At 42.1% G+C, this 274,912-nt stretch overlaps 37 protein-coding genes, 1 long non-coding RNA gene and 1 pseudogene across 91 annotated transcripts in view; 16 read left to right on the top strand and 23 right to left on the bottom strand.

Moving 5' to 3' along the window:
• Positions 1-909: 909 nt before the first annotated feature.
• LOC6499585 (protein bride of sevenless) lies at positions 910-5,765 on the bottom strand. 3 transcript variants are annotated; one of them, XM_001954307.4, is made up of 6 exons: positions 5,574-5,765; positions 4,093-4,244; positions 3,438-3,911; positions 2,915-3,364; positions 1,405-2,858; positions 910-1,343 (listed from the first exon to the last, which is right to left on the bottom strand). In XM_001954307.4, exons 2-6 carry the CDS (start codon positions 4,133-4,135, stop codon positions 1,086-1,088), a joined length of 2,679 nt encoding a protein of 892 aa, XP_001954343.1. In that variant the 5' UTR covers positions 4,136-4,244; positions 5,574-5,765; the 3' UTR covers positions 910-1,085. The 3 variants fall into 3 exon arrangements, with proteins under 3 accessions (XP_001954343.1, XP_032308298.1, XP_044572612.1); XM_032452407.2 differs by having other exon boundaries at positions 5,635-5,739; XM_044716677.1 differs by lacking the exon at positions 5,574-5,765 and adding an exon at positions 5,017-5,033.
• A 348-nt stretch (positions 5,766-6,113) lies between these two features.
• Positions 6,114-8,917, bottom strand: LOC6499584. The gene is made up of 3 exons (XM_001954308.4): positions 7,692-8,917; positions 7,377-7,500; positions 6,114-7,320 (listed from the first exon to the last, which is right to left on the bottom strand). Exons 1-3 carry the CDS (start codon positions 8,670-8,672, stop codon positions 6,512-6,514), a joined length of 1,914 nt encoding a protein of 637 aa, XP_001954344.2. The 5' UTR covers positions 8,673-8,917; the 3' UTR covers positions 6,114-6,511.
• A 3,161-nt stretch (positions 8,918-12,078) lies between these two features.
• Positions 12,079-42,766, top strand: LOC6501004 (cardioacceleratory peptide receptor). The gene is made up of 7 exons (XM_032449541.2): positions 12,079-12,728; positions 24,563-24,979; positions 40,507-40,642; positions 40,712-40,909; positions 41,127-41,387; positions 41,441-41,726; positions 41,795-42,766. The coding sequence occupies exons 2-7, from the start codon at positions 24,596-24,598 to the stop codon at positions 42,027-42,029; spliced, it is 1,500 nt and encodes a 499-aa protein (XP_032305432.1). The 5' UTR covers positions 12,079-12,728; positions 24,563-24,595; the 3' UTR covers positions 42,030-42,766.
• Positions 42,767-43,612: 846 nt separating this feature from the next.
• Positions 43,613-45,330, top strand: LOC6501005. The gene is made up of 2 exons (XM_001954310.4): positions 43,613-44,250; positions 44,388-45,330. The coding sequence occupies exons 1-2, from the start codon at positions 43,656-43,658 to the stop codon at positions 45,044-45,046; spliced, it is 1,254 nt and encodes a 417-aa protein (XP_001954346.2). The 5' UTR covers positions 43,613-43,655; the 3' UTR covers positions 45,047-45,330.
• Positions 45,298-61,200, bottom strand: LOC6499579 (sodium-coupled monocarboxylate transporter 1). 8 transcript variants are annotated; one of them, XM_001954312.4, is made up of 11 exons: positions 61,060-61,200; positions 60,062-60,745; positions 57,965-58,124; positions 49,423-49,488; positions 49,313-49,364; positions 49,191-49,258; positions 48,977-49,131; positions 48,673-48,922; positions 48,227-48,607; positions 47,991-48,160; positions 47,586-47,918 (listed from the first exon to the last, which is right to left on the bottom strand). In XM_001954312.4, exons 2-11 carry the CDS (start codon positions 60,607-60,609, stop codon positions 47,645-47,647), a joined length of 2,124 nt encoding a protein of 707 aa, XP_001954348.3. In that variant the 5' UTR covers positions 60,610-60,745; positions 61,060-61,200; the 3' UTR covers positions 47,586-47,644. The 8 variants fall into 8 exon arrangements, with proteins under 8 accessions (XP_032308864.1, XP_001954348.3, XP_032308781.1 ...); XM_032452890.2 differs by lacking the exons at positions 48,673-48,922; positions 48,977-49,131; positions 49,191-49,258; positions 49,313-49,364; positions 49,423-49,488 and adding exons at positions 50,661-50,910; positions 50,961-51,115; positions 51,186-51,253; positions 51,304-51,355; positions 51,414-51,479; XM_032452937.2 differs by lacking the exons at positions 47,586-47,918; positions 47,991-48,160; positions 48,227-48,607; ... (3 more) ...; positions 49,313-49,364; positions 49,423-49,488 and adding exons at positions 49,626-49,935; positions 50,001-50,170; positions 50,228-50,608; ... (3 more) ...; positions 51,304-51,355; positions 51,414-51,479.
• A 3,322-nt stretch (positions 61,201-64,522) lies between these two features.
• LOC6499578 (lipase 3) lies at positions 64,523-66,136 on the bottom strand. Its single transcript, XM_001954316.3, has 3 exons — positions 65,900-66,136; positions 65,106-65,831; positions 64,523-65,015 (listed from the first exon to the last, which is right to left on the bottom strand). The coding sequence occupies exons 1-3, from the start codon at positions 66,047-66,049 to the stop codon at positions 64,620-64,622; spliced, it is 1,272 nt and encodes a 423-aa protein (XP_001954352.1). The 5' UTR covers positions 66,050-66,136; the 3' UTR covers positions 64,523-64,619.
• Positions 66,137-67,120: 984 nt separating this feature from the next.
• On the bottom strand, positions 67,121-68,894 carry LOC6499577 (lipase 3). Its single transcript, XM_001954317.4, has 3 exons — positions 68,732-68,894; positions 67,884-68,618; positions 67,121-67,818 (listed from the first exon to the last, which is right to left on the bottom strand). Exons 1-3 carry the CDS (start codon positions 68,882-68,884, stop codon positions 67,429-67,431), a joined length of 1,278 nt encoding a protein of 425 aa, XP_001954353.1. The 5' UTR covers positions 68,885-68,894; the 3' UTR covers positions 67,121-67,428.
• Positions 68,895-69,315: 421 nt separating this feature from the next.
• Positions 69,316-71,781, bottom strand: LOC6499576 (laccase-14). The gene is made up of 2 exons (XM_001954318.4): positions 69,728-71,781; positions 69,316-69,664 (listed from the first exon to the last, which is right to left on the bottom strand). Exons 1-2 carry the CDS (start codon positions 71,462-71,464, stop codon positions 69,422-69,424), a joined length of 1,980 nt encoding a protein of 659 aa, XP_001954354.1. The 5' UTR covers positions 71,465-71,781; the 3' UTR covers positions 69,316-69,421.
• A 54-nt stretch (positions 71,782-71,835) lies between these two features.
• LOC6499575 (extracellular superoxide dismutase [Cu-Zn]) lies at positions 71,836-73,092 on the bottom strand. Of its 2 annotated transcripts, none has more exons than XM_001954319.3 (3): positions 72,732-73,092; positions 72,267-72,491; positions 71,836-72,209 (listed from the first exon to the last, which is right to left on the bottom strand). In XM_001954319.3, exons 1-3 carry the CDS (start codon positions 72,990-72,992, stop codon positions 71,892-71,894), a joined length of 804 nt encoding a protein of 267 aa, XP_001954355.1. In that variant the 5' UTR covers positions 72,993-73,092; the 3' UTR covers positions 71,836-71,891. The 2 variants fall into 2 exon arrangements, with proteins under 2 accessions (XP_001954355.1, XP_014766143.1); XM_014910657.2 differs by having other exon boundaries at positions 72,267-72,488; positions 72,732-73,091.
• A 586-nt stretch (positions 73,093-73,678) lies between these two features.
• On the bottom strand, positions 73,679-75,260 carry LOC6499574 (protein FAM98B). Its single transcript, XM_001954320.4, has one exon. It carries the CDS (start codon positions 75,193-75,195, stop codon positions 73,873-73,875), a length of 1,323 nt encoding a protein of 440 aa, XP_001954356.1. The 5' UTR covers positions 75,196-75,260; the 3' UTR covers positions 73,679-73,872.
• Positions 75,261-75,609: 349 nt separating this feature from the next.
• On the bottom strand, positions 75,610-79,623 carry LOC6499573 (SH2B adapter protein 2). Of its 3 annotated transcripts, none has more exons than XM_014910655.3 (4): positions 79,485-79,623; positions 78,343-78,958; positions 76,868-78,190; positions 75,610-76,286 (listed from the first exon to the last, which is right to left on the bottom strand). In XM_014910655.3, exons 2-4 carry the CDS (start codon positions 78,844-78,846, stop codon positions 75,939-75,941), a joined length of 2,175 nt encoding a protein of 724 aa, XP_014766141.1. In that variant the 5' UTR covers positions 78,847-78,958; positions 79,485-79,623; the 3' UTR covers positions 75,610-75,938. The 3 variants fall into 3 exon arrangements, with proteins under 3 accessions (XP_014766141.1, XP_032309440.1, XP_032309441.1); XM_032453549.2 differs by lacking the exon at positions 79,485-79,623 and adding an exon at positions 79,253-79,438; XM_032453550.1 differs by lacking the exon at positions 79,485-79,623 and having other exon boundaries at positions 76,868-78,175.
• A 496-nt stretch (positions 79,624-80,119) lies between these two features.
• On the bottom strand, positions 80,120-85,343 carry LOC6499572 (signal peptide peptidase-like 3). The gene is made up of 8 exons (XM_032454376.2): positions 85,047-85,343; positions 82,822-82,921; positions 82,332-82,740; positions 82,150-82,275; positions 81,906-82,097; positions 81,391-81,844; positions 81,211-81,331; positions 80,120-81,151 (listed from the first exon to the last, which is right to left on the bottom strand). The coding sequence occupies exons 3-8, from the start codon at positions 82,675-82,677 to the stop codon at positions 81,083-81,085; spliced, it is 1,308 nt and encodes a 435-aa protein (XP_032310267.1). The 5' UTR covers positions 82,678-82,740; positions 82,822-82,921; positions 85,047-85,343; the 3' UTR covers positions 80,120-81,082.
• Positions 85,344-85,747: 404 nt separating this feature from the next.
• On the top strand, positions 85,748-92,849 carry LOC6501006 (CD81 antigen). The gene is made up of 5 exons (XM_001954323.4): positions 85,748-86,167; positions 89,340-89,534; positions 89,769-89,948; positions 90,011-90,226; positions 90,684-92,849. The coding sequence occupies exons 1-5, from the start codon at positions 86,102-86,104 to the stop codon at positions 90,831-90,833; spliced, it is 807 nt and encodes a 268-aa protein (XP_001954359.3). The 5' UTR covers positions 85,748-86,101; the 3' UTR covers positions 90,834-92,849.
• Positions 92,850-92,933: 84 nt separating this feature from the next.
• LOC6499571 (RNA-directed DNA polymerase from mobile element jockey) lies at positions 92,934-110,204 on the bottom strand. 12 transcript variants are annotated; one of them, XM_044716737.1, is made up of 7 exons: positions 109,755-109,971; positions 108,985-109,430; positions 98,121-98,586; positions 97,330-97,399; positions 96,978-97,048; positions 96,706-96,900; positions 92,934-95,999 (listed from the first exon to the last, which is right to left on the bottom strand). In XM_044716737.1, the coding sequence occupies exons 3-7, from the start codon at positions 98,274-98,276 to the stop codon at positions 95,871-95,873; spliced, it is 621 nt and encodes a 206-aa protein (XP_044572672.1). In that variant the 5' UTR covers positions 98,277-98,586; positions 108,985-109,430; positions 109,755-109,971; the 3' UTR covers positions 92,934-95,870. The 12 variants fall into 12 exon arrangements, with proteins under 12 accessions (XP_044572672.1, XP_032312128.1, XP_044572669.1 ...); XM_032456237.2 differs by lacking the exon at positions 108,985-109,430 and having other exon boundaries at positions 109,874-109,962; XM_044716734.1 differs by lacking the exons at positions 92,934-95,999; positions 96,706-96,900; positions 96,978-97,048; positions 97,330-97,399; positions 98,121-98,586 and adding an exon at positions 106,126-107,447 and having other exon boundaries at positions 108,985-109,305; positions 109,874-110,204.
• A 2,246-nt stretch (positions 110,205-112,450) lies between these two features.
• Positions 112,451-114,634, bottom strand: LOC6499570 (alpha-taxilin). Its single transcript, XM_001954325.4, has 4 exons — positions 114,452-114,634; positions 113,941-114,341; positions 113,695-113,841; positions 112,451-113,592 (listed from the first exon to the last, which is right to left on the bottom strand). The coding sequence occupies exons 1-4, from the start codon at positions 114,524-114,526 to the stop codon at positions 112,686-112,688; spliced, it is 1,530 nt and encodes a 509-aa protein (XP_001954361.1). The 5' UTR covers positions 114,527-114,634; the 3' UTR covers positions 112,451-112,685.
• A 436-nt stretch (positions 114,635-115,070) lies between these two features.
• Positions 115,071-115,982, top strand: LOC6501007. Its single transcript, XM_001954326.4, has 2 exons — positions 115,071-115,353; positions 115,416-115,982. The coding sequence occupies exons 1-2, from the start codon at positions 115,195-115,197 to the stop codon at positions 115,743-115,745; spliced, it is 489 nt and encodes a 162-aa protein (XP_001954362.1). The 5' UTR covers positions 115,071-115,194; the 3' UTR covers positions 115,746-115,982.
• A 9,156-nt stretch (positions 115,983-125,138) lies between these two features.
• Positions 125,139-126,516, bottom strand: LOC6499569 (lactosylceramide 4-alpha-galactosyltransferase). The gene has a single exon (XM_001954327.4). It carries the CDS (start codon positions 126,458-126,460, stop codon positions 125,243-125,245), a length of 1,218 nt encoding a protein of 405 aa, XP_001954363.2. The 5' UTR covers positions 126,461-126,516; the 3' UTR covers positions 125,139-125,242.
• A 16,277-nt stretch (positions 126,517-142,793) lies between these two features.
• Positions 142,794-143,816, bottom strand: LOC6499567. Its single transcript, XM_001954328.3, has one exon. The coding sequence runs from the start codon at positions 143,688-143,690 to the stop codon at positions 142,869-142,871; it is 822 nt and encodes a 273-aa protein (XP_001954364.1). The 5' UTR covers positions 143,691-143,816; the 3' UTR covers positions 142,794-142,868.
• A 2,114-nt stretch (positions 143,817-145,930) lies between these two features.
• Positions 145,931-147,182, bottom strand: LOC6499566 (calmodulin-related protein 97A). Its single transcript, XM_001954329.4, has one exon. It carries the CDS (start codon positions 146,451-146,453, stop codon positions 146,007-146,009), a length of 447 nt encoding a protein of 148 aa, XP_001954365.1. The 5' UTR covers positions 146,454-147,182; the 3' UTR covers positions 145,931-146,006.
• On the bottom strand, positions 146,632-147,129 carry LOC6499565 (calmodulin). Its single transcript, XM_001954330.4, has one exon. The coding sequence runs from the start codon at positions 147,127-147,129 to the stop codon at positions 146,632-146,634; it is 498 nt and encodes a 165-aa protein (XP_001954366.1).
• A 107-nt stretch (positions 147,183-147,289) lies between the features above and the next one.
• On the bottom strand, positions 147,290-148,184 carry LOC6499564 (calmodulin). 2 transcript variants are annotated; one of them, XM_001954331.4, is made up of 2 exons: positions 147,525-148,184; positions 147,290-147,471 (listed from the first exon to the last, which is right to left on the bottom strand). In XM_001954331.4, exon 1 carries the CDS (start codon positions 148,057-148,059, stop codon positions 147,562-147,564), a length of 498 nt encoding a protein of 165 aa, XP_001954367.1. In that variant the 5' UTR covers positions 148,060-148,184; the 3' UTR covers positions 147,290-147,471; positions 147,525-147,561. The 2 variants fall into 2 exon arrangements, with proteins under 2 accessions (XP_001954367.1, XP_044572699.1); XM_044716764.1 differs by having other exon boundaries at positions 147,299-147,460.
• Positions 148,185-148,220: 36 nt separating this feature from the next.
• LOC6499563 (calmodulin) lies at positions 148,221-149,102 on the bottom strand. Its single transcript, XM_001954332.3, has 2 exons — positions 148,969-149,102; positions 148,221-148,902 (listed from the first exon to the last, which is right to left on the bottom strand). The coding sequence occupies exon 2, from the start codon at positions 148,831-148,833 to the stop codon at positions 148,330-148,332; it is 504 nt and encodes a 167-aa protein (XP_001954368.1). The 5' UTR covers positions 148,834-148,902; positions 148,969-149,102; the 3' UTR covers positions 148,221-148,329.
• A 3,557-nt stretch (positions 149,103-152,659) lies between these two features.
• On the bottom strand, positions 152,660-153,179 carry LOC26514428. The gene is made up of 2 exons (XM_014911801.3): positions 153,085-153,179; positions 152,660-152,929 (listed from the first exon to the last, which is right to left on the bottom strand). The coding sequence occupies exons 1-2, from the start codon at positions 153,152-153,154 to the stop codon at positions 152,679-152,681; spliced, it is 321 nt and encodes a 106-aa protein (XP_014767287.1). The 5' UTR covers positions 153,155-153,179; the 3' UTR covers positions 152,660-152,678.
• Positions 153,180-164,223: 11,044 nt separating this feature from the next.
• Positions 164,224-165,911, top strand: LOC116656554 (annotated as a pseudogene).
• Positions 165,912-169,295: 3,384 nt separating this feature from the next.
• Positions 169,296-170,051, top strand: LOC6502671. The gene is made up of 2 exons (XM_001954333.4): positions 169,296-169,469; positions 169,530-170,051. The coding sequence occupies exons 1-2, from the start codon at positions 169,424-169,426 to the stop codon at positions 169,928-169,930; spliced, it is 447 nt and encodes a 148-aa protein (XP_001954369.1). The 5' UTR covers positions 169,296-169,423; the 3' UTR covers positions 169,931-170,051.
• Positions 170,052-170,364: 313 nt separating this feature from the next.
• Positions 170,365-171,983, top strand: LOC6501008. Its single transcript, XM_001954334.4, has 2 exons — positions 170,365-171,416; positions 171,666-171,983. Exons 1-2 carry the CDS (start codon positions 170,387-170,389, stop codon positions 171,875-171,877), a joined length of 1,242 nt encoding a protein of 413 aa, XP_001954370.1. The 5' UTR covers positions 170,365-170,386; the 3' UTR covers positions 171,878-171,983.
• Positions 171,984-180,778: 8,795 nt separating this feature from the next.
• On the top strand, positions 180,779-181,885 carry LOC6501010 (probable palmitoyltransferase ZDHHC24). The gene has a single exon (XM_001954335.4). The coding sequence runs from the start codon at positions 180,913-180,915 to the stop codon at positions 181,840-181,842; it is 930 nt and encodes a 309-aa protein (XP_001954371.2). The 5' UTR covers positions 180,779-180,912; the 3' UTR covers positions 181,843-181,885.
• A 90-nt stretch (positions 181,886-181,975) lies between these two features.
• On the top strand, positions 181,976-183,036 carry LOC6502672 (probable palmitoyltransferase ZDHHC24). The gene has a single exon (XM_001954336.3). The coding sequence runs from the start codon at positions 182,044-182,046 to the stop codon at positions 182,959-182,961; it is 918 nt and encodes a 305-aa protein (XP_001954372.1). The 5' UTR covers positions 181,976-182,043; the 3' UTR covers positions 182,962-183,036.
• A 68-nt stretch (positions 183,037-183,104) lies between these two features.
• Positions 183,105-184,212, top strand: LOC6501011 (palmitoyltransferase ERF2). Its single transcript, XM_001954337.4, has one exon. It carries the CDS (start codon positions 183,198-183,200, stop codon positions 183,921-183,923), a length of 726 nt encoding a protein of 241 aa, XP_001954373.2. The 5' UTR covers positions 183,105-183,197; the 3' UTR covers positions 183,924-184,212.
• Positions 184,213-197,325: 13,113 nt separating this feature from the next.
• LOC6501012 (low-density lipoprotein receptor-related protein 8) lies at positions 197,326-216,386 on the top strand. Of its 11 annotated transcripts, XM_014911361.3 has the most exons (13): positions 198,388-198,503; positions 199,250-199,746; positions 203,584-203,724; positions 208,437-208,556; positions 208,663-208,779; positions 209,597-209,719; positions 210,514-210,740; positions 211,197-212,609; positions 213,190-213,388; positions 213,520-213,696; positions 215,312-215,445; positions 215,517-215,678; positions 215,734-216,386. In XM_014911361.3, exons 2-13 carry the CDS (start codon positions 199,353-199,355, stop codon positions 215,764-215,766), a joined length of 3,240 nt encoding a protein of 1,079 aa, XP_014766847.1. In that variant the 5' UTR covers positions 198,388-198,503; positions 199,250-199,352; the 3' UTR covers positions 215,767-216,386. The 11 variants fall into 11 exon arrangements, with proteins under 11 accessions (XP_014766851.1, XP_014766850.1, XP_014766847.1 ...); XM_001954338.4 differs by lacking the exon at positions 208,663-208,779; XM_014911360.3 differs by lacking the exon at positions 209,597-209,719 and having other exon boundaries at positions 198,389-198,503.
• A 1,324-nt stretch (positions 216,387-217,710) lies between these two features.
• Positions 217,711-248,557, top strand: LOC6501013 (very low-density lipoprotein receptor). 11 transcript variants are annotated; one of them, XM_001954339.4, is made up of 12 exons: positions 217,711-217,948; positions 218,712-219,282; positions 227,176-227,316; positions 235,364-235,483; positions 235,570-235,683; positions 238,485-238,487; positions 238,591-238,707; positions 239,253-239,479; positions 240,365-241,771; positions 241,857-242,055; positions 242,267-242,371; positions 246,245-246,871. In XM_001954339.4, the coding sequence occupies exons 2-12, from the start codon at positions 218,739-218,741 to the stop codon at positions 246,574-246,576; spliced, it is 3,309 nt and encodes a 1,102-aa protein (XP_001954375.2). In that variant the 5' UTR covers positions 217,711-217,948; positions 218,712-218,738; the 3' UTR covers positions 246,577-246,871. The 11 variants fall into 11 exon arrangements, with proteins under 11 accessions (XP_001954375.2, XP_014766855.1, XP_014766857.1 ...); XM_014911373.3 differs by lacking the exons at positions 238,485-238,487; positions 238,591-238,707 and adding an exon at positions 247,751-248,557 and having other exon boundaries at positions 217,712-217,948; positions 235,570-235,689; positions 246,245-246,513; XM_014911379.3 differs by lacking the exons at positions 238,485-238,487; positions 238,591-238,707 and adding an exon at positions 248,183-248,557 and having other exon boundaries at positions 217,712-217,948; positions 235,570-235,689; positions 246,245-246,513.
• A 5,567-nt stretch (positions 248,558-254,124) lies between these two features.
• LOC116654515 lies at positions 254,125-259,740 on the bottom strand. The gene is made up of 3 exons (XR_004309736.1): positions 259,703-259,740; positions 259,467-259,557; positions 254,125-254,193 (listed from the first exon to the last, which is right to left on the bottom strand). It is a non-coding gene; the product is annotated as an uncharacterized LOC116654515 (long non-coding RNA).
• A 519-nt stretch (positions 259,741-260,259) lies between these two features.
• Positions 260,260-261,921, top strand: LOC6501014 (probable cardiolipin synthase (CMP-forming)). The gene is made up of 5 exons (XM_001954340.4): positions 260,260-260,418; positions 260,556-261,168; positions 261,230-261,445; positions 261,503-261,638; positions 261,699-261,921. Exons 2-5 carry the CDS (start codon positions 260,644-260,646, stop codon positions 261,809-261,811), a joined length of 990 nt encoding a protein of 329 aa, XP_001954376.1. The 5' UTR covers positions 260,260-260,418; positions 260,556-260,643; the 3' UTR covers positions 261,812-261,921.
• A 366-nt stretch (positions 261,922-262,287) lies between these two features.
• Positions 262,288-263,291, top strand: LOC6501015 (60S ribosomal protein L27). Of its 4 annotated transcripts, none has more exons than XM_014911380.3 (2): positions 262,288-262,388; positions 262,771-263,291. In XM_014911380.3, exon 2 carries the CDS (start codon positions 262,795-262,797, stop codon positions 263,200-263,202), a length of 408 nt encoding a protein of 135 aa, XP_014766866.1. In that variant the 5' UTR covers positions 262,288-262,388; positions 262,771-262,794; the 3' UTR covers positions 263,203-263,291. The 4 variants fall into 4 exon arrangements, with proteins under 4 accessions (XP_014766866.1, XP_001954377.1, XP_044572752.1 ...); XM_001954341.4 differs by having other exon boundaries at positions 262,313-262,388; positions 262,774-263,291; XM_044716817.1 differs by having other exon boundaries at positions 262,377-262,693.
• Positions 263,292-263,546: 255 nt separating this feature from the next.
• LOC6499562 (isocitrate dehydrogenase [NAD] subunit gamma, mitochondrial) lies at positions 263,547-266,528 on the bottom strand. Of its 2 annotated transcripts, none has more exons than XM_014910650.3 (6): positions 266,331-266,527; positions 266,154-266,231; positions 265,310-266,089; positions 265,063-265,249; positions 264,926-265,001; positions 263,547-263,838 (listed from the first exon to the last, which is right to left on the bottom strand). In XM_014910650.3, coding segments are annotated over exons 1-6 (1,179 nt in total). In that variant the 5' UTR covers positions 266,388-266,527; the 3' UTR covers positions 263,547-263,837. The 2 variants fall into 2 exon arrangements, with proteins under 2 accessions (XP_014766136.1, XP_044572741.1); XM_044716806.1 differs by lacking the exon at positions 263,547-263,838 and adding an exon at positions 263,957-264,273 and having other exon boundaries at positions 266,331-266,528.
• Positions 266,529-266,721: 193 nt separating this feature from the next.
• LOC6501016 (S-adenosylmethionine mitochondrial carrier protein homolog) lies at positions 266,722-268,238 on the top strand. Its single transcript, XM_001954343.4, has 4 exons — positions 266,722-266,956; positions 267,011-267,277; positions 267,345-267,766; positions 268,000-268,238. Exons 1-4 carry the CDS (start codon positions 266,861-266,863, stop codon positions 268,112-268,114), a joined length of 900 nt encoding a protein of 299 aa, XP_001954379.1. The 5' UTR covers positions 266,722-266,860; the 3' UTR covers positions 268,115-268,238.
• On the bottom strand, positions 267,760-268,801 carry LOC6499561. 5 transcript variants are annotated; one of them, XR_006507588.1, is made up of 4 exons: positions 268,609-268,745; positions 268,343-268,513; positions 267,979-268,189; positions 267,760-267,909 (listed from the first exon to the last, which is right to left on the bottom strand). XR_006507588.1 is itself a non-coding variant. In XM_044716824.1 (3 exons), exons 2-3 carry the CDS (start codon positions 268,502-268,504, stop codon positions 268,085-268,087), a joined length of 267 nt encoding a protein of 88 aa, XP_044572759.1. In that variant the 5' UTR covers positions 268,505-268,513; positions 268,734-268,801; the 3' UTR covers positions 267,760-268,084. The 5 variants fall into 5 exon arrangements, 3 of the variants coding, with proteins under 3 accessions (XP_044572759.1, XP_044572754.1, XP_001954380.1); XR_006507589.1 differs by having other exon boundaries at positions 267,979-268,283; XM_044716824.1 differs by having other exon boundaries at positions 267,760-268,189; positions 268,734-268,801.
• LOC6501017 (zinc finger protein 62) lies at positions 268,720-270,607 on the top strand. 2 transcript variants are annotated; one of them, XM_014911381.3, is made up of 4 exons: positions 268,720-268,842; positions 269,046-269,804; positions 269,874-270,214; positions 270,267-270,607. In XM_014911381.3, the coding sequence occupies exons 2-4, from the start codon at positions 269,175-269,177 to the stop codon at positions 270,394-270,396; spliced, it is 1,101 nt and encodes a 366-aa protein (XP_014766867.1). In that variant the 5' UTR covers positions 268,720-268,842; positions 269,046-269,174; the 3' UTR covers positions 270,397-270,607. The 2 variants fall into 2 exon arrangements, with proteins under 2 accessions (XP_014766867.1, XP_001954381.1); XM_001954345.4 differs by lacking the exon at positions 268,720-268,842 and having other exon boundaries at positions 269,080-270,214.
• A 13-nt stretch (positions 270,608-270,620) lies between these two features.
• Positions 270,621-274,912, bottom strand: part of LOC6499560 (relaxin receptor 2) — an 11,480-nt gene continuing 7,188 nt past the window's right edge. Inside the window, exons 7-9 of the mRNA XM_001954346.3 lie at positions 272,026-272,097; positions 271,515-271,958; positions 270,621-271,452 (exon numbers count right to left, since the gene is read on the bottom strand). Of these exons, the coding sequence (XP_001954382.1) occupies positions 270,642-271,452; positions 271,515-271,958; positions 272,026-272,097 (1,327 nt within the window). The 3' untranslated portion in view covers positions 270,621-270,641. The remainder of the gene's footprint in view (positions 271,453-271,514; positions 271,959-272,025; positions 272,098-274,912) is intronic.

Here is a 274,912-nt window from a genome sequence, read left to right on the forward strand (position 1 = left end):
CAATTAGAGTTATTGTCCGCCAGAGAGAGATGGAACATGAAGCATGGAGCTTTATAAGCTTTTTCATTTAGCAGAGTCACAAACCATAACCAGGGTAAATCATGATTGGGAAATTAAGGACCGTGTCGGTTGGAGACAGCGAAGAACCCATATTATTAGAATTTTAATTAATTAAATGATTAAATCTTAAAAAATAAATGAACTAAGATATCAGGATTAGTTTTCAAAATTTTTATCGATTTATTATTATCTCAAGTTCCAAAGATTTAATGGACAGTTAAGGGGGCAGGATGGTTTGAGACTTCAAACAAATTTTTTTTTCAGAAATTTTTTATATAATAGAACATTATCTTAGGAATATCCTGTGAAAGTTTCATGTCGATCGGACTAAAACTTGCTGAGATACCGATTTTCTAGTTTCTTTCTCTCCATATACTTTCCATTGCTTTTAAAACTTTAGACGCGTTTTTCTCAAAACAACTTTTTCAAGTCGGTGCGTAACGTAACTCAAAAAGTAATGCTCGGATCTAAATAAAATTTTGCACACATCTTTAATACAATAAATACTTGCGGATGAACGAATGCTTTTTTTTTTTTTAATTTTTTTTCACCATTTTTAAGGGCAATAATGGGCGGATTTTTATGTAAAAATGGTTCCTCCGACTTTACAACCGCGCCAAAAATTCAAAATCGCATATTTTTCAAAATGGTTTCGTTCATCCGCACAAGAAACTAATATTTTAAGTAAATCAATTCAATTTTTGTATTTCCGATAACACTGTAAGGCCAGACTTTACGCACAGCAAGAGACCAATTTTTGGAAGCGACTCCGGCCGACTGCCCGTTACGGGATAAATTATAATTATTTCTTAAAAATAAAAATTCCTAGATACTCTCCAAATATAGCCATTAATTGTGTAAAAAACTTGAATTGATATATTTAGTCAGACATAACAAAAAAAAATCGCAAAAAACTGCTATTTTTCAGCCTCTGAAACCATCCTGCCCCCTTAAGAAGTAGAGTTCTTGTTTTCAGATCTTTGACTAGAAGGGCATCAAAAGCCCAGTGGCACTCCCGGGATCGGCTAGAAGCGCGTGATCTTGTTGTTCTCGGGTGAGGGCGGCAGCGAGGAGACCGAAGAGCGGGAAGGACTCTGATGTGGGCGGGGTGGAGGACGTTGTGGGTTTATGTTGACGTTGGCCTGGCGTAAATTGGCGAAGAACTGTTGTCGCCTCGGTCCGCCGCCTCGTAGGGGTAACGTGGGGATCTCGCTGGGTGACTGATGATTCACCTCCTCTTGGGAACAGTGGCGCATGGCGGGGTTCACACACTCGTAGACACTCTGAATCAAAATAGTAAATAATTTTAATATATTTCTGGCCTTAGTAGAAGGATACACGTACCTGTTCCGAGGAATACTGATTGTTTTGGGCAAACGCCAGCGAGGTGAGCGAGGGCAGGGCCTGAGCTATATCCGACCGTTCGATGCCCCTTACGATGAGGAAAGTGCGGGGTATCAGGATACCCACCAGCACAGCCCACCCGGATGCCTGGAGTCCCAGGGGAATCGCGGCGTCTCGCCATTCGTCGCCGAAGAGGGACAACACAATCCAGGCCACCCAGATGACCATGATGAGCACTGCCCCGATAACAATCAGAATGCCTTCGCGGTAGTTGCGCTGTGATCGGTAGATCGAGGGTATCAGGGCGCCGACACAGCAGAGTAGCACAAAGTCGTAGGCCACGAGGCCCCACAGCCACCTGCCGTAGTAGATGTTCTCACAGGAGACCGCCTCCGAGGCCACGTGCATCACGACGAGCAGCTGCACGGACATGCCCACCTGGACAATCACACTGAAGGCGCAAATCACCGCCTGGATGTAGCCATTAACGTGGGACAAGAAGCCTCCTTCGGAGCCGATGGAGGCCAGCATCACGGCACGGCAGAGGAGGAGCGAAAAGACAAAGCAGTAAACCAGGGTCATGATGAACACCCTTACTGCGCAAAGAGTGTTCAAGGTCTGGGCATCCTCGAAAGTCACATGAGAGTTGCGCTGTTCGCCCACATATTCGATAGAAAAGGGGACGAAGGAGCAGAAGACCAGGATCAGCGAGAGCAGCAGCAGGATCGAGGTGGCTGGGTTGCCTTCGAAGACATCGCCCAGGGAGATGCGCACCACTATGAAAACCAGAATGGCCAGCGTGGCTATCAGGCCGAGAATAGCGGCCGTCAGCCCAGTTGCCACCCAGGTGTCCATCTTGATGCGCCAGAACATCACCGACTCGCCGTCAAACAGGAACGGATACCTGCGGTTGTCTCCGGCACTGTACTGGCAGTTGAAGACCTGGCCGAACTTCGTCTTAAGCTCCAGACTGGTACCGTTGTCCCGGTTGTAATGGTAGTAGGTGGTCACGTTCGTCACGAAATTCTGGGAGGCGATCTCGCGCAGCTCAGTTCGCGACTCGCCGGTGATCTTGTCCAGGGTCAGAACCTTCTTCTGGTACATCTGGAAGTTCATAGCGGTGCCCAGTTTTCGCATCGCCAGCAGGGAAAGGATTTCTGGGATCTCGTGCAGCTGCCGGAACTCCGATGTCCGCCAGTCCTCGATGAAGTTGAGGAAGTTGAAACAGCTCTCCAGAACGTACAGCTGTTCATCTCTCTTGCAGTGCTTGGCCAGAGACCCGCGGAGCCAGTTCATCAGGTCGATGATGGATCCGGCAAAGCTCAGCACCCTTGATGGCACTACGCTCTTCCCGATCAGCACCTCGTCCAGGGTGGTCGGTGAGGGGTCCAGTTCCACAGTGGTGCCAAGGTCTATTTCATTCTCCATCAGGATGAAGGCGCGGTTCGGAAGTTCTGAAAAGGTTGGTATAAAAATTATACTTTATAGAGTTGTATAGACATAATATTACCCGCCAGGAACTCATCGTCCGTTCGATCGGTGGGCACTGCGAATATGGTTCCGTTTTCCTTGAAGTGGCTGGCCACTTTGTTGCCAAATAAGATGTACACGTTCTCCTCGCTCTTAAAGTGCATCAGACACATGTGCTCCTGGCGGGCAGCCTCCATGAAGTCATTGTACATCTCCAAAGTTTCGGTGGCAATCTCGACGGAGGCAATTTTCTCGCCCCAGGGCATTTGGTGCAATAGATGGGCCACTTTGGGGAACAGATGAGCTCTGGTGCCTGGTATGGGCCAAATGTTGTACTCGAGGTCCTTGATAACAGACTCCAGCTGTTTGTAGAGGTCGAAGTCCATAAATATACCCATGGCATACGTGGTGCACTGCTGAAGGTACTGAACCTCCTGGAGGAGGATGTTTTCGGCCAGGCTGCTGTTGTCGATATGTATGGCGCGAGTTCCTTAAAAAGGGTGGGAATGATGATAAAATGAATATATATTTACTTTAGAAAGTCCTTTGGCCTTCTTCCTTACCGATTTCAAAGTCTGCCATTATGATGTTGGCCTGATTGACTCGATTGATCACAAATAGGGCCGAAATGGGATCCTTGGTCAGTACACTGAGCATCACATCGCCCTCTATGATCTGAACGAACTTCTCTTGTTTCCGGATCACTGTTCCCTCGTCCGCACTGTTGACGGTCATCTGGAGACCGTTGAGACATACCTCTGGCACAAGGCTAGCGGTGGTACCACTGGCCCCGGTGCTGCTGCTGCCGTCCGTTGTGGAGGAAACCATGGCAGCCAGCAGTCCTTCAGACGCGCTAGAGCTTCCATCTTCGGTGGTGCTGGGGAACGCTGTGGTGGGGGTCCTTGTGGTAATACTGCTGGCCTTGGCCTGTTGGTTTGTGGGTTGTGGTTTGGTGATGCGAAGTGGTAGGGATTTCTTGGTGGGTGAAGTCACCTCCGCTCCATGGCAGGCCAGTGTAAAAATTATGTATAATAAAACTGCAAATGTTTAAATGAAGTCTTTAAAATTGTACGTCATAACTTAATCAGAAAAATCATAATAGCAGTGCCTTCTTAAAAACGTAATTAATAGATATTAGGCATTTAAAAGTGGCTTTCATTGTGCAATTGTCTTTTATTCCATTGAATATCTTGTTGGCTTCGTTTACAAAGTACTTACCCAACTGTAATGGCTTTTTTGGACCACACTGCCACGAACTCATGACCTTTCTTCAGAAGCTTTATGGTTTTTCAATTAAATATTTTTTTATCGTTCTTCAGAGTTTTTTTTTTTTAATATTTAAGGATAATTAGCAGCATTTTATGAGCACTCTGGAAGAGAGAGAATATTGGAATTTAGGAATTGAACGCGACGGTTTCGGCGGCAAGTGCTTGTTGGACAGGGCTTTGAATCGTTATGCGAACTTCTGGACATTTTAATTTTAGCTTTTGCCATTTTTCCTTGCCACTTCAACCATTTGCCATTTGCCGCCTGCGTTGAGAGTGTTGCACTTTAATCGCATTAAAAATTGCCACACTAACACAGTGCCCGGCCAGAGACTTTGGCGTGGCACAGTTTCCTCTTTTGCATTTTCGCCTTGTATTGCCGACTCTTTGTGATTTTCCCTACGACCACTATCAGTGCAAAGTAATGTGGCGGAAAATATTTCTCTTTCTCATATTCTCTCACTCTAGATTCTAGAAGAAAAATCAATAGAATTATTTTCAGGCCACAGTTTTTACAATATTATATGTGTAGTTCCACAGATTCACGCACTCATCGCGGCACTGGGCCCTCTTGCGATCTAGGCTGTAATATGTTAGTTTTGGTTTAAAGCACAGATTCCACAAAAAAATCGCAAAAAAATGTAAAAAACTACAAACTGAATGCTTCAGCAATTTTAGGGTCAATTAAATGTTGTCGTTTTTATATTTGGTCAGTGAGGTAGGCAACTCTCGGCGAACAATCAGTTTGATTTGTAAGCCCGCCTATTAGCGGATGCACCATTGCAGTGCCCCATGTTGCAATTATGTTCTATTGGTTTTTTATTCGGTTTGTTTTATTTCTTTTATTTTCATTTTATTTATATGCTACGGGACCCACCCTCGCAGCTCGAAACAAGGAACACTGATGTGGCAAGGTTTTGCACCTGTTTTGGCTTTTGTTTTGACTAACTTGGCTTAGGCCGGCCACTCGATGGTTGTTATGGTTATTGGCTCAAACTGTCACTCGGCGTTTTACTTGCCCCATCGAGTGTACACTTTCCCATAATTATAAACCAGCCAAATATGTACAGAGGGTAACGCAACGCAACCCCTAAGGGTTCAAATATTGGTCATTCCAATTAGCCGACTCACTAAGAAAAGTTTCGGGTTGCACTTAGGTTAGGGGGTGGCAGGTCTCTAGCTCCTTGAAGAGCTTTCAGGATATGCCAATTGATGGCTTACACAATATGCACTTTGTTTATCACTTGCATTTTCAAAATATTTTCATTTATTTCGAGAGACGCCCAATCTAAGGTCGGGCACTCGGGCCTTGGGCTGTGACATTCGCAGAGCGCACATCCGGGTTTTTGCGTAACACTTTTAATTAATGTCAACAGAGAAAGCAATCAAAATACAAATTGCATTCAGTCACTTTTCACAGTCACAGGCATTTACCCTTCAGCACCCCTGGGAAAATCGACACAAGATAGCTTTTCATCAATATTTAAAACATCACTTTTTGGTAACAAATGGGCTGATATTTTTTTTCACAAATATAGTATTCCGAGGTATAATGCGGCAATATGTTGCCTCCGGGCCACGTTCGCGTCTCAACTGTTTGGCCAAAACGCAGACACGGAAGAATTGACTGAGCCGCGACTGCTGTAAGCCCATAAAAATGCAGCTGCAGGCTGCCCCGGGGTCGGGTTAGTCGGCTGGGCTTGGTGGGGGTGGCTGGGCCTTTGTTTCCACTCGACTCGCTCATAGGCCTCACCTGCCCGGTTTTTGGTGTCAGCTCTGGTGGCTTGCTTTGCAGTCAATATAATATTCAGTTATTAGTGACACCAATGAGCATTACTTAGCTGGGATTGAACTTGTTGGGGGCAAATAGGTCACTTATTATACGATTTTCTTAAATACAAGTCTTAATAATTTCGATTCTTCTGTCTCGATTCTCCGTCTCTAATCTACTTGAATAATTTCAAAAAATTCAAATAATCTTTTCTTGGATTTGCATTCTGCAAAGATCTTACAATTTCAGATTTATTCTCAATTATAACGTGGCGTGTCTTTATGTTTCAAGCTTAGCCTGGTAACGTGAATAGGTGCGGGTATTGGGCGTTACAAAGGTCCTTGCTAATTTTTATACAAACTTGTCCTAGGCCAAAATTAATTATTTTTGGTTTTACAACATCGATTTGATAATTTTGTTCATCGAAACAGATTCAAACAGCAAATTGGGAAAACCAAAACGCAGCTTCTATGTCGTTTCGTTCGAGTCGTTTGATATCGTTTTTGTTACAGTGTCCTGTGTTCGTCGCAAGTTCTTTTGTGTATTTTTGTGTGTCCAAGGATAAAAGCTTCATATCTTAGTTGCTTCAGTTGCGTCTCAGTTATTGGCCATCGCCGGCGCCCTTATTAACAGGTCTCCGGACCGGTTTTGCTGGCGCTCTAGTGGTCACATCCCCAGCTCCGTATTTCATACAGTCGTCCTCATCGCTGCAGGACGATATTTCCGAGGAAAACTGAAACTCATCCATTTCGGTGTAGGTCTCGTCCATGCTGTCCACCGGAGTGTCTAGCTCGGTTTCTTCCGCCTTCTTGTCACCCTGACAGCCGGCGATGTTGCGACCCGTTGTCTTGGCGGAGGTGTCGCCGATGCCAGAATTGGACAATTTCTTGGGAACCATTAAATCGTCTAGGTTCATCGCTTGACCGCTGTGGTCTTTCATCTCCATCTGAGTGCAGAAGCGCTGTATGTGGCCCAGGATTTCGCGCATGCCTTGCTCCGAGGACTTTACGTTCAAGCTCATCTCCGAGGAGGACTTCTGAGCGTCAGCCATGGCAGATGGAGGCGCCATTTCCTGATGTGCCGGATGGGACTTGGCGGTACTGTGGAAGGGTCCCACCTTCAGGGCCTCCATCAAGGCTTTTTTGGTTACCACGTTTGTGGCCGTTTTCGAGTCCCTTTTAATCTTGGTAGACTTTCCCGTCGTATGCTTCGAGACCTGGGAGGTCTTGTAGCCCAGGTTATTGGCCACCGAGGCCGATGCCGCAAGGTTCATCTGCGAAGTGTCCACCATTTCCGGCGTTGGCTTGCCGGTCATCATGTGTTGATGCTGATAGAACATCTTGTCATACTCGGACTTCATGCACAAGTATTTAAAGTGCCTCATGTTCTCCTCCCCGTAATAAATAACCTCTGAAAAAATAAGCTTTATGATTATTTTGAAACTTAAAACAAACTATGAAACCTACTTTCGGTGACCTGTTCTTGCAGTTTGTCCAAGTGGTCATTGGTCTGCTTGAGCTCGCCGGAGAAGCGATCGATCTTGTGGCCCAGATCACGGAAGTTTTTCCCCAAAGTATCCGAGATGGTGTTCTAAGAGATTAATAATAACATATATTTAATACAAATGGTTATAAAAACGAGGAAATCTTTGAGCGGTATCTTTAAGCAAACTAGTACTGGCCTTACTAAACGGCCTCTCAAGAAGAGAAACAGAAAACTATATAGACTTGGGAGGTGATCCTGATCAGAAATAATTTAGATGCAACTGGACCCAAACATACCCCTACAGCCGTTTGAACGGTCTGGCGGATCAGCTCGAAGAACTCCTCTGGATCGTCGTCCTTCTCGTCTTCGTCATCGGCGGTACTCACTTGCACCTTGCTCGTGGGATTCGGCTGCCGCCCACGCGAGTGCTTCCGATGCGAGTTAGGGTGGTGGTGCGTCTGGTGCTGGTGGTGGTGCTGATGGATCTGCTGTGACTGGTGTTGTGCCTGTAACTGCGGCTGATGCTTCATGCTACTGATGTGGGACATCTGCTGCTGGTGGAGCTGGTGCTGGGGCGGATGCGCATGCGAATGCTGCATGATGATGGGTTGCATCTGGTGGACATGAGAGTGCTGGCGACGGGTATTTCCCTGGTTCGAGGCTGGCGCCATCAGTTCTTTGTCCGAGAAGTCCATGTTGTCCTCGAGGCCGAAGGCGGCGCGTTGGGAGACGCCTTTCCCGTGTCCATGCATACGATGGCTATCCTTCGGCTTGGCCAAGCTATAGACACTGTTGTTCACCTTGTTCTCGGGCAGCGAGAAGTGGGGCACCTTCGACATCTGGGAGTGACGGGCACTGGCCTTATTGGCCATGGAGTTGCGCCTAGAGGATATGGCGTTGTAGGGCGACGGCTGGTGGTGGCCGTGTCCGGGCATCATCTGAGATGCCGACGGCTGCGTAATCTGGCTAGTGTTCCTCAGGTTGGCCGCCGTCAGGGGTAGATTCGTGGTGATGTAGTAATCGTTTTCCGTCACGAAACTGCGCTGTGTCCGTGTCTCCATCTGCCGGTTGCTCATCGTTCCACTCACCCCGGCACCGGCACCACCGCCTCCCCCAGCACCGCCCACGCCCGCCGCCGCCCGCTCGGCCCGCAGTGCGGCGGTCTTGGTCATACCTACATGCGACACCACCATCGACTTGGCCGGGTGTATGGAATCCATCTTGGAGCCGTACACCTCCTCGATCCCTTTACGGCGACTGGGACGCACCATTTTCATCAGACTGCCGGCTGATCACGAATTCACGAAGCGATTCTCGGGAGGGAACACTGGACTTTCTTCTCCAGTTCAGCCAGTTTCGATTGCTTCGTGTTCTACCAGTAAACGCAAATTAAAATAAAAGTTTTAACTGTATTTTGAATATTTTTCACTAATATATGTGCTTCGGGTGACTTATCTTAAATGAGTAGAAAGAGTAATAAATGTTGAAAGGTGTTGTGCAAGGCCAACCAGGATTGAATTTTAACTCAGTGTCTACTGTGGTCTGGAAGTAATTTCTATAAGCAATAGCCTGCCTGTATCGGAGTCTATCCGGCTAGGAGCCCGGATAGGAGTCTAGTATCTAATCTTTAAATTCTTGTTTAAATAATCATATACGCCGATAGAAAAATATGTTAAATTATAACATAAAAGGTCTATAATACATCTTATATATATAAACAACAAACAGTCTCTTCTATTTAAATTTAACCAAGATATATTAAAGCCTATTGAACATGCATCCATCAAGTCGAATTTCACACCTCGCAGACCTGCCTTTCATTATAGATGCCGTGCCCTGGGATGGGAAGACTTCCCCGAAAATTTGTTTACCTTTTGCCGCTCAACTAACCGCAAGTGGCAATGACACAGACCAAAGGCCACAGACTGCGGTTCAATGTTTGCCAGCTTTGCCGGAAATATTTGTTTGATTTTATGCCAAATCAAATGCTAATGAGCTGCAGTTGATTGCGGCTGCTACTTTGGCTCTGGCAGCTTTGGGAAGTGCTTCAAAGCACGTCGACACCACTCCCGAAAAATTATTACAAATATTTATCCGATTATTTACCTTTGAACCGTGCCCGGATGAAGGGCGGGGATGTGGGTGTCGAATGTATCCGAGGCGTATGATTCGACACGGACGACCACGCAGGATGAATCCTTAAGTATCCTACTCGCCGGCGCAATGGCTTTAAGGCCTGAAGTCAGGAGGCCACGTCTGGCCTGCTGAAAATAGACCGCTCCGCCTCAGGTTACAGACACTCAAGACATAAAATAGAAATACGGTCTAGAGAAGAGAGGAAAGGGCTTAATAAAGACCCGAATCGGATGGGCCCTTTAAAAATTGGGTCACCCGGAGACAGATCCTTGAAACAGAAAACCCAGGCCATGACTAACTCCTTGCTTCATATCCGAATGTCCGCCCGTCCTCATTATGCAAATTGCGCATACGACGCGTGTGCCGGATGGCTGCGGGCCCCAGCATGAGACATTATCCTATTTCTGCAAGCAGATAATTTTGCTGACAATCTGTTGCATGCGATAAGCCACAAACAAAGTTATTACGAACAAGACGCTATCCGTTTGGATAATTTTTAATTTAATGCCCGCCCCGATAGTTTACTCTAAATGACCTCATTTAAAATGCGTGAGAGCGGTCGAATGTTTTTGCATAGATACAAGCTAGCCATCAATGCCGACGACAGGCAGAGCCGCCTGCAGCCTGCAGTTGACCACCATCCAGGCATGTCCTTGAGCTGCCTTCGAATGGGTTGCCGGCGTATATCCATTATGTGGCAACAGTCGGAGGCCAGGCTTTATTTGTTGAGACTCTATGAAGGGCTGTCGCCAAGCTGAATGGCCCTGACGCTGGATTTGGCATATCCCGATATATGTACATATATCCACACTTGTTCATAATCATCTCTTGCTAGCTGCTCCAATGAGACTCTTGATTTGTGGTTCTTGCCGGCAACCGATCTGTCGAGTGTCGCCTCAGATTAGCTGCAAAATGCGAACTAAATTAGAAGAGATGAGGGGGCCTCCTAAAACGTGAGCCACTCGGAATGAATATTAGTCATTAGCATTAGGCACGACGATAAATTTTGATGTGGTACTACACAAGCACTACACCAGCTTAAGGCCGAAACATTTCCAAGAAATTTATCACCCAAGAAAGTTTAGCCCGCGGCGCAGATAAATCAAATGAGTGGGGACCGCGTGTCATTCGCCAGCAAATTGTTGAGTATTTATAAGCCGCATAAAATCAGAAATGTTTCCGCTGGCATTTGTTTTATTTTAATTGCAGACCCCACCAATTAAAAGCCAACCGAGAATTGCAGTTACACTTTTCAGTCGCATAAATTCTTCAGAGCTGTCATCGGGTCTCTCCAAGACTGCCCACCCAAAATACGTCACTTTCCTCTTTTCTATTCTTAGTTGGAATGAGGAATTTCCTCATTTATGTTAAAGGCAGGAAAGTATTCGTTTGCTTTCATTTAAGGATTTGTGTGTACGTGTAAATAAACGAGTAAATAATTTAAAGCACTTTTATTTTCTTAATTTAAGAGCTGTTTATTGAAGATTATTTATTTTAAAACCAGACAAACATGACGAGAGACATCGCTGGCGAGAATCGGCTTCTACTTTATGACAAAATGTTCACAATAAATAAATGATACAATAAAATAAATAGTCGCCACAGATATCATACAAATAAATTTGCTTATTTATGCGATGCTGCCAGAAGTTTCCAACAAAATTTCTCGATTTTCGACGCGAAATGAGTTTCCGAACTGGCCTTTTCATAAATGCAGCTGCTGTCGCTTTGTTTTGTTCTCTGTTTTATTTTGTTTTAATAAAAATTGCTCGGAAGCGACTTTGATTGTTGATGATTATTTTCGGCATTTTGATGGCTTTTTGTCATGAATTCTGAGCAGGGCATTTATGTATGTTTTTTGTGTCATTTTTTAAACACAAACAAGATCATCAGGGGGGTCTTGCGGGCTTTTTTGTTTTGGCTCACAGTCAGTGCAGAAAACTGAATGAAATGAAAATAAAATTTCCTGGTATTTGGGTCAGAGTCATTTTTTACATCACTTCAGTTGCATCAATTAAAGTCATAAATACATGAGAGACAATTCAAAAAGCAATAAGCTTAAAAGGCACTTAAATCAGCAAATAAACTACAATAAAAAAAAATATATACCATTTTTAAATTAATTTTTAAGAACTAATAAAAATATGTGTGATAAGAAAGCTTCTGGCACAACAATGTTGAGAAACCTTAAGCTTTCGGTTGCCGGCAGCAACATGTTGCTAGCGCTTACTAACAATAATTAATTGGCCCACTCGTTATAAATATTAACTGAACACTTGAGCCACACATCCGCAAGGCTTGGTCAAGTGCAATGGCAACAGCGACTGAACAACAAAACGATACGTAGCATGTTGACAACGTGCAACACCAAAGTGAGGCAAACGAGTCCGGCAACATAAACAAAGAACAGCTGGTCGGGTTGTTTGGGTTGTTCGGTTGTCGGCGAAAGAAGCCGGCTGAGCTTTCTGGAGTGAAATCAGGCTCGTGTCGGCTGCCGTCGTGTCGTCGGTGTTGGCCCACCAGAAGCAGCAACACCAGCAGCAGCAGGCGGTAGCAGCAACACCAGCAACACTAGCAGCAACAGCAGCCCAAACAGGAAAATCCGCACAGAAATTCAGTTCAATGCGAAATTTTGTATGAACCAGACGCGAAATATTTAAACGCTGCGTGGCCCAAAAGAATTTTGTTAGCAAGTGCGTAAATGTTGGCTAAAACCAATGCCCCTCAGCGTTAAGTGCGGGAGTAAGAACTGTGACTGCGAATAGGACAACAACCAATAATAGCATTAAATTAACAAGCCGAGGCGTAAAAAGGTTGCAATCAAATTACGTCAATTCGGGAAAAAAGTGTAATCAATTTGGCGACTCAATTAGACAGCAGACTGCCCGGCCATCGCGTGTGCATCTTCGAGATACTCGCCGGACAAGATACAAGCCTGCAGATCGCGGTTTGCATGACGAGGCGCATCGCAGCCTAACGCCTCGAGTGAAATTTGTTGCACAAATCGGTGTGCAAATCGCAGTTGTCCGGATTGCTGACCAATTGGCAGCAGACTTGTTTAACACATTTTTTAACACCGAACTCAATTTCAATTTGAATTCGAACTGTAATTTCAATTTTCATTCCCATTTCCACTCGAAGTGCACAATATTGAATTGGAATTGCAATTGCAATTCATGTCGCAGCTAGTAGCTTGAGTGAGTATCGCGTTACGGTTGCGCAATTGCTAAGCGCCATGCCTTGGACTCTACTACGTCCATGTGTCTCCCTCTTAGCTTTAAGTATCTATCCAATTTATACATTTGTTCGCATTTAGTTGACAGTGATTAATCTTAACATTTGAATGCGAAATCACGCTGGCCATTGCAAAGGCTTAGCTTGGCAATTCATTTGCTTTTTTTGGATTTCTAAATTGTTCATGTTACACATAAGATTTCGGGCAGTTTAAATGAAAACTAATTGTTAGTAGTTCCAGAAAAAAAGTGTTTAAATATATTTAATTAAAATTCCTCTTGACACTTGTCTGCTGGTAGAGGCTTTAATTATATTCAGAAATGCCAAGGCAACCGTATTAATAAACTCCATTGCTGGAAATATAATTTTAAGCATCATAGGTAACATTACAAAATATGCCATCAGTATTTTGACCCATTTAAATGGCCAACAAAAGTGTGGCAGCTGTACAAATAAATGTTCTCCGAGTTGAAGAAACCACAACCCTACCTCAGACCGATGTGCATGGACAAGCCAGCACAAAGTCCCAATAACTTGACTGGAAATTAAATTTAGTTGGGAATATGTATACGTCTATAGTTGACAATTTGTTTGAAAGTGCCGGTTACAGTGACCAATTCTCGGGGGGAAGACGGGCCAAACCATAGTATCTCTTGACTGGATCCAGAACAGAGAACAGCGGCTTCAATGGTGTTTGCCAATTAATAGAGAAATTGAGGCAAGATAAAGTTGAACAAGTGTACTTCTCCGAGAAGTAAAACTTTAGTTTCGCCAGCCTCATTTGTTGTTCCTGGCGATGGCGGAAGTTGCCAAAATAGCGGGGCACAGCGAGGCGTGCCGAGGCACACAGAATGTCAAGTAAATAGAAAAACTTTTCAACTTTGTCGGGGAGTGAAAAAAAAAAGTGAAAAAGGCAAACTGCGAGCAGATGAATGTCAGAGGAAAGTCAGTTATGAGCAGGTCCACCCACCCACTCGACCCCACTAAGGGACAACTCTATTCCCAGCTCGGAGTCAATCTCCCCACGACCGCAACTCATGTATCTTTGTGCGGGATGTGGGTCAGCAGTGTTGATTGTGATTGATCTGCGTTTAATGCCATTTTGTTGTTAGACGGAAGCGTAAAAATGGTCAGCTCGGAGCGATGATGTGGCACAAATCTCTGCCAGAGGGTCCTCGGGGGCTGGGTTAGCTGCCATCCGATACACTCCCATCTACACATGCTCGACATATTTATGAAGTTGTTGACTGGGCGGCCGTGCCAGCAATCCTGGCTGACATGCAATCCGGCCAACATATGCCGGGGTCTCCTTTCCCCCACTCCCCACATTTTCACGAGCTTATAACTTTGGGGTCTAGCTAATCATGTCCTTGTTATTGGGTCAGAAAAATGCGCATAAATATCACAGGAAGTACAGGGAAACTAGGCTAAGTTTTCATTCTTGACTTGAAATGTAAAGGTCCTTTATATAGAAGTTCACCTCTACCGGCAGCTGGTACAGTTTCAAAGTATCCGACTTGGTAACTTCTCTTGGAAAGCTGATGGGTGAATTGAACTGGAAATCCCTTTCAGCTTCTATAAGATCATATTCACTTACTCCCCAACCCATTTTACGTCAAAAACATCAGGCAAGCCGGGAGTGAGGGCGATCCCAGCTCCCGACAGCCATCCCAGATGTATGCAATGGAAGTGCCAGCCATATCACGTTTGAGTGCTATTTGCCAAGCGCCTCCCCACCATTCCTCGTCCAGAGTTCTTCAAATACTAGAGCATACATATTTGCACAGAGATACGTGCGTGTAAAATTGCAAATCGCATTTGTAGCTTTGGTTTCGAAGGCTCCCGATGCTCAATGCTCGATGCCCGATGATTTCAATTTACAATGGCTGGCACTTTTGATGCATTGATTATGTTATTCCCTCTGTTGTCTATTTGCTTAGCAGCTGCTTATGCCATCTCCCGGTCGTGCGTGGTATCTTTTGAATTTAAGAGAGGTCCTGCACTGAATACCCATACCCATCCCCATACCATCCGTCACGTTCTTATCGAGGGAATACTTCCCTTTATAGAAGTGCATGGCTAATCGCAACTTTACGTGTGTCACGGCCATAAAAGAGGACAAAAACAGAGCCAAAATCCGAAACTCCGCTATTGATTAGGCGACTTCTCGGGGTTACTTTACAGTCTACAAATTTTACATGCCATTGATTCGACAGCTCGGCAGTTGGGATGGGCCCGAGTGGGGCTGGGCCAGCAATAACAGGAAGTTGTCTATTATACGCCCACGACTTTGCCCAAAAAAAGATACAGATTGCAATAAAGATACCCAGACAGACCGTCTTCGGGCTGTCTATCACTCTTCCCTCCTTCCAGAGTTCCCCAATTTCCACAAAGTCTATTTTTTGTATGCTGCACTGGTGCCGGTGCCGGAAATTTCTACCCAAAAGTTTATCATCCTGGGCTGAATGTACCGCTGATTTGTTGCCACTCCAATATGCCTAATTGAATGTTCGACTTGTTTCTTTCCGTTGTTCTCCTCCCGTTGCAAATAAATGTATCTAATTTATTTGTTCAAGTTAAATCGTTTGAGAAATTGGGTCACAATGCTACGGCTCGACATGATAGGCAGCGTGATTTACATTCTTTTAAGGATATCGCACTTTGCAGTAAAAACTCAGGCAATTTTTGTAAAATGTTTCCAGCATGTCCCTGAAAACGGCTAATTGCTTTGCAACAATGGCCAACATTTAAATGCTAATTGCCAGAAAAAAACATGCAACCAATATTAGAAGAGAACTACAGCCTCGTTGTAATCAAATTAAAGTTTAAATATTCAAAAAACAAAATGTAAATTTAATAATGTATACGAGAAATAATTTGCACAATTCACATCCAATTTGTTATTGCTGCCATTATTTGTCAACTTAATGTAGCCGAGGCTCGACTCTAGGGAAATGGCTTCGGCGAGGAGCGAAAAAATCTGATTTATTGTGGCAAGGCCCTCAGCAATAAAAGGCAAAAGACAGGCAAACAAGCAAGCAAATGTCTTAAAAAATAAGGCACAAAAAGTTTCAAAACACACAATGAAGACCGCCGCAAATGTGTGGCTGCTGTGCCAGCTGTCAATGATTTGTTTCAACAATTTCGCCTGCCGAATGTCTCATTAAACGCACATAAATATTGTGATTACCTATAATGTGCTGACTGCCTGCCTGCCACTCTGTCTGTCTGTCTGACTGTCCCTGCCGTCCTCAGCCTATGTGTCTGGCTGTCTGCCGCAGGAACTCTTCTTATTTTTTTGCTGTGCTTGCCACATTTTTAATGATGTGTCGGCCCAGCCCCCACCCCTCGACTGAAAAAAGGCTTTAACATAACAATTTACTTTTAATACGGGCGCTCTCGGCACTCGCGCCGCTTAATTATCGAGCTCACTGGAGGCCAATAATCGTTGCTGACATTTTAACGGCGGATTTCATACGTTTTATTGGCCATGCAGCTATGCATAAATCGCTGCTACTGACATTTCAATAATTTTTAACTGTTATTACTTGGCATTTATAATCTGGGCGTCGTATTAAGCAGAAGTGCGATTCCGAACATGTGCCGACAGGGCGTATGAGTAATATTCATGTTTTCATCCAGCTTAAGAATCATTTCGAGAAAAGGATTAAATCGATACTTTAATTCAATTTTAACAGATTAAATTTTAAGGTTTTACTTGGGCCTACCTTGCGTATACTTAATTTCAAGCCTTTGTTCACACTTGTACAAAATATATGTCCACACGGTAAGACCCTTAACACTAAAACCATAAATTCAATTTGCAATTATAATGGCTATGACCATATATTAGCCAAACAGGCTCTATCCCGCACATTTTCCAGCTTAGTTTCTTTATTTGCCGACCAGAGCCCGAGTCAGCAGAATTTAAGTTTAAATGTCACATAAATCTCACCACCGGCCAGATAGGACATGGTGGAATTTATCTGAGCCCCTTTATCGGTGCCAGCAACTGTCTAATTAGCCGGGCCAACAGCCAGGAGTGGGGTGATGGGCGATAAGGCCAGACCATGTAAACAGGTTGAGTATCTGTTGAGTTCCATCATTCGACATTAAGCAAAAAATAACACCAGCCGGCCATAAAGATGGTTGCTTTCCAAAGTGAGTGTGTCAACACCAAAAGCGACAGTGCAGCCCACGCTTCGTGTCAAATATAATAACCATTAGATAAAACCCGAAAAATATATTACGTGCTAATTTTGGCAAAATTTTCAGTATCAATGGACTACATAACCCAATTAGCAAATGTCATCCATCCACCGGCTAGCATCGGGGAGTCCGACAACGGATATATTTTCTATTTAAAACTTGCCATCAACGCTCTGACACTTGTGTAATTTATAGTGTTATTTATTCAGGAACAAGTCCTTTTGATTCCTGACAGAGTATCTTCCTCGCTCTGACAAAACTAAAATCGAAAGCAAATAAACTTTTATGCAACTTATTCAAATGCAAAAGTTTTCATTGGAAATGGACAGAATTGTGTGGCACGTTGGTGGCGTTTTGAGTGGGACTGCACTCTGGTTTCTTAAAGGATTCTACTTGAATGCATAAGCTACAATCCTGACGCTAATCGATGGAAAAGATTGACACGAAAGTGACTTATGAATAATGAGTGAATGGGGGTGCCTGTTGAAAGGATTTCAGAGTGAGTCGCTGCAAACTCTTGGAACAATACGCATCCAAAGTTGGATACTTGAATATTCCTTTTATTGCATACATTTTTTTTTAAGCTAAACAAAAGTTATTTCCAAGCTGTCCAACTTTGCAGAACTGTCTCCTTCAATCATTTATAGAACAGAAAAATACTTTTATTATTCGCCTATCAGATACAAATCTTTGAATAATCTATGCATCGTATTACGTGACTCATTTTGGCAAAGATTTTTTATTAAAAAGGCAATCGAGTTTTATATTTATAAAGTAAAGTTTCTCTACTCAAAGTACTTAGCATAAGGCACACAAGTGCATAAAAATGTCGCCTGCAAACTTTAAGAAAAGCATTTTCGAGGGTACTTAAGACAAACATTGCAAAAGTCATGCACGTTTGTCGCCCAATTGTATTTACATCTGGTTGATTGTGTGTAAGGACAAAGTGCTGCAATCAGAGGTTAGACACCTGACCTCTTATGCAAAGCTCACAGGTGGGGGCCTAAGAAGAAATGGTACATGAAAGGAGTAAGCAGCATTTCCAGTCATCGTCGCGAACGTGCCAAGCATTAGAAATGCGATTTTCGAGACTAAAAAGTCGTCGCAATTATGCGGCATTCTGGGCCGCAGTTGCTTCTACGGTTCTGTGGCTCCAAGGCACTAAGGCTCAAAGGCTCTTCTAACACCACCAGGTGATGGGTCTAATGAGAGCCAGAATTTCTCTTAGCTGATTGCCGAAAATGGCATTTGCAGCATCTTGACGTGCGGCGATTGTTTTGGCGGTCTGCGGCTAGGTCGGGGGCGGTGCTTATTGATTTTGTTGAGGCAGAAGGGAATCGAGACAAATTATTTTACACCTGAGCGATTTGCGATATGTCTGCGACCTGCCCGCCTCGCCCACCCAGCCTGTGATTGACAGCATTTCCAGAAATCCCCAAAACGAAAAAAAAACAAACACTGAGGGAATTTTTAATTCGCGATTGTAATTCACTTTTAAATTGTGGCTTAAATTCTTGTACTTATTTTAAAGATTTACAAAATAAACAATGGTTTAAAGATAAAACTAAAGCGGGCTGCGTTTTAATAGAAAGAAATGTAATATTTTTAATTCAATTTTGACAACATCCTTCATTGTGGCATGTACAATTTTAAATGTTCTGAAAAAAGTCTAAAATTAAAATCAATTTTAAAGCCACACTTATATTTTACAGTGCAGCTAAAAAAGACGCGACGAGTCTTCAAGTTAGACGCCTTCTGATTTCCAAAATCAGTCGTTCGGTGAAATTAAAATGCCTGTTTTGTCTCGGGCCTCTCGGGGCGCTCCTATAATTACAGGGGCCTGGCCGGTGGCCCACGTGTGGCAGCTGATTGAAATCGGCCGTTGCATGAAGGTGTCAATCTCTTATTCACGGTGCCCCCAAAAAAATGGGAAATTTTAAAAAATGATTCCAGTGAGTCCGACCCGCCTGTTGACTTGTCTGCTTCTGACTATTTGCTCATCTGGCCCCGTGCCCACTTTGACTTCGTTTCGTGAATTTCCAATTTTCTGTCGAACCAGTCAGCTGCGTTGCAAGTTTTATTTACGCTGGAATATAATTGCTTTTCATAGGCGCTCTGCTCTCCTACTTTTCGACACTTCCTGGCCGCAGCACTTGTTACATTATTCAGCTTTTAATTAAATACTCTGGCTTTGGCGCGTGACTTTAATTGTTTGCCCAAGCCCAGTTACAGATACAAGAGCTCATACCAGAGTGACAGATTTTCAGCGGCTGGTTCGTTGACCAGGCCGATGGCGGGTGGGGCCAATGGGGAGAGGGGAATCCCGCTGACAGCTTCAGCAGTATTTTGATTAATTAACGAGCATCGGGCTTTTGGGGCCTCTAGGCATCGGAGGAGCATCAGAGCTGCAGGCCTCGTTCTGCGTACGCACTTTCGCAGAGTCTCTTAGATCCAACCTTAGGTCTTACCTTTTCGAGGAGCTTTTGGCTATTTTTCGATAGACTATCTAAAATTTGTACATATCTACATAAATTTATTAATAGCTAGAGCTTATTAGCATACAAACCTTTTTTTAAAAACTAAGGAGATTCCGATTTAGCGATAAACTATAGAGAACCAACTAAGCACTAACTTAGTCTAATTTTTAAATAAAACTTTTCCCGTGTAACTGACAGTGAAGACTCGTCAGCACCACCGAAGATTCCGAATTCCCTGTGGAGCTGTGGTTGTGGCATTTTCTATTTTCTGCATTTGCGACTAATTAAGTCAAGTTCAAAATTCTACTTAACTAGCAACGCGTGGCAGCCGCAACTGCTGAAACTGTATGGGTGTATGGCGCACTGTGTGCTGCATAATTTATGCGCCCCGCTCACGCTTACGGCTCGCGGCTCATTCTTGATGGCCAAGTGCCAGTGTGTGTCTGACAGATGACGAGAGCAAGGATGAGGCGGCAAGGGCCCATGGCAGTTGGCTTTCATTAGCACTAACTAGGAGCGTAAGAGGCCATCAGCCGATAGCTAACTAAGTGATTTAACTGTGTGAATATTTCAGGACATTGAAGGCTTTGAGGTTAGTCCTTTGTCTCTCATACCAGACAGGAGGAATTCACAGCCCTTTGCTGAAGGAAATGAAAATTTATTATTACTCTCACAATTCATTCGCCCCGTGAAACAATTACCTGCAGTGCATACCTTGAATTCGCATAAATAATAATAATTTCCCAGCGGTCTTCCTTTCGCTTCCATCCATCGCCACCACCACCCTTCTTCGGGCTAATTAACACTCTCCATCCACTTGGCGATTACTTTTCCGCCAGCATCAGCAGGTTTTGGGGGCAGGAGCTGAAGGCGGCATAATTTATTTATAATTGGCTTAATAGACTCAACCATCCCTGTGTTCCGCCCTCGGCATTTATGCCATTCGAATTAATTATTTTGGCCAATTTATGGCACACCTTTTCGTAGTGCCATTCGTAAGCAACAGAAGAAGTGTCTTCTTTGCCAAAGTATCAGTTTTCACGGCCAAACCACTCTTTCTCTCTATTTGCTGCCAAATATCAATCAAACGCCCAAGTGTGTTCACATATTAGGGAAACTTGACAGACAACCAGTCAGACAATCTCGCCTTGGGGTTGAAAGTATTTATAAATTATTGTTCAAACTCATAATAAATGTGTATTGTTTTTGGCTGTTCGGGAGTCTGCTTAAATATAGAAGAACACGGCGAAAGTCCCTGACAAATGGCTCCCACTCGGCGGCTCAGCTGCCCACACAAGGTGTCAAGGCAACGCGTCGTATACGCAATTCGTTTAACTTTTCTTTTGTCTGATTGCTAAGCGAAAAGAAAAATCATGTCTATGGCTTGAGCTTTGGCTTTAGCTTCAGCTTCGGCCTGATCTCTTACCTCTGGAAACCATGTGCCCGTCAAGTTCGACCCACTGTTTCATTCATAATGTCTGCCTGGCCGATAAGAAAGTCTAACTTTAAAACATATCATGGACCACCCGGCCGAAGACTTAATCTCGTGTGGCAAATGTTTTGACGCAATTTCGCCCAGCCCATTTTACATTTACATACATTTGTCTAACTTTTGCCCAAATGGGGCAGGAATATAAGGTTGCAGGGGGCATGCGGCAGCTGACATTCCCTCTCTGCTGTCTGCCGTCTGGCGGCGTCTTTATTGTTTCGCAAACTGTTTTACAGGTGCTACAAATTTGAATATAAATACACAAGCAGCCAGCGAGCACGCTGTGTGCAATAATAAAATGAAATGCCATTCAATGGCGGTGCTACAAAAGGTGAACTATGGCTATTATATAACACAATCCTTGATAAAAATATTCCAAAGGTATATATAGTTATAATTATGTTTCTTATCCTTAAAAAAAAAAACTTAAACATCCGAGTAAAAAAAACTTAGGCCTAGAAACAAATTATTAGGTTTATAAAATTAAATTTTTAGCACAAAATCTTAGAGACTCACCCACTGTTCTTAGCCATTGCCACGTTGAAAAGACGAGTCGGCATTTTTGGCCAATGGGGACCATTCCGAGGGGCCGCAAAAGTTGAATACTCACACACTTGCCCACACTGCCACGCAGACTGCAACTTTTCAATTTGCACGCCTCGTCTATTTACAATTTAAGAAAACAAAACCAAGCCAAACCGAACCGAACTGAAATGAAAATGCTAGGAGCAGGCCTGGGCTGGGAAAGTGGCATGAAAATTCTTCGAGACAACCAAACGAGCCTTGATATCCAGTTTCGGCTACCATTTTGAAATTTGCGTGTGTTTTCTTTTTTGGTTTTTGTTTTCACGGGTCTACTTTCCAACACAACGTGCGACTACGTCTGTCATTTAGATTTAAATTTAGTGGCTACTTAAGGCCCCGGCGTCTTAAGTGGATTTTTAGAGACAGTCTGAATGGTGCGATCCGAAAACGGCTTTCAAATTGTCAATTAGTCTGTGCTGTTGGCACAATCAAAGTACCAAATGTGAAACAAATTCAAACATAATGAAAACGAATCGCCGTGGCATGTTGGCCAGCGAGTGAGTCCCCTTGGCTGCACTGGCTCACAGGCAATTATCCTTTATGCACGTGTCACGCTCCATAAAATTGAAATGAAATACTAAACTTTACTCGTTATGACTCTGATTGCCATGAGAACTGCAAGTGCATGCGAGGAATCGTGCCGCGTGCATTGTCCGAGCCATAAACATAAAGCGGGGAGGTCGCAGGACACGTCAGGACGGGCCATGAACGGGGCCTGGACCGTGTGACCTAATAAAGTTAGTGCCCATTTGCTGTCTTGCGATGCCATATTTTTCACAGTGAAATCAATTTTTCATTTTGAGGCAGCATGACGACGCCATTCTCCCATTCCCATGCCCATGCCCATTCTCGTTCTCTTAGTACACAATATGTGGCACGACAATTGTCACAGAGCACATTAAAAGTGACTCCGGAGCAGATAGCGTAATGGTTTATATAATGCCACGTCCTTCCCAAAAAATACTGAACAACAACATAACATAAATATGCAGCAAGTGGCTCTGGGAGAACAAAAGCCAGATGCATTCGACTTTTATGACTCATACGCCACGTTGCACAAGGATGGCCAAAAAACAAAGTCCTTTGCCAAGTTTGAAGTTGGGATTTTCTGGACAAAGATAACTAAAGAACTTACGAGCCACCATTTTCTAAAAACTCAATTTGCCATAAAGACACAGCTAAGATACAGAGCTTAATAAATTCTTGAATTTAAAAATCCACTTTAGTTATTTGTTATTTTTACATGCAATACTCGGTATCGCAATATCACAATCCTCTTGCGCGCTTCTTTGATTTTGCAATCAAATTCAATAAACTGCCTTTCAGTTACAGCGCCTTTCCACGCCAATGGCAGTATCTTAAGTCAATTCGGATGCCAAAAAAGTGTTGGCTTAAGTGACAGCTTACTCAAAATATGTCAATCAAACTCAGCTTTCGCACTTCGCCTTCCTCTACCTTTCAATCTCAAGGCCAAAACAAATATAATACCAAGAACTCGGATTTGGCATCAGAGCAAGGTGTCCTGCCGACTAGACTCGACTCTCTTTTTTTTAGCTATTTTGCATGCAAATTAAATGCGCATTAACAGTCGCCTGAAACTTTAATGCCGAGAGGAACTTATGCAAAGCACAAATGGGTTGATTTTAAGCTCTCAGCCCATTTGCATATAGGTACTATAGGTATGTAAATATGGTAAATAAGGTCTCCTGATGACCCTCGACAAGTTGTCAAGGCAGCTTTTGTTTGTTTTCTTTTAAGGCAAAGAAAGGACTTTGTTTAAGGTATTTTACTTTAAGTTTCTATTAGCAACTGAAGATATTATTATTTTATATTATGTGTGTGAAACGGTTTCTAAAGCAACTTTCATAGCGTTTAAAAATGCTTTCATTCTTTCATTCTCATAGCATTTAAAAATGCCGACATGTGGCCCTGCGCCTCCTGCTTCTGGATCCTGGATCCATTCCCGCCGAGCCACCCTGGGCGACAAAATTGAATGTGTCAAAAAAGAAAGCGGGCGACCAGACGAGTGCGTGCGTCTGTGTTTTTCATATAAATCATTGGGAAAATAGTGGCGTGCCCGCATTAGTGGGCCAAATACCTGGCAGCGGCGAGCAAAAGTTTTTGGCATTTTAAAGGAGAGTTCACTTGCTCAGTTCGGGCACGTTGTGCGAGGCGCCCCGCAAAGTTGCGGCTAATCAATTTAAAGTTGCAGTCAAAGAGCAACAGACCGGGTCCCGGGCGGGAACACGAACACGAACACGGACAGATGGATGCCAGACAACATAGCCACATATGCATGCATAAATTTTCGAGAGGCCACACCAAAGTTCAGGGGCTCCTTTGTTTGGGGTCTTCAAACGTGACAATGCTACTTGGGGTTTAAATGTCTATTGTTAGCTGCTAATTGCTGCGGGTCCTGTACCGTCCGAAGGGCCCAGGGTCAAGACATGCCCTATGCTTTTGCTTTTCAATTAGTAACACGTTCGTGGCATTACTTGACACGCGTTCGGTGTCATAAATTATTCCAAATCACTGAACAAATAGCTCGGGGGATGGTTTCCGGATGATGTGACAATACCAGTAAAGATAATTGCTATCAGTATTATTTTACATGTGATAACCATTAGTCCGACGGAATCAGGGTCGGCTTCCATTAAGAAACTCGCTTCCAACCCTGATTTACATTCCCCCAAGTCAGCCATGTCACACGCGGCGTATGCGCGATATTAATAACAGGCCGAGAATCCTGCACCTGCTGGCTCTCCAAATTTACACACAAAAGCCATGTTAACTGAAGCAAATATTTTTTACATTTTGCCGGCGAAGTACTTAAAGCATTTATTACGCAGCTTTTCATTTGGGATTTATGTGTTTTTAAGCATTCGCACAGCCCCGGGCTCAGAGGCGATATACGAGTATTTTGGGAGATAAATTTTAAATACACTTTTAATTTTCTTTCATTACAGACTGATTTTTCTTCCATTCGGGACACAATTTAAATACTTATTTTATTTATCTTTTGATATTATCCTTGCAGGCCATGGCAGAGTAAGCCCCATCAGGCGGAGCAATGTTGCACTTAAGGCTATTCGATAGCTCACTTTACTTCACCCTGGCCTCCGGCTCGGAGTCCTCCCTGGCGGCGGGGGCGGGTCGGGCGCTCAATGACAGCCTGGTCGGGGGCGTGGCCACGGCAGCGCCAGTTAATCTGACGTACTTCACACCTGCGATATCACACGTGATGCTGGCGCCAACAGCGGCGGCGGCGGCGGCATCAGCTTCGGCTGCAATAGTCCAGACGACAGCGGCGCCGAGCCACGACTTAGAAGCTGCGGCGGCACAGGCGGAGGTGGATATGAACATGGAGCTGGAAATGGAGGCAAGTGCTGGGGGCAACTCCACAGCGGGCCACCCCGGCGAATTGGACAATTTAAACTCGTTCTACTTTTATGAGGTGAGTGCGAGCAGAAAATGGCGGGAAAACAAACTAAACTAATTTATTTATTCAAATCGGAGACGCAGCTGCTCTATTTGATTTCGAATTTCGATTTAATAATAGAAGTCATATAAGAGAACTATCAGCTTATACTGCATTTCTGTTCTAAAGTTTGAACTTTTAAACTTAGGAAAAAATACAATTTATTTTTAATATTTTTTTAGATAGATTTTTAGATATTCGAAGTTGCCAAAATAAAGCATGGCATTGCAATATAATAGAAGTATTTAGGTAACTTTTTCCTTAGTGTATTTATCTCGAACTTCCACACAGAACTCACTACACCCACGAGATGCAGAAGTATCAGTCCGTGGATCCTTGCCAAAAACAGACAAAGAAAACAAAGGAAACCAAGGAGCAAGGGTCTCAAAGTCACAGCTGCCAGCGCTGGCTTGTTGCTTGATGATACAAATTCCAATTTGTTGCAATTTTCCCTTTTTCGGAAAACTGAAAGAGCGGAAAACTGAGCAGCGGCAAAGAAAAACTTAATTTCAAGCTGGCAAACCAACCAGCAGCGGCTAAAAACAATAAAACGCCAAATGTCATTTGGCATCAAAACCAAAGAAAATTAAGAAAACTCAACAAGATGGGTGAAGTTGTTTGTCTTTCCCTGGTGGAGAGTGGTGGGAAGAAGGTGATTTGCATGCCGAGAAAATCAAGAAACACAGTCCACATCAATGGGGGGCAATCAATCAGAGGCCTCGCCAGATCGTGACAACAACTTCGATTAAACTAAATTTCCGATTCGTTTCGTTGGGAAGCTGCTACATACTGCCATAAAAAGTCCTCCATGTAATGAAATTTCCATACGCCCCATCGTATAAATCACACCATTGTTGGAACGGAAGTAGCCCTCGACCGTCCAATTTCCAGCCAAACACAGCAGCCGTCTAAACCATGTGAGCCAAGTTTAAGCGCGCCAATCACTCAAAGTGCGTGCGTGCGTATGGGGATGCCATAAATTTGGGTTTATTTAAATGAGTCCTTTCCAGGACCACAAAAAAGTGGAGACGCGACGGCATGCTGTGTTGCTGGAGACACGACACCATATGGTGTCCCATACTTGGGATGACAACGAGGAGTTCCAAGGGATTGCCAATAATATAAGATGCTAAAATATATTATTTCTCTGAGAAGTGAAAAATTATAGTTAGAATAGTTCGGTTTGAAAACAGAATTTCTTTTAATTTAGATATTTTTAAACAATGCCATATCCCACAAATAAAGAAGTCTGGCTAAACAAAGTCTTGCTTGTCTTTTGAGATTAAAAAATCTTTAATTTATTCAATCAAAAACTTATTGCAAATCTATTTTTCAGACGGCAGCTCTTTTGTTTAGCGAACTTTGAAAACCGCTCGATTTGTAAGGTTGTTATTATTTTGTACCTCTGTTAACAGGATTCTGACAACTGGCGGCAAATGAAAAATAAATATAAAATGTTTCATGTAGGTCTGATAGACTTCAAAACGAAACTTTATTTAGATAATCTGTGACAGGGAAAATAGAAAGAAAAAAATTGGAAAAGCTGTGGCGTAAAAAGGTCGCCGACCTGACAATATTTTCTCTGATACCGTATGTGTCCCGTGTGGGTGTTGGAGGTAGGATCCCAGGCATAACAGCTAAAAGGGGTCTCACATGATTTGCAATTTAAATGGCTTAGTTGAGGATTTGCCTTGACCAGCGGTCGTCCGTGGCGCAATCGTGATTGCTTTTTCCATGCCCGAAATCCCCTGTTAACACACATCACACTACGCTAAATCATATTTAAGTTAAGCACCAAGTCCCTGCATCCTTGCTGATGTCTCACCTTAAAGTTTAAGGGCCGGACATTAGGCTTCGTGGCAACGGATGCGCCAATTACAAGTGCATTGGGAGCAGGACGAAGCCAAAAGTCCCGACCATGGCCAGCTCTGCATTGCCTTTCAACAGAGAAATGTGGAGGGGATAAAAAAGCATTATAGCCCTTGTATGAAAACGAGCACTTGGCCACAATTTTCCGATGGGAATCACTTTCCATGCTGGCCCGTGGCAGGAATAATCGAGAGTATTGCGCCATTTTATGTCCGTTTATTTGTTTGCTTGTTTGCTAGCCTGAGGAAACCAAAGCACATTATGCAGCCGCACATGCCCTGAGCCATTGTTGGTCCATTGATGGAAATTCAAATGCGCAGGAGGAAAATATTAAAGTTCCCTGCTAGTCCTTGACGTATCCTTCACTGGCTGCGTCTCAGCGTTTTTGCTCCCATAATTACATATGCTCTAATGAGACTGGCCCTCATTTAGCAAACCGCTTGTCACCGTTCCAAGGTCCCGGCTTTCATATTGGCCCTCGAACACTCGCACTTCATCTAATTTTAGCCAGGACCTCATGTGGTGTCCTCTCCCAGTGCATATATTTATGCGACACAGTTTTGATACAACAACGGTGGCCCTGGTGTGCCGGCTAATGTGGCCATCAAAGGCCAAAATTAATTGCTATTTTCTATGGTGCCAAAGCAAATATTTGCAAAAACGAAAAACACAACATTGCCTGTTTGCATGTTGATAAAAGTCAAACAGCTGCCCTTATAATAATAGCGGCTAATTTGCCACTCAAACGGCATAAGGATGAGGCATCAGTGTTGCAATCAAATTGAATTTAATATAGAAAAAAATAGACAAGGACATTAGAACATTAAATGGGCGTACAAAGATTCTTTCAAGGCTTTAAACCACAAATATGATAAAATGTTCAACAGTGCTGGCTTAAGAATCCACTTTCTTAGAATGGGCCTTGAAAAAAAGGCTTGCCTGCAGGATAAATTTGAGTCCTTGCCGCAATTTTCTCGGCTTTTGCAAATATTATTCTCCGAAAGCGCGTCGATTCCAAGAACTCATTAATCTAGCGTAAAATTTTGTCTTAAGCTTATTTGCCAAGGAAAATTAAGCAGCTCAGGCAGCAGAACGGCGAGACTTGACGCATGTAAAATATGGGACACATGTCGCTGTCTGGGCCTGGGACTGATTTTGATTCTGGAGCTGTCTTCGAGTCTGGAAGGTTAAACACTTAGTGGCCACAAAGCGGCATCATTAACCGACGACTGCAGGGGGATCCTTTTCTCTGCACATTTTTTCACAGCTTTTTTAGCAATTTAATTTGCCTTGAGCTAAGTATGGAGTGTCGAGTGCCGAGAGTAGATGTGCTGGGCAGTAGAGAAAATTACAGCACTAAGCAGCTTGGGGAGACAGTCGGGAGGACTGAGCTGAGCTGAGCTGCTTGTTTATTGTACCCGGCTTCGAGTATTTGCCCAACACTCTTGGCAGTAAATAAACATATGTGGGAACTGGCTTCGGAGATGCTGCCTTCGCGACGAAGGCGCTGTAGGAGGTGTAATCACACTTGCCGAGCTTTAACGCAAATTAAAGCATAATTCCAGGCGGCGGACACGCGTGATTGGGCTTAATTACATTTGCTCCATCCGAGCCGGGCCGAGTCGAGTCGAGATGTTGACAAAACGAAATGCCCACAAGGACATCAAGACCATCAAGCGCTTGAGTGGCCAACGAGCTGGCCTCAAATGCGACCATGGGGACGATGTGGCGCACACTTGGATAAAAATGAGTTAACAACATTATTTGCCCATTGGCCAGTGGAATTGTTTGTAGCAATGGAACGGCCAAGACCAGTCCAGGCCATGCCAGGCCAAGGCGGTGCGACAATGCGACAAAGCGACCAACATCAATTTTATTAAGGCAGCAACGTGATAGGATGGCCGCAGGTCCTTGATGACTTCTGCCGTTTTCTATGCGTTCGCCGCATCCTTGGGCCAGGCCCATAAAATACGTTTTGACAAGAGTTTTATCTGGCACGTCGCCTGTTAGTTGGATGTGTCATAGCGATTTATAAGGATTTGTTGCTGCCAGGAATATCCTGTGACAGTTGCAGTGAAAGAAATTATTTCCAATCATTTTCAACATGAGAAATATTGACATTTCTTAGCTCATTATATTGTAAGTTATATTATTTATGAAAAATAAGGTACCTTTTTATGTGTCCTGAAGTTTGAATTCATTAATTTCAGTGTAGCCTTTGTTTGTTTTGGAAAAAAATATGAGAATTGTATTTCATTTCGCATTGAAAGTCAATGCACTTCCGCCACTTTAATCTAACCGTGATGAGGCCGCAGGACAGGTTTCTTGACTTTTCGGCTTGGCTGATTTTTTGGCAGCTCATCAAGCGTTCACCGACACCGACCAGGACACCAAGCCGGAGCAGTAGTTCAATTCCATGTCTCAGGTTCAATGGTCGCGCCAAGAGATGGCGAATCTTTTAATGGCCGTATTTTCCAAAACAGACTGTTCAAATTCCCCAAAGTGTCACTTGACCAACAAAATCAATAAGCGTCTTCTGCCAACTAATTGTTATAATTTGCCTCCTCGGCTCCCAGCCTGTCAGTAAGTCAGCCAGCCAGCCTGTCAATGGCTATAAACGGGCTAAATTTCGAAACTTATGCGAGACGACAACAGCAACAATGGAAGTGTTAATTTCACAAATATTTTCGAGAACCAAACCAGGGGGTGGATGGATGAAGAATTGACTTAATGAGTGCTCGAGTTAATTGTTGGTTTATTTGTCACGCTTGAACTTTGAACTCGGAGCAACAATTAAAAAGGGGACTGGGTGCCCCAAAAAGTTTTCCACCCAACGAGTTGCCGTTTGAAATGGGTATTTGATATTTTTTAGTCAAATATTAAACATGGAATCAATAAATTTCTGGCAAAGTTCGCCTTCATCGCTGTTTGCATCACAAAGGCTCTTCTACATGTGGATATATTACGAGTATATTTTATGGAAGAGGAAAAGCAAAGAGATGGAAATAATAGAAACGCCAAAACTGTTTGCAAAGGCAGCCTTCGGAGGACTGGGTCGCTTTTTATTGCGAAAAGAAATTCTTTATGCATTTCATGAACCATAAAAAGTAAATAAAAATACAAACTTCCTTTTAAAGTCGAGAAAACCTTTTTACTGTCCATCGGCAATCAATCTTCGGAGGGTCCTCGCCCGGGAGAGTTAACCGCTATAAATAACCACAGGACTAAGCACGCCCAAGTCTGGCCAAATCCGTGCCACGCCCCGTTGTGTCTGCACATAATTTGTGAAATAAAATACTCGCCGCTGAGGCGAAAACCCCAAATTGAAACCAAATTAAATTGCAATAAATCAACATGGTGTTAATAGCGTTTCCCCCAAACTGATAACCATTAAGTGGGCGTCGTCAGGGGAGATCGCCGCCCCCGTCCCCGAAATACCAACTGGGAAACGGAAACCCATCCACATGTGTTTTTGTGGTTACCATTGCTATGGTACTCCCACTCGAGACCTCGTGCTGATTCTGTTTCTTTTTAACGTCTAATTGATTTGTTTTCCCACTATGCTAAGGAGGAATTTACGGAGCTTCGTCGGATCCACCCACCCTACGTCCTTGGCTTCAAGCTGCTGTTTGTTTTCCTCAATTTTTGGTAGTCCGCTACACTCAAAGAAAAGTCATTGAGAGTTTCCTCTACATATTGATGCTGATTTCTTAAACATTTTAGCAACTCTACTATATAGTTATTAAATGAAACTATTTTCCTGATATTACAATGAGGAAATTTATCCTTTTTTCTTCACATGTTGCTATTTTTTTGGCAATCAGAGGGCGCAAACAAAGGCCCTGGGCCAATCGTCCATATAGCCAGCTGCTGACAAATGTGTGTTTTATTATTGATATTTTTGTTTAGCCAAGGGGATTGTATTTCCCGAAAACAAAAATGTCGCAAAAATATATGTTTATCTTTATATATATGAGTGTAATAAAAGTGGGGCAGTCACAGGTTGAAAAATCTATGGGATATGCTGGAAAAACACTCGCATTCACGACAGCTGATAAGTGCACATGTATCCTGTGGCACATGCCCCCTCTTCTCAAACGACAATCGTAATCACGGGGCGGAAGTTCTCTTAATGACAACATTTTGTGCAACAATAAGCTGCGACGATAAGGGCCAGAACAATGGAGGCGGGCCAGCTATCCCCCCAGCACACTCAACCCAAATTGTCAGCTGCTAAAACGGAGCTGAGTAAAAAATTTAATTTCATTTTCATAAGCACAAAATGCCACTCACTTCAGCTGACAGCCCGCCCACATGGCACACCGAAAACTGGCATTTATCTCAAAGTGTTAAGGGATAAGGGTGGCGGAGTAGCAGGGGCGGGAGCAGGAGCACCCGCAACTACATTTTCGCATCATTACAATTTGCATGCATAAGCAGCAAGTGCACACAATAAATTTTACATAGCCCGAGTCAATTACAGTTCCACACTGCGTATGAGCAACGCAGAGCGTTGGCCCGCAAAAAAAGCTAAGGAACGTAACCGGAGTACACACGACTGCATTCGGGTGGCTAATAAAATAGCGCAGCGCGAAGTACACTCGCTTTGGGTGGCACTTAAAAAATCGTAAAAAAAAGAAACGGGCGGTTGTGTAAATTATGCAAATCGTAAAAGCGCTGAAATCCGCGCCTAAGGGACCCGATGACCCCCAGGCCAGATAATTGCAGCAGAATGTATGGAGTTTTACGACACTACCCGGAATACTAAGCTGCATGGCGAATGAGGAATGGAGCGGCCGAGAGATGGGGTGGGTGTAAGCAAGAAGAAATCTCCCAAAGTGGAGGACATTCATCTTCAGCTCCTTCTATAGCTGGTTTTGTGCAAGTGCGCGAAATGCGCTTAATGAGAAAATGCAAAGTGCGACAAACCAACAGCGAAATTATGCTCCGTAAATACTTGAGGAGCAGCAGGACCAGAAAAAGTGTCACCAGACGAAGGAAACAGAGTGAGACAGATGGCTGGGAGTCGGGACGGGGTCTGAGTGCCTCAGTGAGCTATTTACATGACTTACTAGGAAGTAGGTCAGCTCCCCGAGTAGCACCAAAGTATGCAATGAATTGTGCGGCGTTTTCAATGAAATGAAGTGAAATGACTCAAGTGAGTGTTTCAGACGGCTCTATTACAAAGTTGTCTTAAAAAAATGTTATTAGAATAATTTGATTTAACTTTTAATTTAATAAAAACAAACAATATTAAAGTATGGTTATTTGTTCTTTGGAGCTATTCTATTGTTTAAATATTATAACAAAATATAATTATTTAAAAGGCAGTATTTTCTTAAAAAAGCTTAAAATATAACCTGGAATTTAAAAATCAACCTTGATTTTTGTGTACATGGATTACTCCGTTTTTGTGTACTTTTTTTGCTAAACAAAACCCAGCGCTCCCCTTGTAAAATCAAGTATCCGTTGAAATTCACTTCAAAAATTCGACGAATTTCTGCAGCTTTTTGTTTAAAATACACACATACTAACATGCAAGCAAACTGAATCGGAAGTGGGCGGGGAATACACGGCAATCAGCACGCAGACTACATACCTAGAACAAAATTTCTTTCACCCGAGAGGTGGGGCAGAGCTAGTACCACATCAAAGTAACGGGTAGTACATGCCAAAAAGCATCAAAGTGGCAAGACTGACGTTTCTGTGAGGGGCGGAGAGGAAGAGGTGCCAATGCCAATGCAGCGGAAGCAGCAACGTCATTTACGCAATTCCCATGAAATTGGCACAAACATCCTCTGCCCCGACCATGTCACTGAAATTTGATTATGTCTGATTCCGAAAAATGCCAGACAACTATAAACTTTTAATATTTCTCACTCGCTCATAAAATAATTCTACTTAAGACACCATTACAATCCCAATAGGTAATGTATTTTTTATTTATTCCTGCTAAATTCCCCAAAGACTTTATATGCAAAGAGAACAAAAACTTTGGTAGTAAAATAAAAAATAATGCAAATCCATTAAGGGCGGAAAATAAAAGAAAAAATAAAGTGCTTTTGGCACTTAAAGTATTTCGGGTGTCAAAAAGGATCCATTGGGAATTTCTTAGAATATTTTTTAAGTTTTATGTCAAAAAGAGTGGGTTTTTACAATATAACTTCTACTTAAAGTTTTTATTTCAAAATACATACTCTCTTGATGCGATAGATTTAAAAATGTACTTTTAGGGCATTTTAAGTTTCCAATAAAGCATATCCCAAATAAACTTGAAAGTAGAACTCCACCGAAGCGTGTAAAAGTCGCGTCCGCCTTTCCGTTTCCGTTTCCGCTTTCTACGTGCGCAATGTCAAATGTGACACCCACAAATACACGGGTTGGAGTGTGTGTGGTGTGGGTGTGTGCATAAATGATTAAGTGCGTGCTTGCATTTGGCTTGCGCATCACGTACAAGCCATGCATTTTTTCCTTTGACACAAAGCACTTTATAATGCCCTCTCGCACCCACACAGTTACGCATTTAATGTTGCATTTGATTCGCATTTCAAATTTTATGGTATTCCACTTATTTCAATCAGAGGTTTGTATTTTAATTATAGATTATGATTCAGTTTCAGTTTTCAAGAGCTCTTCTGCATGAAACTAAATATTGAATGAGATCAAGGGTCGGATTTTAGTTTGATTTTACGAAAGGGTCGATTTTCAATACCAGATACCCCTCGAATCGCTGGCCACCTAATATTTCATTTAATTATAGATAAGTATGTGGATTTGCATATCATTTTGTAGGGTTTCTTCTTTGGAATAAGCTTTCTCTGAATTGCTTTTGAATATTTAATAAATGCGAATTATTACTGCAACTAATTAAAATGGTATACCACTCTGTATTATTCTCTGCCTCATGTAAGCCCTCTTTGTTTATCTTATCCGTCTTAATTGCTTATGTGGTTAAATTACATTTGAGGCCTAAGTGAGAGATGGCTGCACTACAAATTACGCAAATTTTTCAGGCTTACCCAAGCAACACTCTGTGTTCACTTTATCCAGTCTAAAGTTGGCTGCCGAACTTTATATGCCAAAGTCATGCTCCAGCAATCCCTCAACGACAAGAACCGCAGCAATTTGCATAACAGAACATGGCAACACTTTTCATTTACACACAAAATTACTTGACTTGGCACCTTCGGAGCCCTGAGTCCGGAAGGAACCGAGGGAATGAGGTGGCATTCGCCGAGGAATCAAGTCTTACTTACTAAATGGAATCAAAGTCAGCTGCCAAGTGGTGCTCAAGCATATAGAAAAACACGTGAACGGCTGTGCAGGGAAAAGGCGGAAAAATAACAAAAATGGGAAAAAAATCCTTAAACTGTAGAAGCAACACAAAATCAGAAGTAACAACTCTGGCGTCTAGTTTTTAGTCGCTGTAGAGTCGAGACTCCGGAGTCCGGACTACCACTAGACTGCCTGCCAGGCAGGCAGCCAAAGAGACAGCCAGACAGACTTTTAAACTGGTCCAAGAACTGTTCTCCCATGAAGCTGCTGCATTTCCGTGTGTCCTGCCTCCGCTGCCACAGAGCCCTGCCTCAGCTGCCGCATTCCAACCTCCTTTGACAAGTGCCAGTTGTGGAATTTTAAATTAAGAAAAAGTTTATTTTGCTTTCGATAGATTTTGCTGCTCCTGCTGCTGCCCGGAACTTGTCTTTTTCGTTAATCGCTAGGTGTTGCTGTCCTTTGCAAGCTGGACGTTAATTAAATTTGTAGGATCCCAGCGGGTAGGATGGGGCAAGTGGCACTTTCAGCCTCTGCCAGAGTAGGAGTTAAAGTAGATACATCAACAAAACATCCCTGCAGTCTGCTTAGTTCTTAGTCGTTAAAGAAATGTTGATCCAAACTTTAGGCAAGTTGAAAGTTTCCATTTAGTTTGGTATCTTTCGGCACGGAAAGTTAATCTAAACTTGGACAAAAGGCTTCTAATGATGTCTATAGGGATTAGGTAGACGAAACTTTCGACACATACTACTGGAAAAGTTGCAATTATAAAGTAGTTCCTGGCTAAATACATAAGTGTTCATTGAAAGGAAAGCATGGAAAGTAATGAATCGGGTAATGGAATCATAAACTTGGGACTGAATCATCTCTGAACTCCTTAAAAAAGCTTTAAGAGCACCTTGAATTTATTATTGATTGGCTGGACCACCTTTATAAGTTGTCTGCCGGCGAAAATCAAACCGCTTACTTACTGGCTGACTGACAGACGGTGTCTGGTTAAAATCCGACTTCAATTTCGACGCCCCGTTGCCTGTCAACTTATCTGCTGACCACACAAATAAAACGATTTGGCATGGCTACTTAATGCCTTGTCCCTCAGTTCATTTGGCAGACGAAGACAGAGATAGATGGGATCCGATATAGAGACACTGGGGCAGGACGATGGCAGGACATGTGGCTGCCGCTTATGTGTTAATTATCGCCAGCAACCCAATGGGAACCCAACTCAAGCGGTAAATGGCTGGGAAAAATATTCAAATTTATGCCTGACTTGACTTTTGTTGCCTATCACAAATGCCTATGTTGTTTATGCAAATTGCCAGGCAGACATTGCCCCCACCTCCTCACACTCACCACCGCCCACACACATGGAAATTCGGCCGTAACTTCCGTCAACCGCAGCAGATTCTCCACATCCTCTGTTTCGTCCTGGGGGCAGGCTGTAATTTGTTTTGCATAGTTCTAGGCGCGTGCTTATATTTATTGTTTGCCTGTCTGCTTGTTAATAATGTTGGTACAACCTCGCCTTTGTTTTCCCTTTGTCTGGTCAGTCACAATTTGGGAAAATAGCTTCAGAGCAAGAGATATATGATATATAAAAGGGAAACTGTAACTAGACACTTTATTAATTAATTCTATTTTAAAAACACGCATCTAAAAAATTGTGTTTATGCCAAAGGTCCTTCTTTTTTGGCCAACACTGATGCTAAGGTTATCTTATGGCATCAGGCCATTCCGACTCATATTTATGTTTGTTTGGCCCTTTAATTTATTTATACATCAGTCCCATTTGCATTGCGACAACATTCCACTGGGCTATCTGTGAGATTCTTTTATGGCCATCTTTGGGCCAACTAGCTGAATTTATGTTCGACTCATTTGATTAATGTGTTTTGTTGACCCTTGAATTTACGAGTCACTGGCGTAACAATTTGATGTTCGGCTATGGGTTCTTTTCTCTGTTAGACGGGAAATTTATCGAGCCGTTTAGTGGGTCAGTTGTTAGTTGTCAGTGGGGAAGAGGAGATTATTTCAGAGTCACCCTGATAATCTCTCATTATAGTTACCCAAAATGAAGTCATATTTCTAGAAGTCCAGCCTAAAGTTCCGGGACCAGTTAAATAACTATTATGTCAGCCTGTGGCGCTTTATGATGGCTTTCATAACCAACCACAATTATGTTGGCAAATCTTTGGTAATTTTTCATGTTTCCCAGTCCGCACACACACGCACTTAAGTGCCCCAAAATTCCACTCAACAGTTTGTCAACAGCATGTACAAACGCACTGGCACTGCCACTGGCCGTGGTGACGGGCTTTTATTAATTTCAATTTGTGTCAACATCAACGCCAAAAATGCACGGCCGAGAGGGGACGGCTCTGGGTGAAATGATTTAAGCCAGCTGATGACAAAATGTTTGGCCATTAGGCGAATTAAAGCGCAGTCGACCAGGCTTTCAAACAGTGAGAGAAATGACTCTAATTATTTTTCCTTTTTATGAAAACTTCCTAAAGACTCTTACAAAAATACTCTAAACTAAGTTCATAAAAAAAGATAGATGAAAAGTTATGGTCTGATATTTCTAAGCCGTGTTTCCGGTGCACGTTTAACCCAAACTCCTGCCGAGCTGACTTTGGTGGCTTTTGCCAGAGAACAGTTCATAAAACGAGACTGGCCAGCCATTGTTACTGAAATAGCAACACAAACCCACTATAAAAACCATGATTGATGTGCTCGGCTTGACCCAAATGCATGTTTTTATGCCAAAATAATACGCTCTTATCTCCACCGAGCTCAAGTGTCCTTCCCCGAATACTATGTATGCATGAATGTTCGTTGTTGGGTGATGATTATATATCTAAGGATACTTTCCCCACAATATGCTCCTGCGTTGGCACCCGGCTTTCTCAGGGTTCGTTGAACTGGTTTCGAAAGTTTTCTGCTAATGCTTATTATCTGACCATTTGCTAGCTCAGCACGCGGCGTATACGTAATACGTAATATCAAATTTAATTTTACTTTATGCAACTTCTCTGGAGCCAGGGCACTCAAGCACAATGTAATCGCTATTAATGAATGCCCTGAAAAGTGCTAAGGAAACGAAAAGGAAAACAAACAAGCAGCCAAACAGCCAAACAAAACACATTCAACGCAGACTCGCATAAACTCACTTTATACACACAGAACTACACGCACACACACACACCGAAAAACTTAAGCTGGAAATGCCAGCCAACAATGGGGGCCAAGTGGCATGCGGCATGTGGCATGTGCTCCGCGTCCTCGGCTCAGATGCTTTTTAAATATAAGCAGCGAAAATAAAAGTTGATTAAGCTTATGGGCCAAGTTGGATACTTTATCCTAGACTTTCAAGTGTCCTATTGAATTCGAAAATAAAATTATTCATGGGTGTATCACAAAAAATATGAATCACTACACAAAACTTGAATATCTATAGTAATATATCTAATAGAGTATGGTCAAGTCCCTATCCCGAAGAGAAATCTAGTGGGGTCGCAGCTGCCGGGACTGCCGCGGAACTGGGCTACAAGGACTGATTTATAAGCGCAGCTGCCTGTGGCTCTTACAACTGCAACAACTGCCAAGGGCGGGGTGCAATGAAAAGCTCCTCCTTTCTTGCAAAAATGAAATTAATTTCCCATTGCCTTTTGTTTGCGGCCACCCATTTGTCTTTGTTGCTGCATTTTACGATCCGCAGGCAGTGGTTGAAATTTGTCAGCACGGCGATTTAGTGAGCTTAAAGCCACAAGATCCCAAGCCGCACAAAGTGCACTTAAAGTCGCTGGCACAACACAAAAAACGAGTCCTGTGAACGAGAAGGGTGTGGCAAGTGTGGCAAGGGATTCCCTTAACCCTTAACCGGATACGGAAAAAGGACTAGGAAGAGGCAACGATGCGCCGCGCGTGGCACTCAAGTGCCAAGTGGCTGCTATTGTTATGGCTGTCCCACTTAATAATCAGACATAATAGTTTGAGGCTGCAGATAAAGTTTCTCTGGGCCCAGCTGCCGTTGTCGCCGCCGGTACCGCAACAGGTGGCGATGTGGTATTATTGTTGCCTCTGCAAGAATTGCCTTTTAATGAGGATTTACGGTCGCTCTGGCGAAGATTCCCGTCCTCCCAGCCTCCCATTTCTGCCCTTTTGGGGTCTTATCTGTGCGCTTCTTTAAACGCTGGCCTTTGGGCTTATGCGTTCAACTCTTTGGCCCCTAAAATTGAATTTCGCACTTTTAATGTTCTTCCAGCAAAAAAGCAATTTCCTCGAGGTGCAAAGCCAAATTGAAAAAGACATAATGACTTGCCAAAAAAAGGGAAACTCCTACAACCACAAGCACACACGGCAAAACGAAGAAAAAAAATAAAAATAAGAGAAAAAAAAGGCAACCAGAAATGGTCGATCATTAAAAAAGGCTTACAATATGCCATTTATTACATTTTTATAGCGCCCACAGCATGGGACATAATAAAATCCTTACACTGACTAAAAAGTAATCTGAAAAATTTGATTTTTCTGTATTAAAAAGTTATTGCATTTTTTTTTCAGTTGGATAGACAATTATTTCCTAAATAATTTATCATTTTATAGGATATTTAAAGGGAAATATAAATAATGACCTTTATAAATGTTGATTCCTGTAAGCATCTATGAAAAAAATCCTCCAAAAGAAAACACAACTTTTCCCCTCGATAGGCACGAAGTGTAAATCTAAATGTGTTAACGGAAATATTTAGAAAACACTTGCTGAATAAAAAAATCATGATCCTTTTCAAAAATAGGAGCTGAGCCAACATCTAATGGGGGAAAACTTTTGCAAAGCGTGAAAACTTCTGAATGCGTTAACTTGAGTTCAAGCGCGAATCTACTTTCTTAAAAGTCACGCTGGAAAATTGCACTTGAGAGGCCGAACCCCAAACACCTTGCGACACCAAGCCGACAAAGGCTTTAAGGAAACTTGCCAAGTCATTTTCTGCAAGAACAAAAAGAAAGGCCAAATCACAGCTTGGAAAGAGGAAACCGTTCAACTTCACTTGGGTAAATGCAAAAATTCTTGCCCCTAATAAATGACGTGGGGCAACATCAACAGCAGAAACAGCGGCAACAGCAGCGGAGGCGTATTTAATAATAAACGCGACACCGGCGAATAATGAAAAACGGGCCAGACAGGATGTGCCAGGAACGAGTAAAAATAGCCGGGCCTTGGTCGAGGTATGCTCATTTGCTGATTTATGCGCCAATTTGCGCAACATGATGTACCGCCAGACGGAATAGAGGCTCACTGCGCCAAAAAGTCTCCGGAACAGAATATATCTGTCTGGCGATATTTATTTTTGTATATAAGTCGCACTTAGGCCCTCCTCCGGACACCCAAAAAAAATGAGCAAGTGAATGCTGCAAGCATAACCAGGGTATTGGGGCCGCAAAAAGTTGTAGCATAAGCTGGGGCGACTTTAGTCGGTGTAGAGCGCCAAGGACCAAGGACGAAGCCTGTCAAGTTTTTTTTTCGGGGAAAGTTTGCTTTCTGCTCGCCCTTAAGGCGTCGACATCAGCGTTGGCGTCAGACTGCACAGACCCCGAGGCCATAACTCAAACTCACCTTCAATACCCACTCTCGGAACACAGGACATTGTACATATATGAGTTTGCTTCGCGATGCGTTTGAAAATAAATTTAATTTGCTCTAAAAATCATACATCTTTCTGACGGTTGAATATGACAGACAGTAATATTATTTCGAATTCTGATTAAATTTGGCAAAATAGCATTATTTTGTTTTATTTCTAGAAAATACAATGTCATTATTGAATGAAATTAAATATAATTAGGGACTAAAAAAAATAAGTCTACTACCAGACATATTTTTCAGATAATCTGAAATGATTTTATTAATTATAATATTTGGTTTCTAAAAATATCCCCTAAAGAATGTAGACCCGCGAAATGGTCATATTTCAGGCAATAACTAGACCTACGTAGTCCTTCATCCTGACAGCAATTTCCTGCTGGCGCAACGTTTGCTGTCTTCGCCTCCATCACGGCTGCGTCTGTGTGGGCTGCCGTGTTGTCCTAGTCTTGTTAGTACTGAGCTGGAAAGAACAAACTTCCTCTGGCACATCCTGCCATCAGCCACGCCCCTATCTCCCCACGCCCGCTACCGCGCCAGGACTTCATAGCTCTATAATTTTTATGGCTATTTAAAGGGCCATAAACAACATGGCGTGTGAGCGTGTGTGTCAGGGGAGCATTAAATTGAGTTTTATGCGTGATTTCCGTTCTTAACACTTTGTTGACAATGAATTTTATAGACGCTTAATGAAATGTGACAAAACCCTGTTTCCTTCCAGACGGAGCAGTTTGCTGTGCTGTGGATCCTCTTCACCATCATCGTCCTGGGCAATTCGGCGGTCCTGTTCGTGATGTTCATCAACAAGAACCGCAAATCGCGAATGAACTACTTCATCAAGCAGCTGGCTCTGGCAGGTGAGTTGTTTCCTGACTTGTTCAGATTTTCCATTTTCAACCTCTCCGGTTCCCTGCCAATTTTCACAGATCTCTGCGTGGGACTGCTCAACGTGTTGACGGACATAATATGGCGGATTACGATTTCGTGGAGGGCCGGCAACCTGGCCTGCAAGGTCATCCGCTTCTCGCAGGTGTGCGTCACATACTCGTCCACCTACGTGCTGGTGGCCATGAGCATCGACAGATACGATGCAATAACGCACCCCATGAACTTCTCAAAGTCGTGTAAGTCGTCGTCGTGTAAAAACTTTTCTAATTGCAAAATGCTGTTCGCCAAAACCCTGCTGCTCGTTTATTCGGATTACATAAAATTTTTACAAAAACGTGGCACTTAATATTTTACTGCAATTTCGAATTTGTAATAATCATTAACTAAACTTGATTATCAAACTTAATAATGGCCGAATAATGGTTGTTACTATAGATGAAATTTATTTTATAGGGAAGAGAGCTCGTCACCTAGTGGCTGGTGCTTGGATCATCTCCGCAGTCTTCTCCCTTCCAATTCTGGTGCTATACGAGGAGAAGCTCATCCAAGGACATCCACAGTGTTGGATTGAACTAGGTTCGCCCATGGCCTGGCAGGTGTACATGAGTCTGGTTTCGGCCACGTTATTTGCTATTCCAGCGCTGATTATTTCTGCGTGCTATGCGATTATTGTAAAGACGATATGGGCCAAGGGCTCCATATTCGTTCCTACAGGTTAGATAGAAAAAATAATGTTAAAAATATAATCCTATAAAAGTATTTTTCAGAACGAGCTGGTTTTGGAGCTGCTCCTGCCAGAAGAGCAAGCTCGAGAGGAATCATACCACGAGCTAAGGTCAAGACCGTCAAGATGACTCTCACCATAGTCTTTGTATTCATCATCTGCTGGTCGCCATACATCGTCTTTGATCTGCTCCAGGTCTTTGGCCAGATCCCGCACTCGCAGACCAACATCGCCATTGCCACTTTTATCCAGAGCCTGGCTCCATTGAATTCAGCGGCCAATCCTCTCATTTACTGTCTTTTTTCCTCGCAAGTCTTTCGTACTCTAAGGTAAGTAAGCTTTTTAAAAGTTATTATTTATATTTTATTAAAAAAACCGAAATATTATCTTATTGCAGTCGCTTTCCGCCCTTCAAGTGGTTCACCTGTTGCTGCAAGTCGTATCGCAACAACTCGCAGCAGAATCGCTGCCACACCGTGGGTCGGCGGCTCCACAACAGCTGCGACTCCATGCGAACCCTGACCACCTCGCTGACCGTCTCGCGCCGATCAACCAACAAGGCCAATGCCCGGGTCGTCATCTGCGAGAGGCCCAGCAAGGTGGTGACCGTGCCGGCCATGTCGGAGGTATGATAGCTGGCACACACCACCCGCAAGCGTTCAACTTTCGCGGTCCACGGGCCGACGTCCTTCAGCGACGCGGAGTTTCTCTAAATGGGGCCCAGGAAATTCCAGGAATGACTCCAGGAGTGGAGTGGCCAATATGTGAATGCACCAGAGGCTTAGACAATAAGTTCGGTAGTTGTACTAGACATAGGTAAAGCCAAATGTAAGCCGATAGTTCTTAAGTATTCCAGGTCTACGCTACGAATTTCAAATCTATTTATAACTGTTCCTCGTAAGTATTTATTGTCTAGTAGTTGGTATTTATAGAACTTTTTATTAGAGCTAAGAAGTGGAATTTACTAGCCACGGGTTTTGGTTTTTTTATGATTTTTATCTTAAGACTCAATGATTTCTGGGAGACCCCTGGCAGTGTAGGTTTCAGTCGCTTCCCAACTTTGTATTCTATTCATCAGACTGAACTTATTTTCGTGAAACTCGCGCCCAATGACAAGGAACTCAAAAGTCATTGCTTTCCAGTCCTAACTAGCTGATAAGCCCATTCAAATTCCATCTTAGCCATGTACATAGCCACTAATAGTTGTGGCCGATGAACTTGTCCAAGATCCCTAAACCAAAACCTATTGACATAAGTAGACCGTAAGAGTTAAACGAGCATAACGTTTTAGTCAATTTGGTTTAAGCTAATATTTATTTCATCATTATGTGAGTAGAAGCAAGAATAAAGTAAGCGGATTCTCAAGCGTCTCCATTTTCATTTACATTCTTCGCTCCCGGGTCGCGCTTGGCACGCGCTGGAAAATCTTCCTTCCTTTCGCATCAATGAACAACCAGAACAAGGACAGCAAGGACAATGGTTGGGCTAATTTTTGCTCTCACTTTGGTTATAATTGTTGTGATGATGTGGTATGTGTCTGTGGCTCCGGCTGACGTCACTGGTGGCAGAGTCAACATGGCAGATAAATTGAGCGACAAACCCTACGCAGACAGTGAAAACATATTGGTTTCTGTGGGCCCAGTAAACAGCCAACGGGGTATCTCATTTGCTGTCATTGTCTGTAAATGGCAAATTTTCCCAGTAAAGTTCAAGGGATCTGTTTATATTTGCCTTATGGCTGGTTAAGTTCTGTAACTTCTCCCTCGACGTACATATTTACTTCCTGTGCTTCCTGGTCCTTCAGCGTATGGGTAAGCAGCAGCTCCGATTCAGGCAATTGCGAATAAATTTATTGCCCATCCTGGTGGGGACAGGACTGCAGGAATTCTTTTCGCCACAGGACACTTCATTAGGCAAGAAAGGCGGAGGAGTTCCATTAAGCAGCTTACTTCAGGTGGCCACTGTTGAGTGATTTTTGCAATTATGATTTTTCAACTTATTTGCCAACTTTTAATGCAAATCCTATTAGGAAACAGGCAAACAAAAGCTTTTATGAAAATGCTATTATGAAAAGAATAATATTTTTCTTCAGGCAGAAGTTGGAATAACTATTACAAGATTGGACACCCGTTTATATAAATAATTGTTTATTGCATTTTTTTTTCATACTTTAACAGAGAAATGAGTCTACCCCAGAAAAGAAACAAATTTTGTTAGGTTTTAATCGATCTGTAGTTTGAAATTTCGTCAAAAAAGTCATGTTTCCAAATTATTGCTTTACTAAATCAGCCAGACAGTTAGGCTACGATGTTATAAGGAGAAACTACCCCGCCAAGGATAGTTCCCAGCGAATTAGTCGACAACCCGCCCGAGCAGTGAAGTCCGCCGCCGGCAGTGCCCGAAATCACTCCGAAGTCCGGTACGGGTGCGTATCCCGGGATTCCTCCGTAAAACGCACGCGGCGCCAAAGGAAGGTGCCCAAGTGGAGCCCCTCGTCTCCGTGCCCGCTCTCGACGAAGGACTTGTCCTCGCGCACCGTCGGATTCCGACTACCAGCTGTGGTGTGCACTGACGCCAGGGACAAACGCGAGGCCGCCGGCGACGACAGAAACCGAAGTGAAAAGCCAGACATGGGCCCCGAACCCACAAGCGATCTAAATCGCGAGCTGCAGGAGTCCTTCGCCGATTTCTTCAGCATCATCCACGACAATGTCTTGGAGTCAGTTCAGGGGGCGGTGGAGAAAATGGTAACAAAGTGCTTTGCGGACTCCATGGAGAAAATGGAACGCATCTCGAAGGATCTAGACCACCAGGAGACATTGCTGAATAAAATCTATCGCGATGTTACCACCAGTAAGTAGTTCCTAATACTTTTCTGTAAATAATGCGCAAGGTTTTAATAACTAGTAAGTCAAAGATATGAATAATTATTATATTATATGAGTAGAGAATTATTGTTAGAAGGTTAAGATCTCAACTCCATTCCATAGAACTATCAGACCAGTCGGAGACGAACATGAATCAATTCAAGTTCGTCACTCAGATGCTGATTGACAACCAGACGGTGCACTACAGGGCGCTGAACCAGGCAAAGGTGAACAAGCAGCGTCGCAAAGAGCAGAAGTCTGAGGAGAAGGAGCGAAAGAAACTCCATGAGTGGAAGCGGAAGGAGGCACAGATGGAGCGGGAGCGCAGGAAACGCGGCTCCAGCATCGACACATCCAAGCGAACCACTGGCGGGGAGGGAAAGGAGAATGCCCATCGGCAACCCCAACATCAGCTCTGCCAGCAACAAGTACCCGTGACATACATTTGTCAATCCTGCTCGGAGCAGGAGGCGAAGTTGCACAAGCATTCCCGGGCGCCGTCGAGGCAGCGAAGCGCTCCTGTTAGCCTTCGAAGATCCGCGTCACTCAGCATGCCGAATCTGCCGGGTCGCACCACCGTCTCTGGAAAGCTACACACCTTAACCGCCAGGTTCCCCAGAGTATGCATGGGCCGGCAGTTCAGCAGCAGGGTGGTCCAGACTCTCTGCTCGCCGGCCATGACCTATCCGCCTTGCCCTCGCAGTGGATCGACTCCGCGGCGAAGGCTTCTGCCGCGCATAAAGTCCGGAATGGGACTGTCGAGTGACAAGCTGGGAAGATAGTCTTTCGTTTTACATCTCTCACGCCCCTAGTGCAGATGTCTGCCGGGGCTGTCAGTTGCCAAGCATGTCTAGAAACCGGAATCGAAGCTACGTTCAGTCTCATTCATGCTTGTAACTGGGAGCCGCAGCAAGCTACCCCAAAATTGTGATATTTTTAAAAGAGGTTTCCATTTTAAGAGCAAAGAAATCATTTTAATAAATCTAGGAGCATATGGAGGACTTATCCCAGGCATTAATACGAAATAGGTAGCTTGATTTGTTAATAAACGATTTATTTCAAACAATGTTTACAAGTTTATAATCATTTTTTACACATTTTTTACTAACGAAAATACTATTAACAAAGTTCTAATAACAAAGTATATGTTAAACGTTGGATTTGTATTTTTAATAATTGGTCATAATAAAACCTCTTCGACTTAGATAAAAGATTATAGAAGCGATCCAACTTTTAAAATTTTCAATTGTAATATATTGAACTTATTAATATCCAAATATAATTAATAAGAAAAGTAAGTTTTAATTAAAAGGTAATAGGAACAATTTGATATGATATACATATTTTCCGCAAGGATTTGTTCTACCCCTCAATTGAGAACAGTATTTACTCAATATTAAAGGATCAACAATATAAAAGATTAGTGTTTCTTCCAGTCACCTAATCGGAAGTCTCGGGAATTTTCAAAACTTCAGCCGACTTGAGCTCCACAGTTTCGTAATAATTATTCTTCTTACGTAAATAACGTTGAACAAACGGAGCCAGCAAATTCTCATCCACATCCTTGATGTCCTGACGACCAAAAACAAAGGTGGCCAGGTTTGCAAAGACGATTGTTAAAAGGGAACCAAGCAGGGCGTACAATAGGAAGGACATGTGGTACACTGAGGTTCCTTTATGGGGCTCACTGAAAATAGTTTAAAATTTATTTTTGAGTATGATCTCGGTTAAAAAATTATTTTGAGCTTACTATTCGGCTGTGGAGTTCGAATAGCGACTCATGTCAAAGTCGTATTCACAATTCTCAACGGAAACGGGCAGTTTAGTGTGCTGGAAGGTGCCGGTTATGTTTGCAATTTGGGCATTCACCGCAATCCAAGCCATGGTGAAGAAGGATATTACGCTTCCAGTGAATACGCTCTGGAATTATTAAAAAACATTGGGTTGACTGTGGGCTTTGCTTTTGGGCTTTCATTGATTGTTCTTACCTTTTCGCCCACCCATGGCATTAGCATGCCCACCGTAAATATGCCCAACATCGGCCCGTATAAGCTCGACTGGAGGGTGGCCGACAGCTGCAGGACCATGCCCAGTTTCTCAACCACATACACCATGAAAATGGAGCTTACGCCAAAGGTCACTACCACCAGGCGCATGGTGAGAGCCACATGACGCTCCTGCATGCCTTTTCCCATGCGCGGCTTCACAAAGTCCTCCAGGATTACGGCGGCCAAGGAGTTAAGGAGTGTGGATAAAGAGCTCAAGGCGGCACTGAACACGGCCGACACAAAGAGTCCTGGCAGCCCGGGAACAACTCCCAGGACTCGCATCACCAAGAGAGGCACCAATTGATCTCGACGGCCGGCCAGCTACAAAATACATAAATGAAACATGTTAATTTCATAAAAATGGTTTTAATTAAGAAAGAAACTTACTCCTGTGGACATGGGATCGCAATCGAAGTAGGTGGCATAGCAAACCAAGCCCACGTAGACACAGCCTAAGTACAGGAAGGTCAGACCAATGGAGAAGGTGATCAGGGTCTGTTTGATGGACTTCAGGGTGGGCAGAGACATGAATCTTTGGACCGTAGCCTGGTTAATGGAAGTGCTCTGCAGCTTGAAGATTGTTCCCCCAACGAACACCGAAAACACACTTATCCGAACAGTAGGATCCATGGTCAACCTGGGCGATAAAATAAAAGTATAAGGGCATCTGATCTGATTAAAAAAATATGTGTTCAACATACTCGGGGGTATTCAGACGTCCGCCTTCTGAGTTGCGCTGCAAGACAACATCCAGGCCCCCAAGATCCAGGGTTCCTTTAATCATAATGATGACCAGGGATCCGTACATGATGACACTCTGAACCACATCCGTGTAGACCACGCCCTTGAGGCCGCCCACACAGGTGTAGAAGGTGCAGATGATAATCACAATGGGTGTGATGGTATGGATTCCGATACCAGATACCTGGTTGAAAGTTAGAGCCGGAACATAAACGGCAATTGGTAGCCATATGATCTGAAACGATAGAGGATTGGGTATATTAAAAATTCAAATTAAAATTATGATTAACTTACCGCCTTCAAGACGAATAAGCTGGCTCCGAACAAACGCATTCGCCGGCTGAAACGTCTCTCAAAGTACTGAAAGAGTGAGTGTGTATGAGTAAGGATTCGAACAGACTGTAGAAACTTTGATCATAGGACAGACCCGATTGAGAGCTGCTTATGACGATTAGCTAAAACAAAACGTTAAACTTAGGCATTACGTTATGAGATACAGTACAATGATTAATCTAAGAGCAAACTGCAGGTATTCGGATTTCGAAAAAAGGTTATATTTTGAAAACAAAATTAGAAAAACTATGACTAGCCCTAGGCCTTTTCTGGCTGATCCAATTTCAGCTGCGTCACTGACTCGTGAAGGGCCAAGTCTGTTTTCTCCTCACAGGACACAGTCTCGTACTCCCCGTACCAATAGTTATGCAGAATCGGGCTGATGAGCTCCTTGTCCACCACCCGTGGATCCTGACGGCCGAAGTACAAAGTGGCCAGAAGGGAGCCGAGCACGGTGCCCAGGGAACCAATGGCGGTGTACCACAAAAATGAGATCTCATGGATAGCATGGCTGCTGGACTTGGCTGAAGGTCTGTGGGAAAGGAATTGGTAATAGGTTAGAGACTTAGTTCAAGTAGTGTCACCGCCTGGAACAAGTACATACGCCGGGGTGGTGGCATTCCAGTTTGAGGGCAGATCAAAGCTGTAGTCACAATCCTCAACAGAAACGGGTTTCGTTTGGAAAGTCAGGGTGCCGTTGAAAATGGCCATTTGAGCCCGCACCACAATGTAGGCCGTCAAGCTGGCGGCAGTTGATATTCCTGCGAGAAGGCTCTGTAATTATCAGAAGAGATTTCCAGTAAGTACTCATAGTTGTGCTATCCACCCATCGAATCAAACCTCTGTCTTGACAAAAGGTAGCAGCATGCCCACGCTAAAAGCTCCAAGCAACGGCCCGCAAGTTATTCCAGCCACTGTGGTGGAGAGCTGCATCACCAGGCCGAGTCTCTGGACAATCGGGACACTGGCCATCGAGATCAGGCCGAAGACCACCACCACACCCCTCAACACATAGGCGGTTTGGCGTTCTGTCAGGGGTTTCGACCGATAGGGCTCCACAAAGTCCTTGAGAATCACGCCGGACAAGGAGTTGAGGGCCGTAGAGAGTGAACTGAGAGCGGCGCTGAAAACTCCTGCCACGAACAGGCCCACCACGCCAGGAAACCTGCCCACGCTTCGGACCACGTAGAGCGGTATGACTTGATCCTTGGCACGTGCCAACTAAAGGAATTAATGTCGAATAGTTTTACTTTCTTGAAGAATTTGGAAGCCTTATATATACTTACACCTGTTGTAATGGGATCACAATGATAGAACTCGGCAAATGCCAGCATTCCGATATAGCAGCACATCAGCAAGACTATCATAAACCCAGTCAAGGATAATATTAAAGCCTTTTTCACAGCCTTATTATTGGGTAAGGTTAAGTAGCGCTGCACTATCGACTGGTTTATGCCATTGGCTTGAAGTTTGAATAGAGCGCCTCCAACGAATAGTGCAAAAACCCCCATACGGGCAGTTGGATCAAAGGTCATCCTGATAGGAAAGTGTGTGTTGAAAAATAAATAAAGTTTTTAAATGAAAACTTACTCTGGCGCCACCAGACGACCAAACTGCCGATTGCGATCCAGGACAACACCCAAGCCACCCAAATCTATAGTGCCTTGGACGATAACAAATGCCATGGAGCCGATCATCACGAATCCCTGAATCACATCCGTCCAAACAACGCCCTTAATTCCTCCCTGTAGAATTCAAATAATTATAATAAACTGGCATTTAGGATAAACACACAGATACTAACCACACTGGTATAGAGAATGCAAACAAAACTAGTCAGAGGCACAATTGTGGACACACTTATTCCGGAGACTGAAATAATAATTGAATTATAAAGTGATTTCACTACAGGATATTACAAATCACCTTGATTTAGTGTGAGGGCAGGAACATAAATACAAATGGGTTGCCATAAAATCTGGGAAAAAGAACTATTAAATCATTTGACATTATTTTTTATCAAAAGCAGTACTCACATTCATCACCAAAAATAAGCAGGATCCGAAGATGCGAACTCGGCCATCAAATCTCCTTTCAAAGTACTTCGATAAATGAAATAAAACAGAAACAAGAACAGAATTTTTATATGATGTATGCGTATGTACAGGATGCACTTGATAAATGAGACATGCTTTTGGACTGGCACACAAACAATCAAATAAAACAACTGCACGGCACAAAGAGGGTAGTATATTTTATTTACAAAGAATATAGAATCGATATTATAGAGCAATAATTAGGGCATTTTTGCTTCCACTTGGCCTAAAGCCACACATTTTTTCTCATCACTGGATACGCGCTTGTACTCCCCATACCAGTAACTTCGCAGGACAGGGCTTATCAGTTCTCTATCCACCGCTCGTGGATCCTGGCGCCCAAAATACAAGGTAGCTAGTAAGGCTCCGAGTATACTACCCACAGAACCCACTGCCGTGTACCATAGGAATGAGATCTCATGGATTCCATGACTGCCGGACTCGCCTAAAGATCTGTGTTACAAAATTCAGTTAGAGAGTTGATTCACGGTATTCATCTTCTTGGAACAAGTACATACGCCGGGGTGGTCACGTTCCAATTATCCGGCAGATCAAAGCTGTAGTCGCAGTCCTCAACAGAAACGGGTTTTGATGGGAAGGTCAGGGTGCCGTTGTAAATGGCCATTTGGGCCCTTATTACAATGTAGGCTATTAAACAGGATGCACCGGACATGCCAACGAGGAGGCTCTGAAGGTAAAGTATACGCATTAGCCTTATGTTTATGCTCACCACTGAAGGTCAAACCTCAGTCTTAATAAAGGGCATTAGCATGCCCACACTGAAGGCTCCCAGGAGCGGACCGCAAGTTATTCCAGCCACTGTGGTGGAGAGCTGCATCACCAGGCCGAGTCTCTGGACAATCGGAACACTGGCCATCGATATCAGGCCAAACAACACTACCACGCCCCTCAACACGAAGGCCGTTTGCCGTTCCGTGAGAGGCTTCTTCCGATACGGCTCCACAAAGTCTGCCAAAACCACTCCAGATAGGGAATTTATAGCCGTGGAAAGAGAGCTGAGAGCCGCACTAAAAATCCCAGCTACAAATAAGCCAACAAGCCCCGGAAAGTCGCCAACACTCTTTAGCACATAAAGCGGTATGACTTGATCCCTGGCACCTGCCAGCTGAAATAGAACTGTGAGAGACTGTATGAGTTAACACATGGTCTGTACTTACACCTGTTGTAATCGGATCACAATGATAAAACTCAGCAAAGACCAAGAGGCCAATGTAAACACACATCATTATTATGATCACAAAGCCACTTATTCCCAGTATTAGGGCGTGTTTTACGGCCCTGGAGTTCGGGAGGGTAAGGTATCTCTGGACTATGGGTTGGCTTATGCCATCAGCCTGCAGTTTAAACAAAGTGCCTCCAATCAGCACAGCAAGCACTCCCATTCGGGCTCTCGGATCAAAGGCCATTCTGAAAGAAATCATTATTATCTAAAGGTTGTTTGACAATGTCTGACTTACTCTGGGCCAACCAGTCTATCGTATTGTACAGCACGGTCTATCAGAACTCCCAATCCACCCAAGTCCCAAGTGCCTTTAAGAATAACAGTCGCCATAGAGCCGAGCATCACAACGCATTGTATGGCGTCTGTATAGACTACTCCCTTGATTCCGCCCTAATAAAAAGATTACAGAAATAATAAGTTAATATATAATATACAAGATACCCTATAATAATATTCTCACCACACAGGTATAGACAATGCAGATAAAACTTGTCAAGGGAACAATCGTGCTAACACTTATGCCAGAAACTGTTTAAAAAAAGGTTGTTAACTGAAAAATAATGTTTTAATAAAACCACCTTGATTTATAGTCAAAGCTGGAACATAAACGCAAATGGGCTGCCAAAGGACCTAAAAAAATATACAGATGCATAAGATAAACAATAAATAATGACATAGTATTACTCACGTTCATAAGCACAAAGAGACAGGATCCTATAAAACGCACACGTCTGTCGAATCGTCTCTCCAAGTACTTCATATAAAAATATTAAACAGAAGCAAGAAAATATTGGTTAAGAGATTCATGGGTATACGTAGAAAATGAAATGGACGATTGAAGCCTACTTCATGATACTAGCTTAATAGACAAACAAAAGGATTTGACACAACAAAGAATAACACTTTATTGACAGAGTTTAATGATCAGTTTTAGCCTCAGATTTGTGCTTAAAAAGATCCTGCATTTTCACAACGTGGTAGTTTTTCTTGGGCAGAAAACGACGCATGCAGGGCGTGATAAGGGCGGGATCCATTTTGTTAAGGTCCTCCCAACCGAAAAACAAGCTCGCTAATAGCGAGATCACTATGCAAATCACTCCGCCCAGGGCAGTGTACCAAAGAAAAGACAAATGATAGATGTCGCGCTCCGATGGGCTGAGAAATTACATAAGAAAGGAGTTAAATTTGTTAATTGGAGTTTTATTTCTCTTCCCTTACTCCCATACTTACCTGTACCCGTGGATGGTCGCTTGAACTGTGGCATTGTCGAATAAATAATCACAGCCATCGACTGAAACGGGCAGTCTGGGGTGTCGAATATCTCCACTCATTTGAGCCAACTGCGCCTTGGCACAAATCCACGCCAGGACAAGAAACGACGCAAGGCTACCAGTCAACACGCTCTAGAAAAGGGGTCAAATGCCAACTTGTATTGAGAACCTTAAAGCCGTTTTAATATCACCTTTCCCCTGACCCAGGGCAGGCCCACTCCAATAGTGTAGATGCCCAAGAGCGGACCCATCGACACGGCTGCCGTAGAACTGGCCAATGGAATCACGTTTCCCAGCTTCTCCACAACATTCACCATTCCAATGCAAGAGAATCCAAACACAATGACAATTGCTCTCAACAGAAAGGCAGTCTGGCGTTCTGTCAGTGGTTTTCTTAGCAAAGGCTTCACGATGTCCTGCGTAATCACACAGGCCAGGGAATTGAGCCCTGTGGACAAGGAGCTAAGGGCGGCACTGAAAACTCCGGCCACAAAGAGTCCCGGTAAGCCTGGCAAGGATCCCAGGGTTCGCATCATTAACAGTGAGGGCAGTTGATCACTGGCTGTTGCCAACTATAAAGGAATTTCAGTTAGGGGACTCACTAAATAAGTAGACACATTGCCTTTACCAACCTTTGTACTAATTGGATCACAGTCGTGGTAGACGGCGTAGGACACCAGACCCATGTAACTGCAGCAGCTGAGGAGAAACACCAACAGCACCGTGAATACAAACATACATCGTTTGGCATGCTCGTAACTGGGCAGGGAGAGGAAACGCTGAATGGAGACCTGGTTGACATCCGAGGACTGTATCTTATGCAGAGTGCCGCCCACAATCACAGACAACATGGACAGTCGCACCGTGGGATCCCAAGTCCACCTGAGATTGAGCCTTCCATTAAATTTGCAAATTAATCATCGCATCTACTTACGGCGGGGAATTCAGACGACCTCCTTCTGCGTTCCGTTCCAAGACCACATCCAGTCCGCCCACATCGAAGGTACCTTTGATGCAGACCGCCAAAATAGAGCCGAACATCACAAAGCTCTGAGTGACATCTGTCCAGACCACGGCCTTGAGTCCGCCCTGAAATGACAGACTTCCAGTCACCACCCGCTCGACAATTTGCATCAGAATTTAATTAAGGCTCACCACACAGGTGTAGAAGGTGCAGATAGTGCACACAATGGGTGTAATTACGAGGATGCCAGTCCCGGTTACTGAAAATCAAGATGGTATATAGTTCTCCAATGATGATTATGTTACACCAACCCACAACTATTTAGTAATTGTTTATCAAACTCACCTTGGCTAAAGGTTATGGCTGGTACATACAAAACCACAGGTAGCCAGAGTATCTGAGAAGTATGAAGCGTAGGAAACTAATGGATACTCAAAAACATAAGGACAGTCAAGTACTTACAGTGCCCACTATGAAGAGAGCCGAACCCAAATTGCGTATGCCAGCACCATAGCGCAATTGAAAGTACTAAGTATTTAAGAAGATTTTGGTTAGATGGATATGATTTCGTTACCTATTCCTCTACATAAGTGTTTACTTGAGGTTAATTTAGTTTCATGCATAGATAAATGTATGGTACAACAAAATGTGCAACAAATTTAATAGGCATAAAGGTGAATTTTATTAACAAGTGCTTGACACAAAACTATTATCTAGGATTTTTCGTTTGAACTCTTCAGAATGGTCTCATCGAGCTTTACGCTCAAGTAGTTGGACTTCTGGAACCTACGGATACAGGGGGAAATGAGCTCCAAGTCCACGTCCTCGGCCTTGTTACGTCCGAAGAAAAAGCCTGCAATGTGGGCGGCCACCACGCCCACTGTCGCCCCCATCACACTATAGAACATGAAGGAGATGTGGTAGACTTGCTGGACGAAAGTGAGAGATCTGTGGGAAGTGTCCTGTGCGATGAGTGATTTTCACTGAGGGGGTCTCCTGTTAACTTACGCAGGTTCATCGGAAGCAAAGGTGGCGTTAGCAGGGGTCACTAAAGGTCGCTGGAAGTCGTAGTCGCAGCCATCGATGCTCACGGGCTTGCTCTCGAAGTGCATTTCCCCGGAGTTGATGGCCAGTTGGGCAGTGATACATAGCCATCCCATAAAAAAGAACGAAACAACGGATCCGAACAAGGCACTCTTGAAAACAAATAGTTTTGGTTAGTATTTACCCGTTTAAAAATGTAAAAAAAAAAACCGGGAAAAAAAGAGGTTCTTTCTAACATTTGCTTTGGCAAAAAAAAAGTTTGATAATCCTTATTTGATATATACAAAATTTAAGGCTTTCTGGCAAAAGGCATACATAATTAGATGAACTCTCTTTTCCCAGGAAACGGGAGACTAACCCTTGAGTTGATGCTGGGGCACAGCAGACCCATCACAAACAGACCCAACAGAGGACCCTGAACCACCGATCCAATGGTCATGGAAAGCTGCATCACGTGGGAGCCCATTTGCTCCACCACAAAGACCAGAGCCACGCTCATAACTCCAATGCCCACCGTGCAGAGTCGCATGGTAATGGCAATCTGGTGCTCGGAGAGGGGCTTTTTCACCAAAGGCTTTATGTAATCCTCCAGAAATACGGCTGCCAGCGAATTAAGTCCCGTAGAGAGAGAACTGAGGGCCGCACTAAACACGCCGGCCACGAACATGCCCGGGACTCCGGGAAAGTTGCTGAGGGACTGCACCACCAGGAGGGGAACTAATTGATCCTTGGCCACCGCCAACTAAAACGAATGGGTCAGTATGCTGTCCAGCTTCAGAAAATAAAATAGATACCTTAGTGGTCAGAGGATCGCAGTCGTAGTAGGTGGCATAAAGCAAAAGTCCATTATAGATGCAGATCGACATTAAAACCACCAATCCAGAAATAAATATGAAGGATGTGTGGGCCATCTCCTTTAGTCCTGGCAGGGACAGATAGCGCTGGGTTATGATCTGGTTGCACCCCAAATTGTATGAATTGTGGGCCAGATTGCCGACCAACATGGCCAGCATAGACATACGAACTTTGGGATCGAATGTTAACCTGTTTGTAGAATTTTGAATAAAATAAAAAAGGTTGAAGCCCGCGGGGATTAAAACCAACACCTACTCAGGCCACTCGAGGCGTCCGCTATCGAAGTTCCGCTGAATGACAACGCCCAGCCCACCCACGTCGATGGTGCCCTTGATGACAACAAAGAAAATGGCTCCCAACATGACCACAGTTTGGATGACATCTGTCCAGACAACGGCCTTCAAGCCACCAGCAGTGGTGTAGAAAATGCAGACGATGCACACGATTGGCGTGATAATGTGAACATTTATGCCCGTAACTGAAATATGTTCGATATTCAGAATGCAGGATGTTGTTATACCCTTCGTTAATGAACTTATAGTCAAGAACCCATCATGAAACATGCATATAAGTAAAGTATGATTGATGAATTAACTTAAGTGCGATAAGTAAGATTTATAGTAATGAGTGTATTACTATAGCAAGTATTATTTATTAAGAACGCAACTCAAACAAGTTTTAGTTTTTAACTCTTTTCTCATCCAGTTCTACGCTGGAGTATTTCTGTTTCTGGAATCGGCGAACGCACGGCGACAGCAAATCTAAGTCCACTTCGCCGGCTTTGTTTCGGCCAAAGAAAAATCCCGCAATGTAGGCGGCTGCCACGCCCACTGTACCCCCAATGACGGTGTACAGCAGGAAGGATATGTGATAGAGCTGTTCGGCGAAACTGAGGGACCTGTGGGAGTGTGATTGGGAAGATGAAATGAGTTGGGAGGCATTTGCTATGTGGGGTTTTACGTGAAACTTACGCAGGCCCTGCCTCCGGAAGTGTCGCATTTACCAGGGTCACTAGGGGGCGATCGAATTCATAATCACAGCCCTCGGTGCTCACCGGCTTGGTTTCAGGACTAATTTCCCCAGAATTTATGGCCATTTGGGCCGAAAGGGTCAGCCAGCCCATGAAGATGAACGAGAAAATAGATCCTGCAATGGCGCTCTTGAACGAAAAAAAAGGATGTCGGTATAAATTTAGAAGTGATTTCATCAACTAGGGAGTGGGTGTAACTAACTTTTGAATTGATGCTGGGACATAGAAGACCCATAAGGAATATTCCCAGTAGTGGCCCCTGGACCACTGAGCCCATGGTGACGGCCAACTGCATCACATGGGAGCCCATTCGCTCCACAACAAAGACCAGAGCCACGCTCAGAACTCCAATGATGACTGTGCAGAGCCGCATGGTAATGGCGATCTGGTGTTCGGTGAGGGGCTTCTTTGCCAAGGGTCTGATGTAGTCCTCCAGAAATACCGCGGCCAGAGAATTAAGACCCGTCGAGAGCGAACTGAGGGCGGCACTAAACACGCCGGCCACAAACATTCCCGGGACTCCGGGAAAGGAGCTGAGGGACTGCACCACCAGAAGGGGTACCAACTGATCCTTGGCCACCGCCAACTGCAATAATATGTCCGAATCAGTTGCATTTCAATGAATTTTTGATTTATTAGACCAACCTTTGTGGTCAGAGGATCGCAGTCATAGTAGGTGGCGAAAAGCAGAAGCCCATTGTAAATACATAAGGAATACAATAAAATTAGGCCAACAACAAAAATCAAGCAAGTTTGGCCCATTTTTTTGACATTTGGCAAGGACATGAAGCGCTGGGTCATTGACTGATTCAAGCCGAAATTGTAGGCATTGTGTCCCACAGTCCCAACCAACAAGGCCAACATGGAGACCCTCACTTTAGGGTCAAGGGTAAATCTGTTATGAAAATTAAACAAATTTTAGATGAAGCCTTCTGGTTTTTTCATGTGGCACCACCTACTCTGGCCATTCAAGGCGTCCGCTGTCAAGGTTGCGCTGGATAACTACTCCCACCCCACCCACATCGATGGTGCCTTTGATAATGACGAACAAAATGGCTCCCACCATGACCACGGTTTGGATCACATCTGTCCAGACAACGGCCTTCAAACCGCCGGCAGTGGTGTAAAAAATGCAGACGAGGCATACAATCGGGGTAATAATATGAATGTTTATGCCAGTAACTGAAATGTTTCATTATAATTTTAAAAATATTAAGACTATGTTGAATGTAGCTCTGTTTGGGGTTCTTGACATATTATTTGTATACTTAGCTTCGACCTCTCACCTTGATTGAAGGCCAACGCAGGCACATAAATAACGATGGGCAGCCAGATAAGCTATCAAAATATGAAGCATGCAAGTTATTCAGTTTTCTTAGCTCATGACTTCCAGATTAACTTTGATAGGAGTTGTATCTCTTTAAATAGAATTCTACTTACATTTGCGCCGGTGAAGAAGGCGGATCCCAGCAGGCGAACCGATTTGTTGAAGCGCAACTCGAAGTACTGTAAGTATTTTTTGTCCATTGGTTTGTCGGCTCTCGGATAACACAATAAATATTGTCCCCCACAAACACAGACACGTCGGAGTGTGTGTGCAAGTGCGGGACTACGCATACATAATCGAATATTACTCATACGACATGTTGCCTGGACTTATAAACTACGACTATCCGTGTGCCAACAACAATTGGCATTGTTCGAGCTGGCATTGTGTGCCAATACCTCGTGGGTGTCTATGCTCGTACTCACAAGCACAGGCATCCACAATGTTATTCCAATGGCATGCAAATAAACTGGCAGCGAAAAAGACTCGTACTTTCAGTTGATTGCACCCCGGCTTGCCCCCATGTACCCCACACATTTTGCATTCATATTCAGAGGAGTATGAATGCGGGCACTCAAAGCATCAGTGCTTTGTTTGGCCTTTAACTTACTTACACATATTAACATGCCAGCGTTTACAATACAAGAATCCAAAATCGCACACTCAGAAACATTGAATTAATGTGTAACATGCAGTCCAATAAGTAAACACAGAAATCAAGCATCTAGTTGGACAACGTTCTGCTTACCTCATAGGTGGATGTCAGCTGCAGGTTGCAGAAAACGGGCAGGAAGATGTACCACGAAATGGCTCCCGATATGGCCAGGGTCACCAGGATGAAGGCGTACTGGGTGCCGTAGACGTAAATTTCCGTCGAAGTTCCCAGAAGCGAGATACCCGACACGAAGCTGAAAGTTCACACAGGTTAATAGGGCGAAAAAAAATTAGTTCAAGCTAATTACGTCGAGGACCAAAAGTTGGCCGGCTAATTGCCGGCCGATTGATCATGATTTATTTTTGCCTCGGCCAAGTTATTTTCGTCAAGGCCCAAAGATTAATCTGAAGCCAATTTTAATTAAATTAAGTTTGGACTGGGCAAAGTCCCAAGTTTCGGTCAAAGTTTTGTGAAATTTTAAAACAAACTCCTGGCAGAATTTTATTGAATTTAAAAAAGCCTTATTGTGAGCCTTAAATCAATTAGATTATGTGTGCAAAATATGTATATATGGCTTAAATTGAAAGCGAAATGACATTATGCACTGTCGCATTTGTGAGTAAGTCGGTATGGATTTTTCCACCATGCATTTCATAATCTGATTTTAATGATTAATGTCCATAACAATCATCATTTCAAATCTGGCCGGCAAACAAATAAATGAATCGCCACAGACACTGAAAGTTGACGGCCCAGAGAGAAATGCCATTAAAAGTTGATAACAAGCAGCGTTAAAGTATGCAGACATCTACATACACCAACACCACCACGAAAAAGGAGAAGTATTTTTTAAATCTGAAAAAATACAATGGATATTTGAAAGAAAAAATGGTGGCATGTAATTGTAATTCAAAGCACGTTGCCTGAATTTGTTGCAAAAAGCAAACGACAACAAATAGAATGCCATAATAATAAAAGGCTCACGAAACAATTGTCAGCGGGCAAGGCAAATGACCACGGCAGGACTCTAGGATTGCAGGGAACAGGACCTGTCCGCCTGGTCATTAATGCGACGACAACACGCCTAAGACAAAAGACAAAAGGGCCGCACCCTTCGAAAGGTGCTTGACCAAAACGTGTCAAATACAAAGCTCATCTCGCACCGTTTTCAGAAGGACCAAGGTCACTCGAACAGGCCACAGCAACAACAATTCGTGGCTAAACAAAAAGTAATTTGGGCAAATTATTTGAGTTTGCGGCTGGCGTAAGTTTAAATAACTTCAATCTGGCTTAGACACCGAAAGCTGCTAAGTTGTATTTATACGTCGGATATATTTACTTGCAAAGTTCCGCAAGCCATTTCAATATCAGCACAATCAACATCAACCAGCAGCCAGAGGCATGCCCCTTAACCATCCATAATGGGCTTGACCCTGACAATGAATATTATTTACGCAACCTCCATCCTGATGGAGGAAACTTTTAAATAAAATGCTACTCTGTTTGCCCTCGCCAAACAATTGGCCAGACAACGCTGGGCGGGGAAAGATTATTTTTTGCTTAGATTACGTATACGCACGTTTGGCTGAAGGCACAAAATGAAATGAAATGACTGCAAAATTTTGATTGATTCGCCGGAGGAGGAGCTGCCGGAATGGAGAGTGAAGACAAGTTAAGGTCATTACGATAATTTGTGCAAATATTATCTGAATTGAATTGAATGCATTGCATTCGATTTGAGGAGATTATCCCAGCTTAAAGAGAATTGAGCCTTTAATTTCCAAATAGCATGCCTACTACTACTCCGCCTAGGGCTCTGAAATGCCTTCCGGATTGGGTCGAAAGCAATTAAACAGGATACACTTGGGAAAGGATTGCGAAATATTGGTACAAATTATATTTTTTATTAATTTATTTCATAAACCATTCGTCAAAACTCAACTATTTTACTTTTATAAATAAAACTATATATTAAATTGCCTAGAAATATAAAAAAAAACTCTAAAAGTCTTGTGTTTAACGAGACAGTCGTATTTAAACTAATCTGACTCGCATGCCTTATGGCCCCTATAAATTACTTTTCTTAACTCCCCAAATAATAAGGTGAAGTATTTTCTCTCTCTGTACAGACGCCATAAAACACGCAAGGCCAATTTACCATTTGCATATATTGCCGTAGCGGTAACTCACCTGGCCACAAGTGACAGCGCGACCGGAAACACTTTCATTTGGCGTCCGCCCACCAGGTAGTCCAGCGCCTCCGAGCCACGTCGCTCCTCGATGCCCGCCGCTCCAGCCCCATCCTTGCCGGCCAGCTTCTGTTTCTTCTGCTTCTTTTCGATGAATCCGAAATAGACGCCAATAACGGCGCATACCGCCAACATGGCCACAAAGACCAAGTAATCAACAGTGCCGAAATGTTGCAGGGCCTGGCTCAAATCCTTCACACTGATTTTCCCATCCTCATTTCCCCCGGGGGGGCTGAATGATTGGCCGGGAGTGGGCGTGGGTGTAGGAGTGGAGATGGCCCCTGACGAGGACGAGGGCGAGGGCGTGGTCGTGGTAGTTGTAGAGGTGGCAGGGGAGGCGCCAGTTGTTGAGCTTGGAGAGACTGTGCTGCTAATTACGGCCGCTGTCTTCACAATGGCATCAGCCACGATAGTATGAATGTTAAGGGATGACGGGGAGGAGGAAACTTCCCCGGATCCTCCTGCAACCGACTCGACAGTGGTGGACATTATTTCCGGGACCGCAAGTTGCTTTTATGTAGTTTATTTTTATTGACTTCCAGCCGCGTTGAGTCGTCGGTTGCTTTAATGCGTTTAGGTTTGATTACTTTGGCATTAGTTTGGCACAAGCACTCGGCACTGCGAACTGAATTCGAATTTTCATTAGATATTTTTTCTAGTCCTTCCTAATCAAAGGACACTTGCTTAAATAAGGAGAAAGAAAATTTGAACTAAAGGAAGATCCTTTTAAACAAGAAAAAATTGAGGGTTCTTTAAAACTAAAAGGATTAAAAGGACTCTAAATCAAAGAAATAAATATAGATTTGTAAAATACTATAAAAACCACGAATATCTTTAGAGTTTAAAAGTTTCAATTATATTTTCTATAACTTTTTGCCTTCAAAATTATTTAAGCACAACACTTGTTGTTATTTTTTAAACTATTCGTCACACACGCACACTTGATCCTTGAGTTTCGGAATCGGGATAATTCAATTAGAACTGGATGAGAGCTCACACAAGTGGCTGATCCAAATCTCCGCCGGGTACTGAACTCGCTGAACGACTCAAGCTGCGTTAGAGATCTCCGGAGATCTTATCAAGGCGAGAAACATCCGAGCTAGCTGCCCATAATTCACGCAAATCTTGTAATAGTGTGGGCAGAGGCTTTGTGTAAAGCTTTATCACCTAGTTGCCCAGGGGCATGTTGCGTCTAGTCTCGGAATAGATAGATAAGTCCACACCCCCTATACTTTGTCTAGCCTCGGATATTCTCCATTGTAAATTACTTTCTTTGTGCGCGAACCTGGTCTGTCTTAGATTTAATATCTCTGCTATATATAAAAATGCATATCCCTCACGCTTGACTTAGATAGTCATTTGGACTATCTTTACAACTTCAAAAAGGGGTACATTTCCACGATATTACCATAATACGCAAAGGCCTTACGGCTCACTTACCAAATAAAACAGGTGACTACTGGTTATGATTCCAAATTGACTAAACGAGAGGTGGGACACCTCAAAGATGACGTGGTGCCCACGGGGCAAACAAAGTGTCTTGGCTGGAGATTAGACAGTAGCAGCAAATATTTGCCGATTGCCACAGGGGCAAGGGCACGACGTGACGTATGCGTGATGGACTGGGCCTAACCGAAGAAAAATTAAATACAAAAAGGTCCCTCAGTTGATTTCGCAATGGAACGAATCTTTGATATTTGCGGCCCAACAGGATGCAACACAAATCGAATTTCCAAAATGGTCAATAAAGTTAGCTAACCGTCTAAATTCCCAAATTGGCCATGTCCGGCAGACACAGAGGCCGTGAAGATGACTGAAACGAGTCCAAGTTCGACCCATCAGAATGTCAATCTTTTTCGAAAAAAATGCAAACGGAGTAGGAGAGTACCACTCCGGATAAATGCTCTTCTTCTCGTTATTTTCTTGTTTATTGGGTTTAATGGATATTAATAGCCGGACAATGGCAGCCATATCAACTGTGCAATTGTGCACCAATTTGTGCTGGAACTCAACTTAACTTTTACTTCGCTTCAGTGCAACTCAGAAGCAATATGCTGCAGAAGCCAGCTCACCGTCTAATTGATTTTTGACAATCAATTACAGCCAATTCTTAGGACTGGAGCTTCGAACGGTGGAGGTAGATTCGATTATAGGAAACCCACACAATACCCAGCAACGTGACTTTGACTTTGTGTAATCTTTTGCTGAGGTAATCCCTTGTGAGTAAGGACAATCCGAAAATAGTAAGAGAGGAATCAGAGAAGGACTAAAAATCATCAGGTCCAGCATGCGCCTTTAAGATTGGATAGTTTATACTTTAAATCAGTTTTTGTAGTAGTTTATTCTTTTAGGAATTAAGTTAATGACATAACTGAGTTATTTCATCAGATCAATCCAGAAGCCATCACATTCAACAATCTTAAATAGAATTTTCCACTCCAAAAAATGCCTGTTCTAAGAATAGATTTAAATACTCTAATTTCTGTGAATCCACAAATAAACAAATACAAATTACAACATGGGGGAACGGCGTGATAAACTTGTAACTATAATCGTAAAGCAAAAGATAAAATCATAATTACAGAACTTATGTGCGGAATAAATGATCCCAACTAACCCACTGATAGCGCCCAGTAGTAACCGCAATTTAGAAACCGGCAAGTGTAAATATGGCGCTACAAAAAATCCCCTGGCAAATAAACGCCACAAAGTGCTAAAAAAATTTAATTATTTCCATGCGACGAGCGAAATGAAAAACTGGCGAAAATGAAAACCCGAGTTTAGCATATGCAAAATAATGGCCAGAACCGGCAACGACACCAGCTCTTGACCCTTTTGGGTGGGCTTAATTTGTCTGGCCACCGCGGCAGCTGTTTCGGCCTTTTAACTTGGCGCAAATACAACAGCTTAACTTTAAGGGAAGCCACCGCCCCGCTGGCAGCGCTTTTGGCCCTTTTGCGAATCCGCCCCAAATGTTTGTGCAGTTCTAGTGTTTGGGAATTTTCCCATTTCCGGCTGCAACTTCAGTTTGCAGTTGCCTTGACTTTGGCTCCGTTTAGTTTTCTTTTGTGTGTTTTACTTTTTTGTGAACATGTCCACCCAGTAAGCAAATTGCAAGAGGGATATTAAATTAAAATTATTTAATGGGACGTTTTATTTACCTAACACATAGTAAATATAGATTTTAGGGGTTTGGCTTAAAGGCTTAAGCTTTGGTTACTTCTGGGCTTCTACTACTACTTGACTTATCAAGACCTTATCCTAAAGAATAAAGATTCCACATCTTTTGTAAAAATATATCTTTTAAATATATACATCAGTTACCTCAAAGTAAGAGGTATTTTTAGATTTCCCACCATATAGTTGGTTAGTTGTTTTTCGTGTGTTTTGTTTTGTGCACACTTGAGCCAATTTAACGCTTCCGTGTGTTTTTTACTTGCCACGCCTCGTTGACTTTGCCGAGGGAACTTTTTGTGTGTCTACTGGACGGCGCAGGGGAGAACGGGCGAAAGATTTAATTTCCAACTAAAAACAGCAAACACAATCCGTATATTAGTGCTGTGGCTGGCATGTACAGTTCAATTAATCCAGTTAAGTAATCGCTGGCATATTTCTTTAGGCAAAGAACTATTCAGGGCCATTGATTAAACGGCCCACAAATTAAGACCAATTAAATCAAATCCAGATTGTACGGACGGGACGGGATGGGAGTATAATGGCCCAGCCTGTATCATGACCTTGAACTTGGCGGCTTTCATCCATTAGCCAGAAGCGGGACTCCGTTCTAATTCCTTACTCGGCCATTTTTACATATTCACTTGGGGCCATTTACGCCGATCCAGACACATGAACAGAAATCGAGTTGGCCCTTCGGAGAGTTGGTCGGACGCCAAGGGCAATGAAATGGGAATGAAAAGCTTGAATATGCATTATTCTTTCCACTGGCCAGCCATTCACTGGCAATCAGAAGTTGTTCGAGTGGAAAAATTAAATGTATTTCGCTGTCCAAATATGTGGAGAGCGTCGAGCTGCGGTTGCAACTGGAGGACATTGATTGGTCTTAGTCTTGGTCAAGGGAACGTCTGCAAACTTCAAGATCCATAAGCCTTACTAGGAAAAGTGTTCAGGCAAACATCTTATCTTTAAACTTTTTATTAAACATACATAAATTTATCATTTATACATATGTATGTCTGGCGTCAAGCTTTTTCCTGACTGGCTTAATCCATTCAAAACGGCACGGATGCTCCAAGTTTTAAGCCTGTATCTTTGCCAATATTGAACCGATTCTTTAGCGGAATACCTTAAACGATTTGCAGATCGATTCTCTATCAATTTCCGCCAAAACCCAAGAAAAAAATATTATTTAAATTTTTTGTTAAAAAATTTTGTTTTTGTTTGCTCGCATGAAACATTTTTTTGATAAGCTTATCACTGAACTTAAAATAAATCCGATTATAATAGGCATTTATTCTCCTTGAGATTAGGAACGCAATCCATCACATGCCGCCGTTCTTTTGTTCGTACTCTTCCATGATGGCAATCACTGGCTCATTGACGTACTTTCGGACCTCCCGGTTGAGGGCGTAGTCCCCGTGGGTCCACATTTTGTCCAACATGTGGTGCATAAACTTGTTGGGCAGTCGGCTTGCAAATTTTTCAACATCCTCTACGGCAGCCATGGCATCGTTGTCCGAGTACCACATGTGCACCGCTGAGGTAATTAGCTCGACAGGATACTCTGCAGGCTCCTCGGTCCCGTAGATTAGCAGATTCTTTTTAGCTCCGTAGTCGAATCGCCGGAAATATCCGGACTGCTGCTCCTGAAGATAATGAAGCATCTGATCGGTGGAACATCCTGCCGGATGGGTGGCCATTGCATCTGGCATTGCTGTCTGTAATATAACAGATTTTTTGGTTTTAAGATAAATCAGTATTAAAATAAATCAAATTAACTAAATCAATAGCAAATAAATATCTCTCACCATATTAACACGACCTCCTGAATAGAGAGTTTGCATGGCGTTTTCGCAAACCGGGCGCAGCAAAAAATCTGGTTGGCAAATATTGAAAAATAGGGACATGACGAAATCATTATGGGGCAGAAACTCCTGGGTACCAAAGAGGGTGGCATAAATGCCCTGGTGGCCCAAATATGGACCCAAGGCTCGCACTAAAGGATTGGCCATGTTCTTCATTATAGCCACCGGGGCAAACATATGAGCCGTTTTTATTTTTTCGTTGTATTCCGGAAGCGAGGACATTAGGGCAAAGTACACGGTTGTGCCCTGCGAATGGCCTACATAATGAAGGGAGTCCTGATCCTTGCCGTTTTCCGTGCTCAGGGCATAATCAATAATGGCGGTTATATCGTAGACTGCGATCTCATGCCAACTAAATTTCCAGAAATTGGGGTTTTCGGTAGACAGAGTCGTGTGGTTTCTGGAATAGGCGGTGCCTCGAGCGTTGCCCATCCAGACATCATAGCCAGCATCAGCCAGTAAATACGGAAGACTATTATCAGGCCCTTGCAAAATCCAGGCATCAGAACAGCTACCTAGTCCATGTTGAAGGAACGCAATGGGTCGTTTCTGGTTTTGGTTCTGCAATTTATGAGAATATGGGATCCGGAATGCACCCACAACATAGCCGTCCTCGGTAGGAATATAATGATGTTCCGAAGGATATCCATGGGAGGCAATGCGATCAGCCTGTATGTAGAGAAGAAATTCAGTATAAAATTCCACATTTTACCAAACATATTTTCATCAATACCCACCGTTGTCAACTTTCCCTTGAGGCTGACATGAGCCTCTGGATTATCGTACAGCTTGTATAAATCAATAACTCCATCGAGAGCCGCTGAGTGAATTCCTGAAACTGCCAATCCAGCCAGGATAAGAAAGAGACTCACAAACCGATTCTTCATGTTTCGCTGATGGTTCGATTGCTACTGACTGTTGGCAAACACTTGACTCTTAACTTTTGTAGCAGTCCCTTGGAGGCTTCATTTCAAGTAACCTCTACTATCAATGGTTCGATTAAATATATTTAGACATTTTTGATAATGAATAAGGAAACTGTTAATCTAAAAGTAATAAAAATGGGATTAAAAATATTCGCAGTTTATGTATTGGTTTAAACTTTAAAGTTTGGACAAACAAAAATCAGAAGATAAGTTTCAGAGAAATCATGTTCAGATTATAAGCACAATTGTCGTCGATAAAGTGTTTATTTTTTTAATTTACAAAAGCTTAAAAAAAAACTCTTCAAGCCCCAAACAAATTTTAAGTGGCAAAAGATTAATGCTTCGACTTTTTTTGTAAATTTTAATCTGTTAAAACCAAAATCACTGTCAGTCAATAAAAGTGGGCAAGCCCCAATTTGCTTTACGCAAAACACCACCTATTAGAACGTGCCACACATAATTAAAAATTATCGAAAACTAAGCCAACACGTACTTCACTGGGCTTAACTTATCTACTATTGAAAGCACTTAGAACATTTCGATAATCTGAAGAAAGAATGTACCCCCACCGATTGGGAATTTAGTTTTTTAGATTACTAACCCATTAATAGATTTCAAGAGGGTAGCTGTAAAATTTATAAACAATACTCGTATGAGGCGCAAATTGCTTTTTGATTAGGAAAGTCGGCTAAGATCTAATGAATTAAATATGCACACGAGGAAATGGCTGTTTCTAAGTGAAGTGGAATCTAATGGAACTTGTTTAATAATGAAGTATCCCCACTTTTGAATGTCTAAGCTGCATCCGTTAGTGATTAAATATTATCAAGTGTTTGCTTGATTTATAATAATTTTTTAAAAAATTATAGAAAGGTCAAGAAAAGGGGAATATAAATAGAAAGGGAATAAAATGTAAAACTCATCCGGTTCGCATAACTCCATGTTGCTCAGATAGGATTTTGGAAAAGGTTTCATAAAACACATATTCATATTTTACATTTTTGTTTAATACAAAAGGGTACAAATTTAACTTCTGGTTGAATATTATGTCCATATTTTTTATTTTGTTATATAATATAATAACAAGACCTTAAAATTATTTTACTTCTATTAATATATAATGTGGTAATTTTTCCTAAATTGTAGTTCTTTCTTCTTTTAAAATGTTTCCATTGAGCAGGATACTCGTAATTATGAAAAATCACTTTGCCAACACAAATTTTCCTTGTGTCTAAAAGTCTTATGTCGGCCAAGTCTTATGAATGAAATAATACATGGTAGCTTGTTCAAATATAAGTATTAATACTTGTAACTCTCGAACTAGTATTATTTTGATTAGATCACTTAGTTCTTGCCTCGTACTCATTCATGATGGCTATAATCGGTTCGTTTATGTATTTTCGCACTTCCCAATTGTTGGCAAAATCTCCATGATCCCAGAGAGGATCCTCCATGTGATGCATTACTTTATTGGGAAGGGTCGCCGCTACCTGCAGGACATCCTCCACGGCAGACATTTCATCGTTATCCGAGTACCAAAGATGCATTTCAGCGGTAATTTTCTCCGTTGGATAATCAGTGGGTTCTTCTGATCCATAGACAATTAAATTCTTTTTTGCTCCAAAATCAAATTGACGGAAATGAGCTGATTGATGTTCCTGCATATAGTGCAGAACTTGGTCGGTGGAAATTCCAGCGGGCATAACACCAGCTATTACTGAATTAGCGGTCTTTATAGAATTAAAAAATCAAAAATTAGAGAAGCATGACATAGAGAAGAATCTGTTCAACTCACCGAATTGGTTCGACCTTGTTCCACAACTGTTTCCACTTCTTCGTCGTCGCTGCAGAAAATGGACAATACCGGCGATTTCGGGAGACAAACGTTGTAGAAAAATGCCAGAACAAAATCGTTGTGGGGCAAGAATTCTTGGGAGCTAAAGAGCTTCGAGTAAACATTGTTGAAACCGAGAGTAGAAGACAAGGTGTTGACCATAAAGTCCTCCATATTATGCATAAAGGCTACTGGGGCCAGCAGATGAGCTGTCTTGATCTTGGCGTTATATTCTGGCCGCATAGAAAGCAAGACGAACATGACAGTGGTGCCTTGGGAATGGCCCACATAGTGGATCCCTTCCTGGCCCTTTCCGTTCTCGGTGGAGAGCGTGTAGTCAATGGCAGCGGCGATATCGTAGTATCCAATCTCGTGCCAGCTGAACCGCCAAAAGTTCGGGTGCTTCAAAGAGAGGGATGTGTGGTTCTTGGAGTACCTATTTCCGCGGGCATTTCCCAGCCAAACGTCGTAGCCCGCGTCGGAAAGCAGGAAGGGAAGCCCATCATCCGGTCCCAGGCTGGGCCAGACATCGGAGCTGCCAAAGAGTCCATGCTGGAGGAAGGCGATGGGTCGCTTGACATCCTGATTCTGTAGATTGTGCGAATAGGGAATGCGGAAGAGACTGATGATGTAGCCGTCCTCAGTGGTCACATAATGACGTTCTGCTGGATAGCCGTGATCTTCGATAAATTTAATCTGCAAAAAAAGTATTAAAATATTAATTAAGAATTTCTTGTAAAATAAGTCTTTGTGATAATATATAAAAAACTTTTATTAAAAATATTAATATAATAGGTATAAGAACTTACCGTAGTAGGTGCTTTGGCCAGAGCCAAATGAGCTTCGGGATTATTAAATAGCTCATAATAGTCAGGAACATCCGCAGGAATCTGTTCCTTCTCAAGAGGAGCACTCTGCACGATTGCCAAAACAGTGGCAAGGACAATAAGAGCTCGCGACATGTTAAAAGTGAACTACGAAAAAATTGCGGGCATCGGTCTCTTTTAAAGACCAGCGGCAGCTTCGATTAAAGTAGCAATATTGGTAGTCAACCAATCAGCAAAACGACCAACCAATTTAAAGACCATAAACACGGGTATTATGAATATGATAAAGAAATTTCTGTTCCATAAACAGACGGCAAAACTTTTATCACACCATGGCTTAACTATTGTCTATACTTTCTTTTTTTGGGAAACACGTGAATTCAGTAAAATACTAAGGACTTTCCACTTAAATAATTTCTTTAGTTAAATATTCTTCTCAATTAAAATTAAGGGAAATTCCCACGGGCTGTGTATTGAACGTAATAATATTTACGAGCTTTAAATGGTTATAAGTTTGCAGATAGCTTAACGATTAAACTTTAAAAGCACTGAAAACAATTTTGGAATTTTTAAATAAAATATAAATACTTGTTTATTAAGGAATAAAATATTTTTAAATTGGCAACAAAGGCACTTGTTTCATCTTTAAATAATAAATAGATTAAAAAATTTTTAACAACGCACGCGTGCCGGAATGCGTTTCATTTGATGATCTTCGCCAACTTTCAGGACTGCCACCATTCCTTGAACCGAATGCGCTTCAATATGGCAGTGGTATAGCCAAAATCCAGGATTATTAGATACGAAGCGAACGATTATGTAGCCGAGACCCGGAATCTGAACCGTGTCCTTTGCCACCGCGACATAATCATCCTTCAAGCGAGAAAGACGGCCTCTGCGATCGAGTTCCCGGATCTGAAATAATTAAAATATTTAAAACTAAAAAGGAACAGGCTTCTGTTCAAAGATAGTCCTTACATTTCGGACCTCATTGGCATTGGCCAGAACTCCTTGTCCCACCAAACGGATAGTGTAGCCATGAATGTGGAAAGGATGCGTGTTCTCCATTAAATTGGCTACTACCATTTCAATAGGTCTGTATGCTGGAAGGCGGATCACGTGAGTGCACTCACACTGCTCCCGTTCGCAGTTACGTCCCTCGCGAGCCAGGGAGCTTTTGTTGCAAAAATAACCATCGTCCTGGTAGAGATGTCGACCCTGCAGCAGCGATATCCCCGGAGAGTTGTAAGATATGTCATCAATCTGGAAGAGAACTTCACCATTGGGTGCCGTTCGCGATCCAAAGCTAGAGTAGTAGGTTAGGAATTTTGTATAGCGGGACCAGGACACTGGTTGCACGGAACGCAGGGCCACGGTGCCCACGTTGTTGTCCTTGTCCAGGGATTGGCGCAGGGAGGACTTATCTGTTGAATTTGGCGACCGAAAACGGTAGTCGTTGACCCAAACGGAGTCTTCCTCCTCAGAGCGGCTGTTTGGATTCTCCAGGATACTGCCTTGCGGCAGTTCCGTTCGAGCAGATCCCCGATAACTAAGCACTGCTCCTTGGTAGAGATTTCTTTCCTCACACTGCTCATATCCACGAACCCTGATCCAATAATTTTTGGCATACTGATTGGCCTCCAAGATGAAATCAAATCTCTCGGCGGACGTCAGGAAAAAACCATCTGCCAAGACAGGCTCGATGTCATTACCATCGGTGCTGATGATCAAAAGCTTGTGCTGCTCTATGGAGAACTCCACAGGACAGTTGGCAATTCCATTAAGGACTACCCGCATCCTGTAGCGGTAGCCTGGCGTAACTCGAAGCCTTTCGTACCGATGGCGATTGTCATTATCCGGCAGCTGACTAAGATGATTGCGCCCTTTTCCGTTCACCAGGATGTTGCGAACCTCCTGCAGGTTATAGTTATAAAATATATCCTGTATCATCAGAGTGTGTTCCCCTAGATCGTAGTCGTAGAGTTGGGCGTGCACATTCTCCTGCCGAGTTTGCCGGACGATTAGGGCACCAGCCACCCCGAAGCCCCTCTGCCAGCCGACGTGACTGTGATACCAAAGCAAGCCACTGCGATCCACTTGATATTCATACCGCTGGACTTCGCCCGGCTGCAAAGGATACTGCGTGGTATAGGGAGCGCCATCCATTTCGGGAGTACGAATCATGTGGACACCGTGCCAGTGCATGGTGGTGGATTCACCCAGATAGTTCAGTACATCAACCACAACAGTATCATTTTCGCACAATTCGATGGGAGGTCCTGGCACCATTCTGTTCACTGCCATCACCAGACTGGCTACACCATCGCCGAAGATGCAATTTTCGGAGGCGCAAGCCCTTTCGTCCTGCTGACACCTCTGACACTCTGGGCCCAGCCTCTGGTAGTTGTGAACCACTAACTGGTAATAACAGTTCATGGACTGACCCTGCTGGCACACTCTTCTACACGGATGGCGATCAAAGTCCCCAAAGTTGGCCAACTCCATCTGGGTGTAATCGTTTTTTAAATCCAGATCATTGAGAGACGAGGGAGTGTTTTTGTTGGTCTTGTTCCGCGTCCATGGAAACGATGGCCACTCGAATTTGGCCTGCTGGGAGTTTTCGTTAAGGACCTCGGCCTGGAGCTGTGCTACGCCCAACACCAGGAGTAGTATAAGCCGTTGGCAGAGAAAACTTTTACTTTCGCGTTTGAACATGACGAACCGCGACGGTCAACTGGCCAGTTCGGTTGTGGGAAGCCGGCGAAGAAAGTTTTGGCCAGGCAGGCGACCCAGACCTTTGGGCATGCGCCGCACGTATTAGCCATTAAAGCTGAGCTGAATTTGATAGGCTCGAAATTGCTGAATTATTCGGGGAGAGACGGATTGAAGCATGAGATTAGTAAAGTAAGGTGCTACAGTTACATTACTTAATAAAACTTTTTAAAACTCAGAAAAAAGCAAAGTAAAATTACATATTTTTAAATAGTTTCTAAGAAATATATACAAGAAAAGCCTGCTATTTTGGATATTGTGTGTAATGCTGTGACTTTTAGCACCATACCACCTTGATCTTAATACTCTTTAAAAGTTAAAAAGGTATATTTATTTATAGTTTAAAGAGAGTTTATAAAAGTCCACAAAGTTAAGCCTCCGCAGTCGCAGCAGCTGGTGGGGCAGTAGCCATGCCACCTGAACTGGCTGCCGTGCTCATCAGACTAATCACTCCGCAGGCAATCGGGGCACCCAGCGAGTTCTCCTCGTTCTGGTAGGCCAAGGCATTGGGCATGGGCTGTAGGGAGGACGAGAACACCTCCGCATTTAAGGCCGTGTTCAGGTCAATGGCCTTGCTGTGGATCACTATGGATCGGCCGACAATGCCATTGAAGCCGAACAACTGCAAATAAATGCTTTGAAAAACGGCAGAAATGCTTCCATCGTCCTTTGTATCCACATTGCCCAACTGGAAGTTTTAATTCAGTTAATCAAAGGACTCGAAGTTATTAGGAGAACTACTTACAAAATTATTGGGGAATTGTCCTCCCGTGGATTTGCATCCATCGCTTACATCTCCGAAGGTGTGGATGTGCAGGGCATGTTTTCCAGGGGGCAGTCCTGTCACATTAATGGTCACCTTGATGTCCGAACTATAGGGTAGTTGCTGGAACGAGATCATTCCAGATACACCCGCTGCCTCGCCGTCGCCCATTAATTTGGCTCCAGCTTGCCATTGAGGCACTAACTGCTGGGGAAATTGGGAGTTATGAGATTAGTTAGTTCACAATTAAATAATATACTTTAATTAAATGGAAAATATATAAAAAAAACTGTTTGTTGACACTGTAATCTCATTTATTATGAATAATAGTTTAAATTACAATGTAATTCAAAAAGCGAGCAAATTACTTCCACACTCTTTAAAATGATTAAACACTTGTAACTTGTTATTATTAATTATTTATACATAATTTTCTATAAAACTTACATAGGTATATCCCAAATATGCCGGTTGTGGTGGCAAAAGCGGTCCAAGAAGTCCGGCTGCCCCGGGAATCCCCGCAGGACCTCCCAGCGGCACCGTCAACCGTTCGTACCGCTTTACTTTGGTGCCGGAAACCACTTTGATTCCGTCATCCATTCGAGTCATGTTCACCGGACGCAGGCGATCCAATAAATTTTGTGCGCAACCGGGCGCGAAAATACTACCATATCCAATTACCAACACCAGAATTAGTTTAATAATCATTGTAATATAACTCGAAATATAGGTTTGGGCCTGAAATACGGGAGAATTGTCAACCTTTCCGATCTGGGGCTTCGGATGAACTGATCACAGCTCCGAAGTCGACCCATCCATGATGACTTCGACATGGTTTTCATGCTGATTGACCAAGTTAATTGTTGGGATCGGATCGGAATGGATTTGGCCAGTTGTGGTGGCAGTATAGTGGCCATATAGCCGGCTCGGTTGATGACTAGATTGGACGCTAATGGCAATTGAGTGTCGCGTGTATTTGATGCTTGGTTACTTGTCCCAGGGGCGTAGTGTTGCTAGGGGTTGGGGTTTTATTCAATTAGTTGCTCCAACTATGTATTACCAGTCTTGTTCATCCTCTGCAGAACCAAGCCTATGTTCCTAAACATTATTCTTTATATGAATTTTTAAACTATACTCCAACTATATTATTTTCAGCCACCTGCGACACATTGAGACGAAGGTAATTGAATTATACACCTGAGTTGTTCATAAAATAAAACAAACGATTTGCAAAAACTTGATGGTACACATAGATAGTTGTACTGTTTCAGACGAATAAATCGGCACATCTAAATATAAATATAAATCCATCAATTAGACAGAAAATGGGTCGTTGGCATATTGAAAGCGAAAATTTTAACCCCAATTCCAGAAGGCGCAATCGACACGCGAGATTTGCTAGCAAAGCGATGACACAGATAGTTTATTTTTTAAACGGGCAACCATTCGCAATTATAAACGTATTCGTATAATTTGGCAATAAATTAAACTTGGTTATAATCATCAAGTCGGTAATAGTTAATAATAAAAGGATCAGTCGTTTTAGTCGCCCTTTCCATTGGTAACTGGTTAATATCAGGTATCGAGATCATCGATAGCCGCCGCCGCGATGACCGCCGCCTCCTCCACTGCGGCCACCTCCTCCTCCACGACCTCCGCCACCACCTCGTCCTCCGTGTGGATTCCAGCCGGTGCCCTGGACGCGTCCACTGCCGCTAATCCACTGTTGATCTTGATTTCTCTCACGGCTTCGATCGTGATCACGTTGATGTTGAGGTTGTTGGTTAGGTTGCTGCCAATTTCCGCCACCTCCTCCGCCGCCACCGCCACCTCCTCCGCCTCCGCCTCCTCCCCTTCCACCTCCTCCTCGACCTCCACGGAAGTTACCTCCTCCACCACGTCCACCTCCAGGAGGACCGCTGGCTCGCTGCTGTTGCCATGAGGGCATTTCCGGTGGCGGAGGAGCGTGCTCATTAGCACGACCTCCTCGATCTGGTACGCTGCCAATCACATGCTTCTGTATCTTGGAGGCGGTGTTTTTCCGCACATTGGCCGAGCTGGTCTTCTCGATAATGGCCAAATCTGTTCGTGCAGCCAGCAATGCCACCAAATTAGTCTGTTCACCGCCCACTTTGAACTGCTCCAGTTCCCTCAGCTTTCGTTGAAAACGATCCATTATCTCGTTCTCACGCTGGTGCATGGATTCCGACCACTGGAAGCTCTGAACAGTGGCCTCCAGCCGAGTGGTCATCATTTGCCGACGGAGATTGTACTCGGCCTCCAGATCCCTGTGCAGCGACTCCAGCACACGCCACTGGGCATCGTTAAGAGGCTTTTTAAGATTCAGTAGAGGTTCGCTCACCACCTGACGATTAGTTTTCTTCAGGGACTGATCTAAGGTTGGTATTAGCTTCTCGAACAGCAGTTTTGTGTTGATGTTCTTTGGGAGCTCCCCCAGCTGCAGGTCCTTGGCTAATTGCTCGATGGCCTGCTGGGCGTTTGACTCGGTTTTCGAACGCTTGCAAGGCGGTCCTACGGGCTGAGCCTTTAGCACCATCTTGGTGGCCATCAACTCGGAGGTGAGGTACTCAAGCAGCTGCACCAAAGACTCCCGGGTTTGGAATCGCTCCTCGATTGGACCAATAACGAGTTTGCGATACGGGCAGCCCAACTCGGTGAGCAAGAGGGAAAGCTCAAAGGAAAACTCGTCGTGGTCTCCGCTGCCGGAACTGACGCGCTCGTCCGTTTTCCGGAGTACATGAAGCTCCTGAGCCAGCCAGTGGATCACCAACCGCAGCGCCGGACTTTCGATGCCTGCATCGAGTGCCCTGCTCAGGTTCTCCTGCTGCAGGCAAGGACCCTCGTAGGCCAGGGCCTGAAGGGAGTCCACCACGTCCAGTTCAAGCTCCATTCCTTGCTATTTCGGTGCCGGAGTTTTCGTATCAGTGTTGTCAGATGAAAAGTATATTATTTGCACGTTTTTCAGCACGCCTCGGTATTTTAAAGGTTTCCAACACTGTTTTTTTTTTAACAGTTCACAACACCAAAACTAAAAAATACCAAAACTAGCACGATTTCAAATTCAAAGCTGAAACGTTTTCAAATTTTAAAACATCTAACTCAAAATAAACTACTATTCAATAAACTTAAAAGAATTATATTACATTTTTTTTTTATTTTTGCATAACTTCATTTATTGTAGTTACCAATTTTAATATATATTTATTTATACATACACATACATAATTATGCATATATAATTAATATTTATAAGTTTAGTATAGACGTATGTATTTTTTGTTTTGTAAAGCAGGAAGTTTTAGGATTCGCATGAGTCACACCTTTGGTGCCACAAACATCTCAAATTTTTCTTTTACTCTTCTATACATACAACATTGATGTACTTAAAATGAACACACACATTTAGCTATATAATATATACGTAATAATATTCAGTTACTTCATGTCTTCCAAAATAGGTACTTAAATAATTTAGAAACAATTAAGAAAAATGGCAAAGAAAGCAGAAGATAGGACAGACTACGTTCTGTAATGCAAAACACAAATTTTTCCCATCAAGACAATTAAAATGGCACAAAAATAAATTCCGCACGGATGACCACAATCCGCGGATGGGGCTGCTGGCCAGGATTTTTAGGTGAAGCTATACTGGTTGTCGATAGCCCGTCCGGTGCATTCGGCACCCGAGTTGGAGCCCCCTGCTCCGCCGCTGGCGCTGTTGTTGCCACTGTCGCTGGTATGCCGTGATTGTCCTGCCGGATGATGGTGAGCCGCCGCCTGCAGCGAGGCGTTCGAGGCCCGTAGATGCGGCTGATCCAGGAAACTCTGGGCGGCTGGTGGCGATCCATGCACGGTTAGAGATGTGGGATCCAAACGGAAATAGACTTGGTCCGGAAAATATACGTGTGTTGGCTCCTGTGGCAGATCAATTTCATTTGTCTTTAGGCGAACACTTAGATTCATGGTAATCACTTCGTTGCACTGTGGGTTAAGGAACAATAAAGATCTTGGTCATTCAATGGCATTGCTAGGGATATGTGGGGGTGTGTGATGAAACAATTAGCATGCAACAATGAACTCAAGCCTCGAAAAGTTTTAACGAAACACGAAAGCCAACTAAAAACATACTATAAGTACTCTTGATTTAAAGTTTAATACAATTATAAAAAGAATCTAAGCTTGTATTCAAAACTGAGCTCAAAAAAGTAATATATTTTAATAGGATTTAAAATATTTTATATTTAAATTATTGATTTTTTGTTGAAATAAACTGTAGTTTATTTAAAAAATTCCTTTCTTTTTTATTCTTCATCTCTTACCTGCAATTTCTTCTTTCTTTATTAATAAACTTGCATTTAATCTTTAAAAATTTGTAATAAAAACTTTCTATATCTCTGTTCCTGAAATAAATAACCTACAGAAGCTCTAAAAATAGCCTATCTATCTCTTTGTACAAGTATTTTGTTCCATTGCAATGAAATGATAAGAAATCAATAGAAATCAAAGTAAAATAAAAAACCATCACTGACACTGAATTGACTCCAAAATTTTGGCTATCTCACATGTCTCGGAGACGGATGACCACCGCCGGTTGCTCCCGCTCCCGCTCCAGCTCCAGTTCCTCCCGCTGCTGCCGCTCCGTTCATATTTCCATTTCCATTCCCATTGGAGGACAGATCGTTAAGCTGGCCCGAATCGTGGCCAGATCCTCCTGCTGCAGCTGCCGACAGATCGTTGATTCTGCTGTTGTTGAGGACCCAGTCGGTTAGGGTCACATCCGAGGTTCCACCCGATTCCAAAGGTATCGGATTGTGGCGGAAGTGCTCGAGCATCTCCTGGATTGAGGGGAACCAAAGGTGCTGCACCCGGCACTGCCCCTTCTCCGAAATTGTGAGACGCAGGTGCTTGGCTCGCCCCTGAAAGTTGAACGTCAGCACGAACTCCCCGCGGCGCGTTTCGCTCTGTCTGACTAAAAAGTAACCATGTCCGGCGGCTTCTGACTGCAGAACCATTCGGGCCGCTTCCGAGCGAGTGAGTGTTCCGTGGAACCACGGAAAGGAACTCATCTCAGCTGTCAGATCAGCCACATTTATATCCGAATCTTCGCCGAGCTCCACGCCATCGAAATTACTGGAGGCTGACAAACGCTGCTCGCCCCGATGGGGTCTTATGGGTATGTCCGGTGGACCTGAGGGCGGCGTTGTGCCCAATTCGTTGATGGCGTTCAAATCATTTGCGGATGTGGCACCTCCCTGTCCCAAAGCACTGTCTGCGGACAGGGAAGAGGCGAGTCCAGGACCTCCGCCGACTATATTTCCGTTGGAGCCCCCTTGCTGATGGTACTGCGGATTCTGGATACCGCCAATGGGATTGGGGGTTGGGTTAGTGGGCGAAGTTTGCATTGCAGCGGCCATTACTCCATCGGACTCGATGAGGGGCTGTTGAGTGGGCGGCGTTCGCATACAGTAGCGAATGGTGGCCAACCAGCTGCGCATCTCCTCGGCATTTTCCGCCTCAATCACGTATTCCATATTGTTGTCCGCTTTGAGGACGAATGTGTTCAGCCGATCGGGCATCTCCAGGATCGTTGTTTCCCGCGCCTCCGAGATGAGGAAGCAGAAGAGACCACTGCGTGGCTTTGTCGACTTGTTTGGGTAGAACTCCAGCATGTAGCCGCCCACGGCTTTGACCAGAACCAACTTGCACCGCTCCCATTTCTGTGAGCCTGTCGGCTGGTCCAGGCTCTCCGGCGTCAGGTTGTTCACCCAGCCCTCCTTGCGGCACTCGACCGTGATCTTGGCCAGCTTTGTCTTGCTCTGCTTGCTGCTTCCGCTCCCATCCACGTCGTCAGAGTTCTTGTGGAAGAAAGCCTGTAGCACGGAGAACTTTGAAAGTTGAAACAAGTCGGTTAAATATAGCCGAAGTACCCGACTATCCTACTATCAACTACTTTTAGTTAATAAAATATACCAAATTATCTATTAATTGCTACAATTAAAGCAATGTTGAGTTTAAATATAGAGTCTGCTCCACTCACCTTGCCCTTGCGCAGTCCCTTGAAGGAGAGTCGCCTGAGGAGAGATTTGGAAAGCAGCCGGGGCACCTCATGCTCCTCGTCAAATTCCACCGATCCCCTACCCGACTTTAGGGTGCTCCGCCTATTGAAGAACTCGGTGTCGTAGTGGGCTGAAAAAGATTCCACAAATTTCTGGGCGAAGCTGCGATGCTGAATGTTGCGCGCCTCCTCCGGCGGCAGATTCCCGTTTATGTAGGTGATGCAGGCCTTGGCGAAGTCGGTGGCAGCCACTTTGGCATGCCGTTCGCAGAATTCTTCCCAACTGGTTCCCCCGTACGCGTAAGAGGACACTCCCATGGCGTTTCCAGTTCCGATAGGTGCGGGTATAAGGTCACTGCCACCGGCAACCGCCGCCGCTGCCGCCGCCGAGGTGCCCAAGTTGTTGTGGCTGCTGGCAGAGGTCGGTCCAATGTATCCGCCCGCGCTAAAGGCGCTCGAGTTGGCCCCAGTGCTGTTGCCACCCATCTGGCCGAGCGCTTGCCGCTGATGCTGCTGCTCCTGCTCCTGCCCCTGTCGCTGGCGGTTGCGGTTCAGTTTGCCGCAAAAGTTACCCAGCTGGAGTCCTTTTCTGAAGACACTGCAGATATAGATTTTTGGTTTAAATTTCAAGAGTAGGCTTGAGGGAAGTGAGACTCCTTCAATGTGCCGCCGTAGTGTTGTTGCGTAATGTGGACCTGGGCAAGCCTCTGGTTGGGATTGAAGGCTTGTATGATGTGAGGTGGCTTATGTTCGAATTTATGAAAGGGATGCATCATTATAGAACTAAATATATTATTGTGGGTGCTAAATATGTACACCATGTGAAGTCCCTATATAGAGACTGCCATCAGACCATGTAGAAGGACGCCCAAATAGCAAATTAATTATGTACCTTTTTTGTACATAGAAATATCGCATAAATATACTATATGGAGAACAGAATTTTTTAAATCGAAACTGATGCGCCCCCCCTAAGGGGCTGGAAAAAGATAAAGATGCGATGCCACTCTCACACACATACGCCCACTATTGCACACAGGAATTTCCACGCCTACGACCCGCGACTCGAGTGGGTAATGGCCAAAAGCAGCCTTGGGAGGACGCCTCCCACACAAGCACCGTACCTAGATGTCTAATATTCACAATATTTTCGGCCGGTTTGTTTATGCAACGGTTTGTTTTTTTGTTTTATGCAAAATAACGCATTTACGCAGCACTTGTAGAGGTGGAGATATATCGATAACCAGGGCCACATCGATGCATCGATATTTTTCATTTATTTCAACTCATCACTGGAATGGCTCTTTTGCTCTCAAGAGAGAATTTCCCTCAACCGCTCGTCTGCTCTTCTAATCGGAACGAAAGAAACGAACCGGGTAATACAGTGGGGGAAATATTTTTAATTTAAAATTATTTTTAGCGCCAAACTGAGTTTGAATCTAATTTAAATTTTAAATCAAATATTCAATTCCAATACCATCAGTACAAATAAAAATATAACCTTTCTTTTTGGTATTTTTCTCATTTAAGGATTTTTAAATTAAATTTTAAACACTTAAAGTTTTTTATAAAAAAAATAATGCTTCAGGATCCAACAAAGACTATCTATGTATGTATCGGCTAAATATAAGAAACATTTATATTTTTCAACAAAATATACTGATAAAATATACTTACAAAATATACCCTTAACTAAATAGTAGAACCCGTCATATCCTTTCGTATATCATCAGACTTATTTAAATAAATTAAATTCCGGTTTATCGTTTAAATCTCACATTTTTATTGTTTCTATACGTTACGAAATTGCATTTACTTAGAACTAATATGTAACTGTCGTTTCCATATGCATACAGTAATTAATAATTATTATTTTGTAAACGTAAAAAATGTAAATTCTTGAAACATAATTCTTGTGAAACAGACGCCGTGCAACGTTTGCTTTGTTATTGAACTGTATTTTTACTTGCTTATTTATTGTTTGCAACGAACACATGCATTTGGCAAAAACATCATTTCGATATTATGAAGGTGAATGGGACGAAGGACGAAAGGGATGTAGGACGGAGATGGGCGTGGGCGTGATTCGGAAACGAGAACTAACGAATAAATGTGAAGGCGAGCTTACTAACTATTATTTGTTGCATGGTGGTTCGTTATCAATATGCATACGTATATGTTTAATATTACGCATAAAGAAACTTAAGTATTTACAGAACATACTGCCCGGAACAGATTTGAAACGGATGTGGATGCAGATGCGGATGCTGTCGAAATTCGAATCTCAAAATGTCTGTAGTCTTTTGCTATCGATTGCTGATACAATAGTAATACGAATGCATTAATCTCTATGAATTGTAACTAATATTTCGATTGATCTCTATCCTAGCCGCTAAGTAATCGCATGATTGGAGTGGACTTTAAAGCCAATTTGAATGAACTCTCGGATGTGGTATATGCATATATAAAACGTTCTGCTTACACTAGAAACTATAATTACTCGGTTGTGGTTTTATTTCACTATGAAAACGAGGATCACCTAACTTAAAACGAAACTTAGTTAAGTTGAGTTTAAAAATACATTCACACTCAATGTGTTAAGAGACAAACGTTTCTTTAGATCTTTATAGAATAATTGTTTGTGTGGTGTGTGTTTTTTTGTTGAAAAATAAACCTTTTCCATATTTTGTTTGTTTTTCATTTGCTTTGAGAAAGAGCACACTCAGACTTCCAGTTGTTTTGATGGTTGTTGCGCGATGAACGGCTCGCTCCACATTCGACGCAGGTCGCCCTGCAATAAAATCATCATTATTATTCATTATTCAAATTGAGAACGAGCTCTAATACCACCTTTAGATAGGCCATTAGTAAGAGCGGCAATAACGTGAAGGGCACCAAGTACAAAAGTGCAGGCTGAGCCGCCTTGAACACCTCAGAGCTCACCGTAGCCGTCAGCAGACCCAAAAAGTAACTAAAAAAATATGATTTCATGAAAAATTACGATAACAAAATCATAGATTTAAGACCTACCCCAATAAGGAACAATGAAAATAAGTTAGCCGCGAGCCAACGCCACGGGGCGGTGAAAGCGTGGGATCCGAGGTGACGCCTTGCGACTTCTTGTAGGCATCGTAGCGCAGGACGAAGCACAGCAGCAGGCCGGGCATCACCACATCGCCGAGGCCCAGCATCGAAAAGTGGCCCGAGTTGTGAATACTGGGGAACACCAGTTTCCCTGGCAAGTTCAGTTTAGGCGTGTCCCGCACGATTCCTCCCAGATTAAACTTTCGCGCTACGATGCCGACGGGATTCTCGGCGGGTCGCGTGGCCACCTTGACCATTACGTTCGTGCTGAAGATGTACGAGGAGAGGAAAACCCAAAAGACGTCGTAGATGAGCAGGCCGGTCAACAGCAGCGTGGACACCTTTAAGCTTGGCAGGCGAACGAAGGCGATGAAAGCCACACAAAGGCCCATACCCATTGCTGAATAAGAAATTATTGCTATTAAATTACAAAAAATATAATATTTCAAGTATAAACTCACCGTCCATTAGCAGCCAGTGCCCGGTAAGCACCCAGATGCACACAATCGACACCGAGAGCGTAAAGCTAAAAAGTTCCGCTGCCGTGAAGCGCCCGCATATGCCAAAAGAGAAGCGCTTCCCGTCCGTACACGGCCGGATGATGTACTGGCACATGGGCAGCAGCAGGAAGGCCAATGCCACAGTGGCAATAACTGTGAAGGACATACTTTAGAACAAGACACTTTGTAAGGACCTTCCACTTACTGGCTGTACACACGGCGAAGAGCAGCTGCATCGAGTCGAAGAAGAAAAACATGATAAGCAGTGATATGGATGCTCCCAGTGGCAAGCAAAGGGCGTGCATCGTGTCCAGAGTGGCAAACTTATCAGCTGCGAACAAAATACATTATTAGTTAGTATTTCTAATGTTTAAGGGCGGCAGTTACTTGGCTCCTTCTCCACCTGCTCGCCGGTCAGGAGATTGGTCGTCGACTCATTCCGCTTCTTCTGCTCCCGCTCGCGAGCCTCCTGCTCTATGTTCAGGCTGCGGAAGCTGCCGTAAACAATCAGCAGCATCGATATTAGGCAGGTGGAGACGCGCGACGAGTCCATCACACTCGATACTGTCCAGTGGAGTTCGCGGTACTCTCCACCGCCTGCGCCGCCGCCACCGGCTGCTGCTGCTGCTGCTGCCGCCGCCGCCGCTGCTGCCGCTGCACCCCCACCAAGGTTGCCGGCCACTACCGTTTGCGCTCCCAAACCGCCGCTGCCGCCGGCGCCGCCGTGCGACATGCTCCGTCCGGGTTCTCCGGTTGCGGTTTCCTGGCAGTTGCCTTCTGCTTTTCCTCTTTAATACTGGAAGAAAATGTAATCATTATTATTTTAAATAAGTTAAAGTTGTAAATATAAAATGGTATAGTATTTCTGCTGGTGTACCTGGATAAGTTGGGCGATGGATGCGTTGCGATAAGGTCTCCGCTTATCTGTCGAGTTGCGCCGGGCTTATCGCGTTTTTATGATGGTGCGCCGCTTCAATCTAAACACGAATGGAAAGTGAAATTTGTTTTGGTTTATTGATTTAGTGATAAATGCCGTGTTTATTGACCCTATCAGTGGTCTACCCCCCCGCTAATATTCACATTTTTTTGTAAACATTCCGTGTTTGCCTTCAAAAAGTTCTTTGGACAGCTGCGATTTGAAGAACACACTATCAGGTTGGTTTTCCCAGCTAGTATAGAGTTTGGGGGACCTTTGGGGTCAACTTTCATGCGTCAGCCAAGATAAAATAATATAGAATAAGTTTCGGTTCCAGGGAGACCACAAATGTTTAAAAATAAATGGTTTATTTATGTGTACAGTTTCGGATTCAGATTCAGATTCAGAAGAATGATGGAAATGCATTCGGGCATGCATTGGATATCATGTAAACAAACAAAGATATATAGTGTTTTAAGTTTAAACCATTGTTTATATAGAGGGGTTGTTAAATAGAAATTTGGAAATACTATAAATGCCACATACAGCAATTTAATATTCACGAAGAAGGCCACAAAAAGTAGGAAATAAAAGAAAATAAATTATAAAAGCGTTACCCAGTTTCTATGAAGTCTGGGCCATTGTTATCGCCATCCATTCTGTTGTAAGTTCACACATCTGGCCAAGGCACACACACACACACTACTCGCTACACTACACCACCCACCCACCCACTGACATGCCCCCTCGCAGGGTTGTTGCACTTGCATGTTAAGGCGCTGTTAGTTTAGTTAGGCGCTCTGTTAAGCCGCTAATGATAATAGAGACAGTTGCCAACTTCCCTGGTGGCTCGGTGGCTTGTTGGCAGCTAGTGGATGTTGCCAGGTGCCGTTGCTTGCACCAATTTATGCTGCCTGTTGGCCAATGCTGCAATGCATAAGCTGCATTCGTACTTAGCACGCATTTGTAATTGTGTATGGAATGCAAATGATTCAAAATTGTCAACAGCAGAGGTTGAGGTTTTAGGATCGGAAACAGAATAAATAATCAAATTTTGCGGCAGGTGTAGGGTGGACAATAGTAAGAATATTTATTAAATAGTATTTACAAAAGATATTATTTTTTATTTAAAATAGTCTTATTGCTTCAACCCCATCTGTATCCGCCTCTCGTTCTGCCATTGTGTTGGTATTTGTCCCCCTTTTTATTTCCATCTCTCACTCTGGATGCAACAATTTAGGTTCCCACACACCGCAGCTGGCAGACGATGGGGGCCGCCACTTGAATTGTTAACGAGCACTAATTAGAATTACATTTTAGGGTGTAGAGAGGGTGGAGAGATGCACTATTAACTGTTATTTTTTGGAGACTTCATAGTCTATGCCGGTTACCGAACAACCAAACTATCCAAACTATCCACTGTTAGCCCCACTCATTCAGAAAATGCCATGCCGCTCATGTCACAACTCCAACACACATACGCCGACACTTTCTAATTTAAAACGCCCGAAGAAGTGGGGAGGGGGAACTGAAAATAAAAGAAGTACCAGCCGAGCAATTGGCTTCGCTGTAACTGCCCACAACGAATGTGAAAGTGAAATTTGCCAAGATACCAGGGGGAGTTGCACAAAGAGGGAGGGATACAGGAAAAAAAATCCATCAAATACTAAACATACCACGGATTAAAAGATATCAGATAAAGTATATGTAGCTAACTTTTTACTCCAAAAGTATTTAATGATTTATTGATTTAAATATAAATTGGCTACATATATTTCTCCAGGTGTACTGCACGCGGAAAGAGCTCCTGAACAAGTGCGTAAGCTGGGACGAAAAGTATCTTATTATGCAAAAAGGGGGGGCGGTGGGACAGCCACTGGCTTGCAGCGGCTGAGATATGTTCATTTGGAAACGGCCTGGCCTGCGCTTTAAGGTTTTTTTTTCCGTTTTCATTCGTGTTTGGTTACACTCCACTTCATTCCATAACATTAACAGCAACAACAAAGTCAACTCCAACTTCGCTCCACTGCGTAACAAAATTACAAGACACTCACATACACTACACTCTTGCTAGCGGGTAGTTGGGGCAAGACTGGGGAACAAGACTTGTCTTTAATTACGCCAAAAGAAAAAAAAAACCATATATTGCACTCTATACTCCAAAGTCGGGGAAACCTTTCGCTTACTTTGCCTTCACATTTACATTCGCATTTGGCTGTGTATTTGTTTTGTTTTTCCTTTGCACCGATTTTCTTTTTCGCGAGAAAAGGGTCTTGTCACCCTGCTACATATTTTCCGCTTTTCAGCTATGAGCCATCTTAATGCACTTTGCCACTCGATTCTCGTTGCCGTGAGCTAACGTTAGACAGCCATTTTAAACGTATTTCTAATAGTTTAATGTTTTCCACAGTGCCTCAGTGTTGGTGTTTTTCAGTTTCAGGGAGCCCCCAAGCACTTTGTCGATTTTGGTATTTTTTCTCTTGGAGGGGACAGTCCCACTAAACTATCGCATTATCAGGTCTCTTTAAACTGGAAGCCATGTTATCGATATACAATTTAAGAAATTATACCCGGTTCGTACATTTGAGTGGAAAAGCGGGTAAATAATAGCTTTAGATATTTATTCCCATATATTCTAAAGTTTGAGTCGGGACTACATTTTTATATTCAAATTAATTTTATATTTCAAACTGAAAATATTAAAAAAAAATAAATGCGAAGTATTTAGAACCTTTATAGTAGTAAGGACGTGACAGTAACTTCTTGACAATGTTTTTCATATTCTTCAAAAATCATTGATGTTTCATCATGGATTGTCCAAAAATCGATTCCGCTGAATTTTTGAATTTAGGGGGATTTTTTAGTGGGTTTTTCAGGCTATCCGATAGATTCTAGGGTTACTAATCGGCATCTGGCAACACTGAAAGTCGACTCGAACGGACGCTTGCTGCGGCTCGATGTACAAATAAAATTTTAAATAATTTGCAACGGTTGCAGCGGAAAATTGCGCCAACTGTGGGCTTAAATAAAAGTTTTTAAAAAATAAATAAATAGATATTTGCCAAAGGTCTTTGAACTGGCCGAAAAGTGAAAAACGGAAATCGCCTTGCAGGTTGCAGTTAAATACGATTTTGCTGCAACCAACCGAGTGGCTGCAAGAAGCATCTAAAAAAGTGGTGACAAAACCAGTTAAATCCAACCCACTTTCGGCGAGAAAATTAGTTAAAGAACTGAATCCGCAATGGGTCTCAACGGGTGCTGTTCGTGCGTCAAATATCTTATGGTCCTTATAAACATTTTGTTCTGGGTATGTAAGCGACATCAAAAATCCCAGATTCTTTTCTCCCATCACAACAACAACTGGAACAGGGACCTAAATCTGTATGTGTGTGTGTTGGTGTGTGTGTGGGTGTGTTGCGTGGTAGTTTGTGTGTGTTGTGTATTCCCGACGCCCCTTTGCTAGGTGGGCGGAAGATAGAAGGAGGGGCAGGGCAGCGCGCGCACGCTCTTTTGGAGACTGCTCCTTTGGAGCCCTCCTCTCTTAGGCTCTCTTCCTCGTAGGTGGACAAAAAAAAATAAATCTTTTTACTGATAAGATTGAAAATTATAGACTTTATAATGAATTTATAAGTTAGTTACAATTTTAATTTAATTTAATAAATAAATTGTTTTAAAAAAAAAAGTGATTACTAATTGATTACTTGTAATGTATTATTAGACCACTACTGTCACTACTCCACCCACTAACAATGGAATTCTTCTAAGAAGGGAGTCTCTTCTGCACCCACCCCCCCAAACCAGACATCTAAACAGTGTTTTCTTTTTTCTCTTTTTTCCATTTCTGTTTAGTTTGTTTTGTGCTTCTGCCTTTTCCTTCTTTTTTTTTATTTGTTTGTTTTATAACACATACGTTCGCAGAAAAGGACATAACTTTGGCGATCGCCCTTTCCGCCCTCGGGAGAACTCTCAGAAAAAAAAAATAATTTTTGTTGATTTTTTTAAACTTTTATCATTCTTGTGGGCTGCCTCGCTGAAATACATTCTTTTTCTTCATCGGGAATGTTTATGTTCTCTTTCGAAGCTTGCCTCTTATCTGTAGGGCCTGCAGTATGGGCTTTCGAAATCATTTTCCTTTTCGTTTGGGCATCAATTTATAATGCTGCGCTTATGCTGGTTGTTTTCATTTTTTTCCCTCTGGCCGATTGTGGGTGCCTTTTCGATTTTCGTCTATAGTATTTATTAGTCAAAAGCTATTTTCGAATACGGGCGCAAAACAACAAAAACACATGCGGCCGTCTCAAGATGTCTTAGTTTTAGTCGTTATTTTGTGCACAGTGGTGGTGGTGGGTTTAAAAATTTAGAAAGCAATCTAAATGGAAATGATTTGAACTATTTTTAAAACGATGATGGAGTGAAAAGTACGTCAAACACATTTATTTTTAAAGAACTGAACAACCAACAAGTGTGCACCACTGTGGGCATTGTTTAAAATTCATTTGGATTTCCCTCCACCCTCTGGACACTGTGCATCGGTTTCCAAACATTTCCATTTTCATCGTCGCTGTGGGGCATCGTGATCAAACGCCACGATCTCTGAGGACGCTGAGATGCCGACGATGCCATGATCCCAGAGAGCCGAGCCGGTGGTGCGGTTACCGGGACGGTACGGGAGGCCGATGCTGTCGCTTTCGTCATTGAAGTTGTCAGTGGCGAAAAAAAGCCATCCGTTGGCCGAATCACAATGACCCGTCCACCCACAAAAATGTTTAAAAAAAAAATGATATATTTTCAACAAAACTTTGATAGATTTATTATTATTTTTTAAATCATTTTTGTAATTTTTTTTATTACCAAATTTAAACTATTTTTAAACATGCAATTTACAAGACTCGCTGGTCTATTTTCTCCTCAATTATTCATATTCCATCTCTGATATAATTTGTGTCGTGCGACTGCAGTTCTCAATCGATGCGGTTAATTGTGGCCCCAAACAGTCCCAACCAACCCAGCGACTGGAAGTGTATACCATACATTGTATGTATTCTCACACCCGAAGTTCTCATCGTGATTTCAACTGGGTCTTGTGTCGGCACTCGAAAGTGGGTCAACGAAGGACCTGCACATTTATTAGCCCCTTCGGCAGGCTTTTTGTTATTTTTTTTTTCGTCACGGACACGCGACATAGTAAAAATGTTGCGAAGAAAAAAGGCGAGGATTCCATTTGTAAAAGAAAAAAAATATTGATACTAAATTGGGCTCACAAAGGCTATTTAAAATTTAGAAAATAAAGTCTGGGCAGTTGTTTTTTAACTAAATACTTTTTGGAAACTGTTTTTTTAATTATGCTTATCTTATTGAATATTTTGTAAGGTTTACTAGCACTGTTACTCCACAAACTACCCTCGTGTGGTGCAACATTGTATGATATTATGTTTCCATGAACGGAGGCACACACATGAACCATTGGGACACAAACGAGTACTTTGAGTGGCACACTTTTTCACTTGCTCTGCTCGGACCAATTTTTACAATTAAATATGCAATATTGTTTTTAAGAAAGAGTCTCTATTCATCTTTGTTCGTTAACAATTAAACAAATATATATATTTCTTATAGTTCTTAAAGGGTTACTGGCAAGGCCTACTGCGTAATCTTATCTAGAAGCTGCGATGCTCCAGATTTCAATCAGAAAAACTTTAGAGAATCTTTGGACAAACAAGTACATTTGTTGTTTATTAAAAAGAATATTTCTGTTTCGTAAGAGCCCTTTGGGTTGCTAAATAATTCTCAAGTGGCTACTTCCCATAGAGTACACACGCTGATCTCTTGCTTAATTTTCATCCCAAGCCCATTTTCTCTGGGATGAATAATTCGCTGAATAATTAATGGATATAAACACATTCTGCATTCTATTATAAGTCATTAGCTGTTAGATTTAGATTTTCTCAATCAGTGCATGAATAAGAGCTTGAAAAAAAATCCATTTTTAAGGTTTCATTTTATGTGATTCAGTGTGTAATACTCATTTTTGTTCCTTTTTATAATTTTATTTAAGAAACAACGATTAAAAGTGATTATAAAATGCTGATAAGCTCGGACCAATGACTTATTTCTATAAATAAATCAAATAATCACATCTCTCAATATAAAACAATACAAAATTATGAAATATATATATATTTTTTAAATTATTTCCATTCTAAACTTGAAATTGGCTAAATTATGACCACAAAAGCCCAATTTTTATAATTTAATTAAAACAAACTAATAGAACTCGGCACTTTCAACGCAGCTGACATCATAAGTTACGCAGCAGGGGACCGAATGGGAGGGGGGTTGGGGTGGCAAGGGCGTGGCGAGACTCCCACTTTAATTGCCGCCCCACCAGATGGCGTCACTGACGCGTGCCTCCAGATTTATGAGTGCACTATTTCCCTAAAATCTATACAAATTTTACAATAATATTTTTCTATTTACAGATCATTGGACTGACTTTTGTCATATCCGCCGTGTGGATGCTAACAGATCCCACATTTGTCCTGTCCATGACCCAATCCTACCAGCACTACCAGATAGCGCTCTACGTCCTGCTGGGCATCGGAATTCTGATCACTCTGGGCGCGTTCTTCGGCTGCTGGGGCGTTTGCCGAGAGTCGCAATGTTTTCTCGTTTCGGTAAGTACGAATTGGAGTAAAAAAGTTAATTATATGCGAATTCCAATTAAAACGAATGCAGTTGTGTGGCCCACACTACTCCATTCATGTAATTGGCTTTGGTAGTCGGCCCACATGGCAGTGCCAAGTCTGGGAATTTGCGGATGTATCATTTTCGGATCTCCGAGAGTTTATTTACTCAACGCCTACACACTACTCTTCTCTGGCACTCATAAATTGTAAATTTTCTTGCAGTTCTTCTGTGTCATACTGGTTGTTATGGTGGCGCAGATTGCGGCCGGGGCCTGGGCCTTCCACAATCAAGACAAACTGGACGACATCATTCGGGCGGCTGTCAAATCAACAGTTCAGCATGAATACGGACAGTCCACCATGAGTTCACAGACCGTGACCTTCGATGCGTTGCAAAAGAATGTAAGTATTTTGAGATATAATCAAAAAAACATTAAATTAATGACAATCCCTTTCTCGTTTAGCTAAAATGCTGTGGCGCTGATGGTCCTGGAGACTGGGCCACAAGTCGCTTCAATAATGTGGACAGGACGAATATTGTCGAAATCGCGGTGTCGTCCATGAATGTCTTCTACAATATTCCCGAGTCGTGTTGCAAAGAAAATCTAAAGGACAACGAGTGCGAAATGTCACGTCGCCTCAAGTTCGGGGGACCCTTGAACCAAGCCATTTATCAAACGGTAATTAAGGGGAAATGTTCAACTAGAAACTCTTCAAAATAAGAATGTATCCTCTATTCAAATGTTATGGCTTTCCATTTTTAGAATCCCCCATTAGCTTTCCGTTCTCTCCCCTTTCGAATTACTGAATAACCAAAAACCCATTAAAAGCCAATTGGCAGAGGTGGGTCCGACCCATAAGTTCTTGGATGAGCGATCATTATCGCTCTTTTCTGGTCATAAAAGTTAATAATCCTTTATATTGTTTTCGGGGTGTCTCTGGTCGGCCAATTCTCGTCTGCCGACGATGAAACGCTGAGACGATGAAAAAAGAGTTTTGATTAATATTGATATTCATGTCGCATATCAGTTTTCGATCTGTTTGTGAGACGGCGCCCATGGAATGCGTGTCGCAAGCCAATTGAAAGAAATTTGAAGTGCCTACTGTGAGTAATGTGAGTAACCGTCTATGTTGCAGGGCTGTGTGGACAAAATGATTGAATGCGTTACTGAGAACTGGATACCCATTTTCGCCGTCACCGTCTCCGTCATATTTTTGGAGCTGCTGTCCCTCACCTTCGCCCTGAGCCTGTGCTGTGCCGTGAGGAACAAACACTACAAGGCCTGAGAATTACAGAACTCCCATAGGGAAATCACAGACGATGAGAAGTACTAACAAACCAAAACAAAGCGAGTGCATAGCGAGGGCTACTACTGAAGCTGAGCAATAAAGGAAACGCATTTACAGTGTAGCAGTGGAAGGAAAGGCTTGCGGGATAGATTCCGAGGCCCCTCGTCAATACTTTAGCAACACAACCGACAACAACCGAAACACACAATTTTGTAGTACTTTTAACAATATGAGGAAGTTGAGCAATTGTATTTGAGATACGAAGCGTTTTGGAATTTGTGCAAATTTTTTAAAAACAAACAGCAGGAGGTCAGAGTTCGTATATTCACGAAATCATCTTTATTCGAGAAGAACAACAAGAATAACATGGAAACACTTTTCTAAACAAAACTATTTCTACAAAAAAAAAAGAACCCAAACAGTAAACTCCGTATATGTATGAACAACTTAAGCAGCTCCATAATACTTAGCCTAGCGAAAACGTTTCGAATTCATAGACATACTATATATAAAATATATAGAGAAAAGCATAAGCACAAAAGAATAATGTTAATTGCCAAAAAAGAAAAGGAAATGGAAGAAATGTAAACAAAACGAAAACTCAATCAAATTTCGTTCCAGATTAGATTTGCCTGTAAGACTCTTCATTATACCATACATATATTAAGTTTTTGTGGCCATTTCTATGCTAACACAATGCCAAATGAAATATGAGTACATCCGCATATGCGTACGTATGTGACACAAAACAGCATTCCACGAGAATGAAAATGATTGACAAATTTTTGTTCTGGAAAAAAACGCATTGCCATCCAAAGACCCAGCCCAAAATATTTTTCAAATCATTTTGTTACCTTTGTGTAAAATGTTGTGCTAAAACCGAAAACAAATTAATTCGTAGAGCTTCTCGAAATTGAATGCCAAATATTTTATATCTAACAAAATTTTAAATTATTTCATCATAACTTATTTAATTGAGCATAAGCAGACATGAGCTAGAACAAAATTTAATTAACACTTAAGTGAATGTTGAATAATCTGTTAGTAGAAGATTGATTTGTCCTAAGCTGACGTTTGGCCAATTTTAGAAAAGAAAAAGTATTTTCAAGTCGAAAGTGTTTGTTTAATGTTTTCCAAAGCCTACAAACTCGAAACTCGATTAATTCGAATACAAGTTACTTAGGCATATGGTGTAGAAGTGCAAGAGTTTGTACGAAGAATCAATGTGAAATGCACAAAATGTTGAACGGAAAGTACACACATATGTAACAAAAAATCTCTATATTTACATTGTATTTTTACCATACACCTTAATATAATGATAATATATATTTTTTGTAACATTTTCATTTACCTGTTGTTATATGTGAATTTTGTTGTTGATTAAGCGTATCCTGAACGTCACCGTGTACCCCTTCACAATGTTTAAGTAAATTAAATCTACAAAAACCAATCCAAGGTCAAAATTATAATAAATTTACAAACAAAACAAAAATATAAACTAAATATATATATTAACTTTAAATGTACACATTAAAGAAAATTATTTATTTTAAAATTGTTTTAGTATATAGTTAAGAGAACAATTTCTTGGAGTTAATCAAATAAACAGAATAATGATTTAGATTAAGAGATCAATCACTTACAATGCAGTTCACCATCATATAAAATATTTATAAAATAAAGTCTTCACATTTAAATGGAATAAATTTAGAAAACAATTCAAAGCATAACGCGTCATCAAACATTTGAAATCAAAAAAGTACGTATGTATCCTTAAAAAAATGTTAAGCATGAAAACCATAAATACAATCAACTCATGATGTCCATTATTTCTGAAAACTAAATAGTTTAAAAAATTTAAGCAATGAAACAACGCTCAAGATTTGTACGAAAACCAGAGAACACTAAACAGAGGCACAGATTAAACCATGATGTTTGTGAAAACAAATTTAGAGAACAAAAGCATACAAAACTGATATTTCAAAATAAATAATCGTACTTTAAAACAAATTGACTTAGTTTATACTTTTGGGTTGAAGTAGGTAAGTTAATGGAAACAGCCACCCAACCAATAAAAACACTTTTAAAATTTACATAATTAAATAGTTATTTTTATTAAAATTTTTAACCTTTACCCACTTTGTCATTGGCAAGGCTTGCATTTGTTGTTTTCAATCTTCAATATTATTTTATTAAGTGGCATAAGAAGTTTTTTTTATTTCTTATTCGTTACTATTGTTTGTCATACTAGATATGGAACTAAAAATTAGTGGAGTGGTTAAGAACTTAGGTTGTGACATTCATAAGACCCTCTAAAACTAACACTTAGTATTCGGTTGTTAGTCCACATTATTTAACAGAATATTTATTTTCTCTTAAGTTTGAATTCCTTCAGTTTTCCTTTCTAAAGGAACAACAAACATTAATGATTTTAAGATATAACTATGCTGGAATAATGAACAGTAGATGGTAAAACGTATCAAGAGGACTTTTAGACAATTAAATTATTATAATTTATACATATGCTTATGGGTTTGTCGTATAGTATGATAGTTATATTACTGGAATGAGATTGACTATCATGCACTTATGTATAATCGATCCAAATCACTAACCACGTTTCCTCTTGTTAATTTTGTTTTTTTTTTCAATATTCATAGGGATAAAATAAGGTAGGTATATTAATTTAGAAAGTAAAACTCTAGAAGGTTCAATGATAGCGTTGAATTCAATTTCTTTGATTTTTCTTAAAAATTACTTAGCTTGAAAAATTATTATCGTAATTTACATTTGCTATAGGTACGTTTTGATTCAATTTAGATTAAACTAAATTTGATGTTAGGGCAATGCTAAAAATAATTTTCTACACGATAGTTACACACATAGTGAAGTCTGGCATGGATTTCTGATTCCATTCCATTAGGCTATGCACATTTAAAATTGGAAATAGCATAGCATCTTCGTTCGACAGCAAATAGCAGCTAAAACCGATTTATTACGTTATTTTCCAATTAGTTTGGGCTAATAAACGACTTAGGTTTTAAAAGGGATTTAACTTTAGGTTTAAGCGTTTCGATTTCATAATTTATTATTTTGACTAGTTAGACATTTAGCATCCTCGATTGGGATGATAAGTAAACATCAATTAGTTTCCCATTCATATTTTTTGGACAGTGTACGTTTGTATTGCATAGATCGTTCCTTAAGATATAGAAATTGTGGGTGGTTTATCAAGTAGGTCGCATAGATACTTTTAAACGCAAGTTATTTTAAACACCTTTCAACTAACGTTTAGATTTGTGGTAATGATTGCATATGAAATGGCTTTGCCGGTTGATGGGAGTACTTCTGACGGATAATTACACATTACATCTGTGAACATTTATGGAAGAAGATCTATGGTATTCTGTAGGCCTATTGGAAACTCTTAGAAGTGTAGTAGAATATTTAATTAGTATATATTTATTATTTAACCCTGCTGAAGCTCAGATCCATCTTAAGTAAATTAAGATCAAATCTATGTTAAACATCTAAAGTTAATAATAGTTCTCTGACACGCTTTCAAATCCAACATTCAAATATTTCGCTCCTAATAAACGATTAGAGCTCAAGAATCCACCTTAAGTGTTAGGCTATTTTGTTTTCCCCAATTCAATAATATAAAAAGGAGTTATTCTCTGACCTCTCTCTGTTTCATTTCCTTCCGTCTTTTTAAGGCTTCTGCATGAGTTTGTACAGAATTATAATATGATTCGTAATTAAAGCAATAATGGAAGAACGATGGGTAAAACTTAAAAAGGAAATAGGAAATATCGAACCACATTGATTGTCCTGTCTTGTCCGTGCACAGTTAAGCATTCAATGTTTGTGAAAGGACGCTCTCGAAGGATGCAGTTTCTTAATTTGTTCAACAATATTTGTCCAGCTTCCTGTGCAGAAAACCTTGATTTCATTATTGGGGCGATGTTTCTTGTCATCATTGGTAAATACAATGCGTTGTGACGCATGTAATTGAATGCAATCGAAGAGTCGTGCAGTTTATATTAAAAAATCAACACGACCTTGTATAAATATTAAATAAAACGTAATTGTCATGTGCTATTTTTATATATCGGTGGTTGGTTGGGCACAAAAAACCCAGGCATATATTATTAATGCGTGTTTACGGAATTTATTTTTCCATTTTAAACCAATGTTGCACCTGGCAGATGTGGCGAAAATTGCAAATTCAATTAGTTGATGGGAGAAAGCGAGCTGTGCAAGTCAAAAATAATTATAAACAGAATTCCCCCCAAGCTTTAATTTAATTTTCATGTGCCGCAGTTAATGTTTTAATTGACAGCGACGCAAAGGGTTGGCAACTTTGAAAATTTTCACGATAAAAACGAAAAAAAAAAATCAATTCATAACATCCTTGTTGGTATTCTATCGTTGCTAGTTAAGTGTAAATATTATAGTATAATGTTGTTTATATTTATAGTAAAGTAAATCGTGTTGAGAGCTCGATATCTCTTGTTGTCGGTATACCAATTCCTTTCCTGAATCAAACATTCGGTTTGGTGGTTTAGTTTAGTTTTGTTCTTTAAGTGAAGTTCGTTTGCATTGTTCATTGTTTATATGTCATACATATACTTACATACAGACATATATATCGTAAATACATAAAAGACCAATTCGCTTTTCACGGCAGGAATAAATTCATATGCTCAAAAAATTACATATTCTTCATAATCGGATCAATCTTAGTCGATCTCATCGTTAGTTATATAATAACACACTCATAAAGTTTAAAGTTTGGTTTTTAAATGTTCATCCTAAGCTAATGTTAATTACTAATACGATTCACTTCCATTTTTGCAATCAATTTCACTGGTGTTATGTATTTGTTATGAATTTTTTCCACTTTTCTCATTTTTTTTTTTTGTAAATTTTTCAAATTTTATGGTTGTTTTTCAACGCTTATTTCATTTAGAGATCTATAAGCGATATTATAGTCCTGGAACTGCGTAGCTCTGGCTCATTCTCTTGTCATCAGAGGTCATTGTCGAACATTTGCAACGAGCGCGTTACTAAATCGTCCTTCAGACAGGCCTCCAAAAATTCCTCTATCGTTATAATCCCGTCCTGATTCAAGTCCAACTTGCGAAAGACACGATCCACCTAATAAAAAATATATATTTTTATAATCTATTTAATCTATTAAAATTAATTTATTTAAATCTATTTAAATTAAAATATTCTTAAGTCAAATGATGGCATAAAATCCTTCTGCAATCTCTTATCTGGATTTCAGATACTTTCCGTTGGTATTTTTCATTATTATCAAAGGGGGAAACGTAAAGCCCTCATTATTAAGTAAAATATCCGCTGCTGCTTCCGCACATGAAAGCTTCCGTTTCCCCCTCTCAAGCTTGCCTGATGTTTCCAATGCATTTTCGATTTCCATTCAACGAATATGGAACACCCACTCCCACCGCTCATGTTCTCTCTGTGTTCGCAATTATAATTACTCATACGCACTGTGCGCCGGCTAACGTCAGCGGATGTTGCGCGATATTTCAAGAGCGGCTTTTGAATACAAAATGAAGCATACAACTCGGCGCCATGGGATAGCGGACAGATAGAGATTTTAGTAACAAAGCCTAGGACAGGTGACATGTCTAGATACGAGTAAATAGAGTCTTGGCATTTGTCGATAAAGTTTGGATAAAGTTTTTGCATAATTTAGAATGTTTTGGAACATGTTTTGGAATGTCAGAGATTTAGTTGCGTCAGGTACAGCCTTTGTTGTGGAATTGAATAAGTTTAGTTCCACAAGAGTCTGTTGCATAATTATTTTTCACAAAAATAAGTTTTTCTTACTCACCTGATCTCTCGCCTTGCGATCGTCCTCAGGCTGGTGCGGTCTCCTTCCCATAAGCTCGTGTATGGCCAATATAATTTCGCTCAACTCTCCGCGACTGATCCGACCGTCGCCGTTCAGGTCGTATAACTTGAAGGTCCAACGCAGGCGCTCGTAGACGGAGCCGCGCAGCAATGTCGATAAGGTGACCAGTAAATCCTAATAATCATTAAAATTTATAAATAGGCATGGCCGGAGAAGATTGCGTAAACGCTATTATAATGAGAAATAATTACCCGAAAACTAATGGCGCCATTGCAATTAACATCGAACGCTTTGAACACATAATGAGCGTATAAACTGGAATCTATATAAATAGAATAAGCAAAGGAGAGGGGCACAATTAAGGGCGTGTGAGAGTAATTTTTTTTGTCGTCTTCCGTTTTCTGGTTATTTGAGTATTTTGGCATTTTGGGGGCGCAGCTGCTGCAAGGACGAAATTTTCGCTTAAATGGCGCTTTATGACGCGCAACTATAAAAAGGAAAAGCATAAGACCTCAGCGACAGCATTGAATTGCGGCAAGCACTCCCGCATCCGACCTCTGAAAAGGGACATTTATATTCAAGCACACATATACAAATACTTACTGCCATGCGGAAAGAATTTGGCGTAAATATCCTTAAAACAATCCTCGTGCACCACGCCCTCGGGGCATTCCTGCAAATAAAGAAATCGCCATGGCAGTGTTTGCTCGGTTAATAAAGAAAAAGGCAAATATAATGAGTTAGGATTTAAAAGGAGCAAGAAATCTGGCACAAAATATAAATGGTTTTGATTGCCATGGTGTTATAACAAAGCTTGAAAAGAAAAGTAGCTTTAATATACCGATGAACTGGTTTAAGGGTGGACATAGAAAGTGGGAAAAAAATAAAACTAAGAATAGGGCAAACTATCAATGTCCTGCCAAACTATCAATAGGACAAACTCTAAGTGATCCGAAACTCTCCCTGGCGGAAACTATTCATTTGCTTGACCCCGAGCTCATCTCTTGTTGACCCACATATTGAAACTTTTTTTTTGTTGAGTTAGCAAGTTTTCCGCACTTACATCAAAAGTGCTTGGACACACATATTCGCTTACAAAGACCGAATTCATTTGCAATGAAATTCAAAACGCGTGTGCATTAAAGTGACAGCCATTTATGACAGGCTCTCTCTCACATCCGGGGCAGTATTCTTTGGATAATAAAGTTGCCAGTTTGGTGTATAATAAAAACTGCACATATAATACTGTTTACTTTAACTGTAATAAATTTCACAAGATTTTAGTTATTATGCGGGATAAAATATGAGGAAAATAATGTAAATTTAGGATGTTTTAACGTTATGGGGGCTTCTGTATAAAGAAATCTTAGAAGAGCATGAGAGTTAACACTTACAGTTTTGAATCCTCTGTACATGACCCGAATCTCCTGTTTTGTGAACTTCGTCTGGCGGCAGAGATCCTCTAGGGCAACGGGAATGGGCTTAGGCACGCGTGTGTGTTCCAACTCATAGACCACCTCCTCGATGGGACTCTCCGGTGGTGAGGCCATGGTTGCTCCTTAATTACTGTTGACTTGGTTTCGTATTCAATTAATTGCCGTGTTGATTATGATTTGCAGCCTAATATCAATTTGCATTTAAGTTGTTCGGTTTTAGAGGCAAGAGAACGAACTCATTATGCTCAAATTCGCTATAAGTATTCAATTTCTTTGTCCTTTTTTTATGGGTTCGCCTCCTTTTCAGCGGCCTCTGCTTTTAATCCCTTTCAGTATATCCTTTTTATTTTTTTGGTGGTTTCTGGTTTCTTTTCTACGGTTTCCCGTACGCCATTTCACTAAGTCGCTAATGAGGCAACCATTTCTATAACGAAATAGAAAGCACAAGTGAGAAGGTTGTTGGGGCAAATATTACACAGCTAAAAAAAAGAAAAGTTCTTCGTGAAAGTCCTTGAATTAAATACTAATATAAATTTTGCCAGTGAACTTAAATCAAAGTCCTGTGCCGGGACAAGGACACTTTCGGCTGCCGGAAGTGAAACTCGTAACCGCAGCTATGTACCTTTTGCGCACACATTTATATTTACTTTTTATGTAAGCACATCGAGTATACGCCCTGTTGACTGCCTCAGGCTCGGGCCCGTCCCAGGAGCAGCCAGCCAGGCAACATGCAAATGCAGATTATTATTGCGTACCGTAAATCAAAGGCGAATCGAGTTATGCGCGGTCTTTGGTGTACTTGCAGCACCTTCGTTGCACTTGCCGCTGGCAAAAAGGAAATGCGAGGGTGGGGCTACAGATGGGGCTTGGTGGGGGAAAGGTAGTGGAAAGGTTCTTTGCCAGAAGAAATTAATTAGTAAACAATTATTATTGCAATGTAAATTTATAACATTGTATAAAAAGAATTTTATGAAATATTGATTTATTTGATATCTATATTCTACACTCCATAAGTCACAATACCCATGGTCGACAATCATTGCTCATTCATCATAATAAACTAAATCCATAAATTCTATTCTCCTAAATCCACAAATTCAATTTCCTTGGCAATGATTCGCCTGCACCAGCTCAAATCAAATCTTTGCAGATTCCTCCTCGTTTTTTATCCTGACAAATTTCAACAGCACTTCAATATTTATCAGCGAAAAGTCAAAAAGTGTGTTCTGCTACTATTTCCACTCTATTTCCATTCCGTGCTTTCGTTTTATTTTCACCCGCACAGCCACACCGACCAGAGCTGGAGGATATATGTAGGTGGAGGTACTTCCATTTCCGACGTCACGGTTATTTTTCAGTTGGAATTGATTAAGCAGGAGATAGACCGAAATGGGGTCACTTCGAAACGGAAATAGCTTTGACAGTCCAAATCCGAAAAAAATGTATTTGGCCAGCTCTGCACTTATCTTCCGCTCACTGGCTCTGTTTAAGCTACTGGATTTCTTACATCTTACACTTTTCAGTAACTATTTTAAAAGCCCTACAATGCAATGCAATAACGTATAAGTATCATTATAAGCAATAAATATTAATACAAATACCCTCAGCTCTCATAAATGTCCCACGAACAATGCTAAAGTGTAATCTATAACTTAAAAGCCACAAAGTCCTGAAAATGTGCTGGGTGAGCTCTTTAAACCACAAGAAACTGTTAAATGCTGGCTGCCATTAGCATAAACAGCATTAAAAGCGGAGAGAGCCATAAAACCGAATACAATGTCATACTTAGCTGCTCGAGCTGCAGCCAACTAATTTCATGACTCTATTTTGCACAAATCAGTGTGGCACAGACTGTGGGGAAAATGGAAAATGGAAAAAGGCGAAAATGGGAGGCTGTCCGGGGCAGGGAAATGCTTGCAACTGCTTGCAGTTTACAACGTTTGGGAGACCATGTTGGTGTTACGCCTTTGGCATGGTCAGGATCTGCGTTTTTACATAGAGAAAAAATGGAATTGGATTTAATCCTTTAATCTTTTTATTCTTTGAAGAGAAGGCTTATCCTTTTTATTTAAATAATTTGAATTCTTTGCTATAACTTGTTTGAATTGAAATTGGTTCCTTAACTATATTCTTTGTTTTGTGTGTAGCTAGAGTACTTGGTTGGGCACTCTCATCCCACACACACCACGCATTTCACTTTCAAATGCATTTTTGGCGAGGCCTCTGTTCGGGGGCGTGCATGTGTGCATGTAAAATGTTTGTCAAATATCACGTATACGACATGTGCTTCCGGCGGGTAGCGCACGAACACCCACGAATAGCCGTCCAACCGACCGAGTCGACGCAAACCCATTCACTGCCAGGGCAGCAAAGCTAATTAAATGTTAAACCAGGTCAGTGTGTAAACATTGTAAGGCAAAAATCCTTATTAGCCGATTCCCAATTGCGAGGCACTCGACACTTGACTCTGGCAAAATATTTCCATACATCCGCAGACACAGAAATGCACTTAAGCCGATGAGCCAGGGGCCAAGGGGAAGGCTTAGATTGGATATGCAAATTTTCTGGCAAGGCAATGCCAAGAACTGTATGTTTATTCATTTGTCTAATTGTGTTGTTCTTGTTGCTGTCGCTTTCTGGCTGATGAGGGTGGGGCGATTGGGGTTTTGTGGGTCCTGGTCTGGGTGGTGGGCCTGGTGTGCCAGCATGCCAGGACTTAAACTTATAAATGGTAACGACAACAGCAGCAGGAGCAGCGGCAAGGACAAGGCTTGGCCAGGCCCGGCTTGCATGCAGTCATGCAATGCTACTCGACTGGCAAAAAAGCTAAAACTAAAACTAAACAAGAACGAACGCCAGGCTTCCTCCTTCACACTCTCCGCTCACTGCTAACAGAAATTGTCAACAGTGGTTGGCTTATACCCGTACATTCATAATAATATTTGACGTTGTTGGTAAGACAAGAAGCTCCTCGAGGGCTAATGTCTATATAAATTGCAATTATAAATGGGCTGAGGGATTTTTGATGGATCGAATAAGAATGTGCAAATAGGATACTCGAGATTAGAGTCTAAATAAAGTACTTTCAGTTGATTGTCTACCTTGGCCCGAACTAGCTCTGACGCCACACTGTGCTAGTCTCATTGTCATATTCTGCTGTTTTCATGCCACTTTCATGGACGGCGGAGACAGACTGGCACACTGAAAGGAGTGCCATGCTCGAAAGGCAACGAAACGAAACGAAACCGATTGGCTATATCTAAATAGTGACTACCGACCTGATCTAACACGCAACCGCAAAAACCACAGTCCTACTTCAATTTTGAGAGCATTATTAAATTGCGGATATAGCCATGGCACATCTATATATTGTAGTACCTTTGCATAGTACCAGATAGGTGTGTGTATGTGGATCATTTTGGGCCAACAATTGAATTTTTTTGCCTAAGCTTTTGTTGGCACTCGCCCACGAGGGCGAGGTCGTGGGCAAATCTCGTTGCGCCTACCAAAGACAATAAATCAACGCCAATTATATACTTTTTTTGGGGACTTTTTTGCGGTTCTCCAAACCAGATATCGCCTCGGCCAAGGCAAGCGATGACGACACATAAAGTACGGTTTTCAACACTTTTCAATCCGCCTTTCGGCCAGGCCTAAATCCAATCTGGCCATAGATGGCAGGTGGGGTTATGTGGGTGGAAATGGGAAAATAATGAACAGACAGAGCTGGCAGGACTTAAGCCCACAAATCCCTCGAGAAATACATGCGGATATCCAAATCCATACGGAAACGGAAGTGCATTCGCATTAGGCTGCCATTCTATCTCGACTTTCCAGTGATTAGCTTTGTTATAAGTTGCAATTTGATGTTGACACAGGTCTTCTGGGAGTCAGAGATAATTGCTTACCAAACGTTCGATAAATGTTCATTTATTAATAATAATTTCAGTGCGATGCGATGAAATGCAACTGTGTCGGAGTTTAGACGAGGGGCTTAATGGTTTCATTAAGTGATTATTAATATATGCTCATAGTTTCTGATTTCAATTTACAAATATTGTGTTAAAAGCAAAGGTGCTAGTTTGGAAGATAATTGTCTTTGAAACCACAACCACTCAAACTCATCTTATCCTTAAGGATCTGACAGCATGACGCATAATTAAAGTTGGTAATTTTGCCAAAAGAGTTTCTGGCAATTGCCAAGAGATGCAAGATATGAGCTAAAGTTGGCTCTTAGCCAACATAAATACAAATAGCCTATCACAGAGTTATGGGAATAGTCAAAGGAAGTGATTATGTGATATAAATACTCAATAAAGTAAAGTAAGTAGTCTCAGTTGATGCGAAATTCAGCGGTGCATAATATTTGCTTCAAGTCTGTCATTTGGCTTTCACTTTGAGCCCGAGGAGGAGCTTGGGGAAATCAGGCTAAAAGTGCTGATGAACATTCCCCGTTTGCAGTTAGTTTTCGGTTATGAATGGCAAAATGTGCATTAATTTAAGATGGTGTTTTCCAGCTCGCAGCCAGCCTTCACATGCCCCCAGATAAGCCGGGATCCAGGCAGGGCATGCCACCTGTCACCAGTAACAAACAACTCCCCAGAGCCACACGGAGCCGTGTGTAGCATGTGGCTTTGGTCCTCGGCTTGCAATAATTTTTTAGTAAAACATCGGAGGGAAAAGCAATTTTGGCGAATCATTTCGGATATCTTGAGCCAACAAAGGAACCCACCAAGCCCCGGGCTATTATTAGTCGCTGTTGATGCTCTAATCGCGTTTCCGGCACGCGACACGTAATTGCCGGCACCTGGATATCTCTAGTGGGTAGTTTAGAACTTTTAACAAAATGGGCTCGGAATGGAAATGTGTCATATGAGATTTATAAAAGATATCCATTTTATTTTACAATTTTCTGACATTGCAAGTTGGTAGTTTTCCTTTTTAAAGTTGTCACACTTATTTATTTTATTTAAAAAGGACTCTTTCGGGCAGGGTTACAATGCACAAGTGGGAAAACTGCAATTCGAGTGGCCTCATCCAAAATGAAGTACCAATCATGGATGAGCAATTCCTGCCCTTGATAAGCTTAACTCTGGGATGTATGGATTTCAAGTGGGCGGTCCACTCAGAGGCAGTCAAGCATTATATGGCAATCAGCTCGATAAACACATGTGTGGATTTCAAAGGACGAAAGAAATTGTGATTGCGGAAGCCCGTTACTGCCAATCACTGGCGCAATCACAGTTTCTGCAAACTGGAATTCATTAATTTGGCAATAGTTAGGACTCACTAAAATTGCAATCTACGCTTAGTTATGGCCTCAAGAAAATTTAGGGACTTCGTTGTATGCAAAAGCCAAGGGAACAATGAAAAAGTTTGCACTGCACTTCCGGGCCAGGGGAAAAGTTTTAGTAACTCCCTCGTCCAGAAAATGCAGTTATTTTTGGCAATGGCCGACAAGAAACTGACTTCATTGTTGGCCGGGCCAACAAAAAGCGTTACAAGGAAACTGCCAAAATAGTTCCAACTACTCCAAATGGGTGTGGGGGTCTTAGGCGATTGGGTGTAGATGGAATTAGTGGGAGCTGTTGGGGAAACTTTCTGGGGTGTGCCGGGGGTGTAGTTCAAATTTCACATTCAACTGTACAACAAATTCTCGACAATAAAACGCCATTGAAGCTCGTCCTACTGGCTCCGACTTCGAACCACAGAGAAAAATATACACGAATATATTTCTATATATGTACTTAAGCCCATGAAAATATACACCCACCCACTGGTCTTGATGGGCCCGGAACTTCCGGTTGGGCGATATGCGCCAACTTTCAGACAATCATTCTGGCAGTGCCCTTTCTTGGCCAAAAGGCAAAAGCTTAGCGAATTTTCGGCCAGAGCTATAAATATGCGGAGATATGTGAGCTACCATTGGGTGCGTGGGTGTATGGGCCACAAGACTTGACTGGACAACAATTTTTTGGTTGAATTGATTTAATTTATGAGCTGACTTAATTTATTTCCGCCAAGAAAAACTATGTTACATGAATGCCACAATCAGACAAGTTTAATTGGCTTATAGGATAGCCAAGAGTTTTTATTCAAATTATTTATTTGATAAATAATTTATTTGAACTCTCCATTGTATATTTTCTTTTTGAATCTCGAAAACCAATTACATGAGTTGGTATTTGTTTTCTCAACTTAATTCTTCTCGTTGGAAAATCAACTACAAAACTAACTTTTTGTTATTGCTTGGCTTACTTTTATGTTCACAATGAATATCAACATCTACAAGAACAATAAACAGACCAAATAATACAAAATTTACCAAAAAGGAAAAACAAAAGGCAACAAAAACATAAAACAACCAACGAAATGGCAATAAAAAGAAACATTCAACTCTCGCAACTCATACAACTTGTCAGAGTGCGGGAAAAGGGCGAAATTGGACAGAAAAAATTTCGAAAAAGTATGCAATATTTTTTGTGTGGAATCGCCTCCTGCTGTTGGTCCTTCAACTTTTGGTGGCTCGTTGCTGACTTGGCAGGCCCGACACAGTAATTAATGCTTGTAAATGCTCTGTGCGGGTGGGTGAGCACACAGTATATGTGACTGTGTTACCAAAATTTCAGATACTTCGGGAAGAGTATTCTCATTTCGGTGCCGGCTTTGGGACGTTAGAAATTTACAGAAATTTCTTCAATTAGAAATGTAAATAGGACTAGATTTTAGTTTACATTTCTGTTTAAAATATTTATTGTATAAATTAAACTTGTATTCTATTCAGAGTAATTACAAATTTTTATTTTAAGCCAAAAAATGGTTTATTAAAATGAAGTCATTAAGGAAACCATTCTGCTGATATTTCCAGGTTTCTATAAATACAAAAATTTTTATCTTCTTTACGAAAATAATTTATAGGGCTAAAAATGTATTTAAAGGGTATCCACAGTTTTTAGTACTCTGTTATATTTTCTTTTCATTTCAGAGCTTGGACTTGGCTTGTTAATTGCATGTTGCCAACATATGTTTGCTTGTAGCTGTGGATTTTTCCCCAGCCCTCAAGTGAGGCAATTAAAAAATGTTGCTAAATCCTTGGTAGCAAAGACATTTAACTTTTTTGGAAATTGTAGGTACCTTTCCGCTTTTCCTTTTATTCTTCGTTTCTGCTATGTAACACATGGCGTATGCGTGTTATTTCTGCAGGCGCCAAGTTTCGGACAAACTTTGTTCTTATCAGCTGGCGATAAAAACATAAAGAAAAAATCTCACCATAATATATGTGCTTGGGATGGATGGGAATGTGCAAGTTTTATAGACACATCTGGCGGTTGGCTATATAAATTTCAAGTTTGTTGTTGCTCCAAAGTTAAACGTTTATTTTTCCCTATTTGTTGCATATGTATACGTATTTTTTATACACATGCACACGCTTTATGGCTTTAACCATGGGGGCCGGAATAGCTGTTTTTCCCCCATGATAACTTGACCATTAATGGTCGCCAAATGCCGGCAAATTGATGTTCATGCTGGGAGAGCTTTAACTGGCATCCGAAAGGAATTTTAGCACATAGATTTTACAATTTATACAAAAAACCCTAAAAAAGCTTTAAGTTTGTTTAAGTATCTGAAAAATTAACAAGTGCCGACCCACACAGCCTTAATTATTCATCAAAAGTCCAGGCGTTAGGTTGATAGTCACGCCCTATTCCCTTGTCCACTATCCAGGATAATAGCATTCGATTGGGCCTGTAATTACCTGTGTCGTGTGATAGCCCACTCAGCTAACACCTTAAGTGATTAGGCACTTTATAACCGAAAACCGTTGAATCATTTTGCACCTCACAGCTGCGGTTGGCATTTCGTATTAGTTCGCGTGTCGTGTCCCGAACTTTGTGGCTGGGTTCAGGTCCTTATGACCAAGTCTAGAGTGCTCTGACCTAACCCCAAAGACGTGGCTGATTGATTTTACTTTTATATATGTAGAAATTTTATTCACATGATTAGCGCACTGCTACCCAAATGGCAGCTTAATCTAATCGTCTTATCAAAATTAATAACAAAACTATGTCTAAGCGGTGCTTAGGGCAAGATATGATTACAGGAAAGAAATAAAATGTGTTTGGTGAAAATTTTAAGTCAAGATCCGGTCTGGTAGGTCTTGAGGGTGAAATCTTTTTAATCTTCTCCTGACTCTTGTTCGTGGATCAGCATTGTTAATAGCTGCGGTGCCAAGTCTATTGGCAAGGCTGTTGGGGTGATCATTCAATCGTTGCATATATTTTTGAGAAAGCTTTTGCAGCTTGTCACCGATTTTGGGCACGTTGAGATCGCGTTCAATGTCTCTTGTTCGGATGAACCACGGAGCTCCAGAGATCCTTCTAAGGGTTTTTGCTTGTAAAACCCGGATTTTATTTAGATGGGTTTTGGCAGCGATACCGTAAACCTGTAGCCCGTAGAAAAGGCTTGGCGCTAAAATAGATTTGTAAATTTGAACCTTGCATCCTAGCGTAAGCTTATTGCGTGGAGCAAGTAACCAGGCCATCCGAGCAACTTTGTTTTTAAAAGAATTTTGAACACATGTTATATGTCTGCCAAAAGTAAGTTTTTTATCCAGGGTGACACCAAGGTATTTATATGCAGGGAAAGCTCTTATTGGACTTCCATTAAGATTGACTCCAGGGCAGGTACTTCTTCGATTAGTAAATGTAACATTAGCACATTTGTCCGCATTTATTCGGATGTTCCAGTTCATAGCCCATTGGTGAAACGCATCTAGATATTCTTGCAAAGCAAAAGTAGCCGCCAAGATACTGGTACTTTTAGTTAGGACAGCAGTGTCATCAGCATATGTCGCAATTAAAACATCATTTTCGTTCACTTCCGTAATTGGAGTTTGGGTAGGCATATCCGAAGTATAAATGGAGTATAAAGTAGGGCCAAGGACGCTACCTTGGGGAACTCCAGCAGAAATCGGTTTAATGGACGACATATATCCATCTACAGATACATGGAAAGTTCGATCTTCCAGAAAGCTTTTTACAAGCTGGAACATTTGCGGTGTAAATATACTTTTAGCTTTATACAGAAGCCCAGGGTGCCACACTCTGTCAAAAGCCTGTTGAATATCCAGAAAGGCAGCAACTGCATACTCCTTCCTCTCTAATGCTTCTAAGCCAAAGTTGACAACTCTGTGTAGTTGCTCAGGAGTTCCGTGCTGAAGGCGAAAGCCGAACTGGAAATCCGGAATCACACTGGTGACGTTCGTGGCTGATTGATGAAATGGAACTAAAACAATTATTTGTCTTTTATGGTAAACAGCGTAAATTTCCGATACTCAGGTGTACTCTGACCTTATCTGTCCCAGCTTACAATCTAAATTCTGACCACCTTGACTTTTTATAGTCACTCTGCTCAGATGTTATTTATAAATTTTCTATTTGCAGTTTCGCGTTGCATACATCTAGGCGTCGGCACTAGCTCTCGGCCGCCCACTTACAGAACAACAGCAGCCACTTTCGTATAGGCTCTTGGGATGTTTGTGTGGGTCCGTGTGAGTGACTGAAACTAGAGCGCACCTTGATGCTATTTTTAAACGCCACACAAAACGGCACAAACAACAATTGTCGCTTAGTGGCGCGTTAAGTGTTTTCCATCCAGCATCACCCTCGAATCCCACCGCCCATTTCGTCCCCTCTATCAGTCAAGTTCATTTCATTGTTGCCGCTGGTGGAAGTGCAGGTGCAGCTCTTGTTAGCTGGAAGCACTCAAAATAGTTGGCAAAATAGCGTCAAGCATTATATAAATAGATAGAGAGCTCAGTTTAACTGAAATCCTTGCACGAACATTTAAAATTTCTAACTGATATAACGTAAAGCGACGCCAATAAATGTCGAATAAGCAAAACAAATATAAAAGCATAAGTTGACTGTATAATCGGCTTGTGCATCTAAATGAAATTGGCATTTGGTTTATAGTTTATGGTTGAAATGCACGAAATCCGGTTACAACCTATCAGTTGTTGCGCCCAACTATTGTTTGTTTTTTCTGAAATGTCGGGGAATGCTTGTCGAGGATCAAATCGCTCGGAAAATTATAGTTTCAACAGCACGATAATTCCATTACCAAAAGGAATAGGAAGAACTACGATTTTGTTTGAAAAACTAACATCTAAAGTTGTTAAAAGAACTACCATAGACACACACAGAATGTCCTTGGCTGTATTTTAAGATAATCATTATCCTTCGATTCTCATAAGAAACTACTAGTTTACTAAGACTCTTCTTTAATAAACACACCATAAATCCCCAAAATTTAATAGCTTTTCGCATAAAAAACATACAACCAAGGTGTTGGCAGCTATTTTCAAATTCATAGTGAGCATTTGCGATTTGGCGCGTGTTCCTGGGTGTGTGTGTGTGTTAACGTCTATTTGGTATGGTAGTGTGTGAGGCTTTGGCGCCTAGTCAAATAAATCGCATGCGATTAAAATTTTATACAAATAGCTGCTGAAGCGTGCGTTTTGCTTTGTTGTGTTCCATTCGGTTTGCTCGCCCATACTTTTCACCTTTCTTTCTTTCTAGACTCGAGCTTTGTTGCTGCCTTTTTATGGGGCATGGCGTCAGTTAAATGAGTTGTTGTTTATAGTTCTCAAAAGCATGAGTGTGTGTGTGTGTGTGTGACAGTGTGTGCTGGTATTGGTGTGTAGGTGAATGCGAAAAATTTGCATTTGTAGCGTTACGCTTTTGTTTACTTTGTAGGTTAGTTTGTTTGCCCATTCGTGTATATTGTATGTATTGCTCCACACTGGCATGCCTATATTTACCTTCGATGCCTTTTGACGGTGACGAAAGCGGCGCTGTCGAGTGGAGGGCCAAGAGAAGGCTGGGGAAGAGATGGCCAAGACGAAGGGAAAGGATGGCTGGCTGGCTGACTGACTGGCTGGGTGGGTGGTATTAACCTCAAAGCATTCCAGCAAACAGCTCCTTGAAGCACTTGACTTGTGTTACTTTTCGTGTATAGTTTGCTCTCCGCCAACGGATATAAAGGATATTTTTCTCGGCCTTGCGTGTCTCGTTTTAATTTGTTAATGACTTTGGCTTATTAATTTATTTGCATACTCCCTCGGTGCTTACATTTTTGCTACCTGGCTAAATTCCTTCGTTAATTTCACGTTAAAATACCGATTGTTCTTGCTGTTGCCGTAGTTGTTTTTGTTTTTTTTTTTTTTCTTAGCTGTTACTGTTGGGATAAAGAAAAATACCAAGCAGCCTGCACAACTCAAGCAGCAGCAAAAAAGGAAAAAGAAGAAAAACTGTATCTTTTAGATCCGGGCATATCCTTTATCTCGGACACAGCGACAGCGCTGCTGCAGAGCCGTTGACTGAGGCAGCACCGACAGCAGCAGCTGTAGCCGTAGCTGGAAAATTTCCCACAACTTGTTCCTTGGGGTTTTCCTTTCGAAAAATATATACCTTTTGCCGCTCGATCATTTCTCTATGGCTATTTATTTATTTATTTTTTTTATTGTAAGCTAATTTTTCTTTTAAAAAATACTCTCAAAAAATCAACAGCAGCAGCAGCAACAATCGTTACCATTAATTCTAGAGATTCGGTATCAGCAGAAACCGCGCAGCGTTTTCCCCATTTCCCTTTCCCATTTTCCGTTTACCGTTAAGGTTCATACACACCCGCACACACACACAAACACACACCTTCAGTTCGCACAATTTGGCCAGAAACCGTTCGACGCGCGCACGCGAGTGTCCTATACACAACTGATTACAGGACTGCGAAAATGGAAAATATTCGCCAGCAGCGGGGCTTCGGTTTGATTCGCTTTCGCCTCGCTTTCCCTTCGCTTCGGGTTCCTCCGGTACCTTCGGTAGCTCCGTCGGTAAATGTCCTGCCAGCCAGGCTTCTGTTACCGAAATTTGACTAAGCACAGCTTTGTCGCAGGCTCCGCTGCCTCGCTGTCATGGTGCCGCTTTCTCTCACGCAACGCAGTACATCCGGAGAGAACACAAGCCGGAGACGGCGAACCGGAGCCATTCCGCCGGAGAGAAATGGTATACTAGAGAGCTAGGACAGCAGCTGGAGCTGGAGCTGCAAGTGGGTGCGAACTCACATGGGTGCGGGTGGGATATATCATGGGTCCTCAGTGGAATGTCAATGTAGTTGGTGAGGTTACAGTGGAATTAGCTAGATCTGAATGAAGAGAGAATAACAAGACAACTTTGCGTATGAGTGATATGTGTAAGTCATGAAGATCATAATTTTATAAATGAAAATAATGGTTTAATGTTGTGATATAAACTATTAATGAAATGTATATTTTTTTTTTTTAACAAAAAAAGTCTTAAATGTTAAAAAAAAATAGTAGAATAGGTCTAATATAAGATTTATATTATTTTTATTAAGATGTCGGTTCACAGGTCGTATAATTAATATTTTAAAGAATAGTGGAAAATAAGGTTGCCTTAATACGTAAATTAATAGAAAAAAAAATTGAAATATTGCAATTATTATTTTTAGTCCCTCCCACTGTCCTTGCTACTGTCATATCCTTCATTCATCTTGCTCAACCCGCACAATTGGCTGCCAAAAATATTGCCACACTTCGCACTCTCCCATCGTCGGCTTCTTCGGTCTCTTAACACTTAGCAGTCAAGCAGTCTGGCAGCCTTTACATATTGTGGCCCCAAATGGGGTCTGCTGTTACGTTGCTGTTATCCAGCAGACTCGAGACTCTAGAGGTCCTGAAAAAGGACACTAACGAGTTTTGGGATGAATACGATGCCCACCCACAAGGTCTTCCTCCTTGCCAAAAAGTCACGCCTCTGCCTCGCATATGTTCGTGTGGTTGGACACTTGCTCTGTTTTCCACCAGCGAACGGACACCGAAGGTTTTCCGCCCAAATGACAAGTGGTTAGTGTTTTGCATATGAGGATTGCGATTGCACTGAAAAAAATACACCGCCCTAGCTTTAAGATTCTATTTTAAAACCCAAATGAATGGGGAGGGGCTTTGATTTTAAATGCAAAATAATATTCTACAAAATTTTAGGTCCGATATCTTCACTTTATTCAAACAACAATACACCCAACTTCCTTCAGTGTGATATTTAGACTCTTGCTTTTTCATTTTCCTTTTTTCAAGTCCCAAACAGGCAACTTAAGGAGGGGTGCTGCGGGAAGTGTTAGAAGCACTTGGCCCACGCTTGCGCGGCTTTCAAATTTAGCGTATTAACTCATTAAATGTTCAAAAGCTCATTGCCTGCGAAATGTGCACACATTTTGTGAGACTGCGATTGTGTGTGGTATGAGTGGCACAGCTCTGGTGTGTGAGGGTGTGAAATATGCATATGTGTCGCCTGCTGGCCTTGTTGTTGCCTTCCTGTTCCGGGCACTTGGTGGCTGTGGCGAGAATTTTTAATACCGCCTAATGGGCAATCAGCAAGGATTGTACGGAGCCAGCGAACTCCTAATTAAATTTTGTAACCCCTATGTTTTTAATTAAATAAAAATATTATCATGGAGCTAGCTTTTTAAATTTTTTCTTAGGATCATTATATATGTTTTTATAAAGTGGGGTAACATTAAGTTTGGACCTTGAATAGCTGCCCTCTGTCGCATTCATTATATCCTTTTCCTCATCTCCCGTCCTTTATGAAATTTAAATTAATTTCTGTAATTATTTTAGTGGCTTAAACGGCTTTATTTCAACACCCCCCTACCACTTTCACTCCTACACTCGCCACTTGACCAGTATCAACAGGGGGTGTTACGCATACGCCACGTTGCATGCGTCTTGAATATTTTATAGTGGAAATCTGGGGCCCCGGCAAAAATGACAGCTGCGTGTTAAAAATAATTAAGGCGCAATTATAATGACCCTGGCCACGAACCGCTGGCATTCGCTGCTCACCCACAGCCCACAGCGCACAACCCAACACCCACCACTCACTACTGCAATGTGTTGCATGCAACGCCAGACACTTTGGCGGCGCTAACAATGACGAAAGCCATTCATGGCCATCGAGCTTGTGCGATATCTTGTGGGAAGTGCACACAAAATGTCGGTCACTTTTGAAATTGTTTTTGTAAGTTTACATACTTTTAAATTTTTAAATTTTTTCTAGGCCGGAACAATATTGAATATTTATACATACGACGTATAAAGGATACCCATTAACAAGGATAATCAGGCTAAAACTATTTAGATTTATCCTTCTCTTTGGTTGTCTCGATATTGACGAGTCCATTAATAAATTTAGGCAAGACTTTTAAACTAATTTTTCATTTGTTTGCAAGAAACACGTTTTAATTTGTTGTATAGTAGGACACGACCTCAAATAAATACATTATACAAAATACAATAAATAACTAGTACAAAATCGTTTCATGATTATAATTGATGATAAATTTCAGTTGAGACAATAATGACACAAAATGCGTTCAAGGGAAGGCAAAACTCTTCCGTCCATTCTTTGTGAACTCGAGTATTTGTAGTTAAACGACAAGGGTTTACTCAGCATTGGCGTCGATAAGGGCAGGCACTTCGGAGACGTCAAAGGGAGGCGTTAAGGAGTCTTCGCTTGAAATGGCCTCAGATTCTGGCACGGTTTGAACAGTTTGCTCCTGGGTCTCCTTTACATTGCTGGCATCGCCAGCTGCCTGCAGCTCCAATGTAGGTTGATCCTGGATACTGCTGAGCTGCTCTTCTGAAGTGGATGATACGGCAGCGGCGGCCGCTGCAGCTGCTGCCTTCGCCTTCGACTTCTTTTCCTTCTTGCGATTATTCTTCTTGGCGTTGTTCGCCTGTCGCTGTTCTTCAGCCGCCTTATTCTTCTCCTCAAGAGCTGTTTTGGATTCGGTGGCCGTGAGCAGTTTCATTTGGTTTTGGAGGTTCGCCAATGTCTGTTTTAGCTCTGCACAGTTGCGGGACATCATCTCCATTTTGACATTTTCCTGAGTTGGCTTATCATTTACGGGCTCGGGCTCCGGCGGCAACTGTGGCAGCGCCGGAATTTCAATGTTATTGTCCCTCAAGCTCTTGTGCAACGTTGTCCTTTCTTGCTGCAAAGCTCTGAGTAATTTTTGCAGCTGCTGAATTTGCTTTTGAAGTCGATCCGAATGCTGGGAAGAGAGCTGCTTTTCGGTGGCAAGATCAATCACCATAGCGTTGGCCTTTTCGTACTTCTGCCGCCAGGCCAGAGCCTCCTTTTCTATCTTTTTCGTGTGCTTCGACATTTTTTCCAACTCAACTTTGTAGCTTCCAAACACTTCGTTTGACTTTTGCAGAGACTGCTGGAAGTCATCATACTTGGCCGTGTAGATATTGAGCTGTTCCTTTAATTGATTCTCCCTTTCGGTTAGATCCTTGATGGCTCGTTGCGCCTGCAACAGCTTTTCCAGTCCGATTTGGTTCTCTCTGGAAAGGGGGATAGATAAGTTAACGCATAATTTTGGGCGAATGTCCATTCTAAAAAGGCTTTAGAGTAGACATTTACCCACCAGAAGCTGTGCTACCAACTTGGAGAGTATTTCCTTTTCCATGGCAGCCTCCACCTGGACTTTGTTGAGCTTGGCCTGGTGCAGCTGGGCCTCTAGCTGCACCTGCTCGTTCAGCTTTTCCAGATGCTGCTCCCTGGTCTGGTACTGCTCCGCCAATAGTTTTAACCTAAAACAGAGGCCAGATGGTTAACGAAAAGCATGCGCTGGTGCGTGTGTGCAGTGTCTATATTTAGACATTTCGGTGGGGCAACTTGCGCCCGCTTACTTTTTGGTCATTTCGATGTTGTAATCGCGCAACTTGATGTTTTCCTCGTTGTTCTTCGCGAGGGACTTCTGTACTTCGTTCAGTGATGACTGGAAATTGGTTTGGCTCTCCTTTCGGCGCTCCTCCTCAACCTTAATCTGAAGCATACTTTCGTTTTTCACAGACTTTATTATCCGCTGTTGCTCGCGGCACACCTCCTGCAGCTTATCGCGCATGAGAACACTCCTATTAAGATCACGCTGCACTTGCTCCTTTTCCCGTTGCTGGGACTCCATGTGGCGCTGGAGGATCCGCAACTCGCCGGTTAGCCGGCTCACATTTTTCTCGCTATCCACGTGCCGTTGTAGCAATAGCTTGACCTTATCCTCGGGAGTGGTGCACTCCTCGAGTGATTTTAACACCTAGGGTGCGGAAAAACGTGGAATTAGTCGCTTTATTTATAACCGTTTCCATTGCAACGGGTGCCGGGTGCGGTCAATGCCGATTTAAGGATTCTTGAAATAAAACACACCAACTCCTCGAGTTTCTGTTCCTTTTGCTTCTCCTCGCGTGCCGCCTTTGCCTTCGCCTTGCCTAGCTTCTCCATTTCGCTGAAAGTAGGTGCTATATTTAACTTGTATTCTTTCGAATTTTGACTATATTTGTTGTGTAGGTAGTAGGGTTGTCAAAAAATTCAAAAACCGTCGACTGGTGGATGTTGCCAGATGGTTTGTTTTTCGTAAAATACCGCAGTATAAGACTTTTCGCAGAACTGTTAGAAATAATAGCGCTTTATTCAAAAAAGTTCAAAAAACAAAGACTACGTTTTTAAGTTAAAATGAGACGCAACTGATTGAAAAAAGGGGATTAAAAATTTGTTTTTACTTTATATATCAATAAATTATTTTTAATTCTGACTTATACACATTGCCTCTGCAGGCAAAACAGGTGTCATAAAATAAACACTTCACATGCCTTTTTTATTTTTTTTATTTTTAATAAAATAAATTTTTAAATTTAGGCAAAAACATTAATTCTAGACAAATTTTAACAAAATAAATACTGTTTTCAAAAATTCACTAGTGCTAACAGTACAGTGTTGAGTAACATTAAGAATACACCACATGCAGCCGTGTAAATAACAGACTGTAGTTCCCAAGGTTGCCAATATGAGCGTTCTATCGCTTTACAGTTATTCGCGCCATTGCATTTATTCGCACGTCTATTTTAATATTTCTTATTGAATAATTTCATTACTACTTTTTTATTTCAAATATGTCTGTGCTGGAAGACGAATACATCGACTATCTGAACGAGAGGGGAATTCTGCCCAGGCTACTGGATATTTTGAAGCAACTAGTGAATATTGAGCCTCCGCCAGCGGACCCCCTGATGTACATTATGCATGTTCTGGGATGCCCCCTGATTCCCCAGGTAGGATTAGATTACAATAAGAAGGAAAATCATATATGTTGACTAATAATACACCATGGCAGGCACAAATGAAAGCGTTGGAAAGGAAGGTTTCACGCGCTCATGACGAATTGCGGTATTTGAGGCGTCTGCTAATCGACTTGGATGGAATCGATCATCTTTACGACTCCGAAAGCGACCTGGAGGAATATGTCGGCGATGTGCAAAACACCGGCGGCTCGCAAAGTTCTTTGTCCTTTGAATCTAGACCACCACACACCCCAATTAATCAGGCACCGTATATGGTAGAGGCTTCAGTGGTTATGGCCCCCCTTTCCAACGCCAAGGAGTCTTCGCAGGGATCCTCTTCGGGATCATTTAAGGATCACCCTATGCGCCATACGCGCAATTAATATATATATGCATCTTATATACATACATGCAATGCTGGTCGCTTTTATGTACTGCGTACATATTTTATTCTCAACTGCATGCAAGTAGTTTTTCTTCAATTTTGTTAACCAACGCATCTTGAGATCATCATTATATCAACTTATACTATTTTTCTAAAAAAAACGCTGGGACGATTTCTTTTACATATAGATGTATAATTTTTGGGGCTAAATAGCAAATAAATTTGTTAAAAACAATGATTTTGTAGAGCAGACTATTTCAATTAAATAACATTTTTAACATATTCAATTTCAATTCCAATTCAAAAATACTTATATCGCAAAGCCCCAACATAAAAAAATATCAGAACACTTATAAATAGGTTTTATGAAATGATAAAATGCAAAATAACTGAACTATGTAGATGATAAAACTTTATAAAAATATAAAATGTTGCATTTCATACTGCTCTTATTAATTTTATTTCAAACTATCCCGAGTATCCTTTCTGGCGCTTACCTGAAACATAAGCTCAGCGTTTTCGTTGTGTTTTCCCAGCTCTCGGCTCCATTTCTGGTTGATTGGCATTAGACTCATTGCAACCTGTGGGAAATCAATAACTAATATATGGCGTCTATGTTTGCTGGCAATATCTTGGGCCGAACAAGCCAACAAATCAATTAACTATAACAAGCTGGACGTGTAGTTTCATTTTGACTGCGAACCGGGAAATTTCATTTGCCTTCAGAGCTGAAACTATTGCTCCCGATGTGACGGGCGGGGATGCGTGATACAGGACTCGGGTGAGTGCAATTGCGGGTCAGGGACTAAGCTAATTCATCATTATTGAGCTGTGGATAAGCTGCAGCTAATTAAGACTTGCCCTGCAAAATGCATTGAATTAATTTTGCGTTTGACAGTCAAGCTGCAGGGGTTTTAAAAGCAAATTAAAATGCGGAATTACTCGAACAGAATTAGTAATTCTAGCAGAAATTTGTTCAAAATTATAATTGGGTGTCTCGATAAGTTGAAAAAAATTACTATAATTTATTTAAATCTAATTATATGATTTATAAATTCAGTGCATCAAAGTTAAAATTTGTTTTATAAAAATGTCCCATATGCATGTGCATATATTATTTATTTTTATTTGCGTTAAAATTTTTACTTAGCAGCCAGAGTCCTGGAAAAGTTGCCAACCGTATGATTTACGCCATATATTTGTCACAGTGCGATAAATCCATCTAATCCCCCGGCAGGACCAACGACATCTGCATGTCCGGCTTGACAAATAAACTGCAGCAGAGCTTACATAAATATTTCTCCGAAAAAAGAAAACATATTTTGCCACATAAAATAAACATGTAGCATGGGGCAAAGGGCGGAAAAAGGGCGTGGCCCGGCAGCAGCTGCTTTTAATTGCTTTTTCTGGTTTTTCAAACAGTTTGGCAACTTTTTAGTTGACACTGAATAATCGCTGCGGAAATTGTCGCTTAACGGCAAATTGTGGTAACAGCGGAGTGGAATCAACTTGATAATTGATTGGAGCTCTTTAAAGTTGTTTGGTTTTCGAGTGTCCTTTTTTTTACAGTCTGACCGCTGCCGCAGGCTATTCGTTTTGTATCCTGCTTAATCGGTGCACGCGTCCCGACTGCAAAGAGGCCAACGCTCACGACCTGGCGAGAAGTTTCGCTTTTTTTGTGGCCAGCCAGGCCTATTTGGCCAAATCTGCTTTGCATGTCAGTGGCATGTCCGAAATGTTGAACTTTTGATCGCCAAACTGTAAACCTTGTCTTTAAAAAGCCAAACTAAAAGTGCTTTGGGCAATTAAAATATAAAAATACTTAATATTATAAATATTAAATACTTAATATAAAAATGAAATAATTTAAACTTTTATCCACTACATAATTATAAGTGTTCCATATTTATTTTAATGCAATATTGCTTAAATAATTCAACCGCTTCAGCCATCACTACGTATGTAAGTATATTCCCAGAATACCAGTATTAATATTTATTAATACTTCTCCGACATTTCAGTTGGGAGTGCCATTAATACCAGTATTAATATTTATTAATACTTCTCCGACATTTCAGTTGGGAGTGCAGTTGCAAGCCGATTGAATCGACTTTTGGAAGCTAAAGGACCAGCCCTTCAACCCTCCCCCTTGTTCAACGAGAGTGCAGCCAAAAATGAATGGAATCCCATAGTCGGAAATGGTTTTCCAGGGGCCTGGAGCGCAGAAAGAATGGCAAGGAGCAGCAGTGTGCCGCTTCAATTTCATGTCGAGTAAATTTTAATTTACTGCTCTTTTGTGACCGCATGCGAGCCAACAAAACTTTGGGCGCTCTCTCCTTTTTTTTAGATCCTTTTTTACTGGCATGTTTGTTTGGCTTGTTGGTCAAATGATACATATATCCGGCGCTGGGCGCTTCATTCGGCCCGAGGGCGAGTGTGGAATTTTTAAAGCCACCGAACCGCCGAGCTGCCATTAGTTTTAATGACCGCAAAGGAAACACCAAAAAATAAAACACCCAACCGACGAAAGGCAAATGCTTAAAAAACAAAGCCGAGAACACCGAATACCAAGTGCCGGGAGCGAAATAAAAATTCTGCCATTGCTGGCAGGCTAATTGAAGTCTGTCTGAGTGGGGGCGTGGCAAATCTCGAAACTATGCTTCATTAGCCGAGCTGCAAACTCTATTTGCCTAATGGGGCGAAAGCCACGCAAAAAAGCGAGCACAAAACGTGCTAGGCTTAAAGAATAAAGTTAAAACATATACAAATTTCGACTGCAATTGAAAATTCTAAACACAACAATTAAAAAGCAATTAACTATGCAAATTTTCTCGCTGTTAATGAGCCGGAAAGTGGGCGTGGCCAGCCTCTAAATATATTTCTTTAGCATCCGTTTTGGGGAGTTATCCTTCTGGCATCTGACCCAAATACATCAATGTCTGGAAAATATTTTGGGCCAACTGCTACGGCAAGCACACCCACACGCTCGAAAACATTTTATCATTTGTTGTCATTTTTCATGCCACGAATGGGCGAGTGGCAAAAAAAGGGTTAAATAATTTTTATGTGTCAACAAGAATAATTTCTGTCACTAACATGACTACGAGGGGTGAGTTGACTCGAATTCCAAGACTGAGTTGAGGAAAAACTGAAAGTCTGCATGTTAATAATGGAAACGAACGAGGAAGGACGAAACAAACTGGGACAAAAGTTTGTCACGTCGTTTCCTTATGGCAGTGGAAACAAAAACCGCTGCAAACACTCCAACGAACAGCTTGGAAATTAATACGCATTTCCAGCTTTGAGAGGTGCAAAGTAGCCAACCACATCTACTCCTTTCTACGTGCTCCTACTTACACGACTTTATGAAATGTTTGTTTGCCATCAAGTCAGCAAGGAAATAGTGACAAAAAGTCACCAGGATTATCATTATGTCCAAATTTATGTAAAAAACCAGAAAGGACAACTAACTTTGGGCCGAGCAGATACCCAAAGTCCCCTAATACCAGTTTATATACCTTTGGAGTTGTACTATTGGAAGCTCGCATAATAAGATATATTATATTTTGCAAAAATAAGGTATGTTTATTATAACGATGGAAATTTTTAATGTAACAATAACTTCTTATAAAAATAAATTTGAAAAAAGTCCCAAGCTTCTATGCCTTAGGGTCGTTCCATGGGGGATCCCCCAGAAAATTTAACAACAAATCGAAAAAATATTTTGTTCTGAGATTTTGATGCAGAATGGTGGAGAACCGATCTACAAATCGATTAAGGTATTCCTCTCAAGAATCGGATAGAAATTGGCCAAGATATAGCCATCGCGGGGGGCTATATTGCCCTCCCATGCACTTTTTAGCATTTCTGAAGGGTATCCCCCAGAAAATTTAACAATAAATCGAAAAAAATATTTCGTTTTGAGATTTTGATGCAGAATGGTGGAGAATCGATCTACAAATCGATTAAGGTATTCCGCTCAAGAATCGGATAGAAATTGGCCAAGATATAGCCATGGCGGGGGGCTATATTGCCCTCCCATGCACTTTTTAGCATTTCTGAAGGGTATCCCCCAGAAAATTTAACAATAAATCGAAAAAAATATTTCGTTTTGAGATTTTGATGCAGAATGGTGGAGAATCGATCTACAAATCGATTAAGGTATTCCGCTCAAGAATCGGATAGAAATTGGCCAAGATATAGCCATCGCGGGGGGCTATATTGCCCTCCCATGCACTTTTTAGCATTTCTGAAGGGTATCTCCCAGAAAATTTAACAACAAATCGAAAAAATATTTTGTTCTGAGATTTTGATGCAGAATGGTGGAGAATCGATCTACAAATCGATTAAGGTATTCCGCTCAAGAATCGGATAGAAATTGGCCAAGATATAGCCATCGCGGGGGGCTATATTGCCCTCCCATGCACTTTTTAGCATTTCTGAAGGGTATCCCCCAGAAAATTTAACAATAAATCGAAAAAATATTTCGTTTTGAGATTTTGATGCAGAATGGTGGAGAATCGATCTACAAATCGATAAAGGTATTCCGCTCAAGAATCGGATAGAAATTGGCCAAGATATAGCCATCGCGGGGGGCTATATTGCCCTCCCATGCACTTTTTAGCATTTCTGAAGGGTATCCCCCAGAAAATTTAACAAAAAATCGAAAAAATATTTCGTTTTGAGATTTTGATGCAGAATGGTGGAGAATCGATCTACAAATCGATGAAGGTATTCCGCTCAAGAATCGGATAGAAATTGGCCAAGATATAGCCATCGCGGGGGGCTATATTGCCCTCCCATGCACTTTTTAGCATTTCTGAAGGGTATCCCCCAGAAAATTTAACAAAAAATCGAAAAAATATTTCGTTTTGAGATTTTGATGCAGAATGGTGGAGAATCGATCTACAAATCGATGAAGGTATTCCGCTCAAGAATCGGATAGAAATTGGCCAAGATATAGCCATCGCGGGGGGCTATATTGCCCTCCCATGCACTTTTTAGCATTTCTGAAGGGTACCCCCAGAAAATTTGACAAAAAATCGAAAAAAAATATCTCGTTCTGAGTTTTTGATGCTATATTGCCCATGAGTTATGCCTTCTGGTAATGCATTTTTGGCTTTGTAGCGCTTCAGATCACTGATAGAGTTTAGCTCTTTTCTTGCGGGCCCCTTCAGTCAAATGTTAAGTTTAGCAAATATATAAGCAAATTTGCCTTTCAAAGTCGAAAGTCTTTCAAAGTAAAACAATGGAAGCGGAAAAATAAGATGGAAAAAGCTAAAAATAAAGAAAACGAAGCAAATATGCTTTGAGCTATAAAATTACAGTGAATGGGCGCTTGCACCGCTTATCAAAGCATTTTTCCTGGCGAGCATGCCAATGTCAGAACAAAACTACTTAGCGATGACCTTCACAGATGCTCCTTGGCGCCATAGGAGACCCCCCCACGCCATTAAGCTCGTTTTCAGGCCAACCTTCTGGCAGGTTACCCTGGCAACAGCTTGCCATGGTCCTGGGCCATTATTAATACCAATTAAATGAGCTTAAGGCTGCTTTGTGTGCCCAATCATTGAATGCTTATTACGCATACGCCGCGTGGGTCACAGAACGAAAAATTTAAGAAAACTGAAGATCGATAAAATCCATTTACAATTAAAAGGACAATAGGAGAAAAATACAAATTTATGATTAAATAATAATAAGTTCTATTATTAATGTTGATAATTTTATAATTGAAATATTAATTTATTTATATATAATATTATTTATATAGAATTTCCAGTGCAATAATCTCCGGAAATTTATTGCGTTACCGTGACAAAGGAAAAACTTTTTAATTGAAAAAAGTGAGTGGAAAAATTGGAAACTAGATAAGCCAGCGGCGGGCCGCGATGCCTTCTCTAATTATTCGGCATGACGCTTCATTAGAAAACCACGAAGAGAACGCCAACAAGAACAAGAACGCGAAATGCCTTCTTATTTCCACTTGTCCCAGCCGAAGCAGCCGCCTGATGAATGACTTAATCACCCAGAAAAGCGCCACACAAATCAACGGGCCCAACAGGGTCCCCGCTGTTGTCACAGAACTTTCCCGGGGCCAAAAACTCCGCTTTTGCTCAAAATTAATGGAGCAAATCAAACGAGCAAAAAGCAGACACCAGACCGCAATGTCCAGTTCTCTTTGAGCTGGGGTCGGAGTCAGAGAGTATAGTCCTGGCTGTAATAATGACAAGATTTGTGTGGGCCGCATACAAAATTAGCGGAAAGTCGCCGCCACCGCATAGTAGCGTTTCAAAAATTTAAGTTGCAGGGCCGGAGCTCATTTATTTTACTCTGGACGAACATTCATGGCCCATTTGTATACTGGGTACTTTTTGAGAACAAGGGTATATTGTAAAAGTGAGAATGATGAATCCAAGCCAATACAATATTTGTATATATTTTCACACTTATATTAAAGCACCAATTACAAAATATATATAACTCTATAGCTCTAAAAATCTATGCATTTCCCAAACAGAAACTAAGACCACAAAAGTAGTTAATGATTTCTGTTTGATTTTATTATTTTCATAAAAATTGAATTTTTTAACTTTTTTAATTAGTTTGTTGTAAAATATCTCTTAATTTTTTTAAAGGGTGTTAAAAGCTTTCAAATGCCTTGAAATTAATCTCTAGTTAAAAATAAAAATTAGACTAAATTGAAAAAATATGAACTTCCTGTGCAGCCAAAAACAAACAAACTACGCAGCTAAAGCATCAAGATTTTTGTGGCAAGCTCGTGCCGCATTTTAAATTTATAGCTTCCGTTTGGTGCAGCGGGAGGTGGCTTTAATTAAGTTACAGCAAACTTAAGGCCCACCCACTCCCGACCGACCCGGAACCCGGGGGTTCATCTGCAGGCGCAGACAATGCACATGGAAAATTCGTTGAATTGGCATAAAATGTAATAATAATTTCGCAGCATCTTTGGGGGAATGGGTGGGGGGCGAGTGAGATCGGGTCAGAAGTTGTCTGTGTAAAGGAAACAGCTGTTTCCGCCAACAAGACCGGATGGGGTTGGGAGGGCTATGGGTTGGGGGATATCCTCAGAGGGGACTATGGTGGCAGCAAAGGCTTTGTGGCAGCATTGCGCGAGGCATTTGCCACAATTTGGTATTCATTTGAATTTTCAGCTGGCTCTGTTGTTCGGTCGGTTCGCCGGTTGCTTGCCACTGCCGCCATCGCTCGACCATAAAATGCAGGAGATTATGAAAAGTGCGCTTTTGGCCACTTCCTTGTGCAGCCACAAAAATATTTGGCTTTATATTTTCCGCTTTCCGTTGCCGCCGTTTGCCGGCGCGCCATTTTCTTCTGTTGTTGCGAGTGTGTGTGTGTTTGGGGCCACTGCAACAATAATAATCATAATGCAAGAACGTGCTGCATTCCGGGCACTCATTCGTAAAATTTCAATGTGCCATAGCATTCATTTCGGCGGGCAATCATTTCTGAAATTTAATCAAGTAGCTTTGTTTCATTTAAATTTTAGATTCTGGTGTTTTTGTTCAGCGTAGGTGTGCATTCAGCGCGCAATGGAAAATGAAATGGAAAACAATTTGAAAGGTAAATGCGGTTTTGAAGTGAAAATATTTTGTGACTTCATTTTCGTGTTAACCTAATAGTTGTATTATTTTGCAGAATATTTCTTTATTGAAAAGCCACCCATTTAAGCTTTGACTTGGTTAGCTCACAACTAAAATTTCAAATTCTTCCATTTAATATTAAAGATGTGGTTGAGTTTTTTGAAACAACTTGTTGCATTTTATATCCAAGGTATTTACAATTTCTATGGCACACTGTCTTGCCTGTAATCCTCTTTCCGGGTATTTTGCTTTCTATCATCCTTTTCAACCGAGTCCTGCTTACAGGCTGTGGAATTGTGGCCGAGAGAGACTCGGTCTTATCTTCCATACTATTACCAGTGCTTAGATAAAGCCAAAGGATTTCAGCTTTGAGAGCTTTTCTCAGACATTTATACTTCGGTCTCTGCCAAGTGAGCCCAGTGTGAGTCAAAACGGTTTCAGTTATTTTTAATATTTATTTATGAGATATTCCTAGGATGGAGTACAATATTAAAACAAGTATTGAAACTACAAGAATAGTTTCCAGCTTAGAAAGGCCTTACTGGAAGCTCCATGAACTCCGTTTGGTTATGACCTTGGAAGGGATTCAAGTCACGCGGCAGACTTTCTGTATCCGAAAATTACTTATCTCCCGATGGGAATTCCCAAAGTCTAACGAGCGTGACAAATGCAAATGGAAGTTGCGACTCCGAATTTCATCTGACCCAATGGACATGACATAGCAAAAAGTCAAATAGAAAGGCTAAAGGGAGGGAATCTAATCAAGTGTTTTGATTGGATTAGTGTTTGTTATGAATGTTGGGGAAAACATTAGATTTTATTTGACTATCGGTTTCATCGAGTGTAACTATAATCTCATTTATATATTCATTCTTTAATAAGACTGAAAATCATTCAACCTAGCAATATTCAACCTTAAAGTTAAGCTGCTTCCTTATCCAATTTTTCTATGAAATATTTCCAATTTTCCAAATGCCACTTTTTTTTGGGTGGGGTCTGGCTTACGTGCAGCCCCTAAGGCCCACTGCAGTTGCAAATGCTTGAAATTACATTTTTCGCATTAATAAAAATGGAATAAAAATAAAAACTCAGCTCCTGCCACTGTTGCCACGGCAGTCGCTGTGACTCCTGTGCCCGAAATATGCAAATGCGCCGCGTGCAGTACAGCAGATAAAACTGAGCAGGAGACACATGTGTGTGCTTTGGTTCCTTTCAGTTTTTCAGCTTTTTTTCCCCCCCATTTCTGGGTGAAGTTTTGCTGGGTGCCACATAATATGCAGCAGCTGTTGCAGCCAGTGCCAAAAGTCACAATAAATTCAAGCATTAGTTCTACCGACTCGGGCCGTAGATCAAGAGTTGGCTGAAGGCACGGTCATTGGACGTCTGCGGCCTTTTAAGTGTTTAGAGGAAAAATATAAATATCTAGCCAACAACTTCCAAAATAGCGTTTTGCATAAACAAATCCCAGCCATGGCTTATACTTAATGATGGCAAAATATTTATACAAAACTTGAAAGCGCCGCGAGATATTTTATAAAATTTTAATAATGCCCGGGCAGCCAAATTGCTTTTGGCTATTTACTTTGGCTTTATTTGGCAAGAATTAATTAGTTCTTTATGGCGCTGTGACAACAAAGAAAGGAGGATGAATTGGCAGAGCTATGGGAATATATTATGAATATTTTATCAGAAAATAAGTTCCTTCCATCATGAATCAGAAATATGATTGTCTTTTAAGTTTTAAGCTGATTAGTATTAGAAAAATACGGTTTTTGCTTTGAAGTTAAGGACTTTTAAAATTTTATTAAAGGCAACTAAGAAGTCTTGGTTAATTTAGCATTAATTAATAGTAGCTTACACATAGATCTGGGTTTTAGAAAAAGTCCCCCGCAGCTGCAAAGGCCCTGGGACAGTTCGTTCTGGCATATTTGGTATACGCTGTGATCTCACGAGCCCTTAACCTTTGGAATTTCGAGAATTTGTTCCACACATGAATCACATAGGAGTTAGACGTGGCTTTCAGAGTTTTATTCAGAGAACTGCTCCTGAAAAAGTCCATCCATTGTCTCCAGGGAATGGCATAGAAAGCCTTTGCATCGAAAACCGTCAATCCTTTGCAGTGACTGGGTTTGTCGATCATCGCTTGGATGCGGGTGGTGTTGCAGGTTTTTTTGGCCACTCGGGTTATTACAGCTGGTCCAATGCTACCCCAGTTGTTGGCATTAAAGTTGGCCTGAAGGTCCTGCAGGCACAAAGCGGCTATCTGATGTCCCTCGCCAGTGCTGGACATTTTCATGACACCACACGCCAAGGACTTGCTTGTCTCAGCTCCTGTGAAGTTCGGTGGCATTTTCTCCAGGCTTCGCAGTACCACCACATCGAGGTCCAGATATATTCCGCCATACTTGTACAGGGTCAGGTACCGCAGCAGATCGGAGGCGTGGGGAAATATGTACTTCGATTTGTAGATCTTGCCGAGCTTAATCCACTTCTCGATGGGAGTACCGGCCGCGTAGCGCAACAGATTTAGGCGCCTCAAGCGAATGTTCTTGTAGAAATTGAGGCTTCTGATCCAGGGATTTCCACTGTACATCCGGTGCGTGGCGCCGGCGAAGAGCACAAACACAGTGAGGCCTGGATTGTGGAGAGCGGCCGACTCAATGGCACATGCCTCTCGCGCCGTCAACTTAATGAGTTGCAGTGTCTCCTCTTTCTGGACACCCGTGGTTTGCAGGAAAAATATATTCTTTCCATGTTTGGGCTGATTCTTTGCCTTCAAGATATCGAGCAGGGAGAGATAGGATTTACCAGATTCGTTCTTGGAGTTCAGTTTATCAAAGGTCACCCTTGGCTGTTTCTTGAGAACAGGTTGCTTCAGCTTCCGGGTTTTTCCCTGGACAGTGGTTTTCTTTCGCTTTGGATGTGGCTTGGATGTTCTTTTTATGGCATTTTTCAAGTCAGCGTGCTTTCTGTGAGCCGCGCCAGACATTTTGTAGACAAGACTGCGACTTATCATCCAGTTGAAGGTCATGATAACTCCAAAAACGAGGAGCAGAGAACTTCCAATGGCTAATACTCGTGGCACTTTCATCACGGGCCGGGTCGACTGCTTTTCCGACACGTAACAGTAGACATTTGAGTCTAATTTGTTTCACTTATGGAATTAAATTGTTTTTCATCGGTAATTTAAAATTCTTTCCATTTCGAGGAATATAATAAATTGTTAATTTCTTATTACTTTTGCTTGAGCTTTAATTCCTTTCTCAAACTAACTATAAAAGAAAAAAGCGCAGTCATATATGTGTTTTTTACAATTTATTTAAATTATGATTTTTACTTAATACAAGTACTTTATTAATAAAGAGAATCTTTTTATAATTCAATTATTTACAGGCATTAATTTATTTATGGTCTATTTAAAAGTAAGCGTCCCTTTGACTAATAAAACTGATCTTGTGATTAGAAATACTTAAGGCCATCAAGTATAAAAGGGGCCATTTGAGATTGATCTTCCACAACGTCTTCGACCAGCAAACATGAAGTACTTATCAGCCTTCGTTACCCTGCTCCTGGCTTTGGCCGTTGCCAATGGACAAAACGAAAATACTAACACTAACAAAATCTCTGTTGGAAAGCCAGCGGAGGCTCCTGCCCCCTCAAAGTAAACTTTTTTAAATAACTTTGAAACAATCCAATGATTGAATGAAATAAAACTTGTATAAAAACAACAAATATATTTTCTGTTATTGGTTATGTGTAGTTTTTAATATAAACAAGAAAAAATATAAAATTCTAAGTAATTCTTTCATAGATGCAGGATATAGGACACTATCTATCCCAAAAAGAAACTAAAAAGATTCATTCAAAGGGACACATTTCAGAGTATAATTCGGTCTAGAAATCTCAGTTCATGCAAGTTAGTCAGTGCCAATATCTCAAGTTTCAAATAAATTTCTCAGCAAACTGAATTTCTTTGTCGAACTCGCTTAACAAAGCAAAATTGTCTTTTTATTCAAAACAATCGTTTAGTAGAGAGCTCAAATATATTAAGTGATCTTAAACGGTGCAATATTTACTTTAGAAGGAAGGAGGAATATTTAAGAGTGAAAACCTCACCTGCACCCGAAACCGTAGAGAAATTTTTCAATTTAAATATTTCATAGTTTGGAAAAGACATCAGAAACATTTTGAAAGAATCTCAGTATTCTAAGCCAACATTTTCAAAACATTAAATGAAAAATTTCAGATATATGTATGTACTTCATGGTTATTATGCAATCTTTCATTTGTTAGTTTTCAGTAATGTTTCATACATTTTTCATACATTTTGGGAACTTATAAACTAAAAACAAACAAAAAATATATATGTTTATTATATGTATGTAATATGTAACTGTGACATTTTAACGATAACCTTTAACGTTTTAAATGGTCTTATTTAATCATATACCGGAATAAATTTGGCGTGTCAATTATATTTCATATTTATATAACTTATTTATGTAACACTAAACTTATATATGGAGAAATCCTTCGTTTCGCTTTCAAACTCCATCTAGACTCTCAGACATGAAGTTCTGCCTAGGCCTTTTCTCCGTACTGGTAGCTCTGGCTATGACAAATGCCCAAGACGGCGGTGGCGGTAGAGGTAGTTCAAATTCAAATACCAACGATATTAATATTGCTGGTTAGGCATGATCCAATTTTGTAGAAATGTTTCCGTTAATTGTTCGGCCAATACAATAAAGGAATAATTACGAAAAAGAAATTGATTGTATATTTTATTTTTCTCTGTGCTGGTAGCTCTAGCAAAGGCAAAGGAAATGGCAAATGCAAAGTATAAACCAAGTGGATATAAAACTGGAATTAGAAATCTGAATCTCAACAACCTTACAGTTCATGTTTAGGAATGATCCATGTTTGTATTAATGTTTCCGTTAAGGAGATGATACAATAAAGGGCCAGTTTTGAAAATAAATTGATAGTATATTTTATTTTCGGGCAAGGATTTTAATTTTTATTTAAATTATAAAATATAGGAATATAGGTATAAAAATGGAAAAATATTAAAATTATTGCTAGTTGTGCTTCAAGGACTTTCAGATCAAAATCAGTTACTTTCATCGATGAATAACTTCTAAATAATATAAAATTTAATTTTTAAAATTTCTATTCTGCTGGGGAAATTATGAATATTCAGAATGTAGAACCCGAAAATTTCTCAGAAAATAAAAAAACTTTCAGCACTAAATAAAACAGATAATAAAAATTTATTAGTATATTTTATTATTTTAAATAATTTTGGGGTGTATTGAGAATACGAGACTCTATACATGCCTTTATATAACCATTGTTATAACGCATTTAAGGGGGACAAAATTAATTTGGCGTAACCTTAGCAAAAATTAGCTAAAATGGGCAGTGCTATTTCGAGTCCTTCTAGTATTCGTAGTTAAGCTGCTAAAGATGGGCTTGCGAAACTTATTTAAAGTGGTCTTGCTTAGTGCTATTATTGCTGCTTCTTTAGGTAATATATTTTATATTCGAGTGCAATTATAGGAAACTTTATTTTGAAATAGGCGAGACGGCAAACCGTTATTTGACCGGTGTCGAAGTGGACATCCACAACTATTTCCTTTGCATTAAACAGAAAGAAAGTCAGACACCTGAAGGACCCCTCCTGAGTCATCCGCCATCATGCGACCCCTTTCTGGATAGGCTAGCTTATTCCTGGAGCCAGAAACGACAGGGTCGTCCAAGTAAAACAAAGATTAATTAAGAACTAATTTTTGATATTAATTGTGTGAATTAATAAAGTAAAAATAGTAATATAGATGAATTCATTATTTTTTTTTGAGTAACTCAAGAACATGTGTGGCCATCTTAGGTGAATGGAAAAAATGCAATTATTAAAGTGTCAAAGAGTGCTTTCGGGGTTTTGTACCCAAGAGTAAAAAAGATTTTCTCCCTGTGGATAAAAGGAATATGTAACAAAAGTCTACTTCCTTTGTTTAGTTTAACATTTGTAAGTTATTGTATAGTAATATTTGTTAAGTTATAGTTAGTAATATTTTTGATTTTGGTTCAGCTGGAGCTCTGAAGCAAATTAAAAGGAAAAGTACTTCAATTGCCTAGTGGAATTCGAAAATAGGTTGCCCTCATTGAATCGTTTGCAAGAATGGGAAATATTTCCTGAGAAACAATCATTAAAAAGCCTAAAATCCGATTGGTCCAGCCAAGTAGCAACAATCTGATCTTTGTACATGAAAGATAAATAAATAAATTAGCCAAGTTCGAAAGGAAGTGCTTGTTCAAAGGGTTGTTACTCACAAAGTTCACGAGTAATGCAAAGTAAATCATAAAATCTTTTGGTTTCTCCATTAAAATCTGGACCTTTTGTACATTTCATATTTTATGGTGTTACCTCCTTTTTATGCAGGAGCGGAGACTTGTCCACATATAAGAGTATCTGGCTTTTTCTGTTTTCAGCAAAGTTTTTATTGTTGTTTCAAGTGGCATTGTTGTTCCAGTGGCTGCCATAGATAAGTACGTGCTAAGAAACATATAGCAAACTATACAGACATATCTATACATTATATACCCGTGCGGGGAGCGATAGAGATTCATGGGGAACGAGGCACTCGGCTGAGAGCATCCAGACAATGGCTGGCGCCCACGTCCCCATGGACACATTCTAATAAAAAGCAGGGGAATGGATTTTCTGTGCTGCCGTTTTTAACATTGTTTCCACAGTTTCTTTGCCTTCCTGTCATACTTCGTTATAGTTGGAAAAGGAGATTTCGTTGAAGGTCATTGTTTGGCCAAAAATTCACTGATAATAAAGATATCCGAAGCTCAGAAACTGAATTTCCTATTTATTACCGTGGTGATGTCAAAATAATTATTGTAGTTTGTATTGACTAAAGTCGGGCTGCTATTATTTTCTTTTATTTATATATTATTGTATTATCCAGAAAACAGATATTGAATATTTATCTTCCATCTCCTCATATGTATTCTGCTCATCACTATCTATTTTCAGGATTCCCTGCAAATCCTTTGCCTGCTACTCTGCTCCTCTTGAGTTCTTAGGCTTTTTGTTACTTGGGAAACATTTGAGTTATAAATGCCGCACTACTTGAATGAATCTCTTGGGCGTAATAGTTTTCAAATGGCTCTCCGCATGTGTCTGCCTCCAGAATCCAGGATCCAGTGTATTCTCCTCCTTTTCCTAGCCAATCTGCCCTTCTGCCTGTGATTCTGTTTCTGTCTTTGTTGCAAAAGTATCGCTCACAAGTGGCCTGCTTCAAGGAAAGCCAGAAAAAACGCTTGCCAATGCAAAAATGAGAGGATGTCGGTTGGATGTCCTACAAATTTTCCGTTTCATACCATTGAGAGGCCTTGTCCCTAAGAGGACCATAAATAATTAAACATGTTACTTATTTCGGATTTAATGCTAAAGCAAATGGCGATTCCTGATTTCCTTAAAAAAAAGGTTATGGTTCACTTAAAGGATACGTGGCGTATGCGTAATTTTTTAGAAGAGTGTTTTTGGTGAACCGTGTCGTAATGTATTTTTTTTAAAACCCATTTTAAAGGTACTTTTAGTGTGAGATAATATTGGTTTTTTATTACCTTAGCTGACAAATTACTTTAATCAACCGATTCTTATTGCTTGGATTAGTTTAATCGCATTCCAATCAATCAAATTGGCAACGCAATTGATTTTATCTTGGCATTTATCGCAATGATTGGAGCGTCACGGCCTTGAGCCAGGCAAATAAATCAATTTTTCTCATTTCCGGTCAATTAGTAGCGCCCTCCCTGGAACAACAAACTCCTCAATCTAATCGGTTTCCCAAGGGTCGAGGAGTTGAAGCTTATTGGAGGAAGTCAAACAAACAAACGGGGAGTCCGCGAAATGTTTACATTGCGTTAATTTTTTTTTTAACTTTAAGTGCATATTTTACTTTCCCGGTAACTTTCTTCGGAAAGGTAATATTTTATCCATATTAGGACTTTAATAATCCTGGCCCTATGGCTCGTATTAAATGCTAATTCTTGGGCGGCCCAGATGGAGCAGGACTCTCAAGCTTCCAAGCTGAAGCTCCCGCTCCTTTTTTTTTTGATGGAGCGGGCTACATGACATTTACAAGTTATTATTATGCAAAGGACACGCTACGGATGTTGGGGAGTCCTTTGGCGTGCTCTCTCTTACCCGCATACCACTCGCCTCCTAGTTTCGTTCTCATATGTTGCAAAATCTGCTGTGGCGTTGGAAAATTTGCATTTATTCATGGCATAAATAAAGCATCCGCACCACGGAGAGTGCCCAAAAAATGGATATATTTAATCTGGTCGCCCCGCCGTAAATGGGAGAGTCCTGTGTCGAAGGGCTGAGTAGAATCATGACAGCGTTTCGTGTTGATGTCGATGCGTTTTATTTATAATTTATTTCCTGGAAAGTGCACCGCACACCGAGCGGCTTAGAGGGGGGCATGGTGCAGCAAGCAGGTATCAGTATCAGGTGCTGGCAGGTGCAGCCACAAAAGTGACGTAGATTTCATTTGTCCAGCACTCTACCATGTATTAATTGCATGATTATAAAATCTGGTTTTGGTTTTGAAATTCGCGGTTTGTCTCCGCCTGTGATTTTCTGGTTCATTTCGACAGTTGGTCGCAGAAGTGGAAACTGGCTGTAAAAACAAAATTACTAAAATTTTGTAATTTAAAATTGCTGAGATGCAAGTTGGTTTAATAATAAACGGCTGAATTAGGTTTATAAGTATCATAAAGTATTTAGAAAATTTTAATTGCCCAGAATGATCTATATGTCACCCAAAATTCAATTTTCTGCAACATTGTTTATCGCTGTGCTTTAATAATTTATTCCATGTTGTGGCTCCTGTTTGGTTTGCAATCCATGGTGTCACTTAATGGAAACCTTCATTACTGGTTGGCCAAATCATGACCAAGACAACAGGATCAAATGGAATATTTTATTTGCCCGCAAACCCCAAAATACATAGGGCAGCTGCTTTGCCGACAAAGCTGCAACCCCAAAAAGCCCGAGCATAATAATCTCATAATGCGGAATTAGAGGAGCGTAAAATTAGCACCAAAACCGGAACATGTGTGGGTGTGGGTGGGATGGTATGGGGTGTGGTTGTGCATGCACAACAAAGTACACAGCCCACAAACAAGCACACAGCGAGGGAAAAAAGTTAAGACCAAACCAACACAATATATAACAAATCAAAATACTGTAAAATTCCCCTCCGGTGGCAGAAATATGCATGTGAATCAAATGGATGGCGCCAGATGGTTGAAACGTAGTCGTCGTACCTGGTGCGCAGGAAAAACTCATTTTGTTTTTCGCCGAGTATTTGCACTTTGCCATTTTCCCATTGTCATTAATTTTTTCCGTCGTTTCCCAGAAATATTTGAGCTCCTTTCCTCCCACTCACTTTACCCTTTAACCTTTTGTTCAGCGGCCTCCTCCAATCCCGTATTTGCTTCTTTCGAATCGTTTATTTCCGAGGAGAACCTCCTTTCGAATCGCCAGCGATTCCTTTTTCATTAGCACTTTAATATTTAATGACTTCTGTTTATCGCACATAATTGAATTCTCCTGCGGTGGCTTGGATTCTTTCCCTTTAGCCAGCCTTTATTATTCGCCTTTGGCTTATTGCTCATTATATTATTATCTTTTGTTTGTAATATCCGCAATATTGTTTAAGCCCTGGCATTTTTATGTGGCTTCATTATTTGGTTTTTATTCTTATAAATAATGCAAAGGGAAAACTCTCCGCCACGTTATTTCCTTTTTCGCCTGTCTGCTCTTTGTTTCTTCGGCATTATTCACAATCAGAATTCAGACACACATGGCCGGGCATGATTTTCTTTATAGGTCCTCCATTTCCCCGACTATTCCCCGGTTGATTTCCGAGGCCCGGCCGTGCTTACATTCTTGAGTACAAGTTACACCCTTGCGTCTTTTTCAGTTTCCTCCTGGGCGAAGGATCGGACGGCGAGAAAATTTAATTAATGTATTTTCTTCGTGTTTTCGCATATTCATGCCTCAAAAATTGGCTGCATGTGTGGCACGTTTTGCTCATTAGCCATTTAGGTGGTATAAATATGCATTAAACCATCTCGGGGAATCCCTCCTATCCGCGCTGCCCGCCGAGATGTTAGTTACAATTTATGGCCAGGACATGAAATGGACAAAAGGAGAGCCCAATTCATACCAGGACCATCGTGCAAACGGACGGAACATTCAAGTGCAAGGCAAACTGAAGGACCCCAAGGGGGCCAAGGACAGTTGCCTTTTGTCCTAATGAAAAGACAACAAAATGCTAAGGACAAACGCTGAGGAGGCTGGGGAAAAGCTTGAAGGCGTCCTTCTGCCAATTTAAAGCTTGGCCCAAAAGCTTCGCCCGTCCGCAATTGTCGGAATATATATTTGACAGCCTCATAATTGCCCTTAAACATGGGCTCATTCCTGGAAAAAAAAATTGCAAATTTAACCTGCATAAATTATATGGAAAAACCGGTTGTATCAGAACGGGGAAAAAAATCATCCACAGTTATTTATTATGCGGTGACCTAAAAGAAAACGCAAAAAGTAAGGGAAGAGTTTTGTTGAAAGCTGAAAACAGAAAAACAGGGCCCGAACCAGAACCAGGAAAAAGGTATACGCCGCCGCCCTTAGCCATAATTCAAATTTGTATATAAATTTTATATTTTTTTTCTAGAACCGAGAGAAAGCCACAAAATGGCCAGCGACATGCCGCCCCAGTTAACTTTCCCTTCAAACATCATTTGTCAAGGCAAACACACACTCAAACATACATACATATATAGCCGGGAAAAATGGCCCAAAGGCAAATACCATACAGTTATACCTAGCAGAGCAAAAGCGAATTTTCACGGCTCTTTAAGCGGTGGCTGGTGCACAAAAATTCAATACAAAAGTACAGACGTGTGCATTGCTTATTAGATGAACCAGGCAACCCTGGCAATCCATCAGACGGGCAACAACTCTGAAACATGCCTGACGTTGATTGCCATCCCCCCATCAGCCCCAACCCCATCAACCCTCCGGATAAGTAAAGATCGTACCAGAGCAATCTAATCCGGTGCCGAGCAAATTGTCCAATGCTTTTTGTGTTGTCTTGTGGTTGACAGGCGGGCGAGCATTTTGACAGGTTCCAACAACCATCATCCAACAAAAAATTGGGCGGGGGTGGTTTAAGTGGGGCAGGGTGGGACAGGGCGAGTGTTGCGGTTTGTTGCAAATTTTGAATGCGGATTGGGTTGCCAGGTAACAGAATTCCAAATCTGCTGCTTTTTTCCTTTCGGCCACCAATTAAATTTCTCTAGTTCAGTTGCCTAGTTGCAATATCATAATATCCAAAAACAAATTTTAAACATTTTTTTTTCACCTGATTCGAGCTTTTTTTTTTGTATTTTACCTAATCAAATGCAATACCTGGAAGCTGTGAGTTGGTTTTTCGTTTTTACTGAGCTCCATAAAATGCACACGTGTTGGGAGGAAAAGTTTCCCTTGGCACTCCCACAACTTGGGACAACTGACATGTTTGGCATTCATTTTCCGGTGAACTCATTTCAGGCTTTAAGGAAAAATGATAATATTTCGCTTATCCCGGGCAGATCTTGGAGCAGCAATTAACTAAAAGCAAGAAAATTTCGACATTTTCGTATTTCTTGAGATTTTTCATGTAAATGATTAAAACATATTTGCCAGCTGACAGCTCAATTTATGACCTTTGCTCAGAGTCATTTTCCATAAGGTTGACCTCTCTCCGTGCCATTTCAGCAGCTCTTAATTTGACCCTGGGGCGGATGTCGGCCGGGAGTTGCGAGATGGTGGCCGGTGGCTGGTGGCTGGTGGCATTCGGGCGCCATAAATAAGCCCCAGACCCATGCAATTATGCGTTTGGGCTGTCTTTGCAGGACCCTGCTCGTTGGTGTGAAAATTGCATATTGGCATAAATTAATCAGCAGCGACAACGGCAGTAAGTGCAAGTGCAAGTGCGATTGCGAGGCCATCATCTGGCCATGATTGTACCAAGTGTCCAATTGGCCAACTGTCGTCGCCGTCCAATCGGCCAGCCGTCTGACGGCCAGAATGCCTGCAGGCTGCACTGAAATTAATTTATGTACGTATATATGTATGTGGCAAGTGTAGATAAGAAATTCACAGAAACCGAGGTTGATTGCCGACAGATTGAGTTGTGTTTGATTTGAATCTATCAATGAATTAATCACGCCCACAGCTTCGGCTTTGGCACATGCCCGTTGAACAAACTGAATATTTGATTGAAACATTTCAGTTTGGCCATGATTGTGTGGGAGATTGAAGAAGGCTGTCATTGTGAAATTTGCGTAATTGTGTAATTCTGATATTGACAATTAATAATGTTTTTCGCTTAAATAAAATGTCTCATTGCGTTTAGTCTTGTGGAATTCCCTTGGGGAATGTTTTGATCCTTGAGCGGAATACCTTAATCGATTTGTAAACCGATTTCCCATCAAAACCTTCATCAAAACCCCTATACAAAAATATTTTTGTTTTTTTGTCCATTTTTCTAAGGAGAGCTCCTTCAAAATTTAGGAATGTATGGGGAGGCGTTCTATAGCCCACAGCCTAATGTCTATATTTTTGCTAATTTTCACCCGATCCTTGAGCAGATTACCTTTAAAGATTTGTAGATATATATCATATATATCTAATTTTTATATCGAACCATCTTTTAAAATTTGGATTGTTTATTTAAAGAGCCGAACTATGTCTATAGATTAACTATCTATAAATTTTCTCCTAACCTTAGTTTCTTTTAATAATATAAGAAGGAATTTTTTCATATTTTCAACTATATTTCAGGAGATGCCGCACAGCAGAGATTACCTTCAAAAACGGCAATTAGGAAACTGTCATTTTTAAACTTCAATTACCCGACCGATGACAGTAAGACTCCGGCAACGAGTTCCTCGATTTGTGGTTGTTGTGCTCAGCTTAATTGATTCGCTTTAAAGCTGTTTGGAAAAAACCAGTAGGAGTAGGCAAAAGCAAAACTTTGCCCAGCTGGCTAAAAAGAAAGGAAAACTGCAGACAATTAAGCCAGGGTCTCTACAAGGGGAAGACGCTAGTCAGGAGAGGGTTCTCCGAAAGGGAAAAGGGGAATCGAAAACTGCAGCAATTACTTACTAGAAATCTGTTGGCGCTACTGGGTGAGTGAGTCTCGAGTCTCAGGACTCGATCCTTGTGGCTGCGGCGTGAAAGTGAAACACTCTGCCAAGGACTTTGCCATTGTTGCGGTTTGGCTGCTGTTTCTGCTGCTGATGCTGCTGTTGTTTTGAAAAAAGATTCTGCAATCTTCGGTTCCCAGTGCCCCTCAAAGGCCTCCTCTACCAGAACTGTGTCAAGCATTTGCCTTCGTTTTGATTTGCGTTTTTAATGTGGTGTTCTCTTTGTTCGGCGATATGCAAATTGGGCGAGGCTCTTCCGCAGCATCCGGTCGTTGTGGTCCGTAATATGTGCCCGAATGAGATTTATAATTATGCAACAATGCCGATAAAAGTGGCCAGCACTTGAACTCTCTTCGCTGACATTCCCCGCCCCAAAACCCAATTCGAAATGCACATCGAATTAACAATTTTAAACGAAGAGCGGAAATTGCATTGGTTAAGTTCGAGTACACACCATAAAATCATACCCATTCAGCAGATAGGGTGAAAAAATGCAAAAATCACTTTAAAATGTGTGAGAATTTAATTGCAATTGCAACCCGAAAGGGATAACCACAAATAAAAGCTCAGAACGGTCAATTTTTTGTGTGGTAACAACAGAAAAAAAGGAAAAAGCACAATGCCTGGGAAAATGCATATCTACGAGTTGAATTGCATTTGATTGCTGTTATATTGATGATATTTGCTTCGCGAGAGTGATTTTAACTATCAATAGACTTTTTCATAAAAATACCATTTACACAACTATGTTATTTTTAGAGAAAATGCATTAAATTTATTTTGTTACGGCTTTTTCCGCGCAACAGGATATCAGATATGTTCTGGCTGCCAGTCTGGAATGTAATTTGAGCACCCCGAGTTATGTAAACGATTTGAAATCAATTTAAGCCCAGATGTTTTTTAAATGGCGCGATGCCACAAGACTGGTGGCATTCCAAGTGGCTGGTGGCCAAGGAGTGGCTGTAAAGCCAAGTTCCTGTCTTTTAAGCGCCTGCCGTGCAATCACTCAAAGTTGTCCGCATTTGCATAAACACTTCTAATCCTAATGCCATGCAAGCTGCATCGGCTCGGACTGGGGTCCTTGCTGGGTCTTACATCCTGCTTCAGCTTTGGCTCCTGGCTACTTACAGTCAATTGCCCCCGCCCCTGCCCACCGCAGTTGAAGTGACAACGCTAAACTGACAGACAGTCAACCAAGTGGCTTCTTTCCTTTCCCAAAAGCTCATCAATTGGAGTTGGTATCGGTAGAGATGGCATCTATATCGAAGTCCTAATTTAATTTTCCTAAAAATAAAATTTTGTTTACAAAATAATATGGTATTTTTCATTACATTTGTTCATTATTATAAATTTGTATTTAATCGATAGTGCAATATTAGCTTAATAAGCTTACATCTCTAGCCTGCGGTGAGGCAAATGTTGCGTGCCAGGACATCGTTTCCTTTGTCCTTCTGGCGCCGGCTCTCAGCTACGATTTCGTCAAACAAGCGTCGAGTGGGTCGAATGGATCACGCTCACAACGGACTTGCATGTCATTCATTGCGACCCGGACGGAAAGCCAGGTCCATACCCTGTTCCCGGTGGCAGTGGAAGGAACTGATGCTGAAGCTGGAGCCACAACAGCACCAACAACAACGGTAGCAACAAAGGGAGCAGTAGCAACAGCAGGATGTCCTGGCCAAGGAGCCAGGGAAGCGCTTAGGCTGCCAGTCAGCATGTCAGTTGTGTGGCATTTCATTGGTTTTGGCTTTTGGTCCGGTCCGATGTGATGGCCCCCCGACCGAAAGTTGCGGACAATTGACAGCTTGGCCGGTCCCTTCCAGAAAGTGTCCTGAAAGTGTCTTTAATTTTTCTCCTCCAGCTGGCCAAGTTGTCTTAAAGGGCGAAACTAGCCAGACTTTTGGCCATTAGCTGGCTTTCACTTGCAGCTGGTGCTATTGCAGCTATTTGTTGGCAACTTGATCCTTATTAAAAGTTTGGAGCAGCAAGAAATTTTGATTATGTTGACAAAACTGGGGTGAAGCTCCATTTAGTTTCTCTTGTAGATTGTCATTTCGTTGTTACAGACGACGGTTTGAAAAAAAAAGTACATTGAAAATTATTCTATATATTAAAGATACTTATTCCGGACCACAGCTTAGATTAAACTTTTTAATGGATTTTTGTTTTATAATAGAGAGTTTCAGAGAAATCTTTAAATTCAAAGTCTCAAGATGGAGTATTATAATAACAGTGCATCCTCTATTGTTTAGATTGTTATTTCTGAGATAAACTTTTGTGCAAAAAAGTCCTGTCGAAGCAGAAAAAATGCTCTCGCATGCAATTACTACAAAAAGATTCTTTCAAAACGCAAAAGGTCTGGGGATCGGTTGGGGGATTCTCGGCACTACTGAAGTACTTCTCCCCTAAACTGGCGCACTTTGCATAAATTTCAACTTGAAGCATTGCACTTACTTGACACATCCAACCAGTCCACCACCTGGCATGGCGACCTCCTCACCTCATTCAACTTTGTTGTTGTTCATTTGGAAAAAGAAAGTTTTGTCTTTGGTCTTGCTCTTGCAACAATTTACCGTTAAAAGCTCAACATTGTTACACTGGTTTTTCACTTTTCACTAAGTACCGGGTTTGTGTTACACATAAAAAAAATGGAACGCTGGAAATATAGCCACAGGGTGCAGGGGACGGAGCTGGGGGTGCCGTTGAGTAATCTTCTCAAGTTCTCCCACCGTCTTTTGTGCAACGTGCGAAGTTTGTCACGCCGTCAGTGAAATTGCGAAAGCAACGTTGCAACACCAACAGCAACATCAACATCAACAGTAAAAGAAACAGCCACACTTTGTCTGTGTGTGCAGTGCATCCTTCCGGTAATCCACTTGCACGGAGAGACATCAGCAAACACCGGGCGGAGAAGCTCAGCCAGGTGGGCGGTGACTGGTCGGATGGGTGGGTGAACTTGGGTGGGGCAGTTGTCGTGTCAACACAAGTTTTGCATTTGGCGATGTGTTTTTGTTCTGTGTCCCCTATTTTTTTTTTGTCCCTTTCAAGTTGTTAAATGAGTTTTCATACTTTTTTCGGCGGGGAGTGAAGCAGTAAAACCCTTTCCCTGCCGGAGTGTTGTGGAAAATTAATATTTTTCCTTAACCCATTATATAAACTTTGTAGTACCACTGGGGTGCATTTGCTTAGCGGGAAAGTTTTATTTTCTGGCGTATTTTTATTAAAATCCCCGACAAAGTAACATTTTCGAAAGGAAACTTTTCCAGCGTAAAAGTTGTAGTTGTCGAGGGACCTGCAATTTATTAGGGGACTACATAATGACATCTGGTGTATAAGATAGTATTTGGGAAATGGAGCAATAATTTTTCAGAAGTTTATTAGAAAAACAAAGGTATGTAACTATTGCTTTAAGGCCTGATTAATCAAAGAGCAAGCTATTAATCAATATTCATAACCTTTAATCAAGCTAATAGCCTAACCAGAAAAACAACAAACAGACTGGACCATTACCGTCATCGAGAGCATCATTGGCCATAATTAATCAGTGGAAATATAATAACCGTCATTAAACTAAACAAACACATTTCCCCATTCAGAGTTGGCTACTCGCATAAATTTCAATACGCAACCGAGAGCATTGCGCTTAACCCATGATCGCCCCAAGGACCACCCACCTGAATACATTTCCAATTAACTGTGGGACTGGGACTGGGTCGGGTCGCCATCTGCAGTACGTTTGCCACTCTCGTGTCTCTGGGAGTTTGGTAAATAATAATACCCCGGAAAATGTTTAATGATATGAAATTAATGCGCAAATATCAGAGGCTTCGCTGCCATAAAAGTGAATAGTAATGGGACCCAATACCTCCGGATGGTGCCTTCGAGAGTTTTCATAGGTGCTACTGTGGTGGTGGTGGTGGTGCCGTCACGTGAAAATGTAAATGATATGCGATGATATCTGCCTCCAGCTGAGCGGAATAAATTGACTCTTTGGCGACTAGCCGGCAGTCAGGCAGTGAGGCAGTGGCATTGACAGCTCGGCAGGATCTGAACCGAGTTGCAACATTTGTATTTGTTCGAAAGTCAATTTAAGACCCGAAAAATTTATGCCATTGTCGATTTTCATTTGCATGCCAGTCACACAGGCACAATACACACGCCCGAACAAGGAAATCGAGAGAATACTGCCAAAAGATGGGGCAAATGAAGAAAACTTCCACAAATTATGTTGTTGCCAGAGATTTTTATGGCCCATGGCGATAGCCATGACCACCCCCACACACACACACACACACAAATTTAACGCCCATTTCCCGTTAACAGCCACCCCCTCGAACAATTCCCAGCCATAAATACAATATTTCCCGCAACTTTTGGGCCAAACAGCAACAGATTTGATTTTACTCAGTTTCGGCTTTGGTTTCGGTTTCGATTTCAGGCCGAAAATTTTTATTGTCCAACATCGAGTGTCGAGTATCGGGCATCGAGCAGAAGGAAAAAGCGACGAAATACGCATGAAATTTGATTTGCTTCATTGAATTGATTTCATTTCATTTCATTTGTTTTGATTTGTTTCCCCAAAATACGCAGGAACGCAAATTGGAAACCGGAATAGAACTGAGAACCGGACAAGGACCCGGACCCAGACCCCAAACCCCAGACCCCAGAGCCGGACTCGGTATAACAAAAACTCCCTCCGTTCGCATTGGAGTGTTGAAATGAATACATTTTGGCCCAGTTTGTGGCATGACGAGTGGGGGGCGGTGACTAGGATTTGGGATTGGGGGGCGTGGCATTGTGGTTTATGCTGATGCCGTTGAGTGACACTGCCGGCCACAGATGCTTGGTTGTCCTGGGCCTGCGCCTGACTTTCGGTAGTAGTTTATTTAGTTGTCGGAGCGATCAACACTTGCCAGATTGCTTTGGCATTAAAGTGTCAGCAAATATTCGGAATGGCTGCGGAGTGGAGTGGAATTCCAGGCAGTGGCAATGGCATCTGGCAGCTGAATGCCTAGAATGGGAGCTAGCCGAATGGTTCTGTTCCGGCTATGATTCCCCCACATGCGGCTTAATGCGCCCCAAAGAGCCGCAGTTTCCTGTGCACCGAGACATCAACATTTATGTTTCTTGACTTAATATTACAAATAATTTTTATTAACCAAACTGTTAATAAATTTATCAATATATACAGTTTGTTTTTAATATTAATATATTTCATAAAATCATATATTTTTCTCCGAGTGTAAGCTAGGGTAAGCTAGGTGAAATCCGCACTAAAAATAGAAACAAAAGCCGCCTCTCCATTCAAACCCTTTTCCTCTGCCTGTCAACAGCGGATGCGAAGAGCTCCTAAAACATGGCCGACCAATAAATTGGGCAGCTATTCGGACACATTTTTATATCTTATAGATACATCAGATTAGGCCAGATCATAGAGCCAACTAGCAGTAGTTTCCGTTGATTGCCGATTTCTGATAACTCCGCCAGCAAGTGCCACTCGAATGTATTACTTTGGAATCTTGTTTCCCAATAAAGACCACAAATCACCAAATATCCTTATGCCATTTTTAAACAGCTCCTTGGTGAGCCCTTTTGCTATTGACTTTATTCGCTCCAGGGAGAATCCTTACAGCTGCCAACTTATGACCAAATTAATACGCTGACAGCCGACATGTATTTATTGCCGTTTGGAGAGGGCGAACGGGAAACTTTAAACTTTACGTCTTCGCTTATCCTTTGTTAATTCCCCGATGAGAGCCCGAAACTAATCATTATTGAAAACGTGTGCTGGAAAGTTTTGTAATGCGTCCTATTGTGTCACGCCCGGGTCCATTGTCACCCGAAACAGAAACAGAAACAGAGAGCAGGGGAATTGGAAAAAGAAAATACAAAACTCAAAAGTTATAACGAAATAGCTTTGGTCAAATTGTTTTACAAGCCAATTGGGTTTTGTGTCCTTTTTTTTTGGCTCTGCTATGCGTTGCCTTTCCAAAGTCTTGTGGCTCCCGTCGGTTAGATTGCCGCAGAAAGTCCCCAAGGCGCTTGGCCGACAAAGTGTCAATGTGCCACATGATTCTATTTGAACAGGGTTCTGGGTTTGATGAACTTTAAAATAAAGCTGCTGCGGGAAAGGAATTTTCTGGCAAAAGTTTGTGCATTGAAATTGACATTTATTATCGGAAACTAGGTTGCAATAATCTACCTCCTCTATTTTACAGAAGTCTTTAATTAGAAAATATAGCTTTGCCCTGTTCGTTGTACTCCCACTGTTGTGGTTCTCGTTGCTTCTGTGGCTCCTGCAACCCATTGGCTATATGGTGGTCCCCTTTGGAAGATCTTCGATCCCTGTCAACCTTTGACCTTGCCTCGGACGCAGCACATGCGGCACTGTACGCTGCCTTTTTCGTGTTGGCATAGTCTGCTTTGGCAGCACACAAGTGTTGGGCGAGGATCTCTGCTCTGCTGCGAGCCGCCTCCACTAATTGTGTTTTCTCACAAAGCTCGTCCTTGGCCCCCATCGCTGCTGACTCGGCATTGGAAAGTGCCACCACGGCGATCTTAATAGTGTTCTGGAGAGTTTCCAACAGCAGTCTAGCCTGCTTCGCGGAGGTGCAAGCCGCGTTCAGATTTGCCTGAGAGTTTACCACGGAGGCGCTTTCTTCCTGGACGACCATGTCTGCCTCGTGGACCTCTTCCTGCAGCTGTTCGACTATCTGCTCCTTCCCGGCCAGAGCTGCCTCTGCGGCCTTGGCCGCTTGGACAGCCTTGTCGGCCAGCTGGACGCGCACCTGGTAGGCGGCGGCCAATGCAGCCGGCTGCTGGGACTCCGAGGCCAGCTTGGCCTCCTTGGCGGCCTTCTGGGCAATGATGGTGGCTGCCTCCTTCGAGTTTCGGGGCATGTCCTCGCAGCAATCCCTGTTCTGGTGCTCTGCCGATCGGGGAAGGGGGTAGAGAGCACTGGCGGAGACTGAGACGAGCAGCAGGTGGCCGACGAACTGGAAGAGGAGGTGACCCACGGCTGGAGGAGACCGTAGTGCAAGTCGCATAATTATGTGAGCCTTCAAAGTTGCTGCAAGTTTGCCTTTTCAGCTCCGGCTCGAACATTTTTACATTTTCAAGTAGTTTCTAGCTAAGCCAACGTGCCCGGAGTTCTGTGGAATAAAATGTTTAGCAAAGTTTTTTGTTACAAAAAACGGAGGGCGGGGCCGTAAAAAAAAACTTGGAACTGGCAGGCGCAGAGGACCTGCCATCGCATAACTTTTCCGCGCAATTTAACTCAACATTCAAGAGTTTCCCATTTTTATTTTCTTTTGTACGTTATTCACTTGGTTTTTACTCCACTTTTCCCTGACATGAAAAGTAGACTAACAACGCATGTGGCAACAATTTATTTTTTGTCGGTCGGCCGCCGCTCTTGTTGTTGAACAGGAATTAATTGGGTCGTCAAAGTCCTTCAGCCCCGATAAGCTTTCGTCCTTATCGAAATGGCTGCTGAGGAGCGGTCGAAAAAAGAGCAGAATAGGGAATAGGAAAGCCCAAGACGATTGCTCGGGTCATTTGTGCGTTGATCTGTTAATCCGTAAAGGGTTTGCCGACTTCCTCCATGGATAGAAAAGCCCCAGCTTTTCCTCCCATTTGATTGAGGGCCCAAAGAGAAAGCTCTGCCATTAAGCGGCTAAGTTTGTTATGGCCACAAAAAAGGGTTCTTGGCCGCAGCCTTGCTCGGTTTACGGCGCCACTAGGCGTATGCGTAATAAAATCACAAACTCGAATTTAAGTCCCCACACACAAGCCCATTTCTCTCCCAATTAGAGTTAACAGATAACTCGAATAGTTCAAACTGTGAATGTTGGCCGGTTCGTATTTGTGTGCCTGCCCTGGCCAGGACACTCTCGTCCTTGTCCAGGGACCTCGACACTTGCATGCGCCTTTTTGGGCATTCAAGTGCCTGTGCGGAAGTGTTCTATCCCCTTCCCATCGAAGTGACACTCTGAGCACGAAACGAGGGCGGTAAACCGCAAAAAGCATCTCCTAAAAGAGTTCGAAGTGCATGAAAATTTGGCCAGCTAAATGATTTTTTTGGACACACTCAACAAAATGAGTATGGAGGTTTCTGTGGGTTAGAATTTAATAGATAAGACTATACATTTCCATGTCTTTGAATTGCTATTGATATGGATTAGAAGTTGCCAATCCCGTATTTAAGAGTACCAAGCCTTTAATGGGAATACCAATATATCAAGCTCAAAGAAAACTTTTCGATCTGATCTTGCCTGCTTTTGATTTTCTTGCCATTCAAATATCCTGTCCCACATTGCAGTGGCCTCGGTTCATGAGTCCTTCGCCACCCAGAATGTCCCCGAATGCTCCGTCAGGGCCTCTGCCCACAAATTCAATTTCCTTTGCAGCCAGGACATCGGAATGTCCTGCACCCTGCTAACTGACTCAACGTCCTTCTCGCCGTCTATGTGGTGAGCTGGCGATGTGCCGATGTCATTGGGTGTTGGATTCCCAGCAATATAGACACACATGTATATTTGCACGTACGACTATATATAATATTTATGCCACCGTAAGTGCTTATTGATGTCAGATCTGAAATTGGAATCTGCCAGGTCCTTTGTTCTTATTTCATGTGGATGCACACTGCAGTTAAGGTCCCGTTTTGGGTTTCAATGTTTTTGTGGACTCTCAATTAAGCAAGTTGGCATTTTGACATGTCTGGGATGCGGCCGAAACAGAAACCGAAACTTTTGCCTCGAAAAATTGGAAATATACACTTATGTATGTATGCAGGCAGGTACACTCGTTCTATATGCACACGAAATATTTATAAAGTCAGACACAAGGCTCTCGATCCCCAGGAGATGCAAACGAGTCTCGTTTGCGAGTGAGTCGTCCTGTGAAGCGGACGAACTGGGGCCGGTGAGGCCACAGTAAAATTTAATTTTAATGCATAAGCAAATTGAATTTAAGCAACAGGAAAATTGTTCGTCTGGCCACAAAGGTGCCGTGTGCGGGAGGCGAGAGCATTTGGCCTGAAAAGGGGAAAGCTGGCTAAAACCACTCGGGGTGTTTCATGTTGGCAGTTTTCACCTGAGACACAGTGAGGGACGAGACGGAAAAATTCTCAAAGCAACCACAATAACCGGAATGTGAAAATTTTATACAAAAAAAGTTAAGTGAAGAATACTGAAAAAATTATAGTTGCAAATTGGGTAAAAGATTTCATCTAAAATATTTAATCTTAAAAAATCATAAAAATGTAAATATAAAGACAGAGAAGTATGGAATTAAAAGATCCATTTAACAGTGACCTCGTGTTAGTTTTATTTTGGTAAAATGTAAAATGAATTGATCCGCTATTTCTGGCCAATCATCCAGACGAACTCCTCGTAGTTGATCATGCCGTCACCGTCAAAGTCGGCCTCGCGGATCATCTCGTCGATCTCCTCGTCAGTGACCTTCTCGCCCAGATTGATCATCACGAATCGGAGCTCAGCCGGTGAGATGAATCCGTCGCAATCGCGGTCGAAGATCTTGAAGGCTTCGCGCATCTCCTCCTCGGTGTCCGTTTCCCGCATTTGCTTGGCCATCATTGAGCAGAATTCGTTGAAGTCGATTTGGCCATTCGGGTCGTTGTCAATTTCCGCGATCATGTCCTGCAGCTCGGACTCGGTGGGATTCTGGCCCAGGGCACGCATCACGGCCCCCAGTTCTCGGGTGGAGATCTTGCCGGTGCCATCCTTGTCGAACTGTATAAAGGCTTCCTTGAACTCGGCCACCTGTTCCTCTGTTAGGTCGCTCATGATTAAAATGTATCTAAAAAGTATTTATCCCAGGGGTGTGTATTTTCCAGGAAGCTCACGGCTGTTATGGAGATATGGGGAGAAGTTTTGGAATTTATGAAGGCTACCGGCCGGAAAAGATTTTGAGACTGAAATATCCAGATTCCCAGCCCCCTAAAGCAAAGCTTGCCAAGGTTCCTTATGACTCGGACATCATGTTGACGAAACGAACGTAGTCGATGTTTCCCTCAGTGTTGGAGTCGGCATCCCGAATTATTTCCTCAATCTCATCCTCGGTCATTTTCTCGCCCAGATTTGTCATAATATGGCGAAACTCTGATTCAGGAATAAACCCAGTTCCCTCTAAGTCAAAGACTCTGAAAGCAGCAATGATCTCGTCCTCGGGGGTCATATTTGCATACCTCTGCGACATTATGTACAGGAAGTCGCTGAGATATAGCTCCCCCAAGCCCTCCGGATCGATTTCGTTGGTGATATCCTGCAGTTCCAGGTCCGTGGGATGGTAGGCTATGCTCCGCAAGAGGGGCCTCAATTCTTTCATGGGAATTACCTCGGCCTTTTCATGGTCGAATAGTGAAAAGGCAGTTTCTAGGTCCTTGAGCTGCTCGTTGTTAAGATTGTGGCTACGGATTATTCGCTCCTCGGGCGGCGGAGTTAGATAATCCGCAAAATCCATGGCTTAGGCTTAGGGGGTGGGACCTGGAAAATTTTGTAGGTCACCAAAGGTTTAATTTTGATTTTGAACTAGTTTTTTTGATACATTTTTTGCTTCGAAGTAAAAAACCAGGGGCATTAAAAAACACTTTTATTTAAATAAATACAAAGTTATAATTCATGAAAGGTACTAATAATTTTATTTGTCTTAGTCTCAGTATTTTAAACAATTAATTTCCAGTCGAGTTTAATAAAAAATAAAGTTCAATCGTGTGGAATCTCTTTTGAAACCATAGATTCTTGCGTCAACCTTGGAGAATTATGCTTTGAGTTAAGTCCAACTGCTTGAGATCCTTGAGGGTTTCTAAATGAAAGTAGTTCAAAAGTATATTAAAAATAAAATAAAGTATTTATTACCTTCTTTAGTCTCTTTTATAGGTATGTGTTCCCCGTTTTAGGTCTCCATCATCCTTTGCACAAACTTGACATATTCAATATTCATTTCGGTGTTGGCATCTGCATCGCGGATCAACTCCTCGATTTCATCCTCGTCCATGGGCTCGCCCATATTGGTTATAATCTGACGGAATTCGGTCTCTGGAATGAAGCCTTTGTCCTCCTTGTCGAAGACCTTGAATGCAAGTATAACTTCATCCTCGGGGGTCATGCCCTCGTACCTCTTAGACATAATGTAGAGAAAGTCGCTGAGATACAGCTCTCCGGAATTATCCGTATCGATTTCGGTGATGTAATCCTGGAGCTCGTTTTCGGGGGGATTGTGGGCCACGGCCCTCAAGCAGTCCTTTAGATATTTGATGGAAATTACCTTGGTGTCCTCGTTGTCAAATAGTGCAAATGCCTCCTCAAGGTCCTTCACCTGCTCGTCATTCAAGTTGTGGGTGTGAATGACTCGCACTTCTGGCGGCGGTGTGCTGAAATCGAAATCATCCATGTCGAATCTAAAGAACTCCTGGATTTAAAATTTTTTAAAAATAAAACAGGGGTTCGTTGTTTCTGGGTAAAAATTTTGTCACCGACTAAATATTTTGTCTCATAATTTTTTGGATCATATTTCGAAAGCCTGCTGACGCATTTAAATGATAAAAGCAAGGGTTTTGGTTTTTGGAGAACATGGAATTTTATTGATTTTAAAATGAATGAATAAAATGAATGAGTAAATAGGAAAGGATTGAACTTATGGGAATCAACGGCTTTAACATATTCAGGCAATATCGTTTAGTTGAGGATACTGGGAGGACTCACTCATCAGGGACATGAATTGTTCACAACTTATCCGACCATCTTTCTCACTGTCCAATAGCTTCCTCACGGCCAGTATATTGTTGGACAAGTCCGTGTGCTCCAACAGCTTAAGAAGATCCTCTTCAGTTATGTACCCGTCGCCGTCTTTGTCGAACATTTTGAATATCTGAAGATTGTCGTCCTTCTCTTCGTGTTCATAAAGCGCCATTACGTAGCAGAACTCCTTGAAGTCGATCTCGCCATTGCCATCCACGTCGGAGGCCTTGAATATGTCTTCCACCTCTGCGTCAGTTGGCTCCACGCCCATGGAGCGTATCATGGAGCCCAGCTCCTTCACAGTTACCACTCCACGTTCATTTTTGTGCAGTTGATCGAAGCTGTGTTTGAAATCCTCCAGTTTCTGGACATTCAACTCGTTCATGGCGAGGTAGAGTGACTTTTCAACGTCCGACAGCTCCTCCATCGTCAAGAAATCTTAAGTTTTCTCCGAAATTTTTTGAATTTTATAAAAATGTACCAATCGAAATAGTTACTAAAGCGGAAGAAATAATGAAATTTGGATTATTTTCATCTGTCAAAGATTATTTCAAAAGCATACCTTTGCTTTCGATTTACCAAGTATCGCTCCCCTGGTTCATCTTTCAAATAAATATGGAACACTCTGGAAGGATATAAAATTTGTTAAATATTTGGTGCACATCGGTGAGTGACCACATCCCTGGAAGCAGGACTCGACAATTAAATTTGCAGAAATTCTCCGAAAACGGCCTTCGGGCATGGCTTCAATTGCTGGGAAAGTAGCAAAGCATGGGTAATTACATTTTTAATTAAATGCGACGTAATTTGTTTCGCTTTTTATTTTTGTTTTATTTTTATTTTTATTTCGGATGGTTTTTTTTTGTGCATTCATACAACTGTTGAGAATGGTTGCTGGACGGCCACTTCATGGCACTGCTCGTGCTCTCGGGCATTAAGAGTGCTTTTATATTGGGCTTTACGTGCTAATAGGAAAATTATCCAATGCGAAATTTCAAGCAATTTGCATAATTCCGAAGAGGAGGATGCCATATCCTTGACCATCCTTTCTCACACGTGCCCCAACAATGGGAGTTGCCAGCTAATGAGGAGCCAAGGCGGGGATTGCGGCTGGAGTAGTCGGGTCAGAGTTTAGCCACATGACACTACGACATGGGATTGCCAAGGCATTTCCCTGGACAATTCGGCCAACAGATACCGGAATATATGCATACGAATGTGTGGCAAATGCAGCTGAATGTGCCGGTTGTTGGACTTTGATCAGGCATACACAGGACGAAAGGCAACAATCCAAACGGCAACAGACCTTCGGGGGATTAGAGAAATTTGCATTTCTGTAGCGAAATGGGACACACATTCCGACGAAAGGGTTAGGAAGGGCCAATCTCTTAATGTACGAGCTGGGCCAATGACTCCGTATGATAATGCGCATACACGCGAGTGAGCTGCTCTTTGGCCTCAAAAATCCGAAACTAGCAATACCATTTGACATTTTACCATTTCAAGTTGATCCATAAAAGGAATTAAATAGTGCAGCAAACACTTTATAATTTGAATCTTCAAAGTTAAGTTATTTGAATTTGAACCAATCGGCAGCCCTTGGTCTCTGTCGCTCACAAGGAAATCGGTCCAATTAAGGATATGACTGCAGACTCTGGCCAACAACCACAAACAATGGCCAGCACCGAAATCCAATTGAGTGGCCACTGGATGGTGAATGGCGGAGAGTGGCAGACAGACAGGCATCGACCAACAGCCAGAAATCGAATCCGAGGCGCTCAGTCGGCGGCCAGAGGTTGCAAAGTAATGTCATTCAATCAAGTTGGACTGCAGTCAAGGGTTTGGACGGGTCTGAACGGGGCCTGGACGGGCGTAGATTTGTCTATGCCAAAACGTTTTCAATATGTGAGTCCAGCGAGTCTACAGAGCCCAGTGTTCATGCCGTGCCAGATGGGAATACGAGCTGGACTCGGATCCGGACTCGGTCACAAGTGCAACAACGGAAATGAATTATAGCCAACGGCAATCAGTTGTGGCCCACAATGAGAACAGGCATTTGTGAGAAATGAAAGCCTTCAGTGCTTTCTTTTGTTTTCGCATTCAATCTCCTCCGATGCAGCTGTCACTTTTCATTAATGGCCAACTGTCTCTGTGGCCGTAGACTGAGTCGCCTGGGCCATGAAGTTGCTTTTGCATATCAGATAGCCCCCTTCCTATGACCTCTACATTGCGAGGATTGATTTATTTGATGGCGAAGATGAACAATATTAATTTGAAAAGGTTGTCAAACCTTAATTACATATTTGATTATGCGTTTCTTAATGAAATTGTTATTTATATTCTTAAAATAATATCGCTATTAGTTTTTTTTAGTGTTCTGCTTTACAGCAGTATGCCAGACACACCGTACTTAAGCCAGATGGCAAAGAAAGAAGTGCGGAACTCTTGCTTCTTTGGCGTCTAGGTTTAGGTTTTTGTTTGTTTCTATTCCAGGTTGATGGCACGTGCGTGGAGTACCCTCGACCCAGGTGAGACTGTAGGAAGGTGGCTGGAGACGACTGGTTGATTCGACTGAAGTGGAAAAGCAAATATCCAAGTCAATACCAGTATGTTGCCCCGAGGCTACAACAAGTGAAAGCTATAGGGAGTGTTATGCAAAGATATCTTTAAGATCTCCTATAATCCAATGAAACTCAATAGAGAATAATAAATGAATGGTCTCCAACACGAATTACATTGAAAATTATTCATAACGTTTTTAAAGAAAATATAGTCTTAAAGGATTTTGCAAATATTTATGCTATTCTGATTCATATTATTTTAAAAGCATTTTGTGAGCAGTAAGAAATCCGAGAACTGAAAATCCAATCTGGGATATAACTTTGTTTGACTTTTGTTCGCCGTCTCGTATTTTGCCCCATTTTCATGCATTTTCCTGCACTTTCCTAAGACTTTCCTTGTTTGTTTTGTGGCGCAAATTGCATTGTGTGGGTGTCAACAGAACGCAGCTCTTCGGATCGCCTTTGCTTGGTCATGACAGCATGAAACATGATTAAATTACTCATACGCCTCGTGTGTGTACGCTCGGACAACACACTTCTGTGGCGTTATTGTTATTGCTCTTGTTGTTCCTACTCTCATTTAGTTAATTAAGTTTTACAACAGCTTGCCGCATGCCACACTACCCTGACCGTGCCCCAGTCCGCCCCTTTAATTAGTTTTTAATTATTTCAGAGTTTTTCGTTGAACGCTTTCCAAAAATTTCCGGTGCGCTTTTCGGTCGAAAGCTTCGGTTTTGGCCTCCGGCCCTGCCATTGAGTTTGAGTTTTACTTAATTTTATTTGTATTTCGCAAGTATTTGCACTCCCTCACAGAAAAGGACTAAAACTAGAGCTTTGTTCATTTAGCACATTATTTCTACACGCTTTGTTTTTACTGCAGTTGGTTTGTTTGTTGTTTCAGCCAGTTTGTTCTCAGCCGGCCAAAGTTTTATGCAAGCCCATTAGCCTAATAGCCCGAACAGCAGTCGCCCTGCTTTATTTAGTATAATTAACTTTTGTTTTAGATTAATATGACCAGAAGATAAGCCGGTTTGGGCCTGCTTAGCCCAACTATTAAGTGAGGGATCTAAAATCGTTTAAAAAACAAATCCCATAAAAAAGCCTTCTCTTTGTCTGTGTTTAAATTAACAAGCTTTTTTTATGAAATAATAAGCTGTCTCTGTGAATAAAGTTATCTGTATGCAAATTGTTGAATATTTTCCTTTATTCCTTTTTTTTTTTGAGTAGTTTGGTCATCAGCCCAGTAAACACATCCTTTGTCAACTTGGCCATTTTTAAATGAATCCTCGTATGGATTGTTGATGTAGGACGAAAGCGGCTTGCCCAGAACAGACAAATATTTACACGGCTTGGTGTATGGCGATTGCCATAAACTACCATTAAACAATAAAATTCGCAATAAACCAAATGGAAAGCGGAAACTGCCGTCTCATGTGAAATGCATGCAAGGCAGAAACGTAAACAAAAGCTACAATAGAGAACAATTCAGCAACAAAGCCAAACGAAACGTTTTCATAACTCAGATTGCAAATGCAATCAAAGGGGTCTAAAACTAGACAACAAGAAAAATGAAACACAAATGCTACTGCCTCAAAATAAACACAAACCTGGTGGAACAAAGGCTAAGATGGATAAGCCTTCTCTCGATTCTGATACACTCAACAAATTTTCACTGCTTAATCAAGGCCTCTCTTCACTGTTTAGGGTTCATTTATTTCCAATTAAAATACATCTTTATGAGCTGCCATATAAAAAGACCAATTTTAACGATGGTATCCATGAAAGATTGCGGCCGAACATCTTGTGTGCTGCGTTCTGGATAGGATTCTTCAGCGTCAAGGGGATTTATTTTTGACGAGCTAGGTGCTTCCTCCTGAGCCGTTTCCGGCGGACGACTACAAGTGCCTTCATCGACTTTGCCGTCATCTTTCCAAAAGTCGTGGGTGGTATCGCCACAACTAGCTGTAAGCCAAATACATGTCTTATTAAAATCAAAGTGGCCCTTTTTGGGTTAATAAAAATGCAGTATATGTAGGTCAAGGAATGTTTGGTTGTTTAAATATTTCTTTATTTAATTTAATTAATTGTAAAAAAAAAGAAGGAAACGACCCACTCACCCTCTGCGCGATGTTGACCCAGAAGACCCAATCCGAGAACTGTCAGCACTAACAATGTATGCAAGCCCATCTTTTGGCAACTGAGTATTGCAACTATTATGAAACAACTTTTTATGGTTGGGGAAATTCGTTTCGTTTACGCTTTAATTTAAAACTGAAAGTGACATTTCCTGGTCGTATGGCTTTGTGCGCAAAAGTTTTCCAACTAGCCGTGAAGTGCATAATCTTGTTAGTCTTCTGCTCGGCAACTCTATTTTTAGCTGCTCATCTTGCTCCTGATTTATCTGTAATCCAACTTGCGTTTAGCCACTTAAGGCCACAATCTGCCTTTTGCCCCTTTGCCACTTTTGCCACTTCTGTGACCTCTTTCCAGCCGAGCCACCTGTAACAAAGTTGGTTCAATAAAGTTTGCCCTCAGCTTTTGGCTTGCCTTTGATCATCGCATCACATGCGTCTAAAGTGGCTTTCGTTTCCTGCTAACGCTTTTAAAGCCAAAAGCCTCTTCTCCGCTAAGGCGGTCGAAGAAAATACATATTCCGGCTAAGCCACTTTTCATGGCAGTCTCTTTGAAGTAGGCTTTTATTTTGCCTCGACCCATTCGCCCACCCATCGAAAGGTTCAACTGTATCAGCTGTTTATATTTAGGTCCGTTAATTTATTGCCTGTCAGGATGCTGGTCAGTTCGTTTGATAAACGGCTTAAGCCGTTGGCCAGAAGGCTTCCCTTTAATTTCCCTGCCTGTAGTGCCTTTAATAATTTGTTTTTGCTAACGGAGTCACTGCGAAAAAATGTATAGCATTTCAATAGTATTTTGAACTACAAATTGTCCAACTATATACCATTACCTTATCGCAAAAGCAATGAGTCTGTCGAAAGGATTCTATTTTTTTACTGTGTCCTTGAGTCCTATAAAATTTGCTTGTTGCAGCAAAATTAAAGCCATGAAGCTGCTCTTCAACTGTAGGAAGTTGTTAGTTGCTGGCAACACGAAAAACAGCAACAGCAGCAGTTGCCGGAGCAGCAATTGCAACAGAGGCAGCAACATCCAACTTGTAGTGTTGCTGTTGTTGAGAGCACGGCGCCGTATGCAATTATCACCTGAAAAAAACTACCGGGGCCAAGAGTGCTTCTCCTGGACACACAACAAAAAAGGACGAAAAAATGTACTAGGAAACAAATTCTACCTACATTATGTGCTCAAAATGTAAATGTCATTTGAGTGTCGAGCATGAAGCAGCAGCAGCAGCAAAAGCAGCTAGCTTGGCCAAGTGTTGCAGCATTTGAAGGGAATGTGTTGCCAGTATTTTCAGTGAAGTGGCGCCCGAACCAACAGGACAGCCAGGAGGACCAGGACATCCAGGACAACACTCTATGAATAAATGTTAAAACACAATCGAGAGCCGTAAATTCTGAGCAGTCATCAGCTGAAATAGGTGTAAGGAAAACTGAAGGAAAAACCAGGAATAAGGAAAACAATGGAAAAGAATCGAGAATAAAGGCAACGAGCGAATTCTGTCCGATGGGAATAATGGACCGGGGAAATGTCTGTCATGAGGCATGAGCTCGAAACAATGCAAAGGAGAAAACTCTAATTGGTATAATAAAATGTCATAAAATGAAAGAGCAGTGCAGCAGGAGCAGGAGCAGAACCAGGGGACAGAAACAGGAGCAGAAGGATCCAATGATTGGTTGGAGTCAAAGATGCAGACTCGCAAGGGACAATGGAAATAACTATATTGATGATGTCCCCTGACGGAGCAATTCCAATTGATTGCAGCAACTATGCAAGGAGGGTATTTTGATTTGCTCCGATTAGGCAGTCCAAGTCATTTTCTCAGTCAAACAAAGGCATTTCGATCAATTTAGGCAAATAATTTCAGTAGCAATTGAACATTTTGATCGAGAAAAAGTTCATTGAATTCTGCACTGCAGTGTACTAATTAAAAGATGCCCTATCAAGTGTACTAATTAAAAGTCTAGCTATCAAAGTTTAAAGGTTAGTCCAATGCAAATGACTCAACTTACCGCTCCTTCCAAATAACTTATCGATACACATACTATCTCGTTTGGATTGTATCTCATTGAGCCCCGGATACATCCAAAAGAAAGACAGAAAAGATTTCTCTAAACTGGCAGCAGCAGGAGCTCCTAAAACGTTAAGCCACGCCCCCATCCGCCCATATATCAGCTGTCGATGGCTATAAAGCTTCGCAACTGCTGGTGGCCCATTCCAACACCGCGGTTGTACAATCAACAAAATTAGTTTCATTTGGCCAAATGGCATGGCTTGGCAGTCGGAGCTTTTCGACCCACATAGCAGACTGGGCTTAGATAAAAATTGAGGGGGTCAGGCCGGAGTGAGAAATGACAGGGAGGTGGGATGGAGTAGAAGGTCCTTTCGTCCTCTATATATCCCTGCTTTTGATGGCTAGCTTGCCATCGCTTTTGATCTTTTCCAACTGCTGATAAATGATAAGATGCTGGTGGTGAATGAAAAATGCTGTAAAGTGTAGGAAATTACGCCGCAGGTGTCTACTGGGCCGCCGGTTCAACCTGCAAACTAACTTCAAGGCTGCCGCAGAGCAAATAATTAAAAATTACTCAAGCTGCTACGTGCGCTGCGAGCAGGGTGGGCAAAAAATTGTAATTCAAAAGCAAACCTCAGCGGTTATTCGACCCTAACCCCAAACGAAACTAAGTCATTGCCAATTAGAGGAAAAAATTATATAAAAAGGAAATGTTTATTTTTTAACTGTCCAACCTGTTTGCTTTCCCGGAAAGGGGGTTCTCGCTGAAAAGATAAATATAAATCTGATGGGGAAAATGGTGCAAAGTGAGAGGGGGAAGCTGTCTGTCAAGTTGTAGTTATAAATAATGGCCTGCTGCTGGCAATTTATGAATCCCATTTTATGGCAACATCCTGCACTGCGAGCTTGTAATCTATGCATCTGAAATATAGTTAAGCCTTTTTAAATCCAGCTAATGAGCATCAAATTGCTGTTCAGTCAAGTTACGAGACATGTTACTTGAATTTAAAGCGAAAACGGGAAGCCTGACGGAAAATAGCACATACGTCGTGTGGTCACTGCGCTTTCGACTAAAAATTACGTATACGCCCCATTGACGTGCTGTTCTCTTTTTCACAGTTGGCTTGAGACCGCGGTCGTGTTTACATAAAGGTTTCTGCTCCCCACGTTTTGGTCAACTGACTGTCAATATTTTATTGGCTGCATGTCGCTTTTTATATTGCATCCCGCGTTCTCGCATAAATGTGTCTGTTTACCATAGAGCACAAAAGGAGAAGATACACATTTATGTATATATTTTATATATAAAACGCACTGAAACGAATATTCGCCGGACCGAGCAAACGCGCAATTTAATTTGTGCCATGGGTGGAGGGAAAACGAAATAAAGAAACAAAAGGGAAAATGATGGGAAATATATATGGTGCGGTGATTGAATGAATTTCATTAAGAATTTCATCATTAATATCTTGTTTTTTTTTCGGATTTTCAGATATTTAGGGACTGGAAAGTTCTCTAGAAGTCAAGCCAAACTAATAATAAGAACCAATACTGAGTTCAACAAATAAATTAGTCAGAGCCCTTTCCTTTAATTCTCCCTTACATTTTCCCTTCATTTTTGCTATTGGTTTACGTTTTCTCTCTAATTGAGTATTTTTTTCTGTTTTATTTTAATTAAAAGTACACTTGTCTCAGTTCCATTTTTGCCCAGTTTAACCCATTTTTTACGAGAGGGGTTTCTGTTTCGGTAGGAACTTCTTCACAAAATTTTGCGCTTTCTTTTGGTTTTGAATTATCCTTCACCCGTTCTATCCTTTCGGCAAGTGCATTGCCACTTCGATGCCCCTCGCTCCCAAAGTCCTTCGTCCTTGCTTTCCATCAACACTCTCATCATTTCTTTTGTTTGGCGTTTTTTGTTTTTAGTCATGTCATTCAGTAGGGTTATTCTCTACTGCCCGCCCATCCTGCATCCGTACATTTTTTATGTCAATTCTTTGTCTTTTTTTAGATGGTTGGCGGGGTCGGTGTGAAGGAGAATCGTATTCGGGCACTTTTATGTGATGATGGTACCCCGGTTGCAGCTTCTGTTTTACATTGGCATACATATTTGCATTTTTTTTCGACTGCCTTACAGCCCCTCCCATGCCACCCATTCCATTACTGCCGTATTTTTTCCTGATACGGGCACTCGTTTTAATTTCGTTTCCCAGCGTTTTGTTTTTCCTTTCCCGCTTTTTTCTTACATTTGTTGGTGCTGGAATTGGCCAAGAGGGTTGGCTGAGGGGGCCGGGAGGGGTTTTCACGTAATTTCTACGAAACGGCAACTCCGTTTTGGCCAACTCGCCCATAGCAGTCGCATTTCAATTGAATTGTCAGCGTTTTGTCATGAAAAACGTGTCATAAAACTCCATCCGTTGAGCCTTTTTTCGTAGCCAGAGTTGCTGATTAAATATTTGAACTGGGCTTATAAAAAATAGCCGTTGTGCTGAGTCCACTAATTCTTAATGTGGTAAACGTTTTTTGTCTAAATTCCCATTTAAACCATAAATAAACTATTTGTCAAATAGTAAACAACTGTTTTGAATCCTTTTGTTGACATTTTTTTTAAATATGTTGTCGTTTTGGTCGCGACCCACTCGATGCTCAATAAATTTATAATTTAAATGTACATTGTGCGGCTTAATTATGCCTATTATAGAGTTATCGCCGACATTGTTCGCCGCTTGTAGGGATGGTTTGTCGGATTGGTGTTATAGCAGAAATAATTAATGTTTTCATTGCCTTTCGAAGTCGTAGAAGCTGAAGGCTGCGGGAGGACTTATCTGAAGTCCTGTCAGTTATTGGCCAACTTTGGTGGGTGGCCAAGCTAGAAGCTGGATAGTGGGCGGAACTTTTCAGCAATTGAACAGGGAAAAACTTTGGAGAAGCCCGAAGTGCAGCTGTCAAAAATCGACAGCAGAAATTCTGGCTGGCAGAGAGAAGTGACCAAAAAAAGCAGTCCAGCGACAACTTGAAGCAAACTTTAGGACAGACTTGACATATTGCTAGTTGCTCGCTTCCAGCTCACAACATAATTTTCCATTAGTTGGATAACTAGCTGAGGACAAGGAAGCCGAGCATAGCCGGACTGACATTCGGTGGTTTCACTTGCCTGGGCTGCCGGCACATAAATAAGTTAATAACTAGCAGCTGAAATATGTTCCTGGCCAGGTGGCGCAAAGTTGGCTAAGAGATGCGGACAAGTGGGGACTGGAGGCGAGATAACTAATCAGGAGGCGGAGAGGGCGAGTTGTTTTTGCTGAATTGTAATTTTCCTTCCTGCCATCCAATTTTAGCTTCATGAATTAAAGATAACATTGCAGCTGAAAATTGATAAATATATGCCAAGGGCAGTTCCCCGTAACTGATGCACTTCAAAGTTATGATGGAGATTAGTCCTTTTTTAGCCTTAAGAATCCTTAAAGATTACTTCAGTTCATATAATCATTTAATGTTTAAAAGCCTAACTATATCCAGCATGTGCCTAGGAATCATTTGCAAATTTTCAACAATTGCCAAATATTAAACTGTTACTGAAACAGACATATATACGCACTCGCACCCACACGCACGCACACATAAATCACGGCAGTATTTGTGCATTTCCGGTCAGCGCACGGATGTTCCGGTGATCAATTTTCAAATGCGCTGTGTCAGTCGAGGCACCGGTTTCGGATTCGGAGTAAAGCCCTGCCCCGGTCAGTTGTGTCGGTTTCATATACTGGGGAAAACTGAATACGTTCGCCAGGATGCAGAGATGCAAGGATGCCGGGATGCCGGGATGCCGGGACAGCCGGACTGTTGGGCTATAGGATAGCTTCTCAACCTGTCGGTGGCTCTGCCACTCGTCCACTTGGTTACGTTTTTGCGGCTACCCGTTCCGAAAGTTGTGCGCTTGCAGAAATTGAAATACAAATTCACAGTTTTTGCATATTTGTCTGTCAGTCCTGCCGGCCCGGTAGATCCTGGCTCCTAACTAACCTCCCCCTATCTTGTTTTTCTAGCTTGCACGTTACGTAGCTTTTATTTGTGAATTTTAAGCACAGTTTTGTTTTTTGTCCTCCGCTCCGACGATATCGAGCATTTTTTATTCGGCATCATTCAATGGCCAGCAATTTGTGCGCTCTGTAGATTACTTTTTATTCCTTCGTCCTTTTAAATTCTCTGACTATGCAATTTGTGTTTCCAGCATTTGTGTCCATCGGCTGCGATTTCGGCAAGCCACACAAATTACAGCTGCGGCTGGGCCTTAAAAATTTATGGCATTTCAGTCAGGTAGAGGAAATTATAAGCAAATAATTACAAATTAGAAAATCGCAATTCATTTGACATTTATTGAACGAATGAATTATGTAACGAGTTTTGGCATGAAATCAGCTACAATAAGGGAATGTTTCATGAATGTGGCACTTATAGAAATGTTTCAAGTATTCAAGTGCTTAAATCCAACAGAGATTCCATTCCATCTGGAAGCGAGTGGAAATCATTATTGTCAGTGTAGAATTACTTCTCACAAAATTGTGAGAACTTCCGTTCTCGGCTGTCGGAAAGTTTGGCATACTAATTACGATGCTACCACCCAGCCAGCCGCCTCTTGCCTTGTCTAATAATGAAATTAATTAACGGTTAATCAAATTGGCAACTAAGTAGAGCTGGCCAAATGCCGCCCTCGACTCGCTCCACGTTCGCCTGTCGTTGGCAAATTGTTTGGCTAAACTTAATTACCCTCATTTGAGCCAATAGCTATTCTAAGTTGCTTTTAAAATGTTTGCCAACATCTTTGGCAGGAATGTGTGCCAGCAGTTACGTTCGAGACGCTGGAATATAATTTTGCTAAAGTACCAAAGCCTCGGCTCTGCCTCGTCCTCATCCTCGTTGTCCTGCGGCTGCCATTTCCCTGATCACCTCCTGTCATTGGGCCAAATGAACCCTTTGTTTGGCATTGCAAGAAGCTGCAACAATTTGCCTAGCAATTGTTTAATTATGCAGGACAAACATTAAGCAAAGTGCAGGTGAAAAAGCGGAGGCCCGAAAGAATGGAGAGTCAGTCAGAGTCAGAGCTGCAAGTGAACTTTGCATAGTTTCCCCCAAGGCATTTGCCAACAAAGAGAAAAGGTAAATAACACTTTTGGCTGGCCCCCGGCGAGACACAGATGCAGACGACTACGACGACGACCAGGCATTCCTCATTCCGTCAACGCCACCCAGCTCGCAGCTACCAGCTCCTAGCTCCCAGCCTTATAGATATGTACTGCACTGCACTTTGCATCGGCCAAGAAGAAAACTTTCCACTAAGGAACTCTCGCAGATTTATTTCAATGCTTCCCAGGCCCAAGGCAACGACAGCAAGTAAAGACTTTGAGTCGGAAACCGAGGATTGCAGAAGGACAGTAGCAGTTGGGAACTCTAAATACCCTGTAGTTATTAATGATTTAATTTAAATCGGTCAAGCTTTTGCCTTTTGCATAGGCCTCTTTTAGATGGGCTTAAATGTTATCCCTATTTTATACATTAATCTTAGTGATAAGTACTTGAATCCTTTTCGAGTACCGATTACCAAGTGGTTGGGGGAAAACTATGTCAGTCAGCTGCCTGACTCTGCCCCTTTTGTTGCACATTCTTCATTTTCCTCTTCCTACCTTGCATTTACTTTCCAAGTCCTTTCATTCAAGCTAAGCGCAAAGAAAAACACATAATAAGTAAAGTGTTTGGGGGAAGGATGCGGAAATTTATGTTATTTCGCCAAGTGGTTGCATACAAAAAAAGGAAAGCTAAACAAAGCAAACTATAAGGACATAAAATAATACACTTACTGCCTACGAAGGACTTGAAGGTCATTAGAATACCCAGTGGTAGGATACCCAGTTAAAGAATTTGAAAAAAAATGGCAAGTATTATCTTTAAACTCTATTATGCAAATTATTTAATAAAGAATATTGAAAATATTATTACACTTTTAGGACTGATTTTAAACCGGATTGTTTATCATATATGACTTTGAAATACAATACATTATGACTTTAATGAAATAATAATAAATGGAATAATATTTAAATTGGGTTAAAAACGACCTTCCCTCTTTACGGCTCCTTGAAAGGGCATAGACAAGTACCGCCTGTGGAGCCAAGGGTATTTTTTCCAGCTAAAAATTGACTTAAAGTTGCATTCGCTGTTGGCTGCTGGGCTGCTCCTGTGCCTGGCAAGCATTCAATCTGCAACAGGAGCTGCGGCACGATACTTTATGCGATATCCGCCAGTCCCTTGGCTTTCGTTCAACTCATTTGCATGCAACATGACAACAAAATTGAGGCGCTATGACTGCTGCTTATAAATTATGCTCTTTGGCATCCCCATCCCATCCCACTGGCTTTCCATTTTATGCAGCCCATCCGGGATCCCGAAATTTAATTCTTCGCTCCAGATCCACTATAAAAATTTGAATTTTCAGTTGATGTCAACATTTTTCGGTGATTTTTTTTGTATTTTTTTTGGGGAGGTATTGTGGCTGAAAGAGGAATGGGGCCAAGGCGGTAGATAAAGGAATTGACTTTTAATTAGGCAACTGTCAACAGTTTCCGAGGCAGCTGCCTCTCAAACTCCCGCCTCAAAAAGTTCTATAAAAATCTCATTAGCACAACGCGTGGCACGAGACCACAAAATGGCTTCTGTGTGCGTTTGTTTGAGTTTTTCAGTTGTTTTGGGGTGTTCGTATGGGTGTGTGGGGGTGTGAGCGGGTGTGTCTGTAATGGTTCGCTGTTTTCTATGGCTTCCGTTTCGCTGTGTGTATTTGTTTAGCCCAAAAATTCGACAGCGCCAAAAACCGGAGAGCTTGTGCCAGAAAATTCGGGGAAAAAAGTTTCGTATAATTAGTTTGGCAGTCCTGTTATTGTTTCACCTTTTCCCTGTTTCTACTATGCACATTACAAACGGCTGTAATTCTGCACCTAATTGCATTAGCCGAAGAGCACAAAGTTCGACCAGGTGCCAGTATCCAGTTTGCCCGTATTGCGACTCATTCACCCGATCCGCATATCAACTCTGCCTCCGAATATTGCCATGTTTTATTCCTGTTGCACTGATTTCCGGCGGCAGGCTGCAGCTTTTGTTTGGCCAAATTTGAAACTCCGTAATTAATCCCTATTCCGCCGGAAAATCATCCTGTCGGCCAAAAGCAAACTACCGGATATCAGAAACTGACAAGCTAGTAGTTTAGAATGTATCGTGTTTATGGAAGTATGTATTCGTTTAAAAGTTTGCTTTTAATACAATGAAATAGGAAGAGACTTTTTATGGCCTTAGAAACATGTAAAGTTTTTTTTTATTATGCGCAACGAAATTAAAAATTAAATTTACTGTTCGCGTGCTGATTTTGATCTCTTTGGGGGGAACGCGGCCCGAGGAAGATGGCCCAAAAAACCCCAAATGCGGCTGTAACAACAATCAGAGTTTAAGGGAAGCTGTGGGCTGAGGCGAGGACTGGGGAAGGGCGGTCAGGAGGTCAGGGACTTGGGGGTCGAGAACGCATACCCTTGGGCCATGCGGCACTGGGAATAGCGCAATTTGTGAGCCGCAAAATGTCTAAGGTAATCACTAGCCGCAAATGGTTGTTGTTTCTTTGCCCGCTCCCGTTGCTGTATTATTATTGTGCATTATACGAAATTTGACAATGAAATTTTCCCATTGTTGTTGATGCTGCTGCTGGCTGGAAAATAGCAAAAAGGAAAACAGGCAAAAGGCAACACAAAATTCGACTTCGAATGCCACTTGAGAATTTAATAAAAGAATAAAAAGGACCAAGGGCAAAGGCACAAGCAAAGGCAAGAGGAGCTGGATACGAGGCAGAGAGACAGCCAGGAAGAACTTGGAATTGTTGTGCACAAGTGCCGGTTAAATATTTTAGGCAAATGCCTTAACCCCTGGCACTCCCTAGCTACCAAGAAGCTACCTCCCTCCCCATATTCATTTCCATTTCCCCAGCATGCTGACGAGTTGCCAGGGCAAAAATAAATCAGCTGGGGCGTAGGCACTTGGGTTGATTTATGGCAATGACTGGAGGAGGCGGCAGCTTCATGGCATCTCGTGGTAAGAAGCATCAGGTAGGGATGTACCACTCTTGCAAATTCCAAATTGCCTTGAGCCCGGCTCGGCAGATTCCCCCGGAATTGACAATAGCTCTTGCCAAGAGAGGGCCAAAAGCATTTCAACTTGTTTTGAAGTTTGAGTTCCCATTACGAAAAAAAACGCTCAACGACTTTAGAAACTGAGACACGGAGATCTCTCCTCTCAACTGCAGTTCATCCGTCAGTCAGTCGGCCTGACAGTCGTTTAGAAAGTCAGTTTGTCAGTCAGTCCCAGCGACATTTAGTCAATCAGGACCTCTTGTCCCCTTCGCCACTTGAATCCCAAGATTGTCTTTGATATTCGGTAGACATTTTTCCACCGGGATCGTTTTGCACTCTCAAGTTTCTGTTTTTATTTTGAATTTTTCACCTTCGAAGTTGGAATTTCCCCAGTTCGAAGTGTTTGCCAGTCCGCATTTTAATTACATAGTCATTAAAAAACAAAATAAACTTTATTCGTGAAGGGGAAAAAGGGTGGCCTGGTTACCTTGCAAGCAAGTGGCACGTGAACTTGCTTGGACCCAAAAAAGACAAAGAAATTAGAATGAAATACAAGATATTGAATACTCTTTAAGTCCAAAATAGGATATTCCTTTCAAATACTCATGTATAATGGAGTGTATGGTTGGATTAGTAGATCTAAAGTCCACTACCTTAAATAAAAACCAAAAAAATTTAAACGTAAAATACTACAAAATATTAAAACTTCCATAAGACACACCCACATATACATATACTCTAAAGAAACCTGACGGCATATTTATGGTCGCAATTTAAATTAAATGTCTTTCGTGGGCCGCCAGAAAATAGGCAGGATATTTTAATGAGCCTTGAAGCCCGAAGACAGTGCCAAGTCAAATGTAATTAAAACGATGGGTTGGGGGCTAATTCGAATTCTGGAGAGACGAAAGGGTGGTGGTCCTGGTCTTAAACGTTTATGGGATGGAATAATGGATAGCTAGGTGGGCCGCAGAAATCATTTGAGTGTTAATAGCCAGGTGGCAGGAGGGACAGCTCACGCTCTTCGCTGGATCAGGAAAGAGGAAAAACTTTCATTAGACTAATGTGTTGCACGTCAAATCAATGTCAGTGTGAAAGCTGTATGTGTGGCAAATGCGAAAATCCTAAACAAGCTGAATGCAGATGGCCAGGACATCCGTGAGTCAGGCATCTAGGGCGGGGCGAGTGTCGCCTGTTCGGATAACTGTCGCCCAGGCTCCATCCCAGCTAGTTGTCACAGCAACATGGTAGCAAGCCCGACAACATGCACTTTCTCCCAGCTACTTCACCTACTTTCCCTCCAGCTTTCTTTTTCGCCTCGCCCCTTATTCTTTACAGCCATACATCTTCGTCATTTCATTGCAGCTGTCAGGACAACAATGCAATGCAAAATGCCACAACCTCCCACCTCTGACAGAGTGATGCATCGTTGTGCTATATTTTTTATACCCTAAGATCTCTGGAATAATGTTGGAAATGGCATATACTTTGGTAAACAATAAAAAGTAGGATAGCTACTAAGAGCGTATTAAGAGGTTTATAACCCTATCTGTTTTGAATTTAAATAAAAAGTTCCTTATATAAAGACTATTGGCTAATACTTTTTATTTAAGATTTCCATAGGAGATAATAATGTAGTTTTATTATTTTTAAAGAGGGCGAATTTGAATAGACGGTGAAGATGCGGCTTGTTCAGTTTGTTGTTGTAGTTTGTCCTGTGGAATCGTTTCGTTAAATGGTTTGAAGAGAACGCAGTGTGGACTGTTCTTGTGGCAGACATATATAAGGGGGTAGTCCGATTCCTGGGCGTTCACGGCGGATAGACCCACTATCAGCACAACAATGGCAATGCTTAGGTGTTTGTTCATCTTGGTTGGAAAGTTATTGATGAACTAGAGTAGCTGTTTAGTTTGAGAAGGTATACAATATTCCATGTCGCATTGAATTAGAAACACTTGATGCTACTTTAAATGCTTCAGACTCGCAAAGAATTTTCATAAACTTTCTAGCCTTTAAATAATAAGTTTAATTAAGGAATGGTGTGTATGTGATTTGGTGAAGTTGCGAATATTTCCTTTTATCAATTTACTACCGCCAGCCAACTCAAACTAAAATGTGCCGATGACTATGACGAAAAACTGACCGTAACCGGCACAACTAAAACAAAAGTGCCTGGACTACCCAGCAGGATGTGGTTTGATTGGGGTTGGGGAATGGAAGTCAGAGGTTTGAGGTTGGAGAACGGATAGTACGGGGTCTTTATGGATCCACGCGCTCGTTTTTCAGGCAGGCGGTGGCCGCTCAGTGCTCACTGGCCAGGAAATTCATGGCCACTTAAATGCTGTAAAATGAAGCAAGCTGCCGGCACTAAAAAGCAAAAGTTGCTCGCTCTACCAAAAGTTTAGTTTAGATATCCTGCCCACCGAAACACACACCAAACACACCCAAACAGACACCTGTATAAACTCACACAAACGCACACCTCGCCCGCTTTTATGGCCCATCATTTTTTTTCCTTTTGCGTTCGACCATTTTTTCCAGTTTGGGTCAGTCATAAAAAGTTAAAGTTGAACTTTTTCTAGCCGAACGGGTAGCCGGCGGTAAATCAGTTTTTATTGTGCATAAATTAAAAATGTTCAATTAAAAGTAAAGGAATAACTGGCTTCCTCGGCATAGCTTCCTTTTATAAAGTATCCTGTGCCAGCAGCATCATTTCAACACAGTGTTTCCTCGTCCAAGCCAGAAGGCTGTTTTTAAAATAATTTGAAGCTGACTTGAGGCTGAGCTCCTGAAATCGTATTACTGTTGGAACAATTAGTTGGGAAAACAAGCTTCCAGGTGGTCGGAATTCAACCATGAAATTGCCTCAAACTGAATTCGAGAACATATGCCGGGCTCTCATTACGTATGCGCAATATTGAATGCACAAACAATTGTCCCAGCCATTATTTATACATTTGTTCCGTATTAATGCATAATTGTTGTCAATAATTAAGACTATGAAACGACAATGAATTCTGCAATGAATTACACTTTTTTTGTTGCTTTCAATCGCATTTGCATAATCAGTTGCAAACACATGATGCTTTTTTGTATTTATTATTAATGATCCTGCCTTTGCCGTAAAACCTCGTTTCACACTTACGATTGTTTACTCTTATTTATTCCAATTAACAAAATTAAGTACATAAAGCGCAAAACGAGATGCCATTTGGTTAATTAATAAATTACCAGCTCAATCGCTTAATTCTGTAATGGGAGTGCGATAATGTTCCTTTTTAAACAATATTTTAAGGAAATTTGTATTGCTATTTAAAAATAATAAATCAATTCATGAAAAGTTCACACATTCTTGTGCAAATGGGCCCAAAAAACTTGGAAAATATAAGCTTCAAGTTGAATGTCTGTCAAACGAGTCAAACGCATTTCCCCCGAGCGGTAAAAATCAATTTGCAATGCTCGCAAAAAATCTACAAGCTAGAGAAAAAACATCCAGAGACACATGCCGACGTGCTCTCAGCTTTGCATCTGAATCTGGTACTGAGTCTGAATCTGAATCTGATTCGGATGGAATCAGGGAGCAGAAATCAGCGAGCATAAGGAATTCCAAGCAATGCAAATAGCTCTAAATGCATTTGACGACGCTGTGATTTGATTTCGATATCTGGCTTGAGTCTCTCTCACAGTCCTTGGCTGTGTTGACTTTCAATTTCTGTTCGCGAGGCTAAGCTATTCGCTACACAGCAGAAAAATATTATTAATTATAATAATTATTGCTTAATTTTCAGTTTTCAGTTCCCTAAGTACTTCATTGGTTTTCCATTCACTTCACATCAATGATTTACATTTTTGAGCTTCAGGCCCATTTTAGAAGTATCCTTAACCTAGTTACCTATGTTTTTTATTCTCTCTGTAGCTTCCTTGCAACTTGATTATAATTTAAGAGCAGCGTCTTCTGGCTTTCGTAAAAGTTGTCTCTCAAAAGTTGGCAATTCGAACTGTTGAACAGAAGCTGAACCGGAGCTGCCGAGCTGCCAGCCGCCAACTTCCGTTTAATCATTTTCGGCCCTGTTGTTATGCCGTGGGGCTGATTGTCGGAGCTCACTTAGCTGATTGCAGTTGCTATCAAAAATTCGCAACGACATCGACTACGACAACGGCAACAGGAACGACAAGAACGACAGCGACAGGAACAGGGACAACGTGTCGTATGCGTGATATTATGTTAGGTCGTGCTCATTCGCACTTCTCTCGAGTTTCTAGCTTGTTTGCTGGCATCTTCATTCATATTGCCAACTGGCAGGTAGGAACGGGGAAACGGGGCAGTCCAAAGGGGCTGCCACTGGTGGAAAAAACTTTGTTAATTTTGAGCAGCTCACGCAATAAAGCAAACGCAGACAGCGCATCACGTGCGCATTTAAGTTGCAAGTTACAACGGCAACGTGCCGCATGCCGCATGCCGCTCAGCTACAGATACAGATACACACTCCAGGACACACGCTGGCATAAATACACGACTAGTTAGCTCGTGTCAGTGTAAATTTTACACACAGAGGAACCTGATACCGCACACACACAGAGTAGGGCCGGGCTGGGCCGGGGGGAGTTGCCTAGATATCGCTCCTCACCTTTTGCGGTTTATTTCCACGCGCGTGTGCAATAAAAAGATATACCTAGCCGACATAACGGAAGTCGGGGCAAGTTTTGGGCTTCCATGGCGGCACGGTTCGAAGGAGGGGAAACGGATACCGTAGAAGCATCCTTGGCTGGCTGCGCTGCATAATCAGGCAAAGGCGACGTCGACAACGACAACATTTATCAAATGAAATGCACGTGCCAGGCGTTTTCCCGCCGCTTCTGTGTGCCGCCACCCATTTTCTCCTTTTCAGTTTGCCCGGGATACGGGATACGGAATACGGAACTCGGAGTACGGTTCTCTGAGGTGCCAAAGCCCTGGGCTAGCTTGTGCGCGAGGGTTGCCTAGGAAGTCACTCGAAATTCCAATGAAAGGGTTGTAGGATTGTATTACAGAAACATGAAAAATGGATCAAAAGGGAAGTAAGGCTATTTATTATCATAAATAATAATAAAAAAAATGCAACGTTTAATGTAAGAGGTTCTACTTATATTTAACTGCCCTCGGACTGGCATTTTATGCCCGCTTCTGAAAGTACGTTAAATATGTATCTATCGTGCATGAGAGTAAAGTCAGCTGCAGGTTGCACTGCATCCTCGTAATTATAATGAGCAAAGTTGGTTACTTTCTCGATGAATTAATACCGCGAAGCTATTCACAAGTGGGTCCTGGACAGCTGAAAGCTGAGGGTTATGGAAAGCTGAATGGATGGCTGTTGAGCTGCCTCTGACTGATTACACAAATTCGCTATCAAGATTGGGGCTTCAAAGCTTGAAACAATCGGCAGGAGCTGCAGAAGCTGCCCCTCCTTCGACAGTGGCAGCCACCCGCCATAAAATTGCATTCTGCTGTCGTAGAAGTTTCCGCACCTTGCAACCAAGTAGCTGCCACTGGAGCTGCCGCCTTTGCTGTCGCTCCTCCAGCTGCTTAAGTGCCATGCATTGAGATTGAGTTGTTTTCCTTGTCGGGCCCGCAACCTCCTGGGCCCTCTTGGGAAGGCATTCCACTTGAGAAAATCGATGATGTCTTGGGTGCCTTTGTTTTTGCAGCCGCACTCCGACTTGAAAATGTTTTGATAAACTAGCGCTCTGGCAATGCAAAGATGGGGAAAAAATAGAGGACGAGCAAAAAGTGGCATCAGCAACTTTAAGCTGCAACAAATGCGCCAACAGTGGCACTTGAACCAACAACTCAGAACAGTTCTGGCAGGGAATGGAGAGGCGAGGTAGGAGGGGCAAAGTTTTGGCCAACTGTCGAAAAACAAGCGAAATAAAATTGGTAAAACAATTGTCAATGCGTCAATTTGAATGGATTTCAGTTGAGGGAGCAGCAGCAGAAGTAACTCCGGCAGATAAAAACATCAACAAGAACAAGTGTCGAAAGTTCCGCCAAAGAAACTTCTAAGCCCAGCCAGAGTGGCAGTAGTCCTTGCCACAAAAAGCTAAATAAAAAACACAAACTAGAAAATACAGAGCGTCTGAACCGAGCTAGATATTGAACGAGGAACAAGAGAAAATATGAACTGGAAATTTATTTTCTGCTGGCTGTTCAGCCACTCTTTTGGTAAGTTGGTTAGACTACCGACCGATTCTATTCCGAGACCCCGATTCCAAATCGTTCTAGTTATTGCGATTGGGGCCAACTGTCTGCGGGGCACTCACCATATGTGGCAGCGAAAGCCAACGCCCACCGTCGGTCACGGTGCTCCGTCTAGCTGCAGCCGTCCGCCGTCATTATTGCTGCCCGGGAATGCAACAGCAACTGAGAAAAAAGTAACGCCACCAGCAACGCCAACAATGGATATCCTTGCCAGGGAGGATGCTGGTACTGAGGCTGCCCACCCTGCGGTCGAGTTGGCCAACTACGTCTATCAGTGTGCTACCAGGCGTCCCATCAGCACCAGCAGCAGCAGTTGCAACAAGCTGCCAGACTCTGAATCGAATCCAGAATTGGTAGCTACATCAGCCAAGGCCTTTGCCTCTGCCTCTGGACCTGGTTCTGTTTCTGCTTCTGGCAGTCAGTAAGCTAGAAGGGAATAGCCCAATTAAATGCATCTTGTGTAAGGCTAGTTGCTATGCAGTGTCATTTAAGCTACTCGTATGTTTTAATATATATTTCATAATCCAATAAAGCAATCCAAACAAATCTCTTATCTGTAAGTTACTAGAGGCTCACGGAAAACAATGGCAGGTGACTCAAACAGATGGAATAGTCTATACTTAATGATAAAATACATCAATACCTTTTTAAGCTTAACTCTATGTCTAAAACAATAGAGTACTTGGCCATCATTTGTTAGTTGAAGCTTCAGCTCTACTTATAATTTTATGCCAATAATAAAAGACTTGCAAAAGTACATAGGCAGAACAACTGTGTTGTTTGTTTATTTTCTTATCGCCAAAACAGTTGATAATAATTTTTTAAAGCATCTCAGCAGCTGCGAGATTGTACATTGAAAACTCAACTAGTTCAGTTCAGTTATGGAAGCCGTAGCACCTGCTTGGCTAACGAGGGAATATCTGGAAGCTGCACTGCTCCAGCACTACGGCAATCCTCAGCTTAAAATCAAGTCAGTGGATTTCAGGCCAGCCCTTAAGAAGGGAGAAAACTATGGCGCCATTTTGACGAGAATCCACTTAACTTACATCCAGGGAAATGGTGCGGAAGTGGAGGAACACCTGATGGCAAAGACTGCATTGGAAGATGAAGACTTGGACACCAAGGAGCGCAAGGCTCCATACGATATTTACAATCGGGAATTGGAGATCTATGAGAAGGTGCTGCCCAAGCTGCAAAAGTTGGCAGGTGAGCCACTCTGCCCCAAAGTGTGGATCACCGATCGCCAGCACGGAGCGCTCCTGATGGAGGACTTAACGCACCAAGGATATAAGATGGCTCCGCGACTGCAAAGGCTGGATGAGGACCATGTGCGATTAGTGCTCAAAAAACTGGCCAAAATGCAGGCAGCTTCTGTAGTTTTAGAAGCAAATTGCAAAGACCAAAAAAATTCACTGAAAAAATACGACCGCGGTTTTTTCAATCGCTACACTGAGAGTTTCAGTGCCTATTTTTTAGGCTGCCTTAAATCCTGTGCAAGCTATCTTAATACGGAGCCGGGCTTTGAGAAGCAAGCGCAGTTATTACAGGAACTCGTCCCCTACTATATGGGACTGGGACTGCGCTGCTTTCAGCCCGAGGCGGAACACATCAACGTTCTGACTCATGGCGATGCTTGGACAAACAACATGATGTTCAAGTATGAGAAGGGCGTGCCGACGGATGTCCTGCTCATTGACTTCCAGTACGCCTTCTGGGGCTCGCCCGCCCTGGACATCCATCATCTGGTCAACACGTCGGCGGTGGAGCGGGTGCGAAGCGACCTTCAGGTGGAAATGAGGTGCGTGTACCACGATGTGTTTGTGCGGGAACTGCGGCGACTGGGGTTCAAAGGTCAGAGATTGCCCAGCCGGAAGCAGTTTCACTTGGAGTCGGAGCAGAAGCGCTTTTACGGTGGGTAGACTTTCTCATTAAAATGATTTTGCATTTAGAATTATAATATAATATAATTCGCATAATATTTAAGACTTTGTTAAGTTGAAGTAGCTACATAAGACCTCTTAAGGTATTGAAGACTTAAGAATCTAAAGATGTAACCATACCAGTAACCTTTATTAGGGAATGGTAGTTTAGAGTACTTGTTCGCTATGCATTTAAACAGATCATTTATTTATTAATTGTGCTTGCTATTTTTCCTGCCAGCTGTTCACTGCGGACTGCTCCTCCAGCCTGTGCTACTGAACACCGATGATGTGGATGCGGACTTTGCAGCCCTGCTCTCCGACAAGCCCCGTGGCATGAACATGAAAAGGCGTTTGTATCTGAACGCCGGCATACAGGACTCCATACGGCAGCTGGTGGTGCAATTCGAGAGGGAAGGACTCCTGGACCCGCGGCAGTTTGAGGGTCTCTAAGCCAAATGAAGCGGAAATGCGACCCTGCACGGTACTTTCAAAAACTCCCTTATTTCAGATTTCAATTAGACGGGCTAATAAACATAAAACATGGCTGCCGCCAGGAGCTCTTTGAATTATAAGCCGAGATGGGAGATGCGAGATGGGAGCTGGGAGTTGGGAGTTGGCTTAAACAAAAGCGCAACACATTTGGCTGCATGTGAAATGAATGGGAGGGCAGATAGCTAGCTAGCAGAAGTGCACACAGCACAAAGGGCTAGAATAGTAACACAAATTTTTTGAATTCTTTAGCATTTTTGTATGAGTGGAATGAATGAGTGACTGAATGGACGCCCTGCCGAGCTGTGAGTGCGTGTCTGCCACAGAAAGTGATGAAAAAAAATAAACAAAAAAATGCTAAAGCCACAAAAGAGCCAGAAAAGCGAGGGGTATGGAAATTAAAGAATGCTGCACGTGACTCGGGACTGGGCTTAATTAAAACTTTAGTGCGAAATGCCAGCCAAGCTGTTGGAAAATTACCCAAATTATGATGTGTCTGCCGGCGGCGTGGCGGCTTTCGAAACTGCATTAAAGCCGAGTGCAATTAGGCTAAACTTTTCCATTTAGCCCGCTGGGCGATGTCTAAAACTAGGCAACGATTCAGCAGATGGCGAAAAAAGAGGGACAAAAAAATATAAACGGTGGCGGCTTCAGAGCCATAAACATTTTCGCAATTCCCACTAAGCCTAATGCATGCTCCCAACGATTGTCTTTTCCAGGATGTGTCTCTGACAGTGTGTGTATCTGTGAGCGTATCAGCTTGTTTATGTCCTGCTATCTCGCTCAGCGGTGTCCTCAATCCGACAGAGAGGCTGAGCGTGGAAAACAGTCTGATCCATCAATTCTCGCTGCCAACTTTGTCTTTGTTTCCTGTTTACGTTCTGTGCCTCGACCTGCTCCCAGTTTTATTCTCTGTGAGGATAAACAGGTGACTTTCAAGGGGAAATAATAAAAAACAAACACACATGTTTCAGAAAAAATTTTCAAGCACACTTATGGCTTTTTTGTTAAATTTCTTAAGTTAATTAATAAATTAGTCTTTGAAATGAGATTTTCCATTTAAAGTACCTCCACTTCAATTTCATAAATAGCTCTGCAAACATCATGGATTGTTTGCACAGAATTTATGTTTTTCCTTGGTAAATTGTATTTATGCTGCAATGACAGGCACAGGTTTGCCAAACTTTCTGGTCCTGTAAGCAGAAATTTGATTTAAGCCATTCCAATGATTAAAAGTTTGCTATTTTTCCCAAAACAAAACAGACATTGTGGACGAAAAACGAGATTAAAATGAAAATCAAAGTTTGGCTTCGGGGTGTGTGGAGTAAAATATTAAAATTGCTGTCGGACCAGGGCCAGGATTTATTTTCTTAATCCAAATAATGTCAAAAAGCCACAAACAAGCGACAGCCACATAAAACAACTTAGCAAATGAGCACACACACACCACACACACTCACTGGCAATGGGTGGGGCAGAAAGAGAGTCGAAGAAAAATGTAATTTATTGTTATTACGAAAATAAATAAGAAAGGCAGGACACAGCAGAACGAGAAATGAATCGAGGGGCATAAGAAGGCTGGGCCACGCCCACCATGCCACCATGCCATCATGCCACCCTGCCACACACGAACATACTTACATATGGCAATGCAGTATCTGAAATTGTGGCAAATAAAAGCGGAGAAATTAAGCAACTGACCGCTGGCAAATAAACCGAAAAAGCGAACACAGTCCGAGTACACAGACTCTTTGGCTAACAAAGGGCGGAGGACAGAAGAAATGGCAACGGCAGCCATTTTATATGTCGTTACATTGTAAATAAAGTATTGTTTATTCGCATGTGTGTGTGTGCCTGTGTCTGCTTAGTGAACTATAACAAGTGGATTTATGTGAAGCCAAAGTTGTGCCAGTTCCACATTTACCTAATAACCTGGCAACCTGGCTTACAGGCGAGTCCAGGTCGGAGGTTTTATTTGTCACAAGGGAGGGCAGTTGCCAGTTTCCGGCCCAACGGCACCAACGGCTCAGTGGTCCACCAGCACACTGGCCCACTGGTCCACCGGCATTATCGCTCAGTGGCCAACACTTAATCAGAAACCGGAATGAGAAACAGTCTTGCCTCTAATCTAATCAACTCGAGCCCCATAAATTCGCCCAGAGGTGGGGCAAATTGCTAAAGCCCCATAGCCATACTTCATCAATTGCAACACAAGGTTGCGAGAATTCCGTTGCATACTTTGATGGGAGTTCTGAGCCGCACTCACACTTGCACTTTGAAGCCGAAAATTTCAATTTATCTGCAGCCAGCTGAGCCACTGAATTGATTCCTGTCAAAACTGCAGACCCTTAAAACCTTCGGTTCAAATGTGAGTAATTACCGCAGTTAGGCGGAGCGAAGCAGAGCAGAGCAGGGCCAAGCCAGCCCGAAAAGAACAGGAACCGGACTAGGCAAATGAATTTTCCCCGAGCCAACAACCTTTAAAAATAGCCTGCCTTAAGGGTATTCGCCCTGTTCGCCCAATTCTCCCTGTTTTTGTTGTATTTTTCTCCAGCCAAGTTGAGTATGTGATGCTGTGTGCTTGTGTGGGAGGTCAGGCAACACTTGACTAAACATTTTCATTTTGGCCCGGCTAAGGCCGGCCAGAAGTCAATGAATTTTGCCACATGGCGTATGCTTGACATTGCGTGTTTTCTTTTTCCAGCGCTAAATGATTTCATTAAGTGCGAACCCAAACACTCCGGCCAATCGATAAATTTAGTCGAGAACGAAATTAGGAAAATAGGCGCCATCTCCAGCGTCCTGACTTTGCATTTTAATTAGCAGTTGGCATTAAATTTGCCCATCCTTGTTTTAATTGCAATTTAATATTGATAACCAAATACCAACTGAGTTTCCTAAGCCGGTCTCCCAGACAAACAAACGGGACAAGGGCGAGGGCGATGGGAAGTTGTGACCTTTTCGGGACCAGTGGGTGTCAATGACACATGGCATGCGAATTACACACAGAGCAAAAATGTAATTTATTCAGTGCCGGGGTGAAGACGGAGCAGAAACAAAGACATTGCTTTGTAATGAAAGGCAAACAAAGCATTCTTCTAGGCGCCGCTGCAGCTGTGACATTTGATTGGGGGTGTGGTTGTGGCATTCCCGGTCAGAGTTCAAAGAACGAGGCGCAAAAATTAAAACGGATTACTTGAGCAACGACACACACAAACCAGTAGCAGAACCAGAAGCCGATCCATCACCAGGGCGCCAAAAGGGTTAAGACCCTAATTGCATTAGCCGTGTGCAATCAGCCGGGCTACTGAGATAAATCCCATCCGTCCTGGCCCAGACAGTTATTGAAAACTTATTAGTCTGCGGGCCTGCCAGGATTTGATCCCAGCAAGGAGTCTATTTACATTTGGCAAGCTGAGCGATGTTGTGTATTTACATGTTTGTTTGTCAGTCGGCTGGAAGATGGGAAAATATTACACTGCCTGAGCGAGGAGATACTGACCCTAATTGAATTACTTCAGTTACGACAGGATTTTAATATTTATCCTATAAACTTTGTAACACGCAAGGAATTTAAATCTATACGAGTGCTAAGAGCGATGGCCAAAAAATGAAACGAAAGAGCACTGCTCTCTTTCGGAGAAAGTGCCTGCTCTCTTTTTCTCAGTTATTCTCTCACTGCACAAAAGCTCTCCCTTGACAGCTTTAGACTCTCCTGGACTCTTTCTCTCAAACAGGGATGCTGTGTGAAAAAATACTCAAGTCCTGCGCTCGAAAAAAACGAGTCCTGTCATTGAGTGTCTATTGAGTCAAGTGCTTTTCACACTTCATGTCCTTGCTGTATATGTGTTGGTGTGGTGCTCGGCTTAAATTTCATTTTCCTATGTCCTTAGCATTAGCCAGCACATTCTTTGCACAGACGACCCTTCTTTTTTTGCCCACAACTCCGTTTTTGTTGCCTCTTCATTTTGGCCCAAAGGAGGCGGAATGATAGAAAAACGGGCTTGCCAACCCGCTTTTGTTTTTTATCATCTGTTTGCCTGTTTGGGGCTACCCGTTTGCTGCCTGACGCTTCTTATCTCTCTTTCTTTTTTTTTTATCCTGCATCGGCTCCGGCTCCGGCTTTTCCTGTGTTTTTGTTTTTATTGAACAGCGCCTTCATTGTTTGATTTTTGTCAACGGTCCTTGGGTGCTGTTGCCTCGACTTGCTTACATAAGAGTCCTGGCTGCTCCTGCCATTTGTTTCAGCGTCTTGCGTGTTTGATTTTTATTTGGCTTACCCACTGGTCATTGTTCATTTCTCGGTTAGTTGGTCTTTTAATCGCCTTGCTTAGTTATCCGTTTGCTGCTCCTATATCCCTGTCCTCTGTCGGAAGGACTTTAGTCCTCTTAGTCCGGCTTTCAATTTCAATTAGTCGGAGCGCTGCTTAAAGTGCTGTCCTGGCGAGAGTTAATCCTGCCGGTAGTTGAGGCAGTCTGAGTTATTAGGTAAATATTTAATTGACGTCTACGGAGATCAAAGTTGGACGCCATCCGGCACCTGCCACCTGCCACCCGACACAGGCACCTGGCTATCTGTAATTTATTATTTTTGCCTTGGCTTAGCTGGCTTTTGTTATAAATGCTATTGATACGCTAATTACACGCGATAATTTATCAAACACACGCGCCCCAAAAACACCAGTGGCACGTAACTAACGTTCCCTGCTAAAAATTCAGCTGCAGTGGCAAAAATTGCTACTTAATTATCCCTTCCTTTGTCCTTAGCTCGTTCCCGACGTCAATGTCACGAATGCATGCTCATCCGCCCGTTCCTCCTTCCTCCTCCTCCTCCTCCTCCTCCTCCTCCATTTTCACATCAAATGGGGTAACTTTACAATTAACTACTAATTGCTCATACGCCACGTTGCCAGGATGGAAGAAAGTCAGGTAGTCAGGTGTGCGTTACTGCAGCTCCCTTCTTCTCCCCTACATTTCCTACCCCGCTCCTTGTTTGCCTTTTGCCCTAATTATCCGCGTTGTCACCCACCCGGCAGTTGCTGTTGTCTGGCATTTACGGAATTAAGTTTTAAATTTTTATTAAATGCCTTTGCGCATTTTTGCGTTCCTCCTCGGCGACGGCTTTCAGCTACTGTAATTAGTTTTTATTGCTTTTCAGGCAGCATAACTATGCCAGCCCACGATAGTTCACTTCACTTGTTTAAGGAGCGAAATCCTAAAGATTTCCCATTTTCCATTTCGGAACTTTCCTCAGCGGCCCAGCTGAGGAAAAGTCAATCAGTAATTGGGTCTGCTCCACGTCAACAGAAAATGGGTGCCCTGGAAAATGGCGCGAACAATACGCCGAATATAAGAGGGAAAACGCAAAAAGAGGCTGCTGGCGGGAAAAAAAAGGAAAGTAATCAGAAAACTTTCGCAATAAATCTATGAAAATAATGAAAAACCCAAAGTGCTACCCGCCATTCTGGATTACTATTACAATTTCAATATTTCACACATATAAGCGGATGTCAATATGGAAATGGATGGGTCGCCCGAGAGGTCAGTGCGACCATAAAATACACTCTGAAATTTGCAAAAGAGAGATGTGTTAGAGTGTCAATCATTTTCTTTGGATGGTTTACTAAATGGAGGAAATAAATTATCTGCCAATATTGCATCCAAGTAAAGGTAAAATGGTTGTACGTATTTCCTTATTAAATTACAGAAATTATTAAGTTTAAGAGACTTAAATTCAATTGCAGAGCCAGTTAAAATGGCTTCTATTATTGCAGTCACTTCTAACACTTTATGTGTATCCTGACAGCTCCTGACATTCAAAAGCAGATCTAATTATATAAGCCAAATACCTTTCTTCCCACAGAGTATCAATCAGCAAACATTGTTTCCGAGGACCTCCGTGCAAAAAGCGGGTCCTGTTTGCTCCCATTTCTGCACTCACACACACACAACAGCCAATGGCCCTCTTACACACTCACCTCATGCAAATTGCAAACACATGTCGAAGGCGCAAAACATTGTCAAACAAAATGAAAAATTTATGAAAACGGAAATGAAACAACAGCAAAAACAAAAGCGGTAGCAATAGCAGTAGCTGGCAACAAAAATGTCGCCATGCTACAAAAAAAAAAACAAGTGATTGTAAAAAATAAACCATGTTTTCCAACGTACGTGGCAAAAAAACAAAAAAAAATGAAAATTTCGCTTCGTTTATGTAAAACTTCCAACTCATTTCGCCCAAATGACAAGCCATTTTGTGTGCCAAGTGCCAAATATTTTACATGCCAGCCAACCAAACATATTTTGGCCCGTAACAGTATACCAAGACTACCGAGAGAAATATGAAACAAAATCTCCAGGAGAAAACCAATACTGTAGCAAGAACTGAACAAGAACTTCGGCAGCTGGCAGCTGGAAGATGGCTCGCTTTGCAAAATCACTCATACGCAACGTGGGCCCCGAGCATTGAACAGCTTCAATTGGCGTTTGATGGTTCATTAAAATGTTGCTCGCTGCATTGGCTCGAAGCAGCCAAGCACAATAAATCGAGACCAGGTGTCGAGCTACCATTTAGACGAACGATGCAATTCCCAGCTCAATAACACGTGGGAGCCATGCGAAATTAATGTTGTGCCGCTAGCTCAGATAAATAGCAGAATAAATTAAAGTGTGCTATTGGTCTTAAGCCCCCAATCTGGCCAGCACCTTAATTGCAGAGCAGAGCACAGCACTGCAGAGTCGAGTCTTGCCGAGAGGGCCTTAACCCAAAAAAGAAAACACATGTATGCATTCGGTGTAATAATATTAATAGCACACCCGGCAGGCATGTGTCGCAGTATTTACAATCTTTCTCTCCTCTGAAATTACAAACATAAAATAAAGTACCGAGAAGGGAATCTAATACGGTTGTGATACTTAAGACTTCTCAGCCCAAGCAAAGATAATGTTCATAAATAAATTGCGTGCTTAGAGGGAGTTATACTGCTTAGGTTAGGGTTTGAAAGGGTTTTCGGTTTCGGAAGTTTAATATTTGTCTTTTTTTGCATTTAAATTTGAAAAAATTAATTATATTATTATATCCGGTCATGTTGTATTACTATTTTTATAATTATATATTCATACGAATTATAATACAAAATGAAACTGCTACTAGATGAAGTATTTCACTGTCGAGTATCTCAAGTGAAAACTCCCACCAAGTATTCCGTGCGTGTATCAGTCACTCTCACAGTTGCCTTTTCAGGCCTGGGCCAAACACATATCTAATTTTAAACATTTTTTAAACTCAATTACATTCGGAGGAACGGCTCTGTGGGTGATAGGAATACCCAGGCTCTGGAACTGACGTACGTGGGCGTGGCCTTGTGCCAGGTAATTGCTTGCAAATTACACAGTAACACACCGGGCATAACCCTCGGATATAAAACAGAACAGGGACAAAACGGGGACTACGGACTGCGAAAACTTTTCAACACAGCTGCCTGAAGTTAAGAGTCTCCTTGTAATGAAATCAAACAAAGACACCAGCTCGGAGCTGGGGAGCGTGGGAGCTGGGAGAGTGAAGGGAAAATCATCTTAAATTAGCAGCAAAACTCGGCAATTATGCGAGAAGTTGGCCAAAAAGCAGTTGCCAACTCCGCATACCATTCTGCTGGTTCCTTTTTTTGCTTGCTTTTTTGTGTGTCTTCTTTGAGCAAATGCTAATGACTTGAAGTGCCCGCACAAAGTCAAAGAGAAAGCGAAACGGGACTGGGAGAAAGTCATGCCACAGGTTGACTGACAAACACATTGACAGCGTGTTGAGGGAGGGGGGATGCTGCGCCGGAAATGGCAGCGCCGCACAGCACAAAATGGCTGTTTGTTTGCTTCCGGTCTGGTCCAAAGACGGCAAACACATTTAGCCACGAAGTGAGGAAAGTCCTTTCCGCCTCTGCACATATTTTATGCAAACTAAAAGCAGAGTTCCACTCTATTCCACTCGGCCGACACCCACGAAACCCTCTCAGTAGGCCAGCACTCCCTTCCCCTAAAAACATTAAATGGAAAACCGCGACTTTTCCACCTTCTTCTACTGACAGGCTGGCGGACTGGCAGGTTGCCTTACCACATTGAAAATGCTTAGTTCATATTAATAATTCAAAAAAATTTATGCGAAATAGACAACATTTGCGCCGCTTCTGTCAGTCGCTGTTGCGGTCTAAACCTGGCTGACAGCTGCCATTTGGCGGTCGGTGGGGCCAATGAAGTCGACTCCGCCAGCTGGTTTGTATATTTGGTATGCATTCGCTGTTTTTATTTTTTATATTCCGCTCCTTTGTTTACACAACATACAGCTGCTGCAAAATCATCATATTCCCGACCCTCGATCCTGTACCTCAATAAGGCTCTTTTGTTTTTCTTTTCAAAGCGCATAATACTACATGTGCACTTTTTTCCAAAAATATTTTGATGTTAAAATGGGTTGTCATACATGCCGTATACATTACGGCTATCGAAATTCACTTTTCGGTCTGAAAACATGGCTCTTGTTTATTTGAAAGGAGAGCTGTTTTGTTTATAGGTTCTTTTTTACGGACAGTTACATTAAATGAAAATTTTTTAGGCTTAAAAATATATATATTTTTTTTGTAGTCTACCTAAATTTTATTTTAACTTCTTCCCCCAATCAGACGCACATATCCCTTCTCTAATTTGTCTTTTAAGATCTTTATCAAACCTCTTCAACAATTATAAATGTAATTTCGCTCTAATCCGCTTAAAACGAAAAGAAATTGAATTTGCCAACCCAGCCCCCAAAAGGCCAACAGAATGCCAGATTTTTCCAACTGAATGGCTGAGGCGATTAAGTCACTTATACCCTCATGTATAGCCGGAATATGTATTTGCAAATCGCTTTAGTTCAAGCTTTTAATGTCTTTATCAAATTATAGAAGTTCCGTTTTCAAAAAAGGTTCAGAATTAAAAAAGTTGTCTCTAAAAGACTCATACCCGTTCGTATGAAGGTGAAGGCCCGAAGGCCTCGCAGACACATTCGCAGGATGGTAAATCGGGTGTGTCAGGCGATCTTTTCGTGTTCGCGCTGGAACAAAAGTATAGGTTTGGCCATACTCCATACCACGTCGGCCCTGGTCCTTGTCGGTGTTATACTGTGCCTATTCGTCTATGACATGTGGTATGTGCTGCCGGAGATATTCGATCCTTACGGCCTCGTATATGGCTTCCACTTGCTCTTGGCCCTATTCATTGTTTGCAATATCCTGGGCAATATGTGGGCTGCCTTCCAATGCGACAACTCGGTTGCAAGTCTGGCGAAAAGTCGACAGCAGCCGGTGGAGGGCGAAGCTCACCTCTGGCACTACTGCTCCACCTGCCAGTTGCAAGTGCCACCGCGCTCGTGGCACTGCCGGATGTGCAACTGCTGCATTCTGAAGCGCGATCACCACTGCACCTTAGTGGGAAACTGCGTGGGGCACAAAAATCATCGACACTTCATATGCTTCGTTTTTTACCTGTTCCTCGGCAGCGGTCTGGCGCTTATCTACAATGGTATATACACCTGGAAGTGCAAAGCTTTTTTTGTGGCAGACCCAATACTTATGATGGGAACGTATGCGAACAATATTAACGTCAGCGGCTCGGACGATATCACCTGGATGTACGTCGTGGCCACCGTATTCAAGCTAAACATGTTCTCGTTTGTGGTAGCACTCGTCATGTTCTCCCTTCAGATGTTTCTGGCGTATCGGAACAGCACTTGCTACAAGATAATGGATCGTTCGTACGATCTTGGCTGGCGCGGTAACCTTGAGGTCGTCTTTGGAAAGCGTCTCTTCTGGATCTTCCTGTGGCCCACGATTGAGAGTCCATTGCCGCACGACGGAGCCCAGTGGCCTTTAGAGCTCAGTGGCAACAACATTGTTGTTTAAACTATGTCTGTGCTATTTATTTAAATTAAACGGTTGCTAATAAGTTTTTTTTTTTATTTTGTTTGAAAAGAAATATTAAAAACTCTATCAAAAATTTATGCTTTGATATTCATTTCAAATATCCCATTATTCACTAAAGACTTTCTCTTTTTTTTTTTTCTTGTAAGATTTTTCTCTTACCTTGTTAGCATTCTAACAAGTATGTGCATTTTATCGGACGCTTTCGTGTATTATGCCAAAGCCGATCCCAAGAAATTCATACTATGTGCGCATCCCCTTTCGATAAGTTTTCTATTCGCGGGAACCGTGTTCTTTTTCACTTGGGAGGTATTCTACTTGTTGCCCGACTTGATCGGAACGGAGGGCTGGCTCTACAAGGTCAGCTGGATCGTGTCCCCGTTTTTAGTCTATAATATCTGGGCCAACATGCTGGCCTGCTACCGGACGGACAGCTCAGTGGCGAGTCTTCCCAAGGATCGCCTGGTTCCCGATCCTAATGAGAGGCACCTGTGGCACCACTGTGAGGATTGTGAGCAATTGGTGCCGCCACGATCCTGGCACTGTAAGTTCTGCAAGTGCTGCATCCTGAAGCGAGACCACCACTGCATCTTTACGGCCAATTGCATTGGGCACAACAACCACCGGTACTTTTTCTGGTTCACCTTTTATGTGACCTTGGGAACTGCCGCGGCCTTAGTCACCAACTTCATATACATGCTTAAACATAATAATTGGCACCACGGTCCAGCCTGGATCTTCAATTTATATATCTTTATATCCGGATCGAACTCGCCCTTAATGGTATACGATTTGAATCAGAACGTTGTCTTCTCATTCAACGTGTTCTGCGTGGCAGCTGCCGGCCTCATGTTGCTTTCCCAAACTATCATCGTCTACCGAAATGCGTCCTATTACCAAAGAGACGGAAGATATGATCTAGGGGTGCGGCAAAACATTAATCTTTTAATGGGAGAAGCTGGCCTGTGGACTTTCCTTTCGCCTTCTGTTAAAAGCCCATTGCCCCATGATGGCGTCCAGTGGCAACTAAATGAGAGCTTCAAAGAAAAAATAATGGATCATAATATTTATAAGACAAGAACTACTACAGAAAGCAATTAGTATTTTTATAAAAATTGTATTGTGATGGTATTGTATTGTGATTTATATATTGTAATAAAACGGTTTAACATCTTATATACCACCTGTAAATTTTTAAGGACTTTTTTTATAGAGATTTTCTGATCATTTCTAAGACCTTTGTGATACTAATCAGACTTTACACAATAAGGACTATACACAAAATTTAAATTTAAATCACACTAAAAACACGAAACATAAACACTTGTGGGTTTTTGATGTACTTTGTGGGTAACTCGATCAAGCTTCGCGCCATGGCTTGTCCGGAGAGCCAGCCCTCCCATAATCCGGAAAACCGCCTCATAAAGGCCTCTACGGCCTATTTAGAGTCCCTCGCCATCAGTGTGGTTGTCCTGCTGAGCTTTTTCTTTTTCATATACGACATGTACATTGTGATACCAACCATGATGGGAACTTTTGGCCAGACCTTCCATGGATTTCTGGGCGCGTGGATCGTTTTTAACATCCTGGGAAACTTGTGGGCCTGCAACAGGACCAAGAGCTGGGTGGCCAGCCTGTCCGCCGAGGAGCTAACTCCGCCGAAGGGGGAGGAGTACACGTGGAGCCACTGCGAACCGTGCAACTTGCTTATGCCGCCCCGATCGTGGCACTGCAAGATATGCGATCGCTGCGTCCTAAAGAGGGATCACCATTGCAACTTCACGGGCTGCTGCATCGGACACAACAACCATCGGTACTTCATTTGGTTACTGTTCTACATGAGTGTCGGCACCGGACTGGCCCTGGTGTACAATTTCATATATACTTTGAGCCACGGGCGCATAACCCTGGTAGATCCTATATTTATGTATATGCTTTTTCTTGAGACGCTATTGGGTCATGGCCAGGAGGAGTTACAGAGAAAATATTTCATATTTCTTATCCTTTATGTGAACGCCATGGTTTTCGTGCTGCCGGCCGCGAAGTTGGTCTATCAAATGTGATTACTCCGGAACAACGCAGTTTTCTTCAGCAAATCGGACCGAAGTTACGATCTAGGATTCTGGAAGAATTTGTATGAGGTGCTGGGCCGTCGTGGACTCTGGACTGTACTCTCGCCCACGATCAAGAGTCCCCTGACCCACAACGGAACTCAATGGAAATCAAAGCAATCTGTTTGATTCACCTTTCGATTAGATCTTAACCGGTTTTATTCAAAATTTAAGAAGCGATAGTTTATTTCCATTAAGAAACACTTTCCTTATAAAATAAATGTCTACCAGATATTGAAATGTATTTCCTAGAATCTATTAATCATTGATGATAGTTTCCTGCGTCACGTGAAGCCTTTTGACCAAATCTAATACGGCTATCACTAACGTTTCATTGACCGTCTGTTCTCGGAAATTATACACACCCTTTCCCCGTGCAATCCAGACAATCGAGTTTTTCGCTCCATTTAATGCCGCAGTCGATGTGCTAATTACCATTGCAAATCGGGTCGGACATTGGGGGGAAGGGAAAGGTTATGGGGGTGGAAGTGGCACGTGTCAGTTTTATCCGATTGCCATTTGCGGTTCGCAATTTAAGCCATGTCTAGGTGATGATACTGGGCATTTGGTATAGTGGTAGGAAATATTAAAGTAGGGAAGTATTTATCTAAAACTTAATTTTCTGTTAACTAATTCCCAAACTAACAAGCCAAGACTAATGTTTATACCACAAAGTATATAGGATAAAGCCCAACCACTAGAGATTATTGGCTCCAGCCCCCCAAAATTTGCATAAAGTAACGCCCCCAAAATGCGTTGAGGAAACAATTTGTGGCAGATTTCAGGCCGTCACCTAAATTGCTTGTGACACCTTATGCCGCAAGTCGAAAACACTTGTCAAGTGTCGGAAAAAGCCAAAAACTGTTTGAAAAATGAAAGCGGCTATAACAGCGAACCGGATAGACATTGCCAGGAGGAGATATCGAGGAGGGTGGACCCGGTGGGAGAATTAATGACGGCGCATGCCAGTGACAAGCCTCGAAACATGAAATCAAAGTCCATTGGGCGTTGGGCGTGTTCGGTGCATGAAAAATGTTCGAGGTGCGAAATCTGATGCGAGGTCTAAACAACATAATTGCCAAATAAAAAAGTCGCCGCCGGCTTAGACCGGCTGACCATTAATCAAAACTGGTGCTCAGTCGTTCTGAAAAATGAGCGCACTCGGAAAACTCGGGACAGCTGCCTCCGGCCGAAGGCACGATTCCTCCTCCGCTCTGCGTTCCGCTGAGAAATGGCATTGTCAACACTTTTTGGCCAATCGGAAGGCGGGGATCCCCTCCGGATTCAGCCAGAGACATTTGTTCCGGCCATGGCTTATTGCGACGGCCATCCGCCATCCGCTATCCGCCGCCCCCTCGACGACTGATGCCTGATGATGACCTCCGATACGGGATGCGATTCCTGATTCCTGATTGCAGGGCGTTCTATGTTCAATTGGTCCACTTCCGTTGGCCAGAAACTGGCCAACTGCTGCCATATTTTTGTGCTTTAAAACAGGGACAGAAATTTAGCAAAGGACTGTCCAAGACCACAGACCACTCTCACACCAACAGTCGAATAATCATACGCCGCATTGTCCTCAACCTGGTGGTGAGCAGGCAGCATGCCGGAGGACCTGTCACGACATCTGTTGTGGATATTTGAATGTGGCATCAACTCGGGCATATCAGGGAGTGGCAGTGAAAATACGGCAGGCAATGGAAAAGAACCTCTAACCTGCGGGTTTCATGGTAAAAAGGAGTATTAGGCATTCCCAGATGCAGAGACCAGCAGGCTGGCTGTCAGTCCCTCAAAAACCTCATTCTAAAACTAGGTCCTGTGTGGGGAACAGAATTTACCACTAAGCAATGTTCTCCTTTACAAAGGACAACGCAAGCAGAGAGTCAGTGGGAGGGTGGTAGGGCTGTGATAAGTATCCAGAACACAGAATGCTGGTTGGGATCATAGGGGTATCGGCAGTCATAATGGTGGAACTGAAAGTAAGTGACCTTAAAGGCGCCAAATTAGTCATACTCGTCTAATAACAAGAACAGGGTGCTCAGGACATAATGTCCCAGAAATTTGAAATAATTTTGTAATTGAAGAACCATCTCGGCACCCAATCCCAGTCTTCGTGTACGCATCCCTTTTTGGCAGGATAACAATAGCAATCGCTGTGCGGCTGCTGCTGTTGCTGCTGTTTTCCTCAAAGACCTTTCTCTGCCGGCTGCGACGCCGACTGCTCAGCTACTGCGCTGCCACAGCTCTGCCTGGCCTCTGCTTATCCCTGTGATTTTCCTGTTTTCCTCTGTTTTTCCTCTGCTTTGGGATTGGGATGATGGACAAATGGCATCGCCAAAAGAGCAACTAAGCAGCGACAGTTTTTATGATTCTTCGGTCGTAGCCAGTTTTTCTTTTGTTTGTTTTGCAATTATTTCCCCTGCCGACGAGTGTGGACTGCGATGTTAATGTCGCTGTCCTTTTCCAGTGGTGGCTGTTATTGCAATGCTCTTCCATTCACCCCTAATGGCTCATCTTCAATTCCGATGAACCCCACTTTGCCTCAATTGTCACTTTGTTTCTGGATCTACTCTTTGAAATTTGAGACCTTGTCTTACTCAAGTTTTGCAACATTTGCATACATTTCATATGAGCTGCACTTAGATACATAGGCTCCCGAAGCAACAAACCCTGACCAATATTTCTGCCATTCCACCCTTTTTTTAAACACACTTGTATTTTTAAACAAAATACGGAGGCACTTCCATTGGGACGGACTCCTTTGGGCCATTGCGATATCTATATTTTTCGTCGATTTTTCCGGGGGAGATGGGGGAGACTCATATGGCCCACACCGATGTCTATATCTTCGATCCTTAAACGGATCCTTCTTTGATCCTTCTCCATCAAACTGCATCGAAATCAAACATCGAAATATTTTTTAGATTCTTTGTCAAAATTCCAGGGGATCCACTTCAAAAAGTAACAAACCCCATGGAAGCACAATATGGCCCACAGCGATGGACATATCTTTGCCAATTTTCATCCGATCCTTGAACGGAATACCTTAAACGATTTGTAGATCGATTCTCCATCAAACTGCATCAAAATCCAAGAACGAAATATTTTTTATATTTTTTGTCAAAATTCCAGGGGATCCCCTTCAAAAAGTAAAAAACCGCATGAAGGCACATGGCCCCCACCGATGGGCATATCTTTGCCAATTTTCAACCGATCCTTGAACGGAATACCTTAAACGATTTATAGATCGATTCTCCATCAAACTGCATCGAAATCCAAGAACGAAATATTTTTTAGATTTTTTGTCAAAATTCCAGGGGATCCCCTTCAAAAAGTAAAAAACCGCATGAAGGCACATTATGGCCCCCAGCGATGGGCATATCTTTGAATTTTCATCCGATCCTTGAACGGAATACCTTAAACGATTTGTAGATCGATTCTCCATCAAACTGCATCAAAATCCAAGAACGAAATATTTTTTAGATTTTTTGTCAAAATTCCAGGGGATCCCCTTCAAAAAGTAAAAACCCGCATGAAGGCACATGGCCCCCACCGATGGGCATATCTTTGCCAATTTTCAACCGATCCTTGAACGGAATACCTTAAACGATTTATAGATCGATTCTCCATCAAACTGCATCGAAATCCAAGAACGAAATATTTTTTAGATTTTTTGTCAAAATTCCAGGGGATCCCCTTCAAAAAGTAAAAAACCCCATGGAAGCACAATGTAGCCCCCAGCGATGGGCATATCTTTGCCAATTTTCATCCGATCCTTGAACGGAATACCTTATAATCCTGATGCAAAAAATATTTTTATATATTTTGTCGGATGTATGGGAAGCACTTATATGGCTCACAACTAAGTGCATATATTCGACCGTTTTATTCTGATCCTTAAGGTTGAGATGGTACAAAATACCTTATTAGAAATCAGAATTGTAACTTTTTCCTGCTCTTGGTAGAAGTATCCATGTGACATTGTTTGTCTGTGTTGGATAATTTCATTTGGTCGCCTCGACCCATCCTGGGTGTGAAAACATCTCGTCCCTTTTCCAATTTTTTCTCGCTTTATTTGCATTCATCGGTGTAACCCGTTCTTAGTTCTCCTTCCACCCATTTTATTTGCCAGGCACTTCACAGGCCGCCACTTTCCCATTTCCCACCCCCGCCCATTTGCACACACGTACACACATTCCTCTTTCTTCCACCGCACTTTCTACATAGTTCCCCCCTCCAATTTCTTTGCGGTCATTTAACTGATGTTTCTATCTCGTCCTGGTCGTTCCTTCCTTTACCATACATGCCTCTCTCGCTCGCTCTGGCTTTCGCTTATCCTGCGGCCTTTTCCGGCCAGCAAACGGCAAATGCTGAAATCGTGCGAAAAATTAAATAAATGACCATCTCGATTTTCCCATTCCCATTTGGATTGGGTTCGCTTTTATTTCCACCTTATTTATGGCTTTAATGTGCTATAATTTTGCATTGATTTCCATTTACCTTTTAAATTTATGGTTTAGGGACGCTGATTAAAGTTAGCTGCTTAAGTGGCTACCCTTTTTTTCAACGTATCAATCAGGTATTTAATGTAGGTATCACTCTTATTTTAAATTATTAAAGGGTAAATAATTTTTTTAGTCTTTTTATTAAATTGAATCCATCTTTAAAGTAAGAGGAAGTATTAGTTAGTAAATCCCTGAAAGTAGGCAATGATTTTTAAGAAACATGTTCCAAAAAAATGTCAAATATTTAAGATTATCATTTTATTTACAATGGGAAGCCATATTTTTTACACTTATCTTCACTTGAATATTAAACTGTAGTCTTTTCTCTGGCCAATATTACTTATGCAGCGTTTCATTACTCGGCTATCCGCCTCACGGCTGCTCCCCATCCTCGAATCCATTCGCTTGCATTCTGTAACAAATTGGCCAACGCCCGGGCAGCTTGTTGCCCGAAATTGCCTTTCATAGCGTCAATTCCATCAGCAATTTCCGCGCCAATTAAAAAATTGTTGCAACCGGCCGCTTTTGCTTCTGGCCCTTGGCATTCGCCACTTTTGCATGCCCGGCACGCACGCACCAGGGGGTGGTTGATGCGTGGGAGGGGTGGTTGCATGCAGGGTGGGGGTGCGAAGAGGTATTTCGGTCATGGAATTGCGAATGAGCTGCTCCTGACACTCTTCCCCTTTCTTTCTCGCGTTTTTTTGCTGTTCATCATAAATAAATACTGTTAATTTTTCAATTGTTCTCCTGGCCGCTTAACGGCCTGCGTGTCACCCCTGCCCGCTGCCGGGCCTTAAAACTCGTGGCACGTGCAACGCCTGGACATAATGGAGGCGCCTCGGGAAAATTGCTGCACTGGTAGCCAGGGCTGCAGAATTGCCATATGCTGGAGTTAAATTATGATCTGACCGGAAGTTTTGGGATACGTGGTGACGGGGATTGACAGACTAGACAGTTGCTTGAACACTAGAAATAAATAGGAAAAAAGGATTTTCTTTTACAATTAATTAAAAATATGTTAAAAAAAATCCCATTTTCCTTATATAAATAATAATAATGGTTGAAGGCCAATATCTATGATAGAAAAAATGCTTATAGCTACATACATTTATAGCTGAGTATTAAAGATTAAAGAAACCCTTAATGTATTCACAAAACAGTAAAGTTCTTTAATATTTGAAATTTAGTTCTCTGTATGCCCAATAAGGTTGACAGCTTTCCATCCGACGAAACGTGACAGTCCCTAAGCCGAGGCGGGATTAAGGACTCAAGCGACCGAGGGCCAAGGAGGGCCGGTTCCTGGCGGACGCGTTGTGTAGTCTGGACGTCGTCGGCAACCGGCGCCGCTACCGGATATCAAACAGTTTGGCTGTTTGCCGGAATGCCTTATCCTAATATCCAAATATCGCACACACGAACTCACACGCCCGGAGCAGCTGTCACAGCTTCTCTGCCCTCTGCTCTGTCCTGGAACGGGCTGGATGAGCAAAAGCCATTTTAATTTCACTCGCTCCGCGTCGTGACTTTCTATAAATCTGTCAGCAATGACAAGGCACATATGTCCTTGCCGCAGCCACCCCCTCTCCCGACCAATGGCATTCCTAATCGAAGTAAATTGAATCACATAAACGCGCCCATCGGGTCCCAAAAACAATGACTTGAGCAGCGACCGTATCAAGTGTGTATGGAAAGTGAAAACTGTCAGAAGGAGCACACATATCCCAGCGGGACATTAATCTGACTTTGGCTGAAGTGACAGGATCCAATAAAAAGGAGGAAAGGAGGCTTCCATTTCCCCTGAATATTAAACACATCCAAAGAAACACATTTAAGAAATAATAACTTTTTTTGTCCAAAGAACCTTTTTAAGGAAAAACTTTTACACAAAATAAGTATTTAGTGTTTATTAAATAATTTTCTATTTGGAGCTTTTATCCACAAGTTTAAAATATGTACTAATGACATTTTCTATCTTTTAATTTAAATGAGGGATTATGAGGCTTTGATATTAGCATTTTCGGGTGAAACCTTTTCGGAAACCCGATTTAAATGCAAATAAATAAATATGCGTACAATTACATCGCAATAATAAATTAAGCGGTCTTAACAGAATTCCATCGTTGAATGGCAAACCCCATCTCGAATTCATGCGAAAAACCATTTAAATTATTTGATACTCAGTCTGGTAATCCGCAAATGAAAATTAGCTCTGACCAAAAAAACAATACGATTTACATATTAAACAAACAAAATTATCAAATAAAATAATTGAAACGCAAACAACCAAACAATTCCGGTTTTTATGTTTTTCCAAAGGTGTTTTGTTTTGTAATTTTGTGGCTATTCGGTGTTGTTTGGTGCTTTGTTGCACTGCAATTGCGGATGGAGAGGTAATTAATGAGTTGCCTGGCGGTAGTCCGAAAGCTTTTTGACCTTTGGCGGAGGTCGTGTCTTGAGCAGAGACGCCCACACCCCTGTCAGTTCGTTCCCACCCCCAGGAAGCACACTCAACAAATTGTATCTGCTTGCCGAGAGAGCTGGAGAAATTAATTTACGAGGTGAAACTTATTTGCGAAACCCTTTTTGCGCTCTAACGGTCAGGGGGAAGGTAGAATGCCAAGGGGGTGACAGCAAGGAGTCAGTGGCAGTGGCAGTCCATTGAAGCGTTTAAATTGCTGTCAACAAAAGGCAAACAAATAAATAAAAGCCAACATCCAAAGGCGACGTGGGCGACGGTGGACGGAAAAGTGACAAAGTGGGCGGACCACACAACAAATATGTCCACAAATGGTCGACGACGGAAGGCCATCTACGTGGCGGGGTTATCCAAGGATGTTCGGTAGGAGGGATACAAATTAAGGCTAGGGGAGCCCGTTGAAAGGAAGACCCTCAAGTGACCCAAGGCAGTCAAGACGGAACGTGCGCCAAGTGGAATGATTAACACATTGTGAAAAAGGGTTTGGGGATGGATCGGCAAGTGGTTTCGGCGCTTGCGAGTCAAGGTCCTTGCGGCCTGGGCGTGGCTGAGCTGGTTAAGATAACACGCAAAATATGCAAACCACTAACCGCAGCAGGGAGAAGGTTTAATTATGAGCTTGTCAAAGTGCGGTATGGGAGATACCCGCGCAAGGACTAGCCGAAATCTGAGACTCTAAGTAGGACACACGGAAAGCACTGTACTCCTGGCTGGCCAACGTGAAAGGCACACAAATAGCCAACAAGCAGGACATGGAGTTGGACTGTCCTCCAAATAAGAGAGGAGGACAAATAAGAGGTGGAAAAGTGCGGAGGAAGACACACACGCGTCGACTATTCAAAAAAACAAGTAAGAGTAAGGTAATCCAATTTGGTATGATCTTACTCGTAAATCAAACCTTAAAATTACTCTTGGTTAATATTTTTAACTTTAGAATGAATAAGATATAATTTTATATCATTTGTTTAAAATGTTTTCAAAGGGAGGGGTCTAATAAAATAATAATTGTCATCAAACCATGTTAACTCTGAATTTCTATATACCCGCCCAACTCTTGGCAACTCAAATAATATGAACGGAAAAACAGAAAAATGGAAATCAGCACGAAAATGGCAAACATGTGGCAAGGCCATTGCAGGTGGGTTGGACTGGGGGCGGTGCGTGGGTTAAGCATTCGGCCAAGGTCCGGAATCGAGTTGACCGGGGAAGGGACTATAAATAGCCAGGCGTCAAGCATGCATGCAAATGTTCTCAAGGAAAAGGACGAGCGCTAAAAACGGATTCCTTTCATCAATAATGCATTCCGCACTGGATCAGATACAAGCGCAGATTGAGATACAGATAAAAGTGGGAGGTGGACGAAGATATTGAGGGGGAGGAGCAGATTGAGTCGATGGTGGAAAGGGAACCGACATTGATATGTCAACTAATCCAGTGGCACTTTCGATTGCGACCTCGGCTCACCTCACTTCTGAACGACCCGCCCCACCTCTCAGTCCCGTTTCCGTTTCGCCTTCCGCCAAATGCCAGCAGGACATAATCGCTTGTTGATCCTTTATAAATACCAAGCAGGACGCAGCAGCTGCTGCTGAAAGTGACTGACTACCGACTGGAGAGTGTCGGGCCAGTGGGTGACATAATCAAATCAATAATTTATGAGTCCACTCCGCTATAAGCGGATTTACATTGGGCAACACTTGGCGCGGCTCCCTCGGGAGATCAGAAACTTTTCGGTCCGGGAATCAGAAACTGATATCAATTAGGTAGAAAGTGATAAGTTCTTTGGCTGTTTGTTTGCCTATTTGACCAAAGTTTTGACTGTTTTTCGGGTGGGGGGAAGGCATCTGTGAGGTAGATGGGCGGAGGCGCGCACACTCTGTTCGAGTGTGGATGTTAATGTCCGCGTCTAATGTACGAAAAGTGGCTAGTCACCACCATAAAAGGATAACAGGACACCCAGCATGGGGAAAGTTAGGGGAAATAATTGCAAAACAAACACTGGGAATGTGCCAGCTGAAACCGAAAGAATCGTAAAAACTGTCGCTGCTTACTGGCTCGCCGTACTTGCCATTTGTCCATCATCCAGGAGCAGAGGAAGGCCAGTGAAAAAAACAACAAGGATAAAGGCAGAGACGCGACAGAGAAGCCGCAGAGCAGTCAGCGGCGCAGCGAGTGGAAGAAGCTGTTGAGGAGGAAAAGCCTCTCTTCGCTCGATTGCTTTTGTTATCCTGCCAAAAGCGATGAAATTATTAGAGGAGAACGGGGCGAGGATATCGGTATTGCTTATTCCATTGCTTAGGACATTATGCAGTAAGCACCCTGTTTTGGCCATTATACGATTTGACTAATTTGGCGCCTTTTCAGCGTGTTTTTTGTCCCGTTTCGAGAAAGGAGCCACGTTATGATTACAATGACCCCTATGATCCCGACCAGCATGCCCCTTTACTGTCAGCCCCAGACCCAGTCCCAGTTCCAGAGCCAGTCCCAGTTCCAATGCCAGTCCCAGCTTCAGCCTCATGCCTTTCCCTTATCCTGCTTTCTGACTGTTTGCGTTGTCCTTTGAACAGTCGCACGTTGTTGGCAAATGCTTAGCGGTAAATTTTGTCCTGCACACACAGGAGTCAGTAGGGGGATGGGGCCTGAGGGACTGTCAACCAGCCAGCTAGCAGTCCTGCCAGTGCTGCCAGTGGTTGCTATCTCAGCCTGAGGACGCACTCGTCCTCCCCCATACCCCGCAACGAGGCCCGCAGTTTAAGGTACCCTTTACCCGTTCCAAGTAGCATTTTCATTTCCACTCCCTGTGATATGCCAACATTTTCCATGGACCTTGTTGATGGCACATTCAAATATCCACAACAGACACCGTGACAGGTCCTCCCGCCCATTCATTCCACCAATCTCTGGGCCCACGACAATGCGGCGTATGATTATTCGACTGCTAATGTGAGGGACGTTGCCGTTTTTCGGCTGGTTTGCGGCTTGGTTGGGCCAGAGCCTTTGTGCACCGTGTGGCAGCCACAGCTCTGATGCGGCTTACTTTAAAATAAAAATGCTGGCTAAGCACTCGTACCAGTTGTTGGCGATTCGTTTCCTCGTTTGGACTGGCACGGTCCAAACGGAAGTGGACCAATTGAGTGCGATGCAATCAGAAATCAAAGTGCACCTTTTTTACAGCAATAAAATGGAAACAAAAAATATAAAGTGGATGAAGGATAGAGAATGAGCCTTAAAGCCCTTCATTATCCCTAAATGGGCTTTAAAATCTTAACTACATGAACATTTTGCAGATTCCCACAACCAAAACCATTCAACTATTATCTATAATCAAGTAACATTCACTAAACTGATTTGCCAGACTGCAGAAGCTCTGGCAGACAAAAGAATTCATCATACGCCACGTTGGCCGCAACCCTTTCGCACGGCTGCTGGCGAGGCATGCCACGTATGTGGGGCACACACACCAAATGCATGCCACAAATTCCGTCGGGGGAGGTTCACAGTGAGTAATCGACTGTGGAGAACTGCTTAGATTAGAGAATGTATAAGTAGGAGTCTAATGTGAAGATTTGTAAGGAAATACTTAAGAATCCTTATTTATAAGCTTTTGTTTCTATGCCTAACACAACAGCTTTATTATCCTGACTCCTTTATCGAGTCATAACTATACTTTGCTAGCATAACTATATTTATTTTAGCGATTTATCGCAAAAAATATTTTCCTCTGCTTATTGAAATTCAAACAGGATAAACGGAGGCTCCTTTTTCGTTGCCGCTTCCCTCCCCATCGCATTTTATAACACCCCCTGGCAGGACTACAAATAGTTGGGTGACTGGAAAGTAGCAGAAGCGACCATGTTGCCGCTGGGCACAGCAAATACCAACAAATACAACAGCTAACACATCCATGGCACGGCACTTGGCCAGAGCAGTTACTTCTGACGCTACACTGAAAATAAAATTAAAATTATATTATTATTAAATAGATTGGTTAAAAGGGTTTTTATTAAAATGACACAAGAGTAGTCCCTATTGGAATTTATGGCCAAAATCTTTTTATCCTGGAGAGTGGGATTATCTGAGAGATATCTTCTTCTGGTGTACTGACTCTACTGCTTTGGCTGCTGCCCTGCAGCGACCGCAACGCCTCCTGCCGCAACTTTTGATGCCACACTATAAATATAACATTAATTTTTATGCTTTCATATTTAGCAACGCTTCGCTGGGCGCTCACACTCATACACTGGCACACTCGTTTACTAGTACACTCACACCCTTGCACGCATACCCTAAAGCAGTCGCACACATAAAGATATGGGCATTGAATGACGTTTATGAGCGATATCGCCAACGCCAACGCCGACGCTGCGCAACATGCACTGTTAAGTTCTTGAAAGCTGGCTAACAGTAACTTAACAGCAGCATCCACAATTGTTAGTGCGGAAAATCTCTGGTAATGCTTCGCGGTCGCCGCGGCTGCGACGCCAGCTGAGGCAGAAACGTCAGCAGAAGTACCAGCAGCACCAGCAGCAGCTTCTATTGTCATTTTGGCACATGTGAAATTTACCGTTACATCTTCTTGGCCGACGCTTCGTTCATTCATTCGCTGTTTACATTCCGATTCGAAGACTTTTCCCGTTCGAGCGCGACTTTCGATAACCATTTCCGGTTGAAGTTCACTAGCCTATCTACTGCCTATCGGCGTTGTTTTTTTGCAAATCGAATAGTTATTCACCAGATAGATCGTAAAAATTCAAAATATCTGAAAAATGTTGAGTGTAATATGTAAGAAAACTTAAAATACTATCTTTTTATTTATTGTTAAGTAAATAAAAGTGAAAAACAATTCAAGAGTTTAAATAAATAATATAATTAGATACTTAAAAAAGTTTAAAAACAAAGAAAAAATAACTCCTCCAAAGTTACATCATTATCTTGAAAGAAATTATTAAAACAAACCCCATTAAAACATCGTAATTTACAATTACTTCGCCAATTAAGTGTATATTCTTAAAGTGCTTACAATATATAGAGACTTTGTAATAAAGAATATGGGTTAATTTTCTCAACAACTCTACAAACAATTAAACAAGACCTTAGTGCCAATAAATATAGCGAAATGTATTTCCAATGAAGCCGATTCTAATCAGACCTACCCCAAATGCGTAATAAGGCCAAAACCTGAGATCGGTATCTACAGTTCCTGGAAGTGATCATAACAGCCCTTGACTCGAACCCTTTTAAGTGCTACCATTTCTTTTCACTTGAGTCATGTAATTACCTTTTGAACCCTTCGATTCACATGATCTATTAACTAATTGTTGACATTCATTATTTTCATTAGAGATATGATATGATTCATACTTTTCAAGTATGACTTAAAATTAGATTATTTTCTTGGCTTTATTTATTTATTTTTTATGCTTTATCTACTGGGGTTTTCTGCCTTTTTTGTAAATTTGCGAAATCCAAAAATAGAGATTACAGTCAGACTACTCGGAGGTGTAAGTGCCGCGATCACTATCGGTGCTCTGCAGTACGACTATAGATTGGCCAACAATGGATGAGCGAGGCCCTTAACGTCTGCCAAAAACACAAAGGCATCACGGATAAATATGTGTGTGAGTGTGTGTGTGAATTCCTGTACCCACACTCGACACAACTTGAACACACGACTGACTCGGGGCTCCATGGCGATAAAATGTAGTGTCAATTGAAGTGCTTGATTAGGCGATTTGCCACGATTCTGCCCGATTTGCCTGTGATTGCGAATGTCTGCAATTAGAAACGGCGGACCAGGCCCTGGGCATGGCAGAGTCCTTTTGCGGGGTGGGGACTTTGGCGGGGAGGCGTGGACTGTCGTTGCAACTGTCAGGCACAAATATGGCGGGGGTGGTGCTTGAAAAATGATTTACACGCGTAAATCATAAATTATGCCTACTTCAAGTGGAAGCTACGACAAATGCAGATGACGCCAAGCCGATGACTATGATGGTGACGGCGATTTTGATTGGACTGATGCTAATGCCACTGATTGTTGTGAAGTAGAGCTGTTAACGGCTGACGTTTGATTTTGACCCGACCCCATTGTTGGCTGGATGCAGTTTTTCGTTTCAAGTTTTCCGTCTGGTTTTTTTTTTTTTTTGACCAACTCTTATCAGCCAGGCAGTCGCCCATCGACGTCAGTCAAATCAATTCAACTCTACTCGACTTAACTCAACTCAAATCAAAATCAAAATCAACTCTACTCAATCCTAACCCATTGAATTCAATTTCGAATTTTCTATTTTCAATCACATACACCTGGTCTGATTGAAAGCACTACTACTTTCAATGCTAATGAGCTGCGATTTCGCTTCCACTGGCCCATGCCGATTCAGTTGGCGTCCGTCTTTGCTGGGCATCGCACCGTGAAACCTTCCGGCTCCTAAAAAATCCCATCCTATATACATATATTTGTATATTTTAATCGAATTTTTACACCTGGATATAGTTTCGGGTAGTGTGTGTGTATGCCCATGCAAGACGTCACGTTCATCGTACGATTATCGCGCCATTTTCACGTCCGGTTGTCCGCCTCCCGTCCGGCTTAATTAAAAAATATCTTTTTTTGCGCACTGATAAACGCCATTCTATACGCGGTGGTAACGCCAAAAACCCGAAAGGAAGTCGCACGCTTCAGATACAATACACGTTCTGGTGAAAAACGATGTTCAGCAGTCGTATTTGTAGGAAATTCCTGCTTGTGATCTCCTTGGCGTTGTCCTTTTCACAAGGTTTGTACAATAGAGTTAACCCTAAATTACTGAACAATCGAGGCCAAATTATAGTGCAATCAAGTTTTCTAATATTACTATATGCAATTCTTTTGTTGGCTAATACCTTATCGGCTTTAAAACCTCCGACATGTGTCTTTCCACTTGAATTTGAATCTATCCTCTATAAGGAACTAATCTGATTTCAGTGCAAACTTCTTAAAGATACGAATGACTGCGTATACTTAATATAGATAGATTACTATTCTTTTAAAGATCAGTCTTGTACCCAAATCTGTTTTAATTTTTAGGTTATAAGAATTATTTATTATTTAAGATCTTAAATCTATGTCCCATTCTGGTACTGCTGTTTTGAGGTAGAATATTCGACTCCCTTAGAATGAATTGTTTACCGATCAACAGGTCCCCCTAAGAGCGAATTAAAAGTCGATCTGCTAAGAGAAGATGAATGCAGCATCGTGGAGATACTTCTCTTCGCGTTATCTCTTCGACGGGGCCAGGTTGTATTCTTGTCAGTTTATGTTGATAAGGCCACCTTGAGGTTGTGGCCAGTGGCGCAAAAACAAACACTGACGCAGAAAAAACCGCTCTCAGCCCCACAGCCAGACAACGATCGCTCGAATCTAAATCGTTTGCCAATTCGCTTAAATTCGCGGGCCAATTCTCGAAACGAATTCAGTTGAAAAAGGCGCGTTGTACGAACAGGGGCAGCAGCGTTTTTTGCGGCTAATGTTTCAAAGAATCTTACTTTAAAAATATTATTAATACAAAATAAACTGTATGTAAATGTTAAATTTTATTATATTTTAATTCAAAATAGATATCAAAAATTAAAAAAGCACGTGTTGCAAATTCAAAGACACCTTGAAAATAGCACAAACAATATCAAAACAAAAATAAACGGATAGGTCCGATAATTGCCGCCTTATCAGACCTGACGAACGCGTGCCAACTGTGAAATATCCACGAAAACAATATTTAATTAATTACCGTGCGCGATCAGAGGGGCGTGTCCCTCCCCGTTAATTCAAATTCTACTTAAACTTTTATTATTGCCAACGTCAACAGAAGTGTTTGGCTTTTACGCTTATTTTTGTGCGTTCCCCGCCAGCCGCCTTTCGTATTTATTGTTCGAAATTTTTGATACATTTTTCATTCGTGGATTTTCGGGGTTTCGGTTTTTGTTTTTGGCAACATCTCGTTTTTCGGACCATGTTTTTTTGCTGTGTCGCACGATTTTAACCAGTTTCTTTTCGGCCATCTCGTCTCGAGAAATGCGAAGTGCTCTCTTCGGCCCAGACTCAAAAAAGAGAAATAGCCAGATCGTTTGTTATTTGTTTTATTATATTCTTTTGGCAAGCAAATTGTCAATGCTTTCTGCGGAGAATCTGTCGTTTATTTTTACGTTCTGGCCATTTCTCTGATTAGATAATCTCTGGCGGAGATCTCACGCTTCCTGCTTAGATAATCCTATGTCCACGGTCGCCATGCCCCCTCTCAACCTCCTGTATCTCTTCCAATTAGTGTGAAAACTTTGTCAGATCAATGAAAAAAGTGGTAGTACAAATACTAAACTAAAGCCAAGACAAGTGGAAAACAAAACAGCAGACAAGTAAAAGACCATACCATGGCCATAGTGTCACGCTCTACGAGCACTGCAAGTGATACCAGAATCTCAGCGACAGTTAATAAGGTTTCAACAACAACTGCAACACCCAACAATCTCAACAACAACCACAATACCAAGCAACACAACAACGAGATCAGCAAGCGACGGGCGGAACAGCTGTTCAGTCGCGCATGCGCCGGCTTCAATCTGCTGCTGCTGACGCTGATGCTCGGCTTTGGAAAATGCTGCACTGCCACGCCTACGCCACCCACCGCCGCCGCCACATCAGTTAGCGCACAGCAACTGGAAGGGGGCGGCTCGCTGAGCAAGCTGCTCGACGGCAAGGCCTTCATCAATATGAGCTTTAAGTTTCTGAACGTATCCGGAAAGATTGGCACACCACTCGGCATAGGTGAGATCCACAGTGTTTGGTAATATTTTTAGGTTCTAGATGGAAATAATATTTATAAATAATATATTGAGGAAATTTATTTCACAGGTGCATGTATAGAATTTATATTATAGAAGTCAGATATAAGATACACCCCTTTTATTTTTCCATTTCCTCCATTTTATTTCAATAGACTCTAGACCAGGGTCATCTAAAATTCAGATTCCAAATGTGTAAACTGAACAGACTATCTAAAAACTAATTTATTCCACTATTTCTTTGATAAAAGTGCAGCAGGCTTATACTTAAATTTAAATTAAGCCACCGGGGTCTGTCTGCTAAATGCAAATGTGAAAAAAGTAAGAAACAGAATGTTTTCATTTTAAAATTCAAACTATTACGCTTAGAAATGTTAATGTTAAAAGTAACTTTTGACCCTATTTAAACCCCACTTTAACTTTATATCCCCTAAAAAATTAAAAAATAGTTCAACAATTCAAGAGTAAACAAAAATATATACGTCACGATTAAAGTTATGATTAACTAAAAAATCTGTAGGCGCTTGGAAAAATTTTAGTTAAATGATAAAAACACAAGCGCAGATACAGATTCAAAACTGCAAATCACCGCCCGCGATCTGCCACTTGTTGCACAGGTAACCGTGGTACCAAAGCACATAAATAGAGGCTAAAAATTGCTAAATGTATCGTACTTCCGTATTGATTTCCTACTCGGACTTCCCCAATCTTTATCTCATTTCGGCCATGCGATAGCCAATACGGTAGTGGCCTGGTGTCTGTCTGTGACGTAGTTGGCACGGGCCTTTCCAATCATAAATCAAACTTTAAATCTAGGCACCTGCTTTGACCAAGGGATATGTTGTAGCCCTGAACTGAGGGATTATCTTATCGGTCGATTGGTAATTTTACGATTTGTTTTTATGCATTTCTCATGCCCTACGATTTTGCGATTCCGCGTCGAGTGCCACTCCCAAGGGCAGCCAGACAATAGAAATTTCCCTGTATAAATCAAAATGTGAATATAAAGATAGTAAATCGAATTTAAAAATAAATGCAGGAAGTCCTTGAAAAGTTCTTCAAACTAATTGATGATTAAAGCCGTAGATTTTATTAAATTAAAATCAGAATAAAATATATTCTTTCACCTTTTCTTGACAAGTTCTCCTAAGTACAAGTTAATTTTTATTATTTTAAAAATATCCCAACAGTGTAGAGATGCTTCTATTATTGGATAAAAAACAAATTACTTGCCATTTGTACTTTGCCCTTGAGTCTATTGGACTTTGCTCAAAATAAATGAAATTGTTGACACAAAAAATGATCCTCCCGCACAAAAAACACGGCGCATTTCTGAGATACATTTGCCACAAATTGACGTAGTCCAGACAAATGTCACCGATGGCTTAGTTAAAATTAAACATATTTTCGAGCATCTTGTGAGAATGTTCCGAACAAATAAATATAGACTGAGTCGAGCCCCTATTTCTCAATCTGCTGGCGATGTAAAGTGGCGCATTACATGTCATTACCCCTCTTTGACTTTGATTCTCTCGATTGTCGCGGTTTTCCTCCGCTGATTTATGGCTGATTCGATTTGATTTGGTCGCTTGTTTAATATCTGAGAGATACTGGCAGATAAATGAGCATATGCCTGATTTGATATATACTTTTTACTTATACCTGGTCTATGCAATGCGGCAAGGTCGCCGAAGAGAGGCGCACAGAACTTGATTTAATTTTTATTTGTGCGCCCCATTTGAGTCTTCGTGCCATTTCGTTTCATTTAAGATTTTAATTTATTCGCAGTGCCAACAGATTTCTCTAGCATATATGTATAATATAACTAGTTTGTGCCAGTATCAGCATCCGAAAACAACAACAATTGATAGTGGGCGTGTTCGTCTTACATAAATGTAGTTGTTGTGTTCGATGTTGATGCAGTTTAATTGTTTTGTTTGTTTACAGTAAACATGTTTTGATTGATTCAATTCTGGGGAAATTTGCTGATGCATCATACGATGCCCAAATCAACATTTCGTCAGATCCCTCAGGCATCACGTGTTGTGTCACTTTATTAATACAAAAAAATCAATTCGTTGCGACAATTATCAGCTAATCCATTAACCTTCAACTTGACGTAATCGCTGGCCCGAGCTTATCACTGCTGGCATTCACATGTGAATTACCAATAATTGCTGACTTGCCATCTATGGCTGATTGCAATATTTTCCCAGCACTTTAGCTACTCAGACAACCAGGTATTCTTATCGGTATGTGCAATCCATGCTTAATTCCCACACAATTATGATTAATTGGGTGTTTGGCTGAAATGCTCATGACCATCAGATACTTTTGATAGAAACATCACCTGATTATGTCCCTCGGCTTGCTGAATCTACTGGGTTAAGCCAACCGGATTGTGTGTGGACTTGTTTTCGCGTTTACTATTATCAAATTCATTAGCTATGCTAAGCAGTTTTATTTTCGATATTTTTTTATATTTATTTATTCAGAGTCTGCCACAAAGTCTGATGCTATTAGCTGGCAGACCATGTTGAACTGGTTCCCCGGCCTGCTGGATGTGGGGTGTGTCCAGGTTATCGCGGAAAACTGTAATCAATAATTAAATTCAAATAGTTTAATTAAGTTAATCTCAGTTTTGATAGGTACCTGGTAGATTAGAGTGAAAATAGAAGCAGTGCTTTATTTTGGGATATAACTGACCCTTATCAAGCAGCCATTTTAAAATTAGAATTTATTTTTAAATCCATTCATTGAAATGTTTCCAGTTTAAGGCAAAGAACCCCATTCATGGCGCAGCTTGACGTCATCTGGAATTACTCGAATGGCAAATATCTACACGAATATTATCCCGTAGCCATCCCGCAAATATATGCATGCATATGGCTGAATTATAATTCGACATTTTGTCGACTGTCATCATACATAATTGAAAACAATTCCCGGGCAGCCAGGACAGCCAGCGCGGCGACACGGCCGCACACAAAATTGAATTGATTTGACCTTATTGATTGACGGCCGACAATCGGAGATGGCCCTTTGTTTATTTTGCCGCACGCACTCGATTTCGCTGCGAACTCCAATTACGACAATTAACAAGTCTCTGCATATGTGAATGCGTAAAATATTGGCCATTGAAATATGCAAGCTGATGGGGGGTCGTGTGAATGGGTCAAGCTCTCATGCTGTCAGCGGCAGGCGGTCCAGAGTACCCTTTTCAAAATCGGTTCCACTTCAGGCCCTCTCTCACTGTTTGCTGAATGGCAATCTATTACATTCAGTTTTTTATTTCCTTTGTGAGTGCCTGTCACATTTTGTATTAGGTCCCTAAGACTGTTGACATTCTTGGGACATCCTGCTGCTGCTGCTGCTTCTGCTGCCAGTGTGATGGGTTGTTTTGTTTCAAATATGTTCATTGCACGGGGGCGAAGGACTAAAAAAATATATAAGGGAGGAGGCCCAAAAGTTTGTGATCCATTTTGTTGGGGGCTTTTCTGTTGATTAAAAGCCGGCTGGGCCATCCGCTCATGCCTCTTGTTTATCGTTTAGTATGCAAATTACTTGTCACACTTACACATATGCATGCAAGGAGATTCAGATTCAAGGATACGTGTGTGGGTGTACGCCCGGTGATTGTTTTTGAAGTTTTTAGCCCTAATCAATTTGAGCTTTTGTTATTTTTCCTTTAATGAGAAAACTTTTCTGGGAGCGAGAGTGGCCCCAGGCACCAAGCCCTTAAGTCGAGAACTCGGAGTCGTTATAATTAGCTTTAAGCATTTGTTTGCCCATCTACATCCAGGATCTGTTTACGTTTCAGGACAATCTCTGGAGGCCAAGTGCGGCGAGAAGCAGTTTCAATGCCGGAGCGGCGACTGCATTCCCATTCGGTTTGTCTGCGATGGCGATGCCGACTGCAAGGACCACAGTGACGAGCAGATAAACGAGTGCAAATTCTTAGGTAAGAAAAACGGATATATCTCTTTCAAAACTATAACAAATGAAATAATCAATCACACAGTTCATTGATTCTAATTTAATTAGCTGATTTATCGGGAACTAATTATCTCTAAAATAAGCTTATTTTAGCTCATTTATTTCTTAAAAAACTAATTCAATTAAATAATTAGTCCTCGATTTGTATTTGTACAAAAAAAGAGACAGATTTTGATTATTTTTTTGTGTAAATATAAAAATTCAATGTTTTTGTGATAATTATCGTGTTATTTATAAAACTTTTGTGTATTTGACGATATAATTACCACAAATACATTTAATCCAGTTCATAAAATTCATTTTATAACAAAAGACGAACAGTTTATTGTTCATTTATGATATTTAGATAAAAAACAAATATGATATTGACAAATACAAAATATGTATCCGCCTTACCGGACATTTTAGACGCCATGCTTAAAATTTTCATAAACTGTAGCATACTTTCCGGCAACCACTCGACTAGAACGACCAGAGTAGCGTCCGCGCTATTAGTCATGGTGGTCATTCCGGAGGGGAGCTTGGGGCATTCGCTGGTTTTCCTTTTGTTTGAGTCAAACCTGAAACTGAAATCGAAACCGAAACTAGTTTGCAACATTTACGCATTGCAATTGTCGCTGACTGCTGACCAAAAACTGTGCCATGGCAGTTCCCCCGCCGCCTGTATCGCGCCCCGCTCCAAATTGCAACGCATTTAGCTGAGCTGAGTGCAACATGCGCCCGATGTTGCATCAGCAATTCGATGCGTTGTTTCTGCCGCTGTCTGCCGCTTTATCATTTGCGTCGCACGAGACTTTTGCGACTTACGCGGACCACTCGTAAAAGGAAACTATGTGAGGTCGTCTGCCTTGGATTTATCACACAACTAGTGCCAGACACCAAAAACTAAATCCCTTTTTAGGTTTCTTGTGGCGCGTATCGCAATTGTCTTATGCAACCCAGAGCTGGAGGAATTAATTGCAGCCAAGTGAAATTGATAATGAGGCAAGATGCGAGAATAAAGGAAAAGTTAATGCCAGTTGAACTTGAGGGAATTTTATAATGGGGCTTGGTTTTGCCCCAGATATCTTTCAAAGCGGATGTGAACTATTTTAAGTCTTATCTTAATGCTATAAATATATTTGAAGAACTTATTTTTAAAAAAGGGGTATTGTATATAGACCATGTATTGTTGGTCAAATATAAAATCAAAACATTATCCTTTCTGCACTCAGGACTCAAAATTAGCACTCACAACAAATTCGCAATTTTAACCACACTCTCACTCATTCAAAAACACTCCACTCCATAAAATTCCTCTCAAGCAGAGTCAGATTTTTGCACTCGACTCGCTTCTTGGCTGTGTGGCAAGCTTTCAGCCGAGTCTCTCGGCGGTTGCGGAGGCTGCAAACGACTTTGGGCGGAATTGTTTTTAAGGATAGCCGCTCCGAAGCCAAATACTCAGTTGGCGGCGAACCTCTCAACCAAACGGACGACATCGAGACCAGTTAGCGCGTCGAGTGTGAAAGGACTCTGCCACCCATTCAGAGGCAATTTACATATAGACGGGGAAAGCCCCTCAAACCCAAGCAAACAAAGAAAAACAAAACCATAAACGAAAAACAAAATCGAAAGAAACGTGTAAAAAGTAAGCCAGTAAATGTGTGCCAAAAAGTGTTTCCGTGTGTCCTGAGACTGCTTAAATCCTGCAAAAGAATAAACAAATTGCGAAGAACATTTAAGGCTAATCAGACTGCGAGCAGCCAGCCGTTGCCAAGATTCGTCTTATCTTTGACAAAACGCCAGCAGCAGGACATGAAAATCCTGACGGCCACGTGGCGCGTTCGCTTCTCAAGGATACGCCAAGGAAGTCTCCGTTTCCAGCTATACTCAAAGCTATCCTCCAAGTCAATCAGTGACTGTTGATGGGGTTGACTTCCACCCCCAGGAGCACTCTGGCCATTTATCATTTAGTTGAACATTAAATGAGTTTCCGCAATTTCCTGACCCCGACCCCCATACCACTTCCGCGATGACCCCAGAAATGGAGTGTCATGTTTACAATTTATATATATATATATATAGTCTGTCTGCCGTCCACTGCGACCATAATGAACTTGAAAACGTCTTGCCCGAGGGCAGGTTTTGTTTGCGGATATTATGCAATCAATTTGTGCAACTTGGCTGAACTCCTCAAATATGTCACTTGAACGCTCTTAGCCACTCGCAATCCGCCATTCGCCATTCGCCATTCGCCATTGATGGCCCTGTCTTTGTGATGGAAATTGTGCGGTGCCTGTGTCATTTATAATTCATAATCAAGAACTTGCCAAACACAACTGAAATATTCATCGCTTAATCTTCTTAACTACTTAAAGAAAACGTGAACGCCGCGGATATATTCGCTGTCATCGCCACAAAATGGCTCGCATTTGGTCGTTATTGTTTGTGACCAGCTTGCTGCACTCACAGGGCTACAGTTTTCGCGCCCTGGCCATAAGCGGTATGAAAATAAGTTTTTTTGAGAAAAATGTATTAACATTCATAGGGATTTTATAGAGGTTGTGGAACTACCGAGTTTTCGGTATCTTAGAATTTATTTATTGATTTAATGGCGTATGAAATGAATATCCTTTTTAAACTAATCTTGAACTGTCGAGTTAACTCAGTACTTTTATCAAAGTCCCAAGAGCATGCTGGCCCAACATTTACTCTGTCACCTTAATACGTACTTTAACGAAATCTTGAAAAGTTGAAGGTTCTTTTAACAACTTGAGGTAGTAGTATCATAGCCCTTTTATCAGTCCTGCGGGAGTCCTAGCCAAAAGTAAACTCGAAACACCGAAGAACACTCGGTTAAACTAGGTGAAGTTGAGGAAACTTTTAACTATTATCAGGTCGGAAAGTTTTCAACACCTTTTAACTTAAATTAAACATGGCAAAATCCCAATCATCTGGATTTTACAAAAATCCAGTCGTCCCTCTCTCCGAATATTTAGCTTTTCCGTTTCGGTTTCTCCACTTTTCCGTTTTTCCGCCCGGAGTCCTTATACAGCCTGCGAGCAATACCAGCAATGGCTTGTATGCAACAGAATATTTTTGCCAGCGCCGCTTAACATTTGCATACAAATTGGCATGAGGCTGGAGGCATGAGGCAGGAGGCATGCACCGAGCCAGATAGCAGGCGGCATGCACGGGAACAACTGCTGCCAAAGGCCAAAGATTTTTAATCAACTGAAAAGCCGTTTAAACTTAGTTAAAAAAATAAATTATGCTGCGAAAAAACACTGCATGACAGCGCAACTTTTATCATTTTATTTATAATTTTTTTTTGGGGGACTGCATAAATGCAATCAATAAAAGTTTCCCCTTGTCGTGACATGCGACATGATGCGAAAACTGCTGTAATTTGATTGTTAATTGGGGAGCGTGGGAACGTCAAATTTTAACAAGTGTACAGCGATGGAAATTCCCAATGTGTCCTCTGGGCGCAATAGCCCCAAATAATGTCACATATTAGCAAAAACGGGACGAAAACACCGAAAAAATAACATAAAATCGAATCGACAATAATTGAACTGATGGAGGGCCGGCCCAAATATGGTACTTGCACCGACATCCCCCTTCTTTTTTTTACACACTCATTTTTGCCAGGCTGGGCCACACATGTAGCCAATTTTTTATTGTTCACTGAATGTGTATTTATATTTGCCTTTTTGTTTTGCTTTCGCCTCTTTTTTTTTGGCAAATATTGGCTCACATCAAAGTTTTGTTGGGTGCCAGTTTCCTACGCACACATTTTTTGTTCATGCCACATTTCATTGCCGTCCACAAAAAGTTTTAGAAAAGTAATCATATAAAATGTTATTGATATGGCAAGCACTGGGCCCCCGCCCCGACAATCATAAAAATTGATTAAAAATTTTAGAGCGGTGGCACTGCCTCTTCGACCCGGCCAAGATTTGCATAATCAACAGCAATTTTCTATGGCCACAGGCCATGTTCCAATCATTTACACCAAAATGCTTCGAATTCTATTTTATGAAGGTCGTAAAAATTGCTCCAAACTGCCCCAAGAATTTGCCAAATGGCCACCAAATATTTGCCAAACAAGTTGTGCCCAGTCGGGCATTGAAAAGCGCCCAAGCTCAGTCTAATTGCCGCGACGGCTTCGAAAAGTATGCAATAGAAATTCAGCGATAGCCTCCCTTCATAATTCCCCAGCAACAAGTCAGCGGCGGATTCAGAAAGTGACTAATCCTATTACAAACCAAACATATTTCTATACATGTGTGCGCGTGGAGCTTTGGTAAAAAAATGACACATTTTCGTGCCCCTTGGAGTGGCATTGAAAAACCATTGCAACGTTCCTTTTTGTTTGTTTATGGTATATATTCTCCCTGCTCAGCACGTGCTCAAGTGCGTGTAAATAACTATGTATGTGTGTTTGGGGGCACAGTAGAGCGGTGGGTGTGGTCGCATCCACACACACACAGGCATTCATAAACACGAGCATATTGCCAAGTGCCCCTGCTTCCTTTGGTATTTGTTTGGCTTTTGTTTCTGATACGGGTCGCTGGTAGAGTTCAAAAGCAAGCTCAACACACATACATATCTGAAGGGTATACTACATACATACATTTAAAGTAAAAACGTTACCAACGCACAATTTAACTTGAATTCTGTTGCTCTTTGCAGAGGCCACTTGCTCCACGGATCAATTCCGCTGCACCAACGGCAACTGCATCCCCAACAAGTGGCGTTGCGATCAGGAAAGGGACTGCGCCGATGGCTCCGACGAGTCCAAGGAATTGTGCAGTAAGTACACTTTATACAAAACTTCTTAAGTCTACGCATCTTAGGTCTTAAGTCTAGTTTAACATTATGCCAGTATTGACCTAATACCTTACGATTCCCTGTTTAGTGGATGCCTGTCCCAACAATGAGTTCAAATGCGAATCGGTCGATCAGTGCATTCCGCGCAACTGGCTCTGCGATGGCAGCCCCGACTGCCGCGACAAATCCGATGAGGCGCACTGCAGTAAGCGAATCAAAATCACCATCTATGCATTCCAAAAGCTCTCAAGAACCGAGCCACTCGCCGTGTAATCGCTTTCGCTAACCAACTTGCCGCATAACTCATACGCACCCTTAATGGAGTGGCGCTTGCATAATTTTCGCAACAATTTTCCCTCCCATCGTCCGTCCCGCACTTGTGCTTAGAAGTTTAATCAAGTCATTGAGAGCGAGAGTCGCTTGTGTGTGTGTTGTGGGTGTGTGCATGTTTGTGATTGTGTGTTCAAACAATGCAGTGAGAGTGTGTGTATGTGCGGGTACATTGTGTACTCATTCATGGCAGCCCTTGACAACAAGTATACGACGCGTTGTCGGAGGGGGTGGCGCCTGGTAACACACTCGTAGCATAAAATTCGCTTAATCCCGCTGTTTCCACAATAAACTTGGTGAGCCACAGTCTTACTTCGCAAATACAAATCAAACTGAGTCGATTTCCCAAAATTTATTATAAAAACATTATCCTTAAAGGCTCTTTGGACAACTTTTGATACGAAATAGTTCGATTTTCAAGGAAGTTGGCCAAAATAAGAATTCCTGTTAGCTACGTTTGATTGTATTCAAGGGACTTCTAAGACATCTGACCCATAAATGAATACCCTCCTGAATCTGATGGAATATTGGAACATATATTTCCCTTTTAGCCGTTTAGGATGCCAAAGGAAATCTTGTGTAATAAATGAATTTATGGTTATATCTGTGTATGTGTGGGAACAAAGCCATCTCAACTTTATACCTTCTCCTTTTATATTCCTCTTGAACCTCATGCACATCAACTTTAATAGAGGCCCGCACCTGTTCACCGGACGAGTATGCCTGCAAAAATGGCGAAGGCCAATGCGTTCCTCTGGCCTGGATGTGCGACCAGAGCAAGGACTGCAGCGATGGCTCCGACGAGCACAACTGCAGTAAGGACAATCTGTCAATCAATTCCAACTTTTAATTAGTCAACAGTTTTAAGATTATTCATGAGTTCCTTTGATGGTTTTTCGTTCTCTTGGAAATTTTGAATTACAAATCTCTTTTACTTTCAAAAAAATTGCTTTCATTTAAACTCTGTAATTATTTTCTTTGGGCTCACATCTTACCATTTATCCATGACTGAGTTACTTTGATCTCCCAGCAAATAATGTTTGCATTTGTTTCACTTCAGCATTTCCGTTGAGTCGTGGCAAATTGGTTTCAGTTTAGTTAAGCATCCTTTCAGTATTTCAGTATTCGGTTTTTAATTTCTACTCAAGCTCTTCATCCTGTCAAATTCATTGATAATTATTTGTTTCCATCCAACAACCGCAGTACATTTGGCTTTTCATTTCTAGTTTGCTTTTATTTGAGCTCTTCATTTGTGGCAAACATTCCGATTGCTTCAACGCAACTGGGGGTCTGTACTTTATTGAATACTAGAATGATGAGAAAATTAATCAATTTACATGTTTAGTTTTGTGATTTGTAATTCATTTTCACGTAGCTCCAATAACTTACCAAGCACTTATCCTTTATTTGGTAGCTTGTTTATATACATAAGTTTAAGGTTTTGGGATTCAAGTATTTGTGGCTCCTTTCCTACTCCCTTTAAGTTAACTCCCTTTTGCATCTAACAACTCCATCCAAGTTCATTTGCTTTTGGTTCATTTTGGTGTTTTTTCTCACAAACTCCCATTCTGTGTCGAACAATCCTTGAATATTTTCGATGAATTCCCAGACCAGACCTGTCGCTCCGACGAGTTCACCTGCGGCAATGGCCGGTGCATCCAGAAGCGGTGGGTGTGTGATCACGACGACGACTGCGGCGACGGCACCGACGAGAAGGAGTGCCCGGTGGTGCCCTGTGACTCCGTGGCGGAGCACACCTGCACCAACGGCGCCTGCATTGCCAAGCGGTGGGTGTGCGACGGCGATCCCGACTGCTCCGATGCCTCCGATGAGCGGGTGAGTTGAATAATGCCTGCCATAAATTTCCATTTTGGAGGAGTCCAAAAAAGAATGTGGGCTTGGCTGCCCCGAGCCGGGCATTCTTTCGCTTTTCCTTTTAGTTTTTTAGAAGGGAGTGCGGTTTAAGCCACGTAAATTATGGCCAAGTCGGGCATAACTCAGCGTCCTGCCAGCTTTGGCAGCTTTTGTTGTCAACGCATGGCACGCATAAAATTGCATTTTTGCATGCTTAGAGGGGGTGCATAGTATCCTGTGTGCCCGAAGGGAAAACTTTTCCCACAGGGACCAAGAAACTTTGTCCAGCTCCTCAGCCTAACCCTCTTTTTTGGATTCTATTCATTTAACGTAATTTGTTGAATATTTAACTTTTACCTTAATTTTTAAAGCCTGGGGTGGCCCTTTTGAGTTTAAGTTTCTAATTTATAAAATTTCTTTAAAAACTATGTCCAACAGTCCTGTGCGAATGTGACCAAGACAACCACGCCCTGCTTGCCCCACGAGTACCAGTGCAAAGACAGAATCACCTGCCTGCACCACAGCTGGCTTTGTGACGGAGATCGCGACTGTCCGGACGGCGATGACGAGCACACGGCCAATTGCAAAAATGTCACTTGTCGGGCGGATCAATTCCAGTGCGGCGATCGCAGCTGCATTCCCGGACACCTCACCTGCAACGGAGACAAAGACTGTACGGATGGCAGCGACGAAAAGGACTGCAACCTAAGCTTCAGCCTGGGCTCTGCCAAAGGAGTCTGCAACGCCACCATTGAGTTCGACTGTGGCGGAAGCCAGTGCATTCCTCTTTCCAAAGTCTGTGACAAGCGGAAGGACTGTCCGGACGGCGAGGACGAGCCTGCTGGAAAGTGCTCTGTGAACGAATGTGCCTCCAAGAACGGAGGCTGCATGCACAGGTGTGTAGACCTGGCGGTGGGCCATCACTGTGAGTGCCACGAAGGCTACAAACTATCCGCAGATAAGCGCAACTGCCAGGACATAGATGAGTGCGAAACTCCAGGAAAATGCTCGCAGATTTGCGTCAACGAAATCGGAGGCTACAAGTGCGAGTGCGAGGCGGGCTACATGAGAGATCCCCGCAATCACACCAGATGCAAGGCCAGTGAAGGCCATGCCTCGCTGCTGCTGGCCCGGCGCCATGACATCCGAAAGATCGCCTTGGACCACATGGAGATGACCTCCATTGTGAACAGCACCAAGGCGGCTACCGCACTAGACTTTGTCTTCCGCACGGGCATGATCTTCTGGAGCGACGTGACCACCCAGAGTATCTACAAGGCACCCATCGACGAGGGCAACGAGAAGACGGTGGTGCTGAAGCAGAGCTCAGTGACATCCGACGGACTGGCCGTGGACTGGATCTACAACCACGTCTACTACACGGACACCCACAAGTGCACCATTGAACTGACCAACTTCGAGGGCAGCATGGGCAAGGTACTCATCAAGGACGCCCTAGACATTCCACGCTCCATCGCCCTGGACCCCATCGAGGGCTGGATGTACTGGTCCGACTGGGGCGCCTCTCCCCGCATTGAGCGGGCCGGCATGGACGGCTCCCACCGCACCACCATCATCAGCTACGACGTCAAGTGGCCGAATGGCATCACCCTGGATCTGGTGCTGAAGCGCATATACTGGGTGGACGGCAAGCTGAACATCATCTCATCGGCCAACTACGACGGCTCCCAGCGTCGCCAAGTGCTCTACTCCAGCGAATACCTGCGGCACCCCTTCTCCATCACCACGTTCGAGGACCATGTTTACTGGACCGACTGGGACAAGCAGGCCGTCTTCAAGGCCAACAAGTTCACTGGAGAGGATGTGGAAGCCGTTACAGCTACTCACATGGTAAGTTTTTTTTGCTTTATACTAACTTTTACTATAGAACTACCATAGAATGCCTAAAAACGCATTTGGTAATTTGTGTAGCTTTGAATGGGACAACATGTCGGATACGTTATGTAAATTTCAAGCAAAAATTTATAAATTCATGTTTGGCCTTAATATAGAAATACGAATGACCTGGGTAATTTTGTAGTCCATCTATGTTCAAAAACATAAATTACACATCCGGATAGGTTATACAACAGACATTAATCAAAGGAAACAGGGCGTATACGTGATGCGATTAATAATACGTTTTATCGGAAAAATTTTAATTTTTTTTACTTAAATTTTGTTTAGTTTAAAATTAAAAATTAAAAAAAAATATTTATATGTTAAAGTCCTTCAAATTTCATAGTTAACATGTCGTAGACGTAATATGAATGTCATTATTAAGTCATAAGCAAAAATCACCTTAAATAAATCGAACTAGTAAAGAAAATACAGTAAATCCAAGTAATATATTTAATATATTATATTTCTTAAAAGAAAAAATTATTTCCATTTTCAAACGTCACAGTAACTGAATTTTTCTCCCAATTAGATACAACATCCCATGGTGGTCCATGTCTACCACCCGTACCGCCAGCCCGATGGCGTGAACCACTGCCAGTCGGTGAATGGCCACTGTTCTCATCTCTGCCTGCCAGCCCCCAGGATTAACGAGCGCAGTCCTCGCATATCCTGCGCCTGCCCCACGGGCCTGAAACTGATGCCCGACGGCCTCATGTGTGTCGAGGATCGTAAGTATTCCAGGACGTTCAGTCACGCTTCTGCTTATGATTTAACCCGCATGGCTTAACTTTTGATTTCTGATTACTAACCCAAAAAAACCTTGATTCCCCGACCCGGCATGACTTGCACGTGCATGCAGCTCTTTACATAGCACCCAGAACGAAACCACCACGGGCTTTCAAAACGAGACCCAGGTCGTCCTTCTCGCAGCAGCGAGTGCCATCCGGCATCCATGTCGGACACGCCAACATCCGGATTGAAGTGAACCAACAGGTTCACTTGAACAGCGGACTGCCCATCTCCAAAGCCTCGTTTGGTAGGATTGGAAAACCTCTATCTGTGTTTTGTTCTGTGTGGATATATAGAGCCATTGTGTTGTCCAACTTAGAGTCTAAACTGGGTGCCTTCATAATATATGTTTCATTCGTGAGGTTCCGAAAGTGTTTATTACAAAGGTTGCTTGCTTTTTCAGATACGAAAAGGACGAAAACTTTATCAGATGTCAACGTAAATTTTGATTAATAATCTTTTTGGGGGCAACCTTCGATATTTGTCCTCCTGAATGGGTTGACAAGCATGCTAGTTATTCTCAATTTATAAGTTCAACATCTCTCTCAGCTAGTGGCACGAAGTTTTTCTTCCTTTCGGACTTCGGGTTCATAAACACTTTTGTGAGATTCAGATTTATTGCGAGCAAATTAATCAAACTGCTTGCCAAGAGCACTGAAACCCTTTTGTGGCACCTCCACCAGTCTCCACCACCATCTATCCGCAACATTTGCTTTGTCATGGCCCACATTAATCATCGTCATCGCAGGGGAGGGACCAGCAGCACCCCATTCTTGACAGTTTCATAAACGCCATCCGAGCTGAGCCACTTGCAGCGCCGCGTCGCAGCCAACCGCACCACAGGCAGGCAGGCAATGGGCCAATACTGCAATTGAAACCGCCTCGGTATCCAATAACCCTCCACCAGCGTGCTTCACCGCCATTGTGCCACAAATACCCAACCGCAAAGTATGAGGTTAATAATATTGGCCGCTTCACGCCATCGCCTTCGGCAGCATCGGCCTGCTGTGCCGTCTTTAAAGGGGGGCTCAGCTTAATGTTGATAACTTTTACTGTTTTGACTAGAAGAAAACACCCTCGACGGCTGACAAAATCCCATTAAATGCGCTGCGTTAACGATGTCATTACGTTTCCATTTCCATTCCCATTCCCAATCTAAATCGGTGGCGGCCGCATCCCGCTTCTCTCGCTCGTATAAAAGTTTGCGCCATCAAAGGCGCGAGCGCGTTTAAGTGTTTATTTGCGCCTAAATGCGCACTTTGAGCGATTTGATTGAAAATTCCTTCGCATCTCCGCCGGTGGGTGGCGGCGGAAACGGATCCAGGGCGACGGGGAGGCGATCCCTTCGTATTGGGGCTCGCCGGCCCTAAGCCGCTTGGATTTTGATGTTGATTCCCTCTTTCGTTTTGCTCTTTTATTGCAATGATTTCCGTTTTCTTTTCACACAGTTGCTCTGTTTTTGTTTATCATTGGCCAAGGTAGAGCCGCATTTAAGCCCAGTCATTGTGCGAAGAAAAATAAAATCATCTTAAAGGGATGGGATACGTTCTAAGCCAAAAAAAGAAAGGGTGGAGCTAAAAATAAATGTCAAAAAAAGAATAAATATGTATAAAAAATGTATATTTGTGGTTGGTGGAATGGTTTATAAAAAAAGGATATTAATAATTTAAATTGATGAAAAGCAATTTATTTGCGGTTAAGGATGCTTTTTAGTTAACTTAATTTATGACTCATTAATGCCGCTTTTTTATGTTGTAAACACATAATATTAATAAAATATATCCCATTATTACTGTTTGCCAATAATTCATTAATTTTATCCCCAAAAAATGTCCCCAAATTAAAACCATTTCTGTCCACAGTTGCCGACCATCGTCCTGTGAAGAACCAGACCCAAATCGAACAGACCACTGCGCCCAGCCCACAGCCGGACTCTGGCTTCATTGCGCTGGTGGTCATCGCCAGTCTCAGTGGCTTTGCAGTCCTCCTCTCGGTGGTAAGTTGGGCACCCGCATGGGGAATTTGGCGCAGAATCCTAATCAATTGTTTCCGCAAAACAAAAAACAGCTCCTGCTCATTGGCTACCGCTACTGCAGCAAGCGACGCATCAACTCGATAAACTTCGAGAATCCCATTTACCGCAAAACCACCACCACAGAGGATCATTTCAGTCTGCGGAAGAATCTGCCGGCACGGATCTATGACCACACCAGTGTCATGGATGAGGAGGTAATTTAATTTCAAGTAAACCAAGACTTGCCCTTTACAACTCCTTGTTTTTCAGTACTCACCCGTTATAGGCATATCCTCGTATTAGATTTGATTCCTTTGGAATCGCATGAGATGTGAATTGGTTGATTCTTTCGCTTGGTCGCTGGAAAAGTTTAGACCAAAGCTGGCACGGAACCCGCCTGGCAGAAAAAAAAAAACACACGCCCGAAGACTGAGCAACTCTGTGTATTGTGTAAATTAATTATTTTAAAATTTTAAGTCACGGCAAGGAAGGCGGATCACTTGGAGGCGCATCCTCAAAGGATGCTGTACAAAATACTATGTCGCAGAGTTCTATCACAAAAGGAGAAAGCAGTAAAGGAAAACGTAAAGCAAAGTGTTTAAGAAAATATAATTGCTAATTATAAATTAAATAGTTCCAAACTGTATATAGCTGTAAGTGTGCATTATTTTTAAACGAAGCTAATTAAAATAACTGTACGTATTATGACAAAAAAGATCGTAACGATTGTGGTCTTCTACTAGAGAAAGTTGAGAAATTACGAGTATATTTCTGTTTTTGCAAAACAGAATCGTTTTATTATATTACTACATACATACGTATTAGCCTTTTGTTAAATATATTTAAGTGTACATACATACATATGTATATGTTTCCCCATTAAAATATTAATAATAAACTCAGATATACTTATGTGTAGCATATTCGCTGTGTTTCTTTTGATGAATTACTTATTGGGTTAAAATATGTGGATATTTAAGATGAATTTTGTAGGTAATATGGAAAAAGGTATGTATTTACATAAAACTATTCACAAAATCATAAAAACAGGTGTTACTTGTTCCGGAAGTACATGGATAATTTTTGGCAGTCAAATCGATAAAAAAAGCTTAAATATTTTAAAAGGCTATCACCATTAATTTGAGTACTTGATGAATTTATTTCGGGAATATATGTACATATGCTTATACAATTTTCGGTACAAGCTGGAATGTATGCGCATACATTTTTTTAACTTTCGCCTTGAACTTCAACGCTTAATTTTCAATTCTCAATTAAAGTACCGAAGAATGGGCTTGAGAAGCTTCTTTAAGTTTTTTAAGAATTAAAAAAACTTAAGTTTTCAAAAATGTTTATTTAAGAAGCATAGCTAAATTTAATATTTACATAAACAATTTCAAAACTACAATTTTGGAGACAAATTAAAAAATTTATTTTATCAGAATTTGAACAAAAACTAATAACGTTAGTCATATTAAAAAAATTAGGAAAAAACATTAAGTCACAGGTCAAGCAAATTCCAAAAATTTTAGAACAACTCTTAGCAATATTTAAGTGGTCGGGGGCTCTATTCTTCAAGGTCTCAATGTTAAGTAAAACGTGTCTAGGCAAATTACCCCCATCTAAGGTACTCAAGTGGTTGCCGTGGCCTTTCGACCTATGCCAACATACAATTTAGGTCTATAATTTTACAAATTGCCCATCAAAATCGGTATGACACTCCCCCAAAGCTAAATTGAGTGTTACACCGGTTGATCTAAGAGAGCAGCGATCCATGTAAGAGAGGATATCGGAAGAAACACCTGCTGGCTCTCGCGACGTCTATTTCAATGTCACATGGGGAGCATTCTCTGAAGACCCCAATCTCTTTGCTGGGGCTCCCGCTCTCCCGCTCTTTGGACGGGCCCACTGATGACGTCGGCATCTGTCAAACCCACATGTGCTACAGTGCTCTCAGATGGGGCACTTTACATCTTCTGAGTGGAATATAAAATGGTTCCAAAATTTTAAATGAACCTTCTAGAATACCGTCATACAATTGACATTAGTCGACAGTCAAATTAAGACTGTAAGATAATTTTTTTTTTTAAATAGGATTGTAAATGAAATGGATACTTAAAGTTTTATGACATAAAAGCGGAAAATTGCCCACGGTGCACAGGTGAGATCGTTCGGTAAGTTCGGCTTGACGCGTGGCGATCTTCGGTTCGTCGGCCTCCGAGTGCTGCCGAAAACGAGCCCGAGCAACGGGCAACGGTGAACTGCTAGTCCGATTGGCCGGCAGTCGCTTATCGTCGGGTCGCCCATTTGCACGCTACACCGCGGACGATATTCTACCGTTAACCGCTCTTCTTCGCTCGCGAATAAGTTTCGGAAAGCAAAAGTTCAAAGCAAATAAAAAATTTTCAAGCCCAAGTTTAAAAGCCAGCTCATCGCAACCGCCCATACCGATCATTTCCAGGCCGAAAGTGTTAATTGAAAAAATGTAGGCATCTATTTTAGCGGCCCGTTACGTCAATACATCATGTGAAACGGCAGCATAAATTTCCGCAGCGCATGTGTTTTGCCAAAAAAAAAATAAATAAAGCCCCGAAAACAATTTTATTCGGAAATTGTGCCAGAGAGCGAGTGCTCCGCATGACTTTTACCGCGCTTAATGGGGAGGAGCTCACCTGGCTTATCGCATTTTACATTGCTGATAAGCTGTGAGACACTGGCCCCCCGTAACTGATTCATTTTTTTGAAAAAGCCCTTCACGCAGCATGACTCGGCCCAAACCCAAACCCAAACCCAAAACCCAAAACTCAAAACCGGCAACTTCAAGGGGGAAACAGAATGCAGAAACAAAATTAACCCTCGCTTGACCAAAGTCGTCGCCCTTAGTCTGCACTTTCCTGCTTCATGCCTTTGCCTCATGCTGCTGCCATGTATTTGCAACATCGTATGATGTTTCTTTTTTTAGTCGTGGCTTTTTCACCATTTTTATCGTGCGTTTGCCTGCCACTCTCTTTCGATACATTGCCGAACACTTATTCTGTTCCGTCCGCATCTCTTTCTTTATTTTATTTATTTTTTTTTTGAAAAATTCGTGAAATTTTTTGGCAAACGTTGCGTGTATTTCCTCGGTCTTATTATTGAATAATATGGCCAGATACAAATAGATACACCCAATGGCTAAGATGAATTAGAGTGAAAAGTGTGTTTGACCCACTGAACTTAGAGAGTGCCTTCTTACCGTCATTTTTCAGTGTCCGGACTCCGGAGTTAGTGTTGAAATGGCAACAGCCTGCCTGCCCGCGTTTACGGAACGCTTTGAAACCACCTCCGAGGATCTTATAGAGTCCGACGAGGACTGCGATACCACACAGGAACCTCCACCGCCCAAAACAAATGGATTGTTCTTCAGCTCCCGGACAAACTACCAGAGCAAAGTGCAGCAGCTAATCAGCGTTAGCTTCGCCTCCTGGTACCACCTGCTCTTCATCCCCGGCATCCTGAGCATCAGCAAGTTCTGCAATGCGGCGGCGGTGAACGCCGCCCAGGTGACCGCCGCCACGCCCAGTCGCAGCGAACTTATGCAGAACCTAAGCGGATCTGCGCTCCTGGAGAGGCTGAAAGCCACCACCCTGGGCCCTCCGCTGGATAGACTCAAGCACTTGGCCCCGGCGGCTGCAAACAGTTTGAATCCTCCATTCGGAATCGGATCAGGAATGGGAATCGGAATGGGAAACTTTGGAAACTCCTTGAACTCTGTCCTAAATGGAAATGCCTTCAAGTTCCTTAATGTGTCGGGAAAAGTAGGAACAGCTATGGATATATGTAAGTTTCTAGCTATGAGGTGTGAGATTTTGTAATCTGAAGCAAATAATATTTAAGTTTCAAGTTCCAAATACACTTTGTAATTTTAGTGGAAAGTCTAGTCTATATTTAGTGAAACAAAGTCTATAAAACGTGCCATTTACAAAGCTCAAACTTGGCTTTAAAATAAATGAATAAATTTAAGTGGTATTCGGTTTAAATTCCGAATCTACAGTCTGAGTAGCAACAATGTTTATTTTAGTCTCGCATTTCTAGCGATCAGGCCACCAACCAGCTCCAACTCCACCTCCACCTCCAACTCCCAGCTCCAGCTCCAGCTCCACTAAACCCGACTCCGATTTTAACTAAGGCACCGACTGACTCCGACTCCGACTCCGAGCTGACGGGGCTCAAGTTTTATTTATGTGAATATTGTTGGAAGCCGAAAGCCAGAGCGTCTGGCGATGCCAGTCAACTCCAGTTCCATTTCCAAGTCTGAATACCAGCGTCATACGATTTTTAGTCTGCTAAGCCCCCTCGCCGCCCTCTAAGCCCAGCTAAGGAGCTCCACTCTTCTTTCAGTGCTCCCCCCCTGAACGCGGGCCTTTTACTTTTCTCTACAGTACACCTGAAGAAAATACATGGCACTACATTAAATAGATAACAAAAAGGCTATAATTAATATTTTCAAAAAGTATAAAAATAAAATAAATACAAATTTTTTTTTATTATTTTTTTCTTAAAATCATGACTAGAATATTTTTTAGAATGTATCCTCTCTGCTTGCTTTGTTTCCCCTTTAGTAATTATTCGGTTTTATGCTTATTTTTTATACCGGCCGGCTTCTCCATGACTCCATGAGTGGAGCGCCACTTGGAGTCTCCGGCATTGGAGCATTGCAGAGAAGACATGCGAAGAGAGGAGGAAATGCTTGAAGAAAGAGAACAAAAAGAGCAACAAGTGTCAGGTTCTTGGAGTTTGCACATTGGTCAGATGGAGCTTGAAAAGTAACTCCAGCACGTGTCACATTAGCATGAAATTCTGATATTTAAGCCCACAAAAATATACTGCTTCAAAGGCTCTTTCTGGGAACATAAATCTAGCCTCACTAATGAAGATGAATGATTAAAATGCTGCCAGCCGTTTTGCTAAAAAATTTAAATAAAGTAGGGGAACCACAAATCGATAGACCTTAAGCCTCATTCACAAGCTTCAGTGAAACCTTCAGCTGGCAAAAAATCAGATATTTAATGTCAAAGATTTTACCCAAATGAATACCGCTGGGTCATGATTATAGCCACGGTTTAAAGGTTAGCCATAAACATATACATACATACATGTGTGTTTAAGCCGTTGCACCATTAGGGCATCAATTATTTTCCCTTAAAATAACCCATTAATAGTCACAAATGCATTTTCGGTGTTTATTTGACAGTTTTGTCGCCTTCGATGGGGGGGATCGAAGGGCCATCGAAGGGAAATCGGTCGAGCCACGTCTTTAAATAAATTGTTGGGCGGATTTAGGCCAGGATATAGGTCAAAGCAATTTACAATGACAGGCAGTGACAAAATTATTTCCACCGAACTAAGTTTAGAGCCAGTAAAATGAAAATCTGACACGAATTGCGGATGGGAAGCTCAAATTGGCAACTCTCGTTCGCCAGCCAGTTCTGGGCACGTCCTTGACAGCTTTAATGACTGTCTCCGACATCGACAGCAAATCGCTCCCACGGAAGTAGGACCTTAAACGGTCCGGTGTCTTGATTTATTTCAGAATCGAATTTAAACAAGTTTGCAGCCTGGAGCTCCAGCATCCCATCTTGGTTCGGACTTTTATAATTAACTTGGCTAATTAGGCCCGGAATTTGCACGTGCTCTGGATCCACTCTGGATCCCTGCCCCAAAGTTGGTCTCTGGAAGCTGTTGCGACTGTTGCAGTTGAGCCGACTGCCTTAATGACAAAAGCATTTGACTTTACGTATAATTATGGGACGACATGAAAATATGTTCACGTTTTTTTTGTCATCCGAAAACGAGTTTGCGTCTAAAGGAAGCCTACCAAGTGCGATACTAACAAACCACTGCAATTGTTCGTGCTCGAGTGACGAATTTCATAAGTGACTTATGCAAAACACAATGAAATAGAAACTGTTAACTGCATTCTGTTACCAGTATCTCAATGAACGTCTAATAGGTACTGCCAACAAGCTGTGATGGTCAAAACCCATTAACCTTCGACTTGGCATGTGCTGCTTGTTCCCACACATAACTGAGAATTTCTCTTTTTTAATTGGTTTTTCTATTTTGGTTTGCAATTAAATTACGCATACGCAGTGTAGGCGGCGATAGGGTGGCGTGATGTGCTGTTCTTGCAACTTGCCAGCAAATCGTGTGACTAAAAAATGCATTCATTGGTAATTTCTTAGGGTTCTCTACATCTAGACCGCAACAAACAACTAATGACGTTGCTGAGAATTTTTTTAAGTACTTAGCATCATCATTCATTATTAGCACTGAGTCACTTTTAATTCGACTGATACCGCCCATGCAGCATTGCCAAACAGTTGTATGAACAAGTGACTAATTGTTATTGTTTTTAAGTCGTTTGTTGCTTAAAGTATGACGTTAGCGATCAGGCCACCTTTTTCCCAGTCAGCGGCAAACACATTCGTGACGAGATCACATCTCTTGAAAATATTTAAGAGCATCGCCAAGATACTCTTAAGTGTTGGCCGCAAAAAGAGTGTCTCGTATAGTGAAGTTTTAATGCCAACATATCTAACGATTCACTTCGACGTGTCCCAACTGTACGGACCCGTGTTCACATTATTATACAATTATTTGTTGATATTTCTTTATCTTGATTGCAAAAGCCCTCACTTTTATCAACAAAATGTTATCTCCAAGCAACGGAAAAATCGCACAAAAATATTATAATTATATGATAAAATTTTGGGTGGCATGACTCCAAATAGAACCCACTGGAAAAGTTAGTACTACTGAACTAAAAATGATTTTTTACCGTGCCTTGATGAAAAGATTTTTATTGAGTGGCACTTTGATAAGAAAAATTTATTTACCTTCCGCTTACGCCGAAAATCGATTTATGACTGAGCCGAAATCCGATTTTGCTATTCATGCTAATTCTGGCCACGCACTTACCAGTAGTAAGTACTACGTTATATTCGTTTCTTATCAGATAAGAAATGTGAATAGCCGCCCGATTTTCGGAAAGCAATTTATGACTAAGTCGGAGTCTATTCTGGCTAAGAAGCCCGCAAAGCTATTTCGAAATGTAAGCAAACATTACGTATAACTGATAAGAACGGCGAAATCGCAGTGTCCTTATCACAGATAATAGTTTGTTTTTATGGGCTTCTTTTTTTTCAACTTAGTACAAATAGATTATTGGCGCCGACAATGTCTTCAAGGCGCTTGTTGCAAAAAGTTTTGTCGCAAAAATCAAATAGATAAAGGGGGAATGAATTCTTCTTATCGAGTTTGTATCAATCGAGTTTTGCCACGCCCTCTATAACTTCCATAGAAAGAAAAGAATTAAGAGAGGAGTATCAGGTATCATATAATCGATCAACTATAGCCGTCCTTCCCGTTGTTCTATATGAACTACACAAGCACCTTAATTTCTTATCAAAATTGCAATATCAACACCTTCTGATAAGTGCAAAGTTCGACAATTTTTTTATCTAAATTAACTGGAAATGTTTTGGTTAACTTACGTGGTAGTCCACTGTTATTAGCGTGTAGTTGACCATAAGCCAATCAATGATTAATCACTACTATTAATAGGATTGCACGCGTAATCAAATCAGAGGGCAAGGAACAAACATCGACAACCTTTCGAGCTATTAATAAAGCATTTATATTGATTTGAACTCTGATTGACTTTTGCGCTGATTTCTGTTTATTATTTCGCCCTCTTGACTAACCGCCCTGCCCCCAGGCTCCGGCCACGCCCCCATTTCCCATGTCTTTTGCTGTCATTGAATTAATGGTGCGAAATTTTCATGTGAAATACTCTTGACCGGCCAAAGGGGGCTCTGTAGGCTGCTGCTGCTGCTGCTGCTGGGGCTCTTCTCATAGGCCAGGATGCTGTGATTGTGATTGATTTCTGAGCGAGAGAGAGGAATAAAGTAAAATAAAACTGTTCAATGAACTTCGCATTAAGCATTTAATTGGCCGGTTGCCTGCTGCTTTTGTTCTGGTCAGGCATTTGTGATTCTGTCAATCAAATTGGCGGCTTCTGCCGTTGGAAGCCGAGCCTGCTGATGCGGTTTGTGCGGTCCGCCTCGCAAATTATTGCCCTACTGATTTAATTTGTATTAAATAGCTAGATTGGGGCACTGGGAGGAAGTGCCTGGGAGAGAAATGATAAGTACGATAAGCGAATAACTGAACAATAAATTCAATTTCATAGAAAAACTGCTCCCATTCCATTTTCGAGGAATGGGCAGTATACGATGCTGTTTATAATAGACAGGAGACAAGTTTGTAGGAAATAAACACTGTTTTCTATGCAACCATCCATTAATTATATGGAAGTATACAATGTCTACTTTTTTATTTAAGTTCGATAGAAAAGGGTATTATTTCCGGGTATTATTTCATCTTTAACTCAAGAAAGTAAAACTATCTTCAGTCGAAGGTGATATAACCTTGCAGTTGTATTTATAAGTATCATATAAGATATAAGATATATATTGCAACTATCGAATGGGTATTTGATGAAGAATCAATCTACAAATCGTTTGAGGTATTCCGCTCGAAAATCGGATGGAAATTGGCCAAGATATAGCCATCGCGGGGGGCCATAAAGTCCTTCTATGCATTTTTATCATTTCCGAAGGGGATCCCCCAGAAAATTTAACAGAAAATCGAAAAAATATTTCGTTCTGAGATTTTGATGCAGAATGGTGGAGAATCGATATACAAATCGATTAAGGTATTCCGCTTAAGAATCGGATAGAATTTGGCCAAGATATAGCCATCGCGGGGGGCCATAAAGTCCTTCTATGCATTTTTATCATTTCCGAAGGGGATCCCCCAGAAAATTTAACAGAAAATCGAAAAAATATTTCGTTCTGAGATTTTGATGCAGAATGGTGGAGAATCGATATACAAATCGATTAAGGTATTCCGCTTAAGAATCGGGTGGAAATTGGCCAAGATATAGCCATCGCGGGGGGCCATAAAGTCCTTCTATGCATTTTTATCATTTCCGAAGGGGATCCCCCAGAAAATTTAACAGAAAATCGAAAAAATATTTCGTTCTGAGATTTTGATGCAGAATGGTGGAGAATCGATATACAAATCGATTAAAGTATTCCGCTTAAGAATCGGGTGGAAATTGGCCAAGATATAGCCATCGCGGGGGGCCATAAAGTCCCTCTATGCAATTTTATCATTTCCGAAGGGGATCCCCTAGAAAATTTAACAGAAAATCGAAAAAATATTTCGTTCTAAAATTTTGATGCAGAATGGTGAAGAATCGATCTACGAATCGTTTAAGGTATTCCGCTAAAGAATCGGATAGAAATTGGCCAAGATATAGCCATCGCGGGTAGCTATATTGCCCTCCCAAGCACTTTTCATAGGGACAGACAGATATTCTTATATTGACTCAAGACGTGATATACCTTTCAAGGTCGGAGATGTCGCTTTGATTATGTCGGAGATGTAAATTGTAATACCCTCTGGAAGGGTTAATTACCATCTTTTTGTTACAACTTTGTTTGTCCTATTTCACTTAGTTGTTTCACTCAGTTGTTTAACGTCAACAAAGGGTTGGCGAAATCAATAAAAATTATTAAAGACTTACACGTGGGCCTTAGTTTGGTGCTTAAATACGCTTGCCTAACCCATCCATCACCTCTGTTAGCGAACATTCCGCCGAGAATAATTTGTACATCTTTACCAATTGCCGACTTTGGAATACTTATTTGAAAATGCAAATAAAGTGCATATGAATAAATTCCCTTTCGGATTGCTTGCTGCGTATCTCGACTAATCTAAACATTGCCAAATGGATCGGATGGGTCACTTTCTTTTAATATTTATTTCAATTAAGAGACTAAACGACTCACTTAAAATGCAAATTGCATTACCCATTTACATACAGATTTGTCCACAAAAGCAATTGCAATATTTGAGCTCCCAACAAGTGCATACACAAGCACCCATTTGGCCAACGAATGTACGTACAGTACAGTAGGTATGTAAGGCAGGAGCGAACAAAACTCTTTTCATAAATTCAAAATACCTGCGCACATTTTTAATAATTTACGGGGACTAATAAAAAATTTCCATCCAGCTCAGGAATGAAAAGTAGCAAATGCGACTCTCGTCATATAGCACAGGACTCATAAACATGCGAGTGTGTTTTTCAGCAAATAAATACATATGCATGAAAAAATGTAAAGTGCAAAAGCGGCAAAGAAACAGAATTACAATCAACGAAAAATTTCAAACGACTAGCCGGAAAATTCGCCTTGCATGCTATGAATTTTCCACCACCATAATGAAGAACCCATCAAATGCGTGTCTGTCTGGCTTCTTGGGTCGGGGTGTGTGTGTGTGTTTTGGCTGGATAGCTGTGTGCGTGTTGAGGGCAGTGCATGACTCGTCTGATTTTGTAATTAAATACCAAGGCTGGAGGGTGGACCTATCAGAAAATAAAACTTAATAGCGTAAATGCATGTTTCATGTCTTTATTTAGGTTGAAAATTTAAAATCAATCATACGACACGTAGGCCAGGCATAAATTATCAAGTTGCGTCAATAGAACTGTCTATGGGGTAATCAGAAGCAGCAATGTTTAAGAAAAATTTTAATATAAAGAATATAAAAAAAGAATATATAATTTGTACTTCTATGGCGTCAAGTCCTGAGCTGTTGCTGGTAATAATTCAATCGGATCAGTTGATATTTCTGCAATATAATTTATGGACTATAAATATTTCATTAGAACAATAAAAGAGTATAGTATAGATTTCAGAGATAGCTTAGGCATTCCTAGTGTTTAGTACAAGACCCCTATTAGACCCTAATAGAAACTAGATCATTTTAAGGTCCACTTTAGGGTGAGCTTGCCAGTGTGCGTGCGCGGGGCTTTGTGGGCGAGCTGGTGCGTGACACTGACTGTGCCTAAGCAATTGTCAATTTGTGTTAAATGCGCACAATTAAACGGTAAATGACGCACGGATAGACTCCACTCACACACACACACATGCTGAATGGAGACACTTTAAGCATAATCGCGCCACATTAACCAGAATAAGTTTGCTTTAGCATACCCTATAGTACTCACAATGTACATATGCTAATCGAGAAGCATAGCAAATGAAAGACAGATTAAAGCAGTGGTGTTAAATGTCAAGTTGCCCGTAAAACGATTGATGAAGCCATCCGGCGCGGAACCTTCCCACTGACTGCCTGCCATCAAATACTTTGCTTATTAATTTCCCCAAAACTTTCATCCTTTCACTTGGGTCCTTTTGCGGTCCACCACAACAGCCCACCCACCCACACCTCCTCACAACCGGGCTCTAATACGTACATGTGTTAGGCCCGGCCCCTCGGCTGGATTTCATTATTTACAAGTTTTTGTTTATTGTCAAGACTCGGCTTTCATTAAAAAGGGTTTTGAGGCTTGTCAACAGACGCCTTCCTCCACGCCCCTTCCACCCACGCCACTCTTCTGGTCTCACTTTCTCAGTGTGTGCTTAACGAGCCAAAGTTTTCAACTTAAATTTTAGTTATGAATTTTATTAGGTCCCCCCACCCAACATCCCAGGAGAAAGGCCGCCGGTCCGGTCGTCTCCTGTTCATGTTTAATTATAGTCTGCGGCTAACCCGAGAATTCCAACTTAATTAATTAATATGCATTTGATTTTGCAGCTCAAAGCCTGCGGACGGAGTGCGGAGAAAAGCAGTTCCAGTGTTCCCCTGGCGTTTGTATTCCCATACGGTTCGTATGCGACGGCGACTCGGATTGCCAGGATCACAGTGACGAGCGGCTGGAGGAGTGCAAGTTCAAAGGTGAGTTTACAGACGAAGAAGCTACAAGGCATCTTTAATTAAAATACTTTAATTAAAAAGAGTTTCACTTGTCGGACGTTACAATTATTTTAGCTATTTCTTGTTAGACAAACATCATCTCCACACATTTATTTACATTTTAAGAATTTACTTTTATTCTTCGGTTTTCGAGTCAATAAATAAACCGAATTTGTGAGTTCAGAGCACTGGCCTTGCTTTCCATGGCTTTCCTCTTGAAATTCCATTTTTATCCTTCCGGCCTTGATTGGGCCTTCACTTCAACTGTTGTCTTATTCAAATATACTCGAACGGCAGCTCAAAGCCTCACACACTTGAAGGAAATCAACAGTAACAGCCGCAGAATGTATTTCCAGGTTTGTTGGCTTTTTTCTGTGTATTTTCGGAAGCCTTTTAAAGTAGAATTGTGCTAACGCCAATTTTTCTCCTCCTGGCTGCTGCTGCTGTTTTTTTGTTGCCTTTTCCTTCTATTTTTTTATGTTTGGCCCTGGCCAGGAGAAGGGAATACACTCCTCGTTCAAAGTCGAGCGCTTGTCCAGGAATTGGGCTCAGGATTGGGATTTACGGCGAATGCCAGGCCAATGCCAGGGCCCAGCTGTTGCCTGCGAACTACGTGCTCTACGTCGCTCTAATCTTTTGTCAGTCATTTGTAGTTTTTCAATTTAGAAATGTCACAGAACTAACCATTTACTTCGTTTTCCTCGGCCGTCGCCCTCTGCGTGTGCTGTTTGCTTTCGTATTGGTTTTGGATGTCGGTGTTTGGTGTTTTTGCTATTTGTTTGGCTTCGTTGTTGAGTAAGTAACAACTGGCTGTTTATTTAGTGTCATGTAGGCAGGACCCGAAATCCTCACTGCCCCACTGCCCGCCGATCCTGCTGACATTCCATTCTGTAGCTGAATTTATTTTCATTTAATTTTAACACTCGGCCACTCGGTGTGCGAGTGTGCGTTTTTTATTAGCCCCTGCATTTAATTTAAGTTTGGTTAGCAGACCAGTCTGCTATTTGGTTCGTTGGTTACGTTAGGACCGGCTTTTTGAAAACGTTACACTGCCTACTTTCAGGCAGCTGCGCTCTAAACACTGACAGTCGCAAATATTGGGCATGGTTGCTGCTCGGGCGAGTGCACAGACCTCAGCTAACCCCCAATTATATGTATCTGCTCCGATGGAAGGTCTTAAGTCGGCTCAGGCCTGGTAATTTAGCAACAACCCAGTTCTAGTCGAGTCAAGTTGAGGCTCATTTGGGGGCATGGCAAGTCAAGTGCAATCCAACTAATCCATTGCATCATGCTTGGCTCTCACAAGTCTTACATGTTAGTAATTTAAGAATGGAGTTTATTTTGGGAAACATGTTTCGCGAAGCTTAAACTCATTGACTGAAACACTCAAGAAACTTAAGACTTGTCTCTATTTCATGTTGAGTAATTTCAAAACAAAATAATCTTTTTTAATTGAAAGGAGGAGAGGAATCTATACTAATATGAAATAGTACTAGTACTAGTACTAACCTATCGCAATACTTAATTTTCAATTAACAGTACCATTGGGGACCATTAATTCATTACATAAAATAATATGAGTATCCTCGTTCTACTATGCCTGCTGTTGTTAGATGTAAATAATGATAATTCGAGGCCAAGGTAACTGAATATTGCGTCCCAGCTATCCGCCAAGAACCTAATTATAGTTCTATATATACAGTTTCAATTGCGTTTCACCCACTGAGGAAATCCGTTCTAAACTTGACCCACAACTGATAGAGTAAAAACCCAACCACAAAGAAGAAGGCAGACTTAGCTAGAATTCAGACGATTAATTTATGTGGGATTTTTCAGAGAGGGTCATCAGTGGACAATAAGTCGCAGCGCCGATTAATTAGACGCCACTTATAACACTTGAGATTAGCTACGATTTAAATTGTCTAGGGTCACTAAGGTTTCGGGTTTTGCTTGTTTTGACAAATCACAATCTAATTGCGATTCTCAATAGACCGGAGTCTTCCACTGCGAGTGGAATCAAAATCTCACTCATCGAAGCACTCTACAGAAGACCATTGAGTGTGCGCTGTGAGTGGAATCCTTATCATTTGAGCGCAAGCTTCGGCTCGGGGAGCAGCTCCAGCATGGATGCCAGCACATCTTGGCAGATTAAACGAGGTACAATTGCGAAACACTCAGTTTACGCCGAACTCTGCAAAGCAAAGGACGTGCGCGCTTAGGAAATTTCAGGATTCATTTCAATTTCAAAATCTCGCGAAGGCAACAAAGAACGTTTTTGAAGTGAACTGGCAGTGAGAAACTAAATAAAATAAATTCAATATTTTTAAATAAATCAAGGTTTATTTAAATTCATTGAAAAAGGTGCTAAAAGTAGTGGACCTAATCCGACAGCTGTTTTTGGCCAGCAACAAAAATCAATGGCAAGGCCAAGTTTTGGCTGACAAACTGAAAACAGTTTTCTGGCGTCTCCTTGGCGGCAATTCGAAAGTGGTATCAGCTTCCTAAGGCAACAGTCCAAGCCACAGCAGCTTTTCCTTTTGAAACGGAAGCTTTTCCGCCGTGTGCTCTGTCTGTTTTCCTCTTTCCGTTTAACTTTATTTTTTTGGCCCGCTTCTGCGCGCCACTTTTGGTAATATTACCATTTTTTGACTCTCCGGGCTTTCTCTTAGAGGCGGGATGCTCTTAACGAGATGGCATAATTCGGTTGTGATTTGCAAAACGCTTGGCTTTTGTTTTGGAATGGATTACATGAACTTGACACCGAATGCAAGCCAAAGCCACTTGAGGAGCGCTTCAATTGCGCCCAGCTATTCCCAAACAAATCAAAGTTAATATTCACACTTGGACCACAAGTGTGTCGAATACTTAATCCGCAATGATTGTTGATTATTCTTATTATGTAGTACTTATTAATTTTCATTAAAATTCCCCCAAGCGTGTAAAAGTTTGTCAGCGTCATAATTCCTGTCGGCAAAGTGCAAAATTGCAATTAAATGTAAACACTCAACACGGCTTAACTTCTGCTCATCCCCCGCCCGCAAGGACATTGAAAAATAATTCCCAATGAGAGGATTATGCAAAGTTCAGAAAAAGCAAGCGCATAAATAATTATGACTATAAACCCGACAGGCCGACACGAAAAAATGGCTTAATTAAAGCATTAAACGACAAAAATATTAAAACAAAGAAATATTTCCGTGCACACTTCACCCAATGAAAGCAATAAATTAAAAATAATACACTATTTATGCCTATGAAAACATGCTTTCGTTTAAGTTGTTCCATTTCAATGAATTTATGGTAATAGGAAATGTATCTTCGAGCCAAATACATTTTAAAATCGCATAAATCTAATGTGACTTGCGTTAAAATCCCATTCTTTCAAAAGTTTCCCCCAGTTCTCAATCGCAAATGCGATTTTTAAAGCCATTCGTTATTATTTCGCTCATGACGAAAAACTGTTGCCTACTTTTGAGCTTCGGAGTACTGCTGCCGCCATTTTGCTGGCCAACCACTTGACTGCCATTTAAAATAATTATGATTACATATTCGCAACAGAGAGCCCAGCACAAACATTCACGCGACAACAAACCTGGATAAAGAGCAATTTATTTTAATAATTCAGTCGAGCACTTAGGCTAGAACATTATCACTTTGGCATAGAGCCTTCGCCCACGGAAAGCTAACATGGGACCAATACCGAGCTTCCTGGGATGCTCCGTTCTGCTGCTCCTCGCAGGATTACTGCCACGACAGGCTCACACCATCACATCATTTGGTAAGGCTGGGGGGAAATTGGATTTGGTTGTGGAAAGATAATTCCCGAAATCAGATTAAAAATAAAACGCGCAAAGTAAGCCGCTCAGATCTAGTTATTGGCTTAGTAAGTTTAGTTTAAACCCCCTAAAACCGGATCAATTTCTAGCAATTTCTAGTTCCTCAAATATAATTTTTATCAAATATCCATTTTTTGCGGACTTTTTATTTTAAATTCTAAGGAAATTTCAGTTCATAAAGACTTGATAAGTTAATAATTTTTAAGCACCATAACGCTCAGAAAAATCCTCTTTCTTTGTTATCAATTAAAATATTTTGTAGTCTTTTTTTCTAAGGAATGTCTCAAATAACCTCGGAATTAGCAGATAAAAAAGGCGGATGCCGATTATGCCGCTTCAAGTGAAGTTCAATTTAGTGTTATTGTAGTCCTATAGATTTGCCACGAGGGTTTTATCTTCCTCGCCGAGTCGCGGCCATTCCCCACAGCGGATGGGCGAAACCCAATGTTAACCCAAGCCACTGAGATGACAAAAATGAATGTATATTGGCGGGTGGATGCGATGGAGTCAGTAAATAAATAAATAACTTATAGGCAACTAAGCTGAGTAGGGCCATTAACAACAGATCCGATCCGAGGCGGCAAGGATGTATACGGTTCGAGTAAATAAATGTGTGTAGCCATCAGGCGGCTTTAAGTTGCCCACTCGCCGCGTAAGCGCCAGCCAGGAGACAAAGGACACTGAGACGTTGTCAGAGTTTTAAGCAGCTTTTACAGCACATAGCGCAGACTCTAACACATAAAATATTCACATACTATACACTCCCTGCCAAATATATATAATGGTCATGTGTGTGCTGGTGCCCGATATCGAGCGCATAAATATTCATGCAACGCATTTGGAAAAATCAGACAGCTGATAAGCCTGCCGCCCCCTCACGAAGAATGTGAAAACTCTAAAAAAGAAAAGCATCTCACAAGGAGGCTTACCAGCCTATATATACTTATAGCGTACACAAGTATTTTCTGGATTTTGCGCTCTGACTGCAGACCCTAGATAGCTTCAGTCACACATCCTTGGCCTACCGTTGCCTTTACCGTTCCCGATCCTTGTCCTTGTCCTTCCTCGAATGCCATAAATTATGTATGCCGCACATTTTTAAGCGCAGCAATCCATCGAAATTGCTTGATCCTTAGTTCGGCCGGAATTCACAGAAGCGGGAATTACTTTTCAAATATTTCACGGCCTAGCCCCCGTCCCATAAACCATTTTGTTTGCTTCCCTTAACCGAACTTAGTTAACATATAAATTGCCAAGCACTTGAAGTGTAATTTAAATCGACTTTCGCGGCCATTTGTTGCATTGCTTCAATCAGCAACAGTTGCCATATGGAAACAAGTTACACGAAACTTTGCCTCATTAGAGTGGCTCTCAATCTCTGCTCTGGCCGCCTTTCCGAATGATTTATGATGCATGGCATTGTCCTCTGAGCCCGGCCCAAAACAAAAAGCAAACCCTTGGTCGCCCCATTTCCTTGCTCTTTTTTTTATTGAAATACTTGAGGCAGAGTACAACTTCAATAAAGTGGAAAAAGGTGCCATAAACAACAAGCGGCGAGCCTTTTATGATACAACCCGCTGTGTACGGAAGCAGATACTTCTCTAAACAACACAAAAAAAAAACAAAATAAATAAAAATAAAAATAAAAAAGGGAAGGAGCAGAAAAGAAAAACAATTGTAAACCGTGAAAAAGGAAAATCCCCTTAGCTGCGGCACAAATTTTTCATTTATTTATTGAGACGAGACAGGAAGAGACTTGGAAGGAATGAGGGTCCCGCTGAGGGACAGGTGGAGTGAGGTCTGGACTGGACCAGACCAGACCGTAGAATGAAATTCACTTTCGCATTCTCCAAGCTCCATTTTTTATGTTTTTCTTTTTTCCGCCGTTTAAATGAATCGGACAATTCAATTTATGCTCTGCCAGACAGACAAACTTCATTAGGATATCTTTCGCCCGAACCCCTCAAATAATAACAAAAAACTGAAATCCAATATTTCATCTTGTCTTGTTTTTCGCACCCAGAGCTTTTCAGTTTAAAAATTGAATTATTAATAGAATTACATATGTATTTTATAGTGCCTGAAACTTAAATATAGATAGTTTAGTGCCACTAGTAAGCATGTGTTCTGGTGTGTCCTTTTTAATTGTGCTTTAATTCTTCACAGGATCAAATATTTCAAAGTAAGAAAAGCGAAGATTGGAAAACGGCAAATATCAGAAAAGTTTTAATGCGCCAAATCGATGAATGACCGCAAAACTTTTCCTCTTTTCCCCTTGGACACTTCCCAAGTACAAGTACAGGGCAACTTTTTCTATCACTAAGCCCTCGGCCTGTAAATGAGCTCGGGGAGTTTTCCGGGCAAGTCAGTTCGAAGGGGAAGAGCTGCATTGTTAGCCAACTTTGTTGAGGTTAGTTCAATGGGTCTGGACGGAAAGTTTTCGATGTATTTGCTTTGGCTTGAGCCCACTGACTTTGTCACTTTTGTTGCCGCCAGTTTGGAAATAGTGGCATCAATTTGTGTGATAGCCCTCAAATCAAGGCAGTGCACTAAAACTTTCTTAAATGTACAATATATGCAGATTCTATCCCTCGCATGTCCTTTGGGCGCCAGGTGTCCCATTCATTACTTGCCGGGAAAAAGGTGTTCCGTGGCGTCGAGAGAGATTTTCACCCCTCGGCAGCCAAAGCACTTTAAATGAATTGCATAATCTGCACTGAGGGTCCCCGCCCGCCACACATCCCGCCCACCTGGGCTAAAGGGAATTAAGAGTCTGTCTCCCACCGCCCACTCACCCTGCCACAGAATCCACACCTTCAGCTCCATGTTGTCGCGACGCGGCAGACTGTAAATAATGAAGTTTGCGTCTGTGTGGCAAGTGGCAAGCAGCAGGCGGCAAGCAGCTGCGAAAAATGCTCTTAGCCACAAGAACAAAAACGAAGTATTTTCAAAAAGAGACATAAAACATACTCACACGTTAAGCGACATTTATTAAATCATGTATATGTGTGAAAAAATTAATTTATGATTTTAATTTCAGGTCAGGTTTCAGGTCAATAATATTTAGTTATTAAAGCGTAAGGCTCCAGAGTTCACTCACTTTCTTTTCTGGACTTCCGCCGATTCCCGCTCATTAAGCGTAAATCCTAAAGCAAACCAAAAAGAACAACTTGCAGCAGACTAGTCCCCAGATACAGAACATTTTAATGTGCTTTTTGGGCGCTAAATGCCGCTGTCTAGGTAAATACGTTGTGGAACGTTTTCGCCATTCAGGCTTCCATTTGCTGGGCTTCCCCTGGTCCCAAAACACAGAACGCAGGACGTGATGCGCATTTTTCGCACTGCGGCGGCTCTGAGTCTGAATCCCGTGGGATTGGCTTTGGATGCGGCCACGATTTTGGCGCTATCCGGGGGTTACAGCTGGCCCCGGAGTTGGAGGTGCCAGGGGTACGAGGCGAACTGCCACAAAAGTTGCGCTTAAGTTTATGGCAAACGACTCCCGGTCTGGTGGCGAGGGAAACTTTTCCCGCGGGAAAGACCCCGAAGCCCCTTAAAGTCATGCCAAACGAAATGCAGATGTCCTTCAAGGGAATGCGCCTGTATTCAGAGCTAAATTGCTCGCTTAAAGCTTACAGCACCTAACTTTACAAATTTAAAAGATTTATGAATGATTTATAAAAGGATTTTCCAAAACAGTAGCTTACAGAAGCTTCTGCTGTCAATCACACCCGACTTTAACAGTCATTTCCTGTTTCTTTTAATTGCATTTCCATCACTCAATCAAATACATTTTATTTTGCCTGTCAGCACAAGCCGAAATAGCCGGAATATTTGTTGGCCTTTTAAAGATAGTTTCTGTTGCATATTAAACCATAAAGAGAAAAGCCATAAAACAAAGTGACCATAAAATGGCTTAAACACTATTTCCACTAAAGCATAAAACAAAAGGGAGTATCGAAGGCGAATCGATGGACGGGAAGTATGGCGAAAGCTCGGGCGGAAGCCACAGGAATCACATAAAAATCACATTTAATTTTTGACACACTTAACCATTCGAGCATTAAAAATTGAAAGCCATGCTGAGCAGACATTCGAGCAGAGTGCATATACATTTTTATGGGAATATTCTATCGAAGCCATTATGCGAGGCAGTTATGTAAAATTGATTCCTAACGTTTGCTTTTCGTTTGCAGAATCGACTTGCCGCTCGGACCAATTCCGCTGCGGCAACGGCATGTGCATCCCCCTGGGATATGTCTGCGATCGGGAGGCCGACTGCGCCGATGCAAGCGACGAAAGTCGCTCTCGTTGTGGTAAGTTTTAATCACCTACTTTTAATATAATGATAAATATTTTTATTGGAGAGGCTTAAACTAATCAATCTCGCGGATGGGTTTAGGTTTGCAATGCAACAGTAATATGGTAATGTGCAAGAACGGGGAACAATGTGTGCACATGAGCTTCCTTTGCGACGGTGACGACGACTGCCGCGACAAGTCCGACGAAGAGAACTGTGCCAGTAAGCTTAAATTACGAAATAACCTCCTCCCATACAACATTTACATACTAACTGTACGACTGCGCCCCATAACTACAACCTTCGTCTCGACTCCGGAAGAGCAGAGTCACTTAATCGAAATTTAAATGCATGCCCCCCGAAAGTAATCTGGACCGTAGAGAATCGCCCGGACTTTACGACTTGGCTCGGAGGGGAATGACCAGGCCATAAATTAATGTCACTCCTTGCGGACAGTATCGCGACGTGACCATCGGCGGAACTAATTTGTATTTATGCATTAGGCTGGATGCTTTTATTTCGCGGCTCCGACTTGATGTAGTTTCCGCTTTTCACTTTATTCGTGGCGTTTTTTGCCACACTTACTATACTTGTTGGCGACCCCGCTACCATTAATTTCATTTCAACAAATACATCATACCCCCAAATACCCCCACTACACCCTTCATCACTTGATTCTTTTGCATTGTTCATCATCCCCATTTATTCTTGAGTGCTTAAAAATATTTTCTTCCCCCCCACATTAAAAACATAAACCTTCCAAACTCTTCTACTCAATCCCCCTATCATCTCAAATAAATCTAACACCAATCATCCCCACCCCTCTTACCACCCCATTCCCTCCTCTCCCACAATTACATATTAAACACAACCCTTCCCCCCTTCACCTATCTTTCCACCCCTCCAACCCTTCACCCTCCACACATACTATATATCTTTCACAAAACATCTTAATAACTCAAACCCCAATACCACCCTCCAATAATCCCAACCCCACTATTTACACCAAACCCTAATTCAAATACATTCCCCTAATCCCCCCACTCTTCAACCTCCTTCAATCCCAAAACTACCCATACCCTCACTAACAAACCAACCCAAACCCCACCCCACTTCCACAACCACCCAAATAAACCCCAACATTTTTCTCCTAATCCAACTATACTTCCCACTCTCCCTTTTACTCATATCCCACCCCCCCCCTCCCATCCCCCCCCCCCTCCAACCTCAACCAATCAAACCCCTCTTCTCTAACTTTTTTCCCTCTCCCCTTTTTCCCACTAATCCCACAACTCTTCCCATAACATACCATTAAACCCCCTCCAAAACCCACCCCAACCCCACCCCAATCTACACACATCAATTCCTAACTAACCCCTCCCCATACAATCACCCCCATCCCCCCCTACTCCCACATCATTCCCTCCCTCTCATTCCTTCTCACCCTTCCACACCTATAATCCATATTCTCCCCCCCCCCTCCCCAATCAACATCTATTCACCCCCCCCTATCCTCATCATTTCATTTATTATTCATTCATTCCCATCCTCCTTCTCAATTCCCCATTTCTTCCCCCCCACCTCCATACCCCCATTCCTCACCTCCCACTCCCCTACCCAACCTCCCTACTAATCCAATCTCATTCAATCCCATCCCCCACCCCCACCAACCCTAACTCCCCCTATTTAATAAACCCTCACCCTACCTCCGAAAATTTAATGAAGCCATAAATTATGACGGACAAAATGATATTGGATAATTGAAAATGAAATCGGACGCAAGATTGGAGAAGAATAATCGAAAAAGCACACTCCAGCACTGATTGTGAAAAGCGAAAATAAATTTAAATAAGATATGAATATAATTCAGAAAATAAGATTTCCTTAAACTGAATTTTCAGCATCCTTTAGTGCGTCTTTCAGGAGGAATTCAACAAAAGCGAGCCTGAAATAAACTGTGTAAGCTGGTCGCCGTATATTCCTATTAAAGGCATATCACGCATACGACGCGTTGTACATGCTAAGCAACCGCCGAAAATTTGCGAATGCCAAGAGGAAAATAATAATAAATTAATTTATTTGCAACGATGTCAGAAATTTCCGTAGCGGCATGCACGTGTAAACGGTAAACAAATAGAAGGACACGCTGCAGGACGAGTTGGGGGAGGGCGAGCCTGCCTCTATTGCTACGCGGAGAAGCGGAAAAGGTAGACAAAACGCCAAAAAGCATATTCAAATATGTGCGGCTTGGCCGTAAGATTTTATTGCTTACACGCACACAAACACAGACGGAGCGGACGGAACAAAGGGCACACCGACGGACGGAAGCGAAGCGACGGGATGTGCTATACGTATACGTAATAATATCAAGTAGAATCAGGCGTCGTCTCCACACACGCACACGTCCACACGTCTAAACAAAGGACCTCCATTTCACAGGAACACAGTCACCCGTCGCGACGGTGGCGGGGGGTAGGCAATGAAAGGCAAAAAGAAAGCGGAGAAAGAAAGCACGAAAGGGAAACCCGAAAGAACTGGCATACTAATACGCATTAAGGGTTAAACACAAGCGTTTTTATGCGAATGGGTGTATGTGTGTGTGTCTGTTTGGGAGTGTTGTCAGCTTTGTTTAATGTCCGCTTCTCTGGCAGGATAACTTCAATGAAACTTTCAGGAAGCCTCACACACAAACACTGACTGTGTGGAGGCTGGGGTGTGTGCGATAATTGCTTTAATGCATACGCATGTGTGCGTTTTAACTTTATGGAGTGTTGGCTGATAATGTCTTAATTACTGCCTAGATAAAATGCCAACTGTTTAGTCCCGAATGGCGCTACACACACAGACCCATACACGTCTATGGGTGTGTCGGCATGACAACTATGTTTATTACTGGCAGAGTAGTTACTGCTCCGCCCCGCCTCCTTGGCAGCTGCTTATAAACTTAATTACAGGACAAAAGACAGCACCCGGCTGGCTCCTTTAAGGGAGCAACCATCGCGGCGGCCATTATCCAGGCCGTTAGTGGACTATTTGGGGGGCCGCAGATAAGGATTCTGCTTCAGTACTCTTCTTTAGTTTTTCAGAACCTAACCCGAAACATATCCATCTTGTCTATTTTAGGTAGTACGACCTGTACGCCCGAGCAGTTCACCTGCAAGTCGGGCGAGTGCATCCCGCTGGCCTGGATGTGCGATCAGCACAGCGACTGTCGGGACGGAAGCGACGAGGCCCAGTGCAGTAAGCCCCTATCTGCTTTGTTTGTTGGTGTTGGCTATCTTCTGTTGCATATACCCCGCTTTTACCCTCTACTTGGTGTCGGTTGCTATATCTATAACACGCTATCCTATACTTTATGTCCCAGCTGCACTTGAGAGTGCCAAGCACACATTTCCCAGGAAATTGTGTAATGCCCTGCTTAAAGATTGTACGTTATAAAGCACAAATATTTGCTAACACACACAAACATGCACTAGCAAACGGGAGAAAGTTTATTTTGCTTCCTTTTAGCTGTGTTCTTATTGTTGTTGTTGTTGTTGTTGTCACTTTCACCCGCCTTTTGCTTCCCTGCTTATACTTTTCCCATGTTTTGTTTGTTGGCAATTTCTGTAATGGTGTTGGTTTTGCAAAGCACACACACATCCTTCTCCAGAGTACATCCTACTCCTGGCAGTAACTGTAGTTAGTTCCGTTCCTCATACTCCTCATACCCATGCACCCACCACTCAGCACGCTCAGATACGTATTTGAGGTCTCTGGCTAATCATTCTTCTGGATTTGTGCAGATAAGACTTGCCGCTCGGACGAGTTCACCTGCGGAAACGGCCACTGCGTCCAGAACCGCTTCAAATGCGACAGGGACGACGACTGCGGCGATGGAAGCGACGAGAGGAACTGCGGCGCGGTGAACAAGTGCCCGCCAGGAGCCTTCACCTGCCCCACAGGAGGGTGCATCAGTCAGGAATGGGTCTGCGACGGGGACGACGACTGCATTGATGGCGCCGATGAGAAGGTGAGTCCCAAGACCTTGTCGCTTCTTCACCTTGCAATGAAAATTGACATGAGCACATTAGCACACCACACACATTTCCCGCAACTTGTTTAACAACCCTCGCATATAAATATGTAGTTGTATGGGGCGAGCTCGGAAGCATAAATTATGCAGGACGCGAGCATTATTCAAAACTGGCAACGACGACGAGGACCATGTCGGCAACTGTTTCCCCATAAACATTTATATGTATGACGCATGGCTTTTGTTGTCAGTGGGGCGTGGTGGTGGGGTGGTGCCCAAAATTGCATGCCACCGAAAAGCAATAAAAACAAAGGACGAAACTATTCCAACAAGCCGCATATTTTATGCACTTTGTGCCTGAAAAATATGTTTCGAGTACCTTGTATTGCTTTAAATGAAGTTTAAAGTTTCAACTATCTAAGCAATTCCTAAAACTTTTGTTATCAAAATGCCATTTAAAGCCGTATATTTTGGAAATTATTAATTTTAGAAATCTGAAATATGTTTCCCGTCAAGTTTGAGAAAATTGTCGTTTTCGAAAGAGTATAAAATGTGGAAAATCTTTCTAGCAGCTCATAAAAGTGTGCAACACAAAAAATTAAAAAAAAAAGGGCCAAAAGGACCAGCCATATTCGCACACAGGGCACACAAGGATATGCCTGGTGGTGCAATATGTGTGTTTGTAAACCGGGCTTAGCTGCCAGAATATTTGGCTGGCACTTAACAAGAAAAGCAAAGCGTTGTTTCCACAGTAAAGTTAACTTCCTTTATCCTCGCCGCTCGCCGAGATTCATTTTTTATATGACGCTCATGAATTTAAACCAAAATTCCATTAAGTTGAGAAATTCTAATCCTTAAATCCCGTTTCTCTGTTTTCCTTAGCAAAACTGCAGCGCCAAAGCGGGTGGCGACTTGCACTTCTGTCAGAACAACGAGTTTCAATGCAATGATCGCACCACTTGCCTGCATAGGACGTGGGTATGTGACGGCGAAAAGGACTGCCCCGATGGCGAGGACGAGTCTTCGGAGAATTGTCCGACGGTGACCTGCCGGCCAGATCAGTTCCAATGCCGGGATCGCAGCTGCATCGCCGGGAACCTGATCTGTAACGGGCAAGGAGACTGTGCGGATGGCACCGACGAGGTCAACTGCAACATCACTGCTCCAATAAAGCCCTGTAACACCACCAGCGAGTTTGACTGCGGCGGCGGCCAGTGCATCCCGCTGGCTAAGGTCTGTGACAGGCGGAAGGACTGTCCCAATGGCGAGGACGAGCCCGCCGGAAAGTGTTCAGTTAATGAATGCGCCACCGCAAACGGTGGTTGCATGCACACCTGTGTCAACCTAGCCGTGGGTTACCGCTGCGAATGCCATGCGGGCTACAAGCTGGCCCCGGACAACCGCAGCTGTGTGGACATCGACGAATGTGAGACCCCCGGCGTCTGCTCCCAGCAGTGCATCAACCAGGTTGGATCCTTCAAGTGCGAATGCCAGGAGGGCTACATGAGGGTCATGCACAATCACACACGCTGCAAGGCCAGTGAGGGGCATGCATCTCTGCTCTTGACCCGGCGGCACGACATCCGGAAAATAGCCCTCGACCGCCCAGAAATGACTTCGATTGTGAACAGCACCAAGTCATCCACCGCTCTGGACTTTGTCTTCCGCACGGGCATGATCTTCTGGAGCGACGTGACCACAAAGAGCATCTACAAGTCCCCCATTGACGAGGGCAACGAGAAGACGTTGGTGGTGAAGCATAGCTCGGTGACTTCCGACGGACTGGCCGTGGACTGGATCTACAACCACGTCTACTACACGGACACCCACAAGTGCACCATTGAGCTGACCAACTTCGAGGGCAGCATGGGCAAAGTGCTCGTCGAGGATTCCGTAGACATTCCGCGCTCCATCGCCTTGGACCCCATCGATGGCTGGATGTACTGGTCCGACTGGGGCGCCTCCCCTCGCATCGAGCGAGCCGGCATGGACGGCTCCCACCGCACCGCCATCATCACCTACGACGTCAAGTGGCCGAATGGCATCACCCTGGATCTGGTGCTGAAGCGCATCTACTGGGTGGACGGCAAGCTGAACATCATCTCATCGGCCAACTTCGATGGCTCCCAGCGTCGCCAGGTGCTCTACTCCAGCGAATACCTGCGCCACCCCTTCTCCATCACCACATTCGAGGACCACGTCTACTGGACCGACTGGGACAAGCAGGCCGTCTTCAAGGCCAACAAGTTCACTGGACAGGACGTGCAAGCAGTCACTGCCACGCATATGGTAGGTTACTCATACGCCATGTGCTCCATGTATTCTTGTTGCTAATACAAGCTTTCTTTCATAAACAACATTGTTTACAATGCAGCTCGAACATCCCATGGTAGTGCATGTATACCATCCATACCGCCAACCCGATGGCGTCAACCACTGCCAGTCGGTCAACGGCCACTGCTCCCACCTCTGCCTGCCAGCCCCCCGGATCAACGAGCGCAGTCCTCGCATATCCTGCGCCTGCCCCACGGGCCTCAAACTGATGTCCGACGGCCTGATGTGTGTCGAAGATCGTAAGTAGCCATGTTGCTGTTGTTTGGGTATTTTACGAGGGGATTTCGTAATGGGATTTGATTCGCCTGTCCACTTCCACTGATGCGTTTTGTGGCGGCGTTTCACGCAACGCTTTTCTGTTGCGGTTGCGGCCTATTAAGTGGCCATCTGCACTGCGCGCTTCTGCCAGCTTGTAATTCTCGCATTTTTATGAAATTACTTTTCCCCTAGTGTATGTGCCAAGTGTGCATAGCAGAAGACCGATCCACAAGACGACTGGCAAGTCGCCAGTCTCAACCACCGAACTACCTCAGATTGCGCACAGCGAAGTGCCGGGTATGAGATCTCTTTCTTTTAATATGGTGGCGGTATATTTTGGGCCTTTATAAGACTACTGCTTGTATGTTATGTCCTTAAAAGTAATAATCGGGATGCCAACATCCGGTGATGGGTTGTTTAATATTTCAGTGTTTCATGTGTGATTGCCACACTGGTTGTGGTAAATACATTTTCACCTGCTCTCCTCGCTGTTTTAATTTCGTCACATTTTTACGATTTCCCGGCCACCATCATCGCCGTAGCCATCATCATAAATCAACATCAATGATATCGACGTAATCACTCAAAATGCACAGGCCACCACACCCAAAACTTTTGCTTAAACCACCGAGCAGGCACTCATGCAAAATGCGAACGAGCTGAGCTCGGAGCTCGGAGCTCGGAGCTGGGGCTCGGAACGTAAAACATAAATATCGGGTTCACACACAGCACAAAAACCACAAAAGGGAAGCATTGGTGACATGTTTAATGGCAACGAAGCACCATCCCGATTCCCAGGGAGCGGGAGCTTGCTCAACTTAAGCGGGTCCTCCTCCATGTGTCCCACCACTTACCCGGGCAAATTTCTCCGTGCAATTTGCGAACTGCTCTGTGACAGAATGACAACGTTATGGAGGATGTGGATGTGAATCCGGCTGGGAATGGGAATGATGAACGGCTGGCAACCGCAACGGCAAACGGGGTACTGGGGGCCTCCACCCGGACAACCGAGCACCCAGTCACCCGGGGGGCCAGCCTGGGCAACAGTTCAGCCATCTGACATATCTGCGACAGGCGGCAGAGTCGTCGGCAAATCGCCATGAAATTAAATTGTACACAAACCACACCAAAAGATACACCACAACCCCACATAGCCGAATACGAAACTGATAGGGAGCGGGGCAAATAGTTTAACCAGATATTCGTCATCGCCACCATCATCATGATCCTCCAGCAAATTGGCACTGTCAACACCTCGAAACTGTCGACGTTCGAGGGAAATATTTATCCTGGCTGTGGGGCAAAATAAATTACCCCTATCTGGCCGGTGGTTTATTTCTAAAAATTTGCACCACCACAACCCATAACTCGCCATTTGTACGCTTGCATGTTTTTGTCCAGTCCAATATTTGTGTTCCTTTTATTATTGATCCGAAAACGAATGTCATGCGCTCGTCTAAATGGTGTATCATTATTTTTAATAAACACAAATTTTGACGGCTGCCAGCAGACGGGCTTTGATCACTTGCAATTTAAAAATGCAAAGTCCTCCATTATTGGAAACGAATGGCAGATATTTTGCTGTGGCAACCAAATTTATCCTCGCCTTTTTCCATGGAATAAATAAGGCCAATAAAGGGTATTCGTTATGGTTCCTTGAACCAAAGAAAATCACTTCAATTGTTCGCCAATATGGCACGCACATTTTAACAAACTTTTCTGTGTCGATAGAAGAATCTTGTTTAAGTCTTAAGCATTACTTTTTTTCCATAATTTAATTCACTTAAAGTTTAATAATTTTTTTAAAAATGAGCAAACTTCCAAGAAAGAGTTTCCTGGGAAAGATTAGCGAGAAGCCCACACAATTGTGCGTAATTATGCCAATTTAAAAAAGTCATAGCTAAAATATTTACTAAGGTCGAGGGGCGGAAAGCACTAATCAGCTCAGGACTTGGACTTGAACCGAAGGACATTTGTGAGAGGGAAAGAATAATGACGACAACGAGGGCTTAAGAAAAATTAAGTAAAAAGAAAGCCGGCAAGAAAAGTTTGCAGAAGCGCGGCCGAGTAAATAACTATAAACTAGTTAAGGACTATTTCAATTAGATGGCCTTGCCATGCCAATGATGATGACGCCCGTCCCGGCCCCAGTCCCAGTCCCGTCCGGCATAACTGCAATTTCAATTAGCGGTTTGTGCTACTTTTTCTATGGCCATCTTTGCCCACTTCAGATTGCTTAATTAAGCGCAGGCAAAGTTCTGCAAATACCCCAGAGATACCCAGTACGGAGTACAGAGAACGGGAGACGAGGGCCAGGGCCTGGGCCCAGTAACCATAAACTTTGAGCCGTCGAAGTAGCGGCTACGTTTTTAATAGCCAACCACATAAAACCGAGTTCACTCCGGCGGTAGTGGCGAAAAGTGGGTGAACAGCTGCCGCTGCCGGTCGTGCTCCTTGCAGAATTTTATGACTTTCATTTGCCTGCATTTCGGTCAGTCCGGCAATTGTTATTGTCAGTCTCTAACTTTACTGCATATTGCCAGAAAAAAAGAAAACAATCTGAGTCCGAAGGAGAAACAATTCCACAAACATGGCAGCCCAGCCGCCATTTTGTTTATTTTCCAGCCATCCGATTTTGGACTTGCCCATTCTATTTTTTATTTATTTTTTTCATAAAACTTTTAAACTTTTTTTTGTTGGTCTATCTAATCTGTTTAGATGCCCTCTCCTCCGCGGCAACAAAAGTATCCCCAAACAGGTGACGGAACATATTTTATGCGTTTTTATTTCATTTGGGAAGGAAAATTGTGGCTTGGCATCCATTTTGTCGTACTTTTTATGGCACTTCCGTTTCCCACTGACGGCAGTAAAGGAGGGTAGGGCTAGGGAGCCACATACCTGCCATACATTATCCCTAGTCGGAGTTATGAAATAAATATGAAAACACATGAGCAGGATTATACAAATGGGCGATGAGGCATAACTCTCAGTTACACGTTTCAACGTTCTGCGTGCGTGTGTCTGCGGCGGGGTCGGAAATTGCATTTTCTATAGATTAGGAGTGCGGCATAATATAGGATGACATATATAGGTGAACATAAAACTTGATGCCTCAGCCGAAGATTAAATGCAAATTTTTAGAGTTGGAACACTTGCCAAAAATAACAACACATTTAGTACAAAAGTTTGATTTTAAATTTCAACAAAAACTGTATTTAGAAAGCCACTTTTATTTAAAAGCCCCAAAAGTGGCAGCTCTCAAAAAGATTAAAATGGCTTGTAAAATATTTATTTAAAAGCCGAAAAAAATATTTCGTATTTATACAGTACCAACATCTGGCATTTCCCATTGCCTATTTTATACCCCCGCCCACAAAAGCACTTAAACCAGAAGGAATCTGGCAATTAATATGCCACAGCAACGTGCAACTTTTCAAATGTTGGCCCGCTGCCATTTGACTGTCTGTTAATGCCGCCAAAATAAATTTGCAGCATCTTATCGCGCCCACGCCTAAGTTGGCCATAATCGATGCCGCACAGCTGTTGCCGCTATCAACTTTTAATGATAATTCCCTGCCACACGCCTCATCTGGACACTCATAGGGCAGGAATTAATAGCAACAACAATGACGGGAATGTTGGGAGGGAAATTCGGAGCGGCACATCCTTTGCCAGACGAACGCGCGCCTCCTGCGCTTAACTTTCTGCTTTTTCCTGCTGTTGAACAAATTCTAAACGGAAAAATACGAAAACGAATTATGATGACAGCGGAAAAATCCTACAACTTCCTGGCCCCAGAAAACCAAAAGGACCGAAAATAAAAGAGCACCAAAGTCGACAGTAAAACCGGGAAAAACCCAAAAGCGGAAACATTCGCCACGGGATATAGTCATCGTCGTCCACGGATTTGCTGCTTCTCTATTTTTCTCCGACCCAAAGACAACATTTTAATTATATTTGGAAAACATGAAAAATCTGTAAATGGTTTATGGGAGAATCTTATTAAATAATTTGTTGGTTGAATCCTCTACTAAAATATTACATGAAATTAAAACACATGCTTCGGGATTTGGTGTGCTTTACATTATAAATGTTTTGTCTATTGTAGAAATGATCTATGGTATTATTTGTATTCCTAAATCATCTTTCATTTTATTGTTTCTTCAACAGTTGGAAATGCGACTGAAACCAGTAGACCCGAGGGAAAACCTGATGGCTCGAAACCTTCACCGAATAACAATATAGTCATGATTGTGCTAATCACTCTAACAGGCACATCTGTTGTGATTTTATTAACAATTTTGGCATATAGACGCTGCACACGAGCTGTGAACTCCATGAACTTTGAAAATCCTGTGTACCACAAGACCACGGAGGATCACTTCAGCCTGGAGAAGAACGTGACGCCACACATGTACGCCACTGCCATGGAGGAGGAGGTAAGCGGGCCCGTCCCACCGATGGTGACCAATACGAGTGACTTTAGCTACGTGAGATTCTAAGGGGCGATGCCTAGGTGCTAAGTTAGTGTTGTACATAAATGGATAAGTGTGCGTATCATAGTTGTATTTAGGGTTAAGAAATACGATCCAAGTAGTTGATAATCCGGTAGGACGTGAGATCAGCGTCGAAAGAGTCCTGGAAATTGTTGTGAATTTTTTAGCCTATTGTTAGAGTCCCATATTTTGACTTTTATCCACCTATCTTATGAGAGTTAACCGTATTCCAATTTACAAATATTTTATTTAAAACGCTGCGAGCCATGAACTTTCAAGCCTCGAAACCGCAGTCGCAATTATCTATTAACAACGGTAAGTTGTGGTCGCAAAATACACATTAGAACATTATTGGTATATTATATTACTTAATTGTTGGCCCGTGTGTACAATTTAATTATAATTTTATTACTCTATGATTTAATTTATAATCCATTCGAGAGTCCTGACTCATTGCTTTTCAAAATTTCCAAACCGAGCCGACCCGAGTCGAGGTGGCTGACGTTGCCGGCGGGGTCCGCTAATTGCAGTTCTGCCAATGCAATCAAAACATGCATATCAATTGGCCAATTAACTAAAAGGCCAATTAAACGACGTCAGTGGAGCGTCAAAATATCCACTAGCCGGACAGCCGGACAGCTGGACAGCTGCTGCATTAAGCCGTAAAAGCAACCTCTGAAAGAACGAATAAATTAGCGAATATTTCGTTTAAATTGCGTTTACCTTGCCGCATTATATTAGTGCTTCGTTGCCAATTTCAATTAAAGCAGTTAATTAATAAAAAAAAGTGTAAATTCCTTCGGTAGCTGACAACAAAGGCCGGTGATAATAACGCAAAATTAAACAAAATGGCATTAAGAGGGATTTTCTATACGCCTGCGACACACAATGAACAAAAATGTAATTTTCATACAAGTAGGCTAACTCAATTGACCGAATTGCCACAAGCTTAGTGGTTGCATGATTTAATTAAATGTTTAAACAACCAGGTAATTGCAGCAGGGTATCCTTTTTAATCGGAGTTTCAGAGAGTTTCTTTTGTTTTAAAGGTTTTGAGTTCTTAATATTATTTAATACTATTTTATTATTAGTTCTATACGTTTATTAGTTGCCCTTTTAATTTGTTAGTTTGTTGTATAACTTTCCTTACTAATTAAATTCCTCTCTAATCCCAATCTAGTGCGCTAACCCCCTGTGTGAAGCGGGCACCGAATGTGTCTGAGCCTCCGCCAAAGACCCACTTGTATGCATATCCTACATACACTGGCCGCGCAGACCGAGATCAGCATAGGCATCTCCTACTATAAATTCCTTTAGAACAAGGCCCCGAAACTCAACTAAACAAAATGAAAGTTCAAAATGTGAAATGCAGAAGGAAAAAAAAGGGGAAATAAGAAACTTTCATTAGCAGTAAGAAAGAAGAATGCCAAAAACAGAATAGAAAAGACATCAGTGTGGGGAGAAGAGAATACTCAACAAATTCAATTTGTTGCCTAGTTTAAAATTTAATTTAAATGTTAAAATACTAAGCCCAGACACACACACATATACATCGCCATACACATACTCACTCACACACACCCATAAACTAATAACAAGAAACATTTTTTAGGCGCAACATTTCGACATCAACTAACGGCGTCGAACACGCACCCACGCCCACACCTCACCCGCCCACCCACAAAACACACACTCGCACACACACAGACACGCGTATACTAAAAGGCCCTCAAGAACTCAAAGAAGGAACGAGCCAGGACGCCATTCAGTGCCAAAACTCCAACTTTCCTTACACGTCCATGAAATCAATTGTAAAAAGTTAAGACATTTTGTTGAAGTTTGCTGGAAAAAGGAGACATTTGTGAAATCAAAAAGGTAATGGCTAAACGGAAACTGTTTATAGACATAGAACCATTGTGACTAGTTGTAGCGTATATATTTTGCTTTCCAAGAAATCGCAGTTAATAAATCAGAGTTATTATCTTGATCGAGAGGGTTAAATTCTAGCACCGAGTTGGATTCATTTTTAGCTAAATATTAGAACACAACATCTCTGTAAATACCTAGAAAATACAAATTAAAATTTAAATTGAATTTGAAATGTTTAGGAAAAATGTACAAGGAAAATAAAAAAAACAAAAACTATAACATTTTTTAAGTGGTTAACATTTAAATGTTTATTTGATGAACTTTGCTCGTTTTCGTTCTTGGGTATTATACAAAATTTGCTGTGATCAGTTTAAAAGCATTAAACATACATTAAAACATCTAACTTGTAGTTTGTTTAATAATCGTCTCATTTATTTAGTGTGTAAACAAGCTTTCAGATATTTTTAATTTATTTTACACAAAAACAAGAGCATACTACGTTATGTGTATCGGCCGACTTTGTTTCCTGTGAAATGTATTTTAATTTAGAATCGAAAAAGTATTTGCCCAAATGCTTTTTGTAAACAAACTATTAGATATATGTATCGGTACGTGTGAAAAGTTATTAATAAATAATGTAAATTCAAATTTATTCGGAAAAATAAAATGGGATTTTAAAATAAAAAACACAGATGTTGTGATTTTTCTGGTTATTACTCGGAAGTCTAAAACCGACAGGATAAGTAAGTATTAGTCGCTCCATTAGCAAAGATGTCTTTTCCCATTAGCTTTTGACCGTAGAAGGTAATCAATCAAGTGGGAAACTTGGCATTATTATCCATCAACTGCATATGTTAAGTTTGCCTGAATTATCATTGCAACAATAATCCACTCACTCATCGTACATTGTTGGCTTATCGAGGCAGCATTGAAAAGCTAATAGGGTTTGCACATTGTGCCTGATTGCTTGAACTTAATGGCCTCAACGCCAATACTGGTTTGACTTTTGTTGGCTCACATGGACACGGTCACGCCCACCCCCAGCCGAGCGAAGTGATAGAAGGATAGACACGCATCCATGAATTATTAAATGCTAATGGACAACTACGGCAATTATTTCACATGAGAGGGCATCAATACGTAATGAGCTTCGTCCGATGAACATTTCTGGCAAAGTTTGAGGTGCCTGGTGAATGGATTGAACAGTCACTAATGGCTTACAGATCAGTGGCATAGTTGAATTTCACAAAGGGGATTTATCTATTTCAATTAAATACAAAATATATCATAGTTCATGAATTTATTGTAAAATATAAAATATTAAACCATATTCCAAGCTCTGGTAATACCTTTGATATGAACCCCTCTATAGACGCCCCTGTTTGAAAACACAAACAAAATCGAAAGGACTTGTTTGGACGCAATACGAGCTAAATCGAGTAAGCATCAGCAGATTTTAATTTCATCCTATCCCGGTTAGTGAGCCCTCGCAGTTAAACGGGCTCCAACTTTTGTCTGGCTAATTTATGGCCGGGAATTATCCGGGCTGGGAATAGTCATTGATGGGGAAAGTCCGACGCAGCGATTTTGGCGAATAAATAAGATTTTTATGCCCTATCGGTGTCTTTAATGTTATAATTTATGTAGCGCGCCTGGAAGCAGGCCACATTATTTTTGTTTATTGCTTGCAGGACAGCCGGCTGTCAACGACACGTCGACAAGGCGTATGGCATTGTATATTGTAAACGGATTTTTGGATTCCCTTTCGATTTGAATCGATTATCCGGCCAGGCACGGCACACGTTCCCCATGAAAATAAAATGTAAATAAAAGGCGACACATTTGACACACGGCATCGCTCCACGAACTTTTTCAATTTAGATATGATCCGAAAGTATGCTAGGGAACTGCTCGGATAATCCCCATCCAGTGTCAGGTGAGTCTGTGTGTTTCTGTGTGCTCAGCTCCTTTCCATTAGCAATATGCGACCAAATGGCAAAACATTGTTCCTCAGCGTCCTGCTGATCCCTCGCCAAGCAAAGTGAATGCCAGGACCACTCTCACCAAAGGAGGCACTCTCGCCCAGTGATGCCGAAATTCGAAAGGGAAAGTTTAAACAAAATTGGCATGAATATTAAATTAATATATATTTAACCTTACAATGAAAAGAAATTATAAACAAACAGCAATCTTAAATACAAATTGAAACAGGTTTGCTTTTAAAGATACTTTCATAAAAACTCCTCCAAACATGGCCCATGAAATGGCCAAAACGACAACCCTGCTGCACATAAAGGCACAAGGAATAAGCAACTGTTTGCCAGCTATGTGTGTGAGGTTTCTGAGGATGAAAATCTGCAATTCAGCCGGAACAGAGCATACATTTTGTCGTTTTGCCAGCCGCAGGCGGCCACCAAACAAAACCCCCCCTCCACTGAGTGGCCAAAAGCCAATGAGACGCAGCAGCTGGGCAAAAGGAATAGAACAAGGAAATATGGCCAGAATCGGGTATGGCTGGAAGGGATTTGGCATATGAAAGAGAAAGAGGCGGAGGGAGCAGGTGGAGCGGGTGAACGAGGAGAGGGTGGAGCAGTCAGTGCATTCGAGCGACGACTCTGTGTGACTCCTGAGGCTGAAAACATGGCTAACCGGTGGTTGCCTCGCCGCTGTAACATACTTTGTTAGCGATGCGCAGCCAACGATAACTTTGGCCAACAATATCTTTCGTTTTCACTTTTTTTCGCCATCCTTGCGGGCTTTTGGCTTTTGTCAAAGGACTCTTCAGATACAATTGCATTTCAGGGCTTGCAGTTGATCGTTCACTGGATTGCAGTTTCGGATGTAAAATTGGTTCTCTGCTCGTTTTCTTTCGAAATGTTTCCATTTAAGTTATATAGCTTTTATGATCTTAAATTTTTGTAAAAATATAGCAATAAATATTGGTGCTATCCCAGTGTCTGGCCCTATCCCAAATTGGTAACCCCGGCACTCCGCTGGAGAACTTTAATTACAAGCTGGTCCATCGGCCTCCTTACCTCACTACACGGCAGCCATGTTAACACATCCTTGCAGATCCAGTCCGTCGCAGTTGTTGTTTATGTAGTCGAGGTTGTTGTTGGTATTGTGGGCTATCCTGGGGGCAATTGCATGGCACATGCACCAGCAAGGTTAGTAGGCAAGTTCACTTCCCAAATATGCTGTGCGTGCGCCCTGGAATTTCAGCGGTGCACTGGGAAGAGGCCTGTGGGCGGGCTGACCAGAAGGCGGAGTCGCTGTGCCCATTGCGTCTTACACGCAGGAGGAGGTTGTTGGCTTGTCGGTCGAGTTGTTTGCACCACGTTCTGAATAATGGAAACGTTTCGTGCCACATTGAATGCCCAGCAGTGAGTGACATTTCTCGACACTGACTCGGACTTTTTGCAGGGATACAGCCTGGCTGGAGGTATGTTTTCGGAATGGTTAATGTAATTATGCCTGAGAGCCCTCCGTTGCCACCTTTTGGGGGGCTAATCAGAGCCGAAGTCGATAAGCATGTGGGAATTTAAAATGTAGCTCGGCAATTTGCCTAATTGCCGTGTGGACTAATCAAGTGACGAGTTTTTCAGTGCTTTCCGTTCCCCAAAAAGTTTTCTGGCCTTTGTGCTAAGCACAGAAATAAAATAACTTTTCAGACAGACACTGAGCGTGAGTGAAATTCATCAACTTCAAGCCGAAACAATTCAAGCCAACAAAAAGAAGAACTCTTGGTTGGGGGCGACTGTAAGCCGCTGCTGTTTGCCATGATAAAATGGTTACAAAATGGCGGCATCTGACTTAATGCTCTGTGTTTGTGTGCTGGTGTCCTGGCGTTCTGGTGTGTGTGTGTGTGTGTGTGTGAGGGAGTGTACGAGTGAGTGTGGCCTTGGCGCAAACTGTCGTCTGTCTTCTGCTCTGCGTGTGTGGCTTAAATTTCGCTTTTTATGTGGTCTGCTGGAAAAACTTTTGCGATTTCCCACCATGACCTTGTGCTCTGTAAAATTACTCTCGCAAAAAGGTTCCCGCTCGCTGCAGGGAACAATGTAAATGATGCTGCATTGTTAAGAAAAAGGTTCGTATAGAAAATCTGGAAAAAGTGAAAAAATTATATAAATTTTAGATCTAAAAGTTACAATATTTTACCATTTCTAAACTAAACAACTAACCTTCCATTTACATTTTTTCCTTAAAAATACAAGTTATAATAATTTCTATTAACATATTTATTATTATTTTTTTTTAATAATCAGAACCACGATAAAGCTCCAAGCTGGAACATTTAATTTCTGTATGCCTCTCGGCTTGTTTGCAAATTTTCAACTTGAAACGCCAGCGCCAGATGTCCTCCGAACACAGCGGGCAGGATTTCTTTTCACTTTTCCATTACTTGAAGCGAAAGCAAAAGGAAAGCGAAAAGTTCATGTTGCGGTTGGCACCAGATTGCAGTCGCTCTCGCTCCGCATGTGTGCAGTGAGTGCGGCCGCCATTTTGTTAACATGTTAACTAGTGTGCGTGACATGATATGCAATGGCGGGTGACGGAGAAACAGTCACATTCATAAGTAAGAAAAATGCATTACATTAACGCGAATGGGTGCGAATGTTTCTGAAATAAAGAAAAATGAATAATTTAAATCCTGTATGGATACTTGTTTTCGTGGCTTTCCATATATTTACATTTAGGATTAAATAAATGTAATTAGTTTAACAATTTTATAGATTAACTTTATTAATTTAACTCAATATTTATCTCTTGAAGTTTTTAGAAAATGGTCTACAACTAATTCCAACAATAATAATTGAATATTCTGTCAAATAACAAATCATAATATTGAAACAAGCATTCAATCCATTCTACCTTTTACAAAAACAGAATATAAACACAAATACCAAAAAATAAATCTGCATTTATTTTATTCAATTAAAGTACAATTTGTCGCACCACCTATCGGTTGAGTAAATAATAATAAATAGTTTTGCTTTGGCCGACCAGTTAATGGCAAACAAACAAATCTGAAAGCTATTATGGCGAAAATCCGAAATGCTTGGTTATCCTGCGAAATTAATTAGATTTAATCGAATGCCAGTGGTCTGTCAACATTGGCTGGCCAAAATTATTGAAGGAGCATCAGCGTCCACAGTGGTCGGTCCTATGTTTTTGTTTGCTTATATCCTTTTAAGGGCTACATTTAATTTGAGACCAGTTTGATATTATTTATTGGTTAGTACATTTTCTATGCATACTCATTAGTGGGGACAACAATTTTTACGGTTTCTCTAGATTCTATTTATTAATAAATCTATTTTCTTATTGAGTAGCTTGTTCTCATTGTTATTGCCCTTCGGTGCTCGTGTTGCCACACGCACTCCAAACAGTGAAAACAGGCCAAGTCCAGCGTGCAGATGACAGTCAGACAGACGAAGGGAGGAAATGGACGTGAGATGGAGGCGGAAACGCCAGGTGAATTGGCAGCCAGCACGTTTAATACCAAAATTGACATTAAATTGCTTGTGACCTGCATCCTCCACCGCCGGCTCTGTTATCGACTTTTACGACAATTCCAATAAAGAAACATTGCAGACGTTGTCCTGATGCTCCTGCTGCTCTTGCTTATTTTGACATGGCGCAGAGCGATGTCAGCTGTAGTGAGATGTGCCTTTTGCCCTGTACTCGACACAAAGTGAATTTTCTGCGAATTTATGACGGATTTGTGAGACTACGGAGAATTACCTGCCGGTTCTAGAAACGAACAGTAAGACAAGATAAATATTTAAGCATAAGAATATTGTGATTATAGGATTATAATTTTTAATTAACTGATTTTAAAGACTTTTTCTATGAAAATAAAAAAATAAAAATATAATGTTTTACAAGAAAAGCTATTGCTTTCTCTCGATCTTTAGTCGGTAATGCTCATTTTGTTGCCAAAACACCTTCAAAAAACAGATGACACTTTTATTTTTTCTGGAAACGTGCTAAAGGGGGAACAGGCACAAGTTGTCAACAATTGGAGAGGGGAACCCCCCAGTTCCGTGCCCCAACCACCAAGCCATGGAGCTATTCCCAGGGATATTGGCTGGCATTTTCCCCGAATGAAGTTGTTGATTATGTCGAATGCTGTTACACGTGGCTCAGGCGAAATACATTGCCAGCAGACGGGTGCTTCGATGAGTGTGTGTGTGTGTGTGGGGGGGTGTGCGTGAGTGCACAGTGACATGACAACAAGGACTTTCGCAGGCAATCGACGCTGGGCATGAGTCGGCGCTTCCTTATTTTTTCTTTTTGGCAAGTCCATTTGGAAAGCTGCATGATTCTGGGATTTTGTCGATGGTGCTGCTCACTTACGTGACGCAAATGTCTAACGTAATTGTCATAACGGTGGCTCTGGGACCGCAGAGCGGGCGAATTTCTATTTCAACCCTCAGAGCTGCCGCCAAATCCCACAGCAAACATTGTTAAAGATCGACCGAGGCCCCAGCATGGGATAAACAGAAAAACACACACTGGAAATCGAAAGATGCAAAAAATAAACATGAAAAAGCAAAAGTAAAACTAATTTAAAATGACCTTCGACATGTGGGCCAGTCCGCACAAAAGTCCGGCCATGTTACAATGTACAATATGCCTCCCCAGACGTGTGGGTCGGTTTTCCGGCCGAAAAATACTTAACATTATTCAGTAGAACGAGGGTGGCACAACCAGTTGTTCAGAAATAAAAATAAGTTTCAAGCTTGTATCCAAATTTGCCAACTGTGCGTATACGCAATATCATTTTAATGTTTAGTAATGGATACCTCGTGTATGTGAAATAATTTTAAATAATTTTCCTCAAAATCCTTTTAAGTAAAAGTTCTGTGAGAAACCCCTAAACCTTTTAGAAATGTGTTCAAAATCGCCATATAAGCTAAAATCGAAACATAGTTTTCGCAACTAAACTTACCACCCTCTTCTGTGAGAACCCACGCGCATTTCTATTGCCTACTTTTGCGTGTTTCGGCCAGTCGGGGCAGCAGGGACTGCAGTGCACCAATTCCCATTCATAGTTCAGTGCCTCCCTGGGACCGCTGCCCGCGGCAGGGAAAGAACCAACAGACGCCATTGCCTCAATCCTGGCTTTAAGACTCATCCAGCTGCCTTTTCCATTTTTCCTCATTTTCCGTTTGTCTTTTTCCACTTTTTGGGTCGGGATGTGGCCGAGCGGAGTACACGGAGTGACCAAAAGTGCGCCCACATTTAATGCCCCCCGTGGACGGAGTCCTTCTCGCCCACAATTTTTTGCTTGTTCTATAATTTTTCCTGTTATTCGCCTTCCACAACTCTGCTCCTTTCCTCGCATCAGCGTGCTTTGCTTTCCTGTGCTTTGCTTTGCTTAGCTCCGCTTTGCCATGCTGGCTTTAGTTATATTTTCCGCTTCTTTTTGGAGCCTTGCTTTTGCTTTTGCTGTTTTAGTTTTCTAACCAACAAAACAAATTGAATCACGTTCGCCTGGGAGAAACGTGAGTATTTTATTTTTTTCGTTAAACATTTTCATTTTTCTTCCAAAAAAAACGAATAAATGGGGTGTTTAAGGCAAGTACAAGCAAAAAAATACCCTACCGACGACGGAATTGGAAGGCCTTGAAAGATTCTACTGAGTTTTAGTTCAAAAATTGATTTATTTTCTTAAGCTAAGACAAAAAATTATATTTGTTAAACATTATAAAATAAATTAAGAAGCCACAATGTATGTAACACAATAAAATTATTGTCATTTGATGTGTGTAATTCTTTATTACTCTATTGGAGAGGGTATAAAAGGAAACAATTTTCTGTTAGCAGAGAACCTAAACTCAACTGGGTCCCAAGAAATGCAAGACGTTTCCCCCGATAATGACGCCGTTGAGCCATCGCATTTTGTTGCTTCCAACTCTGGACATTGAGTGTTAGCCACTGGAGCATACCACACACAACCACATTGTTGTTGCCGTGGTCGTGAGGCTACATTTTGTTTTGTTTATTAAAAAGAGATTGGAGTGAAGAAAGATTCCCCATTTTTGTCATGACCGCTGCCACTTGGGCCTACCGGCCCCAGCAACCATTCATCATCATTCCGGGCTGATGATTTTATTTTGATTCCGAAACGTTTGGGGATTACCAGGCTAATGATTTTATTATAGTTTTTTCATACGCCATTTCTCGAAAATTTGATTGATGGTCCTGTGCTGAGTCCTTTGCCTCAGCCTCTGGTTACAGAATTTCAGATTCCGGTCTCATTGTCTTGACATTTAAGCGGCTTCATTATATTAAAAGCGAATTAATGTTGTCGCCAAGGAGATGGTTCTTCCACTGCCTTTAAATTGAAACTAAATTACGCTGCCTTTCTTCCAGAGAAATTTTATTTTCAATTGCTAACAGGACACATGAAAAGTTTCCTTCTTATTTTAATTTGTAAAATTAAATTGGGACTAGAGAAGCTTTAAATAGGATCTGGAAAATGTGTCCGAAATTGAGTTAATACCAAGGAATGATAGAACTATAAAATAATAATTCAAAGCTAAAGATGAAACAACAATAATGAAAAGGACATGGCAACAATCATTTCCTTGGAATATGTTCTCATTTAATGCAACCACAAAATATGTGAAAATCTTTCATAATATCCTTTGAACTCTTCTTATCATCGTCGTCTCATGACTTGAATACATTTGTTAATTGGTGTGCGGTTTTTCGAACCTGCGGCCAACACCTAGAACCCTAAAACAGGCTGCCCGCATGCTTAGCACTCTTCTCCCCTCAGAGCTTGGGGCATAAACTAAATAAAGGCCCACAGCAGGATATCAGGGAACCCAAACCACCACAACCCCAGGATACCCGCACATTGTTATAATTACGCGTAACTTTCGACAAGTGTCGCCTGGAAATCGCCAAGCGTTCTTATTTCAAGTGTCGTTGTCCAGGCAAAGTTGTCCCTCTCTTATTTGGGACACTGGATGTGAATCCCCCAGCATCTGCGGTTTAATCTTCTTTTAAGTTGTGCCCCGCCCCCTTATTTCGGGGGAGTGGAAGCTAGAAAAAAGATGGCGACACCGTAAAGCAAAAGTTTGCCGCCACTTGTGGGTTGATAACTTAGAACAAAGCAAGTTTGGGGGCTAGGATTCTGGCCAAGAGTGGTGCTAGCCTTGCGGAATGGTTAGGTGGGGATTTCAGAAAGGAGAGCAATCCTTTGCACAGCTTGAAAATAGTTGGAGTTTGTGAAAAGTCATTGTTACTCTGCTGAAGAGCTGCCTTTGGTTTTCTCATTCTGCTCTCTAATTAGTCGTCATTGGCTTGTGATTTGTGGGCGGACTTTCGGGCACTTTCGAAATTGCGGAACCAAAACCTTGGAAAGCTGAATGGGCTGTTCAACTTTAGCTGCCACAAATTCAACTTGTAATTTGGGCCAAATTTTGATTTACCTGTGAGACCGAAAGCACTGGTGACAGAAAACTCTGATGTTTTTAAAGCTATATTTTATGTTTGGGGCCAGTAAACCAATAACAAACTTTAAGATCTTTTTTAAATGAATAATATAAAGCCTAATATTTGCACTAAAATGTATAATACTATAATTATATATATATATAATATAATACGGAATGCTCAGTGTTGAATGTCCTTATCCACGATAAATCTTGAACCACACCTGCTAGAAAATAGCACTAGGCTAGAGCTTCTCTCCCATTAGTCGAACCAATTGCCAGTTCATGTATATATGGTTTATTCGGACCACAAGCGTCGGAGCAGGCCGCAAATGATTTAAAGCTAAATGAGCTCGCCGCAATTTATGCTGACCACATTAACCATTCGAGGCAGAGAGCAAAGATCCGAGAAAGTATTTAATTAAATTAAGCACAAAGGAAAACACCAAAGTCCGAGCACTGAACACACCGAGCACGGGGCTCTGGGCGGTCAGATGAAGTTGGCTTCTGCTTTTATGGTTTTGGCCTTTAAAGCAGTCGTAAATCATTTAAGAAAATGGCCATGACGGGTGGGCAAGGGGGAGCGAGATATATAGAGAGATGGCCGCTAATGGCCACCGTTTCTTCATTGTCCGAGCCGATCACGCCCGCCAACCACTCGAAGCGCATTAAAATAGACTAAAATGTTCAGCGTTCGGCGGCTTTTATGGCCACTTAATGTAAAACAGTTAATTAGCCCCACTCACACTCATACACATGCAGGGCGCCAGAATAAGGGAAATGTCCCGGCTTAATGCAAAATGGCCGCCATCATTTTGTTTTCGCTGTTTTTTTTTTTACCGCCATTTCCTTTCCTGCTTCTGCCGCTGCTGCTGACGTTTGCCATCTTCACTCGGCCAGGTACAAATGAGGGTGCAGGTGAAGGGAGAGGGTGTTAGCGGGCAACGAGAATGCTGTGAAAGGCGGAAAATTACTTTTGATTAATGAAGCGCAATGAGGTGGACAAAAAAATCAAATAAAAATTATACATACATATACATAGTAATGAAAAGAAGCAAAAATTAAACATCAGACTTAAACTCTCTATTTGAATCTTATTATCATAAAAATTAAATATATATAAAAGCATAAACTTGGCTTAAACGACAGACATTTATATTTTTATATTTTAAATATTATATAACAGAAACCAAATACATTAATGTATTACAAGAGAGGCCTACAGATAGAGTTAAATTTTTGAATCTTCATAAAATCAAGGACGAACGCCTTTTCAATATAACCCAAAACCTTGAAAAGGGTATTACAAAAAATTGTCAATCGCTTTCACTACCGACCTGATGGACTTTTCTTTTTATGACAGTCACCTACTGAGTAGCTCTGAGTGCCTTTCAGAAATATAAAAAAGGAAGTGCGGTTTCTGAAAATTAACATTCTGAATGACAGCCGACACGCCATGGACATTATTGGGCCGAGCACCTGGGTGCATTATTATTAAAACCGTTGCACGGATGCTGTCCATTGGACCGTTATTACTTATTTTTCCGAGGTAACTGTCTTTTGACTTGATCTCACCTTTAATTAAGATGTTAATTTCTTGATTTATTAACTTAATTTTCCATTTAAGTTTTCCATCTTTACCCATTGACCAATTAAAGACAAATTTCTATAAAGAAAATTCGAACCCATCACTGCGGTCATTAAGCATGAAACAGATTTTAGCTACTTTTCAGGAAATTCATTATCTGGACAATAAGGTCAGGTCATGACCAAGCCACTGCCAAAGTTTATATTAAGTAATAAACGGTTACCGCGACTTAATTTGCATATCCAAGACGGCAGGCAGCAGAAAATATACTAGCGTCCGCCTTGGTTAAGTGGCAGCGTAATTAAATATAATCCAATTAAAAGACTGACAAGTCCGGAGCAGCTTGCGGTGAGGCTTATTAATGGTGGTTTCGTTAAATATGTTCCGAGCCGTCCATAGCACTGCTTTGTTCGAATTTTAAACAAGAGTAGCGAAAAATAAGAGGATTTCTGTAAGGACTTGAAGATTTAAATTCGTAGTTTGAGAATCCTGCGATGCGGAAAGGGGGTCCTGTGGAAGAATTTTGGGTCAGAGATGATAACTTTTCGAATTTAAATATTCTTCAAATTTTGTTTTTCATGGTAGAAAGTTATAAAATCTAAATGGGAACTTTCAAAATTTTTAATTTTTAATTAAAGATTTTATAATTGTATCTATTTTTGGCGGCTATGTCCTGTATACTTATTAAACATGCTTTTATTTGAATTCTAAAGCTTGATCCTCCGAAACCGCCAATACAATGGTGACATTCAACTGATGTGGCAACGCCATAAAGTATGGGATTTCTTGCCGCTCGACCGGTCACACTTGAAGCCGACTTGTGTAATAAAAACAAAATTTCGGTAGATGTTGTGGATTGATTTGATTGCTGATTGAAATCATACACAGAGTTCGTACTGCTTACAAGTGTGAGCTGTAGCATAGGAGACAAAACCAATGGTATGTCACTGATAAGCTACTGATAACAATGGTCTTTGAATGATCTCTGCACACACAACACATGTACGTTGTGGATCTCAAGGCCAAAGATCAAAATAAATTTGCTCTATTTACTGGGATTTTTGTTTTTCAAACAGAACACTCGTAAAGTAAAGCTGCTGCCCAGTTTCCGAGCCAGCTGCCATCCGAGGACTTAAGACTGACCGATTGGGAATCCGAAACGATATGCTGCCAGCCATAGTATTCCGGCAGGTGCAACGGCCGCTGCACCACGGAGCCGCCACCTTAGAGCATGTCCTTGGCGTGGGTGGCAGCAGCTTCGTCAACTGCCTGAACCGCTATGCCGCAGCCACCGGATTTATCCGCATCTCCTTCCTGGACATCAAGAGGCGCCGCAATTGGGAACTAGCTCGTCTTCGTCTGTACGCCGATGCCAAGAAGCAGTCGCTGCATCTGAGGACCCAACAGGGCCGCCACTTGCTACAAGGCGTTATCGACAGGCAGCGCGCTGAGTTCATTGAGCGCAAGAACTTTCTGGTGGATGACATCCGAGAGGCTCGGCACAAAGTCCAAGAGCGAGTGCGCGAGAAGATCGATGAGATCCGCGAGGAGCGCGAAAATATTATGACTATACCCAATATGCTAACAATCAGTCGGGCCATTCTCTCGCCCTACATCGGCTACGTGATCGTCCAGGGTGACTTTACCTTGGGCATGAACTTATTGGCCATCGCAGGGATCACGGACCTGGTACGTTAAATTAAAAACATCCTCACAGTTTTGTGTACTGTAACTATTTATTGGTTTATAGTTGGATGGACAAATTGCTCGCCGATGGCCCTCGCAGGCAAGTAAGGCTGGATCCTTCCTGGACCCCATGGCTGACAAATTACTGATGGGCTCCCTGGTCATTTCACTTTGCTACACCGACCTCCTGCCCATGTGGCTCACCGGTATTGTTGTGTTTCGTGATGTTTTTCTCCTGGGAGCTGGATTTGTTATACGCTACATAAGTCTGCCACCGCCGGTAGGATAATGAAATACGCAATCCATGAAAACTATTTAAGAAATTTCATTTCGATAGAAAACCTTTTCGCGGTATTTCGATGCAACCCACGTAACCGCTCAATTGGAGCCAACACTGCTTAGCAAGATAAACACGGGTGTGCAACTAGCTACTATTGGCTTTAGTTTGGGTGCTCCCATTTGGAACTATATTGGTAAGAAATCATAAACAAAGCAACATCAAATGAGTGTTAATTTCTATATTATCTTCGTAGATCATCCTGCTCTTCAGGGTCTTTGGTATCTGACTGGACTGACCACTGCTGCCACTGCTCTAAGCTACGTCATGAATAGGCATAATACTTTTAAGATAATCAAGAAGGCGTAGGACTGGCATTTCCACTATATTTGAAAAAATGATGGGGTAGTTCTCCAATTGCAATAATTAGTATGTATTGTGATTTCTATACGAGTACCAACTAAAATTAAATAAATCTATTTTGTTAACGATGTTTTATTGATAAAAATAATGTATACTCATTTTGATTTGCAAAGAAATGTTCAGATATTTTAAATTGAATTATATTTTTGAAAATATAATGCATCTGGCAACTACTATGTGTTTTTTAAATCGCTTTCTTGTAATATGGTCCCTTTTATCTTTTTTTAGTCCCAAGCAGCGATACTAAGCGTATAACAGCACTCGTTAACGTTTAACAGTACTCTGTTAGCAAGAAATCAATCCAATTTTGGTAAGACGATTCAATTTGACTAATTTTTAAGTAAAAAAAAATTACGATATTTAATTCAAACTATAAATTCAATGTAATTCAATAATTTTACTACATTTGTTTCGAAATGTAGCAACGTTTGCTTCAAAAACTCTGGCAGCACTGTTCCTGGCTTTTTATGCGTGTGTCGCAGCCACACTATTTTCTTTCTTTTAACCTCTCGTTTCCGGCAAGGTATGCACGAAAATGTCTTCCACGTGTTTTTTGTATTTATTTTATGGAGAAAATACAATTTTAAAGCGGGAATTAGTTGAAAATCGTTTTGTGTAGCCACCAGTTAAACATGATTTCGTTTGGTTTATGGAAAATCGCAAAAACTTTGACGAAAATCGCTAGAGCGCATGGATTGGCAGTGCACGGGACGTTTTTCCATGCGATAGCTGAACCAACGCAGATACAATGATTTCCTATGCATGTTGTGTGGAATCTATTAGGCAAATGCTGATAAATATGGCAAAGATTTCACATAGAATCTATTGGTTAATAAAATGTGGAAAAATGGTTTCAAAATAAGTCACTAACAAAATGTTACTATCTTCTAATTTCATGTCAACAGCAGTATCGAGACAAAGCCGCCAAAATGAGGAAGATTATGAAACAGGGCAAGATCGTCATCGTCCTTAGCGGACGTTACGCCGGCCGCAAGGCCATCATCGTCAAGACCTCCGACGATGGCACCCCGGAGAAGCCCTTCGGACATGCCCTGGTCGCTGGAATCGATCGTTACCCCCGCAAGGTGACCAAGAAGATGGGCAAGAACAAGCTGAAGAAGAAGTCCAAGGTCAAGCCTTTCCTGAAGAGCTTGAACTACAACCACCTGATGCCCACCCGCTACACCGCGCACGACATCAGCTTCGAGAAGCTGTCGCCCAAGGACCTTAAGGATCCCGTCAAGCGCAAGACGCACCGTTTCCAGACCCGCGTCAAGTTCGAGTCTGTCTACAAGGAGGGCAAGAACAAGTGGTTCTTCCAGAAGCTGCGATTCTAAGCCGAAGCTCATTATTGCTGCTGGATGAATGTCGTCGCTTTTTTTAAGGATTAATAAACAAAGAAGTAATTCTGATAAAAATGACCGAAGTGAAATGTGCCTTATTTCTGTGTTTGTGAGAATATTAAGAATTGAGATCTTTCTATTGAGATTTTAAAAGTCCGATTTTCTAGCTATTCAACCCAGAATTATAGCTTCTATCTCAGAACAAAGAATCTGAATAAATTAATCATTTTAGAAGATAGGCGCCAAAAACCGCATCTATAGACCAAAAACATCTCTAATGAAGATTAATGAAGAATTTTTCAGTTTATCCAGCCCCTTAGAAAGAAAAACAATCTAAATACAGAGTTGTCTTTGTTTAATTGTCTCTTTTACTAATAAATATTCGAACAGAATAATACATTTTGTTTGAATTTGCTTCTCAATATTACAATTTTTAAAAGAATTAAGTTACAAATTAATATCGCTTTGGTCGAATCTCGGGGAAAATAATTATTTCGACTGTGTTCTTTCTGTTATACATGTTTTCTTTTAACTTAGGATAGTAAAATAGAGTAGAGGAAGTAGAAATGGAGCTCAATAAAGAAAAAAAAGTCAGTGTGCAGAAAATTAGAGCGGGACCGGCAAGTAGATCTGTGAAAAAGGAAAAAATTAAATTAGCATCTTTGAAATAGCAGTTTGATAATTATAAACTGAAAAATAATTATTTGATTATAGATACAATTAATTTTTGATTTGTTCATTACCTGATTTATCACACTTTGACATCGAACGAACACACAATGGACATATAGCCGGGATATTATTGGATTTGGTTAATCAGCGGAATAATTCGACCTCAACTTTATTAAACCGATTCTTTCGGGGCATCACATTAACGCTGAATGCATTGGCTTGGGGAACAAGATTTCTCAAATTGGCTTAGTTGTGGGGTTAATATAATTTTGATTGGTTTGGTATTATGCTTAGTTCGATTTGGTTTATCTTGCTGAGTTTTGTTAGCGGTTGGTTGAGTGTTTATTCTTGTACGATATTGCCTAAAATTGGCTAAAATAATTTCCATGTGGCCTGCGGAGCGGGTAAGCATTTAAGATTTTTGGGGAAGAGGAGAAAAAAAATAATATTTTCGATTAGATCTGCACAAGGACTGTTTGGTTATACGTTCATAACGAAAACTACATACGTTTGTGTTCTGGAGTGTGTGTGATTGGTGTGTTCTACAGGTGCACTACTTATAAATTATACAGATAAACAAAGGAAAAGTTCAACAAGCATCTACCAAGGAGGATGGGTATGTTTGCTGAGATAGGATTAAAAGTAAAATGCTTCATCTTTAAAAGAACAATGTTTTCTAAGATAAAAATTGAATTAAAAGTTGTAATAATCCTATCAAAACAAAGACAACCCACCTAATAACAGTTAATTGTTAGTAGTTAAGTGTAGTCTGAGTTGTGCTGATTGGTTAGACACAGTTAGGCCATAGAGGCAATTACACTTACAGTTCATTGTAGTAATCAAAGTTAAAATAATACAGTAACAGCATGAAATTATAATACATAAATCGGGCCTGCTTCGACAGGACCTATAGCAACAGTGAAGTAAAGGGGACAAGCAATAGATGTGTTCTCATTGAAGGACTAAGTAAAATATACGACACTTCGGAGACAGCGCGAAAGAAGAGCATAAAAACTACTACTTTAAATTCAATCGAATATTTTACCAATTCACGCGCTTGGCACTCAGGATTTTGAGTATGTTCTCAACAACATCAGTGCTGGAGTGGTTACCGCCCAGATCTGTAAGATAGTATACGATATAGATGTGGATTGGTGCTTGATTGCATGGTTTGTGGTTTACCAGGTGTACGAATGGCATCTTCGACGATGGTCTGGTAGGTGGCATCTTGAATAACCTTGGCGTGCTCCTTGTGGCCAAGATGGTTCAGCATGTCGATACTGGCGCTGATCATGGCTACGGGATTGGCGATGTTCTTTCCAGCGATGGCGGTGCCTGTGTTTCGGGTGCCTGGCTCGAAGATGGCGTACTTGAAAAAAATAAATATTAAAGTAAACAGATAACAAGTAGACTTGAATAAGAAGCTCACATGATCACCGTAATTCCTTCCTGAAATGAGACCGGCTCCGCCGATCAGACCACAGATGACGTTGGACACAATGGTGCCGTACAGGTTGGTCATGTTCATCACATCGAATTGATGGGGATTCGACACGGCCTGCATGCAGGTGTTGTCGATAATCATGTTGTTGTGCTCCAGCTCGGGATAGTCCTTGTGAACGCGGTTCGCCACTTCGAGGAAGAGACCATCGGACAGCTTCATGATGTTCGCCTTATGAATGGTGGTTACCTTCTTGCGGTTGTTCTGGCGGGCGTATTCAAAGGCATACCGAGCCACACGCTCAGCGTTCTCCACGGTGACCACCTTCATGCTCTCCACCACTCCCTTGACGGACTCATGCTCCAGCATAGCGTACTCGCCATCGGTGTTTTGGCGGATGAGGACAATATCAATGTTTTGGTGGCGTGCGGGAATACCAGGATACGATTTGCAGTGCACCACGTTCACGTAGAGATCAAGCTCATTGCGGATGGCCACGTTGCGGGAGACTTCGGTCAAGCTCTGGGACTTGGTCTCGATGTTGCCCTTGAGCGCCACGCCGTTTCTTTTGATAGAAGTGATGGCGTACTCCAAGTCGTCGTTGCCTTCAGTTGAGGGATCGATATCAATCACCTCGAAGTCGATGGGGGCGCCGCAGTAACGGAAAATCTCGCGCACGTAGGTCATCAGTTCCGGACCGATGCCACCTCCTGGAAGCATGGTGACTCCATGGCGTCCACCGTACTGAGCCGAGGGAATATCAGTGCCCTGTTTTCAAAGATAAAGGGATACTATAACCTCAATCATATGGATACAAGTGGTTTCAACTCACTGTGAGCTTCTTTTGCAGCGCCGATTTGGTGTGGGCCACATCCTCGGTCTTCTCCTTGGTCACCAGCAAAGGGTATCCCTGAAATAATGATATATCCGAAGCGCATTCGTTAAATATCCTACTGCCGCATTATGTAATTTCCATTTCTTGGCCAATTTTCCGGCCGTGAAAACTTACGCGAGTGAGGAACGGCGTCTGCGTCTGCAGCAATCTTTGAGTCAAGCGAAGGGCCATGATTTAGGTTTATGAATTAATTGCTTTCAAGCAGCTGCAGACAAGTGCTTTCTTTATCGCGAAAATCACGGCCAATTGCGCTTTATTCTCCTGGCCAAAATTGACTCACTCTTCTTCTTTCCTCACCAAGAACAGCTGAAGTCAGCTGATTGGCCAGGGCTGACACGGTGTCTTGCAAAGACGATAAAAGCTAAATTTAAAATAAAGCAAATATGGCTCAATAATTCTAAAATTTTAATGAGTTTCATATTTAATTATTAAGTTAAATATTTAAATTTATATTTTCGGACTTTTTAGTTCAATTTCAAATGTTCAAATCTGGCTATAAATTTGCTAACCTGGCAATACTACTCCAGACCCCCAAACAGTTGTTACGTTAACAACCGAATTAAAAAAGTTTGTTTATTTAATTAATTGGGTGGATATCACCGCGGCATGACTTAAACTTGTTGTGTGCCTTAAGTTTCTAGGATATGGCGGCAGATTTAGCTCAGGAGACGGCCGGTGGGTCCCTACAGCTTCACGTCCAGGACCCGGTCCAAAAATTTACCTTTCTACATGCGCTCGTTGTAAGTTTTTAAAAGTATTCATTAAAGGAACCTTCAACTAAGAAATAATTTCAGGCTGGAGGCGTGGCTGGCGTGGTAGTGGACATAGCCCTATTTCCAATAGATACTGTAAAAACGAGACTACAAAGCGAGCTGGGCTTTTGGCGGGCTGGAGGATTCCGAGGAATTTATAAAGGGCTGGCTCCTGCGGCTGCTGGAAGTGCTCCAACTGCTGCTCTTTTCTTCTGCGCATATGAATGTGGAAAGCAGCTTCTCAGTTCGGCCACGCATACCAAAGATTCTGCCTATGTCCACATGGCGGCAGCCTCCGCCGCTGAAGTGGTAAGATTTTTAATCATGTTTTCGATTATAGTTCGATTGATTAATGAACAATTATTTCCTCTTTCAGTTGGCTTGCTTAATCCGTGTCCCTGTGGAGATAGCCAAGCAACGCTCCCAAACACTGTTGGGTCACAAGCAACAACTGTCTGCCTTCCAAATCCTGTTTCGAGCCTACCGAACTGAGGGACTGCGTCGTGGCCTATATCGCGGATTTGGTTCGACCATAATGCGCGAGATACCCTTCAGCCTTATACAGTTTCCCCTGTGGGAGTACTTCAAACTACAATGGACTCCAGTGACGGGCTACGAGTCCAGTCCTCTCTCTGTGGCATTTTGCGGAGCGATTGCAGGTGGAATTTCAGCGGGCCTGACTACTCCACTGGATGTGGTCAAAACTCGCATCATGCTGGCCGAGAAAGACAGTTTAAACCGAAGACGAAATGCTCGAAGCATTCTGCATGGCATTTATATAGAAAGGGGAATAAGCGGGTAAATATTCAACTTTAATTGCAAAGTTTTCACAATATGTATAAGCTAATTAACAAAACATATATCATTATATTACTTAACTTATGTAGTTCTACATTTCTTAAGCATGGTCTTGCCCCTCTCTGAGAACAAAAGAAACCATTCTAATAACGAGAGTTTTTAGAAATGATTGTAGATTATGTACATGTTATATTTATTTATTAATAACATACTTGATGTTTATTATTTTTCAGTCTGTTTGCTGGATTTGTGCCCAGAGTTCTTTGGATCACGCTGGGCGGTGCATTCTTCTTTGGTTTTTACGATTTGACGACGCGGCTACTGGGCGCCACAAATACTGATAAATAAAATAGGTCTATTTTCGTTGTATAGTTTACATGTAATAGAGGCACGTAGTTTTTGTAGTAAACCGATGACAACCACCTGGAGCACAACGTGGACAATAAAGTTTATTAAAGTCTTGCAACAAAGACATATTTTGTTTCTTTTTTTAGGAATTTGAGGGATTATTTCGCCGCTGTTGGAATACAAAAGCGAATTATATATAGTTGAAGGAATTTTATCCACCTTACTTACATCCTCTATGTGCAGACGTCCTTGTAGAAGACTTTCTCCGAGATCATCCCCGCAAGCCATTGGAACATCCGAGTCCTCTTCGTCCACGTTAATATATCCATTTCTTGGCGGAGCCCTGTGCTTTAGACACGACCAGGAGCACCGACAGCGACTACGTGACATGGCGTAGACCTAAAAAATTTCCCAAATAAATAAATTAAGCTAAATAAATGCAAATGCAGTTGAATAAACAGACAGCGTCTGTTGAGATAAGAAAAGTAACGCACCAAAGCTGCTAGAATAAAAATGCCAACAAGCACTGAAATCGGCAGCCATATATACTGGGCATCGTCAGGATGTAGGATATCCGCGCCAGGATCAACTGTAGTCGTCTCTACCTTAAAGTACATACCGGCTTTCTTGGGGAAAACGCTGACAAGGCGATACAAGAAAGAAGTTTGAAGTAAATTGCACTTAAGAGCTCTCAGAAATTTAAAAGTATGTCACAGTACTGTCAAAAGGTATGCTGGGGGACGTTGGAGAGTGGAACATAAAGTTGCTGGAAGAAAATTAAAAAAAGCCATTCTTTAATCCTATTCTGGTATTGATTATATATTTAAGTTTATCCTGTTTAGTTTTCTCTTATAAATTATCAGTTTATTTTGTTATTTAAGAAGCTGAAAATTTGAGAATTTAAAAGCGCGCCATATTTTTTCATTTTCAGATTCCATTGTTTCTGGCCAGTAGACGACGCTACCTTGACTTCATTTCTGTGTTTATTTTTCTTAGCTTTTTTCAAGACGAAATTTACTGTTACAAAGAGGAATAAAAAGGATCAGGATTTAATCAAATAATGGATAAACAAGCGACAAAACAGGGCGCAGCTCGTACTTTTAGAATTCTGAAATGCGCCAAGAAATCCGAGGTGGTGGTAGCTCCTTTGGAAAGTGCGTCCCAAGAAGTCTCAATCGGGAACTTCCCAGTTCTGGATCTGCAAAATAACTGCCGCCTGTGCCTGGAGGAACCCAAACCCAGTCTTATGTTGGACATGTCTGACTGCTATGACCAGGAATCGGGATTGAGCTACTATGACTGCTATGAAATTTGCACCAGGGAGGATCTCCGTCAGAGACCAAGTCATGAGCCCAGGACTCTGTGTAAACGATGTGCTGTGGAACTTCAGTGGGCCTATGATTTTCATAAAAAAGTGGCTCTGGCTAATCAGCAGTTGTTGGAGATATTCGAGTCCTCCGTTCGGGACTCCTCCGAGCAAGAAATGGAAGACGATGATTTGGATGAAGAGTACTTGGTAGACGATGAGGAAAACGAGGAGGATGGAGAGAAGAAAGAGGATGAAAATGATCAAGAATCTCAAGAAGAAAACTCAGAGGACCTATCGACCCACCAAGGGCCTTCCGGAGTAGTCAGCTGCAAATTTTGCCACAAGGTTTTCAAAAATCGGTCCCGCATGTTGACGCACGAGGTAATTCACCTAACCAACCGTCCTCGATTCCAGTGCACCCAATGTAACAGGGTCTATCTCACCAAGCAGGCGCTTAAAGTTCACGTGGAAGCGAAGCACCAGCATTCTGGGGTCACCTGCGACACATGCGGTAAAGTCTTTGCCATTGCCAAGGCTCTTGAGATACACAAACGCTACCACTCAAGAGATTTCCCCTTCGCCTGCGACCTATGCGATCGCAAATATGCCCAACGATCCCACCTAACCGTCCACCAAAAAGTGAAGCACAGTGGAGAACGATTTATTTGCGAATATGGCAACTGTAATAAGACATTTACGTCGTCTTCATCGCTGCGCTATCATGAGTACACACATACGACGATGCCATTCGAATGTGGACACTGTCAGAAAAGGTTTCCAGCTCGAACAAAGTATGTATATTTGTTACCCTAATATAGATGCTAATATATTTCATTATTTTAGACTGCGCCTGCACATAGAAGGCGCCCACAACCGGGTAGTAGAGATCGACGAGCTCGAGGAAATGAGAAAATTTCGTGTATCTCGCTCCAAGCTGGTTTTGACAAAGATTCATGAAAAGAAAAAGCCATAATTTAAAATGTATCCTAACAAAACAAAAACTATGTGATAAATTATGTTAGTATGTAGTTCTGAATGAAACTCATTATTTGTTCTTACAAATATCACATACAGTTTATTTTACGCTTTGCTTTGGTTAACTTACACTGATAGGTTAGATAAACACATATAAACGGATAGATTTTCGATATAGACAAAATAAATGCTGCTACATCTGATTAGTATACTGATGAATACGCCAATGTGTTTTGGCGCGCCTCAATTTGCTAGAGTAAGTGTCATTGGCATGGCTTTGGCCAGGTTCGTGGAGTCGTCTGGATGGGAGGAGCCAGTGGCGGTGGCAGTCGTGGTGGTGGCCACGTTTCCGTTTCCTGCCTCAGCCCGCTTTCGTGAGGTGATCTTTTTCCAGCCGCGCAAGAACACCTGGTTGCGATACTTGGGCGTCGTGAAGGTATACAGAATCGGATTGACCGCTGAGTTCAGGGGGATCACAAAGACCACCAGCCAGGCGTAGATGTCGTCGGAGATGTTATAGTTGAAGAACACCCAAATCTTCATCACGATGATGGGCACCCAGCAAAGTACGTCGGTCAGGACGATGAAGAAGAACCTCACCGCAAACTCGCAATCTAGGAGAGTCAGTGGAGTGGCACTTCGTGTCCTCCATATTGAGATTAGCAAAGCCGTGTATAACATCGCGATCATCACCAGGAGCAAAAGGTTAACGCCCAGAAAGACGAACGCAGAGTACAACCAGCCAAGAGGAAACGGTTCGTGGATGTGCAGGGGAAAGCAGGTGCCAGAGTAGGATCCGTAGTAGGGCAGGCTGCTGGAGCGCCAGAGAAGTACTGGAACGACCGCCAATCCTACGCCCGTCAGCCAAATGCAGAGCAATGCCAGCCACATCACTCGGCTTCCGATGCTGCGATGGCCGCGAAAAGGGTCCGCAATCAGCAGGAAGCGTTCCAACGACATAAAGGCCAGGATTAGCATGGAAACCTCAGAAGAACTCACAGCTAGGGTTCCTATAACCGTGCACTGCCACGAGGTAATCCAGTCCAAAACCACTCTGCAGAATAAGGAGTGGTTATTTAATAAGATTTGAGTTCATGTTTTTAAATTTAAACTTACTGGTAATACTTATTCCTGTAGCGATAGTCCTGTATTCCGATGGTGACCAAATAGAAACCCATTAGCATGTCAGCCAGAGCCAAGTTTCGAATGACCATCGTCACCGCCATGTTCTCGTCCCGGTATATGAAACGCCCCCAAAGAACCAACACATTGCCAGCTATCGTTAAGGCGGCCATTATCCAAGTGGAGTATCTGAGGACCGGCTTGCTCAACAAGTCCTGGAAGGAGCTAACCCCATCGGTGGAGGGCCTGCACAGCTTCACCCTCGGCGTCATCGAGCAGTAGAAGAAGCGATCGAAGACAATGTATGTGAGATTTCGCATAGAGTTTATTGCCTTAAAGTCGATGTTATCATATCGGATGCCAGTGAGATTCAGAAAGGAAATGTTCAGTGGCTCCAGAAGATTGCGGTGAACCTGAAGCGGCATTTGAGCCAGAGACCTGGAAGGCGCAATTGAGTAAATAACTTAAATTAGATGTTTAAGTAAAGAAGTTGGCTTATACTTACAGGGCTTCCAATCTGGAATTGTGCAGAAATGTTTCTCCAGATAACTCCTTAATGGGATTACCAACGAGGCGGCTGTAAAACGAAACACACGTCTCAGAATTATTCGCAGATACCACGTTACTCATACGCCGCGTTGCCGCATAATGGCCCGCATGTCGCGCTGATAAAGCCACCACACGTTAACGCTTTAAAACTGCCCAAAAAAGTATCTCCCTGGCATGGCTTTAAGCTAAAGCCACAGCTTTTGAAAGTCACATAATAAAATCCCGCTTGGGAGCATAATAACGAAAATTCTTATTTAATAGCTGGCTGAGTATAAATCAGCACACAAACATTGTCTATCAATGGCGGCGGGCTAACAGAGATGCAACTGGCTATGCCAAAGTGTGTTGGCACGAAGGAGCACATCATTCATGGCAGACAGGATGTGCCACAGTGGTTGCGAGGGCACTTGAAAAGACTTTACACATGTGCCACTAATATATGCGGACATAACACTAATGTTTCGGTTCCACCGTGTCACGTCCCTGGGAACTGCTGCAGCTGATGCAGAAGTTGGGGGCTGGAATTGAATCTGACGTTGAGCTCTTTGCTGGAGCTCCATTGCTTGCACTTGTCTGGTCAATCAATGCCGAAGCGCCAACCGCCAACTGTTAACAGTTTGTTTTTATGGATTGTCGCACAAAGACAATGCACACGCCCTCCAGTTTCAGCCCCTTAACATCCACATATTGCTTGTAATTGCTCGATGGCCCTAAAGTTGCCGGACAATCCTGTCCTTTTTTGTGGGGAATCTGGGGGAAAAGCTTAAACTAAATATTTAACTCGGCCGAAAATTGAGCCACCAAAAATGGGTCTGCCTGGCGTTCAAATTTGGTTGGTATTATGTAAATTTCTAATTAATTATTGAAGGGCAGGCCTTTCGGAGCGGCTGCCTTCATTATTTTCCCTGTGGCTTCTGGCCGCATAAACAGCGTACTTAATAACTCCATAAATATCTGGGGCTGCCAGACAGCGACGAGGACACGACACACGAGCACAATTAACATAATTCTCAGGCAACAAGTTGCCGTCCCTTGATGGCCGCCCAAATAAGCTCCAAATAATGCCAATTGCTCATGGTGGAGCACATCCAGTGCCCACACTCACACACCCACACACGTGTCCCAGAAAAGTAGGCAATGCAAAGTGCGTCACAAACAAAAGGACAGCAGGAATGGGCGGCATTCAAACGGCCAGTGCGCATTTAAGAATATGACAAATAATTACACTCAGAGTAGTATTAGTGCGCTACGTGCAGAAAGTAAAAAAGCACGGTGAACATAACGCAATGGTATAGTTCATGTCAAACATGACCCTGAATACTCTGCTCAGGGAAGGAAAGGTAACTATTCTATCGAACTTGCTTCTAAATCTTTCTAAAGCGAAATTCTGGTCCTCTCCCAATCATGTCATTATTTAATAAAGTATATATTAAGGGTTTGTGAAAAAAACTACCCAAGTTGTACCTAAATTACATACTTTTTCAATTTTACCCCTTTCGACGGAGAGAGCATGTTAACCAAATGAAACCATTTACGCTTCTCTTGCAAATGACACGTTTCAATTGTGAATTCTTTCGGGGCAATGTGCCCTGCGGATGTCCTGCGGCATTTGTTGCATAGTCCGTCCGGAATCCGGAGGCGGTGCCTGAGAGGAGCTTAGGGTGACCATAATTAACGTCACAGCCACGTTGACCGGACAATGCGGGGACTTGAAGGTCTTTAAAACCAATTCTTTGTACCAGAATCTCTGTAATGACCTGTCAGTGGCTCAGTGGCTTGACACGAGGAATCAAATTAGTGCAGCGATTTCTCAAATATTTTCGTTTGTTTTATGTCCAGCGTGGCGCTGCCACCCAAACCCCTAGGGATACCGAAAACAAAACAAATCAGCAGAAATTGCTGGAGGAAGACAGCTACATGAGCAGCATTTAGATGCGTATCTGATAGATACAAATACACAGACACCCCTGCCACCGGAATTTCTGTGCAGTTCTTTCCCCGCTCTGTGGCCATAAAAGTCTTACACTTGCCACACAAGCTCTGTCGGAATGTCGAGAAATTCCTCGCACGCCAGCCAGCAAAGGGCAAATTATTTGCATGGATCTGGCGCGATGAGGGGCACTCGAGGGGGCGGAAAGGTTACCAAGGAGGTGCCAAGTGAGAGATGGGAGGTGTCATCAACAGGCGTAAAGGATTCACTGTTTTTGGGTGGCGATGGCGGTGGTGATGGAGCTCGATCTAATGAAGCAATGACGATTGAGGGATACCGCCCCGAGTCGATTTCAATAAACTCCTTCATTATTGGCCAACAACTTGGCCCAGAGTTGGTTACAGCTACTGCTTTCTGGCCAAGGCTTTGGCGAAATTGTTTTCACATAAAATACAAATTTATTTGCATTTTTATTTGGTCATAATAATGTTTGTTTATTCGTATATCTTTCTGCGTTAGCCAGAAGTCAAAGGCATTTCATGTTGTCCCAAAAGATATACAATGCTCTGGCCAAAATTCGTTTTTTCTTGTGGTGTATGTGTGTGTGTTGTACACTGAATCTGGTCAAGCCCGAATATGGATGTGTGAAGGAGTGTGTTATCATCCTTGATATGCTGATGTATATGCTGGCTGGTTTGTAAATTTATTAAGGCCACAGCTTGATGCTAGACGATGGATGTAGAGTTGACGGAGACATTTATTGAATATGCCACTGATATATGGTTATGAAAGCCAGAAAGCAACATCAAATTCTTATTTCTGCCACACAGCTTAAAGCGATCAAGCAAATGGAATTTATTTGCCACCAATCCTTAAGCTCTCAATGCCTTTAAATGCTATATTTTTCTCCATA

This window comes from Drosophila ananassae, chromosome 2L (assembly GCF_017639315.1).
Source record: "Drosophila ananassae strain 14024-0371.13 chromosome 2L, ASM1763931v2, whole genome shotgun sequence".
In the NCBI taxonomy this organism is placed as follows: domain Eukaryota; kingdom Metazoa; phylum Arthropoda; class Insecta; order Diptera; family Drosophilidae; genus Drosophila; species Drosophila ananassae.

Coding starts and splice junctions, on each gene's coding strand:
- LOC6502671 (XM_001954333.4), top strand. CDS start 169,424: ATGAACTGGAAATTTATTTTCTGCTGGCTGTTCAGCCACTCTTTTG. Junction 169,470..169,529: donor GCTGTTCAGCCACTCTTTTG/GTAAGTTGGTTA, acceptor AAATCGTTCTAG/TTATTGCGATTGGGGCCAAC.
- LOC6499584 (XM_001954308.4), bottom strand. CDS start 8,672: ATGAAAATGGTGCGTCCCAGTCGCCGTAAAGGGATCGAGGAGGTGTAC. Junction 7,501..7,691: donor CCGTTCAAACGGCTGTAGGG/GTATGTTTGGGT, acceptor TTAATCTCTTAG/AACACCATCTCGGATACTTT. Junction 7,321..7,376: donor GCAAGAACAGGTCACCGAAA/GTAGGTTTCATA, acceptor TTATTTTTTCAG/AGGTTATTTATTACGGGGAG.
- LOC6499574 (XM_001954320.4), bottom strand. CDS start 75,195: ATGGAGCTTGAACTGGACGTGGTGGACTCCCTTCAGGCCCTGGCCTAC.
- LOC6499570 (XM_001954325.4), bottom strand. CDS start 114,526: ATGGAGAAGCTAGGCAAGGCGAAGGCAAAGGCGGCACGCGAGGAGAAG. Junction 114,342..114,451: donor AACAGAAACTCGAGGAGTTG/GTGTGTTTTATT, acceptor TCCGCACCCTAG/GTGTTAAAATCACTCGAGGA. Junction 113,842..113,940: donor AACATCGAAATGACCAAAAA/GTAAGCGGGCGC, acceptor CCTCTGTTTTAG/GTTAAAACTATTGGCGGAGC.
- LOC6499579 (XM_001954312.4), bottom strand. CDS start 60,609: ATGTCCACCACTGTCGAGTCGGTTGCAGGAGGATCCGGGGAAGTTTCC. Junction 49,259..49,312: donor TGCCCTCACACTAAATCAAG/GTGATTTGTAAT, acceptor TTATTATTTCAG/TCTCCGGAATAAGTGTGTCC. Junction 48,608..48,672: donor GTGATCCCATTACAACAGGT/GTAAGTATATAT, acceptor TAATTCCTTTAG/TTGGCACGTGCCAAGGATCA.
- LOC6499572 (XM_032454376.2), bottom strand. CDS start 82,677: ATGTCGCACGGCGGCGCCGGCGGCAGCGGCGGTTTGGGAGCGCAAACG. Junction 81,332..81,390: donor TTTCATTGTTCCTTATTGGG/GTAGGTCTTAAA, acceptor ATATTTTTTTAG/TTACTTTTTGGGTCTGCTGA. Junction 81,152..81,210: donor TACTAATGGCCTATCTAAAG/GTGGTATTAGAG, acceptor ATTTTATTGCAG/GGCGACCTGCGTCGAATGTG.
- LOC6501010 (XM_001954335.4), top strand. CDS start 180,913: ATGAAGGTGAAGGCCCGAAGGCCTCGCAGACACATTCGCAGGATGGTA.
- LOC6499585 (XM_001954307.4), bottom strand. CDS start 4,135: ATGAGTTCGTGGCAGTGTGGTCCAAAAAAGCCATTACAGTTGG. Junction 3,365..3,437: donor AATGGCAGACTTTGAAATCG/GTAAGGAAGAAG, acceptor ACCCTTTTTAAG/GAACTCGCGCCATACATATC. Junction 2,859..2,914: donor GGACGATGAGTTCCTGGCGG/GTAATATTATGT, acceptor CAACCTTTTCAG/AACTTCCGAACCGCGCCTTC.
- LOC6499561 (XM_044716819.1), bottom strand. CDS start 268,731: ATGTACTTTAAGGTAGAGACGACTACAGTTGATCCTGGCGCGGATATC. Junction 268,514..268,608: donor TTTTTATTCTAGCAGCTTTG/GTGCGTTACTTT, acceptor GAAATTTTTTAG/GTCTACGCCATGTCACGTAG. Junction 268,190..268,342: donor GACGTCTGCACATAGAGGAT/GTAAGTAAGGTG, acceptor GTTGTGCTCCAG/GTGGTTGTCATCGGTTTACT.
- LOC6501016 (XM_001954343.4), top strand. CDS start 266,861: ATGGCGGCAGATTTAGCTCAGGAGACGGCCGGTGGGTCCCTACAGCTT. Junction 266,957..267,010: donor CCTTTCTACATGCGCTCGTT/GTAAGTTTTTAA, acceptor AAATAATTTCAG/GCTGGAGGCGTGGCTGGCGT. Junction 267,767..267,999: donor ATAGAAAGGGGAATAAGCGG/GTAAATATTCAA, acceptor ATTATTTTTCAG/TCTGTTTGCTGGATTTGTGC.
- LOC6499578 (XM_001954316.3), bottom strand. CDS start 66,049: ATGAAGAATCGGTTTGTGAGTCTCTTTCTTATCCTGGCTGGATTGGCA. Junction 65,832..65,899: donor TCAAGGGAAAGTTGACAACG/GTGGGTATTGAT, acceptor CTCTACATACAG/GCTGATCGCATTGCCTCCCA. Junction 65,016..65,105: donor CAGGAGGTCGTGTTAATATG/GTGAGAGATATT, acceptor GTTATATTACAG/ACAGCAATGCCAGATGCAAT.
- LOC6501008 (XM_001954334.4), top strand. CDS start 170,387: ATGGAAGCCGTAGCACCTGCTTGGCTAACGAGGGAATATCTGGAAGCT. Junction 171,417..171,665: donor GGAGCAGAAGCGCTTTTACG/GTGGGTAGACTT, acceptor TTTTCCTGCCAG/CTGTTCACTGCGGACTGCTC.
- LOC6501006 (XM_001954323.4), top strand. CDS start 86,102: ATGGGTCTCAACGGGTGCTGTTCGTGCGTCAAATATCTTATGGTCCTT. Junction 86,168..89,339: donor TTATAAACATTTTGTTCTGG/GTATGTAAGCGA, acceptor TTCTATTTACAG/ATCATTGGACTGACTTTTGT. Junction 89,949..90,010: donor TCGATGCGTTGCAAAAGAAT/GTAAGTATTTTG, acceptor TTTCTCGTTTAG/CTAAAATGCTGTGGCGCTGA.
- LOC6501005 (XM_001954310.4), top strand. CDS start 43,656: ATGTTTCCAAATTATTGCTTTACTAAATCAGCCAGACAGTTAGGCTAC. Junction 44,251..44,387: donor CTATCGCGATGTTACCACCA/GTAAGTAGTTCC, acceptor TCCATTCCATAG/AACTATCAGACCAGTCGGAG.
- LOC6501015 (XM_014911380.3), top strand. CDS start 262,795: ATGAGGAAGATTATGAAACAGGGCAAGATCGTCATCGTCCTTAGCGGA.
- LOC6499566 (XM_001954329.4), bottom strand. CDS start 146,453: ATGAGCGACCTAACAGAGGAACAGGTGGCCGAGTTCAAGGAAGCCTTT.
- LOC6501017 (XM_001954345.4), top strand. CDS start 269,175: ATGGATAAACAAGCGACAAAACAGGGCGCAGCTCGTACTTTTAGAATT. Junction 270,215..270,266: donor AGGTTTCCAGCTCGAACAAA/GTATGTATATTT, acceptor TCATTATTTTAG/ACTGCGCCTGCACATAGAAG.
- LOC6499571 (XM_044716734.1), bottom strand. CDS start 107,214: ATGTTCCAGCTTGTAAAAAGCTTTCTGGAAGATCGAACTTTCCATGTA.
- LOC6499576 (XM_001954318.4), bottom strand. CDS start 71,464: ATGTTCAAACGCGAAAGTAAAAGTTTTCTCTGCCAACGGCTTATACTA. Junction 69,665..69,727: donor ATGCCAATGAGGTCCGAAAT/GTAAGGACTATC, acceptor TAATTATTTCAG/ATCCGGGAACTCGATCGCAG.
- LOC6502672 (XM_001954336.3), top strand. CDS start 182,044: ATGTGCATTTTATCGGACGCTTTCGTGTATTATGCCAAAGCCGATCCC.
- LOC6499563 (XM_001954332.3), bottom strand. CDS start 148,833: ATGGAGGAGCTGTCGGACGTTGAAAAGTCACTCTACCTCGCCATGAAC.
- LOC6499577 (XM_001954317.4), bottom strand. CDS start 68,884: ATGTCGCGAGCTCTTATTGTCCTTGCCACTGTTTTGGCAATCGTGCAG. Junction 68,619..68,731: donor TGGCCAAAGCACCTACTACG/GTAAGTTCTTAT, acceptor CTTTTTTTGCAG/ATTAAATTTATCGAAGATCA. Junction 67,819..67,883: donor AACAAGGTCGAACCAATTCG/GTGAGTTGAACA, acceptor AATTCTATAAAG/ACCGCTAATTCAGTAATAGC.
- LOC6501004 (XM_032449541.2), top strand. CDS start 24,596: ATGTTGCACTTAAGGCTATTCGATAGCTCACTTTACTTCACCCTGGCC. Junction 24,980..40,506: donor ACTCGTTCTACTTTTATGAG/GTGAGTGCGAGC, acceptor GTTTCCTTCCAG/ACGGAGCAGTTTGCTGTGCT. Junction 40,910..41,126: donor CATGAACTTCTCAAAGTCGT/GTAAGTCGTCGT, acceptor TTTATTTTATAG/GGAAGAGAGCTCGTCACCTA.
- LOC6499575 (XM_001954319.3), bottom strand. CDS start 72,992: ATGATTATTAAACTAATTCTGGTGTTGGTAATTGGATATGGTAGTATT. Junction 72,492..72,731: donor CATATTTGGGATATACCTAT/GTAAGTTTTATA, acceptor CAATTTCCCCAG/CAGTTAGTGCCTCAATGGCA. Junction 72,210..72,266: donor GACAATTCCCCAATAATTTT/GTAAGTAGTTCT, acceptor TAAAACTTCCAG/TTGGGCAATGTGGATACAAA.
- LOC6499562 (XM_044716806.1), bottom strand. CDS start 266,387: ATGGCCCTTCGCTTGACTCAAAGATTGCTGCAGACGCAGACGCCGTTC. Junction 265,250..265,309: donor GAAGGAATTACGGTGATCAT/GTGAGCTTCTTA, acceptor ATTTTTTTCAAG/TACGCCATCTTCGAGCCAGG. Junction 264,274..264,925: donor AGTGCCAAGCGCGTGAATTG/GTAAAATATTCG, acceptor CCCGCTCCGCAG/GCCACATGGAAATTATTTTA.
- LOC6501012 (XM_014911361.3), top strand. CDS start 199,353: ATGGCCATAGTGTCACGCTCTACGAGCACTGCAAGTGATACCAGAATC. Junction 209,720..210,513: donor CTCCGACGAGCACAACTGCA/GTAAGGACAATC, acceptor ATGAATTCCCAG/ACCAGACCTGTCGCTCCGAC. Junction 215,446..215,516: donor TTGCAGTCCTCCTCTCGGTG/GTAAGTTGGGCA, acceptor AACAAAAAACAG/CTCCTGCTCATTGGCTACCG.
- LOC6501013 (XM_001954339.4), top strand. CDS start 218,739: ATGGCAACAGCCTGCCTGCCCGCGTTTACGGAACGCTTTGAAACCACC. Junction 227,317..235,363: donor GGAGGAGTGCAAGTTCAAAG/GTGAGTTTACAG, acceptor TTTCGTTTGCAG/AATCGACTTGCCGCTCGGAC. Junction 242,372..246,244: donor TGCGCACAGCGAAGTGCCGG/GTATGAGATCTC, acceptor TTTCTTCAACAG/TTGGAAATGCGACTGAAACC.
- LOC6499573 (XM_032453549.2), bottom strand. CDS start 79,278: ATGCGATATTTCTATGTACAAAAAAG. Junction 78,959..79,252: donor TATTTCTATGTACAAAAAAG/GTACATAATTAA, acceptor CTATATCTGCAG/TGTCTTCAGAAAAGGACTCC. Junction 78,191..78,342: donor AGGGACTGCGCAAGGGCAAG/GTGAGTGGAGCA, acceptor CAACTTTCAAAG/TTCTCCGTGCTACAGGCTTT.
- LOC6501014 (XM_001954340.4), top strand. CDS start 260,644: ATGCTGCCAGCCATAGTATTCCGGCAGGTGCAACGGCCGCTGCACCAC. Junction 261,446..261,502: donor ACATAAGTCTGCCACCGCCG/GTAGGATAATGA, acceptor TCATTTCGATAG/AAAACCTTTTCGCGGTATTT. Junction 261,639..261,698: donor TCCCATTTGGAACTATATTG/GTAAGAAATCAT, acceptor TTATCTTCGTAG/ATCATCCTGCTCTTCAGGGT.
- LOC6499567 (XM_001954328.3), bottom strand. CDS start 143,690: ATGCGACTTGCACTACGGTCTCCTCCAGCCGTGGGTCACCTCCTCTTC.
- LOC6499569 (XM_001954327.4), bottom strand. CDS start 126,460: ATGAAAGTGCCACGAGTATTAGCCATTGGAAGTTCTCTGCTCCTCGTT.
- LOC6501007 (XM_001954326.4), top strand. CDS start 115,195: ATGTCTGTGCTGGAAGACGAATACATCGACTATCTGAACGAGAGGGGA. Junction 115,354..115,415: donor GATGCCCCCTGATTCCCCAG/GTAGGATTAGAT, acceptor ACACCATGGCAG/GCACAAATGAAAGCGTTGGA.
- LOC26514428 (XM_014911801.3), bottom strand. CDS start 153,154: ATGGGCTTGCATACATTGTTAGTGCTGACAGTTCTCGGATTGGGTCTT. Junction 152,930..153,084: donor GGGTCAACATCGCGCAGAGG/GTGAGTGGGTCG, acceptor TTTGGCTTACAG/CTAGTTGTGGCGATACCACC.
- LOC6501011 (XM_001954337.4), top strand. CDS start 183,198: ATGTACTTTGTGGGTAACTCGATCAAGCTTCGCGCCATGGCTTGTCCG.
- LOC6499564 (XM_001954331.4), bottom strand. CDS start 148,059: ATGGATGATTTCGATTTCAGCACACCGCCGCCAGAAGTGCGAGTCATT.
- LOC6499565 (XM_001954330.4), bottom strand. CDS start 147,129: ATGGATTTTGCGGATTATCTAACTCCGCCGCCCGAGGAGCGAATAATC.